Source organism: Microcaecilia unicolor, chromosome 2 (assembly GCF_901765095.1).
Source record: "Microcaecilia unicolor chromosome 2, aMicUni1.1, whole genome shotgun sequence".
Lineage (NCBI taxonomy): Eukaryota > Metazoa > Chordata > Amphibia > Gymnophiona > Siphonopidae > Microcaecilia > Microcaecilia unicolor.
Window position 1 is genome coordinate 404,124,333 of NC_044032.1, and position 281,491 is coordinate 404,405,823.

General features: G+C 43.2%; 1 protein-coding gene across 4 annotated transcripts; it reads left to right on the forward strand.

Moving 5' to 3' along the window:
- Positions 1-25,785: 25,785 nt before the first annotated feature.
- Positions 25,786-218,821, forward strand: USO1 (USO1 vesicle transport factor). Of its 4 annotated transcripts, XM_030190659.1 has the most exons (26): positions 25,786-25,967; positions 39,170-39,256; positions 40,901-40,965; positions 51,148-51,221; positions 68,435-68,446; positions 89,809-89,909; positions 92,763-92,865; positions 94,329-94,384; positions 100,077-100,197; positions 104,475-104,653; positions 110,435-110,575; positions 114,325-114,413; positions 139,989-140,143; positions 140,267-140,472; positions 143,584-143,604; positions 156,451-156,561; positions 164,263-164,381; positions 170,744-170,925; positions 191,298-191,419; positions 202,162-202,300; positions 202,955-203,118; positions 209,645-209,737; positions 210,625-210,723; positions 215,310-215,420; positions 216,873-217,088; positions 217,873-218,821. In XM_030190659.1, exons 1-26 carry the CDS (start codon positions 25,902-25,904, stop codon positions 217,978-217,980), a joined length of 2,940 nt encoding a protein of 979 aa, XP_030046519.1. In that variant the 5' UTR covers positions 25,786-25,901; the 3' UTR covers positions 217,981-218,821. The 4 variants fall into 4 exon arrangements, with proteins under 4 accessions (XP_030046519.1, XP_030046521.1, XP_030046520.1 ...); XM_030190661.1 differs by lacking the exon at positions 143,584-143,604; XM_030190660.1 differs by lacking the exon at positions 68,435-68,446.
- The last annotated feature ends 62,670 nt before the right edge of the window (positions 218,822-281,491 follow it).

Sequence of the window (281,491 nt, forward strand, 5' to 3'; positions counted from 1 at the left end):
CTCCTTCTCCCTGCTGGTTCCTGCTGATGTCAGACGCCAGCACTTTATCAACTGAGCTCTTCTTTGGATTCTGTGCTTCGGCTTCTACTTGGGTAGGTGTTACTTGCTCTGTAGTTTGCTTCTTATCTACTTGTCCCGCGTTGCTGACTTTGCCTATACTTGGATTACTCTCTTGCCTGCTGCCTGCCTATTGACTTTGCCTGCTTCGGGATTAGTTTCCTTTCTGCTGACCTCCTGGCCAAATCCCTTGGCGCCCTTTTCTCGTCTCTCCACTTAAGTCCTGCCGGGTATACATATAAAATATCACATACCATGTAAAATTAGTTTATCTTGTTGGGCAGACTAGATGGACCTTTCAGGTCTTTATCGGCCATCATTTACTTTGTTACTATGTTTATCTGCATTCAGGATTCATTTGTGTTTAGTAATCCATACAGATACTATGTCTAAACACTCTTGAAAATTAGATAAATCAGGAGAAGAGACAATTGTTTGCTAGCAGTAGAATGCCATCCACAGAACAAGAAACACTGATTCCATACACTTCTTCACCCAGCACAGAGGATTGGTTTGCTGTATGGAGGGATTCCTTCAACAGATTTTGCACACACCCCTTTTATTTTTACTTGTCATACATTTGTCTTTCCTATTGCTTTTTCATATATGGGCTTTATAGAACAGTTCTATCCTGATGTAACTGCCCTAAATTCACCAGCATTCCAAGCCTCCCAACCTCTAGTTCCCTTCCTACATGTTAGAGTTGGGTCCACTTAAAGGGAATAACAGGGACCAGGGTAGTGTATCTTCGACTATAACAGTTTCCTTTCACTTCAGATTGAGCTCTCTACTACTGCAAAACTGCCAGGATTTGAAGCATAAGTGGACATTGGACATCAGGTGGAGGAGGAAGCAGGAGGGATACTAGGTGGAGAAGATGGCAAGACAGAAGCAGAGTCCAAGGAAAGGCAGAAGTCAGGCAGCAAGCTTAGGTTCATTAGCAATAGATTAGGCAAACCAAATTCCAAGGATCAACAGGGACCATTATTATTATTATTTGTTGCATTTGTATCCCACATTTTCCCACCTCTTTGCAGGCTCAATGTGGCTTACATAGTACCGTAATCAGCGTTACAGATTCCGGTGTGAACAAATAAAAGTTGCAAGTAATATCAAGGTGATATGGTAGAGTGAGATACATGTATGGTAAAAGACAATTGGGGAGAACTTAGTGAGGAAAAGGAAGAGTTAGGATATGTCCGTTACGATCTTTGGTTACGTTGTGTCGCAAATGTCCAGGTTTTTTTATGTTGGGTCGGTGGGGTATGCCCTTCTGAACAGTTCTGGTTTTAGTGCTTTCTGAAAATTCATGTGGTTGAGAGTGTGGTTTTTACTGCTTTTTGGTAGTGCGTTTCACAATTGTGCGCTCAGGTAGGAAAAGCTGGATGCATAGGTGGATTTGTACTTGAGTCCTTTGCTGTTTGGGTAGTGGAGGTTTAGGTATGATCATGCTGATTTTATGGTGTTTCTGAGTGGTAGGTCAATGAGGTCTGTCATGTATCCCGGCGCCTCGCTGTAGATGATTTTGTGAACTGTCATGCAGATTTTGAATGCGATACATTCCTTAATTGGAAGCCAATGCAGTTTTTTTTTTTGAGTACTTTGGCGCTGTCAAAACGCGTTTTTCCGTATATAAGCCATGGTGCTGTGTTTTGGGCGGTTTGAAGCTTCTTTATGATTTGTTCCTTGCATCCTGCATAGATTCCGTTACAATAGTCTGCGTGGCTTAGTATCATTGACTGTGCCAGGTTGCAAAATATTTCCCTCGGGAAGAATGGTTTCACACGTTTTAGTTTCCACATTGAAAGGAACATTTTCTTTATGGTGAGTTTAGCTTGGGACTCTAGTTGAAGGTTTCGGTCGATTGTTACTCCGAGAATTTTCAGGCTGTCTGAAATAGGGAGGGTGTATCCTGGGATGTTAATGTTTGTGGGTTTGCATGTGTTGTATTGGAATGAGATGATGAGACAGTGTGTTTTTTCTGTGTTGAGTTTTAATTGGAATGCGTTCGCCCAAGAGTTCATGATGTTTAAGCTGAGCTTGATTTTATCAGTGATTTCTGCTAAATCATGCTTGTAGGGGATATATGGAGGCTCATTTTCAAAGCACTTAGCCTCCCAAAGTTCCATAGAAACCTATGGAACTTAGTCTCCCAAAGTGCTTTGAAAATATGCCTCATAGTGTGACGTCATCAGCGTAAATGAATGGATTAAGGCCTTGTGTGAATAAGGCTTTGGCTAATGGAACCATCATGAGGTTTAAAAGGATTGGTGATAGTGGTGATCCTTGTGGTACTCCGCAGTCTGGTTTCCAGGGTGACGATATGTTGGTGCTTGATTTCACTTGTTGTGTTCTGGTGGTTAGAAAGCCCTTAATCCAGTTGAGAGTGTTACCACCAATTCCGAAATAGTCTAGAAGTCTTAGCAATATGTTATGGTTAACCATATCGAACGCACTGGACATGTCAAATTGAAGGAGGAGAATGCTTTTGCCTATTGCTATCTCCTGCTTGAATTTGGATAGGAGAGTGAGTAGTACTGTTTCAGTGCTATGTTGGGGTCGGAATCCCGAGGACAGAGAAAAAAAAAATATATATAGGGCGCCAATCAATAGAAATCTTCTACAAGAGCCAGTCAGCACGATAAATCTAGGAAGGGACCAGACAGGTGGCTCTGCCTCAAAAGGTTGAGACAGACAGTAATATAAAAGCAGGAAGAGGCCCAAGCTTACCTTCTATGAGGTGTGTGATACTACACCTGGAAGACCTGCCTTCAGAGCTGTCATAAAATCATCTCTTCATAGATAGGGGTGATCCAGGTGATTGTATGTCAGCCCTAGCACTACATGAGCTAGGCAGATGCCTAAGGAAGCCTGAATTTTAGAGGTGGCACTCAGCAGGGAGAAACTGTTAGGTAAAGTGTCCTTACTTAGTTCTGCACTGGGCAGAGGCAGCTGAGCCAGCCGCCTCAGTCTAGAATGGTATGGGGGCTGGTCACCAGACATACTATCCAGAGAGCCCATCTTTCAACAACTATGGGCAGACAGACCATCCCCCAACCAGTGATGAGGCCAAGCAATCCTCTGTAGCAGTGCCACCAACTCTGCTCTCCTGCCAGGCTCCTCCTTTAGTGGAATTACATCATTCCACATAGCCAGCATGCCAGAGTGAATAGCCATGGATGAGAGCTGGGCAGCAGGTATGGCATAGCTTGGGTGGGCGGGAGGAGGCCAGAGGTAGCAGCAACAGCAAACTAGCAGAAGGAGGTAAAGGAGACTAATGCCAGAGTGGAAGGAAGAAAGGAAAGAGAAGGAGATATTGGTGTTTTATATGGGGGGGAGCGAAAGGAGAGATGTAGAACATGGAGAGATACTATGCATAGGAGAGGGAACTGGGGAACGGAAGGACATATGCTGGGCATGGGAAAGCTAGGAAAGGGAAGCACAGATGCTGGGCATGAGAAGGCTAGGAAAGGGAATGAGAAATCTGGGCTTCAGGGATCTAAGGAAGGGAAGGAGAGATGCTGGAAATCTGGGGTGGGGGATGGAAGAGGAGATTCTGAGCACTAGGGGGAGGATGATAGGAAAAGCAGAGGGAGATGCTGTATGCCTAGAGGAAGGTGGTAGGAAGCGAATATGCTGGACATGGTGGGAGGTAGGAAAGATATGCTGGACATGGGTAGAGGTAGGGAAGACACTGGACACGGGAGGGGGCGTAGGGAAGGGAAGATGCTGGACTTGGGGAGGAAGTAGGGAAAGGAAGGGAAGATCCTGGCTATGGGGGTAGGACCTTGAGCTTCCCAGGGTGCACATGACTGAAGCTTTGCTAGAACATCAGATACCATTGAGCTGGCCCTGACAAAGCATGCTTGAGCAGTTTGAAATCTTTGGTACAGTCCTAGCTTTTTCTATTCGGCCCTGAATAGTGATTTAAATTCAAATACAAATAATCCGAGGCTCTACTGTGCAAAATCCTACTGAAATAAGCATTAGATCTCTGATTTTACCTTGCAGCTGAATAGTAAAATATGGTATTCGGTACAGCACTAGAAAAAATTACTGTAAATGTTAGCCAAAGTTACCAATAGATTATTTCTGAAAAGCACCATATTAAACTGACCATTTCTCTGTGCATAAACATTGAAGTACAATTGAAGATACACAGTGTTAAAGAAGGAACTAGAAAATGAGGGAAACCATTTTTGCCCACAATTCATTCACCCCATGGTATACTTTCTACCTTCTTTTATGACAGAAAACAGAATCACACTCTGATTTTTTTGGCCTCCTAAGTTCTTCTGTAGAACAAAACAGGCTGTTGTTGCTGTACCAAAACATGACCTTCTAAACAGACTATCTGTTTTCACCTAGGTCTAGCGCTCACATTCTCTAGGAGTTGGCCATGAAAAGTCCTACTAGAGACCTGCACATCTTAGACCATTTAGGCCAGAAAGTTTTTGGAGCCCTTATTGTTCATCAGCATTCCATCATATAACCTTCAGGTACAGGCTTTCTCCTCCAGCTTGTCGCTACAAGTTCAGCTGAACCTGACAATCATCTGAACAGTGGTGACCGAGTGTGCAAGATGTACACACCTCTGGCTTACCCGGGGATGTTCACACCAAGCTGAATGCCCCATGTACTAGTGACTCCTTTGGAGACAAAGTAAATAAACCAGCATACAATGTTTCAGCCAAATTCTTTAAGATGTACCTGCATTTCCAGTATTGCTGAAATTATTATTATTTTGAACAAGTCTTCTTCCCATTTCAGAAACAGCCCCAGCAAACTTTTTTTTTTTTTTTTGGGGGGGGGGGGGGTCCTCTCTCTGTTAAGTAATGTCAGCTGGCCAGACCTGTTCAACCAAAGCAGCAGCTTTACTTTTAACTCAAACCCTCATCACAGGTAGTTTTTCTTGAAAACCTACACCCTGCCCTACCTGTAGAGGGTTAGGTTCATGTCTTCCTTTAGCAATGGGAGCAAATTATATGGCTTTTTGTGTCCTCAATGTAGTCATGACAGGCTACACTGTGTGTACTGGCTTTTTATTCAACTACTCAAGCAATCTTTACATGATTTTATCTTTCCCAGTTCCATATGAGTTTGTTGTGGGAAACAAAATCAATCATCTCATACAGCCCAGTTCCACAGAACCAGAGCATTTCCATAAAAGGCATCAAGCCTTCTATTCCAAGTACTTCCTGATTCCCAAGAAAACCGGAAATTCTGGTCGCCGCATCTCAAGAAAGATATAGTAGAATTGGAAAAGGTGCAGCGAAGGGGGACTAAAATGATAGCGGGGATGGGACGACTTCCCTATGAAGAAAGACTAAGGAGGCTAGGGCTTTTCAGCTTGGAGAAGAGACGGCTGAGGGGAGACATGATAGAGGTATATAAAATAATGAGTGGAGTGGAACAGGTGGATGTGAAGCGTCTGTTCACGCTTTCCAAAAATACTAGGACTAGGGGGCATGCGATTAAACTACAGTGTAGTAAATTTAAAACAAATCGGAGAAACTTTTTCTTCACCCAACGTGTAATTAAACTCTGGAATTCATTGCCGGAAAATGTGGTGAAGGCGGTTAGCTTAGCAGAGTTTAAAAAGGGGTTGGACGGTTTCCTAAAGGACAAGTCCATAAACCGCTACTAAACGGACTTGGAAAAATCCAAAATCCCAGGAATAACATGTATAGAATGTTTGTACGTTTGGTAAGCTTGCCAGGTGCCCTTGGCCTGCATTGGCCGCTGTCGTGGACAAGATGCTGGGCTCAATGGACCCTTGGTCTTTTCCCAGTATGGCATTACTTATGTACTTATGCCCCATTCTGGACTTTAGGGATATCGGCCTCTTTCTCTGCAAAATGTTTATTTAGTTATTATTTATGTATTGGGATTTATTAACTGCCTTTATGAAGAGATTCACCCAAGGTGGTGTACATCAGGTACAGTTTGACATAAAGCTTACACTGTTGTTAACAGAATAACAATAGTAAAATGACCAAATATAAGCATAAATACAATCAATGAAATAAACTTGGAGATATAAAGTTGAAACCTAGTAACAGGACTAACATGATACAGTATTAGTGTAATATATGTTTTTGTTTTTAATAGGTTTAAATTATGTGAGAGGAATTTAATATACAGTATGTGTTGGGGAATTGCACTAACCTGCACAGTACAATGTTTAAGGAAATATACTCATAACATAAGGACTAGATTCTTATTCTCAGGTACATAGCAAGTTTATTTACAATATTGCACAGGTAATGCATTAATTTTAGCATTCAGTTTATGGATCTTATACAAGAGAAATATGCCAAAATATAAATATTAGGAAGCCTGAATTCATAATTATGCTGGATAGGTATGAACTCACTCTGATTGAGGCTCAGATGTATTTCTTGCTTCGAGTTGTGAAGGAGGTCTTGTATCTGTAGCTTGATAGCTATCTTTGCTGGAAGAGAAGTCTTCTATTTGCAGATTAGATGGCAGTGGAACATGGAGAAAGTCTTATCTTGGTTGCAGATGAGGGGTTCAGTGAAGAGTCCAGAGAGCAAATTCAGTGAAAGTACAGCTTTTATCATTTTTGTTGGGTCATAGGAGCTGAAGTCACCTGGTGTGTAGTAACCCAATCACAACGCAGGGATAGTTGAAACTGGTTCTTTCTGGTTTTGGAGACATGGAAAAGTTGGTTTAGCTGGTCACATGCTTCTTGGCTGAACAGGTACTGAGGTACTCATCTGTGGAACTGGTAAAGATAAGTTAACGTTATGTCTTTAAAAGAAATGCAAGAAATTGTCTTAAGTGAGTTATTGACAAATGCTGGTTTAGCTGACCTCAGAAGGCCAGTAAGTACAAATAGAAATGTTTACTACAGACCTTCTTATTTATATTGACAAAGAAAGGCCTTCAGATAAGAGAAGTTACAGAACGTCTGAAGCTGACCAGTATTTGTGATAGATGTCTTCTTTTGGAAAGGTAAAGCGAATGTTTAACTAAAGAGAACAGGTTATTAGTAGTAGTTGAGAAATGCTGTGAAATAGGTTTTTCCATTGTACTATGCCCTTATACTTTTATATCGGCTTAGATTAAGTTCAGCCTTCTAAAAAATATGTTTTTGCTGATGCTATGGAATTCTGTGTAGATGAACCAATTACCTCATATGTGTTTAAGGGTATAAATCTACTATAATAAAACTCACCCTCAACATTCTGAAGACAACGTTCTGAAGTCACTCAGTCACTCCCTGAAGGGTTCATGGATTCATGGTGGTGAAGCCACAACACTGACCATGTCTTTCTGCCCCGCCCTCGCATGATGGACCAATCAGAAAAAACACCCTCAACATTCTGAAACACAAAGGACCATCACAACACTGTTCCCAGGCAACGTAAGATGGACCAATCAGAGGAAACTACGTGACAATAAGGGAGGAGCATTCCCCAGCAGAATGGCTCATTATCTGTGCAGCACGGAGAGCACAGAACCACCGCTGGAACGAGAGAAGAATATTCCTGCTGTGGGTATGTGCAAAAATAGACCGGGGGGGGGGGGGAGGGAGAAATTTTTAAATGCCTAATGCCAGTACTGAAGAGTGCCAGAGGGCCCATAGCAAAGACTATATTTTGGATCGCTTGACATGGAGTCAGAGGAGCTGGAAAACAACGTGCCCGTCACCATCTGGGACGTGGGCGAACAGGACAAGCTGCGGCCCAGCTGGAAGAATTACCCACGACCCAGCCAGCAGCAAACAGCGACCAAGGAAGGGGGAGGAGTAGGGAAACACGCTCTGCGTGTTTTCCTACTCCTTCCCTGCCTAGGAATCGCTGGAGACTGGCTGCTAAACTAACGAAACAACCGCACACCGACGCACCACCTCCATCATTCGAAAGGCATCCACTCTTTTTTCAACAGAAATGCAAACTAATAATACAAAACAGAGAATACCCGTTTTCTCACGCAGCTACAGGTAACTCCCCACCCCCTTCCTCTTCCCCTTTTGCCAAAGCGGCCGTGCCCAACCATCCCCAGCCAAGCCGTCTCCCACCTCGGGGATTCCCCGAGCACCCGGAAAAAGACGGTGCAGCTTCCCGCAGCGCATGTTCCAGCATTCCCCTGCAGCCGGCCTGAAATGGACCGAACATACCGGATCACCACCCAGTGGCCTAAGACCGTGCTCCTCTCCCTTCCGCCAACTTAAAACAACCATATCCGTCCTCAGGCAAGCCGTCTCCCACCTCCAGGATCCCCAGAACCCCAGCCCAACGGAAAAAGACGGCGCTGCTTCCCACAGCACATTTCTCTTCCAGTGTTCCCCTACAGCAGCCCTGAAACGGCCAAAAAATACCGACAGACCAAGAACGTGCTCCTCTACCTTCCGCCCATCTAAAACAACACTGCTGCCTCAGCACAACACAAAAAAAACGGAAAAAACAATCCACCACTCAGCAAAGGCTGACCCCCCTACAACCACATTTACATTTCACCAACAGAAAGACCCCCCTCCACAAACCTCCTTGACAGACAAAACCACACAAACAATACAACAGACACACACCCTCAAAGCCACACACCAATCCATCCCACTTTGCCAGCATAGCACAGCACATCCTCCAACCCCCGAAGCAAAAAAAACAAAACAAAAAAAAAAGACACACATCAACAACCTGCACACACACCCCACACTCACACACACACACACACACACAAAAAAATAATTCTGTGACACATACACACACACACAAAAAAAAAAACACATGCTAGCGCCCATTTCATTGGTTTCGGAAACGGGCCTTTTTTACTAGTGTAATATAAGCATTTGGATTACCATACTAAAGGGAGATTTGGTAGGAGAGAGAATTCTCTCCCAGTCTTCCCTCCTTATTGCAATAAGATATATTATGCTGATCCTGTGTGGGACAATTAATTTTATTTTCTCAAAATTTAAGTACTTTCTACATATCCCAAAATGTACTTGACAAGATTAAAGCCCCGATGCTTAAAGCTGCGGCACTGTTCTGAATAGCGCCATAAAAATGCCAACAGAACAGCGTAAAACAACGCCCTAATGCTCAATGCTAATGGGATGCAAATATAGGGACACCTATTGTGTTGAGCATTAGGGAGTTTGATGGGAGGATTGTTCTTTGGTGAGGGAGGATTGTGCTGGCACACGTGCAGAACAGTTCTGTGGTAAGCTCGGCTCCTGTGTGCATGCACTTGGTAAAACCCAAATGTGAAGCACACATTGGCATCTGTTTTCTGTGGCCTAAATATAAGCATTTTAAATTTTTTTATAGCTTGAACGCTTATATTTAGATGCAGGAAACATATGCCAATGTGTGCTTTCACTGGCATTTAAAAATGTTTTTTTTAGCATGGACGCTTTAAATGTAGGCGCAGGAAATAGACGCCAATGTGTGCTTTCGCTTGGGTCTGCTGTTTCTCACAACCAGCGCTTAAGGGCTTGCACAGACTTCCTTCTACTTCCAAAAGCAATTAAAACCAGCAGATTTTACAGAAAGAATGACGAGAATCATAAGGAATTCTCTCTTCCAACTCCTTAACGCCTACTTCGACCTAGCATTATTTTTTTGCAGCAGTAAGGCAGTTTTGTTTTGGATGCTGTTTTCTGAGTATTTTGGAGGAATACAAAATGACTTCATTTACATGAGCTTGACTACATTTGCATGCTATCTGCGCTAGTGCCTGATGCACTTGTTTCCCACGCTAGACCCCTCTGAAAATTCTGTGCTAATATGGTGCTAATGGCCTGCAGCGTCCACATTTATTTTTGAGCATCAAGACTTAAGAGGGTCCTTGTCTGGAAGTTTCAGGTAGATGGTCTTTCTGTTATATATCCCCCAAAAAGAAAAAGAGAGTACTTAATATAATATTACAGAGAATCTCTCTAGTATGATGGCAAAAAGTTGTACTCTACAGGAGACTAGAATTCTGTGGAGTGCATCCAATTTCAAAGGAATAAATAAGGGAAAAAGCCTCTGAACTCCACCCAACCTCCAACCCAAGTAATTGTTATTAGTAATAAGGGTTGAGAAGAATTTTCTTTTTGGGGGTTCTTACCGTCATCTGCAAAAAAAACCTTAAGTTCCAAAGTATGAGAGATGCTAAAGCTCAACAGAATCAACTAGGGATCCATAAGTGTGTGAAAGTATCATAACTTAACTTTTGAGTGCAGGTACAAAAGCAACGTGTGAATCATCGGTCCAAACACAGTGTTACATTAGAAATCTACACATTTAACAGTACTGTAGAACAATCATATAACACAAATATGATAAATATCAATACAATACAAATGATACTGTAATAAACAGCATGAAAGAATATTCAAATAACATAGATGTGATATGATGTCAACATAATACCAATGAAACACCTAACAGGCAATCAGAACATTCAAATAACATAGATATGATGCTATTACTGTTCATACAATATCATATGGGTGACACTGGATATTGATACATTATGTACCAACATCCCATAGGTAGAAGCCCTAGCTATTGTTGAAAACACCTTGAGGAACAGGAACTCTCTATGACAGATCCCAAATTTATTTATTATTACTTTGGCCACCCCAGCCATCACCCAGAATTATTTTTTGTTTTCAGAGAGATTTCTATCAACAAATCAGAGGAACTGCAATGGGATCAGCTATGGCACCGGACATTGCCAATTTATACCTTACTAACTTCAAACAAATATTTTTGAAAGATAATCCCTTTTTGACAGAGGTTTTTTTTTTTAAAATAAACAATATATTATGATATCCCCACCTCCTCTTGTGAGAGGAGGCTCCAACCTCTAGATCCCAGGTCCCTCTTTCACTCAGGGTGAGCTGGATTTTAGTATGCAGATTATATGCAAATTAGGCTCGGGGTGACCTGCTTCTCAAAAGGCAAACACAGTCAGGTCTCACCAACAGAATATTACTCATACAAAACTTTATTTCAGCCCCTAGGGCACACTTCCTTTAGCTCCACAATACTTTGGGGACTTCTATCCCCAGGCTTTGCAGCCTGCTTCTCTCAGTACAGCAATACTTTGGGGACTTCCAACCCCAGGCTTTGCAGCCTGCCTCTCTCTGTACTTGGACACACAGTTCTTATACTTAAAGCTCAAGGGCCTTCTTACCCCAGCCAGCTTCCTTTCTTTATACACACAGTTCACCACCAGTCCATAGGGCTCCACCAGTACTTTCCATGGGGATCTTTCTGCATCAGCTCCCAGCTCTCTGCTTCAGCTGCTAGCTCTCCTCTCTCCCTCCCACTCTGGTGGGGTCTTAAGTGGTTAATGGCTAAACAGGACCCAGCCCATAACCTGCTGCACCTGTTTCCTCCTCCAGGACTCTCCTCGGTCCTAGTGACCTCCTGCTATACATCCCCTTACTGAATCCCTTTAGTGACTCACCCAGCCCTTCTCCCTGGACATTTTAGGGGAACAGCGCCCTCTAGGGGCCTAACCAGGGTAGGACAGCCTCATACTTATCACAATATTGATGATGTGGAGGGGAGTATTGACAGGCTCCAGGAGTTCTACAGGTCGTTGAATACATGGGACAATAATACATTTCAAGATTTCCTGTTTGGACATCCTCATCAAGAAAAACAATACTGGTTTTTAACAACAGTATTTAAGAAACCAACGGATAAAAACACTTATCTTCATTTTACAAGTTTCCATAAGTCTTAAAGCTAACGTACTGTACTCACAGTTTTTACGATTAAGAAGATTGTAGTTGAGTTTGAGTTCCAGGCCAATATTATGGCCCACCACTTTGCACAAAGGGGCCACTCAAGTAAATGCATCATGGAGAGCTTAGAAAAAGCACAAACACAGAATAGAGAGATCCTATTACAGACTAGAAGGACCAGATCAAAGCCCAACATGATTTGCGCCCTACATTTTCCACAGTTTTCCAATGATTTCAGGAAAGTGATTAAGAGGCATTGGTACATTCTTGAGACACATGCATGTTTCAGAGATAAGAAACCAGTTACATACTCCAGGAATAAAAACTTCAAAGAGAATTTGGTCCCTTTGGCCCTACCAGAACCAGTTCCACAAAATATACAGGAGATGCACCATCTGTAAGCACTGTTTCATCCTAGATAGCTTCATTTATCATGTTACCAAACGTACCATACACATCTCAGACACCCCACTGACTGAAATTCTTCTCAAGTTATTTATGTTGTTGTTTGTCCGTGCAAGCTATTGAAAACCAGAATCAGCAGAAACATCCAAACGGCCCCTCTTGTTACCCATTGGTATGAGGCTAATCATTCTACAGATGACTTACAATTTTTTTTTTATTAAGCAAGCACACACTGGATGGAGAGAAGGAGATGTAGATGTGCTACTATTCAGAGAAGAACAACAGTTTATCTTTGAATTCACTATGGTAACCCTTAGTGGGCAGAACCTGGAATTAGATCTCAGGCCTTTTCTGTGATTGTCAGCAGGGATATTGGGTTTTGTTAATCTCTCATTCTTTTTGATAATTTGTATATCCAAAAATTCAATTTTCTACCAATCATATTTCATTGAAAATTGAAGATTAGGATCCGACGTATTGATCCATGTTCCAAATGACTGAAATTCCGCCTCCACCAGTCCAAAAGTAGTGGAAATGTTAGAGATGTTAGCAGGAGAACCTGTATCCATACTAACTGAAGAAAGAGCAACACCTGGCCTATAAGCTGGAACAGACATTATCACGAAACTCCATAAAATATGAGGCAATGTTGTCAGCTTTAATTGCAGAACTGTGCCCTAGTCCTGTTTCTGGAGCAGAAAGCTTCTGAAAATAGAATAAAGTTTCTGTGAAGTCGGTGCATTCTGAATTAAAACAGAAAAGTATTATTTTTTGCTATCATTAATCTGCTGTTTGTAGTAATAAGAAACACTTTGAAACTTCTACCCATAGGCTTCGGTGCCACGCTTCTTCCAAAGATGTTCAAAATGATGAAGGTATCTTCCTATTTGCTTCAAATTGTCCTTAAACCATGGCTCTCTCTTCCTAGTCTGGCTATGGGGTAGAATATCGGTTAAATTAGGGGCCAGATCATCCAGTAAAATAGTAAGCACTGAATTCCAGTGAACAGTTCTTCTAAACTAAGCTAAGGCAGTAGGCCAAGCCGCAGCCACTGAGTCTGCTGTCAAGACAGCAAGATTCAGTCTCTTGACTTCCTGCTTCTGAAATAAGGAGGAAGACAGAGGTCCAGTCAAAAGTGTAATGAGAGACTGATCGGTATAGGGTAAAGGATATACTCCAGGAACTGCAAAAGTATATATAGAATCCTGAAAGGTGAAGATTGTGTCCAGCATATGCCCTGCTCTATGCATGGGAATAGAAATATTGATGAGTGTAGTAAAATTAGTCACATAGGGAGTAGTAAGATCTTCTAAGGATAGCCTGAAGATCAGAAAAGTGGGCCGCTGTTACTGGGGCTGGATGATAAAGCAACAGTAAATCTATCCTGATGGGACTGCATAATTGGAAATGAAGAGATTCAATTAAGCTATGAGGCTCCTGTGCCAGGAGACGGATGGACAAAGAGGGGGAATATAGTACCGCAAGTCCACCCCCTTTCTTACCCTGTCTGTTCCTGTACTGAGATGAAAATCCTGGGGGGACTGCTTGGCTCAAATATGCTAGATCAGAGTCTTCCAGCCAGGTTTCTACCAAGCACATGATATTAAGTCTATATTCCAAAACCAAATCCCTAGCCAGAAATTGCTTACCACAGAGCAAACGTATATTAAGCAAACCCAAGCGAAGATCTTGATTGGCTAGAGAGGTTGCACATCCCATTATGGACAGATGAGAGGGAATGGAAACCAACATTCTTCCATGAGAGCGGTTGGGGCAACAGTGTCTAGTTGGTTGACGCCCCCACAACACTGGGATAGTACTCATGTGTGGTTCAAAGAGGGGATCAGAACAAAAGACCAATATAGGCAAGAGGGCCAGCAAGAACAGAGACATATTGATAGCTTAAAGTGTACAAAAGGATTGTGCACTCGGAGTGCACGAATGAGTGCATTAAGGAGCACAACCTGCTCCTTATGCATGCTCCTTCAGAGTATGCTGTGCAATGGGCGCCACAAAGGTAGTAACTTTTTTTATGGTTTCAAGATGAAGGGTCACCTTCTGGGTTCCGGGAGTGGGTGGGGCCATATGTTCACAGCCAGCTAGCAGGAAAAACAGTGTTTCACCCGGAGCCTGTAAGCACAGCAGAACAAACACAAATTGCAGGTACAAGCAACACAAAGCAAGCAAACCCAAAGTAAAACACCAACTCTTTAGAGAAACCAAATTAAAAGTGAAGAGAGAGCCTGTATGTGTGATGCATCCCAAACACACCGTGTATAAATTGTTTTTCTCTTAACTGAAGATGAATTCAGGTGAATATTACTAGAACTAAGCGAGCATATTTTACTGTTGGGAGGATAGATAATGTTGCTTTTTGGTCTGGTTATGATTTATTGGAACATTGTGTTAATTTACTGGATTTTGCAGCATATTGGCAGAAGGCAAGTAATGAAATATTAGACCAAATAGCTCCGGTTCGTAGTAAACAATCCTGTTTATCAGATTAGTGGTTTGATGGGGAACTATGGGAGTTCAAACGTTGTTGTTGACGTATGGAAAGACATTAGTGTAAAGGATGGATCAGCTGTGACATGTAGTAAATGGAGATCAGCAGTACATTCCTATAAACTGGTATTGAGGAATAAGAGAAAGGTGCATTATTCTTAGTTAATTGGGGATAATGTCACTGATGTGAAAGTTTTATTTAGATTGGTATACAATGTTACAGATACAGGCAACTGTTTGGGTTATCATCAGAAGGACAGGCCTTCTGCTGATCAGTTGGCTTATTCCTTTTGTTCAAAGTTGCTATCTTGTAGACAATCATTAGTAGGACCTCTGGACTTTGCTCCAGAAGATTTTATGCCTTTAAGGTCTGATGCAATTCCAACAGATAGGGTTTGGTCTGAGATTCTTGCTCTGGAGGGGAAAGTGCTTGATACGCTTTATAAGAAGTATGCTAGATCATATTGTTGATTGAACAACTGTCGTCTATCAGTGATGTTATCTGCTTCTTTAAAATTTAAGCAGCAACTTTTTAGTTGCATGAACTATTGTTTCACTTTAGGTAGATTTCCATCTGAATTAGGAGATATAATTATTACACCAATATTGAAAACTACTAAGTACATAAGTATTGCCATACTGGGACAGACCAAAGGCCCATCAAGCCCAGCATCCTGTTTCCAACAGTGGCCAATCCAGGTCATAAATACCTGGCAAGATCCCCCCATAAAAACAAAACATTTTATACTGCTTATCCCATAAATATTGTATTTTTCCCAAGTCCAATTTAATAATGGTCTATGGACTTTTCCTTTAGGAGGCCGGCCAAACCTTTTTTAAACTCTGCTAAGCTAACCACCTTTACCACATTCTCTGGTAACGAATTCCAGAGTTTAATTACATGTTGAGTGAAGAAAAATTTTCTCTGATTCGTTTTAAATTTACTACTTTGTAGCTTTATCGCATGCCCACTAGTCCTAGTATTTTTGGAAAGCGTAAACAGATGCTTCACATCTACCCGTTCAACTCCACTCATTATTTTATAGACCTCTATCATATCTCCAGCTGAAGAGCCCTAGCCACTTTAGCCTTTCCTCATAGGGAAGTCGTCCCTTTATCATTTTTGTCACCCTTCTCGTCTCCTTTTCTAATTTCACTATACATTTTTTGAGATGCGGCGACCAGAATTGAACACAATATTCGAGTTGCGGTCGCATCATGGAGCAGTACAAAGGCATTATAATTTCCTCATTTTGTTTTTCATTCCTTTCCTAATAATACCTAACATTCTATTTGCTTTCTTAGCCGCAGCAGCACACTGAGCAGAAGGTTTCAACGTATCATCAACGACAACACCTTGATCCCTTTCTTGGTCTGTGACTCCTAACGTGGAACCTTGCATGACTTAGCTATAATTCGGGTTCCTCTTTCCCACATGCATCACTTTGCACTTGCTCACATTAAACGTCATCTGCCATTTAGACACCCAGTCTCCCAGTCCTGTAAGGTCCACTTGTAATTCTTCACAATCCTCCTGCGACTTAACGACTTTGAATAACTTTGTGTCATCAGCAAATTTAATTACCTCACTAGTTACTCCCATCTCTAGGTCATTTATAAATATGTTAAAAAGCAGCGGTCCCAACACAGACCCCTGCGGAACTCCACTAACTACCCTTCTCCATTGAGAATACTGACCATTTAACCCTACTCTCTGTTTTCTATCTTTTAACCAGTTTTTAATCCACAATAGGACACTATCTCCTATCCCATGACTCTCCAATTTCCTCTGGAGTCTTTCATGAGGTACGCCTTCTGAAAATCCAGATACAAAATATCAACCGGTTCACCTTTATCCACATGTTTGTCCACCCCTTCAAATAAATATAATAGATTGGTGAGGCAAGATTTCCCTTCACAAAATCAATGTTGGTTTTGTCTCATTAATCCATGCTTTTGAATATGCTCTGTAATTTTGTTCTTTATAATAGTCTCTACCATTTTGCCCAGCACCGTCATCAGACTCACCGGTCTATAATTTCCCGGATCGCCTCTGGAATCTTTTTTAAAAATCGGCATTACATTGGCCACCTTCCAATCTTCTGTTTACCACGCTTGATTTTAAAGATAAATTACATATTACTAACAATAGCTCCGCAAGTTAATTTTTCAGTTCTGTTAGTACTCTGGGATGACTACCATCCAGTCCAGGAGATTTGCTACTCTTCAATTTGTAGAACTGCCCCATTACATCCTCCAGGTTTATAGAGAATTCATTCAGTTTCTCCGACGAAGGAATCAGCGGGGTTGGTCTCAAATTATAGGCTGATTGCATCGATGCCGTTGTTTGTGAAATGAATGGAAGGGACAGTTGCTGTTCAGTTGTCATGCTTTTTGGAGCAGTACAATTTCCTCCATTTTTCTAATCAGGGTTTTGATCTAATTTTAGTACTGAAACTGTAATGGGTTCATTACTTGATACAGTTCAGCTATGGCTTAGTGAGGGGAAAAAGTATTTCTGCTCCAGGTTAACTAATTCAATACTTTCGATTTGGTAGATTTTGATATTCTTCTACAGATTTTGGATGTCATCGGGATTTCAGGTACAGTTAGGTCCTGGTTTCATGGCTTTCTTTTCTGTAGAAGATAGAGTCAGAATGTCAGCTGGTTTGTCAGATTGTTTGAGCAATGTTTGCAGGGTCCCTCATAGATCCCCTTTGTCCTCCTTGCTGTTTAATTTATATATACATTCTTTGGGGTTTGTGTTGGAGAAACTAGGGTTTGTGTTTTTTATTTATTCAGATGACACAACTGTTCTTCTCCCAGTTCAAATAGAGATTTCAATTGAGTTGTCTGCTTTACAGTTGGTGTTTCGTACTGTTTTGGATGACAGTTTATAAACTAAAACTGAATAAAGAAAAAACAAAGTTATTATTAATTACTGGCTCCAGAGAACCAATAGAACCCAACATTGTTATCAATCATCAGGTTTACTCCTTTTCCTCCGCTGTGAGGGTTTTGGGTGTGACTGGGTTCTTTGGGCTCTTTGGAGCTTCAAGTCAATAAAGTGGTTCAGAAAACATTTGTTCTTATGCTCAAATTACATTGTATTTGTAAATATTTCTAGGACCATCAATTTTGGTCTTTGCTGCTGAGTTCTTTAGATTATCGTAATGTCATCTATTTAAGTTGCTCTCAAGCATTAATGCGAAAGTTACAGACAATTCAGAATACTGTGCTGAGGTTGATTTTTTTTCTATAAAATGTTCTGATCACCTGTCAGTATATTATTCCAAAGTTCATTGGTTGCCAGTAGCTGCAAAGGTTATACTATCCTGTCTAATGTACAAGGTTTCTTATGGTTTAGCTCCTTTCTACTTGATAAGATGTTTTGCTTTGTCAAACAGTGTGTGTTTCTCGGTCGTTAAATTTATTTTCTTTTCCATCCATGAAGGGCAAAGCAAGAAAGAACTGTATAGATTCTTTGCTTATTTATCAGGCAGCCAAATTAGGCAGAGAAGTTTCTACTTTGATAGTCCAGGCATCAAGTTATGCGCATTTTAGACAACTGCTTAAATCATACTTGTTTCAGAATTCTGGAAGGAAGTGATTTCATTAGCTTTTAATTAATTAATCATGTTTGCTATTGTACTTCCTGGTTTGTCCAGCTTCTTTGTATGTAACCTGCATTGAACTGTGAGGTATTGCAGGCTATAAAAATGAAGTGTTATGTTATGTCATGAGGTTACACTCAAGCTTCATCATAATACACTAGTTCTCTGAGCTCATCCTAAGCTTTTACCAAAAGTGGTAATATCTTCCCGAGTTGACAAGGAACTAGTACCTCCTGTTTTCTTCCTTAAACATCATTAGAATCCACGTGACAGAGCCCTCCACACTCTGGACAGTTAATGGGCTCTCACTACCTCAAAAGACCTGAATCCATCAGAGTCTATGCAACTGTTGGTCTCTTTCAACTTCAGTAGAATGGATATTCCAAAAGAGCTTTAGTTAGTTGGCTGGAGAACATAAACCTTGCCATACTGGGACAGACCAAAGGTCCATCAAGATTAGTATCCTGTTTACAACAGTTGCCAATCCAGGTCACAAGTACCTGGCAAGATCCTAGAATAGAAACAAACAGGAGACAGTCTACTGCAGAGCAGAATAGACAACCAAACAGCAGCAGCGATCCAAGGAAGGACAAACATTGCAATACATTTCGACAATACATTCGCAGATAGTTACTGACTTTTGGAATTGGACCAGAGCTTTTTTTGTGTGCAGGTATTGCAGTATATGCATTGAATCTGTGATTGCATTGTGGAAACCTATGTGACCCCTGCCAAAGGTTTTTCCAAAACTTGGCCAGGTTGGGTCCTGTTTCCATTAAAGTTGACATTTGGATAAACTCTTGCAATGTTTATCCTTCCTTGGATCTCTGATACTGTTTGGTTGTCTGCAAGATCCCAGAACAGTACAACAGATGTTATGCTTCCTACCCTAGAAATAAGCAGTGGATTTTCCCAAGTCCATCTTAATAAGGGATTATGGACTTTTCTTTCAGGAAATGATCCAAACCTTTTTAAAACCCTGCTAAGCTAACTGCTTTTACCACATTCTATGGCAACAAATTCCAGAGTTTAATTATGCATCAAGAGAAATCACATCAAGTCTGCCCAACAAGATAAACTCATTTTATATGGTATGCAATACTTTACATGTATACCCGAGTTTGATTTGTCCTTGCCACTCTCAGGGCAAAGACCGTAGAAGTTTGCCCAGGACTGTTCTTATATTAAAAGTTCTGAAGCTGACGTCAAAGCCCCTTAAAATTTACACTCCAGCCCATCCATATCTATTCAGTCATGATCAGGGCACAGACCGTAGAAGTCTGCCCAGCAGTAGTTTGCTTCTCAATTACCGGTGTTGCCACCCAATCTCCATTAAGATTCCGTGGATCCATTCCTTCTAAACAGAATTTCTTTGTGTTTATCCCATGCATGTTTAAATTCCATTACCGTTTTCATCTCCACCACCTCCCGCGGGAGGGCATTCCATGTATCCACCACCCTTTCCATAAAAAAATACTTCCTGACATTACTCCTGAGTCTGCCTCTCTTATGAGGAAAGGGTTACGGCTCTACAACTTGGAAAAGAGATGGTTGTGGGGAGACATGATTGAGGTCTACAAAATCCTAAGTGGTGTAGAACGAGTAAAAGTGAATCAATGTTTTACTCTTTTAAAAAGTACAAAGACTAGGGGACACTCAATGAAGTTACAAGGAAATACTTTTAAAACAAATAAGAGGCAATATTTTTTCACTCAACAAATAGTTAAGCTCTGGAACTCATTGCCAGAGGATATGGTAACAATGGTTAGTGAATCTGAGGGAGGAGTGGCCTAATGGTTAGATCAGTAGGCTTTGATCCTGGCAACCTGGGTTTGATTCCCATTGTAGCTCCTTGTGACCCTGGGCAAGTCACTTAACCCTCCATTGCCCCAGGTACAGAAACTTAGATTGTGAGCTCTCTAGGGGCAAAGTACCTGCATATAATGTGTACAGCGCTGCATATGTCTAGTAGCGCTATAGAAATGATGATTAGTAGTAGTAGTAGTAGAAAAGGTTTGGACAAGTTCCTAGAGGAAAAGTCCATAGTCTGCTATTGAGATAGGCATGGGGAAACCACTGCTTGCCCCGGGATTGTTAGCATGGAATGTTGCTACTATTTGGGTTTCTGCCAGGTACTTTTTTTTTTTTTAAGATTGTTTTTATTCAACATTTCAATAAAGAAAATCACACAATACACTTAACTGCAGCCACCAGGCTACCAACTCTCCAAAATTCCTCAAACTCATCTGTAATACATAATCAACATTGTATTTTTCCCCCTACCCAACCCTTCCACCCCTCCTCCTCCCACTATCTTCCCGTTCATGGCTGCCCCCTGGTGTACCACTAGCAGTGTTCCATATTCTTTCTAAGTTTGTCCATTCTTGCGCATCATGTCTGTATCTGCCAGCTCTTCGATCTGTCAATTTCTCAAGATCTGTTATGACCCGGAGTCTTAATTTCCAGTCTAAGATAGTGGGCCCTACTCTTTGCTTCCAATGGGCCGCAATTTCCAACTTAGCTGCTGCCAGACATAATCTCTTAATCCGCCTCTGCCATTTCTGGCCTCTTTTATTTCCCCATCCCAGCAGGCACCACTTCGGTTCTGTCAGAAACTGTGTGTCCAAAGTTCGTGTCAGTTGTGCAACAACCCCCACCCAGAAAGTTTGGATGAGAGAGCAGGTCCACCACACGTGCAGAAAAGTGCCGGTCTCTTCTTCGCATCTCCAGCACCGGTCAGATGCTGTCGGGTATATACGCTTCACTCTGTCCGGCGTATAATACCACCTACTAAAAACTTTATAGGCATTCTCTTTTAAACGTCCCAGAATGATTCATTACAGATCTCACCACCCACTTAAATTTCCTACTCCAACAAGGCTCCTTCCCTGCCGAACATGGCAATATTCTACTCACACCAATACCGAAAAACCCCAAGAAACCAGCGAATGACATCACCAACTATTAACGAATTCATACAAAAGTTCTCCATACTACATGAATCACAATTGGGCTTTCAAACTGCACACAGCACAGAAACAGTATTACTTACCCTGGTATCCAAGTTCAAACAAGAAATTTCAATTGGCAACAAAATACATCTTCTGCAGTTCGACCTATCCAGCGCATTTGACATGGTAGACCATGATATTCTCACAAAACTACTGGACAAACTAGGGGTCGGCGGAAACATCATTAAGTGGATAAAAAGTTTTATCACCTCCAGATCTTACCAGGTCAAATCAACCTCATCAATATCGCCTATGTGGCCATCAAAATGCGGAGTCCCCCAAGGCTCACCCCTTTCCCTGATCCTCTTCAACCTCATGATGATCCCTCTGGCCAAATCCCTATCCAAGTCTGGCCTAAATCCCTTCATCTATGCTGATGACGTCACAATATTCCTCCCCTTCCAATCCAACCTTACAGAAATCTCGGAGAAAATAATCACTGCCATGAAAATCCTAGCTTCCTGGGCCAACGCCTTCAAGATGAAATTGAACAAAGAAAAAACTCAGTGCCTAATCCTTTCATCACAACATTCTACTTTGCTCCCAACCACCCTGAACACCCCTGACGTTACAATCCCAATATCTGACAATCTAAAAATCCTAGGAGTAACATTAGACAAACACCTAACTTTAGAAACTCATGCAAAAGCCATGACAAAGAAGATGTTCAACATGATGTGGATTCTGAAAAGAGTTAAACCATTCCTCCCACAGAAAACTTTCCGCAATCTAGTACAATCCACAATACTTACCCATGCCGACTACTGCAATAGCATCTTCATCGGTTGCAAAGCCCAAATCATGAAAAAACTCCAAACCGCCCAAAACACAGCAGCCAGACTCATTTTCGGCAAATCACGATTCGAAAGCGCAACACTGCTTCGTGAAAAACTTCACTGGCTCCCTATCAAGGAAAGAATAAACTTCAAAACCCACACAATGATCCACAAGATCCTCAATGGTGAATCTCTAAGCTACATGTCCAATTTGATCGATCTTCCAGCCAGGAAGTGGTCCAAATCTTCTCGAACATATCTCAATCTTATTCTTCCTGACTGCATAGGCCTCAAATACAAAACCTACTAATCATCCAACTTCTCTGTTATAGGCAGCCAACTCTGGAATTTACCTAGACATATCCGAAAAACCAATGAACACCTACCCTTCCATAAGCTGCTGAAGACTTACCTCTTCAAACAAGCCTACCCAAACGACCCAATTTAATCCTCGAACCTAGACTACACCACCAGTACTACCCACACTCCAATCCTATTGTCCCACTCTATATAACTATGTTTCTCTCTGATACATTGTACCATACTTTGTATTACCTCTGTGATACATTGTAACATACTTTGCACTGTCTCTGTGATACTTTGTAACATACTCTGTGATACTTTGCACCATACTCTGTAAGCCGCACGGAACCTGCTATCGAGCGGGAAAGAGCGGGATATAAATGCTACAAATAACAAAATAAATAAAACTCAAATCCCATCCTTCACTACCCCCCTAAACCTCTCCATAACCCCTCTTCCTCACTGGGACTTACGCAGGACAGATCCCTGATGGATAAGGCTAGGTCAATCCCCTTTCTTCTCCTGCCCAGTTGTCTCTGAATTTGAAAATGGTGGCACCCCTGGACTAATCAGAGGGAAGATATGAGAGATAAAGATCTGGACTGGATGGGGGAGGAAAAGGGAAAGAGAGGTGGAGATGCTGTACTGGCCTTACAGAGGTGACATCAAAACTTTAATATAATATAATATAATATAATTGAAGTTTTAGAACATTTTGCAGGATATGATATGCATTATTTGAAGTGGTTGTCTTTATAGCATGCTTGTGTCTGATCAGGCTTAAATTACCAAGCACTGCCTCTTGAGGGATCTTTCAATACAGCTGAATTGTTCTCATAGATATGCATGTGGTTTAGTGTTTATTTATTTATTAGTACTTTTATCCCACAATTATTAAAAAACTAGTAAAAGAGGCCCGTTTCTGAGCAAATGAAACGGGCGCTAGCAAGGTTTTTGTCGCCAACCCCTTCATTGTTCTGACATTGCTCCGCCCCCAACGTCATGACGTTTGATGCAAGGGCGGGTCCCGGAGCGATTTCCCACCCCCCGCCTCCCTCCCTGCCAACCCCTTCGTTGTTCTGCCATAGCTCCGCCCTCGAGGGCGGGGCCCAGAGTGATTTTGGTGGCTTCACCATCACGAACCTTTGAACCTTTTTGAAGGAAGTCAGGGCTTGGCTTCACTGACGTCAGTGTCCTCAGAACGTTGAGGGTGAGTTTTATTATAGTAGATGAGTTTCGGTTCAATGTGGCTCAGTGGCGTAGCCAGACAGCCAGTTTTGGATGGGCCTGAGCCCAAAGTAGGTGGGCACAAAATGTTCTCTGCTTTGTTTTGAGTGAACTGAAATGACGGCTGTGCAGGGGAGGAGGGGGGTGGAAAGTGGAAACAGATTACAAATTGGCTTCCTTACCTTGCTTACAGTGGACTAGATAGGTTCACGTCTACTCTGGTCTTGGGCAGCGCTTTCTCCCTTCTCCATCTCCTCCCGAGTTTTGCATTTCTCCCTCTCTTCTGCCCACTCTCCCCGTCCGCGTGGTCTGGTAATTTTTACTGCCCTGAAGCGCCGTTCTCCCTCCAACACCAGCGATTCCCATAGTCAGCCTTCTGCCAGCATGCATTGTCAGGGCCTCTCCTCAGGCGCGCGTCCCACCTTTGCGGAAAACAGGAAGTTGCAGAGTAGGCGGGACGTGCCTAAGGAGAGGCCCCGACGATGCACACTGGCAGAAGGCTGGCTATGGGAATCGCCGGTGCTGGAGGGAGAACGGTGCTTCAGGGCAGTAAAAGTGAGCAGACCACACGGACGGGGAGAGTGGGCAGAAGAGGCAGGAAAAGATTGGAGCCTCGCTTGGGAGAGCTACGCCACTGGTTGGGTTGGGGCTAGTTAGGGTGGGCGGGCCTGGAGCAAAAGTGGCTGGGCCTGGGCCCGTCCGTGGCTACGCCCCTGAAATTGTGGCTTACACTGATTCAATTACATTTACAAGGTTGTATGATGCTGTGTTTTACAGTGGTTGGCAAGATAACTATTACTGCTTAAGGAATAGTAATTGGGTTTCTTGAGAAGATACGTCTTAGTTAATTTCTTAAATGAAAAGATGTGTTACAGTTAGGGTTTTTTTTTAACATAGTAAATGACGGCAGATAAAGACCTGTACGGTCCATCCAGTCTGCCCAACAAGATAAACTCATTTTACATGGTATGTGATACTTTATATGTATACCCGAGTTTGATTTGTCCTTGCCTTTCTCGGTAATGCAAATAGTTGCCAACTGGCTCCAATAATTGATTGTTATTGACAATTATTGATAATTGGCTCATTTAATTAAATTGCATGCGCAGATTGGCCAAAATTGTGTGCACAATTTTAAATGCTGCCAGTTATATAATTGGGTGGTTAATTGATGACTTTATGTGTTCAAAATTATCCATTCCAATGGATAATTGTTGTTCCAGAATGATTAGTGCATATTTTACTCACAGAATTTCCCGAAGAGGTAGGTCTTTAGATCTTTTCTGAACTGGAGGTAGTTCTGATGCTTCTTATGATTATGGGAATTGAGTTTCACCATATTGAGCCCAGATAGTTAAATACTGTACGAGCTTCCAAATATATGCATGTGAGTGAAGGCATTGTCAAGAATAGTCAGTAGCCCTTTCTTTGGCCTCAGTCCCTTCACCAAATATTAGAGGTAATCAATAGAAATCAAACAAAATTAAAACATGGAAAAGAAAATAAGATGGTACCTTTTTTAGTGGACATAATACATTCATTGATTAGCTTTCGAAGGTTGCCCTTCTTGGTCAGATCAGAAATAAGCAAATGTGGTAGCTGACAGTGTATAAAACAGTCTTTCTTTTCCATGTTTTAATTTTGTTTGATTTCTATTGATTACCTCTAAGAGTGGACTAACACGGCTACCAAACCTCTCTACCAAATATTAGAAAAACCTCATTAGTTGGCTGGCCTTAGATCACTTATTGGGGTGGTAAACCTAACTCTTTGGGACGGGCCATCCTTTGCATCTGCCATTGCTCTGGGCGTTAGGGAAAAAAAATTGCTGAGTTTTTTTTAGGCAGAGAGTTTTTTGGGTTAGTCCTGGTCCGGTCCCTTGAAATATTGTCACCAGCGGAAGCTCTGATTTTAAATGGGAAAAGCAGGGAATAAGGACGTCTCCTTCAAAAACAATTTATTGACTGTAATTAAATTCGAAGTGATAAATGATTCAGGTACAGCCTGCGGTACAACTTTCATTTTTTTAAAATGTGATTTTGTGTGTTTTTCCGCCTTGGGGGGTGGGGGGTGGGAATAAGCAATAGAACAGCTCTCCCAGCTACCCCCCCCCCTCCCGCTTTGCATTCTTCCGGTAGCCACGTCATGCCACGTATCGGCGCATGCGCGCCACTTCCCTAGTCCCGCTGTGTGTGTCACTTTTCGGGGCCGATGTGGAAGCAGTGGGTGAAAGCAGCTTGCTTGCGCTGTTGAGTCGGGACGGGCTCGGGGTTGTGGTGGAGGAGACATGTATTTGTTGCGAGGGGTGATGGGCGCGCAGAGCGCCGGACCGCAGCCCTCTGGAGCCGAGACGGTGAGTGCAGATCGTGCTAAGCCTTGGCCCGGGATGGGATGCGGTCGGGGTTGCCTCTTACCCTCCCGTGCCGGTGTATACACTGTCTGTGGGTTCATAGGACCCGTAGTTCTGAGCTTTAGCATTAAAATGCTTGGAAGGCAGTATTTCTGGTGGTGATGGGTGCTGTTGTGGATGAAAGGACACGCGAACGTTTTGAAAGCTGAAAAAGAAAATTGTATTTTGCAGCTAGGCCCCGCTACCTGTTGTGTGTTTCTTTCAATATTCTTGATAGAGAGATTACTATATGTACGTTTTACAATCAAGAAGAAGGAAGATCCACCACGCAAACTATAAGAGCGGAGCTTATTTTCCAGGACACGTATACGCCCGGATCTCCCTCAGCGCCAGTTCAAGGGTATCTGATGTCCTAGTTGAACTTTCAGCTGTGCATCATCTCCTGAGGCGGTTAAAGGCCTGACACTTTTCCTAACCCACCCACCATAGGAGCCAACTTTTCAAAATTATTGGGAGTGCTAAGCCCAGTGGAAATAACCCTTCCCTAGACACATACAAGGAATTTTCTCAATATTGGGGGTGCTCAAGCACCCACAGCACCCACGGAGTCTGCTCCTATGCCACCCACTAGTAGGTATTTAGATGCTTAATTAATCTCCTCATCCCTCAGGGGTTCATGAGCTCCTTCTCTCCTGCTTCCTGTCCCTCTCCATATGCCCAGCATCTCATCACCCCTCCTAGTGCTGTCACTACTGTTGTATTGCCTTGTCAGGTCTGCCCAGAACTGTGGTTTTGAACCAGAGTCAGAGCGTGGGGCCCTGAGCATCCATGCAGAGTGAAGACCTGCTTTGTGCCACCTCCTGTTTTGGATGGTGTGAGATGTGGTAGGCTTGCATTGTGCGGGTGCTTGGGGCCACACAATAGTTGTTGGCACATTCTTATTTAGCACTGCTCAGCTACTGACTTCTGCCACTCCAGTGCTGTCCTCCAAAATTCTCTTACCCAAGGTGAAATGGCCCTGACCCCCCCCCCTCAAAAAATTTCTTGTCAGAATTTTCTTACATCCCTTTATGTGCATTAGACTCCAATCAGAGTCTGATACACATAAGAATATTGGGGGGGGGGGGGGGGGGGGGGGCACACACCCTTCCATCTACCATAAAACATTTGTTGTTTTCCTTGTTGAAGACTGTGGATCCTCCTAATAGCTTTTGGGTATGAGAGCATATGTATTTGGAGGATACTAAAATCCATATTCTTTAGCTATTAACATGCAAGACCTAATACTTTAGAGAGTTTTTATTTCCCATGGCAAAAAAATATATTTGGCTAATAAGGTTTACAGTTAATAAAAAAGTTCTTGTCTTAAATTTTTCATTCCTGGGAGATGCACTGTGAGCAGGAGAACTTTGGTTTTATTTTTTTCAGGATAGAAATGTGATGGGGAAGTCATTTGGTATGAGCTCCTACAGGATCATCCAGTCTTTAATTTTGTAATGAAACCTGTTGCATAAACACCCAAAGAAGCATTTTCAACCAGTGTTGGCACTCCCAATTAGTAAAGTAGTGAGACATTTTGGTACACTGAAAAAAAAGCTCTGAGGCGCTTGTAGCTGCAACTGTTTGGGGCTTGATAGATGTGCTAGCTATATCTTTGGTGGTTTTTTTTTTATATATCTGATGTGTTTGATACATTTGATCATAATATTCTGTTGAAGCGCCTGGGTACTTGTGGCCTTGAGGGAACGTGCTATTATGGTGTAAATTATTTTTGAGTAACAGAAAGCAAGTTGTGCATTTGGGTGATATGGCTTCGGCCATGCACCCACTGAGTACAGGGGTGCCACAAGGATCAGTACTGTCAGTGGTGTTTTAAGATCTATTTGTCTCCATTATGCCGTTTGTTACAGACTATGCATATATGCAGATAATATTCAGTTTTTATTTCCTCGGACAGATCTTTTTCTAGCTGTGGTATCATGTTTTTGGTGCCTTGCTTGGTTAACAAAAAAACCATTTGAAGTGAATTGTTGCTAAAAAGGAATTGTATGTTTTTTGCAGATTCTTGTATTGCCTGACACTGTTTCTTTGGGATTCTTGTGAGAGTTTTGACTTAGGTGTGCAACTTGGGGGTATTATTTGATTCTCATTGATTCTCATTTTTCTTTTAGGCCCCAGATTCTGCACCTGATTCGTGCCTCCTATTTTAAATTGTACTCGCTGATCAGGTTGCGGCATTTATTGCCTAGGATGGATTTTGTAGAGAGTAGTAGAGGCCATGGTATTAAGTGGTTTAGACTATTGTAGTATTGTCTGTTTGGGGCTGCCTGTTAACTGTATTCAGTCACTTCAGATTGTCCAAAACTCATCAGTGTATTTGTTGTTTAGCTTCTCGAAGTTTGAGCATATTTATTTATTTAATACACTTATACCCCACATTTTCCCGTTAGTTGCAGGCTCAATGTGGCTTACACAAAACTCTAGGGAAGGCTACTGTACAGAAAAGTACAATTAAACAAGTAAGATAGTAAACATATAGGCATCATTTAAACAATATGTAAAAGATTATAAGATAATTAGTGTCCATGAATCTTGTTGAAACCAGGAGTTAGATTATGTTGAACCTGGAGAATAAGCCTTCTTGAACAGGATGGACTTCAATTCTAAAATTTAGGTAGTTCTTAGTTGATTTTACTGATTTGGGTAAAGCATTCCACAGTTTTGTGCCTATGAAGGAGAAGTTGGAGGCACAGGTAGATTTGTACTTAAGGCCACTACAATCTGGGTAGTGTAAATTTAAATAGGATCGGGAGAGACTGGATCTATTTCTGGGTGATAAGTCAACCAATTCAAGCATGTATTCGGGAACTTCCCCATAAATGATCCTGTGAATCAAGGTGCAGACCTTGCAGGCAACTCGTTCTCTAATGGGAAGCCAATGCAGTTTTTCACGAAGGGGCTTGGCAGATTCAAATTTAGATTTTCCGAAGATCAGTCTTACCGCAGTGTTCTGGGCAGTCTGAAGTTTCTTGAGTAGATGTTCTTTGCAGCCTGCATAGATACCATTACAGTAGTCTAACTGGCTTAATACCATTGATTGTATCAAATTGCGGAAAACATCGCGGGGAAAGTAAGGTTTTATTCGTTTAAGTGTCCGCATTGAGTAAAACGTTTTCTTTGTGGTGTAATTTATTTGGATTTCCAGGGTTAAGTGCCGATCAATTGTGACCCCTAGAAGTTTTAAACTGTCCGAAATGGGTAGGGAAAGGTTGGGAGTATTTAAAGTAGTAGGATTATATTTATTATGCTGAGACAATAAGATGAGGCAGTGAGTCTTCTCAGTATTCAGTTTCAAATGGAATGAGTTAGCCCATTCGTCCATTGTACTCGGACCAAACCTAATAAGATTGAAAGGTATATAGACTATAACATTATCTGCGTATATAAATGGATTTAGACCTAGTTTGGATAGGGCATTGGCCAATGGGATAGTGTGGGGGAAAGTGGCAAACCTTGAGGGACTCCACAAGCTGCATTCCATGAGGAAGATAGAATTGAATTCAGTTTCACCCGATGAGATCTGAATGAAAGAAAACCCTTAAACTATTTAAGTACATTTCCACCAATCCCAAAATAATCCAAAAGATGTAGTAGGATGTCGTGATTAACCATATCAAATGCGCTGGACATGTCGAATTGGAGGAGAAGTATATTTTTGCCACCAGCAATATGTTGTTTGAACTTGGATATAAGGGTAACCAAAACCGTTTTATTACTGTAAAGGGATCGAAATCCGGATTGTGAATCATGTAAAATGAAAAACTTGTCCAAATATTCCGTAAGTTTAGTTACCATGCTTTCCATTAATTTAATTACCAGTGGTATAGAGGCAACTGGACGGTAGTTTGTAATGTCATTTGATTTTTTTTCTTGGTGTCCTTAGGAATGGGAGTAAGAATGATGTTCCCATAATCTTTAGGGAAAAAGCCAAATTTAAGCATAAAGTTTTAAATGAGATGCGAGGTCTTGAATGTAGCGGATTTAAGTAAATAATTAGGGCAGATATCCAATTTGCAGAAAGAGTTGGAGAATTTGGAAGTCGCTTGGGTGACTAGGTCAATGGAGAGAGAGGTAAAATACAACCAGGTATGATCCGCTGGGTGGTCTCTAGAGGTAGACGCGAGTAAATTAAAGAAGCGATCAATGTGTGAGTTCTGCTGAGTAAGAGAGTTACGTAATTTTAAGATTTTTTCATTGAAGTAGTTGGCCAGTGAGTCCGTAGATGGGGAATCTGTGCTTATTGAGGTAACTGAGTTGGTTTTGAAGAGATTGTTAACAATATGGAATAATTTCTTTGAGTTTGTATAATCATGGTCGATTTTTGATTTATAATAGGACTTTCGTGCCTGTCTAGTTGCATATTTGTATTTTCTAAGAGCTAGTTTCCATTCTTTTGTGTGTTCGTTTTTTCTTTATTTCCATTTGCGTTCCATTTTTCTAGTTTGTGACTTTAGTACTTTTAGTTCATCATTAAACCATGGTGTAGAATTAACCCTTTTCAGCTCCTTGATTTTTTGAGGAGCTAAATCATCTAGTACACTGTTACATCTTATGTCCCATTCAGAAAGGAAGTGTGTAGAGTCCGTGTTTGCTGACCACTCGTTGACATACATCCTAGTCCAAAACTCTGTAGGATCTATTCGACCTCTTGTGGTAATAGTTGTGTGGTGTTGGTTTTGGTAAGGACCTTTCCTCAGCCATAGTATTGATAAGTTTAAGGTGGTCAGACCAGGAGATGGTATGAACCTTTCTAGCCCGTTATACAGGCTAAAGCCAGTAGGCGGCGGAGCTTGCTGGCAATAGGCAGAGATTGCCACCATTTTCGCTCAACCAAAACAATAGCAAATACTATTGAAACAATAAATGATTATTAGAAATAACGAACTGCTTATGCGTGATCCATCTGTAAGAAAGTCAAAAGCTGTTCCAGTTGGATAGGCTGTGCCTTAAAAGGTGGACAAAAGATTTTTTTTGTTTAAACTTATTTGACAGCTTTTGAATCTATTTGAAAGCTTCTCATATGTAGATATAAATATTATGAAATAAAAATTAAATATCACTAAAACAGCTTAAATTATTGTAGCTGGTAGAAACAACAGAAACTGTATATTTTGTGCTCATTTTTCTATACCGTTGTATACAATACAGATGGCCACATTTCAGTGAAGATATCCTGTTTCCTGATGGGTTCATCTTAACTGTTATAATCTGCCTTGGGAAGCCTGGTGTTATAAAGATGATGGAATATATTGAAATTAAATGGAAGTGAAATTAAACTCTTTTCCTTGGGGCACATGGAAACACATCATCTGTTTTGGAGAAGTTTATCTTTTAGATACACAATTGGATTATTCTGTTTTTGAACATGTTTCAGGGGCAAGTGGTTTTATAAGTAAAAGTAAATATGTTGTTTCATGCAGATCTCTCTTGTTTAAACATAAATAAGGGTCCTGTTTACTAAGCCGTACTGCAGGTGCTTAGCTTAGCTGAAATTGGGTGGCGGAGCAGTTGGGGGGAAGAGGGGGTGGTGGTTGGGAGGCGAGGATAGGGGAGGGCAGACTTATACGGTCTGTACCAGAGCCGGTGATGGGAGGCGGGACTGGTGGTTGGGAGGCGGGAAATACTGCTGGGCAGACTTATATGGTCTATGCCCTGAAAAGGACAGGTACAAATTCAAGGTAAGGTATACACATATGAGTTTGTCATGGGCAGACTGGATGGACCATGCAGGTCTTTTTCTGCCGTCATCTACTATGTTACTATGTTACTATGTAACATGTGCTAGTGCTAGAGACACCCATAGGAATATAATGGGTGTGCATTTATTTATATCATTTATACCCCACAATTTCCCACCTCTGGCAGGCTCAATGTGGCTTACAACATTTAGTTAACAAACAGGAAAGTACAATAAATGGAAAGTGATTCGATGGGTGGAAAGGTACAGGGTTAAGAGAAAGTAGTTAAGTCCACAAGATCTTTAGAGGAGTTGGAGTCCAGGAATCGCAGTGGCAGGACGGGATCTTTAGGGTAAGCTTGCCCAAATAAGTAGGTCTTGAGAGACTTCCTGAAAGTCAGATGATCTTGAACCGTTTTTACAGATTTAGGTAATGTATTCCACAAATGAGTGCTGATATAGGAAAAGGAGAAAGCATATGCGGTTTTGTATTTGAGACCAGAACACGCAGGGTAATGGAGGTTTAAGTATGAACGAGAAGATCTAAGTAAATTCCTTGGTGGTAAGTTGACAAGGGCATCCATATATGCTGGAGCTGCTCCGTAGAAGATCTTATGGACTAGGATGCAAATTTAAAAAGTTATTCTCTCCTGCACAGGAAGCCAGTGTAACTTATCACGGAGTGGTCTGGAACTGGTGAACTTTGATGCTCCAAAGTTAAGTCGAGCTGCTGTGTTTTGGGCAGTTTGTAGTTTTTTGAGAAGTAGGTCTCTGCACCCTGCGTATATGCCATTGCATTAATCGATTCGGCTTAAAACTAATGATCGGACTAAATTACAAAAGACTCCTCTTGGGAAATATGGCTTTAATCGTTTTAGCCTCCAGAGAGAGAAGAACATTTTCTTGGTGGTTGAGTTGGTATGATCCAACAGTGTTAAGTTTCGGTCCACAATAACTCCTAGTATTCGTAGACTCTCAGAGATGGGCAGGGTAAAAATTTAGCGCGCCTACAGCGCGGCTTAGTAAACAGGGCCCTAAATAGGGTTATAAGCCCTAATGCAATAAATTGGTTTTATTATATTTTGTTCTTGTGATGACTTATACTGTGCCAAAACTGAAAACTCTATTATCTGGTCGATAATAAAAGGAGTTCATTGTGAACACTGTCCACTCTTAAAGGTTATTTTGTGGCTGTACATGAGGAATTGTGATGTTGAATAAATAAGTATATGTTTTTGATCCTAGTCGTGCATCCGAAGGTTATATAATCCTTTCAAGAAAGCCAGTTAATCGTTTAACTTGTTAGTGGAACATAACCACAGAGGCATGATATGGTCGGTTTTCAGTATGGTAATACTAGAGCCCAGCTAAGGAACAGGTTATTTTGAGTTAGTCTTCACTGGACCAAACTTACTTTCCATGTGTCATCACCATCCAGCTGGATAGGCAGTGTGTTAAAAGTTGGCTTACATTTGAACATACAGTGAGACAGAATAATAGAATTAAGTTATATAATGGGAGCAAGTATATGGATACTTCTGAAACATTTAACAAAGTTGAAATTAGCATATATACCCAACTGGGCATTTAAAAGTCTGTCCTTTAATTATGTCGCATGTTCAGAAGTCATGAAGTATAGACAGTTTTTCAAACATTATCACATGCATATACCAGAACACACATTTCAAAAATAACTTCTACAGAGTACATCCAGAACTTTTCATTTGTATTTTCTGATTTTCATCTTCCAAAATTTCAGACAGCAGAAGTACAGATCAGTAGGACCCCAAGCAGTCCAAAACAAGTAAAGTCAGAAACAACACAGTTTATACCTAATTGTTCAACCACTCTTAGGATTCACCTTTGGGTTTAACAAGCAAAACCATGTACGTGTAGATCTGCCAGAGTTCAGCTGGTGTGCCCACAAGGAGTCTAGTCTCCCCCCAGGAGAACGCTGTGCAGGCAGGTCCTGCAGTTCTTCGCTGAGGTCACCTGGCCGCTTTTGTGTTAGACAGGCATATTCGGTGTCTGACGGCTGCTGTCAGTCACCATCGGCACACTGCTAATCTCTCAACACTACCAAAAAAAAAAAAAAGGCCGAATGGATTATTGCTGCACTTGTTCACTGTGCTGTGTGTCTGGTGGTTACAGATTAAAAAAAAAAACCCAACCCAACTCTGAACCACTAACAGCTGCTGCTGAGGAACGATCAGCATTTATTATTCCATTTGGCCATTATGAATTTACTGTGATACCATTTGGAATGAAAAATGCCCCTGGTTTGTTCCAGTGCTTGGTGAATCAGCTGTTAGATGGACTCCAGGAGCAAGCTAGGGCTTATCTTGATCTCCAAAAGAAACCCAGCGCCTGAAATCTTCCAACTGAATTTTCAATACATCAATTTTCAATAAGGTAATTTTCAAAGATGCAATTCTCTATATTTTGTGGAATGGACCTCAGCGGCACTTATTGTGCGGAGGCAGTTCATTTATTAAGAGCTAAAAATTCTCTTAACTCGCCTTGCCTCTTCACAGGTCCAAATTTTTCATATTAAATAGCCCAAACTTTATTTATATTTCAATTATATATGCATTTTAAAGCTTTAAAAAGGATCTTAGCTTTAAATGTAGTTGTGAACAACGGGACCACTGGCCGACATGCGGCATGTTTTGCTAAAGCTGTGTCAGGGTCGGGTCATTAAACTTGTGGTATAGATCTGCAGGTCTGGCAATTTAGAGCCCCCCCTGCTGCTAAGGGAAAGATTGTGCCTTGCTAAGCGGCAGTATTATTTTTTTGTAAACTTTCCTGCAGCCTCCTGTGCTTAGGGTTGAGGGGAAGAGTGAGGGACTGAAGAGGAAGCAGTCATCAGAGAAATTAAACAAATCTGATGTGCTGTAAGTAGAAGTGCTTGACATGGCTGTGGACAAAAAGGACCGAAGGGGCACCAAACCATTTCTCTCCTGCCCTCTACCCGTCCACGATAACAGGACATTTCTTACCTCTTCTCAAGGTTATGGCTGGGCCTTTGAGGAGCCTTGAGTATCTCTGTATGCTCAAGTCCTCATGCTGGACCAGTGCCGCCATCTTGAGAAGAGATATGGAGAGATCTGTTCACTCGGGAGTGGTGGAGGAGAGAAATAATGGTTAACATGGATTTTTGGGGGTGAACAAATATTGGAGAAATGAAAATTTGAATGTTAGACTCAAAGGGTTTTCTGTCCCTGAAGTGGGAGGGAGGGAGGGATAAATTTATTTCCTTTTCTGTATTTTCTTTCCTAATGACTTGGAAGCCTCCTCCACTAGTTCAGTTCATGGGACTAGTTCTGAATGCCCTGAGTAAGTACTTTGGGCACAGTGTCTGTTATAACTCTATCTGACTCGCTACTACAGAGAATGACAATCAACCATTGTTCTTTTTCTCTTCCTCCTGACTTTTTCCCCACTTATTTATTTATTTTTGCCAGCTTAACAGTAGGCCTTTTTTCTTGTTTCTCATCCTTTCCTTGACATCCTCCTAATTCTCTCTCCTCTCTTGGTTTTTCCTTCACCCATACAGAATTTCTCCACTCTTCATGGAAATGTATGTCTGGTTGCATGCCTTCATATCCCCAAGTGCAAAGGCCCCGTCAGGCGTGTCCTCTTTCATGTGTGGGGAAGCATTATCTGCTATGTGGAGTGGAGGAGTGGCCTAGTGGTTAGAGCACTGGTCTTGCAATCCAGAGGTGGCCGGTTCAAATCCCACTGCTGCTCCTTGTGATCTTGGGCAAGTCACTTAACCCTCCATTGCCTCAGGTACAAACTTAGATTGTGAGCCCTCCTGGGGCAGAGAAATATCCAGAGTACCTGAATGTAACTCACATTGAGCCACTACTGAAAAAGATGTGAGCAAAATCTAAATAAATAAATGTGTCCTTGGGTTCTGTGCCCTCCTGTCCTCTCGTGAACCTTACCAACTTCTGTCCTGCTCCCAACCTTTATTATAAAACATTGCCATAATTGGCCCTTTCTTCCACACCCCCCCTCCCTCACATGGCATGCAATGCAGAATGAAGGGGGGGAATGTAACCATGCCATGTTATGGCCAGCCATGGTGTATTCGAACCCTCCCCCTCAGTTCATGCTCTATAAAAGAGCTCTTATCTTTCCTTTGAAAGTGCAGTCCTGAATGGAAAGTGGTTTGGGATTTCCTGAAAGCGGTACCTTTTCTCATGTGGAAGCTTTTCATAGATTTAATGAAGGGATGTTTTTAAGTGTGCTAGTTTGGTTTTGAGCATTGTTGCAGATGCACCAGCTTCACTGCAAATGACTCGGTTTTTCTATATTTAATGCTTATTTAGCAACTTGTTCAGTCTTTAGCTCTATGGAAAGTACATCTCCCTGTGAGAGAGGGCAAGACGATAACTCGGTGCAACATGTAAGGTCAGGCTATCTGGTTTTAGGAACCTGAAAATAAGGCTGGAATGTTCAGCAGTCATATCACTATAGACGTGTCAAGCTTTTAATGGTTTTGATTACATTTTTATGTTGAAATATCTTTTATTAAGGCAATAAATAGAACAAAACATCTAAACCAAATAACACAAACATTTCTATAAACAACTGCAACCAGATGTGTGATACCACAATTAAGTTATTGCCATATATTTAAATATAAACTCCTAATCTCCCCATCCCCCACCCATCTCTTAAATCTTCAATTTATTTTGGTTACCCGCCTGTTTACAAATCCACGTGGCAATACCAACACAGCCCATTCAAAGTGAATGGGCTATGTTCAGTATTAGTGCACCAGTAGCTGCTAGTGCGGCTTTTTAAATAGGGGGGGGGGGGGTTAATGAGTTATTACATTGGTAATTTATTTCAGGAAAGAGTGCAGGATGTTTAAAGGCAGTGAAATGTTTTCTTAAAAACATGTCTGATTGTGTATATTTAACTTGTACACTGCCTAGTACTATTAGAGCGAATTATAAATATTTTAAATCTGCACCACTACTGTTTTGTGCGTGACAAGATTCCTGTTGAAATTTATGTCAGATGGATTCTGATGTACTGTATTTGTTCTCTCAGTCCTGGGCTTCTCCTGATCTGAAACTGTCAGTTTTGCTTATCATTTGATAGATAAACTTTAATGTGGATAAGTTCAAAGTGGTGCACACTGGGAAGAATACCCCAAATTTCTCAGCATCAGCTCAGCCATTCTTCAAAAATGAGTTGTTATGCCTTCCTACCAGCAGGTGGAGGTAGAGACAAAACTGAATTCTACTTGTGACATCACCGGTAATAAGCTGTGGTGCCCACTGGAAGACTGAAGTATTTTTCTGTACCTTCAGCAGGCATTAGGTTGCTGTTCGGTGCCCCCGAGTCCCTGGCCTACCACTTCGCTTTGCACGGCTGCGCATTGTGGTTGAGCCTAAGGGCTGCTCCTAGGCTTAAGGATTGTTCCGTGCCTAGTTGAGGGTGGAGTTTGGCTGTGCAGGTCCCATTTCGCACTTGATAGTACTACTGGCTGTGGCTTTGGGCTTGGTCCCTTGAGACCTTGCTGGGGAGTTACAGGTCCTCATTCTCCTACCCCTGCCTTGCCCGGCACTCCTGTCGGATAGACTTCTCCTGGGCTCCTCTGCAACCCCAGGTTCCTTGTTTTTGTGGAGCCTGTCAGCTCTTCCTTTCATAGGGACTAGAGCTGTTTTTTGCTGCTTCTGCAGTTTTATGAGCTCTGATTAAAAAAAGACAGTAGCACAGAGCTTTAGTTGGGCAGTTACCTTTCAATGGCAGGTGAGGGATTTCCTCAGGGAGAGCTCAAGGAGCATCGGGGCTGCCCAGGACTTCAGTCTGAAGGATTCCCCAAGGTCCAGCGGCTGCCCCTGCCACACGGTTGAAAATGCCAGCAGGCAGGCTCTTTAGATTCTGCAAAGACCAGTAGCTTAGTAAAGCTGCCAGTTTGGGGTGCCTTTTCCAACTTCAGACACGGCTTGGGTAGCATGGTTGGGTCCAGCTCTGCTTGTCTTCATGTCCCTGATGGGAACTGCAGCCTCCTGCATCAGTGAATTGGAGGAGAGGGCAGGATTCTAACTACCATTTTGTCCTGGAAGGAACTGTATCTGTTTTAGCTGAAGTGGGAAAGGACAGCACATGTACAATGTTCACTGAGTGAAAGACAAATATTTGCATACTATAAAAATAATCCATTGGCTTTTTGTTATGGATGACTGTCTCTTTGCTATACATTTTGTAGTTCTTTTTCCTTTCTAATAAGTGGTTTAGTCTGTAAACATCCCTGCACTGCCTGTCACATGGCGGTATAGTAAATTTGATTAAAGTAAGTTAAAGTAACCCTGCTCAGCTACTGACTCTGAAGGTTGTGCTTCGTGGGCCGTCAACATTAGCCCCTGAAGGGTTAGTGCAGTGACCTGTAAACCAAGGGACCCAAGTTTAAATCCGGGACAATATGTTAAAATCTTCTGCTTAGTGTGTGGTGACAGCCAAAAAAGCAGACAGAATGTTAGAACCTATTAGGAAAGAAATAGAGAATAAAAGAATATCATAGTGGCTTTGTATTGCTCCATGGTATTGTGTGCAGTTCTGATCATTGCATCTCAAAAATGATATAATGGAACTAGAAAAGGTACAAAGAAGGGTGTCCAAAATGATTAAGAGCTGAAATGACTTTCATGTGAGGAAAGTCTAAAGAAGTTAGGGCTTTTCAGCTTGGAAAAGAAAAGGCTGAAGGGAGATACAATAGATGTCTATAAAGTCCTGAGTGGAGTGTAATGGGTAAATGCGAATCAATGGTTTACTCTTTTAAAAAGTACAAACATTAGGAGACACTCCATGAAGTTAAGTATTAGCACATTTAAAACAAACAGGAGAAAATAATTGTTTTCACTCATTGTATAGTTAAGCTCTGGAACTCCTTGTTGGAGCAAGTGGTGAAAGCAATTAATGTAGGTGGCTTTAGAAAAATCCATAAACTGTTATTAAGGTAGATCTGTGGAATGCCACTGCTTATCCTTGGGATGAAGTAGAGTGGAATCTTGTTGCTTTTTGGTACTGGTCACTGTTGGAAACAGGATACTGGACCAGGTGGACCATGGGTCTGGTCTAGTATGGCATGTTCTTATGTTGCTTTAAGACATAGGCAAATATGTAATTTGAAACTACCAATTCATCTTATTGGGGATCTAAGGTAGTTAGTCTTCTGACCTGAAAGCTTGTTGCATTCCTTTCAGCATCACCGCCTAGCTCCTTAAAATAGTTTGGTAAAAATCCTGATATTTTTCAAATGAATAACAAGATTAACATTGTTTTGCTAGAAGCCTTGTTGCATACTCATCCTTGGAGAACTGAACACCTTCCCAAGATCCATCTTACAATACAAGGCATATGTCTGCTTTGCCTTAGGGTTTTATGTGCTTAATTTTTTTTTTATTACTTTTTGGCTTTTTTTAATTGCAGTGTACTTCCATTTCAGGTTCAGAAACTTTGTGATCGAGTGGCTTCATCTACATTACTGGATGACCGAAGAGATGCAGTCCGGGCCCTCAAATCACTATCAAGGGTTTGTGTTGTTTGCTGTTAACCTAAAGAGGCAGTTTAGAGCTTGATTATAATTGTACTAATCTGTGAATGGAGTACATCCTGTTCATTGCTGATATTTTGTGTGTTGTGATTGCTTTTGATGTAGCAAGGATTGTAATGCACCAAAAAATAATTACTAAATTGGAAGTAAGCCACTACTAACATGGAAATATGTGCTAATGAGCTGACTACAGAGTTCGTTCTACTACAGTAAACTTTGCTAAAGATTAGCACAGTTTACTATTGGATTATTGTGAATACAGTTCCATTGACTAAAGTGAAGTCAGAAGTTAAAAATTCAGCATGGGGTCCTCCAGTTTGGGGACTCACAGCCCCCTGGCCTGGACCCCAGACACAGGGAAGATATAGTATACCCAGAGAGCCCTCAAAGCTAAGGCACCCTCCCTCTCCCTATGATAGACCAAATGTGGTCCTGGAAAATGCTGGCCATTGTCCTGTTTGTTCCACCACCCCTCTCTTGGCAAATGGTGGTTTGGCTAATGTTAATGACATCAACTGAGGTTAAGCTGAATTACTGCTTTCCTAGAGATTGGCACAAGTGGTGTGGACCAGTGGTACTTGGGGGTAGGGAGTTTCTAGTTCAGAGAGCTTCGTTAGTTAATGTTGACGTTAAATAGAAGTAAAGTCTGCTTTGAAGTTTAACTTCACTTTTGTTTTAATGCATTTCTTAACATTTTAATGCAGTTCTTTACTACTGTAGCTTGGAGTATTACGTGTCTGCTTTAAAAAATATATATATAATTAGCTTATTATATTTTAAGTTTTGTATAGAAATAAAAAAAAAAAAGGTGTTACAGCCCAATGCTGATATCTTAACAGTTTTATTGCTTGAGGCGGTTAGCATTCTGCTTAACAGCGACTGTAGAAATATAATACCTGTCTAAGAGATTCCCTGAGGTATAAGCACAGACCTTCTTACACCAATTAAAACTAGATTTAATAGTTGGCAATTTAGGTACAAGTAGCTTTTAGATGTTCAGAAGTTAAAACACTAAAAAAGAACACTGGTCTAATTTTAAACAATACACTGAGGGGAATGCTCCAATTTTCTTTGCTCTGTAAAGAACAAAGAACATAAACTTATATGCAGTGTGTGTTGTTCAGTGCTCTGCATGTGTAGCCGTTTTGTACGGATCAGACCAGTGCGATACTATTGTATGATCCATGTTTAAAGTTTCAAGTTTAGTGGTATTTGATATACCGCCCTTAAATTGCTCTTCAGAGAGGTTTACACAATATAGATAATATAGCGTGATGGGAAATGCAACAATTCATAGGAAAGAGAGAGAGAAGTAAGTCCAGAGTAGCATTGCCTGGAGCCGACCATCTAGTAGGCCTGAAGATGGTAGGGGTGAGGGGCTATAGGCATCAGTAAATAAAAAATAGTTTTTAAAAACCAGATTTAAACTTGACAAAGAATTCTAAGCATAGCATGGCAGGAAGAGCATTCCAGATAGTGGAGCCACACACACTAAAGATTCTGGTATGGATAAAGTCATAGCAAATGGTGTAAAGTGAGAGGATCACTAAGTAGTTGCCGTACATTAACCATATTGTCAGAAACAGTCAGTGTTTTAAAGGTCTGCTTGCATTTTTCTTCTAGAAGTATCGCTTGGAAGTGGGTAGCCAAGCTATGGAACACCTTGTCAATGTTTTGCAGACTGACCGGTAAGTGTGTGGGGGTTTTTTTCACTCTATTTTAAGTTGGAATTGAAATTGACCAATGGGTGGTTTTATATTTTTCCTTTCAAAATTAAAAACCAACAAAACAATTGAATAATAAGGAAAACACTAATGTTCCTTAGCGTTCCTCTGAACCGGCCCAGGATTGGACTGATGAGTTGGATAAATTGGTACATAGCCTAGGGGATACTAGAGTGCCCCGTCTTCCAGAGGATAGGCTAGAGCAGCTGGTAGGGGTTCGTCAAACTCCAGATGCAGGGGCGTGATTTTTGTCACTTTCGATCTGGCAGGAGCCTCAAGCTCTAGAGGTCCTGGTTCTTTCAGAGATCTCCATCCTTTTGAGGATTCCGTCGGGGGGGGGGGGGTTGAGACTCTGGTGCCTCTTTCCAGCCCCCTGCTCGTCCTGCCCAATGAAGGTACACGGGACCTTCCTCTGAATCCAATGGGAGCTCGGCTCTCTCACTTTTTTCAGAGGTGGGCCCAGATTACCTCCGATCAGTGGGTTTTAGAGGTTATTTGAGAAGGGTATGCCGTAGAATTTGCTCGGCCTTTAGCAGATGCCTATTTAGAGTTCCCCTGACGGTCTTGTCTCAAAGCGGGCACAGTGTGAGACACTCTCCTCAGGCTCTTAGACCTTCAGGGTATTTGTCCTGTGCCATCTTCAGAGGTCAGACAGGGCCGTTATTCCATTTACTTTGTGAATTATTTAAATTATTTCCATTTACTTTCAGATACTCTAGGTAGCTCGCCATCCCTGGAGGTTTACAATTTGAATTTGTACCTGAGGCAATGGAGGATTAAGTGATTGCCCAAGATACAGGGATCTGCAGTGGGATTTGAACTGGGCTCCCCTGGTTCCCAGTCTGCTGCTCTGACCATTAGGCTACTCTTCTACTTCATAATATAATGTGTTTGAAAGTAAAGGACTTGATAATAACTTGAACTGCAGACTCATAGAGCCATCTGAATGTGTTGGACTGTATTGTAACTTAAAAAAAAAAACAGATTTCCTTGTCAGCAGTGGATGAATTCAGCAACTGGTGGTTATCACCATCTACCAGCAGGTGGAGATAGTTCTCTGTCGCATTGTCATCAATACCAGACCAGTCCAGACCAATGGGTTAATGTCCATCCACCAATGGAAGGAGACAGAGAAAATAGTCCTAAGTACTTCACCTCTTAAGGGTATCATGCAGCCTGGAATGCTCAGTATTTTCTCCGTCTCCTAGAGGACGGTGGATGGATATTTAGCTCTTCTTGATGTCTTGCTAGCTGCTGCCCCAGCTTGGGTGGGGACAGTTGAGCACAGGGTGTGCTGGTTTCTCGGATTTGGGTTCCAGTGTTCCTGGGTCCCTCATTTACTAGCCAGAGGATACTCAGTGCTCCTAGATCCCTCCTCTCTCGTCTGAGGTTTTTCAGACTTGGTGGTCTTGCATGTGGCGAGGTCCAAGTTTGTCTTTGCACCTTCTGGACAATTATGTTTTTTTCCTTTGGTTTATAATATCTGCTGTGGCACTAGTGAGGTAAGCTGCTCTTGTTGTTTTTTTTTCCTCCTGTTTAAGAAATCAAAATAACAACAAAAAAATTTACCTGTTTCTGTGCCTCTGCTCAGCTACTCGTGTTTTTTTTTTTTTTTAATCTTTATGGTAGTAGTAAGCAAGAACAATATGCAAAAGATAACAGATTCACAGTTGATTCTTCAGTGCATCTAGCTAATAAAAGACTACTACCTAACTGTCCATGAACAGTCCCAAGAATCCTCCCCATACCCCCCCCCCCCCAACTCCCTTGAGCTTATTACAGTACCCTATTGTATTACTATAGCAAACCGTAGAGCATTAAGGCTCCATATTTTCCAATCCACCCGCTTCTTTCCATTGTCTGTTTAGACCTATCGCCTGTCAAAAGAAGCCACCAGACAGTGGCGCAGAGCTGTCAAACGATTCATGGTATACCACTGGTCCAACTGCAACACTACCTTTTTCCAAGACTAAGGACCTGGAGCATTTTCCACGTACTTGCCACCACTACCGTCGCCACTGTCATGCCCAGTCTCAACAACAAATCTGCACTCTCTGGAATTTGGGGCACTAGGATCCAAGCTCTCCCACAGGATCTGTGAAAACATTCTGAATACTTGTTGCCAAAAATCTTTCACTAGGGGGTATTCCCACCATATATGGCTATAGGTCCCCTGTAGCCCATACCCATGCCAACACTAATCCGTGGAGCAAAGCCCTATAGCTTTGAGCTGTTTGTGTAATATCATCTCAGTAGTATCTTATAGCCATTGTCCACCATTACTGTGGAGGTACTCAGCTTGGCCATACATTCCCACACCTCCCACTCATCTACACCCAGGTGCTTCCCCTGGTCAGTTTCCCATACTTACGTTGTCCCACTCCTTTACGGTTCAGACACTGATAAATTTCAGAGTGCTTCTTTTTGTTCCACTGGTCCCAACAGTCTTTCAAAAGGGCCCTTACCACGCCGTAAGTCCTCTACCACTCAAGGCCCAGCAAGATAATACCTAAATTGGAGATAGGGGAATAAATCCCTAGACTGTAGCTGATAATAAACTTGGAGCTGTCCAAAAGACACTTCCCCTGTCCCCATCAATAAAACTGCCCCATGCATACCAAACCTTGTCTTTCCCATCTTTTAAATAATGACTGACCCCTCCCCAGGGTGAATTCAATATTATAAAGGAGCGGCGTGTACCAGGAATAAACTCGGCCCTCCAAAGGTTTCCCCCTTACCGGCCGCCAAATTTTCATTGTAAAGTTCCCAAAAAGGCCCCTTCCGTTCCTCTGCTTCCTGGAGGAAGCCAAGTCAGATGCAATAGGGGTATGTCATCTCCCCTCTCTTGTTCAGTCTCAACCCATTGCTTAACTTCCCTTGTCTGCCAAGCCAGAATTGCGTGCAACTGCGCTGCATAATAATAACGGTGGATATTGGGCACTTCCAGTCCTCCCTTTTTTTTCTACCAACCAGAGAATATGTTTGGCGACTCGGGGTCGCTTACCTGCCAAATAAATTGAGAAAAAAAGGCATTGCAAACCATTTACTTCTTTTGAAGAAACCATGACCGGTAGGGTCATAAACAAATAGAGGAGACGAGGTAGCACCATCATCTTTTTAAGACTTCAGTTCTGCCCAATCATGATACCGTCAGTTTATGCCAACCTTCTAGATCTGCCGAATTTGACCAATTAGAGGCTTATAATTCAAGTCATAGAGGCTCTCCCTATTTCGATCCAACACTACGCCTAAATATCTTAGAGAGGCACTGGTCCATTGAAAGGGGAACTGGTACCTCAAAGTTCTGACCACATCTGGTGGTATGCTCACATTTAAAATCTCTGACTTCCCCATATTTACCTGAAAACCCAAAACCCGACCATAAGCCATCGGCCATCATTCCTCACAAAGATGTCTCTGGCTTTGTCACTATCAGCAGAACTTAATCAGCAAAAAGATTTATTTTATGTTGTGTCCTGTGTACCTGTACTCCTGAGATCATGGCATTATCCTAGCTTGTATGAGCCAGGGGTTCAATAACTATTGCAAAACATAAAGGCGATAAGGGACACCTTTGCCATGTGCCTGTCTCAAAACCAAACGTTACAAAGTAACCTCCATTCATCTTAACACAAGCAAAAGGGTTAGTATATACCGGAGGAAACCAGTTCAAAAACCGGTGACCAAGCCCTATGACTTGCAATACCTGAAACAAGAAGGCCCAAGACACTCGATCAAAGTCCTTCTCTGTGACTAAAGAGAGCATGAGTAGGTCCTGACTAGAGAGTTGCACAGGGACAGAAATCTTACCTGTCCGTGCAGGAATTTAACATGTCCCCACCCGTTCCCGCAAGAATTTAATGGTACATAAAAAAAAAAAAAATTCCAGTAGGCTCTCTGTCTCTCTCTGGGTTTGAGGCACAGCACTGCAGTAAAAGAAGGAGTAGAAGTTAGAACTTGGAACACTCTGGTGCGCACATGTAAGACTTGTCTCTGATTCAGTGTTACTGTATGCTGAGAAGTCACCATATGTATTCGCCAGTAGGTCAGATGATACTGATGCTTGTGCCTGTGTCAGTGTGTCAGAGCTGAGGTCTGCGCATCAGCCCAGGAGCAGAGATGGTTAATAATAACATAGTAAGTGACAGCAGATAAAAACCTGAATGGTCCAGTTGCCTAATAGTCACGCATATTATCAATTCATAATTAAATCAACAATGAACGTGATATATACTTGATTATGGCCTTTCTTTGATGTTTCTTTTACATAGACCATAGAAGTCCTCCTGGCTCTATATTTATAGTAACATAGTAGATGACGGCAGAAAAAGACCTGCACGGTCCATCCAGTCTGCCCAACAAGATAAACTCATATGTGCTACTTTTTGTGTATACCTTACCTTGAGTTGTATCTGTCATTTTCAGGGCACAGATTGTAGAAGTCTGCCCAGCACTAGCCCCGCCTCCCACCACCGGCTCCGCCACCCAATCTTGGCTAAGCTTCTGAGAATCCCTTCCTTCCGAACAGGATTCCTTTGTTTATCCCATGCATGTTTGAATTCCGTTACTGTTTTCATCTCCACCACCTCCCGTGGGAGGTGTTCCAACTTCTGGAGTTGTCATCAAAACCCACTCCAGCCTATTTGTCTTCTAATTTGCGGGAAAAAGACCGTAAAAGTCTGTCCAGCACATGTTCCAGCCACTAAGGTTGCTTTCTAGCCCAGATCCATCCTAAACCAGATTGCCATATATGAGACACAGACATTACAAATCTGCCTGGTATCTGCCCTATTTCATCACAGCCGGAGTCACCTTCTAAGTGTCACTCAACACATCCACACACATGCAATCAATTAAGTTTAGGTTTTTTATAACTTCCATTTTCTAATTAGAGATCCTCTGTGTTCATCCCATGCCTTTTTGAATTCTGTCACGATTTCTGTCTCTACCACCTCTTTAATGGAGACTCTCCTCATCTGAGTGCTGTCATTTGAGGAGACAGCACTCAAAGAACTTGTTTCTGGTAAGTGAGAGGCTGGCGCAAGTGCAGCATACACTTCCAAGGGAACCCCACAGGAACAGCTTCTGTCCCCACGGGAACCCCGCAGGAACGGCTTCCGCCCTTTGTATCACATTAAGCACTCCATATATTATTCCCTGTCTGACAGCCACTCACAAACCCAGCCTGATCTGGATGTGTATCCCCCCGGAGTGATTCACGTTAACTGATCCGCCAACATCCTAGTGAATATTTTGGTGTCAACCCCCAACAAATAGATGGGGTGATAGGAACCACGCTGTGTGAGGTCTTTACCCTTGTTCGGGATCACCTTAATTCCTATGAGACACATAAAATACGATAATTGCAAACCCTTTCCAAATGAATTGAAGAGACGGATCAGAGGCTCTACCAACAAGTGTTGGAAGCGTTTACAAAATGCTACTGTAAAGCCATCCAACCCTGTGGATTTCCCTGGTTTCAGAGAGCGAATGACTTGCTGTGCCTCAACTCCTATAATCGGGTATTACATAAGTACATAAGTAATGCCATACTGGGAAAAGACCAAGGGTCCATCGAGCCCAGCATCCTGTCCACGACAGCGGGCAATCCAGGTCAAGGGCACCTGGCAAGCTTCCCAAACGTACAAACATTCTATACATGTTATTCCTGGAATTGTGGATTTTTCCCAAGTCCATTTAGTAGCGGTTTATGGACTTGTCCTTTAGGAAACTGTCCAACCCCTTTTTAAACTCTGCTAAGCTAACCGCCTTCACCACTTTCTCCGGCAATGAATTCCAGAGTTTAATTATACGTTGGGTGAAGAAAAATTTTCTCCGATTTGTTTTAAATTTACTACACTGTAGTTCCATCGCATGCCCCCTAGTCCTAGTATTTTTGGAAAGCGTGAACAGATGCTTCACACCTGTTCCACTCCACTCATTATTTTATATACCTCTATCATGTCTCCCCTCAGCCGTCTCTTCTCCAAGCTGAATAGCCCTAGCCTCCTTAATCTTTCTTCATAAGGAAGTCGTCCCATCCCCGCTATCATTTTAGTCACCCTTCGCCGCACCTTTTCCAATTCTACTATATCTTTCTTGAGATGCGGTGACCAGAATTGAACACAATACTCAAGGTGTGGTCGCACCATGGAGCGATACAACGGCATTATAACATCCTCACACCTGTTTTTCATACCTTTCCTAATAATACCCAACATTCTATTCGCTTTCCTAGCCGCAGCAGCACACTGCGCAGAAGGTTTCAGTGTATTATCGACGACGACACCCAGATCCCTTTCTTGGTCCGTAACTCCTAACGTGGAACCTTGCATGACGTAGCTATAATTCGGGTTCTTTTTTCCCACGTGCATCACCTTGCACTTGCTCACATTAAACGTCATCTTCCATTTAGCCGCCCAGTCTCGTAAGGTCCTCTTGTAATTTTTCACAATCCTGTCGCGATTTAACAACTTTGAATAACTTTGTGTCATCAGCAAATTTAATTACCTCGCTAGTTACTCCCATCTCTAAATCATTTATAAATATATTAAAAAGCAGCGGTCCTAGCACAGACCCCTGAGGAACCCCACTAACTACCCTTCTCCATTGTGAATACTGCCCATTTAAACCCACTCTCTGTTTCCTATCCTTCAACCAGTTTTTAATCCACAATAGGACATTTCCTCCTATCCCATGACCCTCCAATTTCCTCTGTAGCCTTTCATGAGGTACCTTGTCAAACGCCTTTTGAAAATCCAGATACACAATATCAACCGGTTCCCCTTTGTCCACATGTTTGTTTACTCCTTCAAAGAATTGAAGTAAATTGGTCAGGCAAGATTTCCCCACACAAAAGCCGTGCTGACTTGGTCTTAGTAATCCATGTTCTCGGATGTGCTCTGTAATTTTGATTTTAATAATAGCCTCTACCATTTTCCCCGGCACTGACATCAGACTCACCGGTCTATAATTTCCTGGATCTCCCCTGGAGCCTTTTTTGAAAATCGGCGTTACATTGGCCACCCTCCAATCTTCCGGTACCATGCTCGATTTTAAGGATAAGTTGCATATCACTAGCAGTAGCTCCGCAAGCTCATTTTTCAGTTCTATCAGTACTCTAGGATGAATACCATCCGGTCCAGGAGATTTGCTACTCTTCAGTTTGCTGAACTGCCCCATTACGTCCTCCAGGTTTACCGTGAAGTCAATAAGTTTCTCCGACTCGTCCGCTTGAAATACCATTTCCGACACCGGTATCCCACCCAAATCTTCCTCGGTGAAGACCGAAGCAAAGAATTCATTCAGTCTCTCCGCTACGTCTTTGTCTTCCTTGATCGCCCCTTTTACCCCTCGGTCATCCAACGGCCCAACCGATTCTTTTGCCGGCTTCCTGCTTTTAATATACCGAAAACATTTTTTACTATGTTTTTTTGCCTCTAATACTATCTTTTTTTCGTAATCCCTCTTGGCCTTCTTTATCTGCACCTTGCATTTGCTTTGACACTCCTTATGCTGCTTCTTGTTATTTTCAGACGGTTCCTTCTTCCATTTTCTGAAGGCGTTTCTTTTAGCCCTAATAGCTTCCTTCACCTTACTTTTCAACCAGGCCGGCTGTCTTTTGGACTTCCGTCTTTCTTTTCTAATTCGCGGGTATTCCAGTAAGCCCACATCTCTGCCTGAAAAGCCCAAAAGGGCAAGATTTTCAAAATAAGCATCCAATTCCACTTCTTCTGGTTCATGCTCAGGCATATATATCTCCGAAAAAAATTTCACAAAATGCTTCTGAATGGCTGCCTCTGCCCTCAAAAGCTCCCCTGATCGGTTTCTAACCACTAGAACATTGTTCCTGGTACAATGCTGCTGTAGGTGAAATGCCAACGATTTATTAGCTTTATTATTAAATTCAAAATATCTCTGTTGTACTGATAGCAAGTTATACAGTCCCGCAACCTCTGTTGTACCTCACCCAACTGTCGAGATACTTCCCTGTTAGCGGGGTGAGCCTGATGTCGAAGCGTCAAGGTAGCTAAACGTTGATGCAAGTCCGACACTTCTGCCAGCTTTACCCTCTTCTGCTGAACTGCCAAGGTGATCAAACGTCCCCCCTTAGTAGCTTTCAAACCCTCCCAAAAGGCCTCAGCAGACACTCTATCGCTATCATTCTAATATTATAAATACTCCTCCAACCAGATTCCCACCTGAGTGGCCAACTGAGGGTCCTTAATCTCCAATACCGCTGCTCCCCAAAAGACCAGTGGAAAGGTGTAACCATACTATCTGCTCGATACCAGAGTGTCGCTGCCCTGTAAGCAGTCCTTTCGTTACAAAAATGTAGACAATCTTCGAGTAGGTCAGGTGTACTGGGGGGAAAAACGGTGAAATCCCTCTCCGAAGTATGTGTTATTCGCCACCCATCTACTAAACCCAGTGTAGCCAGGAAAGCCCGGAATTTTTTCCTATCCTCTGTACTATAGCTATCTCCTCTACCCCTTGAATTGTCCAGCCGTGGGGGGTCAATATAAGATTATGAGACAGTGACTCTGGAGTTTCACTTCCTTGTATGGAGCGGTGGGATATGGTTTTGGTCCTGCCATAGGATTGGGGTGGGGGAAGTGGGAGAGGGTGGGGGGGGGGGACACGTTTTGGATGGTTAACATATGAGTGGGGATGGGACTGTCTTGATAGGGAAACCTGAAGTGAGAATCATTTCCTATAATGTGAAAGATCTTAATTCACCTGGGAAGCGTATTCTTTTCCGTGAGTTGGGTAGACTGAGGGATGACATCTGTTTTATCCAGGAGACCCATTTTAGAAGGGTACATGAGAGGATGATAACTTCTTGACAATTCCCCCTCCGATTCTGAGTGGCTAATACACAGGAGACTCGAAGAGGAGGAGTGGGCATTTTGTTCTTTAAGGATGTATACGTTGAGGTTAAATTGACCAAGCGGGATGTCCAAGGTTGCTTTCTTCTACTGGTAGTTACCCTGGCCGGGAAGACCTATATCTTAGTTAATATCTATGCTCTGAATGTGGGTCAAGGGAGGTTTCTGGATACCTGCTCCTCAGAAATTTTACATTTACAAGAAAGGGAGCTGATCATTGTACGTCCTTAGAGAACAAAATGCCCACTCCTCCCCTTCAAGTTTCCTGTGTATTAGCCACCCACAATTGAAGTTTCATACAATTAGCACCAACACCAGCACCAAGAATTCGACCCTGTGACAGCGGTAGAAATTTTGTTTAAAAAAACAAAACAGGTTGGTACAGCTGTAGCCTCCACCTTCCATTCCGACTGAAATAGATTAAAGGAAGCAAGTTCAACAAGGTTCCAAGTCAACAACCTGGTGTGACCCGACGTGACTTCACTGTTGGGATCTTGCATTGATATATCTTGTAAACATCTTGATATGTTTCTTCTTGTACTTTAATTCATGTCCCCCCACAGTTCTGGAAGCTAGCTTTCTTTGGCTTGTACTTCTAAGATAAGCCTCTCATATAGACCATAAGTTCACAAAAGCAGTTTGAAGAGCTCTTTGTTCTGCTTTTCAGCTATCCTTTACATTTTTGGATTTTCAGCACTCTTCTTAAAGGGAGCTGACTCTGACTTTTGTCAGCTCAGATTTACTACTACTTCCATGGTTTATGGGGATTTGGTTAAAAATCATAACCTTGTTCTCTTTTGATATTGTGATGCTGTTCTGTTTCTAGACATGTTCTCACAGACAATCCATTTGAGACTTGGCTCAGTGGCGTTCCTAGGCTGGCTGACACCCGGGCCGGATCGCCGATGCGACCCCTCCCCCCCAGGTGCATTTTTACCTGCTGGGGGGGGGGGGGGGTGTGCCGTGCGCCTGTCGGCTCCGAGTCCGCTCGTTCTCTGCTGCTCCCTCTGCCCCGGAACAGGAAGTAACCTGTTCCACGCAGAGGGAGCAGCAGGGAGGGAACGAGTGGACTCGGCCAACAGGCGCGCGGCACCCCCCCAGCGGCGTGCACCCGGGGCGGACCGCCCCCCCCCCCCCCTTGGCACGCCACTGACTTGGCTTTATCTGTGTTGCTTACAGATTATAATTGAAAAGTGTGTTGGGTTATCTCTTGGATAAGAAATGGAAACTATTTTGACTGTCTTATTTCTAATTACAGGTCAGATGTTGAGATAATTGGTTATGCTTTGGATACCCTACACAACATAATGTCTAATGAGATGGATGAGCCTGGTAAGTTTATAATGTCCTTGTTTAGAGACTGCAAGTTTAGGTTTCATATGTAAAGGTTTACTGTATATACTTGTCTATAAGTCAATCTCATGTATGTTTCAAGAGCAGTTTTAGGAGTAAATGTGGCCAAAAATGCTGGGACCCGTGTATAAGTAAAGACTGGGTCCCACATTGCTCCTCTCTCTTCCTCCCCTCCACATCTAGGTCCCACATTGCTCCCTCTCTCTCTCTCTCTCCCTCCTCTCCAGCATCTCCTCCCTTCCCATAGCCCACAGCTTCCCTCATTTCATCAGGATCAGAACAAACTTAAAGCCAGAAGTAAAAAGCTAAATCATCAGATTTCAGTATGAGAGGACTATATATTTATCTCGTACTGATAAGTCCGTCACTCTAAACTTTGGCAAGTTCTCTAAAGCAAAATGTATTTCAATCACAAACCCTTCCTATCCAAGGAGAATGTTTTATTCAGAGTCAGTATTTCTTAGCACCCCCAAACATGCCTTTTTTTCTTTTATTAAATAAATAAAGCAATCAATTTCACTGACCAACTCTGAACACATCTCTGCTAAACCTACTGTTTTGAGCCATCAGGCAATCAAATAGTGCTTAGCTGTAGCTGTCTCCAAGTCACCTGATAATTATGCACACTTCCGTGCAAGCTTGTCCTCCTTTCAATGTACGTGCTCAGAGCGAAGTTTCAACCAGCCAGAAAATGTACAGATTTTAAATAATCACTACTATTTATTTTTATCACTTCCCAGTCTCACTTGCACACCTCACTCCAAACTTCTTCTCTTTAATTTGAACACTATTCAAGCTCACCCTGAATTTGAGAGTTCTTTGTACACCAGGGACATATATAGCTCTGGTAGTATCTTCTTTAGCAGCTTCAGCACAGCAATAGTCTGTTCACCTTACTTCCGTGAAGCTAGCAATAGCAAGAATGCAGTGGCACTGATGAGAATGACACTAAACACAATGTGTGGAATAAGAGCCAAAGATTCCTGTCATTTAAGGGAGAAAAGAACCTGATATGGCCATGTGGAATGACTTCACTTGCTAATGTGGAATGACTTCAATTGCTAAATAGCTTTATGAGTCTGTATAAAGGCCTCTTTGTAATCGTGGGTCTTCAAAAACTCCCCTTTTAAATTGTATGAGCACAACATACATCTTCTTCATTAATAATTACCATTACAACCATTTTATATCATTTTTATTATTCCCTTATAATAATCATGTGCTACCATACTAATAATAATCCATGCCTTTAAACTCACAGCACTACTGTGATAAAACATTCGTATTTAGTGTTAAAATAGTGGTAAATAGCTGTGTTACATAAGGGAAGATCGAGAGAAGTTCAGTCAGTATAGAACTATTTAGCAATTAATAGAAGGCAGCCATTACGTTACATATGTACTCTGTACACCTCACAGTGCTGCACTGTTGCCTGGTGAGCAGAGATGCTCAGAAGCTCAGACAAGTTGTCAGCTCTGGTCAGTTACTAGGTAGTCAGGTGAAATCCTAGGCAGTTATTGTGAATTTATTGTGCGGTCCCAGCCCTTAGCTCGTCAGAGTGGAAACATGAGCAATAAATGCACTTTGTGGGCTAGTTAGTTGCAGAGCTGCTTACTACCATACAGAGGGCCTAACTCAAGCCTGTTTGGCTTCTGGTACCCAGGTCAGTAGGTGCTGGGAGTGCTGTGGAGTCAGTGGTAACTGTTCCTGAGGGCAGGTGATGAATTTTGTTGTTGCACTGTAGTGAATTATCTAGTAGCCAGATTTAGTTTGCAGGGTTATTGAGTTTCAGAAGGAGTCATGATCTGTGACCATGAGCACAGATACTTGCTGTGATTGCAAGAAAACCCCTTGACATAGTGGCAGTTGGAGATCTATAGTGGTTCTTATTGAGCTTATCTTAAGAAATCAGGAAGAAACAACTAGGACAGAAAAATGTGTGACTGCTCCCACAGATTTGTCAATCTATACCGCTTACAGGTTGGACGGTTGGGTGAATCTTATTTCAAGAATTTTCAGAAAGAATACTTCTGAGATGTTTTGTACAGTGTGTGTGTGTTTTTTTTTTTAAATAATGGCATTCAGTGGTAAGCAGATTCACACTAAATGTACATCCATTCTAGAGTCTATTCAGAGCATTGAGCTAGGAAATTCCTCAGTATGACTTTTCTTATGTTCTGTTGTCTACTTGTAGTGGTTGTAGTGGGGGTGGGGTGAGGTGGGTTTGCCCGTTCTAGACTTTTACTTAACTGTATAGTTTTTTTTTTCCTATTGTTTCTTAGGCTATTAGTGGTGAGAGTAGTTAACAAGAAATGTCAAAAAACAGCTAGCGGCCAGCTCTGTCACGCTGCACAGGAGTACTGATTTGACGTCTCTCCCTCTTTTGGCCCATGGTCTGTGTTGTCCATCCTCTGTTGGTCCCTCTTAGCCCATGGATTCCTGTCATCGGTCTGTGCTGACTGAGTCCGTCTTTTGGCAGTTCTTTTCATCTTCTTACATCCAACTCTGGATCTCATATTGGAATACATTTTTATTTATTTGTTGCGATTTATGAACTGCCTTTATGACAGATTCACCAAAGGTGGTGTACAGCAGGTCCAGTTTAACATAAAACTTACAATTTTGTTAACAACATAATAATATTAAATGACCAAATAACATAGATATGACCAGGATGAACTTGGAAGTTACCGGCCAGTATCCAACATCCCATTTCTAGGAAAACTTATAGAACAAACCATCTGTGTTCAGCTCTGTGATTGACTACAAGAGAGAAACTGGCTAGATCCATGTCAATCTGGATTCAGACATGGTTATGGAACAGACATGGTTGTTGTATCCCTACTAGATGATCTGAGAAAGGAGATTTGCCTCGGCATTAGTACTGCTAGATTTCTCAGCAGCTTTCCATACTGTGGATCACTAAATCACGCTAGCACAGCTGGCAGAAACACGTATCACTGGAACAGTACTTGCTTGGTTCAGATCCTATCAGACAGGCAAAAATCCATACTGTTTGGCAGCACCTCTCATCACCACCATGGGTACCACAAGGATAAATTCTATCACCTGTTCTGTTCATTATCATCTAGCTCGCCACTAACCGAGCTGATTCAGTCGATTGACACTCAGTTCTACATCTACTCAGATGATATGCAGCTACTCATATCCATTGAACCTGCCTTACCCACATCCCTGAATAAACTGGCTACCTGTTTAACATCAGTTCAAGAATGGGCTAAAACCAAAAGCGTTGCCTGAACCCAAGTAAAACTGAGGTTCTCTGGGTTCCTAACACATGTGGGTACATACCTGACATCAAAATCTCTTTTGGCAAGTATAAACTCCTCCCTCCAATCACATCAGGCACTTTGGAATACAGTTAAATTCAACACTTACTCTGATCCCTCAAATCCAAGCAACCTTCAAGAGCTGCTTCTACCATTTGTGACAACCATTTGTCTCAGTTGTTCACACCATGATAATATCAAGACTGGATTACTGTAATGCACTCTACACTGGTTTGACTACAAAGGGTCTGCACCAGCTCCAACTGATTCATAATGCTGCAGTAAGACTATTAGAAGGTTGTAAGCGATGTGACCACATCACACTATTTTTGGCTAAATTTAAAACTCTGTCAGATCTTCAAGCCCCTTAAAGGACATGGCCCCAAGTACTTGAAGAACATGATCACCCTCTACATACCTCCAAGGACACTAAGGTCCTCCCAAGGAGTATCCCTAACCACACCCTCTTCAAAGGACATTACAAAATGTGATACCCACAAGCGAAGCTTCTCTGGAGTAGCCCCCACACTCTGGAATGCATTTCTTGAAAGTCTTCACGTAACACAAGACTATCTCAGGAATCAGGTGAAAGCTTGACTCTTCAACCAGGCCTTTAATGGAAGAACTAACTTACTAGTCTTGTGCACACATGCACAAGCAGTGGCACCAGCTGCACATACTGTAGCAGGTCATGATTATCCACTCCTACCCTAGCTGAGATAATATTTGAGCACCTCTCTGATTTCATGTGCAACATTCTTTAAATTAGTTCCCTTATTTTCGAATTCCTCTTACTCTCTTACATATCTACATGTTCCACCTTTGCTTATACCCTACACTATCTATTAAAATGTATTATTATGTATTACTAGTAAAAAAGGCCCGTTTCTGACACAAATGAAACGGGCGCTAGCAAGGTTTTCCTTGGAGTGTGTATGTTTGGGAGAGTGTATGTGAGAGTGACTGTTTGAGAGTCAGAGTGAAAGTGTGAGTGTGTGAGAGAGAGAGTGAGTCTGGGTGTGAGTGTGTTTGTGAGAGAGTGTGTGTGAGAATGAGAGTGTGTGCAAGTGTGTATGTGAGACACAGTGTGAGAGAGAGTGTGTGTGTGTGGGCAAGAGAGAGAGTGTGTGTGAGACACAGATTCTCTGTGAGAGTGAGTGTATGACACCAAGCGAGTGTGTGAGTGACTGTGTGGCACATAGAGAGTGAATGTGATACTGTGTGAGACAGAGTGTGTGAGAGTGAGAGTCAGAAAGACATTGTATATGAGAGAGAGAGTGTGAGCCGTGCCCTCCCAATCCATGGCCATCTGTCCCCTGCCCCCTCCATTCATCCTTTTCCAGCAATTCCCCTCTGTCCCTGAGCCCTGCCCTCCCAATCCATGGCCATCCATGTTTGTCTGTCACCTGCCCCCTCCATTCATCCCTATCCAGCATTTCCCCTCTCTGCCTGAGGCCTGCCCTGCAATCCATATCCATCCATGCCCATCTGTCCCCTCCATTCATCCCTATGCAGCAATTCCCCTCTCCCTGAGTCCTGCCCTTCCAATCCATGCTCCTCTGTCACCTGGCCCCTCCATTTTTCCCTATCCAGCATTTCCCCTCTCTGCCTGAGGCCTGCTCTGCAATCCATATCCATCCATGCCCATCTGTCCCCTCCATTCATCCCTATCCAGCAATTCCCCTCTCCCTGACTCCTGCCCTTCCAATCCATGCCCATCCATGCTCATCTGTCACCTGGGCCCTCCATTTTTCCCTATCTAGCATTTCCCCTCTCTGCCTGAGGCCTGCTCTGCAATCCATATCCATCCATGCCCATCTGTCCCCTCCATTCATCCCTATGCAGCAATTCCCCTCTCCCTGAGTTCTGCCCTTCCAATCCATGCCCATCCATGCTCCTCTGTCACCTGGCCCCTCCATTTTTCCCTATCCAGCATTTCCCCTCTCTGCCTGAGGCCTGCTCTGCAATCCATATCCATCCATGCCCATCTGTCCCCTCCATTCATCCCTATCCAGCAATTCCCCTCTCCCTGAGTCCTGCCCTTCCAATCCATGCCCATCCATGCTCCTCTGTCACCTGGCCCCTCCATTTTTCCCTATCCAGCATTTCCCCTCTCTGCCTGAGGCCTGCTCTGCAATCCATATCCATCCATGCCCATCTGTCCCCTCCATTCATCCCTATCCAGCAATTCCCCTCTCCCTGAGTCCTGCCCTTCCAATCCATGCCCATCCATGCTCCTCTGTCACCTGGCCCCTCCATTTTTCCCTATCCAGCATTTCCCCTCTCTGCCTGAGGCCTGCTCTGCAATCCATATCCATCCATGCCCATCTGTCCCCTCCATTCATCCCTATCCAGCAATTCCCCTCTCCCTGAGTCCTGCCCTTCCAATCCATGCTCATCTGTCACCTGGCCCCTCCATTTTTCCCTATCCAGCAATTTCCCTCTCTCCCTGAGTCCTGCCCTCCCAATCCATGCCCATCCATGCTCCTCTGTCCCCTGCCCCCTCCATTCATCCATTTCCAGTAATTCCCCTCTCTCCCTGTGCCCTGTCCTCCTAATCCATACCCATCCATGCTCCTCTGTCCCCTGCCGCCTCCATTCATCCTTTTCCAGCAAGTCCCCTCTCGCCCTTCCATGACCCCCCCCCCCCCCGCATCCATGCTACTCTCTCCCCCATGTCCCAGCCTGGCCCGCCCTCTTCCCCCCCCCCCCCCCCCCTTCGCATCCATGCCTCGCATCCATGCATCCCTTTTTTTTTTTATTATTCTTTTTAACTTTACCTCCGTGGCGGTTCGTGCAGTGAAGCGTCAGGGAAGGAGGCGGCGCTCCCGACGTCTAGCTTTCCCTTCGCTGTGTTCCGCCTTATTTTGAAGGCGGAACACAGCGAAGGGAAGGCTAGACGTCGGGAGCGCCGCCTCCTTCCCTGACGTTTCGCTTCCCGATTTGTTTGTTTTTTTCGCGAGGGCGGGGCAGAGACGGCTGGCTGGCTTGAAGGCTTCACACCACGAATCCACGAACCCTACAGCTTCAGTGACGTCAGATGGCTTCAGGGCATGGCTTCAGGGCTTCAGGGCTTCACAGAACGTTGTCCTCATTAGAACGTTCACGGTGCGTTTTATTATATTAGATGTTGACGTTGTAAGTAGTACACTATGCCTTGCTTTGTATTGTTTGAATATTTTTACTGCTGTAATTGTCTGTTGCTTATGTTTGACTTATTCTTTCCTGTACACCTTGAGTGAATTCCTTCAAAAAGGCGGTAAATAAATATGGTGTCAGCATAATACCAATGAGATATCTAATAAGCAACCCACTAGAACATTCAAATAGCATAGATATGATGCTGATGTTTTTCTATGTAGCTGAAGGGCCAAGTACAGATGCATAGATGAGTAGTACAGAGTCAGTTGGGATAAACAGATGGGTGGCTAAACCCGAGGCAAAATCTTTGTATGGTTAAACAAGATATGAGGAACTGGTCTAAGTTACAGGGAGTGTAGCAAGCTAGTCTAGGTATGGAATGAGTGTATAGTCAGTCACAGGGCTGGCTTAGCCAGTGGACCAGGTGAGGCTGTAGTCCAGGGTGCTGGCGCTAAAGGGTGCCAGGCGCCTGAGCCCATGACATCACCCGACCCATATGTTCTAACTTCTACTCTTACCGATGCCATGATCAATCGCAAGGAGGTATGGGTGGGCACTGGCAGTCACTAGTGTTCTCCTCTCCCAGAGTCCGACTCTTCTGCTTTCTTCTGTTCCACTTTCTCCTCCTTGGCTCTGTCCTCCGGGAACACGTCATGCTGCTGTGTAAACTGGACTGGTTGTTTCTTGCAAGGCAGGTTGTGATTGGATGACCAACATCCAATCTCAGCCTGCCTCGCAAGGAGGAGCGGGGACACTGAAGCACTAAAACTGCTTCAGTGTCTACTGCTCTCCTTTCTCTCCTTCAAAGTTCAAACTTCGCCACCTCTGTGTGCTGACCCTCCATGTGCTGCCTGCCTGAACTGTGCAGCCCAGTGCCTGCTGCTTCCTTCCCTCTTGGCTCCTGGGTTGCCGCTGTTGCCAGACTGCCACTGTTTGTGCTGCAGCGCTGCCTACCTCCTATATAGTGCTGGGTTCCTGCCGCTAGACTTCTGTGTCTGCTGCGCTGCCTCGGTCACCACACATATTAAAGGCTTGTGAGTAGAGTTAGGCTTTCACTTGCTTCCTGAAGCAGAGTAAGTTAGACATAGTCCCTCTGAGAGTAATACATGTCATCTACTGTTCTCTTCCTTGTCTGAACATTTCAGCATGCATTATAGCCCAATGCTATTTAATTGGACATTGTACAGTTGATATCTGGATAAACATTATTATTTTTGCACAGAGATGTCTCCCAGAATGGAATAAACATGCATAGGAAAAGAGGAGTTTAATAGTAGGTGTTTTTTTGTTTTATATAATTCTTGAGGTTTTATTGAAATTCCAAAGGTATGATCTGCATTGCAGTTATGGAGATGTCAGCGTAAAGAAACTCCACTTGTATAAGTGTTATGAATAAATGCAGGGAAAGGTTAAATCAAGTATAATATCCCAGCGTTCACAATTTGTCTCATAATATCTCTAGTACAGCCCTAAGAAATGTTATCTAATTATACCGTCTTCATTAAATTCCAACATTCATCACTCTTAAAAGCATAGAATCAATTTTTTAATCCTTTTAAGAATTTTTAAACAAGTTTTTTTTGGACCATCAGAAGAACTGACGTAAAATTTTTGCAGTTAAAGATCCCAAATCCTCATCGGTCCTTAATTTGTATAATGTGTTATTGTGCAGTCCACCATTGCTTAATTATCTACTTACCTTTTAAAAAAAATAACCAGATTCGCTTCCAACACGGCCAGGGTTTCGTGATCACCTTCAGGGAAGTTGTCCATTTAATCTGATAAAACATAATACAATTATTATTATTAACATTTGTATAGCGCTACCAGATGCATGCAGCACTGAACATCCAACGTAGAGAGAGACAGTCCCTGCTCAAAAGCGCTTACAATCTAAAAATAAGACAGACAAGACAATTAAGGACAAGGGAAGTACTGGGTGAGAAGGAACAAGGGGAGGGCAAATTGAGTAGTGGCTAGGAGCCAAAAGCAGTGGTGAAAAGGTGGGTTTTTAGCATAGATTTGAAAACAGGTAGAGATGGAGCTAGACGTACAGGCTCAGGAAGTCTATTTCAGGCATAAGGTGCAACGAGGGAAAAGGAACGAAGTCTGGAGTTAGCAGTAGAGGAGAAGGGGGACAACAAGAGAGATTTGTCCAGTGAGCGGAGTTCACGGGGAGGAATGTAGGGAGAGATGAGAGTGGCGAGGTAATGGGGAGCTGCAGAATGGATGCATTTAAAGGTCAGTAAGAGAAGTTTGAACTGTATGCGGAAGCAGACAGGGAGCCAGTGAAGTGACTTGAGGAGTGGGCTAGTGTGGGTATAACGATTTTGGCGGAAAATAAGTCGTGCTGCAGAATTTTGGACAGATTGGAGAGGAGAGAGATGGCTGAGAGGAAGACCAGTGAGAAGTAAATTGCAATAATCCAAGCGAGAGGTGATAAGGGTTCTGGTAGTGTACTCAGAAAGGAAGGGGCGAATTTTGCTAATGTTGTAGATAAAGAAACGACAGGTTTTAGCGATTTGTTGAATATGTGCAGAGAAGAAGAGAGAGGAATCAAAGATGACTCCAAGGTTACAAGCTGAGGAGACAGGGAGGATGTGAGAGCCATTAACAGAGATAGAGAAAGGGGGAAGAGGGGAGGCGGGTTTAGGGGGAAAAATGAGAAGTTCAGTTTTAGTCATGTTTAGCTTCAGATGGCATTGAGACGTTCAAGCAGCAATGTCAGACAAGTAGGATGAAATTTTGTCCTGGATTACGGTTGTGATTTCAGGGGTGGAGATGTAAATCTGAGAGTCATCTGCATAAAGATGGTATTGAAAGCCATGAGATGAAATCAGGGCACCAAGGGAAGAGGTATAGATGGAGAAAAGGAGGGGTCCAAGGACAGAACCATATACTAACATCATAAAATATTCTTCAAACAATCTTCATAGAGGTCAACCACCGAGGTGAAGGAATAAGATCCACTATGTACGAAACAGGTCAGACAGAGAAGTAGCGTAATCAACAAAACTCTTCCAGTGATTCCAGTGATAAACAGGGAGATGGAAGATCTATAAATAAGATGATATTAAAAATGATGACTGAACACGGCACCTTGTTTCGACTAGAATGCCTGCCTCAGGAGTCTGTATATATATGGTAGAGCCCAAATGTAGTAAATGGTGCTTTACAAAAGTGCTAAGCGTGGATAAAGTCTTCATAAAGACTGTCGGTACCAAAGACCGCCAAGGTTGTGTTCTGCATGGACTGCGGTGCAAGTTGCTCTAAAAGCATTATCGATCCCAAAACGCCAAAGCAGTGTACTGTTCCAATACACTGGAATAAAGTGTATATGACGTCTCCCTGGTATCATTGTAAGTGTTTTGTTGATCGTGCTAATTCTCTGTCTGACCTCAAACAATCTTCAGGAAAAGGAGAAGAGTAGGAACAGAATCGAGCTCTTCAAAAACAGACCAAAGACGCTCAACACAGATATTAAATTTTAATAAAAGATGACTCTCACCTTTTATGTGCTGGAAAGAAGCAAACTGAGTTTTGAATGGATTAAAAGGACTTCAGAAAGGCACCACAACAAAGGTGGAGGGCAAACGCATGCGTAAATGTAAGCTATCAGTAAACGGCATGGAGGGTAATATATGGTAAATTGCACTAAAGGTGTATATAAAAAAAACCCACTCTACCAGATATATGGTGCTGAGGGGAAAAAAATATAAAAATGTGAGTGTGTATCATTGAAAATGGGTGCTTTGTGAGATGTGTGTTGAGAGCAGAGCTATGAAAAAGTACCGCTAAAAATCAGACACATGAGTGGACCTAAAAATGAAACGGATGTAAAAGGAAACGTCACAAACCTCTCTTAGAGCCAGGCTTATTAGTTAGTGTTTATACTCGTTAAATCTTTAAAGATGGTGCTGGCGTTGTAGTCAGCATCTTAAGTATTGATCATATGATATCAGGCACAATCCAACTGAATAGAGCTGTGATGACATCAGATCACAGACCACCAACCTAATTCTGTATTTAGCCCTTGATTATTTCTGAAACCAGCGGCTCGTAAAGTACCATCTTTTTTGCAGGACCCAAACCGACTTGTTGTGACAGCTGGAATCCTTTCATGTACCTGATTCTATGATTTTTGTGACCATGGATGTAACTTCGTTATGTACTGTAATTCCACAGCATGATGCACTCTTGGTACTGGATCAGCGACCTGTATCTCAGTGTAGTTCAACAGATTTTTTGCTGAGACTAGCTCAGTTAGTGATAACTGAAAACTGCACAATAATATATTATACAAATTGAGGACTGATGAGGAGTTGGGGTGGTTATACAGCAGTTTTTAGCTGCTAAGGTTTTACACACCAGTTCTGATATTCCAAAAAAAGCTTGTTTAAAAATTCTTTAAAAGATTTTTTAAAAAAATGATTCTATGCTTGTAGGAGCGATGACTGTTGGAATTTAATGAACATGATATTTATGTTTTAATCTTTTTATTCATTAACAGGAGAATAATGCAGGTACATCCAATTTATGAGCATGTACAAAAAAAGAGAACAAACAGCTTCCCATGACCCCCCCCCCCCCACACACCACCAAGGTGTCTGCAAAAAGACATCCTTGTCTTATATGCCATTACCAAACATCAGATGTTTAAACAATCTACTTCTATCTGAAGAAGACAGTCATCCAAAACGGTTCCCAAATTTCTGGAAAAAGAATGCCTGGTCATTGGGAATAATCCAAACATGTCTTTTCCAAATGCATCTGTGTAATTAATTGAGGTCCTCCACTGTTGTACTGTTAGCCCCATCGGCGATAACCAGACCAAAAGGATAGTCTTGAATGCAAATAACATCGCCAAACAGAAAAATCTCCTGAAACCACGGGGAGCAGGATCAGTCAAAACTGCACAACCAAATAGTATCAGTGGATCATAGCACGCTGCACACCCTCACATTTGAGAAATAGTGAAGAGAACATGGCACCAAAAGGTGACTATGCGCAGGCATTGCCAAAACATATGTACCAGCCGCGCTTCAAGGATGTCATGTTTAGGGTATCTGCCCACCGGATACCCTAAACCTTCCAGGCTCGATAAGGAGACAGGTAGAGACGTAATGCAAGTTAGTACAATTTTTCCAGCTGAAGAACAAAGCTATATACTTTGGAAGGCCCACCAGGGAGGCCTGAATTGCTCCTTGGAATGTGTACATTGCAACTCAATAGACTATTGGAATGATAGCTTTGCATGGTCTGTCGGGAGTTAAATCCTGTAAATACCAGTGATGATAGGTCAAAGGCACTGGCATCTGTGACTCCAGAAGATTATATTTATGAATAATTAGAGAACATTTCTTAAGGCTGTACTAGAGGTATTATAAGAGACAATAAATTGTGACCTCTGGGATATTATACTTGAACTTAAACTGTCATGTATCACTTTTGCCTTTAGTAATAAGATTAATGCTTACATTTACCAGTATATAACCTCTTTTTAATACATATTACCAGTTAACTTTCAGGTTACCAAACAGTGTGTCTCATAGGAACCCTGTAGCAAAACAATCAATCAGGACATTTCTTGTGTTGTGACGTTATTTACCTAGTATTTGGAAATTTGTATTGAACTTTTGGTTGTTACTGCTTTATATAAAAGTATTTTTGTGTTTAGTAAAGTCTAGTTGAAATATGTTCTGATAGGGTGTGGGCTGGATATTGTTCTGTGAAAGTGTAATACTCAGTAGTAGTTAGTAAAACCATTTTTCCCCAAAAAATAAATCAGAGGAAAGTCGGGTACTTCCTTAACACTTGCAGCAGAAGAATCCAGAGTCTTGTGGGTTGTGGAGATAGAGCACTGAACTTTGTCTTATAGGATGGTGTGCTCCTTGGTTAGTTAGTATATCTCTATCTCCAGCAGGCGGTGGACGGTCTGTTGCAAGCTCCTGGTTTCATCTGTGTTGTGGCTTCTGTTCTGGTTTTCCCAGTTCAGTAGCGCCTGGGAGTGCTTAGGCTAAGCAGGACCGGTTTAAGGGGGGTACACCTGGTGGGTGCCAGGTCCCTTCCCAACCCCTATCCAGCCACTTTATCCTTCCTCACAGAGTTAAAAAAAAAAAAAAAAGTTACTTCAACTTTGCCTGGTTATGTGGCTACTTGGATACTGGATAGGGTTGCCTCTGCTGCTATCAGTATACCCTAGGCCAGTGGTGAGTCATAACTTGTTCCTGGAGATTTGGTGAGTATTCCTTTATATTTTTCTCCCTCTTCAGGCTTACTCGCGGTTTTACTTTTTCCTTGTGATGGCTGCAGAGCCTTGTCAGCACTGCTTTTGCTATGCTAAGCAGAAAGCAGCGTTGGAAAATGTCAGCGGGTGTTCTGAGGTCATTTCAGCGGAGTAGTCTTTTTGGCGGGCGAACAGTTGTCTTCCTGCATTGTGCAATCACATCCTCTCTCCCTTAGCTGACATTCTTCAATGTGATTTTTCAGGTTCCTGCAGCCATTTTAAATCGGCCTGATTGGCTCCTGTGGCTGCGGGTTCCATGCTTCCTCTTCAAGCTGGGCATATTTCTGGACTGTACACATGTGCTAATAAGATTTCTGACTCTATTGTAATTCCTGGGCCTCTGGTGCCTTGTTTTTTCAGTGCATCAAGCCTTTATTCTGCTAAGGTCTCTTCAGCATGTGCAGTCTTCTACCTATCTCTTTCAGCGGCCATTGAAGGCTTCTGGGTCTTTGCAAGTTCTCTGCAATTGATTCTGTGTGTGAAGGAAGATGTTTTGAACCTGTCTCTGAGGAAGATTCTTGGGCTTCTCCATCTTTCCCTCAGTGTGCATCAGGCTTGGGAGCAGCTTCGCTACCTTCTGGTTTTTCTGTGGGAGTTTAGAAGGATGAGATTCTGGCTGATAGAAGAGGCTGTTCCTACAGCTGTTAACATTTTTTTTTCCCTAGGAGGACTTAACTTTCTTTGTGTCTAAGGCTTGGGAGGCTCCCCCCCCCCCCCCTCAGTGTCTGCTCCTAGCATGGCTATCACACTGGAAACTGCCTAAAGCATTCCCTGTACATGAGGCTATGCACATGCTCCGCCATGCCACTGGGGAAGGACAAGTCTCTGCTGATGGTGATGCAGGGTAGGCACGGCTCGACGCCTTGCGTATGGTTGAGCTGGACGAAGGCGGAGATGCGGTGGCTGGGCCAGCGTTGCCGTGGATGGGGCTCAGCGGGCGACGACAGCACGGTTGTACTTGTACTGACGGTTCCTCTGTGTACATCCGTATGCTGCACAAGCCAGTATGTTTCTAAGTATAACTGAGATAAAACAGCATTCCTTGTCATCAGCAGCAGATGAATCCATTATGAATGGGTTGTGTCCACCTACCAGCAGGGGGAGATAGAGAACACTGAAAACCATAGTGCCTCCTGGAAGGCTAGCTCCATTTGCCTCTCAGTATTCTCTATCTCCCAGCAGGGTTGGACGCAGCTTATTCAGCTCGTCCCTCCTTTGTGTTATTGCTCCTGTTCTGGGGAGTTTGTTCGCTGTGAGGAAAGTTCATGTTATGCTACTTTGCGGTTCAACACTGCTTTGGAAGCTTCAAATATTGAGAGGCGGATGGAGCTAGCAGTCCAGGAGGCACTATGGTTTTCAGTGTTCTCTATCTCCCCCTGCTGGTAGGTGGACACAACCCATTCGTAATGGATTCATCTGCTGTGACTAAAGGAAAGAAAATTACCAAGGGAAGAACCTAATTTTCCCATGCATAACAACGTGGATGCAGCAGCTGATTGTTTTGGACAAACCAAGATGGTGATTGGTGGGGGAACCGGCTTCAGCTTTTTGACGTCATTCCATCTCCTTTCATTAAACCTCCTTGATAGACACAGACTGCGGATAGGATCCAGCCAGTGTGAGCGCTGAGGGGGTAGAGCATTGAAGGCTGCTCTAGTCACAGAAAAAGGTGATGAACTGGGACAAGTTTATTTGCATTTGATATACTGCCTTCCATTTCATATAACAAAGTGGTTTACAATCAAAATTAACAGAAACAGAAAGGAACACCATCCTCATCATAAAGGCTAAACTGGAAAGAAAGAATGAAGAGTTAGAGAGAAAGGGGCATCACCTACTCAGTCCCTGCCAGGACAAACTCCCCAAATGCCCTATGGAACAAATGTCTCTCGAGGGCAACTTTGAATTTAGCATAAGATGTTTCAAGTTTCAGTGGGATGGGTAATGCATTCCATAATAATGGTTCAAGAAAAAAAGTAAGCACTATCTCAGGTTGATTCCAGTCGAGATGAGCTAGAAGGGGGAACACAGAGTAGAAAATGAACATGGGAAGTTCGAAGAGGTAAAATGTGTTATTAGCGAGGCCAGGAATGGGGGCAGACTGGTATAGATTGCTTTATGAGTCAAAGTAATTTAAATTAGATACAATAACTGTAAGCCAATGGTGCTAAATAAAAAAAATGGAGTCGTGATCACATTTGGAAGCTCGATAAAACAATCGACTAAGTAGTGTTTTGAACTGATCTAAGGTGAGTGATCGAAGCCACTGTTGCTTTGAGGCAGTGCACTAAATCTAACCTCTGTAAAAGTGGATCTGTTTTTGAGAAACAGAAATGGATGATATAACGTGCTGTAGAAAGTTTCTGCATGTGGTGAGGTGGAAGGGAAATGAAGCCACCCCCTAAATAGGAAAAGCAGTTCCAACAGTTGTAGCATGCAAATATTATGAAACTGCATCTTTCAGATTTCGCCCTTCATCTGCTCTCTTAATCAGACACACAGAGAACCAGCACGTATAAATACACATTCACATGTAACAGACCCACTTCATGAACAGGCATACATGCAAGCATTCATGTAAACATGTGCATGCATACAGACATAGCAGCCCATAAGGATATACACACAACCAAAATAGAGAGACATACAATACAGGTGGCATGATGGCATAGCTGGGTGGGCTGTAGGGGAGTATTGCACAGTATTATAACATTTTCTGTCAATTTAGTAATATCAGTTGGGTGGCACATCCAATCAAATGGTCTTGGGGGGAACACTGACAAAACAGATAAGCATACAAAATCTCTCTATATAAAAGGCACCACCAACGTTCTAAATGAAGCCTCCAGCTGGAAGTGTGAAGTGGTGTAGATATCTGGTTTCCCCATGAGTGTCTGCTCCACCCTCGCTCTCTCTGTAACACAGCTCCTGAGTCCTGACAAATATAAACAGTGAAGGAAAACACAGCAGGAATCCTGTATAATTACCAAACACTGCTCTCCGAAACTTGGAGCCTTGCTCTGTCTGTAACACAGCACGAATCCTGACAAATACAAACAGTGAAAAACACAGCAGGAATCCTGTATAATTACCAAACACTGCTCTCCGAAACTGGGAAGGGGGAGGAAGGGGAGAGAGGGCAGAGGGGAGGGACAGCAGAGGGAGGGGAGGGGGGAGACTCTCACTCTCTCTCTGTCACACACTCGCACATTCACTCTCTCTCAAACGTGCACACTCTGATAAAAACCTTGCTAGCGCCCTTTTTTACTAGTATAATATATAATATACCTACATACAGAGGAGTTGGATAGAATTCCATGAGTCATGTACTGCATGCTTTCCCCGCCTGTTTTCTTTACTACCGTTAACTGTGTTTTTCTTAAATTAATAAAGAAATCTAGATTAAAAGGGTAATTATGTGGCCAGAATTAGCAGATACTGGAAGTGTCGGACTGTTTAAAGGAGACTAGAGATTTAAAATCTTTTAAGGCAATAGTTGTAACGAATATGTTAAAGGAGTCAATTACTAATTAGTAGTGTTAACATGAGCTATCTGCTGTAAGACTCATAGGAGGTAGTACAAGCCTTGCAGCAGATAGTAAACTGTTAGTAAATGATCTTCTGAATGTGCTATAATATAGTGGGCCTGATGCTACTTTCACATGTACTGGGTGATTTTGGCTTTGCGCCTTATTGTATACTCAAGGTGTGAGCACAAGTGTACATCTTTATATGTTAGGTTATGTGTAGTGAGGCACAACCTGGTTGTTTTCATGCTGTGTGCTAGTCATTCCACATGTGTGTGTTTTCTGAATTAAACCTTTGTAGGCACATGAGTTCAATTGTTCCAATTAAGTAGAAGCCTTTTAAAGTTGTATAAGTAAACTTAAAACTTACAATCTGGATAAACCGAATTTCATAGTCATATGAATGTGGCCTTTGTAGGTGTTCTCAAAGTCACTGTTTGCTTCCTTGTCCCCTTCTCCCCCAATCTTCCTGCCAACATACGCCAAGTTGGCTGCATTCCTACATGGAGCCTCCTTCCTAGAGAAACAGGTGACAAGATAGTTACATTTGCAGCCAAGCCCACTGCTGCTGCTTGGCTGGCTGGCTGGCAGGCAGGCTGGCTGCTTCTACTAGCCCTGTGCAGCACTTGCATGTAATGGACTTTGAATTTCAGGCGCTGTCTTTAGTGTGAAGCTCATTAAGATGTTTTTGTTCATGAAGGGATGTTTTTTTGTCTTTATGGAAAAAACCTTTGTGTATTTGTGTTGCATGCACCTGTATAAAAGCTAGAAGCAAGTGTCATGGCCTAATACAACTAAACCCATAAACACGGATAACTTATAGCAGGTAATTGAATTCTTTGATATGTGTAAATTGCTATATGCTGAAATTAATGGTGCTTTTCTAGAGTGCTATAGTAGGCAGTCTTCTCTCTTTCTGAACCACTTTTTTCTCTGTCCACCTTGCAGATGATTCTGAAGGTAAAGATCTGCTGTTTTATGTGCATGCTGCATCTAGTCCATTGCTCTTATGTTACTGTGGCTTTGCATTAATGCATGCTATTGTTATCCATATTTACTCAAGTACCACATTTTTGGTTCTTTGCTTTTGACTATCTGGGACTTACTTCCATGAAGCAGGGGCGTCCAACTTGAAGTTTTTGTGAAATTTAGCAAGATACATTTCTTTAACTAATTAAATAGCACATTTGATTTTGAAGCATTGCAGAGCTATTTGGTGGGTATTTCAGAAGAAATTCATAGATTCTGATGTGCCCTATAAAAGGCAGTATATCAAATCATTCTAAATAATTGCTACAAGAGGCTAACATATTCATGCAGGGGCGTATCTGCGTGGGGCCACAGGGGCCTGGGCCCCCGCAGATTTCGCCCTGGACCCCCCTACCGCCGTTAACTCTCCCCCACCTACCGCCAACCCTTTCCCCGCCTACCGCCGTCACCTACCCCGAGGTCCTCTCCTGCCGGCTTTTTAAACTATTACTTCAGCTGGCGGGGGACCCCAACCCCCACCAGCCCAGCCGAGGTCTTCTTTAACTTCTTCATCCTCGTGCTGTTAAAGCTGCATGATGCATCCTTCCAGTTGGACGGAGTTTGACGTCGTAGCACGTTGACGTCCGTACAACGTGCTGCGACGTCAAACTCCGTCCAACTGGAAGGATGCATCATGCAGCTTTAACAGCACGAGGATGAAGAAGTTAAAGAAGACCTCGACTGGGCTGGCGGGGGTTGGGGTCCCCCGCCAGCTGAAGTAATAGTTTAAAAAACTGGCAGGAGCGGACCTCGGGAGTAGGTGACGGCGGTAGGCGGGGGAGGGTTAATGGCGGTAGGGGGGGAGGGTTGACGACGATGACGGTGGCAGGGGGCGGTGGGGGGGGGGGGTTATAATGTGCCCCCTCACTCTAGCCCCTGCCCCCCCTACCGCTGAACCTCAGATACGCCCCTGCATTCATGTGGCCTGCACACATGGGAATTTCTGAACATGCAGCTGGCTGTTGAAAAAAATTGGATGCTCCTGCCTTAAAGCTTTCTGTCTTTGTTCACTGATTTAACATTAAGACTGAAATATGGATGAATAAATTGTAGGCGCTGCTTTTTTTATTGGACTAACTCAGTGTATCTGTGACTAGTTTTCTGGAGATATGGAGTATGCACCACTGCAGCTCCTTGTGACTCTGGGCAAGTCACTTAACCCTCCATTGCTCTAGATACAAAATAAGTACCTGTATAATATGTAAACTGCTTTGATATATAACCACAGAAAGGTGGTGAATCAACTCCCATTCCATCCAAGTCCTTTATAAAGTCAGTGCAAAATAAGCTAGGGATGATGTTACTTCTGTAATGCACACTTTGATTATTTGCATACTGAAATGGCTTGTTTTCAGAATTGCATTGCTCAAAAGCTGGTGATATATTCATTTAGTCCAAAAACAGCTATTACCTAGAGCATGTTTATTAACCTCCATTATTACACATCGAGCAAGAATGAGACACTTATTGGGAAATTTTGCTTCCAAATTGTGGAAACAGTTTACTATAGATAGATTTATTTTTGAGTTCAATGGGCAACAGTTATATAAAAGTGTAGATAATTTAAAGATAGTCTAGCAGCAGGTGGCTATATAAGAACATAACAACTGCCGTACTGTGTTACATCAAAAGATTATATCTTGTTTCTAACAGTGTCAAATCCTCAAATACCTTTCGGGATCCACAAAAGTAGCTAAATTCCGTGCTCCTTACCCCCAGTGATAGCCAGTGTCGTTTCCCAAATCTGCCTTGTTAACGGTTTATGTATGTTTTCTCCAGGAACATGTCCAGATAAGTTACATACCGTATCATGCTTGGATTTGTATTTCTAGAAGTCTGAGGATGCTGTTGGTTTTGCACTGGGTAGGACTAAGAAAAGAATCAAAGTTAAACAGTTCCTGTAGTTGTTTAGCTTTATATTATCTTTAACATATAATCAAAAAGCTAAGTAAAACCCCACATTTATAGCATAATAATCTCAGACTGTCAACGCACACACAGCTATTGTAAAAGTGCTCGGGCACCTCAGAACTAAACTCCCTAACCCAGAGCATCCAGCTCCTACCTTAGGGCTACAGTCAGCATCTATCATAGGCAATCCCAAGGCACTATATGTGTGGATAAAAAAAGCTGAAAGTCATAAAAAATTCCACAAGCTGTGAGTGTAGACAAGATAGAGAGATCATGTAATAGTCCATAATAAAGAAAAATATATAACAAATGCAACCTGACTATAAAACCATGAGATAAGGTCTGAATAGTACATCCAGCTACAAAAAATAGCTCTAAACTTATCTTCAGGGTTTCACAAAGTTCTGGGGTATTGCCAACCGGCCCACCAAACATACTCAACAAGAGTCCCTCATTTTACTATTGCTGCCATGGGACTTTGTGGAGTCCTGAAGATAAGTTTGGAGTTGCCTTTTTGTAGCTGGTTGTACTGTTCAGACCTTTATGCCTTGGGTTTTATAGTCTGGCTGCTTTTTTTTTTCTTTTACTGTGGACTACTGCATGGCATCTCTGTCTTGTCCACTCAGCTTTTGCTGTTTTTAAATACCTTTGAGCTTTTTTCTCCATATATATAGTGATTTGGGATTGTGTATGATAGATACTGGCTGTAGCCCTATGGTAGGAGCTGGTTGCTTTGGGTTGTGGTGTTTAGTTCTGAGGTGCCTGAGCACTTTTGCAATAGCTGTGTATGTGTTGACAGTCTTTGACTGATTATGCTACAAGTGTGGGTTTTTTCTTAGTTTTTTGTTTATTGTCTTGTACCCTCTGTGAAGAATTATTCTTTAACATATATAATGCAGCAAAGAAAGGAGTAGGATGATCTGGCACTTTCACAAACCAAGGGACACTATACTCAATCAAAAGTCTTTCTTAAAGTGTCCGTACCGGATGACTTGCCGGTTGGAGGGAGGTTAATATTTTTTCACCAAAGGTGACCTCTCATAACCTCCGAACGGTGGGTTCTTCAGATAGTCCGGTTAGGATACACCCTCAATCTGGAATACAAACCTCCAAATTACTCACCGGGAGATCATTCTTACAGCTCCCAGCACAAGCAGGTACTTGCAGAGGAACTCTCTTCTAAAGGCCAATGCGGTCGAACCCGTTCCACCAGGGGATGAAGGTCTGGGATTCAATTCCAGGTACTTCCTTGTGCAGAAGAAAACAGGAGGGATGCGTCTCATCCTAGACCTAAGGGCCCTGAACAAATTCCTGGTTTGAGAAAAGTTCAGGATGGTTTCCCTGGGCACCCTACTTCCCATGAATCAAGAGAATGATTGGCTATGCTCTCTGGACTTAAAGGATGCTTACAGGAAATATCTTCAATTTCGACTAGGAGCATAGCATTTTCAGTACCATGTACTGCCCTTTGGCCTGGCGTCTGCACCCAGGGTGTTTACAAAGTGTCTTGCGGTAGTCACAGCATCACTAAGCAGACTGGGAGTGCATGTGCTTCCTTATCTCAACGATTGGCTGGTGAAGAGCACCTCGAAGGAAGGTGCTCTGAAGTCCATGTGAATGACTATTCAGGTGCTGGAGCTACTGGGGTTTGTAGTAAATTATCCAAAGTCCCATCTCACCCCAATCCAAAAATTGGAATTCATTGGGGCTCTGCTGAACACTCAGACGGCTCGAGCTTATCTCACAGAGGCAAGGGCAGACAACCTTCTGTCCCTGGTGTCCGTGATTCGAGCATCTCAGCAGGTCACTGCTCGGCAGATGTTGAGACTTCTGATGCACATGGCCTCCACAGTTCATGTAACGCCCATGGCATGTCTACATATGAGATCAGCTCAATGGATCCTAGCTTCCCAGTGGTATCAAGCTGCGGGGGATCTAGAGGATGTGATCCAACTGTCCACCGACTTTTGGAATTCTCCAGTGGTGGACTATCCGATCCAATTTGATCATGGGACGACCATTCCAAATTCCTCAGCCACAGAAAGTGCTGACGATGGATGCATCCCTCCTGGGGAGGGGAGCTCATGTAGATGGGCTCCACACTCAGGGAGCCTGGTCCTTTCAGGAAAGAGGTCTTCAGATCAACCTCCTGGAATTGCGAGCAATCTGGAACGCTCTAAAGGCCTTTAGAGATCGGCTATCCAAGCAAATCATCTGAATTCAGAAAGACAATCAGGTTGCCATGTATTAAACCAACAAGCAGGGGGGCACCGGATCTCACCCTCTGTGTCAGGAAGCTGTTCAGATTTGGCTTTGGGCACGCCGTCACGGCATGTTTTTCTAAGCCACTTATCTGGCAGGCGTAAACAACAGTCTGGCCGACAGGTGATCAAGGTAATGCAACCTCATGAGTGGTCATTGAATGTGGGCGTCGTCCGCAAGATCTTCCGAGTGTGGGGCACCCCCTCGGTGGATCATTTTTGACACTCAAATCAATCACAGGCTTCAGGCCCACGACAGACTAGCGTCAGATGCCTTTCTCCTACACTGGGGAACAGGCCTTCTCTATGCATATCCTCCCATTCCTCTAGTAGGAAAGATTTTACTGAAACTCAAGCAAGGCCACGGAACCATGATCCTGATTTGCTCCCTTCTGGCCATGTCAGATTTGGTTCCCTCTTCTTCTGGAGTTATCCTCCAAAGAACCGTGGAGATTGGAGTGTTTTCCAACCCTCATCACTCAGAACGAGGGGTTGCTTCTAAATCCCAACCGCCAGTCTCTAGCTCTCACGGCCTGAATGTTGAGACCTTAGAATTCGCCTCCTTGGGTCTTTCAGAGGGTGTCTCCCGTGTCTTGCTTCCAGGAAAGATTTCACGAAGAGGTGTTACTCTTTCAAATGGAGGAGGTTTGCTGTCTGGTGTGACAGCAAGGCCCTAGATCCTCTATCTTGTCCTACACAGACCCTGCTTGAATACCTTCTACACTTGTCCAGAGTCTGCCATGTAGAGGGTAAGCCTACCTCTGGACAGCCTTTAGTTGTTCGTGTCATGAGAGGTTTGTTTTTGTCAAAGCCCCCTGTCAGACCTCCACCAGTGTCATGGGATCTCAACATCGTCATCACCCAGCTGATGAAAGCTGCTTTTGAGCCACTGAATTCCTGCCATCTGAAGTACTTGACCTGGAAGGTCATTTTCTTGGTGGCTGTTATTTCAGCTCGTAGGGTCAGTGAGCTTCAGGCCTTGGTAGTACATGCACCTTATATCAAATTTCATCACAACAGAGTAGTCCTCCGCACACACCCTAAGTTTCTGCCGAAGGTGGTGTCGGAGTTCCACTTGAACAAGTCAGTTGTCTTGCCAACATTTTTTCCCTGTCGTCATGCCCACCCTGGCGAAAGCAGTTTGCACACCTTGGACTGCAAGAGAGCATTGGCCTTTTATGTGGAGAGGACGAAGCCCCTCAGACAGTCCGCCCAGTTGTTTATTTCTTTCTTTCCCAACAGGAGGGGAGTTGCCATCAGAAAACGCTCAATCTCCAATTGGCTAGCATATTGCATTTCCTTCACGTAAGCCCAAGCTGGGCTGACTCTGGAGGGCCATGTCACAGCTCATAATGTTAGAGCCATAGCTGCGTCGGTCGCTCACTTAAAGTCAGCCTTCATTGAAGAGATTTGCAAGGCTGCAACATGGTCATCAGTCCACATATTCACATCTCACTACTGCCTTCAGCAGGATACCCGACGCGACAGTTGGTTTGGGCAGTCAGTACTGCAGAATCAGTTTGGGGTTTAGAATCCAACTTCACCCCCCTAGATCCATTTTTGTTCTGTTCCAGGCTGCACTGTCAGCTAGCTGAATATAGTTTCAGGTTAATCTATGTTCTCCGAGGACAAGCAGGCTGCTTGTTCTCACTGATGGGTGACGTCCACGGCAGCCCCTCCAATCGGAATCTTCACTAGCAAAAGCCTTTGCTAGCCCTCACGCGCCGATGCGCACCGCGCATGCGCGGCCGTCTTCCCGCCCGAAACCGGCTCGTGCCGGCCAGTCTTCTTTTGTCCGCGCTCGGTACGGTCGTGTTTACGCCGTTCGCGCCCTGAAAGTCTACCTCGCGCGTCTTTTTTGGACTTCGCTACGAAAAAAAAAAAAAACTTTCGGAAGGAGATCTTTTCGGTCTGTTCCCCTTCCTATATTTCTAGTTTTTGCCCCGTGAAGTTTTCTTTCGTCGTCGGGGTAGGACCCTTTGAGGCCTCGGTTCGAAGTTTTTCTTCCCCTTTTTTTGTGGTGCCATCTTCGCCATTACGAGTTTTGATCTCGCCGGTGCGATTTTTCCGCCCATGACATTGAAGTCTCCCAGCGGCTTCAAGAAGTGCACCCAGTGCGCTCGGGTAATCTCGCTCACTGATAGACACGCGTCGTGTCTTCAGTGTCTGGGGGCTGGGCACCGCCCGCAGGCCTGTAGTCTGTGCTCTCTTTTACAAAAGCGGACTAGCGAGATTGGCCCAGTGGAACGTTTTGTTCTCGGGCTCTTCGTCGGCATCGGCACCGGGAGTATCGAGTGCATCGACGTCGCCAGCGTCCAGACCTTCATCCTCGGCTGCGATTGCATCGAGTGCATCGAGGCATCGACCCTCTGCATCGGGGCTGAGACATCGGAAGGCGGCGTCGGTGGTACCGGGACCTCCTCGTCTGCTGATGTCGTCGGACGGTGGTGCTTCGTCTGGAGTGCAGGTGAGGGCTGTCCATTCCCCTGCTGGTGGCGGTGAGCCTTCGGGTGGGTCTCCCCCTACCCTGAGGGCTCCTGCAGTACAGCCTCCCCGAGACCGACCTTCTTCGGCCTCGGCCCCGAGGAAGCAACGGCTGGATTCTACGTCCTCCTCGTCGGTGCCGGGGAAGCTCCGGTGACATGCTTCGTCCCAAGAAGTCGAAGAAGCATCGACACCGGTCCCCTTCCTGTGTCGGCACCGAGAGCTCTGGGTCGCCGAGGGAGTCGGCACTCAGCAGGCATCGGCACCGAGAGGACCGCTCACCCTCTGTTCAAGAGGAGTCGATGCGCTCCACTATGGACAGCCCGGAACAGCCTCCACGCCCGGAACAGACTCTGACATCGACACCTGCATCGGCTTCCATGTCTTTCTCCACAGCCGCTCTGCACGAGAGTCTCCGGGCCGTTCTCCCAGAGATCCTGGGAGAGCTGTTGCGCCCTTCCCCTCCGGTACCGGGGGTGCTTGTGCCTCCGGTACCGTCGAGGGAGGCGCCGGCTGGCCCCTTGCCCGGGGTGAGGTCTCCGACATCGGTGCCGCTTGCGGTACCGACTGCGGTAGCCTCCCAGGAAGGCTCCCCGACGACGTCGGCGGAGGGAGCTTCGCCGGTGCGGGCGAGGGAGTCTACCTCTTGACGCTCCCACCGTGGCCGTGGTTCCGGCTTCAGACACAGGTTCGTGAACTTGTGTCTGATACCGATGGTGAGGCCTCGTGGGAGGAGGAGGAGGACATCAGATATTTCTCTGACGAGGAGTCTGATGGCCTTCCTTCTGATCCCACTCTCTCTCCTGAAAGACAGCTTTCTCCTCCCGAGAGTCTGTATTTTGCTTCCTTTGTCCGGGAGATGTCTACGGCCATCCCCTTCCCGGTTGTTGTGGAGGACGAGCCCAGGGCTGAAATGTTTGAGCTCCTGGACTATCCTTCTCCACCTAAGGAAGCGTCCACAGTACCCATGCATCATGTCCTCAAAAAGACATTGCTGGCGAACTGGACCAAGCCATTAAGTAATCCCCACATTCCCAAGAAGATCGAGTCCCAGTACCGGATCCATGGGGACCCAGAGCTGATGCGCACTCAGTTGCCTCACGACTCTGGAGTTGTGGATTTGGCCCTAAAGAAGGCTAAGAGTTCTAGGGAGCATGCTTCGGCGCCCCCGGGCAAGGACTCTAGAACCTTAGACTCCTTTGGGAGGAAGGCCTACTATTCCTCTATGCTCGTGGCCAAAATTCAGTCTTAACAGCTCTACACGAGCATACACATGCGGAACAATGTGCGGCAGTTGGCGGGCTTGGTGGACAAGCTCCCCCCTGAGCAAGCCAAGCCATTTCAGGAGGTGGTCAGGCAGCTGAAGGCGTGCAGAAAATTCCTGGCCAGAGGGGTGTATGACACCTTTGATGTTGCGTCCAGGGCCGCTGCTCAAGGTGTGGTGATGCGCAGACTCTCATGGCTGCGTGCCTCCGACCTTGAGAATAGACTCCAGCAGCGGATTGCGGACTCGCCTTGCCGTGCGGATAACATTTTTGGAGAAAAAGTCGAGCAGGTGGTAGAGTAGCTCCACCAGCGGGATACCGCTTTCGACAAGTTCTCCCGCCGGCAGCCTTCAGCTTCTACCTCTACAGGTAGACTATTTTTTGGGGGAAGGAGGACTGTTCCCTACTCTTCTGGTAAGCGTAGGTACAATCCTCCTTCTTGACAGCCTGCGGCCCAGGCTAAGCCCCAGCGCGCTCGCTCTCGTCAGCAGCGTGCGCCTCAGCAAGGCCCCTCGGCTCCCCAGCAAAAGCAAGGGACGAGCTTTTGACTGGCTCCAGCAGAGCATAGCCAACATCCAAGTGTCAGTGCCGGGTGACCTACCAGTCGGAGGGAGGTTGAAAGCTTTTCACCAAAGGTGGCCTCTCATAACCTCCGATCAGTGGGTTCTTCAAATAGTCCGGCAAGGCCGCTGTCGTGGACAGGATGCTGGGCTCGATGGACCCTTGGTCTTTTCCCAGTATGGCATTACTTATGTACTTATGTACTTATGATACACCCTCAATTTGGCCTCAAAACCTCCAAATTGTCCACCGGGAGCTCAATCTTACAGCTTCCAACACAAGCAGGTACTTGCAGAAGAACTCTCCGCCCTTCTCAGCGCCAATGCGGTCGAGCCCGTGCCATCCGGGCAGGAAGGGCTGGGATTCTATTCCAGGTACTTCCTTGTGGAAAAGAAAACAGGGGGGATGCGTCCCATCCTAGACCTAAGGACCCTGAACAAATATCTGGTCAAAGAAAAGTTCAGGATGCTTTCCCTGGGCACCCTTCTCCCCATGATTCAGGAAAACGATTGGCTATGCTCTCTGGACTTGAAGGATGCCTACACGCACATCCCGATACTGCCAGCTCACAGACAGTATCTGCGATTTCAGCTGGGCACACGTCACTTCCAGTACTGTGTGCTACCCTTTGGGCTCGACTCTGCGCCCAGGGTGTTCACAAAGTGCCTAGCTGTGGTAGCAGCGGCACTTCGCAGGCTGGGGGTGCACGTGTTCCCATATCTCGACGATTGGCTGGTGAAGAACACATCTGAGGCAGGAGCTCTGCAGTCCATGCAGATGACTATTTGCCTCCTGGAGCTACTGGGGTTTGTGATAAATTATCCAAAGTCCCATCTTCTCCCAGTGCAGAGACTCGAATTCATAGGAGCTCTGCTGGATTCTCGGACGGCTCGTGCCTATCTCCCAGAGGCGAGAGCCAACAACTTGTTGTCCCTCGTCTCGCGGGTGCGAGCGTCCCAGCAGATCACGGCTCGGCAGATGTTGAGATTGCTGGCCACATGGCCTCCACAGTTCATGTGACTCCCATGGCCCGCCTTCACATGAGATCTGCTCAATGGACCCTAGCTTCCCAGTGGTTTCAGGCTGCTGGGGATCTAGACGACGTGATCCACCGGTCCACGAGTTTTCTCAGATCCCTGTATTGGTGGACGATTTGGTCCAATTTGACTCTGGGACGTCCTTTCCAAATTCCTCAGCCACAAAAAGTGCTGACTACGGATGCGTCTCTCCTGGGATGGGGAGCTCATGTCGATGGGCTTCACACCCAAGGGAGTTGGTCCCTCCAGGAACGCGATCTGCAGATCAATCTCCTGGAGTTACGAGCGGTCTGGAACGCTCTGAAGGCTTTCAGAGATCGGCTGTCCCACCAAATTATCCAAATTCAGACAGACAACCAGGTTGCCATGTATTACATCAACAAGCAGGGGGGCACCGGATCTCGCCCCCTGTGTCAGGAAGCCGTCAGCATGTGGCTCTGGGCTCGCCGTCACGGCATGGTGCTCCAAGCCACATATCTGGCAGGCGTAAACAACAGTCTGGCCGACAGGTTGAGCAGGATTATGCAACCTCACGAGTGGTCGCTCAATTCCCGTGTAGTGCGACAGATCTTCCAGGTGTGGGGCACCCCCTTGGTAGATCTCTTCGCATCTCGAGCCAACCACAAAGTCCCTCAGTTCTGTTCCAGGCTTCAGGCCCAAGGCAGACTGGCATCGGATGCCTTCCTCCTGGATTGGGGGGAGGGTCTGCTGTATGCTTATCCTCCCATACCTCTGGTGGGGAAGACTTGGTTGAAACTCAAGCAAGACCGAGGCACCATGATTCTGATTGCTCCTTTTTGGCCGCGTCAGATCTGGTTCCCTCTTCTTCTGGAGTTGTCCTCCGAAGAACCGTGGAGATTGGAGTGTTTTCCGACCCTCATCACACAGGACGAAGGGGCGCTTCTGCATCCCAGCCTCCAGTCTCTGGCTCTCACGGCCTGGATGTTGAGAGCGTAGACTTTGCCTCTTTGGGTCTGTCGGAGGGTGTCTCCCGTGTCTTGCTTGCTTCCAGGAAAGATTCTACTAAGAGGAGTTACTTCTTTCTATGGAGGAGGTTTGCCGTCTGGTGTGACAGCAAGGCCCTAGATCCTCGCTCTTGTCCTACACAGACCCTGCTTGAATACCTTCTGCACTTGTCTGAGTCTGGTCTCAAGACCAACTCTGTAAGGGTTCACCTTAGTGCAATCAGTGCATACCATTACCGTGTGGAAGGTAAGCCGATCTCAGGACAGCCTTTAGTTGTTCGCTTCATGAGAGGTTTGCTTTTGTCAAAGCCCCCTGTCAAGCCTCCTACAGTGTCATGGGATCTCAATGTCGTTCTCACCCAGCTGATGAAACCTCCTTTTGAGCCACTGAACTCCTGCCATCTGAAGTACTTGACCTGGAAGGTCATTTCAGCTCGTAGAGTCAGTGAGCTTCAGGCCCTGGTAGCCCAGGCCCCTTACACCAAATTTCATCATAACAGAGTAGTCCTCCGCACTCACCCTAAGTTTTTGCCAAAGGTTGTGTCGGAGTTCCATCTGAACCAGTCAATTGTCTTGCCAACATTCTTTCCCCGTCCTCATTCCTACCCTGCTGAACGTCCGCTGCACACATTGGACTGCAAGAGAGCATTGGCCTTCTATCTGGAGCGGACACAGCCCAACAGACAGTCCGCCCAATTGTTTGTTTCTTTTGATCCCAACAGGAGGGGAGTGGCTGTGGGGAAACGCACCATATCCAATTGGCTAGCAGATTGCATTTCCTTCACTTACGCCCAGGCTGGGCTGGCTCTTGAGGGTCATGTCACGGCTCATAATATTAAAGCCATGGCAGCGTCGGTAGCCCACTTGAAGTCAGCCACTATTGAAGAGATTTGCAAAGCTGCGACATGGTCATCTGTCCACACATTCACATCTCATTACTGCCTGCAGCAGGGATACCCGACGCGACAGTCGGTTCGGGCAGTCAGTGCTTCAGAATCTGTTCGGGGTTTAGAATCCAACTCCACCCCCCTAGGACCATGTTTTGTTCTGTTCCAGGCTACACTCTTAGTTAGTTGGATAAATTGTTAGGTCAATCTCAGTTATGTCCTCGCCGTTGCGAGGTCCAATTGACCATGTTTGTTGTTTTGAGTGAGCCTGGGGGCTAGGGATACCCCATCAGTGAGAAAAAGCAGCCTCTGAGAAAACGAATGCTACATACCTGTAGAAGGTATTCTCCGAGGACAGCAGGCTGATTGTTCTCACAAACCCGCCCGCCTCCCCTTTTGGAGTTGTGTCTTCTTCTCTTTGTCTTGCTACATATGAGACTGGCCGGCACGAGCCGGGTTCGGGCAGGAAGACGGCCGCGCATCGGCGCGCGAGGGCTAGCAAAGGCTTTTGCTAGTGAAGATTCCGATTGGAGGGGCTGCCGTGGACGTCACCCATCAGTGAGAACAATTAGCCTGCTGTCCTCAGAGAATACCTTCTACAGGTATGTAGCATTCGCTTTATGTCCTCGCCGTTTGCGAGGCCCAGTTAACCAATGTTCATTGTTTTGAGCGAGCCTGGATGCTAGGGATACCCCACATGTGAGGACAAGCAGCCTGTTTGTCTCCAGAGAAAGTGAAGACACCTGTAGCAGGTATTCTCTGAGGACAGCAGGCTGATTGTTCTCACAAAACCGCCCACTGAAGGGGCACGCTTGTGCGACAGGCGGGAAGTCATCCGCGCATGCGCAGTGCGCACTGCACGCGTTTCAAAAGACTCTGGCAAAACTTTAGTGTTTTCTGCTTGCAAAATTTGCTGCTTCCTGGGCTGACATGGGCATCGACCCGCATATGAGAACAATCAGCCTGCTGTCCTCGGAGAATACCTGCTACAGATAAGTATCTTTGCTTTTCCTGAACAGATTATAGTTTGGTATAAACATATCCCAGACAATGGTTCTCTTTGAACCATTTCTCTGTGGTCGACACTACATCCAAATCAGCTTTTTCCATAACATCCTCTAGATCCGAAACTTTATTTTTCAAACTACGGGCATTAGTATATACTGCTTTCCAGACATTGGCACTTTTTCCCATTTGTGTAGAGGTATTTAATGCTTCATTTACCTGAGGGCTTTTTTTACCTGGGGGTTTGATCACCCAGCTCCAACGATGCTAGTTTAAAGCCCTCTTCAGTAGGTTAGCCAGTCTGCTGCTGAAGACATTTTGTCATGACTTTTTTATGACTTTTATCACTAACATCTTCTAACTTTTTCTTGAGTGTTCCGAGCCCCTATATCTTGTAGGATATCTTGGAAAAGTAATAGCAGATGCTGGGCAAGTCAGAGGCGTAGCCAGACCTCGAGGTGGGAGGGAACCAGAGCCAAAGATAGGGGGGGGGGGGGGTACATTTTGGTCGCTGCCTCAACTCCACTGCCCACTGCCACCGCTGTACATCTTGGCTGATAGGGGTCCCCAACCCCCACCAGCTGCAGCACCGCTGCCGCCGCAAATACCTTGGCTGGTGGGGGTACCCAACCCCCATCAGCTCAGTACTTCATCCAGCGCTGCTGCGTTGCCTGCCCTGCTCTCTCTTCCCCTCACGTCCAGCACACTCCTTTTAGTGAAACTGAGCATGCTCAGTTTCACTAAAAGGAACGTGCCCGACATGAGGGGGAAGAGAGAGCAGGGTAGGGAATGCGGTGCTGCTGCCGCAGACCAGTGCTGGATAAAGTCTTCAGCTGGCGGGGGGTTGGGGACCCCCCGCCAGCCAACCAGGGGCCCAGAGCAAATTTGGGGGGGGCAGGCCCCCATGGACCCACCTAGCTACGCCACTGGGGCAGGTTATTTCTTTGCCTGTGTAGTTCTGCTTACTGTAGACCAGGGGTTCTCAACCCAGTCCTCGGAACACACCAAGCCTGTCTGGTTTTCAGGATACCCACAATGAATATGCATGAGAGAGATTTGCATGTACATGGCTTGGTGTGTCCCGAGGACTGGGTGAGAAACCCCTGCTATAGACCAAACCATCTTGAATAACTCCTGCTCGTGGTTCCCATTCTTAGTTACTTTTTTGTTTCCCTACGCTTTTGTTTCTTACTCTGAAATTTAATAACTAATGCTTAGATAAACCACACTGATACTTTGGATGAAGGGTGGTGTATTAAGACCAAAATAAACATAACCTCCAAAGTGTTTCCTTTGACTCCTTTATAGCTTTGCCATACACTGTTGCCTGTAACTTAAATAGCTCTCTGTTCTACATTGTTTTGTTGTTCTGCCAATAACATTTCTTCCTGGTTTCACATTTTAGTTTTCTCAAGTGTGTGAACCATGCTACTGTTCAGTATGGATGCATTGCTCCTTAGTAACGTGCTCATTTTCAAAGCACATAGACTTACATAAGTTACATAGAGGTGTATTTTCAAAACACTTAGACTTACAAAGTTCCATAGGTTACTATGTAACTTTGTAAGTCTAAGTGCTTTGAAAGTGAGCCCCATAGTAACTTATGTAACTTTGTAAATCTGTGTTCTTTGAAAATGAGCCTCATAATCTCTTGACATCAGACCTAGTAAGGTTTCTAGGTTCTTTAGGTCAGTTATGCCTCATTTTGTAGGATTGCTGTTTTGAGTGGTTAAATTGATTTGAATTTCCTTCCTATGCTCTTAAATGTAATGACACTATGATAAGGAATACTCTACCCTCATCACTTCTACTGACAAGCCTTTATCCTTACTCTGGCACAGTGAGTTGGCCTTGTACCAGCTCTTGTTGTTCCTAATTCTATCACTTGCTCACTTCTTCCTTCTCTCCTAGGTCCCTATGGGACATAAAAACCCCTGCAGTGATCAGGTTCATAAGCTTTATTGAAGTTTCGTCATCAAACCTCAAAACTCATCATACATGGGCCATGTCCCTCCTTGGGCCCAATAGATCTCTAATAATCCCATTCTTGCTCTCTTTCCTTTATAAAATATTAAGTGGTTCTAAACCTTTAACTTCCTGTAGAGGGATCTGTCTGACTGTTAATGTTTTAGTGATACATGGAAGTGTGTTACTTCTTTTTTCCTAAGTGAGACCATAGTAATTTTTTTCTAACTGATACCATTGCAAACCTTTCAGTCCCTCTCCCCTCTATGTTACATGTGTATGCACATACATATACATGCATACGTCTGCTTGCGCCTTCACACCTTAGGGTCCCTCAGAACAGAGGCAGTGGAATACCATTTGTTTGGGAGGGGGGGGGCTCTAATATCTGCCCCCTCCCTCCCACTCTGCCTCAGTTCCCACCCCAGTTTACATTTAGTTAATTTTATGTAATTCATATCGAGTAATCAAAGAAATCAGGTTTGTAGAAAACTTTCCATATATTGTTATCTCAAAGCTCCCAATAGAGGACAATAGATCAATAGGTTGAAAAGTTCTACAATGGTTTCCTCCTGAAGCAGCACCTTGTTTGAGAAACAAGGCGCCCTTGTTGAGGGCTTGGAACATTGAGCTTTGCCGGTTGAGGTTCTTTAATTTATGGAGGTTTGAAGAGGGCGTGGAGGAGTGGCCTAGTGGTTAGGGTGGTGGACTTTGGTCCTGGGGAACTGAGGAACTGAGTTTGATTCCTGGCACAGGCAGCTCCTTGTGACTCTGGGCAAGTCACTTAACCCTCCATTGCCTGCCGCATTGAGCCTGCCATGAGTGGGAAAGCGCGGGGTACAAATGTAACAAAAAATAAAAATTAAAAAAAAAATCTACCACAGAGTCCCCACAGTATCAGCAGCAGCGGAGTTGTAGCAGTTTCTGTATTGGCAGGGTAAGAAGAGAAAGCTCTTCTCTTAAGATAAGTTTTTTACTGACAAGTTTGCTTTTTTGTTATTTTGTTTGCAGAACCCTTTAATTTTTGTGATATAGCTCATTCACTTTGGGGTTGCCTGGTTTTGTATAGAGACGAAGGATTTTTTTTTTTTTTGATCGTTGTTTTTCTCTGGTGCGGAGATTTTTTTACACTGATCCTTTTTTTCCTTGTCTCTGACACCAGTGATAGTAACAGGTCTCAAACACAGCAGCCAGACTTATATTTGGAAAAACGCGTTTTGACAGCGCCAAACCACTCAGAAAAAAACTGCATTGGCTACCAATCAACGAATCACGTTCAAAATCTGCATGACTGCTCATAAAGTCATTTATGGCGAGGCACCTGGATACATGACAGACCTCATTGACCTGCCAACCAGAAATACCACTAAATCTACACGATCATACCTACAGCTCCACTACCCAAGCAACAAAGGACTCAAATATAAATCCACCTATGCATCCAGCTTTTCCTACTTTAGCACACAACTATGGAACGCACTGCCAAAAATGGTAAAAACTATGCCAGACCACCTTAATTTCCGGAAATCACTAAAAACGGTCCTGTTCAAAAGAACATACCCCACCGACCCAACATAAAAATACATGGACGCCTGCGACACAGTGCAACCAAAAAACGTAAAGGACATTACCTAACTCTTCCCCCCCTCCTTTCTAAGTTCCCCCAACTACACCTACCTTACATGTACCTTATCTATCACAATATCACCTTGTATTCATTCGTACCATGTATTTGTTCAAACCGGAATTGGCTAACACCGTTAACGGCAATATGTAAGCCATATTGAGCTTGCATAAAGGTGAGAAAATGTGGGATACAAATGCAACAAAGAAATAAATATGATACAGGGTTACTAATAAGTGATCTATTGTCCCCCTATTAGGAGCTTAGAGGTGTAAATTATTTAATATTTTATATTATACAGGTCCCTTAAGTGAATTGAGTATATGGCAAGTTTTCTACAAACTTGATTTTTTGATTATTAGATTTGTTTATTGGTTTGTTTCTTCCATATTGCTGATTGTTAATTATATAGAGTATAAATTATTCATTCACATGGGACATTCCCAAATCCACAAATAACTTTCAACAGCAGGTACAGAGCAGAAGTAGGATGTTTTCTGTGTTGCACTGTAAACTGAAATATTCTATTCGAACTCTGGAGTCATGTCATGACAGTAATACAGACTTCATTCACGAATAATACAGTGAGGAGTAACACAATACCTTGCAAATGGACATTCAGAACTTATCATACCATACTGGTGCTAAGTCTGAGAACTCAGACTGCATTAACTCTACCTATGAAAAGTCATCATTGTAAATATTCTAAAACACCAACCAATACACCTCCAGCTAGGAAACAAGAACAAACCAGACTTCTACAGATTCTACACATATATCTACATGTTAAAAGAATCCCTCACTTAGGATACACAAGGAAAACATAGATCATCACCTAGCAAAGTAGAAAAAAACAAAACCACACACTACAGGTTAATAACACATATGTAGACAAAAATGAAATGGAAAATCTAAGAAACCAAATTGTGAACAGCAGAATAATGAAGAAAAAAAAAACATTCCTTTTTCTCTACAGAACAAAATGCATCTATCTATCTATCTATCTATCTATCTATCTATCTATCTATCTATCTATCTATCTATCTATCTATCTATCTATCTATCTATCTATCTATCTATCTCTTTTGTTGTCTGTTTTGCTTTTCCAACTGGATTGGTTCTGGCCTCTCTGTCTGCCACTTTCTTTAGTTGGTTTTCTCCAAGTTCTTTTCCATTATCTTATTTCCGTGTTCTGCTTGTTCACTGTCCTGCCTTATTCTCTTCCTCCCTAACTCTGTAATTGATCCTTATTTAATTATTTAAAATTGTTACATGCAGCCTATTTGTTAATAAAAGCAATCAAACTTTGTTTCATTTTTCTCTCTCTCTTTTTTTTTTTTAACCTCTATTTTTATCACCCTGTATCTAGAGGTCATTCCTACCCCCCCCCCCCCCCCCCCCCGGTGATCTTAAGTCTCCCTTTTTCAGTTACGTACCAGCTACTTGCCCTAAAACTATAACAAATATGTGTCACAAATATTAATCAGACTTATACAAATCAGAAGTCTTGGCTTCTACTTTAATTGATTAGTTCTTGAATCCTTTACAAAAAAACTAAAATAACGGACTCAGATAACAAATCCTTAATAAGAATATGGTGTCAATCCCAGTCAAATTTTACGTATCTTGAAGCAGAAAGATCAGCTTCTGGAAGACTAGCAAAACAATACAAATTCACACAGTAACATAGTAACATAGTAGATGGCGGCAGAAAAAGACCTGCACGGTCCACCCAGTCTGCCCAACAAGATAAACTCACATGTGCCATTTTTTGTGTATACCTTACCATGATTTGTACCTGTCTTTTTCAGGGCACAGACCGTATAAGTCTGCCCAGCACTATCCCCGCCTCCCAACCACCAGCCCCGCCTCCCACCACCAGCTCTGGCACAGACCATATAAGCCTGCCCAGCACTATCGCCGCCTCCCAACCACCAGCCGTGCCTCCCACCACCGGCTCTGGCACAGACCGTATAAGTCTGCCCAGCACTATCCCCGCCTCCTAACCACCAGCCCTGCCTCTCACCACCGGCTAAGCTTCTGGGGATCCCTTCCTTCTGAGCAGGATTCCTTTATGTTTATCCCACGCATGTTTGAATTCCGTTACCGTTTTCCTCTCCACCACCTCCCACGGGAGGGCATTCCAAGCATCCACCACTCTCTCCGTGAAAAAATACTTCCTGACATTTTTCTTGAGTCTGCCCCCCTTCAATCTCATTTCATGTCCTCTCGTTCTACCGCCTTCCCATCTCCGGAAAAGGTTCGTTTGCGGATTCATACCTTTCAAATATTTGAACGTCTGTATCATATCACCCCTGTTTCTCCTTTCCTCCAGGGTATACATGTTCAGGTCAACAAGTCTTTCCTCATACGTCTTGTAACGCAAATCCCATACCATTCTCGTAAACGTAAACGGGCGGGAAAAGCTGAGGATGTAGAAGATGCTCTTTGGTGGTTTTCTCAAGTCAGGAGCAGACAGTTTCCTGTCAGTGGTCCACTGCTTATGGAGAAAGCTAATCAGCTAGCTGAAAGTCTTGGACTAGCTGAATTCAATGCCACTGTTGGATAGTTGGAAAGGAAACAGCATGGTGATAAACAAGACGCTGATGACTTTGGTGCTGAAAATTGGGTTGTTTCAGTTCTTCTTACCATCTTGAACGAGTTTGCACCTCGTGACATTTTCCATGCTGACGAAAATAGTCTGTACTGGCGAGCGATTCCTGATGGAACACTTGCATTCAAACAAGCCAAAACTACAGGAAGTAAAACGTCGAAACTGACTGACGATCCTCCTTTACTGCAATATGGATGGGAGTGAGAAGTTGGAACCACTCGTCATTGGAAAGAGCAAACAGCCCCGTTGCTTCAAGAATGTTAAGCGACTTCCTGTGTCATATGAGGCTAACGCAAATTCATGGATGACTGGGGAAATTTGGAAGCAGTGGCTAAAGAAGTTAAACACTAGAGTGCAGGCACAAAAGTGTCAGATTTTGTTGCTTTGTGATAATTGTGCTGCACACAGTGATGATGTCAGACTGTCTAACGTCAAGGTGGTCTTCCTGCCACCAAACACTACCTCTCTGATCCAACCTATGGATCAGGGCATAATAGCCAATTTCAAACAACATTATCGGGCTCTTGTGCTACGTCGTTTGATGAGCGTTATGGATGACCAGATTGGCAAGGATAAACGTGTTGTTGAACTGACTCGTAATCTATCACTGTTGGATTCCCTACATATGCAGAAAGAAGCCTGGAATCATGTTACACAGGCAACCGTTGTGAACTGCTACAAGCGGGCAAGCTTTGTTAGGGATGTGGAGAGGGACGAAACAGATGCAGTTGTTGCAAACGCGTCAGATGAACAGGCTATTGACATCCCAGCCGGTGTTACTGAAGAGGAGTTTCATCGCTACGTAGCTGTTGATTACGATCTACAAACAGCTGACGACAGCACTGATGTCCAGATATGCGCCTATATGCAGGCAATGGCTGATAATGAAACAGATGATGAAATGAGCAGTGAGGCACATGCTGACGAAATTCAACAACCTCCTGCCACTTTTGCAAGAGCGCTGGAGTGTCTCAACACCGCGTGGGCCTATCTGGAGGCCACTGGATGTCAGTGCTATGATAGTTTTTACCGTCTGGCAGACGTAGTCTATGGAACTCACAGACACAAGAGTGTACAGAGGACTATGACTGATTACTTCAAGTGAGCCTAACGTCAGTTAACTGAGACTGTGTAACGTCAGTTAACGGAGACTGTATACTGTACATATGTTTATCAGATGTCAAGCTTCTTTGGGTCGCAACGGTTAAGTGCACGCTCCGGTTAACTGCATGTATTTCTTTGGTCCCAGACCCTTGCACTTAAGCGGATTGCACTATGTGTGTGGATATATATATATATATATATATATATATATCTATATAAAACGCACCTCCAACATTCTATGAAGCCTCCACAACTCCCAACGTTCTAAATGCATGGTGGTGAAACCCACATCTCCTGAATTGACATCACGTACTTCCGGGTTCGTCACAAGCAGGTGACCAACCACACAAGGTTTCTCGGCTTCAGAATGTTGGAGGTGCATTCTATTACATAGGATTGGTCAGTTCATTGAAGCACAGCCAGAGCTCAGTGTCCTGCACAGTAACACTCAGACACCAGAGAGAGAGAGGGGGGGGGGGGGCCTGAAACGAGAGAGGGAGGGAGGGAGCGGGGGCCTGACACCAGAGAGGGGGGAAGAGTTATCTCTGTCACACACACACTCTCTCTCACAGTCAATGTATTTCTCTCTCTCACACACTCTGTCTCACACTGTATCACATTCACTCTCTATGTGTCACACAGTCACTCACACACACTCTCTTGGTCTCATACACTCAGTCTCACAGAGTCTGTGTCTCACACACACTCTCTCGCACACACTGTATCTGTGTGAAACACACTCTTTCTCACACTGTGTCTCACATACGCACTTGCACACACTCTCATTCTCACGCACACACTGTCTCTCTCACAGACACACTCGCATATTCACTCTCTCTCACACACAACCACTCTCACATACACTCTCTCAAACATACACAATCCGAGGAAAACCTTGCTAGCGCCCGTTTCATTTGTGTCAGAAACGGGCCTTTTTTACTAGTATATATATATAAAAGCATCACAAAAGAGGTTTCATTGCTACAACAGCTTGAATCAATAAAATATTTCAGTTTTGGAGTTTCTGTGAAGTTTGTTTTATGTTATTTAGTTTTGAAAGACTAATTCAAGTGAGTGCTGTCGTGCTGCTAATGGAAAAAGCTAAATACAGTGTGTCCTACTGTCTTTATGGCTAGGAATACCTGTTGCTTTGCTTTGTCTAGCCAAGCAGAGTGTGTTTCATTGCTCTTACTAGATCCATTTCCATTTCTCTTTTCCTCTGGTTCATAAATACAGTATGTAGATGCCTGTTGATGAGAAGCACTTTATTCATTCAGTTAGCCAATTTGTTTTAACCCTACATTCCGTGTTGGCTGAAGAGCCTTTCTTTCCGTGCTGCTAAGCTCCTTTGCTTGTGTGCATCATTGGGTTTGGGGTCTTGAGTACCTATGTACTTTGAATATTTTAAAACTCAAGCGCAAGGCATTGCACTAATGCTGGTAAAATAACCCTGCATGGGTATTCTCTTTTTATACTTTTATGGTGATATTTGTGGGGTGGATTGTGTGTTTTATTCTCCTGTTTGTTCATACTTTTTTTTTGTTATTTGGGGCAGGGAGGAGAGAAACCTATTATTTTATTTCTTAATATTTTGTTCTTAATTTACACAGAAGAAAATTCACAATCACAGACTGATGATCTGGGAAGCCAGTTTACAGAAATTTTCATAAAGCAACAAGAAAATATCACACTGCTGTTATCGTATTTAGAGGTAAGTAGTATTTAGTTTGGTAATATAAATTTGGTAGGTTATCAATGTCTCGGAGAATATTGTAGGAGGAGTGGGTGGCCTAGGTCAGCTAACCTTTTTTTTTTTTGGTAAGATAAAAATTAATTAGGCACATTTAGCTCAAATGATAGCATCTATAGGCGAGGCTCCTTCTGTCAGTCTCTCCGTTTATCTAGGCACAAAGACAAACTCACACAGACACACACGCACATGCCTTATACAGCTCCTGTCACTCTAGCAAGAGACACATTACCATGTCTTTGCATTCCCAATTCCCGAAAAAAACATGCATGAGTTTGCAGATGGAGGAAAGAGAAATGCCCAACAAAACAGAAGTACAATACTCCACATATCACATTCAAGCAAACAAAGCAGCAGAGATGACCAAAGGAGACAAGTATGGCACGTTAACGTTCTTTAATGTAAATTTTCTTCATTAAAATCATATGTCTATCAGAGTGGACATGGATCGTGTTTTCATGTTTTGACTGTGCACATTATAGAATGTTAATGCACCACACTTACCTCCTTTGGTCATCTGCACTGTTTTGTTTGCTGAAAGGGAAAATGCACCATTTTGTCATATTCTAAGTGTGTACTTTTCAGCATTTCTAGTTTTGTGGAGATGGTAAATTGCTAATGTTAGATTATACTGGTAGGAGAGAGAGTGATGGCTGATGCCTGTCCCCAGTTAAAAAATGACTGACAGACTTGGGGCCTAAGTTTATAAATGTCAGGGACCAACTCCTAAGACAAAAAACAACCACCAGTGTGGTGGAAGGTGGATCTCCTATTGAAGGGCATTTCCTATGCATCAGGAAATCAGGGTTTGTCATTGAGGCACAGTGGGATGTGCCAGATTTCTCTTTTAGACCTGCTAAGTCTATGGTGCATTTTGGTAATAACTGAGAAAATGCTGTTGAAAAAAGACTTGAAGAAGAAATAAATATGTATTGCAGAACTGGAAAATGTGGGTACATTTAGACTGACTCTGGACTTCTGCATGAAGGTAGCTCTGCCCTCATTGAATATCTCTCTTTTAAGTAGTAGTAATAAATAATATTAAGTGCATTTTTATAATATACCACTGTATTCCACAAGACAAAGGAAGCAAGTTCGCACAAACCATCTTTCTCTTTTGATGTAGGCACAGGAAAAAAATAGATTTTAAATGCTCCCAGGTGTCAACCTAATTCATGTTTAATGTGGGATATAACTGCCATAAATAAGTAACTAAGGACTCTGTTTACTAAGGTACGCTAGCGTTTCTGGTGTTCGCACAAAATTAGCACGCGCTGTGTAGGCGTCCATAGGAATATTGTGGGCGCCTACACAGCACATGCTAAAAACGCTAATGTGCCTTTTGTGCAGCTTAGTAAACAGGGCCCTAAATAAATAGGAACTCTGAATGTTGTGCATCTGATTCTCATAACATGATGTGTTTTAGTGGCCCTTACCAGGAGAATAAAAATCTCTGCATGAATATAAGACATGCTAGGGTGTCCCTAAACCAGCCCCTCCAAATGACACACTGATTACGATTTATAGCAAATTACAACTGTACCTATGAAAAGTTATTCCATTGTTATACTTCCTCTGCACAAGCTGCCATGTTTGAAAATATAAGTGAGATTAAATAAAAATGCTACCAACTAAAAAGAATGACAACGTGGATGCAGCAGCTCATAGGTTTGTTTTGAGTGTACGTAGAGCAACGGCTGCGTGGGGAAAGGGAAACATAGACTAACCTAAGTGGCTTCAACTTTTTGACGTTATGCTGTCTCCTGTTCTCAGTTAAACCTCCTTGAGTGATACAAGTCTAGTTGCTGAGTGAGAGAGAGGGAGAGAGAGAGAGAGGAAGTCTCCTCTGAGCCTGAACTTTAGATAGCTGCTCTTGTGCTAGAATGGGTCCTTCTCCCAGTGGCTGTCTTTACTCCTTCCCAGCACGCATGTGTCGAGGAGCATAATGTACATTGTATTCATATTTGTGGTTTTGTCACTGAGGTGATATGATCAGAATGCTTATTTGCTTGTTTCTTGGCTGCTGTTCCTTTAGCTATAACATAAGAAAAAAATTAAATTTGTATATCCATATATAATTTTGGTAGGTTTTAATGCCCTAAAGTCTTTACTCACAGCTATGGCTGAATTACTAGGAAGCTTATCTTATTTGTGAACTCATTGAAGCTGATAAGACTTACTTCTTTGGAGATACTGCATTTGGTAAAATAGAGGGGGTTAGGTAATTGTCTTCAGTGACCTTATTTAGCAAGAGACAGGATGATTATGTGTGTTAGCAAGCTTCTTGAAAAAATTAGGTTTATGAAGAGAACAGAGTAAGTTCATATTGTGATTACTCAAACAGGGCAATACAGTTTAATAGCCAGGCTGAGAGCTTTGTAATTGCATTTATAGTGCTGAGTTACAGGAAGTCCGGTTGCTAAAGTAGTTCTGCCTGCAGGTCCTCTTCTGATCCAAAGTGAAAGTACTGGCTTTTGATAGTCATTAATATATGTATTAAGCATCCGGAAAAACAAACGTGTACAACATTTTCCAGGGTTTGTCTTCCATTAACACTAAAAAGATATATCTATCAATCTACTTATCATTTCTGTAGCGTGTTGGATGTATTACTGTTTGTTGAAATGGGAGAGATAATGCATTAGACAATGTAAAAAAGAAAATATATAAATGGGTGTTAGCTGTGACCCTATTAGGTACTGTTAATCTAGAGTTTCATGCCCCCCTCCCCCAAGAAATGTGTTACTAAAGAAGCATGTTCAAGAGCAGCATACAGAGATTGTTGTGTAAGGCTTTAAATTATAATATTCACAGGAATTTGATTTCCAAGTTCGCTGGCCTGGAGTAAAGCTCGTCACAACACTGCTAAAACAGCAAGGACCTGCGGTGCAGCAGATTATTCTAGTCAGTCCCATGGGTAAGTGCAAGCACCTGACCGTCCAACCTGATGTGGAAAATCAGTAGCGCTTTCTGAGGCCATGGTCAGCAAATGGAATGTTTCAAGGCAGGGTGTTTTAGAAAATGATTCCAGGGGCTGTCCACTTGATTTTTTTGTGGCTTTTAACAGCTGCCAAATCATGGCTCTGAAAGTAAAGAAGCCAATTGTAAATTATTTGCTTTATTTTGAATGGCAGGTTAGTTACCGTTTTTTCCCCTCAGCTTGGTGGCTGTGTGGTAAGGTAGCGTCTTTTTTTTTTTTTTTCTTGTGGGATGGCCAGGTGGTCTCCTGGTTTGCTATTAGAGGTCAAATAGTAGTGATAAGCTCCCATGCTGTCTTCCAAGGATGACCTTGTTTTTAGATATTGATATGCTTAAAAATGGCAGGAAAAGAAACACATTTGCTGACATAACTGTATTAATCACAGCTATTACTGGTATTCCATGGAATTTAGTCATCCTTTTTTTTTTATCACTGTTCAAAAATTGATTCACTTTCAGTGGTTTAGTGAAGAAGAGTGGGCATATAGGCGGTTGTTTTAGAAGCTCTATTCATGTTTTAGATGTATGAAAACTGGCATTTAGACATTCATATTGCTTGGACATCCAAATGCCAAATTATAAAACCAGGATGAGGATGTCTAAAATGGCAGTATGTCCAGGTGAGGGTGTGTGGTCTGGGCATGTTTTGGCCAGGATTAGAGAGTGGCCAAAATGTTGATGTCCAACTCTGATTGCAGAAGGGGGAAAGTTGCCCATGTCCAAAAAAGATGGACCTGTGTATTTAGACCTGGAACTTTGTATGTCTGGGTTCCAAAAAGGTGCTCTGATTGAGCAGTTCTCCACTGGAGTGAGTAAGGGAAGTCACATTAGGTATTTTTCTGTCCTGGGGAGGGGGGGGGGAGGCTTAAAATTAAAAAAAAAATATGGAAAAGAAAATTATAAATGGCCACAACGGGATTTGAACTGGTAACCTCTGGTTCTCTCCCGGCTGTTTTAATCACTAGGCTATTCCCCTTTTATAAAATGGATCTCTGCTGCCACAGACATCCGCATCCCTTGTTTTTTACCCTTCATAGTTTGGACCTTTCAGTTTGTAAAACGGATGTTTATGCGGGATATCACCAGCCCTTGAACATCAATTTCTCAAGTATTTTAGAACAGGCTATATGCGGGCAGATCCTGCTCTAAAGTACATGAGAAATGGATATTCATATTCTGAATTGGATGTACTTTCCAAAACATCCATCATAGTCACTGATGAGCACAGTGACTTTTTGGGTTGAATGTTCTACTCTTTTATGTGCCAGTTTTCTTCCACTTTCAGAGACTGAGCTTCCTGATTGTAGCTCATAAGCACGCCCAATCATCTATTACTGAGACAGTATGTTCTGTGGCTATCTTATTCTGAGAGTAACTCTTTGTTTTTTGTTTTTTTTAAAGGTGTCTCAAGACTGATGGATTTGTTAGCAGATTCTAGAGAGGTCATTCGAAATGATGTAAGTTTACAGTCACTCCAGAGCAAGCAGGCCGATTTTTTTTGTTCTGGCGGTTGAAGTTTGAAGCTGAACCAGCAAATCATTTGTTTTAAAGAATGTTTTTTGCTGCCTATGGGTTTGTCTCTTGATATCCACAACTTGTCCAATGATATACAGTACAGCTGCTTTTTCTCTAGGAAGACTGATTCTTACTGTTTGCGTTTGCTGTAAGAGCCAATATAAAATGTTAGTGGTTCTTTGCAGTTTTTGTGTAAGTTTAACTTCTTGAATCAACAACTTTTATTAAATGTTGTTGTTAACAACAACAACAACAACAACAACAAAAAGCAATACAATAGATTGAGGCCAAATTTAAGTAGAGCATGGGCTACAAATTCAGTGTTGGAAAGAGGATAATGAGTATTGTGATCATTAGGTTAACTTACAGCGGTCTGACATCTAATGATTGTTACCTTGCACCCATAACTTTCTGTTGAGCACAGCTATTTTCTGTTTTGGCTTTATGTCACTTTTTGAGTTGACATTGTTTAGAATGTAATGTTTTTTCTCTGAGGCAAGCAGGCTTCTATATTCTCACAAGTGGGTGACGATGATCCGCGTTGCCTGGTCCGGCATTTACCAAAGCTAAATGAGAGCTTTGTGGAGTGCGACCCGCACGCCACCACACATGCGCGAGTGCCTTCCCACCCGTGGTGAGAGTCGCACTCCACCACGCATGCGCTAGTGCCTTCCCACCCATCATGCGAACATGGTCTCCTCAATTCTTTTTTTTGCATGAGGAGAAGGTGCTTTTTCTTACCATCTTCTCAGTTACTTGTTTTTTTTTTTTTTTTTTAATTCTTTATTTATCATTTTAAGGTTAATACAAAGATACATTATTTGAACAGATACATCCATTTTAGATACATGAAAATTAAGGAAATATTCTACAGAGAATGTCTTTTCCAAATTGGATTTATAGTCCTCTAGAAGAATGGATTCAAGATGGTTATAACCAAAGGAAGTTGGTATAATAAGAAATAATATATAACAAAAATCAAACAGTGGTTCCCTTTAATACATTGCGGGACTCTTATTTGAATTAAGGTCTAGTCACTTTTCTTATCAAGGAATGATCTCAATTGTTGGAACCTCCATTTTCGTTTCCTTTAATTTCATTAGAGATTTTTTTGCCCGGTTTTAAGTTTTGTTTGTTTTTCCGTCATCAGGCTGGTTTTAGGCCCTGACTTCGTCTGGGACTTTCTCTTTCTTTTTTCCATGACTTGCCCCTTTTTCAGGCACCATCGCGTTGTTTAATTTAGCCGACAAAGTTTTTCCATTCATGTCCATGAAGATTCCCAGTGGCTTCAAGCACTGTACCCGGTGCAATCAGACAATCTCTGGGAAGGACACCCATTTGATGTCTGTAGTGTCTTGGTCCTGACCATAGCCTTCTAACTGTTTTCTCTGTCTTCGCATGAAGAAGAGGACCTAGCTTTCCAGAGAAGCTCGATGAGAGAGGATTTTTGGAGCCAAGTCTAGTTCCTTGACATCGGCGTCGAGCATCGCACCTGCATTGGGAGCGTTGGTAAGTGTGGCTGCTACTAGACCCGTAGACACTGGGAGCAGCGAAGCATCAAGTGGGTGTACACCTGCCTCAAAGCCTTCTACAGGGCGAGGATTTGACAATGTCCTTGGCACTGAAGATCCTTTATGACACGCTTTGAGCGATGGTCAAGATGCATCGTTATCGGTCACCCTCAACTCGAAGGATTCGGCACCCGAGAAGCGTTGGTGCCAGGAGGACCGCTCCCTCTCTGTACAGGTGGTACCAATGCGCCTGTCTCCTAGCAGCCAAGATCCAGCTCCCACGTCGACCCCAGCGGTTCTGCAACCTGCACCTCAGCTGGCACCCCAGCTTTTCCCGGTGTCTGCCCTGAATGAGCACGTCCGGGCCTTGCTTCCTGAGCTGATGGATGGCCTTATGCAACAGTGGGATGGCCTTATGCAACAGTGTGCATTGGCATCAGGGGTGCTTGCACCTGCCTGCCTCCCTTTGCGGCCCCGCATGGCTCTCAGCCTGCGGTGTGGCCTCTGACGCCGCCGCTTTTGACCCCGGTGTCGACTGCCATCCAAGCCAGCACTCCCTTGACGTTGGTGGAGGAAGCTTCACCAGATTCAAGAGGAGAATAGACTTCTCGACGTCGCTCTTGAGGATATGGTTCAGTCTCGACAATCCCATTGGGAGATATGTCTGACACCGAAGAGGAGCGCTCATGGGATTCAGAGGAGGATCCCAGGTACTTTTCCTTGGACGAGTCTTATGGGATTCCCTCTGAACCCTCTCCTCCACCGGAAAGGAGAAAGTCTCCTCTGGAGAGCCTTTCATTTCCATCTTTTGTAAAGGAAATGGCTGATGCCATTCCATTTCCGTTGGAAGTGAAGGATGAACCCAGGGCCAAGATGCTCGAGGTCCTGGACTGCACATCTCCTGTGACTGCATGTCTTGAGGTCAGCCTCCATTGAAGAAATTTGCAAGGCTGCGACGTGGTCTTCAGTGCACACATTCACATCACACTACTGCCTTGAGCGGGATACCCAACGCGACAGTTGGTTCGGGCAGACAGTGTTGCAGAATCCGAGGTCTAGAATCCAACTTCACCTTCCTATGCCCATTTTCTGTTCCATGCTGCACTCTCATTCTCATTGTAAGTTTCAGGTTAATCTGTGTTATGTCCTTGCTGTTGCATTGCCCTGTTGACCAATGTTTGTTGTTTTTGGTGAGCCTAGATGCTAGAGATTCCCCACTTGTGAGACTATAGAAGCCTGCTTGTCCTCAGAGAAAGTGAAGATACTTATCTGTAGTAGGTGTTCTCCAAGGACAGCAGGCTTTGTATTCTCACAGTCCCACCTCTCCTTGGAATTGTCTCTCTTGTTATTTTTTCTTTATTTAGTGTTATTGTATTAAACTGAGGAGACTGCGTTCACGTGACATGTGGTAAGGCAGCCATGCATGCATGGTGGAGCGCGTCTCGCACTCCACAAAGCTCTCATTTAGCTTTGTTAAATGTCGGACCGGGCGACGCGGATCGGCGTCATCCACTTGTGAGAATATAAGACCTACTATCCTCTGAGACTACCTGCTACAGGTAAGCATCTTCGCTGTATTTCCATTCGCCTCTCTCCTTGACATGGGTGCAATTTCTGACACAGCTGTCCCTCTGATCTTCATGTTGCCTTTGGCGCTAAATGATAGGAATGTCTTTCTGCAATGGATTCTTTGAGACATCACCCAGACTCCTAGATTGTTTAACCATAAAGTCATCAGTAGTTCTAGCAGACATACTAGTGAATGATGGAAATAATGTTTAAATAACTGACTTAATATTCAATACCTGTAGCCTAGAAATCCAATTTTAACTGTTTTAAAATACCATACAAAACATGACAAAAATACCATACTTGTTAAAAAGAGGCCTGAAGGAATATACCATTCCCCCTCCCACAACTCAAGTTCAAGAAGACAGTTTCTTTTATTGCTTTCTGAAATTAAGTATTGGATGTTTTTATAGCTGTATAAAATCCTCATTTCTTTTTATTTTAAACTGTCCTTGTCAGGTTCTTTTGACTTGAATAAAAATAATGGATGGTAATTTCGTTACTAAAATTTTTGTTTTTGAATTTTTGAAAATTTGCAAAATTACCAGAAGATATCACCATAGCATAAAAAGAATTGATTGTAATGTGTATAGAAGGCTGAAATACTAAATCTGTTCAGACATTTCTTAAAAAGTTATATGAATCATTCAAAGAAAATCAGAATGCAAGACCAACCTAGTGGCTCCATGGCAACTCCAGTTCAATTCCCAGATTGTTTCTTGATTTCCTGGGTCAGTTGGGGCTCTGTGAAGATTCCTAGCTGTCCTCCAGTCATGAGGGGTGGTGTTATCATTATTAGGGACAATACCTGATGACTGAATTTAGAGTCCAGGATGCAGAGTTGTAGAAGGAATTTTTGTTTCCTGTCCTCAGGACTATTGCTATAATAGCCTGAGTAGGAGCAGCTGGAGAAAGTGTGTATTGGGTATGCCTTGTATATTGGTATGTCCTCTTTGAGTATCAAGGCGTTTCAGGTAGTTCAGAATGCCGCTGCTGGAATAATAATGGGGGTGGCAAAGTTTTTCCATCTAATACCTATGCTCAAGCAACTACATTGGCTACCTGTTTTGCAAAGAATTCAATTTAAGGTACTGACAATTACAGATCAGGTTTTGTTTGCTGCTGCTCTATCTTATTTGAATCAGGTCTTGACTATTTACCATCCAAGGCGTACACTGAGATCAGAAACTGCTATGCGACTCTTGACTAATGTACTTATGCAGCTACATTATGTGGACACAGGAGCCTCAGCTTTTGTTCCCACTGGAATTTCATTGTGGAATGCATTGTCTGGTCAGCTTCGGCAATATAGTATTATAACACAATTCGCAAAGTTATTGAAAGCACAACTGTTTGTGTCTGTGTTTTTATAATTTTATGAAGATAGAATTTTAGTGTGGATTGTCCTGTTTCTATATGCATTTGTATTCTGTATGATGTGACTTTTTTGTACACCAACTAGTTCTAAGTGGTATAAAATTTTTTAGAATAAATTAAAATAAGGAAAACATCCCTGGGTAGCTGTGAACAAAGGCTCACATCACCACAGTTTTACCTTTTGTTTTTTATTAATTTGGAAGAGAAATGCAGAAGGCGTGAGTCAGGAAAAAGATCTGGATTATGCAAAACATTAAGGGGTCAATGTTCAAAACAGTTAACTGGGTAGCACTACTTCTACCTGGATAAGCAGTGTTCATTGGGCCCAGGTAGCAATAATCAGTTGCATTATGCGCATAATGCCACTGAATACCACGTCTGACTCCATCGACACCATCTATGTAGTAACTGGAGGCGAGACAAAATAGCTGTACCCATTATGAGTAATTATCAACAGTTATAGTGGAAATAATAATAATGGGTGATACCTGGATATGCTGTGCCAGTATCTGTTTAAGGCTCAGGGATGAATATCTGGGTATTGAAAAGAAAAATTAAAAAATGGCTAGCGCTGTAAAATATGCTGAGCACTGTGGTTCCAGTATTAGCCCTTAAGCGACGAGCAATCATTTAGCATATGAAAGGTAACTTCATAGTAGGTGCCTATGTACCTTTATTACAAAAAAAAAAAGTGTCTACAGTGACTCATAGTAGTGCAATTACTCTTTCAAGCAATTTTACACCTTCTTTGCACACACCTGTAGTATAAAATGTGTATACAGTACATGGTGAATTTGCCTAAACCATTGGAAATAACTACACATGTTGAATAAAAGGAGACAGTCTTCTAGTGTGCCTGCATTTTACATGTGTATCCTCCTGTGCAGTTTTATCAGAGCCATTTTTGTTAAATAGTGCTCAGCATGCAGCAGAAGCTTTATAAAATTGGCCCCGTAATGTGTGTCATACCCCCACATATTAAGCTTTACAACATGACATGGCCCACCTTTCAGCATGTTTGTAATCTCTGGACTGAATGAAAGCTTCTGAAAACAACAGCAAAAGTTACGATTGCTGTTATCAGAGCAGGAAATTAAACAGAATTGTGGTGATTCCTTGAGGTTTCCTTTTCTATTAAAATATTCTGTTTCTCTATTCTTTTTTTTCTCCCTCGAAGGGTCTCTTGTTACTGCAGCAGTTGACAAAAGGAAATGCAGCGATTCAGAAAATTGTTGCTTTTGAGAATGCCTTTGAGAGGCTACTTGACATCATAACAGATGAGGGAAATAGCGATGGAGGTATGATCAGACATTCAGTCCTTTTGTTTCATTTTGTAACTCTCCATTAATTTCTCTTGAGGTCAGTGTTTCTAAATGGGTTAGTTTTGCTCATACCATGACAGTAATGAACCTCACTCCTAAGCTAGAGTATGTGGAATATGATCTCAGTCTCTCAAATGTATTGCTAATGCTCATATTACTTATTACATTACAATATTATATATTACGATGTTACATATTGTAATGTGCCTGGAGACAAATAACCTGGCCGACAATAGCAAGTTTAGAGCACGGAGAACATTCCAGAAGCTTGGGGAGAGACTGAAGTCTTTAGTTCGGACTGTAGCTTTTTCTGAAGTAATTCCTACATGTGTCAAGGGAGAGGAAAGACTACATAAAACAGAGGAATTCAATAAGTAGCTTGAATCTTGGTGTAAAGAAGAAGGTTTTAGATACATAGGAGGATGGGGTAATAAATGGAAAAATAACAGATGGGCTTCATCTTTCTTGGACAGGAAAAAAGATCCTTGGGGACAAATTCAGACAATATGGAGTGGAGGAGTGGCCCAGTGGTTAGAGCACCGGTCTTGCAATCCAGAGGTGGCCGGTTCAAATCCCACTGCTGCACCTTGTGATCTTGGGCAAATCACTTAACCCTCCATTGCCTCAGGTACAAACTTAGAATGTGAGCCCTCCTGCAACAGAGAAATATCCAGTGTACCTGAATGTAACTCACCTTGAGCTACTACTGAAAAATCTAAATAAGTAAATAAATATTTAAACTAGAGGGTGGGGGTGACAAAGGGAAACAAGGGAATCTAGAAAGTCACCCCCAGAAAAAAACATGATGGCAGAAGGAAAGGTCATTTAAATATAGCAAACCATCCAAACTCACTTAGCATGTGGAAAAAACAATACCAGAGCGGCTGAAATGCGGGGAACCTGGGGAAGGGAAGAAGCTATATAGATCGTCCTGGAAAGAGAAGATGGAACCTGTATCCACATGGGTGTTATCTACAGACCTCTGGCACAAGTGGAGAAGCTGGACAAGGATCTGATAGAAGATATTCAAAAGCTTGGTATGAAAGGGGAGGTACTGTTTTTAGGAGATTTCAACTTGCCTAATGTGGATTGGAACGTCCCTTTGGCAGAATCAGAAAGAAGTTAGAGACATGAATGCCTTTTAAAGTACCTTACTCAGACAAATGGTGATGGAATCCACAAGGGAAGGGTCATCGCTGGATCTAGTGCTCACAAATGGAGGAAGTGTTTCCAATGTCTGTGTGGATGCTCACCTATGTATTACTGATCATCACATGATACGGTTTGATATAAGAGCAAAGGCGGAGTGCAGACATACAAAACTAAAGTATTGGATTTGAGACATACTGATTTTGGTAAAATAGGGGAATACCTGACGAAGGAGCTGATGGCAGGGGTAGACATTGGAGAAGTGGAAGTGCAGTGTTCCAAGCTGAAAGCTATTATAAATATGGGAACTAATTGATCTTTATGCAAGGAAAGTAAACAAAAACAAGAGAAACGGGAAGCCTATATGGTTCTCCAAACAAGTGGCTGAAAAAATAAGGGCAAATGAAGCTTCGTTCAAGAAATACAGAAGAACGCAACAAGAAGATCATGGAAAAGATTATCTGATTAAACTCAAAGAAGCAAAGAGGGAAATAAGGATAGTGAAAGTGCAAGCGGAAGAAAAAATGGCTAAAGATGTTTGAGAGAGGGCAAGACCTTTTTCAGATATATTGGGGAATGGAGAAAAGATTGGAATATGGAATTGGTAGTCTGAAAGATGCTGAGAATGGCAATGTGGAGAGTGATGAGGAGAAAGCGAACGTGCTAAGAAAATACTTTGGTGTTCATGGAAGAAAATCCTGGAGAAGGACCGTGGACTGCTGCCAAGGGAGTATCTGTGAATGTAGTGGATATTGCGTCATTCACGGAAGAAATTGTTTATGAACAGCTTGAGAATCTGAAAGTGAACAAAGCTATGGGGTCAGATGGGATACATCCCGGGATACTAAGGGAACTCAGAGAAGTCCTGGCAGGACCTCTTAAGGATTTATTTAATAGATCTCTAGAGACGGGAGAAGTTGATCAGGACTGGAGACGAGCTGACGTGGTCTCTCTTCACCAAAGTGGAGACAGGAAAGAAGTGGGAAACTACAGGCTGGTAAACCTCCTGTCAATGGTAGGAAAAATAATACAGTTGCTGCTGAAGGAAAGGATAGTTGACTTTCTAGAAGCCATGGGTTACAGGATCCAAAGCAATATGGCTTTACCAAAGGAAAATCCTGCCAAATGAATCTTATTGACTTTGACTGGGTGACTAATGAACTGGATGAAGGACATGCGCTAGATGTAGTCTACTTGGATTTCAACAAAGCCTTTGGTACGGTCCCTCACAGAAGACTCCTGAATAAGCTGAGAGGGCTGCACATCAGACCCAAAGTGGTGAACTGGATAGGAAACTGGTTGACCGACAGGCGGCAGAGGGTGGTGGTAAATGAAATCCGCTTGGAGGAAATGAATGTGAGTAGTGGAGTGCTTCAGGGGTCGGTGCTGGGGCCGATTCTGTTTAACATATTTGTGAGAGACATTACTGAAGGATTGGAAGGAAAAGTTTGCCTTTTTGTGGATGACATGAAGATAGCCAATAGAGTGGATACCCTGGAGGGAATAGAAACCTTGAGAAGGGATCTACAAGTTAGAATTTAATGCCAAGAAGTGCAGAGTGATGCACTTGGGGTTTCAGAAATCCAAAAGAGATATACTAGATAGGAGGGGACAGATTGGTTAGCTCGGCTAGTGGCTTTGCAATCTTTAGCTATACATACATCTGTAGCAAATTCTGTACTTTTTTTTTTTTTAACAGTTCTTTGCATTATGTCAAGGATTTCTCTCTAACCTCAAGACATTGTTTGAGAGGATAAGGTTTTCTGTGTATATGGTACTGTCGATTTGGATCCTCTGCTTTGTCTGTAGTAGGAAGACGGTCAGATGTTGTGGATGCTCCGGGCATCACCTCTGTCTTATTGACAGATACAGGCTTCCTGGTGCTGCCATACACCTTGGCTGGCTTCTCTTTTAGGAATTGACTTGACATTGTTGCTTCAAGTGTCTCAATCATGAAGCTGGAATAATTTCTTCTCTTTACTAAGTCTCTTATGAACTTTGTGAAGACTAAGAATGAAGAATCCTTCTCTTGATTTTCTTTACTCAACGTGTAATTAAACTCTGGAATTTGTTGGCAGAGTGTGGTACAAGCAGTTAGCTTATTAGGGTTTAAAAAAGGTTTGGATAACTTTCTAAAAAAAAAGTCCATAAGCCATTTTAAGATGGACTTAGGGAAAATCCACTGCTTATTTCTAGGATAAGCAGCATAAAATGTATTTTACTGTTTTGGGATCTTGCCAGGTACTTGCAACGTGGATTGGGCCACTGTTGGAACCTGGGTACTGGGCTTGATTGACCTTCGGTCTGTCCCAGTATGGCTACGCTTATGTTCTTAATTAGGCTTCTCTGTTTTGAGAAAAACACTTAAAAGATCACGAGAGATCAAAATTAATAGCTTTCAATTTCTGGGACGCTGCAAGATTTGGGACCAGTAAGATCCAACAGCCCTGAAAGCCTTACTTGAAGGTGTGCATGGCAAGGAGCTCAAAAGTGGTAAACTCTGTACTACAGCTTAGTTTATATGGTTTTCTACTAAGGAAATCTTAAATTGGAGGTAGAAAACTCAGATATTAGGTACATTAAAGTGAGTTTTGAGCTTGTATGGTGGATTTTATAACGTGATTATCTTTAGTTTTTGGGTGGTGCTTGGACTTTCACTGGCACAGATCTCTAAAGGATAGATTTTGATCCTTCACCATGGGATTCATTCTCTCTTTTTCTCTGGTTTCTAAGTTATACTCATTGTTTATAATGTTATATTATATAATGCATTTTGTTTATTATCTTGTATGTCTGCTGTTTGGTTTCTCTTTAATGTTCAGTAAAACTTGAGAGAAAAATGTCTGTAAATCATAAAGGAGTTGATTTATATTTTAGCTTAGCACGCGTTTTCTGCACTTAGAATGCAAATATATCTAGAACTATGTGAAGACATTTTTGTAAAATGTATGCTTACATTGCTTCTTGCCCTTCAAAGTGATTGGTTTCTGAAAGTGAAACCCTATCAAGGCTATTTTGCTACTAAAAATTCCGGGGAAGACCCGACTGATTGCTGACTGTATGTGTAAAGATGGTACTAATTTTCAGCACTTCTGTCTTTGTAGGTATTGTGGTAGAAGATTGTCTGATCTTGTTGCAGTACCTCTTGAAGAACAACAATTCTAACCAAAACTTCTTTAAGGAAGGCTCATACATACAGCGTATGAAACCATGGTTTGAAGTTGGAGATGACAACACTGGTTGGTCTGCACAGAAAGTGACAAATCTCCATCTAATGCTGCAGGTAAAATGGAAAGAGGAGTATGATGCAGTGTGTTTTTCTTTTGAGAATGTCTGCCTCAGTGTTACATTGTATGCCCTACTAAGCTTACCAGACAACTTATGCCTTTTCTGGACCCTTCTCTCATATGGCACAAGGGGACAGAGGAGAACCGAGGTAACACATAGCTTCCTTTCTTCCCTATTTATACCCTATATTTTCCCGCACAAATTTGAGTTCAATGTGGCTAATAAGCTACAAGAAGATAGTACAAAGTATGAAATAAAAACCATAATCCCACACATCAACAAGGGAAGAATCATAAATACATATGCAGTTAGGGGGGGGGGAGAAAAAAAAAAACTAGGCATCAGCATCAGTTAACAGAAATTTTACTCCTTGCCTCCAAATATTTCTTCTGTTATTTAATATTGATGACTGGTTAGTGTTCCTAATATTTATTGTAAAATAGGATATGAGAGTAACCATGTGGGAATGCGCAAACATTTTAAAGAACAAAAGCATGGCATTCTTATTAATTGTTTTGCAAAATTAAGAGTTTGGAAGGGAGAATTATTTGTTTCTTACTGCTTGTTTTGCAGTGCAGGAACAATTTCTTAACCGACACCTCTTCTTGTACCAGCTTCTGTGTGCATTAAGTTCTGGAGCAAGCAGACTGTGTAAGGTGATTTGATCATTTGTTGGTCACAGTGTACTTGATTTGTCGTATGTGCTATCCAGTGAAATTACTCCAAAATGAACAAAAGATAAGGAGACTTGTTAGGTAGCATAATATAAGCCATGCTTATCGGATTATAAATTATACTTCCCTTCCCTCTCAGTACACCCCTTCCCAAGAATAGGAGACCACAAAAACCCTAGCAGTTATTAACAGACAAGGAAAAAAGCCCGTTTCGTGAAAAAAATGAAACGGGCGCTAGCAAGAGTATCGTCTAAGCGTGTTATCGTCTCTCTCCCCTGCCCTCCCCTCCCTGTCCAGCGATTCTCCCCTCCCATCTTATCCATGTCCAGTGATTCTCCCCTCCATACTTGAGGTCACAGCGGCGGCAGGCTCGGCTTGCGTCGCCTCCAGCCTTCCCTCTGAGTGTCCCGCTCTCCTCTGATGTCATTTTGTCTTTCCGCGAGGGCGGGACACTGAGAGGGAAGGAAACACTGGAGGCGCGCTGACGTAAGCTCATTTGCATACGGTTACGAACCTAGGCAGCCAGCCATCTAGGGACGCAGATGGACAAATTATTATATAGGATATAGTTGAACATCTTATCAACATAATCTATAGTTTGAAGCTTTACTAAATGTTAGCGATTCACATGTGTAACTTTTATGACCGACCATGTTATCAAAAATAGATGTGTGAATTTCTCTGCGTAGAGACTTATGGATTTTCAAAGCAAAAGCACTCACATACTTTTGCTTTGAAATTTATCCCAGGAAAACTGTGAACACACATTTACACCTGCTTGTTGGGTGCATAGTTCTTCAGGGAAAAATATGCTTATACAGTTTGAAAACTCAAATGTGTGTACGTAAGCGTGTGCACCTCTCTAACCAGCTTTACCCCTAGTAAAGGGTAAGGGGTTATGGGTTTGATACACTGCCTTTCTGTGGTACAACCAAAGTGGTTTACATACATTATATATGCAGGTTCTCTCTTGGTCCCTGGTGGTTCACAATGTTTTTGTTCCTGGGGCTATGGAGGGTTAAATGACTTGCCCAGGGTCACAAGAGGCCGCAGTGGGAATGGAACCCGGTTCCTCAGATTATCAGCCCACTGCACTAACCATTAGGTTACTCACTGTGGGTAAAAGTATGCACGTACATACAGATTCTATACATATACTTTTCCTGTACTTTAGGTGGACAATTTGATAAAAGTCAATGTCTGCAGATAGAGCTGTGCTTTACCCATGGAAGTAGCTCTTAAAATGACTCACTGTATTAGGGGTGTTAGCATTAAGAAACCCACTGATGAGATGTTCTTGGGTTCTTCTTTTGGTGATGCTTTTGGAGGGGGAGTTTCTGAAATGTATTGAATGCACAGTTGTCTGACTTGTGTTATTAATGCGCCCCCTCCTCACAATGTGAGTGTGTGAAAGGAGGTGACAGAGGAAGCTAGGTCAATGATAGTTCTAAGGATAAGAATGCTAATCAACTTTGTTTAAATACAAGAAAAGACCGAACTTATTGTCTTCCCACCCAAGCCCACTTCTCCTCTCCCTTCATTCTCTATCTCAGTTGATAACACCCTCATCATCCCCGTCTCATCTGCCCGCAACCTCGGTGTCATCTTCGACTCCTCCCTCTCCTTCTCTGCGCATATCCAGCAGATAGCCAAGACCTGTCGCTTCTTCCTCTATAACATTAGCAAAATTCACCCCTTCCTCTCTGAGCACACCACCCAAACTCTCATCCACTCTCTCATTACCTCTCGCCTTGACTACTGCAACCTACTCCTCACTGGCCTCCCACTTAGCCATCTATCCCCCCCTTCAGTCCGTTCAGAACTCTGCTGCACGTCTTATCTTCCGACTTGACCGATATATTCATATCACCCCTCTCCTCAATTCCTCTTCTCAAGTCATTTCACTGGTTCCGATCAGATACCGCATACAGTTCAAGCTTCTCCTACTAACCTACACATGCACTCGATCTGCAGCCCCTCCTTACCTCTCTACCCTCATCTCCCCTTACGTTCCTACCCGTAACCTCTGCTCTCAAGAGAAATCTCTCCTTTCAGTACCCTTCTCCACCACTGCCAACTCCATGCTCCGCCCTTTCTGCCTCGCCTCACCCCATGATTGGAACAAACTCCCTGAGCCCATACGCCAGGCCCCCTCCCTGCCCATCTTCAAATCATTGCTTAAAGCCCACCTCTTCAATGTCGCCTTCTGCACCTAACCACTATACCTCTACTCAGGAAACCTAGACTGCCCCAACTTGACATTTCGTCCTTTAGATTGTAAGCTCCTTTGAGCAGGGACCGTCCTTCTTTGTTAATTTGTACAGCGCTGCGTAACCCTAGTAATGCTCTAGAAATGTTAAGTAGTAGTAGTTTTAAATGGTTTGTGTTGTGTTTTTTGTGGTTTCTAATGAGGTGCAAAAGGGAATGAGGGTGGAGTGATGAGTGATCCTAGAAAAACAGGGGTGGCTAATGACAGTACCAAGAGATCTTCTCATTCATCAAACATAACTTCAGAATGAAATGGAAAGCTAGCAGTGCCTTAATGCCTGTTCTGTTACAATCATTGGTGTCAGAGAAATACAGCAGGGGTTTGTGATTTTTCTATGTTAGGCAAATGATCTGAACAGATAGATTTGGGTGTCCTGTGTGGTTTTCTGTTTTATTTTTACATATTGCTGAAGGCTGGTAGAACTTTTACATACTGCAGTTGTGGGCCGATGATCAGAAACAAATGCGGTTGCTCATGCTATTAGCACCATACTAGCGCCTATGTTTGCTACCACCACATGATCAGAGCCCCCGAGTGTGTGAAACAACGCGCTTGCGGGCTGTGACAGCAAGTAGCATGCAAATGCATGCTAAACATATTCCTCCCCAGTGATCAGTGGGCAATACTCCAAACACTGGCGCGCTGCATGTGGCAAACCCTATGCCAGCTTGGAGCTGGCGTTAGGGTTTGCGGAACATCGGGGAGGAATTGAGAGCCCTGTCCAGCTCCCCGACCACCTCCTCCCTGGACACAATTTCTACCCCCCAAGAAAGCCCTGGTGGCCCAGTGGCTGCAAACTCAAGCACCCACCCCTAAAATCTGGTGGTCTAGTGGCGCACCTTAACGGTGGAGGAGTACAATCCCTCCTCTTCCAGTGCCACCTTGGAAAATGGTGGTGCCCTGCCCAGTGCATCCTGGAATGCGCTGAGCAGGGCTTCTCTACCATATAAGGGAGTACCTCCTTATATGGTGGTGAAGCCCCACCTAACGCATCCCAGGATGCTGCCATTTTCAAGGCGGCGCTAGAAGAGGAGGTAGTGTACTGCTACATTTCTTCCCTCCACCGTTAAGGTACTGGGGGCGGGGCCACTAAACTACCAGATTTTGGAGGGGTGCTTGAGTTTGTGGCCACTGGGCCACCAGGGCTTTGGTTGGGGGGAGTGAAATTGTGTTGGGGGGGCTGGAGGTCTGCTGGACCTCCAGCCGTATCTCTGGCTTGGGATGATGGGGGGGGGGTTTGGGGGGGCACTAGGCCACCAGGGCCTTGTAGTTGCAGGGGGGACTGGGGGTCCAATGGACCTCCAGCCTCTGTGTTTGACAGGTCCGGGCTATTGACAGCCCAGACCTGTCAAACAAGTGCGGGAGGATTGTGCCTGAGTGCATGCTCAGGCACAGTCCTCTCACACTTTACCCTATGATTAGAGATAATGGCATGCATAAATTATACATATACTTTTCCTGTACTTTAGGTGGACAATTTGATAAAAGTCAATGTCTGCAGATAGAGCTGTGCTTTACCCATGGAAGTAGCTCTTAAAATGACTCACTGTATTAGGGGTGTTAGTATTAAGAAACCCACTGATGAGATGTTCTTGGGTTCTTCTTTTGGTGATGCTCTTGGAGGGGGAGTTTCTGAAATGTATTGAATGCACAGTTGTCTGACTTGTGTTATTAATGCGCCCCCTCCTCACAATGTGAGTGTGTGAAAGGAGGTGACAGAGGAAGCTAGGTCAATGATAGTTCTAAGGATAAGAATGCTAATCAACTTTGTTTAAATCCAATTATAAATATACTCCAGTGTACCTGTTTCTTCCTTCTTAGTGCATTTTGTTGCCTGAGTTATTTTCTTTATGCTGTGTGTCTGGGTAAAACTTTCTAGGATGACTGGCTCAGTACAGCTTGGATTCCCGCATAAGCAAGGAAACATTTCTTCCCCCCGATGTTGAACTCCTCAGCACTGCTCTTCTGCTAATGGGTTACTTTCCCTCCCGCTTGGGAATTGAATGCATTGCTTCCAAGCCTTAGTGAAGCCCATCCTGCCCTACCCCCAAGAAAGGATCAGTCACTAGAGTGGCCTATCTGATTCAAATTTGTAATTATAAAAAAAAAAAAAAAATGGATATTTTGTCATGGGGTGGGAGGGAGAAGACATAGTGAAATGCAGGGAATTTCATATGCCTTTTATGCAAATTGTTTGCGTCTTTAAGGAAGGGTGCCAGAGTGAGTGTGAATAGCAGACTGAGTTCAGTGTTACTGTGCTATAGAGATCAAACAACAGCAGAAAGACCATATGGATCTACACCAATACTCAGCTCTACAATATCTTCCTTTTCCTTTTGTGCTAGTTGGTGTCTGTCCCATGCTTTATAGCAGGGAATGTAAAAGATGTCACCATGAAAATAAATAGCACTGTTCATCTTCTCGATTTTCTCGATTTCAGCACCACAAGGTAGTAGGTGATTAAAATTTTTTTTTTTTTAATTAGAGATTGGAGAGACCCTAGTTTGCCTTTTCTAACTGTTTAATCTTGCTGTATAGACAATATGATAATTTTATTGAGACAGCTTTATGTTTCCCCATGATTTGGTTTAAAAATACAAAAACAACTTTTTTGGAGATCTTTGTTACGTGTTATCAGTCATTGCTTCCTTAGGATGCAGTTATCATTTGAAATTTCATGAACCGCTGCTTGGTACTGAGATCATTAAAAAGCCAATTTAAAAGTTTTGTGATTCTGTTTTTTCTTTCATTATTTTTCATTTTTGCTGCTTATCATGTTAAACTTGGCATGTTGAATGTTTTTCTCCTTATCCACGCTGTTTCCTTTTCTCAGCTTGTGCGGGTGCTGGTCTCTCCCATGAATCCTCCTGGTGCCACCAGCAGTTGCCAGAAGTCCATGTTTCAGTGTGGCTTGTTACAGCAGCTTTGTACAATCTTGATGGCAACTGGTGTCCCAGCTGATATTTTGACAGAGGTAAGTCTTAAAAGTAGCTATGAAAAGAAGACTAGGTGAATGTTCATTTCCGAAGTAGGATAGTATAAAATACATGCAAAGTTGGATTTGGTTCTGGTTGGAATAATAATCAGTCCAGCTTTCATTGCTAGGGGGAAATCATTTTACTGAATGATTGAACTTGATAAGTATGAAATTTTTAAGTATGGGAGTTGTGAACCTGATGGACAGAATGGGAGTTTGACAAGTGTTCATGGTATGGAGTGGGAAGGTGGAAGGTTTGGAACAAATATGGGGCCGTAGATGCCTGGAATAGAAGTAGAAACTACTGCTGTTGTATAATCCAAACATGCTTAGAATAGGTAGGACAATGGTAGGGCTAAATTTGCGAAGTGGCAGTAATACAGATAATCCAGTCCTTTCCCCTTGAGAGCAGAGGCCACAGGAAAGGTGATAAGAGACAATAAAAGACAGGAAAAAAATAAGCATGAGCTACCAATGCAGTATAGGGTATGGAATAATCCAGTCTTTTCCACTAAATGCCTGTTGTTAAGAGATTGTATGTCTACACGGTGCAAAGAGTTCCTGGCTCTCATAAGAATGAGTCTGATCTCTGGTGGCTAGATTGGCAAACCTTGGAAGTGTTAAGGTAGATAGAAAGGTATACAAGGGAAAACTTGAGAGAGATGGTAGCGAAGTACTAAATGCAGCCTGGGAGCTTTTATGCTGCTTTAGATGTGAAACATACAAGTTCACAGTGGGTATCTAGTTTACTGATCTACAGCAACTATTAAGCTTTACACTCACTTCCTCTCACTTAAATCTTCTGCCCTTGTCCCGTTCATTCAGGTACTGTCCTCATGCTCACTGCCTCCACTGGGAGGTTGTTGCATAGATCCACCACTCTTTCCATAAAATAATGTTTCTTTAGGTTCATACCCTTTTGAAGTCTCTAAAATTCCACAAAGTATTCCAGATGAGGTCTCACCAGAGACACAGAGGCACTATCACCTTCTTTTTCCTGTCAGGTTTCCTTTCTCTATGCACCTTAGCATTCTGGCTTTAACTTTTATCTGTATTTCCACCTTAAGACTGTCAGATATGAGCACCCTTAGGTCCCTTTCTTCTCTCCTTAACACAAGGATTTTATCCCCAATACTGTACTGCAGACTTAAATGCATGAACCTACTCTCTCTTAGAATTAAGAGAGCATTAGTGGGTAACATGAGGAAGAATCTAGCAAGTGTTGCTAGATTCTTCCTCATGTTACCCACTCCTTCCAGGTTATCTACCCTGTTGCAAATTTTGGTATCATTCACAGAGAGGCAAATCTTTTTTGACCAACCCTTCCTCAATATTGCTTGCAAAAATGTTGAACAGAACAGGACCAAGAACTGATCCCTGTGGCATATCATTAGTTAAGCCCTTATCCTCAGAATGAACTCCATTTACTGCTACTCTTGCCTCTCACTGAACCAGTTTCTGATCCTGTCAGTCACTTTAGGGCCCTTAACAAGGCCACTCAGTTTGTCACCTATGTGAACCAAGTCAAAGGGTTTGCTAAAATCTAAGTACACAACATACTTCAGTCTATCCAGTCCAGTTAAAGAAATTGATCAGATTTCATTTGACAAGAAGTACCTTTAGTAAAACTAAAGTCACCTGGAAGGAGATCATCACCTTGGTGTGGAAGAAGTCGATCATTTAGCTCAGATATGCCCTCCTAGATGATGCATTATTTTGTCAAACCAAGAATTTGTTTTCATGGGCATGTGCTCAGGAGGAAAATGGTTGAGACTACTGTTGTAGATGGTGATTTGATCATTAGGAAAAGTAGGTAGCTGGATGGCTAGTAGGCATTAGGATTGCTTGTTAACTTGCCTGCTTGTTGTAAAAGTGGTGGACCTGCATCTCATAGGTAAGATTTTAGAGCACTGGGAAGGAGCTAGCTGTCATGCTACATAGGGAAGTGCAGTAGGTAGGTTCTGGAAGCCAAATATAAACCCTTTAGATAGGAAATTGAAATCTATAATCTACAGGGTTACATTCTCAAAAATGTACTATGTTCTTTGTGCTGAACCCCAGGGACAGGCTGGGCTCAAGTCTAAATGTATGGATGCAACTATGGTGTTGGGAAGAGTGCTTTAGATTAGTTAGGAACATGGGAACAGTGTGGTGGGCTTCTCTTTAACCAGGATCGAACCTGGCTGCCCTCACTAGCTTGGGGGAAAGCAGTTAGGAGCATATGAGTTGGAGTGAGTATCTTCAAAGGCTACTGGCAAAATGCGGATGTTAGACTATCCCAACACTGGTTGTTGAAAAGGTTCAAATAATCTAGATGTATATAAATAAAGAGCAGACAAATGTGAATGAATCCATATTATCCTTATTAATTCCTAAGCAGGTTATGAATGAAAAAATATAATTTAATTTCTGTATTTTTGAAAAGGAGGAGGTAATGGATTTGTTGTACCACCTTTCTGTGGTATATCCAGAGTAGTTCACACGTTATAAGGCAGTCCAAAGAAGCAGAATACGTCTGATCTTAAAGCACTTTAATTCAACAATAATATTCTTACACAAGCTCAATGTGACTCATGTTTCACCCTATCAGTGGACTGCGTCAGGGTCAGCTACAAATAATAAGAAATACATAAAAATACGTCATAAATCACATATGTCAAAAATCAATCATAATGACAACAATAATATCAAGTGTACTCATTGTGCTTACACCACTAACACACAAAAGTTGTTCTAAATAGAACATCAAAACAGAAGTGTAGCAGGATCACTCCAAAGCAACTATCTAAATCTGTCTGTCGCATGAACTTTACTCTACCACTACTTCACTTTGTATTTGTTCATACCGATATTGGCGATCGCCTCTATGGTACTATGTAAGCCACATTGAGCCTGGAAATAGGTGGGAAAATGTGGGATACAAGTGTTACAAATAAAACATATATTAAAATAGTATAAAAAACAAATCATAATTATAAACAACAGACAGCCAACAATATTCCATAGAATTAAAGCTCACAATATTCCATAGAATAGCTCACAATATATTCCATAGAAGTAAAGCATTAAACAACTCACCAAGCAGTACATCAGAGATCCACACAGATGGTGGCATAGACATGTAGCAGGTAACTTCTAATGTACAGCCGTTAACTCAGACTTCTAAGCCTTTCCTCTTATGGGTTCAAGAAAGAGAGGATAAGTAGGCAAAGTACATGAGCGGTTCTAAGAATAATTAAACAGCGGAGAAACTGAGAAAAGATGAGTCTTTAAAGCTTATTTAAAGACTGGGATTGAGGGCTGATTCCCAATGTAGAGTGGTAAGTCATTCCAGAGTTTAGGACCAATACATCTAAAGGTGGAGTCTTTCCTCAGAAGAGTTACAGTCCATAGCAAAGACTTTAACCCTTCCCCTGGCTTGTGGAAAGCTTCCTGAGCTACAAGAGTGCTATTTTTGGCCAGAATCTGATCTTATTTTTTGTTTTCTGCTGTATTCTTATTGTGTTATTACATCGCTCATATAGCGTGCTGATTAATTATTAGTACAATAGTGTCCCCTGACTGACTTAGTCACACTGATTGTAGCTAAGTTGAGAGGATTTTTCAGAAGCCTCAAATAATATCTCGGCAATTAAATCTTAATGAAAACAAGAGTTTATGATGGGTTTTGTTTGTTACCTGAGTTATCTTAAAAAGATTGTGATCTGGTGTTGAAAATCTATTAATATTTTTTGTTCCATCAACAGACCATTAACACTGTATCAGAAGTAATTCGAGGCTGTCAAATAAACCAGGACTACTTTGCTTCTGTGAATGCACCCTCAAATCCACCCAGGTAGGCTAAGGGAAAACTGAATCAGCAGACTAATCTGATTGTGGGAAGCAGTATATCTAAGGGGACTGTTATGTAGAGGCTCTGTTGCTAATAGTATTTTGAAAATCTTTAATGATTTAGGACATTTAGTAGGCAAAGAACAATATTATCACAAAGAAAAGTTCTTTGGAAGATGTGGCTTCTGTCGTTGATTAGTATGTTTATCGCAATAAAATTTAGGGCTATGATATTCTGAAAAAGAGAGATCGATGTCTTTTTTTTTTTTTAATATTCCATACCATCTAAAATACCTGTTTTTATTCTTTGTAACCCAACAGATGTAAAGAATTATACAAAAGGGGTCAACAATATCTCTGTTTAGTGACAAAATAATGCTCTGAAAATTTAATGGAATATATTGGTATGTAGGAAAAATTGTTGAAAAGACACATCAAGTTAGAAAACGGGCCAAATAGGACTTGGGGGTTCCGGGGAAATAAGTCGCCCCCCCACCCCCCAAAAAAAGGCCCAATGCATTTTCAGCTTCTGCAATGTAGATCCTTACATACAGTAAAACAGAAACACCTAGATAGGTTGCCTATAAATAACACATTATGAACTCCAGAAGGAAACTCATGGTCCATGTACTGTGGCTGAGGAGTGAGGTTCATTACTGTTGTTGTATGTGCAACATTTATTTTTACTTATATTCACAAAGTTTTTTCTATTTTGCATTATCCAGTATTTTTTTTTTTTCATAAATTTCCAAATTTCTTACAAGCATATCACTTGTTACAGAAAAACAGCATAATACAAACGTTAAAGAAAATAATCAAAGGAAAAGTTATACATGCTTCCTTAGACCTCAAATTGAAGGGAGAGTTACAGTTTAGTGGAGTTTTATACAGGTATATTAGCACAAATATAAAATAAAAATAAAAAAAATGCGGTTTAAGTGTGTAATTCGTCATATATCATTTAACTAATTCTACATTAAGCTGTTTCATATCCAGAAAGGATTTTAGCTGTTCTGAGTCATAAAATACGTACTTTATCCCACTATACCTGATCAGGCATTTACAAGGGTACACTAGCAAAAATGAACCGCCCAATTTTAGAACATCCTGTTTCAATGCTAGGAATAATTTTCTACGTTCTTGGGTTACTTTAGTAACATCTGGAAATATCCATATTTTTGTTCCATAAAAAGGAACCTTTGAAAACTTAAAGTATAACTTTAATATTGCATTGAGGTCTTGTTCGAATACTAGCGAAACCAAAAGGGTGGCTCTTTGCGGAGCTATTTCAATAGATTGTTCTAGAATCTCAGACAAATTGTTAAAGTCTATACCATCCAAACCTTCTTTTTTTCCTTCTTTTCCACCTGAACTTGTCGGAAGATAATAAATTTTATTTATAGGAGGAATAAGTTCTTGAGGCATTTTCAAATTTTCTTGTAGGTATTTTTTAAATAACTCAATAGGCGTCTTATCAGGAATTTTTGGAAAGTTCAAAACACGGAGGTTTAGTCTTTTATTGAAATTCTCAATCTGTTCAATTTTTCTAAGTATTGCCAAATTATCTTTTATCACCGTCATTTTAAAGTCTTGCAATTGATCCATATCTTTTTTTAAATCTTTTACTTGAGTAGTCAGGTCTTCTTTAACCATTTCTAAATTTTTTGCCATGTCCTCAATTTTCAAAGACAAAGTATTTACCTTTTCTGAAGCATTTTGAAGTGTAGAGTCCATTTTACTCAGCTTTAGCCAAATCTTCTCTAGATTAACCTCCGGAGTTGTTATAGGTCCCTTAAATCCAAGGACCTCTCTCTCCTGGCTACTTTCCTGTGGCATGGGACCTCCGTCCGCTGGCTCCTTGTTCCCCATATTGGGCTCTTGGATGCCTGCTCCCCTCACCACATCTGTAGCCGGACACGGAGGACATTTAGAATCGGGAGGCGGGGATAAAGATGTTTCTAGGCCCATCAGGAGCTCCGCTCCACCGGTTGCCCCTGCTGCAGGCGACCCCGTCTCTTCTCTCTGTGACGGGCGCGTCAGGAAACGGACCATGCTGCCCCGGAGTGGAGAAGAAGAAGCTGCGGGCGGCGGTGGAAGCCTCACGGCTCCTTTTCGTTTTTTGTGCGGCATTGTGAAATAAAGGAATCTCTTTCACCCACTAGCAGCAAGGAGCGGTTTCACCGAACGCGCTCACACTTCCGCCATCTTAGGTAACGCCCCCTCGCATTATCCAGTATTTTTAATAAAAAGAAGTGAGTGAATATTTAACTTATGCCCAGCTATATTGAATAAGAGGAAATGGTTTTATTCAGTACTCACTTATTTGATGATAATGGAGTTAGTGTTGAAAGGATTAATTGGACAGATATGATTTATTATAATATTAGAGCAGTGTTAACGTGCAGAGACTGTTAATATTGTAGGGAAAAACATATGTATGTACGATTGGTGTTTTGTTTATTCTCAGGCTTTGGCACACAGTTTCTGCCTCTTCAGTCCAGAATTAGTAGCGAACCCACTGATGCATTGGGTCACGTGACTCGTGATGTAAGCCCATGTTCCAGGAAGTTTTAAATTACTATAAAAGAAGTCTTTAGCTCCTTGGAGCAAACTCCAAGGGGTGAATATCCATGGTGACCTCCCCTGTTTTAGTATTTTTCTTTATCATCTGGCTGTCATTTTTTGCTTTGGGTGGATCAGTATCTTTGTCTGCTCATTCTTCAGCTCCTAATTTCATTCCGGTTCTTTGCGGACATCGCCAATACACACACTATGTTGAGTGAGGCTCTCCCATTCAGATAAGATGTCCTCTGATGTTACAGCAGGTCTTTCCTGCATCCTCTAGCTTGATATTACTAATGTTGCAGAACTTCAGGTCTTTAAAATCTAAAGCCTGTTTTATTAAGGACTACATTGTTTTTTCTGGTTTCCAGCTTCTGTGTCTTACTGAAACTTAGTTAAAAGATGGTGAGGAAAGCTATCTATATCATTATCTTCCCCCAGGGTGTGTTGTCTTCTCACAGTCTTGCCCCTCTAGGAAGGGTGGAGGAGCTGAAAAACAAATCTTGGTGAACCTGGACAACGTACTGAGCCAAATCATCAAGTTAAGAGTGATAAATCACCTGGACCAGATGGTATACACTCCAGGGTACTGAAAGAATTCAAACATGAATTGCTGATCTGCTGTTAGTGATCTGTAACCTGTCGTAGAGGATGGCCAATATAACATCGATTTGTAAAAAGTGTTCTATGGGTGACTTGGGAAATTACAGACCAGTGAGCCTGACTTCAGTGCTGGGCAAAATAATGGAAACTATTATAAAGAATAAAATTATGGAACACGTACACAAGCATGATTTATTTTTGAAAGGGCAACTATAATAGAATGAGGAAAATAGTTAAAAAGAAACTAAAAGGTTCGACTGCTAAGGTTAGGACACTAAATGAGGCGTGGACGTTATTCAAAAATACCATCTTGGAAGCCCAGACCATATGCATGCCACGTATTTACAAAAGTGCAAAGAAGAGAAAACGACAACCAGCATAGTTAAAAGGTGAAGATTGTCCTTCAAAGAATTCAAAAAGGACCCAAATGATGGAATAAGAAGCAATATAAGCACTGGCAAGTAAGATGCAAAGCATTAATAAAGAAGGCTAAAAGAGAATATGAAGAGAAACTTGCCGCAGAGGCTAAAACTCACAATAGCAACTTTTTTTAGGTACACCAGAAGCAGAAAGCCTGCAAGGGAATACGTGAGACCATTAGATCACAAAGGAGCAAAAGGGGTGCTCAGGGAGGATAAGGCCATAGCGGAGTCCCCCTCTCACTGCTCCTGTTTCATTGCTTGAGAGTCCGGGTCCTTGATCAAATCAGTACAAGACCCGGCCAGCACCAGCACACTCGGCCTTCGAGCCTGTCCACTCGTGGAGACCCTGTTGGTGCCACCCCTCTGACACGTGACGTGTCAGAGAGGGCGGAGCCAACAGGGCCTTCCCGAGCATGTGGCATTGGCGCAAAGGCTCGTTAGCGCTTGTGCCATGCCCTTTACTGGCTGATGCTGGGACCCGGACTCTAAGGCAGGCAGGCAGTGGGAGAAGGAGGATGGGTAGGTGGTAGGGAGAATCGCTGGACATGGATAGCAGCGAAGGACAAGGAGGAGAGGAGAATCACTGGACAGGGATGGCAGGGGAGGATGGGGGGAAGGAGAATCGCTGGACATGGAGGGGAGGGCAGGGAAGAGAGAATCGCTGGACATGGAGGGGAGGGCAGGGAAGAGAGAATCGCTGGACATGGAGGGGAGGGCAGGGAAGAGAGAATCAGTGGACATGGAGGGGAGGGCAGTGGAGAGAGGAAAATCACTGGACATGGATGAGCGGGGAGGGCAAGGGAGAGAGGAGAATCGCTGGACATGGATAGAAGGGGAGGACGGGGCAGAGGAGATTCGCTGGACATGAATGGGGAGGGCAGAGGAGATAGGAGACATGTTGGACATGGAGGGCAGGGAAGAGAGAATCACTGGACATGGATGGGAGGAGAGGGCAGGGGAGAGAGGATAAATTCTGGACATGGATGAGAGGGGAGGGCAAGGGAGAGAGGAGGAGAATCGCTGGACATGGATGGCAGGGGAGGACAGGGGACAGAGGAGAATCGCTGGACATGGATGGGGGAGGGCAGAGGAGATAGGAGACATGTTGGACATGGAGGGGTGGGCAGGGAACAGAGAATCACTGGACATGGATGGGAGGGGAGGGCAGGGGAGAGAGGAGATTTTCTCAACATGGATGGCAGGGGAGGACAGGGGGCAGAGGAGATTTGCTGGACATGGATGGAGAGGAGAGAAGGGGAGAGAGGAGAATTGCTGGACATGGATGGATGGGAGGGGTGGATAGGGGAGAGAGGACAAATGCTGGACTTGGCTGGAGGAGAGGGGAGAGAGAGAATTATTGCTGGGTATGTATACAGGGGAGGGAAGAGAGGAGAAATGCTGGACATGGATGGAGGTGAAGAGAGAGGAGAAATGCTGGACATGGAGGGGAGGGAAGAAGTGCTGGACATGGACGCAAGGGATGTGAGAGAGGAGAAATGCTGGACATGGATGAAGGGGAGGAAAGAGAAAAGAAGAAGATGCACATGGATGGAAATGAGGGAAAGGGAAGAGAGGAGAAAAACTGCACATAGATGGAGAAAATAGGCAAAAGCTGGATCCACGTTATACCTCCTCCAGTCAATTCCACGGTAGAGGACCCAGCTTTTACTTATGGATGTAGGGCAAGAAATGAAGAAGAAAGGATGAAGTAAAGAAATAAATGAAATAAATGAAGGCCTGGAAACAGAGTTAAGAGAACTGATAGAGCAGCAGAATCAGAGACTGGGACCAACATGATGAGAAAAACAAAGTCATCAGACAAAGGTAGAAAAAAATCATTTTATTTTCATTTTAGTGTTTGGAATATATCCAATTTGAGAATTTACATCTGCTGTCTGATTTTGCAGTGGGTATAGTGGAGCTGTAACAGCTTACAGAAATTATTTATAATGAAAAAAAAATCACGTTATTTTTTTTCTCCTATACTGGTATAGTATTTTCAATGATACCTGTTTATATGGGCCATGGCTAGAATAAGGGGCGTGGCTTCTGTAGGTGTGGCTACCATAGGGCGGAGCCATAGATGTGACCCCCCCCCCCCCCCCCGCCTATAATGAGTACCGGTACCTTTTTTCCTACAAAATACGTATTGCCTACTGCTATTGTTTTTGATGAGCCTGGTTGCTAGGGTTTCCTGGATTTGAGAACTATGTGGCCTGCTTGTCCTCAGAGAAAGTGAAGAACCTGTAGCAGGTATTCTCCAAGGACAGCAGGCCATTAATTCTCACATACCCTCCCACCTCCCCTTGGAGTTTGTTTGTATTGCTATTATACTGTATTGCTAGTCCTGTGCTTTTGTGACGTGTGGGAAGCACTTCCGCATTCGTAGCAGGGATGCTGTCATGGGGCAACATGGATGTATTCACCCACATGTCTGAATTAATGGCCTTCTGTACTCCTAGAATATTTGCTACAGGTAAGTATCTTCGCTTTCCATTCTCTGTTTCCAGATTGACCCACAGTGTGTCTTCCCCCTGTAGTACCTGCAGTTGTGTGGTTTTAATATAATTTTGAAGATCAACTACCAACTAAAAATAAGGATACTTTTTGTTTTTAAGAAACAAACTGAAATAAAAGAAAAAATAAAGACCGAAGGCACTCAATCAAAAAAAGCTCTAAACCAGATGTGTGAAGAGAGACCAAAAAATGCAGCTTCTCTTCACGCGGAAAAAATGAAACTGTAGGAACTGCATTCTTGCGGCAGGCGGGAAGGCACTCGCGCATGCACAGTGGAGCACGGCTCGTGCATCACAAAGTTCTGGTTTTTACTTGGACATAAATGCTGGACTAGACTACGCGGATTGGCGTCTACCCACACGTGAGAATATGAAGCCTGCTGTCCTTGGAGAATACCTGCTAAAGGTAAGTATCTTCGCTTTTCAGCACCTGTGTCAATCAAAGCTAATTTATCCTGATCCCCTATCCTGCTGTTGATATTTGTCCAATACCACAAACTTTAGTCTGTATTCTGGGACTGTATCATTCCCCTGATCGTGAGGCTCTTGAAGTGAGTCTTCAGGTAAGTGAAAGGAGTCAGGCTGGCCTATGAATGCTTGAGACATTCTGACATTTGGACACAGAAGGTCAGGACATCCCTATTCACTAGTCTTTTGCTTTCCTGAGCTGCTTTTAAGTTATGTTTTAATTCCACTTGAAGTGTGTGTTTGTCCTGTTCACATTAATTTTCTCCTTTTCTAATTCATCTCTCTGTGCTTTGAGCTCAAGAAAGAGAATATACCCTGAGTCATTTTTAAAATAATCTCTGCCTTGCTCTCTACAGGGTGCCTGTCCTCTTTTCCTTTGTATTTTTTGTGTATTGGAGTGATCCCTCATCTTGTCTCTTCCTTGCTTTTTACATTGTTATTATCTATAATGGCTGGGTCTTCTACACAGGCCTAGTCCTGAGCATTAAATTGTCAAAAGAGGTTGCTTTAGAGTCCTCTGAAAACAGAAGGTGTTCAGTAATCTTAGGGGATAGTAATTCTAATAGAAAGTCCTTATGCTGTCTCTGACCATAATCTTCTGTACTGGGAATGCTTCTAGTGTCCACACTCTGTATGCAAACTGTTCTAGTGTATCATTTGGCAGAGGTGAAATGATTCTATATACTTGCATTGGGGTACAGCGAAAGAATTGTTTAATATCCTTTTTCCCTAATTTGTATGGGTGAATGAGAGGCAAATTTATAGTAGTGTGGTCCCAAAGCTACATAAGTATTGCCATACTGGGACAGACCAAAGGTCCATCAAGCCTAGCATCTTGTTTCCAACGGTGGCCAATCCAGGTCAAAATCTGAATTTTTCCTCTTATTCTTAACTAGAACCCAGCGAATCAGAATATCAGTGGCCCATTTGCACCATTCATTTATGTTAAGTCATAGGGCTAGCTTTCTATTCCTTCCTTTTGATGTTAATATCCTTTAATGAGTCCTGCAGCACCACTTTTACTGGAGTGCTAGGTTCCGCACTGGGTTTGAGGTCTGGGTCTTAAGTAATGTAACCCTGTGAGTTGAAATTGTTTAAAAAAAAATACCTGGTCCAGGTAAGGGAGGCAGGATCAGGGTGTGGAGGCTGCAGAGCTGCAGTTTTTAGAGTGCTGTGGTGTTAAAGGCGCTGGTGGACAGCTGATGCTTCTCGCAGTGGCTGTTTGGGTCCTTGGGGTGCATGCACAGTCTGGCACGCATGCGCAGATGGCATGAAGGGCAGTGAGGAGCAGTAGAGGCGGTTGGCCTGCCCTGTTTGATTGTGTTTGCACATGTGGAGAAGCATGGGGAATCAGGCCTGAAGGGAGCTGGCCTGATTCAAAGAGCTATGCCAATTTCCAGTGAGGGACCACAGCTGCAGGTATGTTGTTGGATGCGGGGGGCAGAGCTCTGTAGAGCCTCCCTGGAGGTCTTTTTTGTTGGTAGCAGTGTGGCCCAGAATGGCTGTATGCAAGATCGGAAGCAATGAAGTGTCAGGCTCAAGAGCTGCAGGCTCGAGGGCAGAGCCGTACAACCAAAGGTGGGACATTGCTTGATGAGCAACCATTATAATTCTGAGAGGAATGTTCTGATCTCTATATCCCTATAAGAAGTTTGTAAACCACTTAGAAAATGAAAAGGCGTTAGTGGGATATAAGCCCTAATGTAATGATGTCTGAGGAGCTGAAACTTGTAATCTGTCATGCTTAATAAGAAAATGACAACAGTTTTTATTGAAACTGTAATAATATGTGTGATTGTGAGGCGTTCTAATATGTACTCAGATATTGAGGAATAAATTATTTTGTACAGCAGGGGTTAGAAACTGAAGAATGCCAGTGTGAGATTGCAAAGTCTTTTGAATTGCTTTCGGAAGGCTAGTTTAGGACTATTAAATTAGTTTTTCTTTTTGGGTAGATAGGGAATATTTGAACACCCACTTAGGGAAATAGTTTTCTCTCCATTGGTTTTGTAAAGACAAACCAGTAGGTTTGAAGAGAGAGTCTAGAACTGACCTGTGACATTTTCCTGGAAGTGCATGAAGAACCGGCCAATGACAAGAATATTTATTTATCTCTATGAAGCGATTCACTCAAGGTGGTATACAGCAGGTACAGTTTAACATAAAACTTACAATTTTGTTAATAGCGTAACAACAGTAAAATAACCAAGAATAAATATAAATACAGTAAATGAGGTAAACTTGAAAACGGTAAATTGAAATCTAATAATAGAACTACTGTGAAACATTATGAAAAATATACATATTTAATAGCACTGGAATTCAAATACCAGAGATATTAATGTTAGTATGCTAATTAATTATACACCTAATAAGCATTCATTAGAACATTCAACTAAAATAGATGTGATGCTAATGATTTTCTACAATACTGCTTACCATATTTCTGAGGGGACCAAGTGCAGATATATGATGGAAACAAGATGCGTGGTACAGCACCGTTCAAGAGAGCATTACAATAATCAAGTTTGCTGATTACCAAAGGAGTGAACCAATACTTGAAGTGCTCCCTGGATAAATACATGTCTTACTGAGTGGATCATTCGCAGTCTGTAAAAGCAAGAGCATATAATGTTGGATATTTGTGGCCTGAATTTTAATTGTTGATCCAAGATGGCACTCAAAACTTTAGTGGTTGGTCTAGGGGAGATTGTGGATCTTGCAGAAGAGATTATAGGTTAGAGATTACCTTTCTAAGAGAATATAACGCCTTGTGTCTTATCAGGGTTGAGTTTAATCTGTGTGGTGCCAGCCAGTCAGCAATCAGATCAGATATGGGTTTAGGAAGGCTCATAGTACTGAATCTTCACTATTGTCTGCTATAGATGTACTTAGACTTTGATTGGATCAAACTCAGAATTTTTTTATTTTTTTAAATATTTCATTTGCTTTTGTCATCAAATAATGGTTGACAAGTTTCAAATGTCTGGCATGCACGATGCAGTCCTTGATTGATTTCAAGCTTTTTAACTGGGGAAAATGCAACAGATAAAGTTAGGTAGTAAGATTTTTTTCAACTATTTCTTTAAGTGCATTTGTGCCACAAGGTACTTACTGCAGTTTTGTTTAATTTTCTGTTTGGTACCACTATGTTGGACTGGATGCATATTACAGAGTATATGCTGATGATATCTAGTTGTTTATCCCATTTGACTCTTCTTTTTTTTTTTTGATGAAGCAATATGTAGATAATGTGAGATCTTTACACAAATTGCCAGTTGACTGCATAATAACAAACTTCCCTTAAATGTAGCCAAAACAGAAATTTTGCTTGTAAGTCAACATTTTTCTTTTATCAGAAGATTTATAACTATAATATCTATATACTAAATTGTCTGGATTATAAGCCACATTAAACCTGAACTCTGTTTGGGATAATGGATACAAATGTCATTATTTAAATTTAAATAAAATAAGTTGTGATTCTATCCCACCAAAGCCTATTCAGATTAGTCTTCATAATCAAGTTATTATTGTCTCTCAGCAACAGGAGTGTCACAAGCTGCAAGCACACTCTGTTCAACATACCCCTCAAGCACTTTCTTCCTGCCCACTAGTGACTTGCTGGCAAGGAAAGCTGATGGACGGAGCACAGATTTTGTGCTCCAGCTTCCATTGTGCCCTATGCAGACACATCAGCCACACATGGCTAGCTATAGCTCTTCCCAGCAGGTTCGCTATCTTGGAATTGCATTCTTTGAAACATCATATTCAGACAATAGTAAAATATTGTTTGTTTTTTGTTTTTTTTTCAAATTGCATTTGATAAGAAAATTAAAACTGAGTATATGAAAGAGGCTTTAGAACAGTATTACCAAGAGGGGCATAATCAAAAGGGGCGCCCAAGTTTTCCTGAAGACGTCCTTGCAGGACGTCCTGGTGAAGGGGCGGGGAAACCCGTATTATCAAAACAAGATGGGCGTTCATCTTTCATTTCGATAATAGGGTCGGGGACGCCCAAATCGTGAAATTTAGGTCGACCTTAGAGATGGTCGTCCCTGATTTTTGGCGATAATGGAAACCGAGGACGCCCATCTCAGAAACGACCAAATGCAAGCCATTTGTCATGGGAGGGGCCAGCATTCATAGTGTACTGGTCCCCCTGACATGCCGAGACACCAACTGGGCACCCTAGGGGGCACTGCAGTGGACTTCAGAAATTGCTCCCAGGTGCATAGCTCCCTTACCTTGTATGCTGAGCCCCCCAACCCACTCCCCACAACTGTACACCACTACCATAGCCCTAAGGGGTGAAGGGGGCACCTATATGTGGGTACAGTGGGTTTGTGGTAGGTTTTGAAGGGCTCACATTTACCACCACAAGTGTAACAGGTGGGGGGGGGGGGGGGGGATGGGCCTGGGTCCGCCTGTCTGAAGTGCACTGCACCCAGTAAAACTGCTCCAGGGACCTGCATACTGCTGTCATGGAGCTGGGTATGATATTTGAGGCTGGCATAGAGGCTGGAAAATATTTAAAAAAACATTTTTTTGAGGGTGGGAGATGGTTAGTGACCACTGGGGGAGTAAGGGGAGGTCATCCCCGATTCCCTCCAGTGGTCATCTGGTCATTTAGGGCACGTTTTTGTGGCTTGGTCGTAAGAAAAAAAGGACCAGGTAAAGTCGTTCAAGTGTTCGTCAGGGACGCCCTTCTTTTTTCCATTATGGGTCGAGCACACCCATGTGTTAGGCACGCCTCAGTTCCGCCTTCACTACGCCTCCAACACGCCCCCATGAACTTTGGTCATCCCTGTGACGGAAAGCAGTTGATGATGCCCAAAATCGGCTTTCGATTATGCCGATTTGGGCGACCCTGTGAGAAGGACGCCCATCTTGCGATTTGTGTAGAAAGATGGGCGTCCTCTTTCAAAAATAGGCCTGCAAGTGTTAAAACTTGATTACTATAATTCACTACTTTTAGACCTCTGCTCGATAACAATTAAATCTTCACAGGTACTGCAAAATACAGCAGCAGTTCGCTTGGTTTCTGGTGTTTCACAATTCCAGCATATCACGCCTGTATTAGAGTTGCATTGGTTATCTATTGCAAAAGAGTATGTTTTAAGAATCTTTTATTGATACAACAGGTACTGAAACAGCATGCATCACATAATTTGTCAGAGGTAGGTACTGAGGCCCAGTTGCATCAACCGTACGTAAAAAAAATCTAAAACGTTAGTTACCAAATGTAAAAAAACGAAGAATGCACGAAGGATAGGGAATGCAAATGAGCTGTTCGTTGCAGCTCACTTGCATTCACTAACCCTTCGGTAAAAATGTCCATAATTGGCCCGTAAGGCATGCGCAGAGCAGCCAAGCGTTATGCTGGCTGCTCTGCGCATGTCCCAAAACGTCAAAACAAAACAAAAAAAACCCCAAACACGTGTGTTTCGGGAGGGGGCAAAGGCGCTCGTCAGGAGCGTCCTTTATGAGCGTCCTTGCCCCCCTCCCCCACCGCCTGAGGTCGCCGCTGCTTCCCGCTTGCCAAAAATCCAAAGTTTTAGCTGCCCCGGCTCGCCCCTCCCTTCCTCTCCTTTTTCTTCCCAGATCCGCCTCCCGTTATTGTCCGCCCTGTGCCCCGCCTCCACCGCCCTCCCTGAAGTCGTCGCTGCCGTTCCCCCCTCCACCGGTGCCCCCCTCCTTGTTACCGGGCCATGCAGCGCCTCTCACCTCTGTGTGAGGGCACTGCACGGGGAAGAACAGCTGATCGTCTCCTCTGCAGTCTCCGACGTCCCTCCTCCCTCCTGGGCCCGCCCTCGTCTGGTTAGGTCAGAGGAGGACGGGCCCAGGAGGGAGGAGGGACGTCGGAGACTGCAGAGGAGACGATCAGCTGTTCTTCCCCATGCAGCGCCCTCACACAAAGGTGAGAGGCGCTGCACGGCCCGGTAACAAGGAGGGGGGCACCGGTGGAGGGGGGGAACGGCGGTGACGACTTCAGGGAGGGCGGCGGGGGCGGGGCACAGGGCGGAGAATAGCGGGAGGCAGAACTGGGAAGAAAGAGAAGAGAGGAAGGGAGGGGCGAGCCGGGGCACCTTAAACTTTGGATTTTTGGCAAGTGGGGAGCAGTGGTGACCTCGGGGGGGGGGGGGGGGCAAGGACGCTCATAAAGGATGCTGCTGACGAGCGCCTTTGCCCCATCCCGATTGTTTTTTTTTTCCCCCTTTTTTTTTTAAATGCAGGGGGAGCAGGGAGCAGCAGGGACCTCGGGCGTCAATAAAGGACGCTCCTGACGCCCGTTTTTTCCCCTCTCCCTCCCGATTTTTTTTTTTCATTACATTTTGGCAGCTGGGCAGCTCTAACGAGAGGTACAGACCTCTGTTAGATTTCCTGCGTTAAGGCAATCGGACATTGTTAGTGCATCTTGTTACAATGGGGTTTGTACACGAATTGCTCATCTGCATTCCGTTTTTGTTAGCTGCTATCTACGTCAGAAAAAGGCCTTTAATGCATGTCACGGTTTAAAACTTGTCGTAAAAGGGTTGTTAAAGTTTAGTGCATCTGGGCCTGAGTGTTTATCAACCAAGTTGAGCATTGAGATCTTATGGTGCTCTTTTCTTAGTTACTCCATCAATTAAGATTCATCGAGAAGTAGGGGTTTTTTGGATTGCAGTACGAGAAAGATGGAATTGTCTCCCTGGATACTGAAGGCAGACATCTGATGCATCTGCCCTTAAGAAACAACTTAAGACTATTTTATGCAGGCTTATGGACTAGGTAGTTAATATAATACATTTCAACTGTTTACGCTCTGCAGCAGAGTGGGTGGGTTGCCAGATGTAACTATATATAGGATAGAGAATATATAGATAAAATAATTTGTGCTGTATTTCTGTCTGAAGAATGTTTTATGATTACGTACATTTAATAGCCCTGAAAAGGAAGAAAAGAACAGGTAAGTGACTGAGTTCTTAAAAGTGTGCACACAAAAAGAATGGAATACAAAGAAAAAGAAATATAGATAGGAGAAGGAGACAGAGAGAGAGAACAAAAGTTCGAAAAGACTACAATGTTGCAGTATCGTCTAGAGTCTGAAGGCTCGTAATATAATACAAAATATGCAGTGACTCTAGGAAACAAATTTCAAAAAGATGTGCTTAGAAGTGGAGAAAACCTTCAGAAACCTGGGACAGACAGTCGCAGGTTTAGAGCGAGGTTAGTGACATCAAAAGTAACACCCGCCCAGATTCTATCATTGGGTATAAAAACTCCACTGTTTACTTATTGGAATTTTTTCAAGGTTTTATCAAACATTTTAACTTTGTCTAAAGGTATGATTCTTGATTGCTAAACTGTTAAACTTCCAGCATTGCTTCGCTTAATAACAAAAGTAAAGCACTCTTATCCGACGGGGGCCACCTCCGTTTCACCCTAACATCAAGGCTTCCTCAGGAACAGAGCGTTAGATCATGATGCTGAGAATCTGCAAAAATAATTGGATTGAAAATTAAACTTAAGCAGAAAAGAATCAAAAAATACAGAAAGTGCACACTGGCACAGTCACACTTGGATCCGCTTACAGCTTAACGGAGCACCATGCATTTCAAAATGGCGTCTCAGCGTCATCTATGAGTCATCTGATATTTATAGAGTTCTAAATTGACTTGCATTCATAATTGACTGATTAGCTAGTAAAAATTGGCTGATTAGCTAATAAAAAACATGCCAGTCAATAGAGCTGTTGAGGCCATTAGGTTCTAATGAATCTAAATCAAATATCCACCGAGCCTCTCATCTCTGCAATTTTAACTTACGATCACCACCTCTGTTTGATGCATCAATTCTATCAATTACATAGCATTGAAGATCTTCAAATTTATGGTTTTTCTCAATGCAATGTTCTACCATGGGCTCTTTGACAGCTTGTCTACAAATGTTTGATCGATGTTCCAATATTCTGACTTTTAGCATTCTAGTGGTCATTCCCACATATGATTTCTCACAGGGACAGCTGACTACATAGACGACGTAATCTGACAAGCAGTTAGTGAAGTGGCGCAGGGCATGATGTTTTTTTGTCTTTGGATTGTATATTTGTTTGACTTGTTTAGTAATAGAGCAAATTGGACAAAGGCCACATTTAAAGTGACCATACAGTCGTTTTGCATCTTGTTTTCTCACAGTTCTAAGGTCTGCCGGACTGATCATTTCTTTCATATTGTTGCACCTTGCATATGCAATACGTAAATTGACATTCTTGAAGGCAGGGATCGATTGTATGATTTCCCATCTATTTCTAATTAGTCTAGCTAGATGTGGACTAGCCTCGTTATATTGCATGACCATAGTGAACATCTCTTCATTGTCCTTATCTTTAGTAGTGGTGGACAGAAGTAACTCTCTGCTGTTAAATTTGGCTCTACGATAGGCTTTTTTAAGTATGGTTCTAGAATAGCCTCTATCAGCCAAATCATCAATTAAATTCTTTGCTTGTTGTTTGAAAGTAGAAAAGTTTGTGCAGATGCGTCTCAGTCTCAACATTTGAGATAAATGGTTTAAGTAAATATTATGTATACTTATCTGATATTCTTGATGTTCTGGAAGAAAAGATGTTTGATCTTACAACTCTGTAATTAGACCAAATATATAAATTTATCTACTAGTTTTGGAATTCAACTGAATTATTTGATATCTCATGATTAATAGTAAATTAAAATATATTTTTTATTGTTAAACTCCCTGGTTTGTTGTAGAGTTTATTTGAGGACATTGCGCGACAAATTTTGTAACTGTGTAATACATTATTCTCCGAGGACAAGCAGGCTGCTTGTTCCCACTGATGGGTGACGTCCACGGCAGCCCCTCCAATCGGAATCTTCCTAGCAAAGTCCTTTGCTAGCCCTCGCGCGCCCGCGCGGCCGTCATCCTGCCCGAAACCGGCTCGAGCCGGCCAGTCTTCTTTCGTCCGCACTCGGTACGGCTGTGTTTTTGTCGTGTCGAGCCCCGGAGAGTCGACCTCGCGCGTCCGTTTTAAAATAGACATGTTTTTTTCTTCGGAAAGTTCTAGTTTTGTTCGGGAAGTGCTCCGGAAACCCCCTTGGGTTTTGTTTGCCCCTTCCCGTGTTTCCAGTTTTTGCCCCGGTAAGTTTTCTTTCGTCGTCGGGGTAGGCCTCTTTTCGGCCTCGGTCGAGATTTTTCTCCCTTAAAGTTTTGGTGCTCCAAATTCATCATTTCGGTTTTTGATTTCGCCGGCGTGATTTTTCCGCCCATGACATCGAAGCCTTCCAGCGGCTTCAAGAAGTGCACCCAGTGCGCCCGGGTAATCTCGCTCACTGATAGGCACTCTTCGTGTCTTCAGTGTCTGGGGGCCGAGCACCGTCCTCAGAACTGTAGTCTGTGTTCCCTGTTACAAAGGCGGACTCAGGTAGCGAGATTGGCCCAGTGGAACGTTTTGTTCTCGGGCTCTTCGTCGGCATCGGCACCGGGGTCATCGTGTGCATCGACGTCATCAGCGTCCAGACCTTCATCCTTGGCCGCCAGTGCATCGAGTGCATCGAGGCATCGGCCCTCTGCATCGGCGCCGAGACATCAGATAGCTGCATCGACGTCGGTGGTACCGGGACCTCGTCTCCTGATGTCGTCGGACGGTGGTGCATCGGGTGGAGTGCAGGTGAGGGCTGTCCATTCCCCTGCTGGTGGCGGTGAGCCTTCAGGTGGGTCTCCCCCTACCCTGAGGGCTCCTGCGGTACAGCCCCCCCGGGATCGACCTGCTTCGACCTCGGCCCTGAGGAAGCGACGGATGGATTCTACGTCCTCCTCGTCGGTGCCGGGGAGCTCCGGTGACATGCTTCGGAAGAAGTCGAAGAAGCATCGACACCGGTCTCCTCCCCGCGTCGGCACCGAGAGCTCTGGGTCGCCGAGGGAGTCGGCACCCAGCAGGCATCGGCACCGAGAGGACCGCTCACCCTCTGTTCAGGAGGTGTCGATGCGCTCCACTCTGGACAGCCCGGAACAGCCTCCACGCCCGGAACAGGTTCTGACGTCGACGCCTGCATCGACCTCTATGCCTTTCTCTGCAGCCGCTCTGAACGAGAGCCTCCGGGCCGTTCTCCCAGAGATTCTGGAGAGGTGTTGCGCCCTACCCCTCCGGTACCGGCGGTGCTTGCGCCTCCGCTACCGTCGAGCGTGGCGCCGGCTGGCCCATCGCCCGGGTGAGGTCCCCGACGTCGGTACCGCGTGCGGTGCCGACTGCGGCCACCTCCCAGGAGGGCTCCCCGACTACGTCGGCGGAGGGAGCTTCGCCGATGCGGGCAAGGGAGTCTACCTCTCGACGCCCCCATCGGGGACGTGGCTCCACGGAGTCGAGCCGGGTGAGGTTGCAGACACAGGTCCGTGAACTTGTGTCTGACACCGAGGGTGAGGCCTCGTGGGAAGAAGAAGAAGACCCCAGATATTTCTCTGACGAGGAGTCTGAGGGTCTTCCTTCTGATCCCACTCCCTCTCCTGAAAGACAGCTTTCTCCTCCCGAGAGTCTGTCTTTTGCTTCCTTTGTCCGGGAGATGTCTACGGCCATCCCCTTCCCGGTGGTTGTGGAGGACGAGCCCAGGGCTGAAATGTTTGAGCTCCTGGACTATCCTTCTCCACCTAAGGAAGCGTCCACTGTTCCCTTGCACCATGTCCTGAAAAAGACATTGCTTGCGAACTGGACCAAGCCACTAAGTAACCCCCACATCCCCAAGAAGATCGAGTCCCAGTACCGGATCCATGGGGACCCAGAGCTGATGCGCACTCAGTTGCCTCATGATTCTGGAGTTGTGGATCTGGCCCTAAAGAAGGCTAAGAGTTCTAGGGAGCATGCTTCGGCGCCCCCGGGCAAAGACTCTAGAACCTTAGACTCCTTTGGGAGGAAGGCCTACCATTCCTCTATGCTCGTGGCCAAAATCCAGTCTTACCAGCTCTACACGAGCATACACATGCGGAACAATGTGCAGCAGTTGGCGGGCTTGGTTGATGCTCTCCCCCCTGAGCAAGCCAAGCCTTTTCAGGAGGTGGTCAGGCAGCTGAAGGCGTGCAGAAAATTCCTGGCCAGAGGGGTGTATGACACCTTTGATGTTGCGTCCAGGGCCGCTGCTCAAGGTGTGGTGATGCGCAGGCTCTCATGGTTGCGTGCCTCCGACCTGGAAAATAGACTCCAGCAGCGGATTGCGGACTCGCCTTGCCATGCGGACAATATTTTTGGAGAGAAAGTCGAGCAGGTGGTAGAGCATCTCCACCAGCGGGATACCGCATTCGACAAGTTCTCCCGCCGGCAGCCTTCAGCTTCTACCTCTACAGGTAGAAGATTTTTGGGGGGAAGGAGGACTGTTCCCTATTCTTCTGGCAAGCGTAGGTACAACCCTCCTTCTCGACAGCCTGCGGCCCAGGCTAAGGCCCAGCGCGCTCGCTCTCGTCAGCAGCGTGCGCCTCAGCAAGGCCCCGCGGCTCCCCAGCAAAAGCAAGGGGCGAGCTTTTGACTGGCTCCAGCAGAGCATAGCCGACATCCAAGTGTCAGTGCCGGGCGACCTGCCGGTCGGGGGGAGGTTGAAAGCTTTTCACCAAAGGTGGCCTCTCATAACCTCCGATCAGTGGGTTCTGCAAATAGTCCGGCAAGGATACACCCTCAATTTGGCCTCAAAACCTCCAAATTGTCCACCGGGAGCTCAATCCTACAGCTTCCAGCACAAGCAGGTACTTGCAGAGGAACTCTCCGCCCTTCTCAGCGCCAATGCGGTCGAGCCCGTGCCATCCGGGCAAGAAGGGCTGGGATTCTATTCCAGGTACTTCCTTGTGGAAAAGAAAACGGGGGATGCGTCCCATCCTAGACCTAAGGGCCCTGAACAAATATCTCGTAAAAGAAAAGTTCAGGATGCTTTCCCTGGGCACCCTTCTCCCCATGATTCAGCAAACGATTGGCTATGCTCTCTGGACTTGAAGGATGCCTACACACACATCCCGATACTGCCAGCTCACAGACAGTATCTGCGATTTCAGCTGGGCACACGCCACTTCCAGTACTGTGTGCTACCCTTTGGGCTCGCCTCTGCGCCCAGGGTGTTCACAAAGTGCCTAGCTGTGGTAGCAGCGGCACTTCGCAGGCTGGGGGTGCACGTGTTCCCGTATCTCGACGATTGGCTGGTGAAGAACACATCCGAGGCAGGAGCCCTGCAGTCCATGCAGATGACTATTCGCCTCCTGGAGCTACTGGAGTTTGTGATAAATTATCCAAAGTCCCATCTTCTCCCAGTGCAGAAACTCGAATTCATAGGAGCTCTGCTGGATTCTCGGACGGCTCGCGCCTATCTCCCAGAGACGAGGGCCAGCAACTTGTTGTCCCTCGTCTCGCGGGTGCGAGCGTCCCAGCAGATCACAGCTCGGCAGATGTTGAGATTGCTGGGCCACATGGCCTCCACAGTTCATGTGACTCCCATGGCCCGTCTTCACATGAGATCTGCTCAATGGACCCTAGCCTCCCAGTGGTATCAGGCTGCTGGGGGTCTAGAAGACGTGATCCACCTGTCCACGAATTTTCTCGAATCCCTGTATTGGTGAACAATCTGGTCCAATTTGACTCTGGGACGTCCTTTCCAAATTCCTCAGCCACAAAAAGTGCTGACAACGGATGCGTCTCTCCTGGGATGGGGAGCTCATGTCGATGGGCTTCACACCCAAGGAAGCTGGTCCCTCCAGGAACGCGGTCTACAGATCAATCTCCTAGAGTTGCGAGCGATCTGGAACGCTCTGAAGGCTTTCAGAGATCGGCTGTCCCATCAATTATCCAAATTCAGACAGACAACCAGGTTGCCATGTACTATGTCAACAAGCAGGGGGGCACCGGATCTCGCCCCCTGTGTCAGGAAGCCGTCAGCATGTGGCTCTGGGCTCGCCGTCTCGGCATGGTGCTCCAAGCCACATATCTGGCAGGCGTAAACAACAGTCTGGCCGACAGACTGAGCCGGATTATGCAACCTCACGAGTGGTCGCTCATCTCCCGAGTGGTGCGCCAGATCTTCCAAGCGTGGGGCACCCCCTTGGTGGATCTCTTCGCATCTCGAGTGAACCACAAAGTCCCTCAGTTCTGTTCCAGGCTTCAGGCCCCCGGCAGACTGGCATCGGATGCCTTCCTCCTGGATTGGGGGGAGGGCCTGCTGTATGCTTATCCTCCCATTCCTCTGGTGGGGAAGACTTTGTTGAAACTCAAGCAAGACCGAGGCACCATGATTCTGATTGCTCCTTTTTGGCCGCGTCAGATCTGGTTCCCTCTTCTTCTGGAGTTATCCTCCGAAGAACCGTGGAGATTGGAGTGTTTTCCGACCCTCATCACGCAGGACGAAGGGGCTCTTCTGCATCCAGCCTCCGGTCCCTGGCTCTCACGGCCTGGATGTTGAGAGCGTAGACTTTGCCTCTTTGGGTCTGTCAGAGGGTGTCTCCCGCGTCTTGCTTGCTTCCAGGAAAGATTCCACTAAGAGGAGTTACTTCTTTCTATGGAGGAGGTTTGCCGTCTGGTGTGACAGCAAGGCCCTAGCTCCTCGCTCTTGTCCTACACAGACCCTGCTTGAATACCTTCTGCACTTGTCTGAGTCTGGTCTCAAGACCAACTCTGTAAGAGCAAAGGTCGTGTCGGAGTTCCATCTGAACCAGTCAATTGTCTTGCCAACATTCTTTCCCCGTCCTCATTCCTGCCCTGCTGAACGTCAGCTGCACACATTGGACTGCAAGAGAGCATTGGCCTTCTATCTGGAACGGACACAGCCCCACAGACAGTCCGCCCAATTGTTTGTTTCTTTTGATCCCAATAGGAGGGAGTGGCTGTAGGGAAACGCACCATATCCAATTGGCTAGCAGATTGCATTTCCTTCACTTACGCCCAGGCGGGGCTGGCTCTTGAGGGTCATGTCACGGCTCATAATGTTAGAGCCATGGCTGCGTCGGTAGCCCACTTGAAGTCAGCCTCCATTGAAGAAATTTGCAAAGCTGCGACGTGGTCATCTGTCCACACATTCACATCTCATTACTGCCTGCAGCAGGATACCCGACGCGACAGTCGGTTCGGGCAGTCAGTTCTTCAGAACCTGTTTGGGCTTTAGGATCCAACTCCACCCCCCGAGGGCCCTGTTTGTTCTGTTCCAGGCTGCACTCTCAGTTAGTTGGTAAATTTTTTAGGTCAATCTCAGTTATGTCCTCGCCGTTGCGAGGCCCAATTGACCATGGTTGTTGTTTTGAGTGAGCCTGGGGGCTAGGGATACCCCATCAGTGGGAACAAGCAGCCTGCTTGTCCTCGGAGAAAGCGAATGCTACATACCTGTAGAAGGTATTCTCCGAGGACAGCAGGCTGATTGTTCTCACAAACCCGCCCGCCTCCCCTTTGGAGTTGAGTCTTCCCTTGTTTCTCTTTTGCTACAATACGAGACTGGCCGGCTCGAGCCGGTTTCGGGCGGGAAGACGGCCGCGCATGCGCGGTGCGCGCGAGGGCTAGCAAAGGACTTTGCTAGGAAGATTCCGATTGGAGGGGCTGCCGTGGACGTCACCCATCAGTGGGAACAATCAGCCTGCTGTCCTCGGAGAATACCTTCTACAGGTATGTAGCATTCGCTCTCTGCCCCCAGGGGACTTACAGTAACATCCCTTTGGCTGTGTTGCTTGGTCCTGGCTGTGGACTTTCCTCCTCTGTGCCTATCTGATTACCCTCTTCAAATTCTATAGCATTTTTCCATCTTTTCTGCCCTGCTACACATACTTCTGTATTCATTTGTTTCTCAATTAAATGGATGCTTGGCTTATAAGATATATCATAGGCAGAAGGGCCTTGAAGGAGAAATATGTGCAGACCATGGCATAGATTTCATTTGTCCCTTTGAGGCCAGTTTACTCTTTAAATGTTTCAATTCTTCCTTAACCTCTTCCAATTGTTAATTAACATATAAAAAGGAATTAGTAGCCTGCACTATTTGAGTGTATTGCATAGATATTTATTTATTTGTGACATTTTATATCCCACATCCCAAACAAGTTTGTGTTCAGTGTGGCTTACAATAAACAGTATAGGATACATAACAAAGAATAATGCATAAGAAAGTAATTTGTTGTAAGAATCCAATTTTACAATACAATATCATAAACATACTGGGATAGCTATGGATGTTTAACATTTAGAAAATCTATTATGAATGAGAAATTGTACATGAAGCAAAGAGAAGGTTAATGGTAACTAGAGTAGTAACCAATTCAGGTAATATTGTTTGAGATATGGTTGTTCTTTGTGAGGGTTTGTTTGAATAGGAACGATTTGAGGATTTTGCAGAATCTAATATATTCCTGTATATTTCTTATTTTGGGTGGTAAGGAGCTCCATCATTTGGTTCCCGGTAAGTAAAGTCTGCTTAGTGGACAGTTTTGTAGATTGCTTTTTTGCAATTTGGGAGGTGTAGTCTGAGATGATTTCTTGCCTCATATTTAGTGTTTCTTTGAGGTAAGTTTATTAATGGTACCATATAGTCTGGAGCTTTGCCATTTAGTATTTGCAAGATAAAGGTGCATAATTTGAAGGTAATTCTCGCTTTGATGGGAAGCCAGTGTAATTTGATTAATAAAGGGGAGGCACTTTCAAAACGAGAGATTTTATATATGAACCTGGCTGCAGTGTTCTGAGCTGTTTGGAGTTTTTTCAACAGGTATTCCTTACAGCCAGCATATATGGATATTTATATATGGATATAGATATGCAAATTTGTACTTCTTCTAGGTACCTGTTCAGTTGTGTATACTGAGTGGCCAGTTCAGTATTTTCCTGTTTCATGCTAATGAGCCTCCTACACATGCATTGGATGAAAAAACATTTTCTTGTATTTGTTTTCTTTTTGAATATTTGGTGATGGCTTACCATTTGTTTTTGGATGTCATACCATGAGCCCTCTGGGAACTCGCCCTCATACGAGCTGCACAGTTTCTTTCAGGTCTTTAAAAACAAATGTGTCCATGTTTGAGGCTGCAGAAAACTGTAACTGGTACAGGGACCTGACATTTATTTTTTTTGAACTACCTATATGTGCATCCTTGGATTTAGAAATGCTTTCTTTTATGAAGAAAAGAGACTGTAGTGGTAGGTAGACAAGTGTAAGTTAAGTGTGTTCTGCAAGAGTACTGGTATAAAAACGTATGTCTATGACTTACATCTTGAGCAAAAAGGATACCACCTGTAAAAGGGCAGAAATATAGAATTTCTTTGAACCCCCCCCCCCCCCCCCGGACAGTGACTTGGGGGCTGGAGGTTGCATCTGTTAGGGAGGATGGGGGAGCCTGCTAGTTTGCTTATGCATTCTGGTCAGGTGGTAGACAATAAGCCCAAGGAGGTTTAATAATAGGAGACGTCATGAGTCTATCTGGCCCATTATCTAGGCTGAAGGCAGTGGGTGGAGCTTGCCACCATATTGGTCACTTGAAAAATCACAAATCTTTACAGAGAGAATATAACGTAACTTCACAAAAAATACTCTTTGAAATATTCTTTTATGCTTTACAGGACATAATAGGGCAAATTCTGCCATATTAAACAAAACAATATTCTAGCAAAGAAATATTTATATATAATATGGAATCACTCATTGTGTCACTACACTTGTGTAGTGCATGTACATCAGATGAGCAAAATAGAGCTAAAACTACTACTTTTGCTTAAAGTGTTCACACATCCTCGTAATTCCACTTGTGAACATATATCTTAAAAAATAATACAGTGTAAAGATCTCATATCTACTATAATAAAACTCACCCTCAACGTTCTGAAGACAACGTTCTGAAGTCACTCAGTCACTCACTGAAGGGTTCATGGATTCATGGTGGTGAAGCCACAACACTGACCATGTCTCTCTGCCCCGCCCTCGCATGACGGACCAATCAGAAAAAACACCCTCAACATTCTGAAACACAAAGGACCATCGCAACACCGTTCCCAGGCAACACTAGGCAACGTAAGACGGACCAATCAGAGGAAACTATGTGACAATAAGGGAGGAGCATTCCCCAGCAGAGAATGGCTCATTATCTGTGCAGCACGGAGAGCACAGAACCACCGCTGGAACGAGAGAAGAATGTTCCTGCTGTGGGTATGTGCAAAAATAGACCGGGGGGAGGGGGAGAAATGTTTAAATGCCTAATGCCAGTACTGAAGAGTGCCAGAGGGCCTATAGCACAGACTATATTTGGGATCGCTTGACATGGAGTCAGAGGAGCCGGAAAACAACATGCCCGTCACCATCTGGGACGTGGGCGAACAGGACAAGCTGCGGCCCAGCTGGAAGGATTACCCGCGACTCAGCCAGCTGCAAATAGCGACCAAGGAAGGGGGAGGAGTACTCCTTACCTGCCTAGGAATCGCTGGAGACTGGCTGCCAAACTAACAAAACAACCGCACACCGATGCACCACCTCCATCATTCGAAGGCATCCACTCTTTCTTCAACAGAAATGCAAACTAATAATACAAAACAAACAAAGAATACATGATTTCTCAGGCGGCTGCAGGTAACTCCCCACCCCCTTCCTCTTTCCCTTTTGCCGAAGCGGCCAAGGGCGTGCCCAACCATCCCCAGCCTCAGGCAAGCTGTCTCCCACCTCGGGGATTCCCCGAGCACCCGGAAAAAGACGGCGCTGATTCCTGCAGCGCATAAATGTTCCAGCATTCCCCTGCAGCCGGCCTGAAATGGACCAAACATACCGGATCACCCCCCGACGGCCCGAGACCGTGCTCTTCTCCCTTCCGCAAACTTAAAACAACCATCCCCGTCCTCAGGCAAGCCGTCACCCACCTCCAGGATGCCCAGAACCCCAACCCAATGGAAAAAGATGGCGCTGCTTCCAACAGCACATTTCTTTTCCAGCATTCCCCTACAGCAGCTCTGAAACGGCCAAAAATACCGACAGACAAAGAACGTGCTCCTCTACCTTCCACCCATCTAAAACAACACTGCTGCCTTAGCACAACACAAAAAAAAACCATGGAAAAAAAAAAACAACACTCAACAAAGGCTGACCCCCCTACAACCACATTTACATTTCACCAACAGAAAGACCCCCCTCCACAAACCTCCTTGACAGACAAAACCACACACACACACACACACACACAATACAACAGAAACACACCCTCAAAGCCACACACCAATCCAACCCACTTTGCCAGCACAGCACATCCCCCAACCCCAAGCAAAAAACAAACAAAAAAAGACACACATCAACCACCTGCACACACACCGCACCCTCACACACTCACACACACACACAAAATAACTCTGTGACACACACACACACACACACACACAAAATAACTCTGTGACACATAGAGGCATATTTTCAAAGCACTTTGGGAGGCTAAGAGGCATATTTTCAAAGCACTTAGCCTCCCAAAGTTCCATAGAAACCTATGGAACTTAGCCTCCCACAGTGCTTTGAAAATATGCCTCTAAGTTCCATAGGTTTCTATGGAACTTTGGGAGGCTAAGTGCTTTGAAAATGAGCCCGATACACACACACACAAAAAAACCCACATGCTGGCGCCCGTTTCATTGGTTTCGGAAACGGGCCTTTTTTACTAGCGTGTCCATAAAGCAAATATTGTGTTTCATACATGCCACAAAATAAGCATCCAAGAAACCAAGTAACCTCTTGTGAAATACATGTCATCAGTCACTTAGCTATGGCAATACCAGGTGGCCTGTTTCATATCACTTCTTCAGGAGCTATAATTGCAACCAAAAATCCAATTCATTCACTCACTCAGCGTCATCAGACTGCAAAATTCCAGCAGCAGATGTACAGATCAGTGGGACCCAAGCAGTCCAAACAGCACATTTAATACCTAATTGTTCATCCACTCTGATTAATGAGCGGACTGTGGTGAAATCTGTTGGTCCTGTGGTTAAACCTAAAGTGTGAGAGACTTCTTGACTTGATTTTTTTTTTGTATGTTTTGTTATTTGAACAGGCCTGCCATTGTAGTGCTATTGATGTCGATGGTGAATGAAAGACAACCATTTGTTCTGCGCTGTGCTGTCCTTTACTGCTTCCAGTGTTTCTTATATAGAAACCAAAAAGGGCAAGGGGAAATTGTAGCAACACTTCTTCCTTCAACCATTGATGGTAAAAACAGTTGCTTTTCTTTCTTTTTAGAAAGTTAGATTTTCATGTGTTTGAAAAAGATTTTTAAGCCTTTGAAAAAATGTATCTTTATTTTATTTATTTTTTTGCTCCTCCTTTCTCCAGCAAATGCGGTCTCAGCTGGTCAGCTGCTCTGTGGAGGTCTCTTTTCCGTAGACTCCCTCTCAAACTGGTGTGCTGCTGTGGCTCTGGCCCATGCTTTGCAGGGGAATGCTACTCAGAAGGAGCAGCTGCTGAGAGTCCAACTCGCAACAAGCATCGGTAACCCACCTGTGTCTTTGCTCCAACAGTGTACCAACATTCTTTCACAGGTACAGAGTCCCGCTTTGATACCACTCTTGCTATTCTAGAGGTTTATCTAAAGCTGATCTGGACAACATTTAGACATAAGCACACAGGCTACAGCCTAGGGCTCTAAATTTAGAGGGCACTAAATACCCAGGCTACGGAGGGGCCTCCTTCCCTTTTCTTAAGAAGCGTGCACTTCAAAGGAGCACTACCATATTATTCTTACGTCCACCTCCTCCAATCTTTTCAGCTCTTGTCTGTGTGCACCAAGTTCTTAATTCCAGGCGCAAAGCTTATTTTTAACATTGAGCATTTGAGGGGGAGAAATACTTTTGGTGTATCTTGTGAAATAAAGGAGAGAGAGCCTGTAGATCAGGGGGCTCAAGTTCAGCCCTGAAGAGTTGCAAATAAGTCAGATTTCAGGATACCTGTAATAAATATGCATGAGCAAGATCAGCATACTTACTACCTATTTTGAATGCAGACTTCTCCGTGCATATTTATTAGGGCTGTCCTGAAAACCTGACCTCTTAGCGGCCCTCAAGAACTGAACTAGTTCAGTCCTACTGTAGATATTGAATCATGCGACACAATATAACCAAAGACCGTAACGGACATTACCTGACTCTTTTTTTCCCTTTCCCTCTCTAAGTTCCCCCCAACTGTTTCCTACCATACATATACCTCATTATACCACAATATCACTTTGTATTCATTCATACTATGTATTTGTTCAAACCATAACCTGCTAACGCTATTAACGGTTATGTGTAAGCCACATTGAGCCAATCAAAAGGTGGGAAAATGTGGATACAAATGTAACAAATAATAATGCTAAGTGTTACTGAAAGTGGTCTGAATAGGTGAATAGATGATGATTACTCATCAACATAAGCTGGTTAAGTAAGAACTGTATGTCCAAAATATAATTAGTTATATTTTGAAAAACAGGATATTTTTATTTGCAGTGATCATGTTGCAGGAATTGATGCATGAATTACCCCTATTGTTAGCAGAATCTGTGGTACTTCAGGAGTCAAACAGCACACACCAGAATGAGGAGAAATCTCTTTATTTGCCAGCAACAAAGTAGGACATCAGTTCTAGCTCTCTTCTTCCCTTTCTCAGCTCTCTGGATGTTATGGCTTCGTCTCAGCTGCTTCTCTTCTTCTGCTGTCTGTCTTCCTTCAGCTCTCTTTCTTCTGTCTGTTCCTTCTGACGTAAGCTGCTTCTGCTCCCACTTATATACCGTTCTATCTCCCTCCTAGCCCCCCTTACTCTCCAGATGGTAAAGAATAAATTAATTACCTTGTCTGAACCAATCATCTCTATACATATATTTCCAAAATATCAGTTACAAAGGTTTGAGATGTCCTAAACTGACCTATGACCTGGGGCCCCTCACATTAGACAATATGGCACCAGTCTCTTACATTTTATTATAATTAACTTAGGTTCATTGAGGGGCGAAGGGGCCAGTCTTACATTTTGCTATAATCCCAGTCATAGCTCAAACTGCTAACTGGACTCTGGCATTCATTAAGGGGTCAAGGGCCAGTCTTACTTAATAGCATACAGCTATAGTTTGTTATTTCTTTCAGAAAGCCCAGTCCTACATTTACCTATAATTAATCAAAGAGAAGAGAGTTGACTTCTCTTTCACCTAGCCAGGACTGCAGCTAACTCAAACCATATGCTGACCTTTTCAACTACAGTCTTACTTAGAAAGTCAGACAAAGAGTTGGACAGACATTAGATTTAAAAAGGTATTCTACATATTAACTACACAGAATACACATATTCTAAAATAAGCAAAATCAGTATTCCTTATAAGACATATTCTAAATATCAAGAACTTCTAAAATCTAACTATTTTCTTCTAAACAGTATTTCAGCCTAATCTTAAAACTACAGTATGTCTGGCTCATGCCTTGTCCATAATAGTATACAGATGTGCTAGCATTAACAATCCATCACTCACAAGGGGTCAAAGAAAGTTTCTCTCTCTGACCTTTCTACCCTTTAGCTTAGCCAAAGCTTCTAAGTAATTAAATCCAGCTGGCATTCCTTCACTTGCAGGGTGAAAAGTTGAAATAGTATTTGACCACCTTTAAACAGAATTAACACTTAATATAATTTCTTATATATGTATAATTATGCCCATGCTGTCTCAATCACAGTGATGTATGGATTTTAAGGCCCCAAGTATAATTTGAAAAAGAGTGGCGTGTTTTGCCCCATTTTTCCTTTTTCGCTTCTTAGGTAGGGGTAATTATTCATGTTTTTGATCAGTTGACTCAAATATCCAGTTTGACTTTGCTTATTAGATTGAAGAACTGCAGTCCTCAGCAGGCAAAATGTTAAAAAACCAGGACAGGATAAAATCTTTCCCATAACATAGGGGAATATTCTTTTTGTGTAAGTGTCTCCAAAGAGGTTTTGTTTTGCATAGAATGTGGTAGTAATGAACCCCTGTTCTGTGGTTTGCCAGGTTGTAGTTTTTTGAAAGCTGGAGAGCAAGAGTTGACTATGCAGCCTATATTTTAAAGAGGTCCTTTGCACAGAGGGTGGGCTTTCAGACTGATCTGAGAGTAGCAGTTAGCACTGTCCATGGGCATACATGTCTGTACACAGTAATTATGATAATACAGTGTTACATTCTGGGCATATAGTCATTTAAAACAATTAACTTGTTATATAGCATGCCTACTTTTAAAAAGTCTGTTTGCAAAAGTAGGTGTAAAATGGTCTCCAAATTGTAAATTAAAGAAGGGAAGGGAAATGGGACTTGATATACTGCCTTTCTGAGGTTTTTGCAACTACATTCAAAGCGGTTTACATATATTCAGGTATTTATTTTGTACCTGGAGCAATGGAGGGTTAAGTGACTTGCCCAGAGTCACAAGGAGCTGCAGTGGGAATTGAACCCAGTTCCCCAGGATCAAAGTCCACTGCACTAATCACTAGGCTACTCCTCTACTAACAGATTTGTTAGCACACTCACTTTTTCTGTACTGAGACTTTACCTTTGGTAGTGGATTTTGAGGGGAGGGATGTTTTTAAAAAAAGGTTTGTCTTCTAAAATGATTTTCTTCATGACATATTCAATTGAACTTTCAATGTATGATTTTCAGGGTGATAAGATCAACAGACGGGTATGTATCTTTTGGCAATGCTTAGGTGTTTTCTGGCATAAGATGGCTTTTTCCTTCACTTTCAGGTCTTGGGTGTTTGCTTATTTTTAACAGCTTTGAAATGATGTTACTCATTCTGCATTTCACTTTGCTGCCAGTTTATCTTCTGCCCTTTCCCATCCCCTTTTCCCCCAGCTCACACCATGGTACTTTTTGTGGATCCTGTAGGATTTGAGGGGAAAACTGCAAGGCTTGAGACTCTTGGATCAGGCAGGTGCTGCTTCTTGCTTTCCATCAGGTGGCAGCCTTTACCCATCACTCTGAATTCTTGCAGATACCTTTTATGCCAAAAAAAAAAATCATTTTTGTATAATATCCTGTATCTTTTTTTCTTCAAATGTAATATTTTTGAAAACTGAACATTGTTACTAAGATAAAACGTATGTTTTTAAATCTAGTCTTGCAAATAGCTCAGATATGTAATGTAAGTATTCTGCAAAATATCCCTTTAAGAGTTTTTTTTGTGGAGCCGTTTTTTAGGAGTTCATTTGATCAGACCTTTTAAATGAGTAGTACACAAAATAGCTTTTCTGTAGCTTGATTTCAAGTAAATAGGGAAAGTGTAACAAAAATAATAGAATGCAGCCACCGTGGCCTGATATTTTACTTTAATACCAGTAACCCACAGGGAGGGGGTATAATATTGTAGTACTAAAAACAATAGCAGAAACATCAGATTTTTCACAGATATACTTTAATATCTATACAATGTTTTAATAGGTCATCAGCTTCTCACTCAATTCCATATATATATATATATATATATATATATACACACTAGTAAAAAGGCCCGTTTCTGTATGAAATGAAACGGGCGCTAGCAAGATTGTCCCCCCCTCGCTGTTTTCCTCTGTCCCCTCCGAGTCCTATGCCACCCTCTCTCCCCTCCAAGTTCCACGGCCCCCTTTCCTGTCGTCCGATTTGCAGGCCGTCCTCCCTCCCCTCTCCCACTCCGCTGCAACTCACCACTTTGTGCATAAGTTTTCAGGTGTTCTCCAGGGCCTTGTGGTCGACTGCCACCTGCCTGTGGTGGCCCACTACCTTCAGGTCATGTTGTGGCTTGTTGGCAATAGTGAAGTGTTTTTGTGTGTGTGATAGATATTGTGTTTTTGTTGTCAGAATGTTGTTTGAGGGGTGGGAAAGGGAGGGGTGGGCGGGGTAGGCTAGTTGGGAGGGTGTGATGGTGTGTGTGAGTGAGAATGTTAGGGGGAAGGGGTGTGGGATGGTGAACTGTGAGGGAGTGGCGAGGGAGTTTTGAAGGGGGGGCTGCGTTCCTGTGGTGATGGGTTGAAAGTGAGGGATCCTTCAGTCGTGTGTTTGGTGGCTACCAGTAGGTTTTTTGTTTTGTGTGTGCTAGAGAGTGTGTGTGTGTGAATGTTTGGGGGGGGGGGGGGGCGGATGGCGAACTGTGAGGGAGTGGCTGTGGGCTTGGAGGGGGGTGCAAATGAAACAGCTTCACAGTTGTTACAGATGGAGCAATATAAAGAACGACAACCTGGATGCAGCAGCTCATACGTTTGGTTGCTTTATGTTGAGTGTATAGCAATGACAGCTGCGCGGGACAGTGGAAATAGAGATCAACCAAATTGGCTTCTTTGCTTACAGGGAACTAAATAGGCTCACCTGTTTGTGGTGGGAGGAGCTGTGAACATGCTGTAGCTTTCTTAGTGTAGTAGTCGGTTGGACTCGGAGGGGGCGGGGTGGGAGGTGCAGCGACGGTGGGGGCTTGGAGGGGGTTCAGGGGCTTTGAAGAGGGGTCAGTGTTGCTTGGGGGGGGGGGGGTCGGCCGCTCATAGTGCCTTTCACCTCCGTGTGAAGGCACTGCAGCAGAGGCAACAGTTGATCGTTTCCCCTCGGGTCTCCCTCCTTCCCTCCCTGTCCCGCCCTTGTCTGAGTAAATTCTGCGAGGACGGGACACAGGGAGGGAAGGAGGGAGGGCCGAAGGGAAAGGATCATCTGCTGCCTGCTGCAGCGCCCTTCACTCTGAGGTGAGAGGCGCTGTGAGGGGGGGCGAGTGAAGGAGGGAGCGACGGCGAGATGGACGGGGCATGTTGTGACGCGAGGGCGGGGCACACAGTCTGTGGCAAACCGGATATCTCGCCCCCTTCAAGTTTCCGGTGAGGCTTCATTAGAACGTTGGGGTTGCCTTTTATATAGAGATATATATATATGTATGTGGAATTGAGTGAGAAGCTGATGACCTATTAAAACATTGTATGTATATATATATATATATATATATATATATAGATATAGAGAGAGAGAGAAAGAAAGAGAAATATTTACCAATGAAATAAGTAATCCCTTTGTACCAGAACTGTGTTTATATTCATAAGATGGTGAACAAATAGACAAATGTTTTGTCAGCTGTCACATAAGGAAGTTGTGAGCTTTTACTTGGTATCTAAAATGTATTTGTTTGAATGCCATTGAAATGAGTAGACGACCGTATGCTGCCAGTTTGTTAGACACATTGAGGTTCAATGGCATCCAACACAAAGATGCTTGCAGGTAGTTTAGAACATTACCCCAGTCTTCTGTACCTTTTCCTGTGGCAGGCAAACACTCAAGTAGATTTATTCCCAAATTTTAACTGGGAACTTAAAAATGTGATGGAGTAATATTGTTGTATGATTTGTCCTGTAGCTCTCTATCTCCTCCTCTAACTACTGGAGCCACTCCTGTGCTAGCCATAGCTTTCAGAGTAATAACGCTGCAAGACTAACTCCTTGTCAGCCTGAAAGGTGGATAATCTGTAAATAGTGTGGGGAAAAATGTTAGACTGATACTGGACTATTTGCAACATAGATTTAAAAAAATACATTTCAGATCACACATCACTTTAGTGGGACACTGTTTGCTTTCCTGCAAGTTTTCCTTTCAGTAGCCTTTGAAGGTGGACAAATAATACAGAGGGGCAGGAGCACTAAGGGTACAAAATAGAAGAAAACACTTAGTATGTCTGACCCTTAAAGTATTATTTCTTTGAGTTGCTGGTTTGCTTAATAAAGAAAATAGGGAACCACAGAGATTGTTTATGTTTGAAGATCAGATTGGGAGGATGGTGAAGTTCTGGACTGAGCATGCAGACTTCATTGACAAGTCAAACTTGGTGGGTAATGTTTTCAGGTACACAGTGGTAGAAATTGAATTTCTTTATAAAATAAGAGTGAAGGTGTTCTCTGACTGAATGAGAACACGTTTTGGAGTGGAAGAGTCTTATTGTCAAATGACTGTCAAAATGTTCAGAACTCAACCACAAATGTTGCAGTGGATATCATTTAAGGTCCTGCACCTGATTTTTTTTATGTTTTTTGTTTTTTTTAAAGAAATATTAAAATCTAAATACGCAAGAGGTATTTTTTTTTCTATGTATGCCTGCCATTTTGGATTTTGTAAGCCATCACACTCAGAAGGGAGAAGGGGGTAACACAGTGATCAGGATTGCCTTTTTATGGTTTAACATGTCTTTCTGATGTAACATAACATAGAAACACAGTGAACCTTAGTCTTCTGACAGAAACAGTCTCTGGGTAAGTTTATTTAGACAAGGGATGGGAAACCTTTTTACACAGAGGGCCTCGTGAATATCAGTACTATCCCTAGAGAGCTGCAATATTATGTAATATCAAAACTGGAAATGCACAGAGCTCCATTAACTTTCTGTGATAAATAAGTACAGATTTGTGACCCTTTTTGAGAAAAGGTGATAGTCTCCGTAAACAAAAAAATAAGGTTTTAATGAATTCTGTTAGAGCAAACAGTCCAAACCCCATCCCTTTATGTGAAAAAAAAGTTACAGAAGTTCAAATGTGACTGCATAAATAGTAATTTTGAGAAATTGGGTGTTAAAGTTTAGAAGTGTTTGAAACACATCCATTTTCTACTGAAAAATTTCATATGCTAGTGTGATATATCAAATTAAAGAATAATCTCTCCTGTTTTTGTAAATGTACAACACTAAGCGGCCCTTTTACAAAGGCGTGGCAAGCCCACCGCCGCCTTGCCGTACTCCAATTCAGCACTACCACCGGCTATTGCAGGAGCCTGGCGATTGTGCCTGCCCCCACCATGTGCCATTTCCGTAGCTCCAAAAGTACTTTTTTAGTGCCGGAGCCTTACCCAATGGTAATCGGGCAGGCCTATGCACTGCCTGGATACCGTCAGGTTAGCACGGGAGCCCTTACTGCCTCCTAAATAGGTGGCATTAAGGGCTCCCCCCGCGAAATGGCTCTGCGGCAAGTGGTTTACTTACCACGCGGCCATTTCCTTAAAAAAAAAATCCTTTTAACTGCTGCGGTAAAAGGGGGCCTCGGCACACGGCAAATGTACATGCCGACTGTAGGGCCCCTTTTACTGCAGCTTGGTAAAAGGAGCCCTAAATGGGGAAAAATTTGCATCAGAAGTTACATGCATTAGTTTGTCACCCTTCATCATCTAAGACACCGAAATTAAGTAAAAGATGGCAACATAACAATTTTGTAAGAAAACTAAATTCAGCTCAAAAGAGATAGCTGAGAGGGGATATGATTGAGGTCTACAGAATCCTGAGTGGTGTGGTGTGGGTGGAGGTGAATTGATTTTTCACTCATTCAGAAAGTGCAAAGACTAGGGGAACTCGGTGAAATTCCATGGAAATACTTAAAAAAAGAAAAGGAAATATTTTTTGCATTCAGTGAATAGTTGTGGTAACAACGGTTTTGCACCTGGGTTAAAAAAAAGGCTTGGACAAGTTCCTGGAGGAAAGTCTGTTATTGAGATGAACATGGGGGAAGCCACTGCTTGCCCTGGGATTGGTAGCATGGAATGGTGCTAATAATTGGATTTCTGCCAGGTACTTGTGACCTGGATTGGCCACTGCTGGAAGTAGGATACTGGGCTAGATGGACCATTGGTCTGACCTAGTATGGCTATTCTTATGTTTTTAACTAAACTGTATGCTGTCAAGTATTTACAATTCAGCATATCAGTTTTTATTGGGGGGTTTTTTGTTGATCATGACTTCAGATACAATTTTTCTGGGACTTTTACATCCATGTTTCTTTCCACCCGGTAATTGAACCTTCCTTAGCATCAGCAACAGATGAATCCAGAAACCTTTTGGGTTGTGACCATCTACCAGCAGGTGGAGATAGAGAGCGCTGAATTGCTCTGTCTTATAGGATGGGATGCTCCTTGGTCAGTCAGTATTCTCTATCTCCAGCAGGTGGATGGACAGTGTCTCTCACACTCCTGGCCTCATCTGTTAACACCACCTTTTCTGGGTCTCTCAATTCAGTAGAGTCATGGTGTGGTATCGAGGGGTTACACCTGGTCACCCCAGGTCTCATCCCCACCCTTCTGCCTTCTCCAGCCCTCTCTCCGTTCTCCTTCCTCACTGTAGGGAACAGTGCTCCCTGGAACAAAAAAAAACAAACCAAAATGCACAGCTCAGTGTGAAGCAGCCAGTTTCTGCACAGTATTTGGGCTGTCAGCAGTCCTTGTTTGGCTGCAGGAGAGATACTGGGTTTCCCCAGTATAAGGGCTCATTGTGGAGAGAGAGTTTGAGCACCCCAGGCAGCGACAGGTTCGGTGGCAGGGCTCCTGAGGTCTTTATGGGGGTGAGTGTGCCTTTGTTTTTCTTCCTTGCTGTGGTACTGGTTTCCTTTGTCCTTTTCAGCGTATGGCTGTAAGGGATGCAGGGTTAAACCTCATTATACCAGCTGTCTTTAAGTGCTGCTCCTGCTGGAAGATACGGAGAGCAGCGTTGGGTCCCTGTCTGGGAGGGGGGGCTATTTGAGGCCTTGTGTCATGGAGGTGGTCTTGCTGGTGGGAATGCGCCAGTTTCCCCGCATAGGAGCTGTGTGGCTTTTATCCTCATGATCCTCGCTCTATTCCTGCTTTGGCGGCCATTTTGAGCCAACTGCAGCTCTTTCTACAGCAGACCAGAGACCGCGGTTCCAGATCTGTTTTGACTGCTAACAATTTCAAGAGCTGTTTCAGAGTGTTGGAAAGTCCTTCCCCTGGAGGGAAGAGGGGGAGGGGAGGGTCCTCTGGGGCAGTTTCCCTGGGAGTTTCTGTCTTTGGGCATGTTTACTATCTGTTCAGCACAGGCACAGAATTTTGGCCAGGGCTGACTTTGTTGGTCTGCCCTTTGAGTTCTCCTTCCTGCAATGCCTGGCCTGGTTGCCCTTTGGCACAGAGGGCGGATGTTTAGCTCCAGTGTGGAGGGGTGCCTTTCGGAGGGGAGAGAGGTCTGTTCCTTCTGTGGCTATTTTTATGCAAGGGCGGGCAGGTTCTCTTTATTTCTGTGCCTAATCTTTTGACTTTGGCTTCCTTATTCCTCTACTAGCCACTACCAGAAGGCATCCTGGAGCCTGTCTAGGTCTCGAACCCATGTGGGTTATTTTTTTTTTGGCTCAGATGCTGCTTTGGAGGCCAGTCTTGGAGGATACAGCAATCTTTTCTGTCCTATGGCTTCACTTTTCCTCACTTGCAGGCTTTAGTAGCCGCCGTGACACAAGTCCACCTTGCCGGTGACAGGCAGTGAAGCATTGTTGACTGTATGAACTAATGCACAGGCTGCAAGATGGTGACGGATTAGGTAGCGTGAACGGACGCGCCTAAGACTTGGCTCCAGCGAACGCTACTGAGAGTGCCTTACCTTTCTCGAAGATGGGTAAGAGACGGGGCAAAACTCAGGAGATTCCCTCTGTCCCGAGTGGAGTACCCCAGCTACAGCAGACGACGCTGGACCGGTTCGCGATGGTGCCCGGTCTCATGTTGATGTCTACTCCTTCTGCTGGAGCCGACACTTCGGTGCAGGACAGCAGCGTAGACGGGGCTTCCCTCAGCCCCATCGAGCGTATGGCGCCCCCCACAACCCGGAAGGGAGAATTTCCCGACAAGCCCTGCTGCCTTGGCCCCCGAAGGAGATCGAGTGGAGCAGGGAGGGAGTTTGCGGGAGAGGAGAGCTGGAAGCCTGGGGGAACCAGAGGTAACAACTGCTCCTGTTGTCTCATTGAAGACTGTGAGTATTCTGGAACAAGCTTCCAAAGCCCCCCCTACCGGCTTGTATAATGGGAGAGATAGAGAAACCTGCCGTAGTGACTTTGGAGTCACTTTGGGACTTGACTTCAAAGACCCAATCTGCACTACAAAAGCTAATGTTGAGAAATATGGAGACAATAAAGGCTTTGTCAGAGACTGCGCTGATTCAAATAAAATCTTCTGAAAACCAAGCATCTGAAGTTAAAAAAAAAACTGTCTGAAAGACTTGAGAAAACTGAACTTATGGACCATATCTTGGTAAAAGACAAGAATTTTACCCTGAGACGCTTGGAATACCTGGAGAACCAATCTAAGAGATTGACGTTGCGATTTATTAATTTTCCTAAGTCCCCATTGGTTCCTCCAACGCAAATGGTTAAAAAATGTCTATTGGAAGTTCTAGGCATGCCTGAGAATTCATTCCCCCGTTAACCAGAGCTTACTATTTACAGACAGATGCTAGAACATCAGTGAATTTACAAGGGCAGGGTGCAATGAATCTCACTGCATTCCTAGAGTCATCTCTTGAGGTTATAACACAGAAAACTACATTGCTAGTAGCCTTTGCGTTGCAAATGGACAGAGACGCAGTTCTCAGATTCTCGTTAAGACATTTAGATTAGTTATTTATGGGATCAAAAGTGAGAGTTTTCCCGGATTTGTCCAGGGAAACCCAAAAAAGACGCAAAATGTTTTTGTTGCTGCGCCCAAGAGCTTTGGCAATTGGGGCAAATTTTCTTTTGAGATTTCCATGTATTTATAGATTAATTTTGCAGTCTAAACCGTATCAGTTTTTTGACCCAAAACAATTGGAAGATTTCCTTAAAAGCAGAGAAGAGGTCAATGTACAAGTCTAGTCACTTATGCAACGCTGTATAGCAGGCTTTGAGTAACTCACCTGGGAATGTAGCTACCTATTTGATTTAAACTTTGTGAAATGTTTATTTACGCAAAGGAATTTTCTAAATCTTTCTTGGATCATTTCTATGATTATTGTGGTCGTTAGTAAGGAATACTTATATAATGAATATTGTTTTTCTGCATTGTATGCTTTATTATTTCTTTTGGTGTATTATCACTCATAAATATTATGTTTGGTAAAAGCTTAAATAAAGAATTAAAAAAAAAAACTAATGCACAGGCTGAGCTTCTGCTTAGAGCTTTCCTTTGATGTCTAAGTGCTTGCCTTGCATGGGGCTCTATTGTTTCCCTGTTCTTATTTTCCCTTACTTTAGATGCCTTAGAGTCGTCTCAGATTTTTGTCAGAGGGACATTTATTTAAAACAAAATAAAAAAACAAAGGGAAAACGCAATGCCCTGAAAGTTTCCCTCCCTGCAGATGGGGAACTTTTTTGTTGTTGCCAGAACTCTATTTTGGTAGTGCAGGTAGTTTTGGCCTCTTTTTTTTTTTTTTTTTTATTATTAAATTTGTTTATTAATTTTAAACATTACAACAAGAAAATACTTGTTATTGAAATACAGCCATGATTCATAAGAGGAAATTAAACAACATTTAAGGAAATATCGTACAATTATACAGATATACAAATCGTATTCTATCAAATTCCTATAACATAAATTTTTTTGCTTCATTAGACCACATTAAGGTGAGAGAGGGGTCGGTGGAATTTAGAGAGGATTTAAAACAAGTATTTATTAACAAAATTAGGAAAAAAAAAATAGTGGCTTAACATTCCCACGTTATATTTATATCGTTACTGCTGCCTTGAATCAAGAAATGATTTAAGGTGTTCAGGTGAATAAAAGGTGTATTTAATCTGACCCAATTTAACAATGCATTTACATGGAAATGCCAAGAAGAAGTTCCCTCCTATATCAGATGTTTTTGATTTTAAAGCAAGGAAAGCTTTCCTTCTTTATTGGGTAGATTTCGCTACATCAGGGAAAATCTGAACCTTAATTCCCCCAAAACAGGTTTTCAAGTTCTTAAAATAAAGTTTCATTATATTATTCAAATCCTGTTCAAAAATGAATGACACAATTAAAGTGGATATTTCAGTATTTTCATCCAATGTCTGTTCCAGTATTGCTGAAATATTATTTAAGTCCAGATTGACTTCTTGAAGCTCTTGTTTTTTCCCTTTCTCTCCCTTAGGAACAGGAATATAATATAATTTGTTTACTGGCGGAATAGCTTCCAAAGGAATTTGTAAAACTTCGTTCACATATCTTTTGAACATATCATAGGGAGTAATCCCAGGGAGATTAGGGAATTTTAACAAACGTAAATTTAGTCTTTTATTGAAATTCTCAATCTGTTCCATCTTTCTCCGAATGTCTATATTGTCTTTAATCACAGATAATCTAAATTCCTGTAAAGAGTCAACATTCTTTTGAACACTTTGAATTTTTTCAACAGTTTCTTCTTTAATTAAATCCACTTTAGAATTAAGTTCTTGAAATTTACTATTAAAGGCTCTAATTTCACCTGATGTCTGATGTAAAGTTGTATCCATTTCATTCAGTTTCTTCCAAATCATCTCAAGATTTACCTCCGGTTCTTTTCCTGAGGCTCCTGCCTCTGCTCTTAGCGTCTTCCTCAACGTTTCTTGACCCTCACTGGGAGCAGCAGCCAAAACACTTCCGGTAGGCTGCTGCTTCTCAACCAGACTCGTCGATGACGCTGGGCACGGAGGTTTCAGCATTGCTGGTGGTGAAAGAGACACCTCCTCTCCCAGCATGGTCTCCGCCTCTCCCGAGGGCCGCGCAACGGGATCCATGTCTCTGTTTCCGTGGGAAAGTGGCGAGAAGAAGCGCTCGAGCCCCGTGTGGAACGGGGAGGACGTCGAGGTAGGTGGGGGAGCTAACCTCGTAGACCCCTTTCGTTTGGTATGAGGCATCGTCGCGGAAAAAACTTTAGCGCCAAACGGGACCCCAGAGCTGCCTCTCGACGCGTCCTGCTATGCCGCCATCTTGGTTCCGCCCCAGTTTTGGCCTCTTTACCAGAGAGTTTTGTAGGGCTCCCTGTTTCTGTGGGAAGTTTTGCCTCTTGATTTTTTATTTTGGAGGCTCCCACTCTGTTTTCATTTTTGTCCTGGTCTCCATAGTAACCATGGAAGACTGACGTCCTGTTATCTTGGGGGGGGGGGGGGGGGCAGGGTTTCCAGTGCTGTGAGCAACAGAATGTTTTTCTGGAAGGTTGGTGGTTTTCAACCTGTAAGTTCCAACTTCTACACTTCTTTGGGCATAGTATTAGGAGTTGTGGAACTCAGTTTTATTTCTTATGGGACATGTTTTCACTTCTCTCTCCCATGTTGCTTGCCTTGCCACCCAGCTCTTGCTTGGCAGGCTGTGACATCTTCTTTACGCTATAGTGCATTCACTACACTCATCAAGAATACTGAGGGCAACTTCGTTATTGCAAAAATGTTGTCAAATCATCATATCCTATATAATAATTCTCACCTCCAACGTTCTGTGCTTGGGACCGTGGCTCCTTGGCTGGAGGTGGTCTGTGAGGCAGACACGCACTGATGTCAAAACAGCTGATTGTTTCCCTACTCCTCCTACTGCCTCGGAATCAGCTGTCACCCCCCCCCCCCCCGCGCTATGGCCCCCTCAAAACCCACCCCCTCCCGCGAACCTGTCGATCCCCCCCGCCGGAACGCCGAAAACTGCCGCCGCCGTTGTTGTACTACCTTCCCTTCCCGTAGGTTGTTGAATCATCTTAGAAAGTTTAACTCCGTGCGTCTGACGTCAGACGCACGGAGTTAACTTTCTAAGATGATTCAACAACCTACGGGAAGGGAAGGTAGTACAACAACGGTGGCGGCAGTTTTCGGCGTTCCGGCGGGGGGGGGGGGGGGATCGACAGGTTCGCGGGAGGGGGTGGAAGAAAAAAAAAAAAACGCATGTTGGGGGGAGAGAAGAGGGTGGCCAACCACAGCATGGATGCGAGGGGGGGAAAGAGGCCGGCCCAGGCTGGCACATGGGAGAGAGAGGAGCATGGATGCGAGGGGGGGGGGTCATGGAAGGGAGAGAGGGGACTTGCTGGAAAAGGATGAATGGAGGCGGCAGGGGACAGAGGAGCATGGATGGCCATGGATTGGGAGGGCAGGCCTCAGGGAGAGAGGGCAAATGCTGGATAGGGAAAAATGGAGGGGACAGATGGGCATGGATGGATATGGATTGCAGGGCAGGCCTCAGGCAGAGAGGGGAAATGCTGGATAGGGAAAAATGGAGGGGCCAGGTGACAGATGAGCATGGATGGGCATGGATTGGAAGGGCAGGACTCAGGGAGAGGGGAATTGCTGGATAGGGATGAATGGAGGGGACAGATGGGCATGGATGGATATGGATTGCAGGGCAGGCCTCAGGCAGAGAGGGGAAATGCTGGATAGGGAAAAATGGAGGGGCCAGGTGACAGAGGAGCATGGATGGGCATGGATTGGAAGGGCAGGACTCAGGGAGAGGGGAATTGCTGGATAGGGATGAATGGAGGGGACAGATGGGCATGGATGGATATGGATTGCAGGGCAGGCCTCAGGCAGAGAAGGGAATTGCTGGATAGGGATGAATGGAGGGGCCAGGTGACAGAGGAGCATGGATTGGACTCACACTTTCACTCTGACTCTCAAACAGTCACTCTCACATACTCTCCCCCAAACATACACACTCCGAGGAAAACCTTGCTAGCGCCCGTTTCATTTGTGTCAGAAACGGGCCTTTTTTACTAGTGATATATAAATTACAATCTACAAGATCACTTAGAGCCTTAACAATATCATTTTTTGAGTTGCTCACCATTTTGATATAACAATTGTGTTACTTGCCAGATGGCCATCAGGAGTCAAAATTCTAATGCTACAGAGAATCTGTATTTTCTTTAGCATGTGATAGATAGCCAAACAGAGTCGAAACTGTAATAGCGGAGTCTGAAAAGCTATTTTTTTTTTTGCACATGACAGATTTTACTTAATAAAATAAATCAGAGAAATTGGTAGGAAACTGAAAAATTAATTTTTGATAGAAAAAATTACCTCAAAAAGAGGTATGACTAAAGTCATTAACCTAGGGTAGCTTATGGGTTTTGGCCTTTAAAATATTAATAGTGTATCATTATCCTAAAATTGATCAATAAACAATAGATGTTTTGTCTTTATTGGTTTGAGAATTCCATTTAGCTGACAGCAAAGCATGGTGTAGCATACTTCATTTAAGCCTCCGCCAGCCTCTTCTCTAATATCTCTTTTTTGTAGTTTATCAATTGTTAGCAAACTTAAAAGAAACTAATAGAGCATGGGTTACTGCTTTCATTTGTGCTGTACTGCCTGAAATATTGGATTGATTGCTATCCTGGCTTGATTTGATGGCAAGGGATGTGAAACGGATCAATCTGTTAATGATAATTGGAGCCAGTGATCTAAAACCAAAGAATAAGGGAGCCTTAAGCCAGTCCAGTTTCTGCACAAAGCAAATCTCGTTTTTGAAAGATAAGTGAAGTGCTTTTCATTGGTAGAGAAAATGAGCAATATTTTAAATTATACATTAGCACAAAATGTCTGATTTCTTGCAATAACTATTTTCTGGTCTTGAAAATTTGAGTGAGATTGATTTTTGTTAATGTGGCCCATGCAGCAGGCCAGAGCTTTGCAACATTGTCATGAAACCTTATCTCTCCCGTCCTGGAGCTGTTTTATAATCGTGTGAGTGTGTGCATGGGGATTAATTTTTGTTTTTTTTAATGATGTTGATAAAATTGGAGTAACCTTTTAATTCTTAAATGTGACGTTAATGTTGAGTATTTTTGTATTGCAGGGGAGCAAGATACAGACAAGAGTTGGATTATTAATGTTGCTCTGTACCTGGTTGAGCAACTGCCCCATTGCTGTAACCCATTTTCTTCACAATCCATCAAATGTTCCATTTGTATCCTTTTTAATTTTGATAAGTAGTCCAGGGACAGTTTTCTGTAGAGCCTGGTTGATAGCATTACTTGAGGGAAATTGAGGCAGTGAAATGCATTGGTCCTAGTATAATATTGTGTAAGAACATTACATATGAGGAGATAACTCTTCAAAAAACATTTATGCTATTCTATGTTGTTAGTTGAAAGAAGACTGAGGGCCCTGTTTACTAAGCTGCGCTGTAGGCATGCTAATGTTTTTAGCTACTAGAGACACTCATAGGAATATATGGGTGTCTCTAGCATTAGCGCGCACTAAAAACACTAACACGTCATAGTAAATAGAGCCCTGAGTGTTGTGTACTCTACAATATTTGAAGGGTACACACTAGAAATAATTCTTCCAATGAAATAAAAATTTCACAGCTAAGTTTTCATTTTCAGAATCGTTTGGGCTGCTCCACTGACTTTAAGGTAGTGGCCATGTCACTGGGCAGGGCCATTGAGAGGGGGGGGGGGGGGCGGGGGGGCAGAATTCTCCAGGGCCCGGCATCCAAGGGGGGCCCACCCGACGCTAGCATTTCTCTCCTGTTCCTGTTTGCAACAGCGCCACAGAGTACTTCCTTCCTGCTGCATCCAAACAGCCTCTTTGGATGCGGCAGGGAGGAAGGAAGGAAGGACTCTTGCTGCCGTGCACAGGAACAGGAGAGCCATGCTAGTTCTGGGCCCAGGGGAATTTTGCCGTACAGAGTGACAGGAACAGGACAAGTAAGAAGGGGGAGGAGGGTGCAGACCCAGAGAGGGTGTTAGCCCAGGGCCTGGCTTTGTCTCTTGGTGGCCCTGTTGCCGGGATGCAACAGCTTTTTGAGAACTCAGAACCAAGTATAAAGCTCTGAGCATATACAGCTCTTTCCATGTGCAGTGGTCTCCTCAGTTTTGTATTTTCCATTCTGTTGAATGAACATCATACATCAGCTTGCCTGATTTTCAAGAGGTTTAACCTCATGTTTTCTGTTTTCATTCCTTTTTTCCTATTAACAAAAAGTTTATTTTAATCCCTGTGACATCTTTAAATAAAGTCCTTGTTCCACCCCTGCCCGTAGATTCAGAACTTCAACCCACTCCAGAATTTTTCCTGATAACATTTTATTAAACTCAAGGTATGACCATATAAAAATCGGTATACCATAACACAGCCTAAGTCTGAATCCTCCAGAGCCCAGCTCCAGAACAGTAACTGGACCAAGTAAATATGAATACAGACACGAGTGTATCCATTAATTAAGCTTCTCCTCCCTCCCAGTATCGTTGGTAAGCAATCTCCAGTATATCTCCAAAATACAGTGGCTTGATTGCTGTATTCTGCATCCAAGTTTGATAGTCATACCATTGTTGATTAAATTGTACTGGCTTCCAATGAAAGCCTAGGCTATTTTTAAACTATTGCATGCACACTGGTATTTCTTATATTGGAATGCCAGGCTTCTCAATATAAGTACAATTTAATTAATTTGCCAGGTAGAAATAGAGTACTTCCAGACACTACTTAGATTTTTATTTTCCAATCCCGAAAAGAGTATTGTACAAAATCCATGCTCACCCTATCTTTTACATATGAGGCGGCTAAATAGTGGAACTTATTACCCTTAGATCTGAGACAAAGGTCTTATTACACATTGTTTCTTAGACCCCTAAAAATATTTCTGTTTCAGAAATTTTGTTTTGCAAAAGATTTATTTTGGAAATATACAAGAGATTGTTCAGATCCTAGGTATTCCTAGCTTCTTATTTGTTAAGCCACACTGAACTTTCCAAGTATGTGTGGGATATAAATGTTTTTATATTATCTTTAAACTTTTCCCACAAACACACCACTGTTCCCTGAGTGCCATTCCCCTCCTAATGAGCTAGACGTTTAACAACAAACTTCTAGCTTTATAGGCTCAAAAATACCTCTCAATCTGTCTTTCCTTCTGGCAATGGCCATTTTCTCTATCATCATTTGAAACAAATGTCTGTTCCACATGTGGAGGTTCATGTTTCTTCCAGTTAAATAAAATGCATTTGACATACCAGCAGGCACATCTTGTGTACAGTTAAAACACCATCCAAATCTGGCAAGTATGAAAAATACTCCCTGCAGAGTAGCCATGTTTTAGCGTTATGCCTACGTCAGGTATATAGGTTTAGGAAAAAAGGATACACTATTCATAAACTATACAAACGTTAAGTCAAATACAGCACCGATTCAAAGCCATATCCCCATTAATGAACTGCAGTATGGTTCCCATTATAGAATTGTCACTAAATGTGCCCCATTGTAAATCAATCAAATTAAAGAGACCTCTATTCAAACTTGCGGAGATTATACATCAACCCTTCTGTAAATATCTCAAACACTATAGCTAAGAATTTTATCTAAAAAAAAATTTCAAAATTAGTCAGTGGCATTTCTCTTCTCTCTCCAATATGTATTCATAACACAACACTATGTGATAAATGTGGATCTTCAGATTTAAACTAGCAGCATACACCTTCTAGGAAACTTGTTCCAGCATTTTTGGTGTTCATTAATCACATCCTCATTGATCCACCATTTTAAATTTTTCTTCAAATCCTAACGATCATGACACTTAGCTTTTAAATAACGTTCAATAACGTTTCTCCTGAGTCAAACACCCACCAACATGGCCAGGTTTCGAAAATCTTCATCAGGGAAGAGGTTCGCATCTGAAAACTTGTAAACGCATATCGAAAAAAATGATCATTACATATTTGTAAAAAATCTAAAATAAGAAAGTAAAAAAAAGTTTTTTAGGGGAACAAGATGGAGTTTTTGAAAAAATAGATCGTTAGGATTTGAAGAAAAATTTAAAATGGTGGATCAATGAGGATGTGATTAATGAACACCAAAAATGCTGGAACAAGTTTCCTAGAAGGTGTATGTTGCTAGTTTAAATCTGAAGATCCACATTTATCACATAGTGTTGTGTTATGAATACATATTGGAGAGAGAAGAGAAATGCCACTGACTAATTTTGAAAATTTTTTAAAATAAAATTCTTAGCTATAGTGTTTGAGATATTTACAGAAGGGCCATTGTAAATCAAGGCATCGATTGAATTGACGCCATATAGCTGCCTAAAATACGGCAAGTTCTGTCAGCATTTACAGTTATTGTTAGCAGGATTTTAGAAATCTACATGTACAAGAAAGAGCCGCGTGACAACTCTTGATTTTTTTTTTTCTTGTTGAAGTGATGTTAGACATCACAGAAGTTAACACAATTGCCCCCACATTCATGGATGGCCATCCCAGGTGCTGTGGTGCAGGAGCAAAAGCCAACTTGGTGAATTGTCTTAATAGACACGTGTTTCTATTGTAAAATGAAATCTACAGATGCACATTTTGACCTTCTCAATCCATGCCCTCATAACAACCCCCACATCGCCACATTTAAATAGCGGCTTTCTAAAATCATGATTTACTTTTGTGTGCTATTTCCCTGTGTAAATGCTGCTTTTTACACTTGGAGATGCTTCTAAAATGACCTCTTAAATATCTCAGTTCATGATTATAGCAGATGCTCAGACAGTGGACAGATCTACAGATAGTTTGCTGTACAAAAAATAGAAAAGAATTTATGATTTTTTAAAGGGGGGGGGGGAGTGTGATGTTTTGTCTGTTATTGCCTGTTAGAAATCAGAATGGTCACCACCTAAAGTAGAAAAATGAGCAATGAGAGGCTGCAGCAGGAAGGGCCTTCTACAAAAACTAAACAGAGAATATACTCTGGCTTTGGAATAGTGTCCTTGTGTTACTGCACAAGCTTACATACTGCTGGACTTATCCTGTTGTTGAGGTTTTATTATGATTTGCTTGATGAATCTATTCATGTTGGAGCATTGTTGATGCTTCTGTTATTTGACACTAGAAAATATGGATGAGAGTTAAAAATTTGTTAATTTTGAAATAATTAAAGTCCCACTTGCATAGGTACTTCAGAATTGAACCTTCAGTTTGGGACATCCTCATTTTCGCTGGTATTTTACAAAAGGTTTTGTCAGATGCAGAGCCTTTTGCAAGTATGCCAGCATGTTCACTGGAGCTGCAGTTTAACAGATCTGCATTTAGAAAAAAAAGGTTGGCATTACTTGATAGGTGCAGGTATTTCAGCTGATAGCGAAATTTGTGTAGGTAGACCTGCATTCTTATTGTAAAATTTCAAATATGCATTAAAATTTTTGGCCACCCTAAATATATCCAGACAGCCTCTTGAAATCTGTGTCCTATCTCCATGTGTAAATAGTGGCTTTCGGATATTGATATATACACACGCATCTAATCTACATGTACAGATGCTGCCATTTACATGTGGATGTATTTTTATATTTGAACAGATAATAATAAACACCAGACCAAACAAAGAAGCGGCAATACATGCTGTTATCAAACTCTATACAAAGTGTTTCACTTGGTCTTTACATCATAAAACTTTTACCTACTTATTATCCCAAAACTAAGCTAATCCCACAGTGAATTCCTGAGAAGGAAAGTTTTGTTTCTTACAGCCTTCCGCTCTAATATCTGCGCACCCTTCTCTCCCCAGCACCCCTATCTCTCCCCTCCTAATATGCCCACCTCCACTCTCCTGATAAGAATCCCAAAGTGCTTGTGGAGGGGCTTTAAACATGGCACTGCTGCTTGAATCTTGAATACTATATTTTGATTAGTTTTGAAAATTTCATATTTCCAGAATGTTACTGTCTAGCTTGCTGCAACAAAAAAAATTTCCTTCCATTCTTATCTTCTCCCTCAAGGCAAATCTGGTTGTTTAAGAGTAAATACTCCCATCTGACAGTCATGATGCCCCTGAGTGTAGTTGTGAGCTGAGGCTCTCTGAGAATACCGTTGAAGTAATCCATCAAATTTTATGAGTAGGAGTGAGACAGATCTTCTTACAGTGGCACCTTATCTGCATAGAAAGCAACTTTGGAAGCAGTTTTTTGAGGAATCAATAACTGCTTCTCTTGGTCACTGCTATCTAGAGTAGAGAAATTGGGGAAAAAATTGGAGAGAGGTCTTGCAGGACTCTTAAGTGGGACACTTGCCAATGTATTTAACAAACAATACTGAATGACTTCAGGATTTCACAGAAGGATTCCTCTTCTTTTTTTTTTTTTTTTTCTTGTGGGAAAGGACCTCAAGTGTAAGAATAAAAAATAAACGTGTGAAAAGTTTTATATTTCAAAGGTAAAATCAATTTATGTTCTACTAAGAATTGTTTTAAAGTTCTTAACCAACGACCCTGGGCCCAAGCATTGGTCAATGTTCTGCTGTCTCAGAGATTGGATATCCAGAGGGGCACGCGTCAGACATGCCCCTTATCTCTCACCTTGTTCATTTTAGGGATAGAGCCTTTAGCTTTCTCCTTATTGGAAGTGCAGGAGATCTCTGGTATAGCATAGGACATAGAGAGTTTAAATTGGCCCTTTTCGCGGATGATATCTTGATGGCGTTGACATGCCTTCCGTAATCCTTATCGTGTGCGTTTTGGACACTTCAGGAACTATCTCAGGCCTCTGGCTCAATCATGATAAGTCAGAGGCACTCCCTATATGGGGGAACCTCCGCAGGACTTGGCCTGAGACCTTCCCGTTTTGGTGGGCGGGCCTTATGCTCAAATATCTTGGTTTGCAGATTTCAGGGAATTTGTCCCACTTATGTCACTGTAACGTCCCCCCCCCTTGTTGAAACATACTAAATCTTTACTGAACCGTTCAACGTTCTTGCTACTATCTCTGGGGGGCTGTATACACCTTTTAAATATGGTACTCCAGCCTAAATGGATTTACCCTTTGCAGCATCTACCCATTATTCTAAAACCGAAAGATCTTGCTTATTGGAATAGACTAGTCTGGAAATTTATCTGGGCAGGTAAGTGATCTCATACCTCTTTGCATCAGTTACAGTTTGCCCATTGTGAGGGGGACTTAGGTCTTCCCAATTTAAGGGCCAATAATATTGCTTGTCGTCTTATTATGCTAGAGAATTGGGTATTTCAAACAACAGAGCATTGTGATGTGACTTTTGAACAGGAAATAGGGAAGCCCCTTTACTTGGCATACATTTTGCATGCAAAAGCAGGGGCCCTTCAGAAATCGATAAAACAGTACATCTTAATATGTCCAGTTCGCTGGCCGTGGAGACTTTTTTACAAGTGGTTTGGCCTCCATATTTGCTACTCCCGATACTTAACCCTGATGGACAGTATGGACTTTCCTACAGGGTTGTGGTCCAATTCTTATACCTGGGCTGAGCGGGGATTGATCTTGGATAGGGATGTGGTGGAAGAGGATGAACCTAAATTTTTGCCCTATGGTTGTCTTCGCTGGAGATTTGATCTGATTCCATGTGATTGGTATCCTTATTGCCAGCTTCATCACTATATACATTCCTTATTGAGATCCTCCCCTGTTGATTTTCAGGAATCCCGTTTTGATGAAAAATAGCCTTTGCCAGCATTAGCCTTTGCCAGCAGTTCATGGAGAGTTATTGTGTCATTATTATGAAACTTTAAACAACCCTTTGGACGGTCCCCTTTGCAACATGTTATAGATATATGGATCTGAGATTTTGGTGCATATTCTGTTGAAGACTTACTGAGAAGCCTGCATGAGGGCTCTAGGCTGGCTGAAAGTGCCCAGCTGCAGGAGTTGCATTATACATTTTTGATTCAGCTTTATATTCATCCCTCTCGAGCACGTAAGATGGGCCTCCCCTCAGATGAGGCCCGTCTTAAATGTGGCCAGAAAGATGCTTCCTATAAACATTGTGTGGGACTGTGCACTTATACATAAATTTTGTGGGATGTTTGGACTTTTCTAAGTTCTATTTATAATCAGAGTTGAGCAGCCCCTACGTCTTGCCCCATCCTTGGCCACCTTTAAATCTAGACTGAAAGCCCACCTCTTTAACATTGCTTTTGACTCGTAACCACTTGTAACCACTCGCCTCCACCTACCCTCCTCTCTTCCTTCCCGTTCACATTAATTGATTTGATTTGCTTACTTGATTTATTTTTTGTCTATTAGATTGTAAGCTCTTTGAGCAGGGACTGTCTTCTATGTTTGTGCAGCGCTGCGTACGCCTTGTAGCGCTATAGAAATGCTAAATAGTAGTAGTAGTAGTAGTAGCAACTCCACAAATGTGCCTTTTGGATAGCATGCAGGACATTGATGACAGCATCCGGGTGTCCAGCTTATTTGTCTTAATAGCTAAGTGATGTATATTATTACAGTGGACTCACGCTATCCCTCCCTCTTTGACCTTGTGGAGGAATCAAATGTATATCTTGTTGACTATAGAGCACCTTTCACTGATCACCTGTGGCTGCAAAGCAGAGAAGCAGTTTCTGAAAATGTGGACTCCTTATAGTAACACTTTTGCGCCACATATCCGCTCTTCCTTATTGAATACTGTATGCCTTTGACTCATTAACTCCTCAGGATCAACAGCCTTATTATGCACTCTTTGTTGTGGGAAAAGTTTGGGTAAGGGTGGGAGATAGTGGGGGTTAGAAGTTGTGGGTTTGGGAACTGAGGGGAGGATGATGGATTTGTTGAAAACTGTTCATTGCCCTGTTTTCTCTGCTTTTTGTTGTTTTCTTTGTGGATAATGAAGATAAAGATATTTCAACATAAAGTTCTTAACAAGAATTTCAGCTTACAGCACAAATATCAGAAAATCTTGGAGAAGAGGAGCAGTTAGTCCAAGGCTTGTGTGCACTTCTTCTGGGCATCTGCATATACAACAATGATAATTCACTTGAAAATTATACCAAGTAAGAATTAATCATCAGAGTCTTTGCTTTAGAACCATAGTAAAATTGCATATTATACTTTCAAGACTGGTATAGGTAAATAAATATTGACTAAAACAATAAATGGGAAAAACTGCCATAAGCTATAAACTTGTCAAGAACAATATCAAAGAAAATACACCTAAGGCACATCTTAACTAAAGAGTAAAAATCCCCAGGAGTCCATGACATGCACTACCACTGTCACTATTTTGCACTGTGTAAGTGACTGTGGTTGCTGCCTATGTGACTCCAGTTTCTTTTATTGGTCAAAAAAACTCCTGTTTGTTGTTTATGCTTAACGTTTACTTTTATGTGCAGTGTATATTGAGCAAATAATTTAGTATTGAAGAGCACTTGTCTTTAAATTGTATGCAAAGTCCCAATGGTGGTTACCATTTCACCTTCTGGCTTCATCGGTACAATATTGATCATATGTGCTCAATTCCTAAAAATACAAAAACAATCAGTGTCAATAAATTTCGCAAAACAAATCAAGCTGTTAGTACTTAAGTCACATCTTACCGAACTATACAGGCTTAGAAACATGATGGCAGATAAGGGCCAAAAGGCCCATCCAGTCTGCCCATCCTCAGTAACCACTATCCACTCCTTTCCCTAAGAGATCCCATGTGCCTGCCCATGCTTTCTTAAATTCAGATACAGTCTTTGTCTTCATGACCTCCATGGCTATTCCACGCGTCATCCAATCTTTCTGTGAAAAAATATTTTCTTAGATTATTCCTGAGCCTATAACCTTTTAACTTCATTCTATGCCCTCTCATACCAGAATTTCCCTTCATTTGAAAAAGGCTCACCTCATGTACATTAAGGCCACGGAGGTGTTTAAATTGTCTCTATCATATCCCCTCCTCTTCCAGAGTATATATATATATATATTGAAGTCTGTAAGTCTGTCCCCATACAATTTATGATAGAGACCACTTACCAGTTTTATAGTTGCCCTCTGGACTGACTCCATCCTGTTTATATCTTTTTGAAGGTACAGTTTCCAGAATTGCAAACAGTATTCTAAATGGGACCTTTTTCCTGCTGGTCATTCCTCTCCTTATGCACCTGAATATCTTTCTGGTGTTGACTGTCGCCTTTTTTACCTGTTTGGCCACCTTAAGATCATCAGATACAATCACCCCCAAGTCCTGCTCTTCTTTCATACACAGAAGTACTTCACCCCCCTATACTGTACTGTGCCCTTGGATTTTTGTAACCCAAGTGCATGACCCTGCATTTCTTTTTAGCATTAAATCTTAGTTGCCAATTACTGGACCATTCTTCAAGCTTCACAAGATCTCTCCTCATGCTATCCACGCCCTCTGGTGTGTCCACCCTGTTACAGAGTTTGGTGTCATCAGAAAAGAGAGAAACCTTACCAGACAGTCCTTCTGCAATATCACTCACAAACATGTTAAGAGTCAGCCCAAGGACCAATCCCTGCGATAAACTACTGTTAACATCCTTTTTCTCGGAGCAAACTCCATTTACCGCTACCCTCTGCCTCCTTCCATGTAACTAGTTTTTAACCTAGTCAGTCACTTTAGGTCCTATATCGAGGGCACTCGGTTTACTTATCAGTCACCTGTGTGGAACCTTGTCAAAAGCTTTGCTAAAATCCAAGTTCACCACATCTAGCACCCCTCCCACGTCCAACTGTTTGGTCACCCAGTCAAAGAAATCAATTAGATTTGTCTGACAAAACCTGCCTCCAGTAAAACCGTGCTCCCTCGGGTCTGCAGTTCATTTGATTCAAAAAAACTCAGTCCTCTACTTTAGAAGCATTTCCATTAGTTTACTCACCACTGAGTTCATACTAGCAGGTCTGTAATTTCCAACCTCCTCCGTACTTCCGCTCTTGTGCAGAAGGACCACATCCGCCCTTCTCCAGTTCTCCGGGACCACTCTGGAATCTAAAGAAGCATTGAAGAGGTCAGACAACGGAGTTGCCAGAATTTCTCTGAATTCCTTGAGTACCCTCAGATGTATCCCATCATGTCCCATCACTTTGTCTATATTTTTAGTTTAACTAGCTCTTCACGAACACAGTCCTCTGAGAAACAGTCCTGGTCTACCATACATCCATTCTTATTAGCATTTGTTTTCTGTGTTCCTACCCCCCAGCCTTTCATCCTTGACACAGAACAGAATTAATTGTTAAGCAGTCCAGCTTTATCAGCTTCGACATATTCCTCCTCTTCACCCTTGAGCCTCACAATGCCATTTTGGCACTTCCTCCTATCACTTACATATATAAAAAAAAACCTCTTGTCCCCCAATTTTACCATATTGGCTTATTGGCTATCTTTTCTTCCATTTTCATCTTTGCTTTCCTGACAGCTTTTCCAGCTACTCTTAGCTTTTTCAGATATTTTTGTCTGTCTTCCTCCTGAGTCGTCTTGTAATGAAGGCTAATCTTTTTTCCCTTACCTTTTCACATACTACGTTTGAGAACCAGTGACTTTCTTTTCCTCTTACTTTTATGTACTTTTCTAACAGCTCCTTTTGTTTTGCCCACTGATGTCCTACTTCCTTCTCATCCAACTCACTCTTCCTTGAGATATTCCCTCATCATGGCAAAGTTAGCTCTTTTGAAGTCTAAGACCTTCAGTCCTGAATAAACTCTCTCCTGCTATATCGTAATATTGAACCACACCATTCGGTGATCACTCTATCCCATATGATCTCCCACCGTAACATCAGAAGCACTCTCCCTGTTTGTAAGCACCAGGTCTAAAATAGCTCCATCCCGTAGCTTAGTGCATAGGCGAAACAAAATGGTGCCCGCTTTACCAACATCTCTATAGCCAATCAGAGTCCTCTGACATGATGCTACTATCATGAGTCACAAAGTTAGACAGCTGCTTATTTTTCATTGTTATTCATAAAAAAAATCTAGACCATTTGATTTTCATTAGCAGTCCCTCTTAATGCATCAGAACTTTCTCTTGGGCCCAGAGGATATTTATCAGCTTCAGCTTCTCATGGGTGAGGTGGGGCATCACCAACCCTTTGGAAAAAAATGATGTGATCTTCCATATGAACCGTTGGCAAAGGGTATATAGATCTTGGAAGTATTGCTGAAAAATTGTGCTAATGGCAGCATTCCTAGTTGTACTCTTACCCTTACTATCATGTATGTTAGGGATAAATGTATGGCCTTTGTAAGTATGGACCAAATTTGTTAACAGGGCACACTGATCTTATAAGCCTCCTTTTTCTTCATTCAGAAATTAGGGTAAGAGGAAAGAATTGTAGCTCAGATAATTCAGAAATGACGAGTAAACCACCTGTATGCCAGTTTTTAGTCTAGCCCCTATTTTCCAGGGCTGTGGAGTCAGTAAACCAAACCTTTGACTGACTCCTACTACTATTAGGCTTTAAATTTTTTGTTCTGGATCTAAAGTACTGGTAAGTAGAACTTTAGATCCAGGATCTCGGCGTATTACTACACTGACAACATTCTTCTGGTTTTCCCCGTTTTGCCTAGGAGATTCTTCATGTCATGTGAGGGCTGTTACCTTTTGCTTATGGCATGCATGTCACCATGTGTTAGTCTTTAATATAACATGGACCTTCTTACAGAGATTGTGTTTGCACAAAAATTTGGTATGGAGGTATAAAGTATAGGGAATTGGTACTTGGCATCAGAAGTGAAGCTTGTCTTACTCTGGAGAACAAGGATTGTCTCCTTGGGGATCATTCATATCCTTGAAAGATATTACCACTCAAAGAACATAGAATTACTAATAAAAGAAAAACAGCCAGATTAAAAATAAACACAAAACATTATAGCAAGAAATTAACTTCAAAATGGCACAAAAAGATATGCCATGTGAAGGCAACTAGTTACGATTAAAGGCAGCCTATGTAAAAGACAGAAGGATGACACTTGTGGAACAGGCTGACTTTGGCATCAGCCAGACTCACCACAGCCTTGGACCTGCCTCATGAGAGGGCTAAGTGATTGTAAGCTCCTTTGAGCAGGGACTGTCCTTCTTTGTCAAACTGTACAGCGCTGCGTAACCCTAGTAGCGCTCTAGAAATGTTAAGTAGTAGTAGTAAGTGAAAAAGCTAGGTCCTCAAAGCAACTTTAAATTTTCAACTGCTTGTTTCTCAGCTAGACTCAGATAGTAACTTGATCCATAGGCAGGGGCTGAGTATGTAAATGCAGCATGTTGTAATGGACAAAATTGAGATAATAGGATGAAGATATGGAGTTAGATAACATGGCAGACCTGTATACAAGTCCCAATACGTGAGAAGAAGAATCTTAAATTGAATTATAAAAAAGATGGGAAGCCAGTTGTTTATTAAGTAAGGGTGTAGCGTGATCATATTTCCATGCATTAAACAATAACCTTTCTGCTGTATTTTGAACTGCCTAGAATCTTTTCTTGGTAGATGCACTGACTCCAGCCAACAAGGAAGAGGCAACCAAGGCAATTTATAATTAGCACATATATCCGAGATCTGCAAGTCTGCCTTATTGAGCAGAAATTTCACTGCCTGGTTACGCCTGAAATGAAAGAAAGAAGAGCAGACCATAGATGAGATGTACATATCTAATGTAAAATATGAGTCCATTGTGACTTCCAGCACCTGTGCTGATTTTTGAAAAGGGAACATGACTTTTAGAATAAGCATGCCTACTAGCATAAGACAAGGCCAGACTGTCTTACTCTTGTTGGGTGTTTTATACAGACTAACGTGGAGGGGCATAATCAAACGTCGCCGGTGAAATAGATCGCCGGCACAACAGCTGGCCGGAACCGTATTATCGAAAAAAATGGCCGGCCATCTCTTTTTTCGATAATACAGTTTAGCCCGGCCAAATGCCAGTTCGCTGGGTTTGAAATCGCCGGTTTTGTTTTTCAGCGATAATGGAAAAAAATGCCAGCCATCTCAAACACGGCGAAATCCAAGGCATTTGGTCATGGGAGGAGCCAGCATTTTTAGTGCACTGGTCCCCCTCACATGCCAGGGCACCCTAGGGGGCACTTCTAAAAATGTTTAAAAAATATTAAAAAAGTTCCCAGGTGCATAGCTCCCTTACCTTGGGTGCTGAACCCCCCAAATCCTCCCCAAACCCACTCCCCACACCTTTACTCCATTACCATAGTCCTTATGGGTGAAGGGGGGCACTTACATGTGGGTACAGTGGGTTTTGGGGGGGGGTTGGAGGGCTCAACACTTAGCACCACAAGAGTAACAGGTGGGGGGGGGGGGGGGGGATGGACCTGGGTCTGCCAGCCTGAAGTGCACTGCACCCATTAAAAACTGCTCCAGGGACTTGCATACTGCTGTCAGGGAGCTGGGTATGCCATTTGAGGCTGGCATACAGGCTGCCAAAAAAGTTTTTATTTTTATTGTTTTAGTGTGGGAGGGGGTTGGTGATCACTGGGGGAGAATGGGGAGGTCACCCCCCATTCCAGTGGTCATCTGGTCAGTTGGGTCACCTTTTTGAGGCTTGGTTGTGAAAATAAAAGGACCAAGTAAACCCAGCGAAATACTGCTTAACGCCGCTTTTTTTTCCATTATCCGCGAAAGCCGGCCATCTGGTAGCCACGCCCATGCCCACCCATGTCCCTCCTTCGCTTCGCCGACGACACGCCCCTTTGAACTTTTGCCGGCGAGGCGACGGGAAATCAGCAATGCTGTCAAAAAAGCAGCTTTCGATTATACCGATTTCGCCGCTTTTCCGAGATCGCCGGCCATCTCCTGATTTATGTCGGAAGATGGCCGGCGATCACTGTTGAAAATAAGCTGGATAGTAACATAGTAGATGATGTTACTATGTTAGTCTGTATAAAACCCCCAACAAGAGTAAGAAAGTCTGGCCTTGTCTTATGCTTGTAGGCATGCTTATTCTAAAAGTCATGTTTCCTTTTCAAAAATCAGCACAGGTGCTGTAAAGCATTGTACTAAAAGGTGTGAACATCACTATGGAAAGCTTCAAGATACTCTGAAAAGTGAAAGACTGAACTCTAAGGTGGAAATGTAAAGCTTAACTAGAAGGTTGTGTAGCAGCCTGTGTTAAGTAAGATACTTAGAATGTAGGTAGATGGAGCCATCTATGAACATTTCAATAGAGAATACATTTTACGCTGTTAAGATGTACTCTCTATTTGGAGCAGTTTCACTGTACAGCAACATGGAACATGAGGTTTAATGTCATTCTGTTCAAACGTTGCATCTCTTTTATGTACTGGTGTGATTCATATTGTGGAAGAAGATGGGACTCCTTGGCTAATAACTGATTTTTGATTAGAATAATTATCTTCAGAATTTCATCACACCTGATAACACGAACTTTATCGATGTATTTCTAGAGAAAAGTTGAAGCAGCTGATAGAGAAGAGGATTGGAAAGGAAAACTTCACAGAGAAACTAAGTTTTATTCCCAAGCATGAACTTTATTCCAAAGCAGCTCAAAAACCTCAACCAAACTTTTCCAGCCCAGACCACATGATGTTTGACCATGAGTTTACCAAACTGGTAAAAGAACTGGAAGGTGAGAAAATGTCCTTCATTTCTGTACTTTGAATGGTTTAGGGAAAAAAACAGAACATGTCACTTTAAAATAACCTTGGTCCTTCAGATGATATACACAGTGTATAGTGAAATTAAACCTGGTTGTGTTTGATTATAGAATGACAGCTGCATGAAGGTAAACATTCCCTCAATCAAGTTTCTACATGTTTGATGTACATAAATCAGGCACAATTCAATTTGTTTGGATATTTTAAAACCTTGTCATTATTTTTCAGCTCACATGATTCAGGCCTACTCTCATTTTTATTATGTTCTGATACAATTCAGGCTATGCTGTGACTATGGGAGTGTGGTGGAAATGGTATTGAGAAATTAACATCTATTGCAGTTTCTGTATGGCCTACCTTAGGGTGATTATGATAGTGTGCCCCTACAAAATCATGAAAAATATACCGCTAAAGGTTACTAATGTACACATTATTAGTAACTAGGGCCCACTGAATAAATTAGGACCTGTACTAAAATAAAACACATTAATAATGTTAGGTCAAGTTAGCTGATAGTTCTAGGTAATTTGTGGAGGTTAAAAAAATGAATTTATAAGTTGGCAGAAAAGGGAACATACAAAAATTGAAATGTCACAATTTTATTTGTTAGGGCTTTTGGGGATTAAAGAGAATTGCTTTTGAGCTTCTCCCCTTTTTTCCTTTCAATCTATGAAGGGTAAAGTATGCAATAGGTGTATAGATTCTTTGCTTTCTTACCAGGTTGCTAAAATGGGCAAGGACATTTCTTCTTTGATGGGCAGCAAGCTACATGCATTTTAGACGTCTGCTTAAAACATACTTGTTTCAAAATTATGGAAGGAAATGAATGTATTAGTTTTAATTGATGATAATGCTATGCAGTAATTCCAGAACTGTGAGGTATTGTGGGCTATAAAAACAAAATGTTATTTTATCTTCGTATGATGACTCTATTGGTCTTGAGGTTCTCACTCTGAAATATGCTGCCTTTTTTGTCCCTTATAGAAACCTGCTAGATATTGGAATAATTTTATTATATCTTTGCTTTCACTGACAAGTATTTCTTTATCATAAAAATACCCTCTGTGACTTGTAGGACAGGTCATAGACCCTCTTAGTGGTCCTCGTTTGAATTGCCTCCATGTAAGAACATAAGAATATATTTTTTTAAATTGTTAAATAAAACAATTCAGTTATCAGTTGCAGTTCAATAGGAAACATTTAACAAATATATATGTTGGGTTTTTTTTTTGCATGAAAATTAAAAGCAATTTGGAGGTTTGGGACCAATCATGAGCTGCTGTTTTGTGGAGCACTTTACATCAGTGAAAGTTTGAGTACTTCACACTTTTTTGATGTCTTTTCCTCCATTATATACATATATATTGAATGAATTTGAGAGGGGTGTGTTATGCACTTGGTGTTGCAATCCACACTATGAATATTTTGAAGTTTTCAAGTTTTAGTCCTGTGGAAGCTCGTGGTATATTTAAAAAAGAACATAAGAACAGCCATACTAGGTTGGACCAAAGATTCATCTAACCCAGTGTCCTGCTTCCAACAGTGGCCAATCCAGGTCACAAGTACCTGACAGAATCTCTAGAAGCAGCAAGATTCCATGCTACGAAACCCAGGGATTTACAGTGGCTTTCCTTATATCTGCCTTAACAGTTTATGTCCAGGAACTTGTCCAAACATTTTTTTTAACCCAGCTGCACTAACTGCTTTCACTACATCCTCTGGCAACGAGTTCTGGAGTTCAATTAATGCATTGAGTGAAAAAATATTTTTTCCTATTTCTTTTAAATGTGCTACTATGTTATTTTATGGCACGTCCCTTAGTCTTTGTATTTTTTTTGAAAGAGTAAACAGTTGATTCATGATTACCTATTCTACTCCACTTAAGATTTTGTTAGACCTCCATCATATCCCCCCCCCCCCCCCTAGCTGTCTTATCAATGTCAGTTTGTAGATGTGGATTCCAAAACTGGACACAGTAATAAAGGGTTAAGAATATAAGAATAGCCATACTGGGTCAGACCACTGGTCCATCTAGCCCACTGTTTCCAACAGTGACCAAGCCAGGTCCCAGATACCTGGCAGAAACCCAAATACTGGCATTCCATGCTACCTATCCCAGGGGAAGCAGTAGCTTCCCCATGTCTGTCTCAATAGTAGACTATGGACTTTTCCTCCAGGAACTTATCTAAACTGTTTTTAAACCCAGATATGCTGCTGTTACTACATCCTCTGGCAAAGAGTTCCACAGCTTAACTATTCGTTGAGTGAAAAAAATATTTCTTCCTATTTGTTTTAAAAGTAATTCTATGTAACTTCCTTGAGTGTCCCCTAGTCTTTTGTACTTTTGGAATGAGTAAAAAAATTGATTCACTTCTACTTCTGTTTAGAGATAACAATAGACATAATAACATATTCTCCGAGGACAAGCAGGCTGCTTGTTCTCACTGATGGGTGACGTCCACGGCAGCCCCTCCAATCGGAAACTTCTCTAGCAAAGTCCTTTGCTAGTCCTCGCGCGCACCGCGCATGCACGGCCGTCTTCCCGCCCGAAACTGGCTCGAGCCGGCCAGTCTTCTTTTGTCCGCACTCGGTACGGTCGTGTTTTCGCCGTGTCGAGCCCCGGAAAGTCGACCTCGCGCGTCCAACTTTATTTTGACGTGTTTTTTTCTTCGGAAAAGTCTTTCAAGTGTCGGGAAGTGCTCCGGAACCCCCCCCCCCCCGGGTTTCGTGTTAATCCTCCCCGTACTTCCAGCTTTTTGCCCCGATAAGTTTTCTTTCGTCGTCGGGGTAGGCCTCTTTTCGGCCTCGGTCGAGATTTTCTCCCTTACAAATTTTTTGGTGCTCTTTTTCCGTCATTTCGGACTTTGATTTCGCCGGCGCGATTTTTCCGCCCATGACATCGAAGCCTTCCAGCGGCTTCAAGAAGTGCACCCAGTGCGCCCGGGTTATCTCGCTCACTGATCGACACTCGTCGTGTCTTCAGTGTCTGGGGGCCGAGCACCGCCCTCAGAACTGCAGTCTGTGTTCCCTGCTTCAAAGGCGGACTCAGGTAGCGAGACTAGCCCAGTGGAACGTGTTGTTCTCGGGCTCTTCGTCGGCATCGGCACCGGGATCTTCGAGTGCATCGACGTCGTCAGCGTCCAGACCATCTTCCTCGGCTGCCCCTGCATCGAGTGCATCGAGGCATCGGGCCTCTGCATCGGCGCCGAGACATCGGATAGCTGCATCGACGTCGGTGGTACTGGGACCTCGTCTGCTGATGTCGTCGGACGGTGGTGCATCGTCAGGAGTGCAGGTGAGGGCTGTCCATTCCCCTGCTGGTGGCGGTGAGCCTTCGGGTGGGTCTCCTCCTACCCTGAGGGCTCCTGCGGTACAGCCCCCCCGAGACCGACCTCTTTCGGCCTCGGCCCTGAGGAAGCGACGGCTGGATTCTACGTCCTCCTCGTCGGTGCCGGGGAGCTCCGGTGACATGCTTCGGAAGAAATCGAAGAAGCATCGACACCGGTCGCCTCCCCGCGTCGGCACCGAGAGCTCTGGGTCGCCGAGGGAGTCGGCACCCAGCAGGCATCGGCACCGAGAGGACCGCTCACCCTCTGTTCAAGAGGTGTCGATGCGCTCCACTCTGGACAGCCCGGAACAGCCTCCTCACCCGGAACAGGTTCTGACGTCGACGCCTGCATCGACCTCTTTGCCTTTCTCTGCAGCCGCTCTGAACGAGAGCCTCCGGGCCGTTCTCCCAGAGATTCTGGGAGAGCTGTTGCGCCCTACCCCTCCGGTACCGGTGGTGCTTGTGCCTCCGGTACCGTTGAGCGTGGCGCCGGCTGGCCCATCGCCCAGGGTGAGGTCCCCGACGTCGGTACCGCGTGCGGTACCGACTGCGGCCACCTCCCAGGAGGGCTCCCCGACTACGTCGGCGGAGAGAGCTTCGCCGATGCGGGCCAGGGAGTCTACCTCTCGACGCCCCCATCGTGGACGTGGCTCCACGGAGTCGAGCCGGGCGAGGTTGCAGACACAGGTTCGTGAACTTGTGTCTGACACCGAGGGTGAGGCCTCGTGGGAGGAAGAAGAAGACCCCAGATATTTCTCTGACGAGGAGTCTGAGGGTCTTCCTTCTGATCCCACTCCCTCTCCTGAAAGACAGCTTTCTCCTCCTGAGAGTCTGTCTTTCGCTTCCTTTGTCCGGGAGATGTCTACGGCCATCCCCTTCCCGGTGGTTGTGGAGGACGAGCCCAGGGCTGAAATGTTTGAGCTCCTGGACTATCCTTCTCCACCTAAGGAAGCGTCCACTGTTCCCTTGCACCATGTCCTAAAAAAGACATTGCTTGCGAACTGGACAAAACCTCTAACTAATCCCCACATCCCCAAGAAGATCGAGTCCCAGTACCGGATCCATGGGGACCCAGATCTGATGCGCACCCAGTTGCCTCATGATTCTGGAGTTGTGGATCTGGCCCTAAAGAAGGCTAAGAGTTCTAGGGAGCATGCTTCGGCGCCCCCGGGCAAGGACTCTAGAATCTTAGACTCCTTTGGGAGGAAGGCCTACCATTCCTCTATGCTCGTGGCCAAAATCCAGTCTTACCAGCTCTACACGAGCATACACATGCGGAACAATGTGCGGCAGTTGGCGGGCTTGGTTGATGCTCTTCCCCCTGAGCAAGCCAAGCCTTTTCAGGAGGTGGTCAGGCAGCTGAAGGCGTGCAGAAAATTCCTGGCCAGAGGGGTGTATGACACCTTTGATGTTGCGTCCAGGGCCGCTGCTCAAGGTGTGGTGATGCGCAGGCTCTCATGGCTGCGTGCCGCCGACCTGGAGAATAGACTCCAGCAGCGGATTGCGGACTCGCCTTGCCGTGCGGACAACATTTTTGGAGAGAAAGTCGAGCAGGTGGTAGAGTCTCGCCGTCTCGGCATGGTGCTCCAAGCCACATATCTGGCAGGCGTAAACAACAGTCTGGCCGACAGACTGAGCCGGATTATGCAACCTCACGAGTGGTCGCTCAACTCCAGAGTGGTGCGCCAGATCTTCCAAGCGTGGGGCACCCCCTTGGTGGATCTCTTCGCATCTCGAGTGAACCACAATTTCCCTCAGTTCTGTTCCAGGCTTCAGGCCCCCGGCAGACTGGCATCGGATGCCTTCCTCCTGGATTGGGGGGAGGGCCTGCTGTATGCTTATCCTCCCATTCCTCTGGTGGGGAAGACTTTGTTGAAACTCAAGCAAGACCGAGGCACCATGATTCTGATTGCTCCTTTTTGGCCGCGTCAGATCTGGTTCCCTCTTCTTCTGGAGTTATCCTCCGAAGAACCGTGGAGATTGGAGTGTTTTCCGACCCTCATCACGCAGGACGAAGGGGCTCTTCTACATCCCAGCCTCCGGTCCCTGGCTCTCACGGCCTGGATGTTGAGAGCGTAGACTTTGCCTCTTTGGGTCTGTCAGAGGGTGTCTCCCGCGTCTTGCTTGCTTCCAGGAAAGATTCCACTAAGAGGAGTTACTTCTTTCTGTGGAGGAGGTTTGCCGTCTGGTGTGACAGCAAGGCCCTAGCTCCTCGCTCTTGTCCTACACAGACCCTGCTTGAATACCTTCTGCACTTGTCTGAGTCTGGTCTCAAGACCAACTCTGTAAGAGTTCACCTTAGCGCAATCAGTGCATACCATTACCATGTGGAAGGTAAGCCGATCTCGGGACAGCCTTTAGTTGTTCGCTTCATGAGAGGTTTGCTTTTGTCAAAGCCCCCTGTCAAGCCTCCTACAGTGTCATGGGATCTCAATGTCGTTCTCACCCAGCTGATGAAAGCTCCTTTTGAGCCACTGAATTCCTGCCATCTGAAGTACTTGACCTGGAAGGTCATTTTCTTGGTGGCAGTTACTTCAGCTCGTAGAGTCAGTGAGCTTCAGGCCCTGGTAGCCCAGGCCCCTTACACCAAATTTCATCATAACAGAGTAGTCCTCCGCACTCACCCTAAGTTCTTGCCAAAGGTCGTGTCGGAGTTCCATCTGAACCAGTCAATTGTCTTGCCAACATTCTTTCCCCGTCCTCATTCCTGCCCTGCTGAACGTCAGCTGCACACATTGGACTGCAAGAGAGCATTGGCCTTCTACCTGGAGCGGACACAGCCCCACAGACAGTCCGCCCAATTGTTTGTTTCTTTTGATCCCAATAGGAGGGGAGTGGCTGTAGGGAAACGCACCATATCCAATTGGCTAGCAGATTGCATTTCCTTCACTTACGCCCAGGCGGGGCTGGCTCTTGAGGGTCATGTCACGGCTCATAATGTTAGAGCCATGGCTGCGTCGGTAGCCCACTTGAAGTCAGCCTCCATTGAAGAAATTTGCAAAGCTGCGACGTGGTCATCTGTCCACACATTCACATCTCATTACTGCCTGCAGCAGGATACCCGACGCGACAGTCGGTTCGGGCAGTCAGTTCTTCAGAACCTGTTTGGGCTTTAGGATCCAACTCCACCCCCCGAGGCCCTGTTTGTTCTGTTCCAGGCTGCACTCTCAGTTAGTTGGTAAATTTTTTAGGTCAATCTCAGTTATGTCCTCGCCGTTGCGAGGCCCAATTGACCATGGTTGTTGTTTTGAGTGAGCCTGGGGGCTAGGGATACCCCATCAGTGAGAACAAGCAGCCTGCTTGTCCTTGGAGAAAGCGAATGCTACATACCTGTAGAAGGTATTCTCCGAGGACAGCAGGCTGATTGTTCTCACAAACCCGCCCGCCTCCCCGTTGGAGTTGTGTCTTCCCTTGAAGTGTATTGTCTTGCTACATACTGGACTGGCCGGCTCGAGCCGGTTTCGGGCGGGAAGACGGCCGCGCATGCGCGCGAGGACTAGCAAAGGACTTTGCTAGAGAAGTTTCCGATTGGAGGGGCTGCCGTGGACGTCACCCATCAGTGAGAACAATCAGCCTGCTGTCCTCGGAGAATACCTTCTACAGGTATGTAGCATTCGCTTTCTATTACTGACTCCTCTGAATCCTAACCATTTAGATCTAACTCAGCATAATCTCAGTCTCCAATCTGTGTCTGATTGGTTTTGTGACCACCATCTGGTCCTTAATCATTCAAAAACTATTGCTTCATGGACTACCAGCAGACCTCTGCGACCCTCTGTAGATCCTCTGTTATATGGCTACCCTATCATGTTGGTTGATTCTTTCAGATACCTCCGAGTGATTATTGACTATAAGCTTTCCTTTGATTTACAGGTTGCTGAGTCAGTAAAACATGGTTTCTGGGCTCTTTTATGTGGACAAAGCTGCTAAAGTTTCAATGCTATATGCTCTTGTCTTATTGAATCTTGACTATTGTGATGTGTATGCAGGAGTTACCTGCACCTTACTCAAATGCTTCCAAATGATCCATAACACAGCTATGTGGCTTCTCTGCCTTGACCATAAATTCAGTCACATCACTTCCCTTCTTCTTCAGCACCACTAGCTACTGGCCCAATACAGGATTCAGTTCAAAATCTTGACTTTAACCCATAAGGCCTTATGCACTGGCAACCCATTCTACCTTGCCTCTCTTTTTACTCCTTAAGGGTCCCTTTTATCAAGCTGTGGCAAAAGGGGGTCGGCACTGGCATCGATGCATGTTTTACACATGCGCTGAGACCTCTTTTTACCGCAGCGGGTAAAAGGGAAGTCTCGCTTTCCTACAAGAAATGGCCTAGCAGCAAGTAAAGCACTTGTCGCACAGCCATTTCAGGGGGTCCCTTACCGCCACCCATTGACGTGGGTTCACTAACTATCAGTGCAAAAGTTATGTTTCTGTCTTTAACCTAGTGACGCTTCTTTATATATCCAGGTATAACTTTAGCTTTCCCAAATTCTGTGTTCTACAGATTTGGTTACATTAGGGTTATCAGTTATATCCTGTTAACCCTAGTTCATCCTTTCCAAAATGGTATTTAGCGCTTGGGCTAATGCAACCTAAATTAAACAAAACAAATTGCATGAATTGTCACTTTATTGATTAAAGTGAGTTTTCATATCCATTAACAATGTTTCTACTTTCTGTTTCTCTTAGCTAACCCCCTCCCTCTTCCAAGTGTCTCCCCTGACCCATCTATGAGTATCCTTTGCCTTCTAGTCTTTCTACAGTGTCACTTATAACAATTTTGAAGACTGGGCCTCTCATTGATGTGGCATTCTGCAGGTCTCTTTCCCTTCACCCAGGGCTGCCGAGAGACTGGGCCGGGCCCAGGGCAAGGCCGCCCCCGGGCCCCGCCCCCACTGCCACCCCCCAGGTTGTTACCGCCCCCCGGGGGGGCCTGGCGCCACAGTCCTACCCACCTCCGCCACTGGGCCCCTTCCACTCGAACCCCCGCCAGCAAAAGTGCTGTCTTCTGAGACGCCGGCGTGCGCGGCCCACACAGACGCGCTCCTTTCAGCTGATCTTCGCTGTACTGTGCAGGGCTTCGGTGTGTCTGACGTCCTGCATGTGCAGGATGTCAGACGCACCGAAGCCCTGCACAGTACAGTGAAGATCAGCTGAGAGGAGCGCGTCTGTGTGGGCCGCGCACGCCGGAGTCAGAACAGAAGATAGCACTTCTGCTGGCAGGGATTCGGGTGGAAGGGGCCCGGTGGCGGGTGGGACTTCGGCGCCGGGCCCCCCTTGGAGGCCCGGGCCCCGGGAATTTTGTCCCCCTGTCCCCCCCTCTCGGCGGCCCTGCCTTCACCAGAGTGGACCCTTTGACCATTACCTTTTAAATCCTATTTAATCACCCAGTTGCAATTTTCCGATTTTTAAAGTAGCTAGCTTGCTCAACAGCCTTCTGTATGCAACAGTGTCAAAATTGTTTAATGGTTTATTAATAGGTCTCTTTCCAATTCCTCTGTTCTCACTTTTGTGGAGCATTTATACATCTGCTCTTCTGAATGTTTCAGCAAGACAACCATTCAAAACATATCTCCACATTAACTATGGAATACAGAAAAGGACACTTCAACCATCACAGTGTCATCTTTTCACTATTTCATCTCACCACCAGGTCTGTCTTGAATCCACTAGTGTGGTAGGTTGAACTCTTTGGAATAACCTCCCATTATATATCAGACCTGAGTACTCCTTTAACAAATCCAAGTCCTTACTCAAAGCCCACTTCTTTTATCAGGTCTTCTCACAGGTCCATTCTTCTCAGCCCATTCCACCATCATTGGCTGCAGCATTGTGTCTTGTCCCTTGACGTTTCTGGTGCTTCCCTCCCCCAACCTTATATTCTTGCACAAAACTATTGTAGCTCTCCCTCTTTTTTTTTTTCCTTCAGTGGTTCGTTACATCAACTCCTGTCTGTCTCTCATCCTGCTTACCCCCTTTTTATTTTGTTAAACCCCTTAGTTTGGCTGTATATCAAATGATCCATGAACTTTGAATGGTCTTCAGTTACCCATACTTAAATATTGAAAAATCTGTGAGAAGATCTCAAACATGCAACCCATACAAGAAGTCAATTTCTGAGCTAGAAGTATTGTACAAGGAACAGTGGGAAGAAATTCCTGGATACTTTTCAGTCTCACCATCGCCTTCAGTTCTTAACTGTTCCTTGAAGTATTTCTACTACTGACCTTTTTCTTCAGTTTTTGCAGTCCTTTCCTGGGCTGCCTGCTCGCCCAGGTTCTTGTACTCTGTCTCCTTCTGCCCCTCTCCCATAGACTGTCTATTCATGTTACCTTGTGTCTCCCAGGAACACAAGTGTGAAGATTCCAGGTCAAGCTATCTTTTCACTTCAGAGCCAGTTACCGGATACATATGTTGAGCTGAAGCAGTAACTTCACAGTTACAGAGGCTATACAGGTTTGATTTAAAAAAAAAGTGTTTATCAGACTCCTGAAGCAGGCATCGTTTTGCCAAAGCATGGCTCCGTTTTGAGTGCAACCTCATTTACCTCTTTGTATAATTTCAATAAATTTTGATACTTGACCTCTGGCCCTCTTTTGTGCAGTGGATGTCTATTGGTCGTTCCCTACGTTTTGCTTTTTTGAACATTATCTTTGTAGGGAACCCACCTCCATTTTTTTGTATCCTTTGTTGTTGAGATGCACATACCACACTTCCAGCAAACTGTAATCAGAACTTGGGTGGTGCATCCTGTGTAGGATGAAATACAGTAATAGGATATCCATAGGTGCTGGCAGAAGAAGGTTTGGGTATAGCATTTTGACATCTTACAGCTGTTATTGATGTTTTGGGATCTTGACAGGTTCTTGTAACCTGGATTGGCCACTGTTGGAAACAGTATGCTGGGTTTGATGGACCTTTGGTCTTTCACAGTATGGCAACACTTATGTACCGTATTTTTCGGACTATAAGACGCACCGGACCATAAGACGCACCTAGGTTTTAGAGGAGGGAAATAGGAAAAAAAAAATTTTCCTCTTTCCCTCCTCTAAAACCTAGGTGCTCCGGTGCGTCTTGTCCGGGTTTTGGACCTCCGTCCCGTACTTACAGGATTCCGTGTTCCCTGGTGGTCTAGTGACGTCGGGGCAGGAAAGAGCCCCCTCTTTCCTGCCCATCGCGCTGCTCTCCGTGCTTCTCAATGCTTTCCGACGGTCTCGGCAAGATTCAAAATGGCCGCCGAGAATCTCGGCGGCCATTTTGAATCTCGCCGAGACCGTCGGAAAGCATTGAGAAGCACGGAGAGCAGCGCGATGGGCAGGAAAGAGGGGGCTCTTTCCTGCCCCGACGTCACTAGACCACCAGGGAACACGGAATCCTGTAAGTATGGAACGGAGGTCAAAAAACGCTACCTTCGGACTATAAGACGCACCCCCCATTTTCCTCCCAAATTTTGGGGGAAAAAAGTGCGTCTTATAGTCCGAAAAATACGGTACTTATCGGTTGTCTATATTCAGATTTTTTTCCCCTTGTTTTGAAAATATCATCTATTTGCTGATGCAGCTTTGCAGTTAAGACAGGGGTCTATTTACAAAGGGATGCTACTGAAATGCATTAATGCTGCATTAACAAAACATGGAGATTTTGACATTAATTAGGCAAAAGTTTAAATGAAACAACTCTCAGCAAAATCATGCAAAGCAGTTCATTTAAATATAGTCTGGAGCACATTAAAATATTAACGTAGAACTTAAACAGCAACCCTCGATATGTACATTTTGTGTTAAATGCAGCACATATGTTATAAATTCCTTTTTATCTCTCCAGACTTATCCAAATGCTTGGGTATATGCTCTCCTGTCAGCAGGTGGAAACAGAACTATTGAATTATGTCATAACTCCATATAGCATTCTGTGCAGCCTAGCAACAGCAAGTATGTTCTCAGTTTCCAGGACTTGGTAGTTGGGCTATTCTGTGCTGGCTGGTCAGTCAGGTAGGCTGAGTAAAAATGATTTTTCTTGTTTGTGAGGAGAAGTTGGAAATAAATAAGGCACCTAGTTTTGAGGTTCTCAGTGGTTTTTATCTATGTCTTAGGGTGTTCCCAGATCCCTCCCCACACCCATTCCTTCTGGAGGGGTGAGTTGTTTTGCTTCAGTACCTCTCTCCCCAGTTCTGGGAGGATGCCTTTGAGTGCCTTTTTGATGAGAGTTCCACTCCACTGGCAGACATTTAAAGAAAAAAAAAGAATGGTAACAACATAGTATGTATTCTGTCTAGTGAGGCTCCTTGGGATTTAGGGAAAGTTGATCAGGGAAAAGAGGAATATTTCACACAGGTTTGAGCCATATGTACCTGCCTAGACACGCAAGAGCTTCAGTGAACAGTTGTAAATTGAGCCAGGTGTGGGCAGCGTTGTTTAAGCTGTAGTTCTTGCTGCCATTCTAGCAGTTTGTTTCCATCATTTTTTGTAAAATCTTTACTTATCACAGAAGGTCTGTGGAGCTCTGTGAATTTCAGGTTCCATCTTTATATAAAGTTGCCCATTCCTGGCATAGGTGCTCTAGTCCAATTATGGCCCATGTCAGGTGTTTCCTCTGTGGCCATACTAGCGCCTGCGTTTGCTACTACCCCGTGATCAGAGCCTTGACCGCATGAAACAATGCACTCACGGTCTCTGAACACAACTAGCACGCAAATGCATGCAAAACAGGCTCTTAGCACAAGTAGCATGCAAATGCATGCTAAATGTATTCCTCCTCAATGATCAGTGGTGAACAGCGTGCCAAACATCGGCATTCTGTTTAGGATTTGCAGACCATTGGGGGAGGAATGGTGAGTCCTGTCCAGCATGCATTTGCATGCTGGCAGGCTCCCCATTCCCTCCAATGCAGCCTCCCACCCTGCAGGACCAGGAACCCTGACCCTCCCACCCTGAGCCAGCAACCCGGAGGCTGGAGGTCCGGTGGCCCTCCAGTCCAAGAGTCTACCTTCCTTCTTCAGCAAAAGTAGGGGGGCGGGGAAGAGGGCCGCTAGAACATCAGGTCGGGAGGGGGGGACTTGATTTGCGGCCCACTGGGCCACCAGGACTTTTGGGGGGGGGGGGGTGCTGGGGGGGGGGTTGGGGGGCTGGAGACCCACCGGATTTCCAGCCCCCACTCGCCAGGACTTGTATGGGGGGGGGGGGGGTCAGGGGGACTGGAGGTCTGCCGGACCTGTAGCCCCCGTGTCGCTCAGGGTGGGGGTTTGGTGGGGGCACTTGGCCACCAGGCTATGTTTTTGGGGTCTGCTGGTTCCATGGACCTCCAGCCCCTGTGTTTTGACAACCCAGACCTGTCAACAAGTGTGGGAGGATTGTGCCCAAGCGCATGCACAGGCGCAATCCTCCCGCACTTTACCCTATGATCAGAGATAATAGTGTGCATAAATTTGCAAGCTGTTATCTCTGATCATAGGGACAGTAAAGACCTGTGCTGTTCCAGCACTATTTTAAGATCACTATTTGGAACAGCACAGGGCTTTCAATCATGTGGACATTGGAGAACAGAGAGTCATCAGGGTCTGGTAGTGCATTTAGCTCCAGAATGGCTATTGGGAGTCCATAGTATGGAGATCTTGTGAAACTGCTGGTAGTATGTCCTCTTCCTCTTGTTAGCAACAGGCCACAGTTGGTGCAGGAGCTAATTCCGATGCAGGATGCATCTCCATTTTGTCTTGCAGCTTGACTATTGAGAGGGCTAGGTTCCTCTAGAGTGATAGCAAGTTTATGGTATTCCAGGAAATCCTTTACATCCTTGGTGTAGAAGAGGGTCTGGAGGATTTTTGAGAGTTGGTCTATGGATCATCGAATAACCCCATTTAAGAACTTCTGTTTCGGATGTTTTGGAGTTTCTACAGGATGGTTTCATTAAGCGTTTGGTGGTGTCTTCTCTTTGGGTTCAGTTAGTGGCAGTAGGTCAGTCCTTAAGAGCACACCTGGATGTTGTGAAAAGTTTGACTCCTTTTAACCAGGGAACTATAGGCTAATGAAGGTCTTTGAGTTTGAGACCATTGCATCTGTTCATAAATTTATTTTAATTTTAATTATTTTAAACTGATTGCAATAGTCTGAATTAAAACAATAGCTTGAACAGTGTTTTATATGCTGCTAGTATGGAGAGAATGCAACAGCTCATATTTTAACTGATGTTCATGTAAGTCTATAAGATTACCCCTCTGTTACAAAAATTGCATTAGCTCCTTATTGAAACACAGGTCTATTTTTAAATTTTGTTCTCTGTTAATAAGATATTATGTGGCCAAGCTCTGTTATATATGGGTCACCTATTAATGTTTCCGTGGATAAAGGCAGGCTATAAGTAATAAAAACATAAACTATTAATAATTTATATCAGATAAATTGTTTATCCCTCTATTTTTCCAGTCCTAGAGATGTGAAATATAAAAATATATTAAATTTAATGTTTCAATATCAAGCAGTTAAACAGTGGAATGGTTTACCAACAGACATTAAGGTATTAAACTATCATGGCTTCTCAAAAACAATTTATGGGATGACAGTATTGAAAGTTTCAATATATATTACAGAAAGTCATCATTTAGAGAGCTTTTATTATCTTTGCATCCTGGTAACAGTTGGTTCTTCTTACTGTGCTCTGCATAGAGCTGACTTTTGGTAATTGCAGACTATAAGAAATTATATTTTATTGTCTTGTATTTTTCAAAGGTGTGAAATTACTTAGATCACCTAGGAGGTTGTTTACTAAAGCTTAGCTCGAGTTATCTGCACTAGGGCCCATAAGAATAAAATGGGCCCTGCTGTAGATAACTTGAGCTAAGCTTTAGTAAACTGGGTGGGCTAGAAATCTGTCTTAATTTTATATTGTCTCTCTCGGTGTGTGCTCTTTTTGAACCAATACATGATTCTACCTTGAAGGATCTTAACCTTGAAGATATTTTTGTTGTGACCGTTTAGTGTCAAGAGTTTTGGTTGCAGGCTCTATCCTGTTGGAAACCATTTTTAGTTTTTTTTTTTTCCCTGAGTAAAAAGTAGTTCTTAGGCCAGTATGTTCTTTTCTTCCTAAAGTAGTTATTCCATTTCTCTTTAGTTAGTTTCCTTACCTATCTTTAGATAGTAAGGTGATGGGGATCATCGTGGTTGTCATAAGTTGGATGCTCCATTATTTGTCAAGGACCAGTAAGTTTAGGAAGTCAGATTTTTTTGTGCTGTTTGGTAGACCTAGGAAGCGGTCTCGAAGGCTACTGTTGCATTCTTACTGTTGCATGCTGGATTAAGGAGGAGATTACTTTGGTGCACATTTTGTTAGGCAGAGCAGTTTTTTTTGAATCTCAAGACTCATTCAGTTTGAGGTCAAGCATCATTTAGGGCAGAACGCAGATAAATTCTGCTTCAAGAGATGTGTAAGTTGGCCACATTGTTGTCGTTTCAATCCTTTGTCAAACATTAAAGGCCAGATATGCAGGCAAAGAAAGATGCTGCTTTTGTAGTGTGTGTGATGTCAGTGGGCAGCACTAGCACCCTTGACGAATACTACTTTGGTACATCCCAAGAATCTGGTCAGGACCTAATTTAATAATTTAATTAACAAGACAGACAAGTCATCTTTCCTTGAGTCCCTCCTGATCAGTCCAGAACCCACCCACTGTTTCACTTGTAAATAGCTACACAGATGTTCATTTGAAGGTATGTTGAACTTTTTCACTTCTCTCCATTTGCAGTTCTGTTAATATTTAAAATGTTTACAATATGTCTGTCATTGGGTTTCTTCTTGTGTTTATGGAGAGTTAGGTTTACTGCTTTGTTAAGAAAATACTGGCTGTTGCTAGGCTGCATAGAATGCTTTACAGAGTGATGTCATAATTGAGTAGTTCTCTGTTCACCTGCTGGCTGAAGAGTATATACACAAGTGTTTGGACAGGTCTGGAGGGACTGAAGGAAAGAAAATGAGCGTTAGACCTAATTTAACCTTGCTGTTGCATTTTTAATGTGTTATTCACTAAGGACTTTGTACCTTTTCATGAATGAGTTGGAGCGCTATAATAATGCACGTTTAATGCATTTTAGTAAATAGGACCTGCAATATGCCAAATAGTAAATTATGGACTATAGCAAAAAAAACAAACAAACCTATCCACAACACACATACTGGTCCCCCTCTTACCTTCCCCCACCCCTTTGGTGTCTCTCCTTCATTTAGGTGCGTCTCTCCATCTGCAGTTGTGATCAACTTTTTGCATAGCACGGATAAGGCTTATATATTACATATATATGCTGAAAATACACAAAAAAAATCCTTAACTATCAGGAAAAATTTCCTCACAAAATATTTTCACAAATACTCAAAAGCCAGTAACAGCTTTTCACTCGTCCTCTTTTTTTTTTTTTTTTTAGAATGAGTGCTTGCTCCTATGTAAGAAGGTTTATATAAAACAGCCAACTGAATCTTGTGAAATCAGTCATGTAAGATAATGAGGCTTTATTCAGTCAAACTATTTTCCATAAGTGTAGAATAGAAGACAGTCTTTTGTCATAAAACCATGTTGATTATTACTTTAATTTTTAAGATTGTATATCAGTGCAGTAATGTGTGCGTGTTTTTTTTAATATGAATTATTTGATTATGACAGTGTGAGGACTGAATAACCCTGGTTAGAAAGTAAAGTATACCCAGGCTACCGCAATGCATACAACTCTGCAAGTTTGATTACGTTTGACATGGTCTTTCTCTGCAGTGTGCAATGTAGGACAGCGTATGAGGGTTTATTCAGTCCATCGCCTTTTAAATGTGTTTATATTACATAGCTTCCCACTGTTCCAGAACCCGTCGGATAGTTGTGTCCATCAACCAGCAGGTGGAGATAGAAAACTGAGCTGAGACATATCTCTCTGGCATTCAGTCCAGCTCCTCAGTATTTTCTATCTCCAGTAGGTGGATGGACACACTTTACAGCCTCTGGTTCTCAGTGCTTTGCTCCTGGGTCCCCAGTTGAGCTTTGCAGGTGGCTTGAGTCTGCAGAGTCCTATCTGGAGATCTTCAGATCACTGTCTCTGGTGCCCCACGAATTTACTTCTTCCCTATCTTCACCTCTCCCCTGTTTCCTGTGGAACTTTCCTTTTCCAGCACAACCTTTAAAAAAAAAAAAAAAAAGAGGAGGCGGAAAGAGGGAATGTGGGACACAGTATCAGTCCTGAGCCTTTTTCATCTGTGGTAAGACTTGCGGACACTGTGAGCTTGGGGGGAGCAGCCAGTAGCCGCTTGGAGGGCTGCAAGTTCTGCTTGGTGCAGGGGAGGGATCCTGACTCACCCACTTGAAGTGGACATGTTGTACTGCGCTGGTGACAGTCGTGGTAAATATCAACTCTCGCAGAGGGAGTTGAGCAGTGTTGCTGCTGTGGGTCCGACCGGCTAGTGCCGGCGCACTTTTGAATGCAAGCCAGGAATCCGTGTGACGCGGTGGTGGAAGAAGCAGCAGCACATTTTTTGATTTGGCGCAGCATCTGAACATGCCGGGGTCTTTGGGGTTTCCAGCAGGGCCAGTGCACAGTTTGATACAGGAGAATGCAGGAGCAGGCGTCATTTTGTGGGGAGCGACTGGCAGTGAGGAGCAGTGTCTGGCTGATCACACATGGAGCAAGTTGCCATTTCATAGTCTCGGGGCCCAACAGAGCAACTGCATTGGGATCTTTGAATCTGGAGTTTATATTGCTCTTACACCAGGCCTATTTACTTAAGCAGAGACAGAGTTTCTGCAGGGTGCTCAGTTTCTCACTCCTTTGCCCCTCTATCTCCTAAGAGATCTCATTTAGACCTCCAGGAGTGGGCAGATGAGGCTATCTCTGCTTCTCCCTCATTATCTGATGCGGCCTCAGGCTATTCAGGGAGCCATCGTTGAAGGAGAGCCATTAGAGGAGAGAGATGATTTGAAAGTACTGAGGTTGTTTCATAAAGAGGAGCTCAGTATTTTTATTTCTGAAGCACTGACAGAGCCTTCTGCTTTTTTGGCATCAGGAGTTCTATCTTAGTCAGTCATGAGGGGGCTTAGAGGTCCTTCTAAGGCCTTCCCGATGCATCTAGGGCCTGATTATAGTAGAATGGGTCTCACCGGACTCAGGACTGAGATTAGGAAGAACCAGGCTCGATCAGTGTCCTACTGCAGCCCTTCCCTCCTTGGTCCTTATCAGGCTGCATGTTGAAAGGATCATGTTGCATCGGGATAGAATAATTCTAATAGCTCCAGATTGGCCATGGTACATGGAGCTGATTTGATTGCTGGATGGGGATTTTTTCTATCTTCTTCAGGTACACGGCCTACTGAAGCAAGGTCCAGTGGTCATGGAGGATCCGTGCCCCTCTGGTCTTATGGCTTGGTCATTGAAAGAGCTTGGTGGAGATGAAAAGGTTATTCTGATTCAGTCATTGCCATCTTGCTTCAGGCTCAGAAACCCTCTACAGCCATGGTGTATGTGAGGGTGTGGAGAACGTTCGAGGGCTGGTGTTCTGAGCGCAGACTTTCTCATTTCTCTGCTCAAATCACCCACATCCAAGTGTTTCTCCAGACAGGCCTTCAGAAAGGATTGGCTTTAGGTCTCTAAAAGTTCAGATTGTGGCTTTGGCCTGTTCCAGGGGCCGACTACAGAAGACATCTCTTGAGGATTACCTGGATATCATTGGATTCTTGTAGGGAGTGGGGTTCTTGTGGCCTACTTTTTGTACATTGTGTCCAGAGTCGAACTTGGGCTTTTGAGATGCCTCCTTTTGAGCAACTCCGCAAGGCCTCCTTGAAAGATCTTATGCTAAAGATAGTGTTCTGTGTGGCTGGTGTGTCGGCACATAGGGTTTTGGAGCTTCAGGCTCTCTCTTGTTTGGGATCCCTTTCTTTGCTTTTTGGAGGCAGGGTCTCTGCTCACGCTTTCTTCCTTTCTTCCAAAAGTGGTATCGTCATGTAATCTCAACCAATCTGTGGAGTTTCTGTCCTTTTGCAGAGATGAAAAGAGGCTCAGTATTCTTTCTTTTGTGCTTTTTAGTAAAACAGAATTTGGGCCTCATGGCTTCCAAGCCCATAATTGCTAGATGACTGAAGGAGACTATTGTATCAGGTTATTTGCTTGCAGGAAAGCAGGCTCCTTGGGCCTTGCGGGCTCATTCTACAAGGCGTACAGTGACATCCTGGGCAAACACTGTCTCCGGCAGATACTTGCAAGGCGGCAACGTGGTCAACTGCATACCTTTGCCAAGAACTACAAGGTGGACATTGCGGCGTGCTTGAAATCCAGTTTTGGGGCTTCAGTCCTCAAGGTGGTTGGTGGCGCCAGGATCCCACCCACTCTGGGGAATGCTTTTTGAATATCCCACAGGTTCCGGAATAGTGGGAAGCTAGGTAATGGAAAGAAAAATTGGGTCTTAGGTTTTTTTTTTTTTTTCCATTAGTCCTTCCCATTATTCTAGAGGCTCACCTGAGGTTTCTGAAATGTTTAGTCTGTGTGAAGTAATTTGCTTCTTGTATATCTCTTGTTCTCTACAAGTTGTCCAGAGATGAGAGGTCCACATATGTTTGCAGGTCTGGCTATTGTTGGGTTAGCAAGTTTTTAAGGTGGTTGTGTTTATTCTGAGTTTCTCCTTACTGCTTGTCTACTGGATGCCAAGAGAGAGATGTCTCGGCGCAGTTTTCAGTTACATAACACTGGTTCTTTGTAAAATATGTAGTGTGTAACAAACATTAGATAATATCTGTTTAAAAAGGCATACCCTACCAACCCAACATAAATGCCTGATCTCCGCAACACAACAAAACTAAAATACGGAATGGATATAACACAGTTCTTCCGCTGCACGATTCCCTTCTGTGGCTGTACCACATGAACTTTATCTTATCTCAACATCACTCTGTATTTGTTTACACTGGAGTCTGCAAACGCATCTCCGGTACTATGTAAGCCACATTGAGCCTGCAAATAGGTGGGAAAATGTGGGATACAAATGTAACAAATAAATAAATACAGACCGAAGGTTCATCAAGCCCAGTATTCTGTTTCCAAAAGTGGCCAATCCAGGTAAATAGCACCTGGCAAGATCCCAGAATGGTAAAACAGATTTTATGCTGTTTATCCTAGAAATAAACAGTCCATCTTAATAATGGCTTATGGACTTCTTTTAGAAAATTATCTAAGCCTTTTTAAAAACCTACTAAGCTAACTGTTTTTACTACATTCTCTGTTAATGAATTCCAGAGTTTAGTTACACGTTGAGTGAAGAAATATTTTCTCTGGTTTGTTTTAGCAACTTCGTTTCGTGCCCCATAGTCCTAGTAGTTTGGGAAAGAGTAAACAAGTTATTCATGTCCACCATTTCCACTCAGTATTTATATCTTCACCTGCTGGTTGATAGACACAACTATCCCACAGGTTCTGGAATAGTGGGAAGAACTATTGGAAAGAAAATTATCAGGTAAGATCTAATTTCTCCTTTAGCATGATTAATTTTTATTAGGAGATTTTAAGACAGTGGTTCTCAAATTGTGAGTCATGACCACAGTCGTTAAAATAAGTTCCAGACAGCAGCCTCATCAGCCTATGCTAGCCAAGGGGACACTATTAATTGGCCTGCATGGTCTTATTAGGAACTAGGGATTGCAGTCGCATCATCAGCTGATGCTGCAAATAGGCCAGAAATACAGGCAAAGGAGGAAAGATAGGGTTGGTGTTGAATGATTTTCGTGGCTGGTAAAAGTTTGTGAAACACTGTTTTAAAACTTTTATAATAAGTAAAACTAAGTTTCCAATTTTGGAGTCAACAGATGAAAACATTGAATTTTGAACCTTATGAGCCTCAGCTTCTCACTAAAGTGACTCACTGTGGCAAAAGCTAAAAGAGCTAAGCCCTAGTGGAAATGTTAACACTAAAGTTTCCTTTATAGAGTTTGAATATAATGAATTGTTTTAACTTCAGAAATTATGATGATGATATGTTAGACCAGTATTACTTCCTTTTTGCAGTTGTAATAATAAAAGCTATTTATAAGTCTACTGAAGAAGACAAAAAAGAGGAAGAGGTGAAGAAGACTTTAGAGCACCATGACAACATTGTAACTCATTACAAGAATGTGATTCGAGAGCAGGTAAAAATGTGCATGCGATATTATGTACAACACACAGGCACATGTAAAATGTTGCCACATGGCAAGATATTCAGTGCATTTCCCTATTAGTCATATTCCATCCTAAAACATTAACTGTTATATAATTAATCCTTTAATAAACTTTATCCTCGTGTATTTGTTGAAAATGATATGTCAAAGAACAGTACAAGAAAAGTCAGATTGTTGTATGCAGTACCTTCAGACTGTCCCAGATTTTAACTAACTAACCCACTCCCTAGATGGCATCCAACATGCAGCTTGCCTGACTTCAGATTATTAGGAAAAAAAAAAAAAAAACCTTTACCTAATTAGCTAGCACACATGATTTTAGTGCCATTTGATGGATATGGAGTCACAATTTCAGAAGAGATTGAGAGATTTTTTTTTTCAGTATAAATCATGCTTCAGTGGGCTAACACATTCGTGAAGGCCATACAGACATGGATTTCTAATCATGCCGGAAACAATGGAGGCAACAAGAAAGTCTAATGCACAAATGTCCTTTAATAAATTTCTTCCTAACAATCCAACGACTAGACACAGGCTGTTTTTTGGCTTAAAAACTTGCCTCAGAAGTCTCAAAGTATACACATGGTTAATGTGGCACCGAAGTTCACAGTAAACAGAAATGTCTTCAGTAAACAGGAACAAATATTCCAATATTACTTTTCGTTCAGAAAACCTCACAGTGAACCGATTGGTGCGTTTTAAACACAATGGTATTTTTTTTGGTTTGGTTTGTTTCTTCTAATCATGCAGCCCATTGTTGAAAAACTCAGGCACCCTTGAGCTACCTAATAAGATTAGGAGTCACCATAGCACCAAAGCTTTTGGCTGATAGTACTACTGGACAATTTTAGAGGGACACTTAGTCCAAATCAAACTATAGAATTTTCTCTGCAGTAGCTTAAGTAGTTCACTTGGAGCTAATGCTGGAGAAGTGTGAAAGAATTAGGACAATGTCCCCTGGGTCAGAGCAAGTATGGTGGTATCTTGTGGCTTGGCTGCAAATAATGGATCTTTGACAAATGCAGCTACCTCCACAACTCCAGCTTCCATCCTTCACATACAAAAAGATCCATTATTTACAGCCAAGACACAAGATACCACTGTGTCTGCTCTGACCCAGGGGACAGAGACAGACACCTTGAAACCCTGACTGCATCCTTCGAACAGAAAGGCTACAACCCCAAAATAATCTCCAAGTATATTGCCTCCTCCCTCAAAACACTCAGGGAAAATCTGCTACAGTACAAAGAAAAAAAAGCCACAGACAGAATCCCCCTTATAGTGACATACAACCCAGTGCTGGAAAATTAAGAAAAACATAAAAGATCTACAGCCTCTACTCCAGGAGGAGGAATTACTGAAAGAGATATTCCTATCCCCACCAGTGCTGGCTTTCCGACAGCCACCCAACTTAAAACACAAGCTAATTAGAAGTAAGCTTGCAACACAGACTCAAAAAGAAAAGAATGGCACACATCCTTGCAATATATCCAGCTGCAAACTATGCCAAAATATTTCACTGGAACCCCACGGTCATTCACAAATTAAAAATATTCAACATTAAGGAATCTTTCACGTGCTCATCTTCCAATGTGATATATATCATTCAGTGTAAAAAATGCAACGAAGGTTGCTACATTGGAGAAACAAGTCAGATGCTAAAGAAGAGATTTAATTTACACAGACTCCATATGAAAAATGCTAGTACCAATAAAGATGTCACGCCTGTGGGGCAGCACTTTACAAAACCAGAACACTGTACCAGTGATTTCATGTTAAGAATCCTAAAAGGGAACTTTAAAACAATACAGGAACGTAAGACCTTTGAAGTCAGAATGATCAAATATTTTGACACCCACCAGACAGGATTTAACAAAGATCTGGGTTTTCTAGCCCATTATAAAGCATAAAATTGTATTGCTTTGTATTACTCTGTCACCTTCCTGTCTCCCTGACTCTCACCTATCCACCCCCATCCTGTTACACTGTCACTGAAATGCTTTGATGTTTCACTCAGATATAGTGTCATTGCCCTCCTGTCTCCATGCATATAGACTGTCACTGAAATGCTTTGATGTTTCACTCATATATGCTGTCATCTACCAACATTTGCTTATTTCCGCTCTGATGAAGAAGGGCAACCTTTGAAAGCTAATCAAGAAATGTATTAAGTTATGTCCAATAAAAAAGGTATCATCTTATTTTCTTTTCCATGTTTTATTTTGTTTTATTTCTATTGATTACCTTTAAAAGTGGACTAACACGGATACCACACCTCTCTTCCCATTGAGAAATTTCTAGAACATACCCCTTTGACTCTTAACACAGAGGGGGAGCTGTACATTGCTTTGATCCATTTCAAGAATTTGGCACCCAAACCCATCTTGTGAAGTACCTTAAAGAATAGTGAGAGAACTACTTTGCCAGGTGCCCTGAGATGATTTCAACCACTTGTGTGTCTGATTTGTCTTTCTGGTTATGGAAGTCACCTGTTCTCCGGGAACAAGCAGGATGCTTGTTCTCACACGAATCGGTATTTTGCCAGCAAAATAAATCAAACTTTTGCTAGAGTCTTCTAGCGCGCGAATTGCATGCACTGCGCATGCATGGATTTCTTCCCGCCCATCGTGTCAGTGTGCTTCCTCAGTTTTTTTCTTGTCCGTGGCGGAGAGACAGCGTTTCTACACTGCTCTTCGCTTTTGGCCCAGGAGAAAGAGTCTTGTGCCCCTTTTTTCTTTTCAAGGCACAATCGTGTCGTTTGATTTCACCGAAGCCGTTTTCCCTTCCATGTCATCGAAGACACTCAGCGGCTTCAAGCGTTGCACGCGGTGCAATCTCAGGTACCGGTACCCACTGTAACCAGGTAACCTCTCTTGTGCAGCCAAGGATAGAACAATCTCCTCCAGCCACAGGCTCCCGGTACAATGAAGAAATAGATGTCCACCAGTAACTTCAATCTTAAGGACTTTTATTCCATGCAGGTTTCTAGTACACAGTTCCAACAGCAGCAAAGCACATACCAGGATTCAATACAGGCTTACAGGCTTCAGTCTGGGCTCTTTATCCAGTGCACAATAAACAGTAATTCAATTCCCAAGACAAACAGTTCTTTCAGTTCATCATCACAGTTTCAGTCACACAAGCAGCATTTTCTACCTTCTATCCTCTTTACCTTCAGGAGAGTCAATATTTTAGGGACTCCTTCTACCCAAGGGTTTTCCCCTGCATCAGCTTCACAGTGAATTCAATACTTTTGGGACTTCCTCTCACCCAAGGAATTTCAGCCTGTTTCAGTACTTTAGGGACCTCCCTGCCCAAGGATTTTCAGCCTGCAAATACTTCTCTCCTTCTGCTTCTCTCTCCTGAACTGCTCAACTCCTGGGACTCCTTCCCACCTGCCTAATCAATCCCTGGCTTCAGCTACCACCACCAATCATTCTCCTTCCATTAGCTTCCTCACACCCCAAACCAGCTGAGTTAAGCATTAGACTAATGAGACCAATGATGAGCTCCTGCACACAGGGTTTCCTAACTCTCTTTCCGCCTGGTGGCAGCCACTGTACACAACCTGCCAGCTTACACCCATGTCTTCCCTGATTGCAGCTAGGAGTCCAGTTCGGGTTCTTCATCTTCCCCTCTGGCTCCTTGCCTGCAATGCCTTCTGGGACTTGTATTTCAGACTGAAACTGCCTTAACCCAACTATCCTGGATGTGACTTTATCACACCACATCTGGTGTATCCAGTGCCTTGGGCCCGACCATAGCCCAGCTGCTTGTAGTCTGTGTCCTCGTATGAAGGAATGGACTCTAAGGTACTGAAGGAAGTCCTTATGCAAAACTGGTCAGCCCCTCTATCTGGCCCCGTGGTCCCGAAAAAAGCGCAATCCCAGTATTGGATCCATGGTGAACCTGGGTTGATGAGATCTCAGTTATCCCACAATTCCATAGTGGTGGACTCCACCCTCAAGAGAGCCAGGAGTACTAGACTATGCTTCAGCGCCCCCAGGCAGTGAAGCTAGGACTCTTGATTCTTTTGGGAGGAAGACGTATCAGGCCGCTATGCTCGCTGCCAAGATCCAGTCATACCAGCTCTTCATGAGCGTACACTTGCGGGACTTGATACGTCCATTGTCCAGCTTGGTTGATGCACTCCCTATGGAGCTGGCTGAGCCTTTTCGCCAGGTGGTCAGGCAGCAGAAGGCGTGTCGCAAGTTCCTGGACAGGGGTACTTTTGACACTTTTGACGTGGCATCCAGGATCATTGCTCAAGGTATAGTAATGCGCAGGCTCAACCCCAGCACGCTCGTTCTCGTCAACAGCGTGGTACTAAGGCCCATTCTACTCCCCAGCAAAAGCAAGGGATGGGCTTTTGATTGGCTCCAGTTCAGCATAGCCTCAATAAAAGTGTCCGTACTGGACGACTTGCCGGTTGGGGGAAGGTTGATGTTTTTTCACCTAAGGTGGCCTCTCATATCCTCCGACTGGTGGGTTCTGCAAATAGTCCGGTTAGGATACACTCAATCTGGAATCCAAACCTCCAAATTGCCCTCCGGGAGCTCAGTCTTACAGCTCCCAGCACAAGAAGGTACTTTCAGAGGAACTCTCCGCTCTTCTAAAGGCCAATGTGGTCGAACCCGTACCTCCAGAGGAAGAAGGGCTAGGATTCTATTCTAGGTACTTCCTTGTGCAGAAAAAGACAGGGGGGAATGCGTCCCTAGATCTAAGGGGCCTGAACAAATTTCTGGTTCAAGAAAAGTTCAGGATTGTTTCTCCTGGGCACCCTTCTTCCCATGATTCAAGAGAATGATTGGCTATGCTCTCTGGACTTAAAGGATGCTTACGCACATATCTCGATCCTTTCAGTTCACAGGAAGAATCCTCAATTTCGGCTGGGAACTCAGCACTTTCAGTACTGTGTGCTGCCTTTTTGTTTGGCGTCTGCGCCCAGAGTATTCACAAAGTGCCTGGCGGTAGTTGCAGTGTCGCTACACAGACTGGGAGTGCATGTGTTCCCTTATCTCGACGATTGGCTGGTGAATAGCACCTCGAAGGCAGCGCTCAGTAGTCCATGCGAATGACTATTCAGGTGCTAGAACTATTGGGGTTCGTAATCAATTACCCCAAGTCCCATCTCATTCCAGTTCAAAAGTTGGAATTCATTGTAGCCCTGTTGAACACAAAGACGGTTCGAGCTTATCTTCCCGAGACAAGGGCAGATAACCTTCTGTCCCTGGTGTCTCTAGTTCGAGCGTCTCAACAGATCACGGCTCGGCAGATGTTGAGACTTCTGGGGCATATAGCCTCTACAGTTTGTGACTCCCATGGCACGTGTACACATGAGATCAGCTCAATGGACCCTAGCTTCCCAGTGATATCAAGCTGTGGGGAGTCTAGAGGATGTGATCCAACTGTCCACCGGCTTCTGGAATTCTCTGCAGTGATGGTTGATTCGATCCAATCTGACCTTGGGGTGTCCATTCCAAATTCCTCAGCCACAAAAAGTGTTGACGATGGATGCATCCCTCCTGGGGTGGGGAGCTCATGTAGATGGGCTTCATAGATGGTCTTCACACTCAAGGAGCTTGGTCCTTTCAGGAAAAAGGTCTTCAGATCAATCTCCTGGAATTGCGAGCGATCTGGAACGCTCTAAAGGCTTTCAGAGACCGGCTGTCCAACCAAATCATATTGATTCAGACAATCAGGTTGCCTTGTATTACATCAACAAGCAGGGGGCACCGGATCTTGCCCTTCGTGTCAGGAAGACGTCCAGATGTGGCTTTGGGCGTGCCATCACGGCATATTTCTGCAAGCCACTTATCTGGCAGGCGTAAACAACACTCTGACTGACAGGCTGAGCAGGATAATGTAACCTTACGAGTGGTCACAGAAAATGGGAGTAATCCGCAAGATCTTCCGAGTGTGGGGCACCCCCTCGGTGGATCTTTTTGCCACTCAGATCAATCACAAGGTCCCTCAGTTCTGTTTCAGGCTTCAGGCCCACGACAGACTAGCATCAGATGCCTTTCTCCTCCATTGGGGAACAGTATGCGTATTCTACCATACCTCTAATAGAGAAGACTTTGCTGAAACTCAAGCAGGACTGCGGAACCATGATTATGATTGCGCCCTTCTGGAGTTGTCCTCCAAGAAACCATGGAGATTGGAGTGTTTTCCAACCCTCATCACCCAGAACGAGGGGTCGCTTCTGGATGTTGAGAGCTTAGAATTCACCTCCTTGGGTCTTTAGAGGGTGTCTCCCGTGTCTTGCTTGCTTCCAGGAAAGATTCCACGAAGAGGTGTTACTCTTTCAAATGGAGGAGGTTTGCCATCTGGTGTGACAGCAAAGCCCTAGATCCTCTTTCTTGTCCTACACAGACCCTGCTTGAATACCTTCTACACTTGTCAGAGTCTGTTCTCAAGACCATCTCCGTAAGAGTTCACCTTAGTGCGATTAGTCCTTATCGCCATATAGAAGGTAAGCCTATCTCTGGACAGCCTTTAGTTGTTCGCTTCATGAGAGGTTTGCTTTTGTCAAATCCCCCAGTCAAACCTCCACCAGTGTCATGGGATCTCAACGTTGTTCTCACCCAGCTGATGAAAGCTCCTTTTGAGCCACTGAATTCCTGCCATCTCAAGTACTTGACCTGGAAAGTTGTTTTCTTGGTGGCTGTTACTTCAGCTGGTAGGGTCAGTGAGCTTCAGGCCTTAGTAGTGTATGCACCTTTAATTAAGTTTCATCACAACAGAGTAGTCTTCCGCACTCACCCTAAGTTCCTGCCAAAGGTGGTGTCGGAGTTCCATCTGAACCTGTCAATTGTCTTACCAACATTTTTTCCCCATCCTCATACCTGCCCTGGCGAAAGCAGTTTGCATACTTTGGACTTCAAGAGAGCATTGGCCTTTTATGTGGAGCGGACGAAGCCCTTCAGACAGTCATAAGTACATAAGAAATGCCACACTGGGAAAAGACCAAGGGTCCATCGAGCCCAGCATCCTGTCCACGACAGCGGCCAATCCAGGGCACCTGGCAAGCTTCCCAAACATACAAACAGTCTATACATGTTATTCCTGGAATTGTGGATTTTTCGCCCAGTTGTTTGTTTCTTTCGATCCCAACAGGAGGGGAGTCTCCATCGGAAAACGCACAATATCCAGTTGGCTAGCAGATTGCATTTCCTTCACTTATGCCTAAGCTGGGCTGTCTTTAGAGGGTCATGTCACGGCTCATAATGTTGGAGCCATGGCTGCGTCAGTGGCTCACTTAAAGTCAGCCTCCATTGAGGAGATTTGCAAGGCTGCAACGTGGTCATCAGTCCACACACTCACATCTCACTACTGTCTTCAGCAGGATACCTGACGCAACAGTCGGTTTGGGCAGTCACTGCTGCAGAATCTGTTCGGGGTTTAGAATCCAACTCCACCCCCCCTAGACCCATTTTTGTTCTGTTCCAGGCTTCACTCTCAGTTAGTTGTTTATGGTTTCAGGTCAATCTATGTTATGTCCTCACCGTTGCGAGGCCCAATTGACCAATGTTAATTGTTTTGAGTGAGCCTGGTTTCTAGGGATACCCCACATGTGAGAACAAGCAGCCTGCTTGTCCTCAGAGACAGCGAAGATACTTACCTGTAGCAGGTATTCTCCGAGGACAGCAGGCTGATTGTTCTCACAAACCCGCCCTCCTCCCTTTTGGAGTTGTTCTTGTTGTTTGTTGCTTCTATGCTTTTTGATTAAGCTGAGGAAGCACGCTCACGCGACGGGCGGGAAGTCATCCGCGCATGTGCGGTGCATTCGATTCGCGCGCTAGAAGACTCTAGCAAAACTTTGATTTATTTTGCTAGCAAAATGCCGATTCCTGGGCCGACTCGGACGTCGACCCACATCTGAGAACAATCAGCCTGCTGTCCTTGGAGAATACCTGCTACAGGTAAGTATCTTCGCTTTATAGATAAGCAACTTTGCTATATTCACAAAGAACATGTACAAGGTAATTTTGCATATTCCGAGTCTATACTGTATGCAGACTTAGCACATAGGTGTTCGGGGGGGGGGGGGGTGTGGGTATTCTGAAAAACAGAGTAGTTGATCAAGAAGACAGAATTTGGAAACCGGTGGCCTGTTGCTTAAGAGTATTTTGAATGAACTAAGGTCAGCAAGCAAGCTGCTGGCTATATCACTTTATTGGACTGAATGAGCACATTTGTGTCTTGTTTTCACCATGGTACTTTTTTGGTCATATGTGTGCATGAACTAATATTTTTTTTTTTGCATGACCCTTGTAAAGAGAGTGTAACACTGAAAAGCTATCCATTAATGTGTTAGGTTAATCCAGTAAGGAAGGTATCACCTGTTACCTACTTACCATCATTTCTGGAGTGGTGCTGGCAGTTAACAGTACCTGCAGTTTGCAGACCTGTCTCATTCAACCCCACTTGTTCTTTGACTGTCAAAAACTGTTGGTTTCCTGAGGGGAACATCCATCAGTTAAAAAAAAAGAAACCCGGAAGAGGCCGGATCCAAGATGGCGCCGAGTTGAGACGCTACCCCAGACGCGCTCCGAGACTTGCCTACACGGAACCAAGCGAGGAGTCTGAATCCCCCTATTTTTGATATGGGGAAGCGGCGGGGAAAAGTGAGGGAGGCTCCTGTAACCCCCACCGGTACCCACCTCTCGAGGCAGACGACGCTGGAAAGCTTTGGAGTTTCGCTGGGTCCCCGAGTGACATCATCTCCCACTATCGGCCTAGCTTCCAACTATTCGGCCATCAGTGAAGACGGGGCTTCCCTGAGCCCTGACGCCCGTGCGGCACCACCACAACCAGGAAGTATGCGAGCGGCTTGTGATTCGCAGGGCCCGACGCCCTCAAAGGAGAGGACCCTCGAAGAAAGGAGCCCAGCCGATTTCGCAGGGGTCGAAGAAGTCTTGGTAGGACAAACTGTAAAATCTTTTTCCATAGTAATGAGAGATGCTTTACAACAGATTTCTAAAGCCCCCCCTCCTGAGTTTAATATCAATATGGTGAAACCTGCCGTAGTTACCATTGAGTCACTATGGGACCTAACTTTTTCAATGCATTCTTCGCTTCAATCAGTTTTGCTAAAAAATGCTGGCGAAATAAAAACATTGTCAGAAGCTCTGTTGACTCAGGATCAAATCAACGCGTGTCAGATGTCTGAAACAAAAATGCTTGAAGAAAAAATTCAGAAACTGGAGAACTTGAACAAAGCCGCAATTAAGGATAGTAACTTTATTAAAAAGAAGATGGAATATCTTGAAAACCAGCAGAGAAGACTTAATTTGAGGCTTGTCAATTTCCCCAGATCTCCAGTTATCTCGGCTATTGATATGGTTAAAAAATATCTACGGGAAGTCTTGGGGATGCCTGGGGAGTCTTTACCACCCATAACAAGGGTAATTTATCTTCAGACATTAATACCATCTAAATCTGGAGGCAACCAAGTTGTTGTGGATGGAGGAATGAACCTGACATCTTTTCTTGAATCCTCCCTGGAAGTGGTTACACAGAGGACAACTGCACTAGTGACATTTGCTCTTGAGATAGACAGGGAGATGGTATTGAAGTTTTTTAAACATTTAGATTCGATGTTTTTTGGTTCCAAAGTTAGGATATTTCCGGATCTCGCTAGAGATACTCAATATAGACGTAAGGCATTTTTGGCATTACGTCAAAGAACTTTAAATCTGGGGGCAACGTTTACTTTAAAATTTTCTTGTATCTGTCGTTTTATTTACCTTCAGAATAGTTACCAGTTTATGGATCCAAAACAACTCGAAGATTTTTTGTTAGTTAAAGAGGCTGAGAATGTTAATGTTAAAGTTTAGAATCTCATATGGGCACTGAAAGATAGTTTGAGAATGTACCCGGAATATGTAACGCTCTGAAAAAAATATATTTAATTACCTTAATTTGTTACCTTATCTAGGATCTAGTTAAGTATTTCCAACTTTGAGGTCGATGTAACAATGATTATTTCTTTTACTGAGACATTTATATTTGTCTCAAGTATAGACTGTTTAAAAATTGAATTAGTTTCTTTTTATGCTTCTTGGATAAGATGCATAACTCAAATTATAAATAATTAAAAAAAAAAAAAAAAAAGAAACCCATGCTGTGTATGGGGTTGGTGTGCGGCTCAGGCCATAGGATTTCTGTGTTAGGGCTAGGCTTCCTTTTCAGTCAGATCTGACCTTGGGAATAGTAGCATAGTAAATGACTGCAGATAAAGACCTGTACGGGACAGTTTGCTTAAACCCCTCAAGGCAGGAAAGGAGACTGCTGTTGCTACTACTGTTGTAGTAGCCTCATAGTCAGTGCTGGGTATGTACCTCAGAGGAGGTGTCCATCCAGCTCTTGGATGAGGAGAGGTACTGCCTAGGACCTAGGAAAAGCAGATTCCAAGAGATAACAGGATAATGGAATAAACAAAAAAAATAATAATATGGTTAGCTTTTTGTTTAATATTTCCAGTGGGTTTGAAATCTGATCTTTGTGGTGATTATGCATGAAAACAAGTTCAGGAAAAGGAGCTGTGATATGGTCAGCTTTTGAGAGGTGGCAGTTTTAGCTGAGCCTGAAGTGAATGATTTCTTGCTGTGTGGTTGTATAAGTTGCTCTGTCCTTTGTGCATCATGCCTTCGCATGCTATCGTTGCATTCAACTATAAACAATTTGTTTTTTAAAATACTTAACAGGATCTGCAGATTGAGGAATTGAAACAACAGGTTATGGCTTTGAACAGTCAGAATGAACAGTTTCAAGTGACAGTGACACAGCAATTGTCACAGATTCAGCAACACAAAGACCAGTATAATCTTCTGAAAATAAAACAAGGTATGGCCTTCATATAAGTATAGTCATTAATGAGCTGCTAATACATGACATGGCGTTAGACTGTTTCAGCTAACTCAGGGTGTCTTAATCCTGTCCTGGTGCCCTATAACAGTTGGATTTTCAGGAGTAGAGAAGTAGCCTAATGGCTACTGCAGCAGACTTTGATCCTGGCAACCTGAGTTCAGTTCCCACTGCAGCTTCTTGTGACATTGGGCAAGTCACTTAACCCTCCATTGCCCCAGGCACAAAAACTTAGATTGTGAGCCCTCTAGGGATAGAGAAAGTACCTATGTGTAATGTGTACAGTGCTGTATATGTCTGATAGCGCTGTAGAAATGATTAGTAGTATAGTATATTATAGACATCCACAAGGAATATGTATGAGATAAATATGCATGCACTTGGGTCTTCAGTGTATGCAGATATCTCATGTATATTCATTTTAGATATCAGGTAAACATGACCAACTGTGGGATAACCAGGACAGGTTTGGGAAACTATAAGCTAGTTAGATTGATTTGTAAGGTTTAGAATTCATATTAATGAATTATTATTTTGGTGTTCCAAATGTTTTGGAAATTATTGTTGTCATCTAGTTTAACTGATAGGTAGGTTATGAGAATTTTAGTCAATGTGAAAAAAACTTCTCACCAGGAAAAGACAATCAGCTTCACAGTTCCCATGTTGAAGGGGCACAGATAAACGGGATTCAGTCTGAGGAGATGATTAGGCTGCGAGAAGAAATAGAAGAATTGAGAAAAGAGCAGGACATATTACAAGGACAGCTAGCAGAAAAGGATGGTTTGATTGCAAATCTGGTAAGTATTATATTTTCATATTCTGTAACTTAACAAGTAGGGAAAGCATGCAAAATATCTTACGAAGTTCTTTCTAGTCCCTGTGTGTGTCTGTGACCTAAATGGGAGGAGACAGTTTGAATGGTACAGTTCCCAAATATGCCATTGGGTTGGAAAAAATAATAAAATGAAATGTGATAATCTAACAATTAGATACCACTGTCAACAGATTTCAAAGCATAGATTTTATAGTTTAACTACAGGTTGCCTCTGTACAAAGGCAACAGCTATTGCTGAGCTTTAACACTAAGTGGCGGCACATATATCCACCATTAGCCAACTGCTATTCAGCTACCAGGTGTTAATAGCAACCATTAAGAGAGGGTTCAGTTACCAGCGGTGATTCTGTAAAGTACACATGACCATTTACTTTCCAGTTACATGTGTAAGTGTTCACAGTACTAGCATATACATGTGTATGTGCACATATATGTGCACGTTACATGCTAGATACGCATGTATTTTCATAATAGCACATAGATGCATATATCTGTGTAGCGCATATTTACATGTGTAACTTATAGAATTCTGTGTTAGATGCACATCAGTGACACTTAGGTTCACTCTCCAGCTCTATGGCTGGTGTAGTGCTTGCACCTGTGCATATACGTATATATACTCGATCGTGCTTGTATGTTATAAAAGAAAGTAGGCACATACTTTCCTTTGTAGAATATGTTCGTTGTCAGGTGTTCGAATTGCCTTCCACGTGTAACAGTTGAATTTACAACAAATAAAATGCAATGCACATCTAAATCATTAAGAATCAGCGCGAGGAGTAGAGCATCTAATCTAAAACTTGTATACCACGCTAATCACAACTGGAGGTTCAAGGCGGTTGCAGATGCGGGATTCTTTTTAAAAAAAATTGTGCATATCTATGTTGGCTCTGAGTGTCTGTGACCAGGAGGGGCAGGTTCAATGGAGCAGTGTTTCTGTTTTGCAGCTATTTCCCTTACTTCTCCCATGGAAATGCATTGGACCATTTTTTGAGGACTTTATTTCTTGGGTCTCCCAGTCTGATCTGTCCCAATTAAGAATAAGATGTCTCTTCCTTTATTCTTCTCCCATGCCATATTTGGCCCTGTTCCAATCAGGTTTTGGAAAGATAATTAGTCCCCAGACAGGTGGATGGAATCTTTTTTGTACATTTGTTTCCAACATTCCACTGGGTTGGAAAGAAAGCGTGAAGGATAATTTTGCTAATATGTTAAACTTTATTGTATTATTTTCAGTCCTGTTTATGTCTTGGTTTTAAATATACTTTCAAGTGCCACAAATTATAATTTGGTTGTGGCTAGAGCTGTAAATCAGCAATGAAAAATGTGTGATCAGTTTTGGTCATGCTTGGGAGAAATGTAGAGTGATTTTTCCCCTAGGACCAAGTAGTCTTCATTTCTGTAGTTCCCACCTTCCTTATAACTGATAGGAAAGTATTTCAGAATTTAATTTGAGGGTTCACTTAAGTTGTCAGTACACTTCTTATATTGTTTTCTATTTCATTGCTTCACCATACCTTTTAAGTTATGGATGGAGAATTCCTATTGGCCAAATAGCAAGAATGAGAAGTTATGACATTGTGGGTGAACTGGGTAGTAACCAACAAAGAAAAGCATAGTTGCTTACCTGTAGCAGGTGTTCTCCGTGGTCCTCAGGATAATGCAGACAAACTTGGACATGCTCCCCTAGATTGATTAGAGTTCAGCCAGTCAAGTGCTTAGGTCGTCTTCCCGCTCTGCCTACGTCAGCGGCTCTTCAGTTCCATATATAGCCGTCAAGATGTAAAAGGATGAAGTAAAAATTATCATCAAGCCCAGTCGAGTGGAAATTGATTGTAGTCCAAGGTGTGATGAAGAAAAATGGTGATGTGGGGGATGAAGGGCAGGAAAGTGTGTCTGCCCTTATCCTGAGGACCATGGAGAACACCTGCTATAGCTAAGTAACTATGCTTTCTCCGTGTCTCAGTATAATGCAGACACACTTGGTGACTCTCTAGGTGAAAGTTGCATTGGTTGGAAGTAGTATTTTTAGCAACCTGGTAAACAAGTCCAAGAAGGGGTGGTGGATGATTATGAGAATAAAGATTGAAGGGCAACTTTTTTTAAAATCATTTTTATTGAGTTTTCAAGAAAATTTAAACCAATATAACAAACAACAACAAAACCAAATGTATTACATATAGATAAATGTGACAATTTAAGCATAAATATAACAATCTAATCTCTAGGAGATGCTGATGTTTTGATGTAATGATCAAAAGGAGCCCAATGCTTCTTAAAAGTAGGCACTTGATGAAATTTAAAAGCTGCAGATTCTTCATCGTTTCTAATAGTACAAAGATGACTCCACCATTCACAAAAGTTTAAATGCAAATTATTTTTCCAATGAAATACTATAAGATGAGTGGCTAGAGCCATCATTACATCAAAAAGTTTTTGATATTGATCCTCAAGTGTAAGTTTAGGGGTTGAAGAACAAAGTATTATCACATCATATGTCAAACCAACAGGCGAGGAGAAGGGAATTATTGAACATATTCTTTTCCATATTAATTTCCAGTAGGTGGACACATGGAAACATTCAAAGAGTAGATGCTTCAGGGGACCAACAGCAGAACAAGACCAACAGTTTTGAGGAGATGTTGATCTGGTTAGTTTAGACACTTTGAAAGGAGTCCAATAAGCTCTATGAAGAACAAAAAATGATGATTGTGTTATACCAGCAGAGAAAGTGGGTCTATTGGATTTAGACCAAAAGGTTAGCCAATCAGTTTCATCGTGACAGAACAATTCCAACTCCCGTCTATGTTGGAGCTCAAGACAGGGGTTTGTGAAAGAGTGATGTATACATTTGTATATTCTCGACTCTTTCCTATTACCCATTAGCTAAAGGTAGTAAGATTAGCAGCAGCTGACTGACCACCCGTGGTTTGCAACAAATTTTGATAGACATTAGAGAGGGAAAGCCAATAATCGGCATCAAGTGTAAAATTACATTGTAGACAAGCAGATTCAGCAGAAGTCACATCATTACATATAGTAATGTGAGATAATGACCATATACCTTTTTCCTGCCACAGTGGCCAGTTTAAAGTAGAATTACTTAATTTAATGGATGAATTAAACCAAATACTAATATCAGAAAAAGGAACATACATCCTATATAATAATTCTCACCACCAACGTTCTAATGAGTGAGTGACTGTGTCCGTGGCTCCTGGAGTTGCTGAGCTAGGCTTCGTAGCCAGGCTGACGTCACTCACAGCTGATTCCCAAGTGTTTCCCTACTCCTCCCCCTGCCTGGGAATCAGCTGTGAGTGCGCCGCTCAAACAGCCCCTCGGCGCATCACCCAAGGCCCCCCCCCCCCGGCACATCAAACACCCCCCCCCCCAAGCAAATCAACCCCCTCGCCACCCGCAGCTGCCACTGGTAACACTGTCCAGCCGCTGCTGCTTCTGTTGAGCAACAGCAGCCGCTACAAAAAGAAAAAAAAGCCATAAATGTTTTTAAACATCAAGCACTTCACCGCAGACAGCCATCAGGCATTGGCTGTCGGCTCTGCAGCCGCTCCTCCTCTCGCACGTCACTGTCCCTGGAGTAAGACTCCGGAGGAGCGCAGCGACGTGAGAGGAGGAGTGGCTTCAGAGCCGACAGCCAATGCCTGATGGCTGTCTGCGGTGCCGTGCTTGATGTTTAAAAACATTTATGGCTTTTTTTTCTTTTTGTAGCGGCCGCTGTTGCTCAACAGGAGAAGCAGCAGCAGCCAGACAGCGTTACCAGTGGCAGCTGCGGGTGGCGAGGGGGTTTGATGCGCGCGGGGGGGAGGGGAGGGTCACTGGACATGGGTGGCTGGAGGGGGGGCAGGGGGAGGGGAGGATGGCTGCAGGGGGAGAGGATGGTCGCTGGACATGGATGGATGGCGGGGGGGGGGGGGGCAGGGAAGATGGGGGGGGGGAGGGGGGCCCTGCGAGGGGGGGGGACCTACAGGAGGGCACACACTCACTCTCTCACATACACTCTCTCTGACACACTGTCTATCACACTCTATCTCTCTGTCACACACACTCACACACACAGACACTCTGTCTCTCACACACACAGACACTGTCTCTCATACGCTCTCTCTCACACAAACACATAAACACTCCATCTCTCTCTCATTCTCTCTCTGACACACACACTGTCTCTCAAACATACACACTCTGAGGAAAACCTTGCTAGCGCCCGTTTCATTTCTGTCAGAAACGGGCCTTTTTTACTAGTTTTAAATATTTTTCTCATAGTGGTGATGAGCTTCGCAGTAGCTTTAATTAAACGCATACCAGTGGGATATGAAAATGCATCCATCGAAGGAAGAAGATGAAGAGGAAAAGGGGAACTTAATCTCCCTAGATGGTTTGACTTTGAGAAGCATGGGATAGGAGGTAGTGTTCTATTGTGGATTAAAAACTGGTTATAAGGAAGAAAACAGAGAGTCATTATTCTCAATGGAGAAGGGGTCTGTGCTGGGACCGCTGCTTTTTAACATATTTATAAATGACCTAGAGATGGGAGTAACTAGTGAGGTAATTAAATTTGCTGATGACACAAAGTTATTCAAAGTCGTTAAATCGTGGGAAGATTGTGAAAAATTACAAGAGGACCTTACGAGAGTGGGAGACTGGGTGTCTAAATGGAAGATGACGTTTAATGTGAGCAAGTGCAAAGTGATGCATGTGGGAAAGAGGAACCTGAATTATAGCTACGTCATGCAAGGTTCCAAGTTAGGAGTCACAGACCAAGAAAGGAATCTAGGTGTCGTCATTGATGATACGTTGAAACCTTCTGCTCAGTGTGCTGCTGCGGCTAAGAAAGCAAATAGAATGTTAGGTATTATTAGGAAAGGAAATGGAAAACAAAAATAGAGATGTTATAATGCCTTTGTATCGCTCCATGGTGCGACCGCACCTCGAATATTGTGTTCAATTCTGGTTGCTGCGTCTCAAAAAAGATATAGTGAAATTAGAAAAGGTGCAGAGAAGGGTGACACAAATGATAAAGGGGATGGGACGACTTCCCTATGAGGAAAAGCTAAAGAGGCTAGGGCTCTTCAGCTTGGAGAAAAGGCAGCTGAGGGGGAGATGTGATAGAGGTCTATAAAATAATGAGCGGAGTTGAACGGGTAGAAGTGAAGCGTCTGTTTACGCTTTCCAAAAATACTAGGATTAGGGGGCATTCGATGAAGCTTCAATGTAGTAAATTTAAAACGAATTGGAGAAAATATTTCTTCACTCAACGTGTAATTAAACTCTGGAATTCGTTGCCAGAGAATGTGGTAAAGGCGGTTAGCTTAGCAGAGTTTAAAAAAGGTTTGGATGGCTTCCTAAAGGAAAAGTCCATAGACCATTATTAAATGGACTTGGGGAAAATCCACTATTTCTGGGATAAGCAGTATAAAATGTTTTGTACTTTCTTGGGATCTTGCCAGGTATTTGTGACCTGGATTGGCCACTGTTGGAAACAGGATGCTGGGCTTGATGGACCTTTGGTCTTTCCCAGCATGGCAATACTTATGTGCTTATGTCCTTATGGGGTTATGCATAGTAAGCATAGTTCTGTCTGAACTACTTGCTGGTACCTCCAAGAGGCCCTTTGGGTCAGCACTTTGGGCTTGATGGACCTTTGGTCTTTCCCAGTATGGCAATACTTATGTACTTATGGGGTTATGCATAGTAAGCATAGTTCTGTCTGAACTACCTGCTGGTACCTTCAAGAGGCCCTTTGGGTCAGCACTTAATGTTTCCATTTGTGAAAGGAAGTTTTAAAGCTGAAGGGTCAGCGCTTTTCCTTTCTGTGAGGAGTGAACATCCATCACACAGCGTGGAAAAAGAAGAACTGAAGGGCCGATGACATTGGCAGAGTGGGAAGATGACCTGAGCATGTGATTGTTTAGAGTTCAGCCAATCAATCTAGGGGAACACGTGCGGACAGGCAGCCTGTGGAGAAACACTATCAAGTGGGTCTGCATTATCCTGAGACACAGAGAACATAGTGGTCCTAGACTCTTTAAGAGTGACTATTAAGAAACATCAGCTTTTAAATTCAAACATGAAAATGAAGGGAAGTCGCAGAAAGTTCTAGAGAGAGTGAAGTGAAAATTGAGAATGAGATATGCTGTTGAGCCCTGCTTGCTGTCTGACAGTAGCTGGCCCAGGCCACTTGAAAGTAGCAGGCGGGGTCCCAGCAGGAAGAGCGATTCTTATACAAGAGGTGGTGATCCCCAAGTTTACTTGACTGATTAATGAGAGCGTCCTCCATTTATTTGTCCTAACTTGTTTTTATAACCCAAATATACTACAAAAAATACTGTGACTCTCTTATTTTTCTAATTGGCAACACTTATGCCTTTTGTGTAATAATAGCAGACAGCTCTGAGCACTGTTTAACACTACTGGACCATCTGGTTGGATAATTTATTTTAGCACTCTTTTGCCTTTGTACTGGTTAGAAGTCTGCTCAACCAGAAGTAAGAACAGAACGGTCTCCTCCGGAAGGTGTGCCTGCAGATGGAAGCTCTGAGAATGCCATGGAGTTGTACAAGGCAAGGGCTTTTTTGATGTTGTGTTTAGTTTGCTTGTATTTGCTATGAGTGGGGTGGGAATTTAAAGTACAGCAACATAGCTCTGCAGCCAAATATAAATGTTTTATGTTTTGAGATTTTTGTCTTAGATTTTGGTATAATTGGATGGAATTGTTTTTATAGTTACGTCAGTGATTATATATAGTAAGCCTGAATGCAATATAATTTGATCAGAATAGCAGATTTTTCTCACCTATGTTTTCTGATGAAAGGAAACAAGACCAAAGATACTACAAAAAGACAAACTAGTTCTCATATCACCTAAATTGTATACATATAATATAAACTCCTTAAAAAACAAAAAAATAATTTTAGTGCAGATGTGCTGTAGCTCTCCTTAAAATTGGGTTATTTAGAGCTTCTATCTAAAAAAAAAAATTGTGTGGAGAGACTATCTCTTACATAGGAATACAGATTAATCACATAGCTCCCTTTTCTGTAATCTTGACTGGAGCATTTTCCCTTTGATCAAAAGGAGACTGTAAGATGTATTCCTCCCCCCCCCCCCCCCCCCCCCCCCCGGTCTCATGTATCTCCATAATCAAAAAGAAAGATAGAGATGTAAAGTTCTGTTCTCGACTGCCCCCCTTCAGCACTAAATCACCACCACCACCATCCATTTTCCTCCATTCCCTCAGATCCTCAACACATCACCTTCACAGTACTGCTGACTTTAAACAAATCTAAGAACTGTGTTGTCTCGGATCATTCCAAAACTATCAGTTAGTGTGTATTTGCTTCTTTTTAGTGTTCTATATGTAGACGGGACTGTTACTTTTGTTCATACTTTCTGACACACTGTCATTATAAGTTATGAAGAATGATTTTGACTCTCTTCTCTTCCTCAGGAACTAGAAGCACTGAGGTCTCAAATACAGGCACAGTCACTAGAGATCAATGGACTGCAAACTGAGAGACAGGAGCTGCTACACAAAATTGAAACAGTTGTAAGATATAAGATGCGTTAAACTGCATTCTTTTCTTAGTCATTTTATCTTCATTTTGCCTACCTTTTGTAGGATTATTCTTCTGCATCTATAAGCACACGTTATAAAACAGGTGCACATGTATTAGCTCATTCATCACTGGTGCATACCATCTCATCCAATGATTTTCATATATAATGCATTCCTTACCATCCATCCTCTCTCTAACCCTTTTGTGCATTGTTGATACATAATATTTTTTGTTGCATTAGCAGAAATCTTAGGAGTAGAGCAGTTTTTGGGAAAGCAAACCTGTCAAATAAGCATCATAAATGTTTATAAGACAGCAGTTTTGAAAGCCGTTTACATGAGTGCATATATTGGCAGTCTGAAAATTGCCCTGCCTCAGTATAGATAAAGGTGACTGCAAAAGTCTACAAGCATTAAATTTCATTATAAAATTTACCCACTCTGCATTCTTTGGGCCCCAGGCAAGAAGCAGATTGAATTCCTGCCGTAGTATAAATACTTTACTCCAGTACATTAGTCTCTATAGGTAATTATGCTGCATTGTTGTGGGGATTTAGAAATGACCCCAGCAAGCACTATCTGCCTTTTATCTTTCAAACCGCAGTATGCATCTTTTCAGCCTGTAAAACTCACAGTACCCCTTCAGCTGCTCATTGGTTTCCTGTGTTAAAGATGCTTAGTGTTTTTGAGTGTGGGGGTTGGATACTGCAGTAGGCCATTGGGGCCTTATAAACACTTAAAGGGAAGGGGCTTAATGCATGGCGGTGGCTAATAACAGCACCTCTTCTCATATATTGGTATAATGATTCTGGGGGCAAGGATGCCAGTGCACAGTCCCAGGTGATACCTCCATTTGTCCTTTATAAGCTGATGCTGCAGCTGTAACTGATATCTATTTCCTACAGAGGGCCTGGTTAGGACCAGGTAAAACACATCTGAAAGACCCTTCCCACCAACCTGTGGACCCTAGGCACATGCCTAGTTTGTCCATGCCTCAGTGCTGCTCTGCATGCACAAAAAGAAGTGCAGATATCTGCAGACAAGTAGCTGCCGCTAGTTTCATAGGGAAATACACACACGTTCTCTTTAAAACTTGGAGCAAAAATTGCCCATGGCCTTCACTTCAAAGCAGGTTGTCTCAAAATTGCACCTGAAAGAAGCAAGAAACACTTGTAGTGTTGGGCTCGTATCCATAGCAGATCTTTGTATATTGAAATTCCCAATGAGAGCTAAGAGTGTGCTATGCTTGTCCATTTGTTTTTGGTGGCTTGTTGCCCGTCGGGGAGAGACAATGTAATGTATTCTTTCCACCTTCTCTCAGATGTGTCAGATATACAGTTTAAGCGTGCATGGTTGTATGTGTTTGTGCACGGGGCTATGAGTTTGGAAGGCATCCTCATTTCTTTGGACTGCTACTTTCTATTAAAAGCCGCTTAATTTTTTCCTTTCTTGTACCAGTTTAAAAGGTCATTTTCAGCTGCCATTTATTTGGGTGAATTCCTTTGTGCCTAGGTAAACTGACTACCTGAAATTGCCCACCCCTTACCTGAGTAAATGTGTGTGTTCTTACAAAGAAAAGGAGAGAGGGTGTCCAGGGGCGTATTTAGGTGGAAGAAAGGAAGTAACATACAGGTTACATTTTCAAATCTCTGCATGTTCTTTTTTAAGGGAAGACCTACCCATGTTAAAAGCAAGTGCAAATGTCTGAGGTACTTTTACTCCAGGCAAACTGGTGCATACACAAAATCGGACATCAGGCAGACTGTGAGACACACAGAAGCACTGCTGTATTATCTTTCTTTCTTAAGTTCTGTAAACCTTTTTCTAGATAAATTACCTTTTGGCAAGCCATCCTTGTGTGTTGTATTATTGTGCTACAAAATCCACTGCCTCTAAAAAGTGGACTCAGAATCAGACCAAAGCCAAAGCTGATATTCTGACCTCTGGGGACATAACAGAAATCTAGCAGACAATTGATCAACACTCCATAATCATGATCTCGGCCTAATCAGAACTTTTTCCATCATTCCACAAAACCCAATACCATCTCTTCCCCATAAATCTCATCACTTCACACTACTCTTTACCATGTAACCTGTTTTTCCTAATATAATCTGTAAGCCACATTGAACTCTTACCATGTAACCTGTTTTTCCTAATATAATCTGTAAGCCACATTAAACCTACTCCAGGTGGGAAAATGTGGGGTACAAATGCAGTAAATAATATAAATAAAGCACCATGAGTACAGGATTTCCCATCAGTGTGGGTACTTGTGAAAATTGTTCCTTCAGTTATGGAGTACCGTGTTCCCAACAGAGGAGCCTTGCTACTGTGCAAATATAGAGCAAGAGATAAATTGACAGAAAAGCATTAAATGTGGCATGATCATCTGGAGCCTTTTTGTCTGAGCGCTGTGCTCCAGGATCTTAGTTCCTTTCAGGAGGAGTGCTTGTCTGACATTGCTGTCTGGATGTCTCAACGCCACCTGAAATTAAATATGACCAAAACCGAGCTTCTCATTTCCCCCCCCAAACCCACCTCCCCGCTCCCCCCGTTTTCTATTTCTGTTGATGGCTCTCTCATTCTCCCTGTCTCCTCAGCTCGAAACCTTGGGGTCATCTTTGACTCTTCTCTCTCCTTCTCTGCTCATATCCAGCAGATTGCCAAGACATGTCGTTCTTTCTTTACAACATCCGTAAAATCCGCCCCTTTCTTTCCGAGCACTCTACCAAAACCCTCATCCACACCCTTGTCACCTCTCGTTTAGACTACTGCAATCTGCTTCTTGCTGGCCTCCCACTTAGTCACCTCTCCCCCCTCCAGTCGGTTCAAAACTCTGCTGCCCGTCTCGTCTTCCGCCAGGGTCGCTTTACTCATACTACCCCTCTCCTCAAGACCCTTCACTGGCTCCCTATCCGTTTTCACATCCTGTTCAAACTTCTTCTACTAACCTATAAATGTACTCACTCTGCTGCTCCCCAGTATCTCTCCACACTCGTCCTTCCCTACACCCTTTCCCGTGCACTCCGCTCCATGGATAAATCCTTCTTATCTGTTCCCTTCTCCACTACTGCCAACTCCAGACTTCGCGCCTTCTGCCTCGCTGCACCCTACGCCTGGAATAAACTTCCTGAGCCCCTACGTCTTGCCCCATCCTTGGCCACCTTTAAATCTAGACTGAAAGCCCACCTCTTTAACATTGCTTTTGACTCGTAACCACTTGTAACCACTCACCTCCACCTACCCTCCTCTCTTCCTTCCCGTTCACATTAATTGATTTGATTTGCTTACTTTATTTTTTTTTTGTCTATTAGATTGTAAGCTCTTTGAGCAGGGACTGTCTTCTATGTTTGTGCAGCGCTGCGTACGCCTTGTAGCGCTGTAGAAATGCTAAATAGTAGTAGTAGTAGTACTTTTCTTTGTACCCATTTTGGATGCTGCCATTGCAGCAGTAGTGGCTTCCTCCTTTCTCTACAGCCTAAGTTGCTGATTCAGTGCTGCAGTCCCCAGAGGAGCCTGTGGCAACGGCTTATAATCCTCAGCTGCTCTGTACGCAGCTAGGCCAGGGCACAGCCCAGGGAGAAATAAGTTTCTTTTCCAGCACTTTGTGTATTCTGATAAATATCTGTATATTTAACGATTTCTTTTGTTTTTGTTTTTTTTTCATTTGAAATGTTTTCTGAACCACTTTCAATAAAGGATACATCAAAGCAACGAACAAACAAAGCAACGCAAAATAGATGACGCATAGGCAAAACATAAACCTGTAAAAGATAAATAACAGACTGGTCAGCATACAGCAAAGTAAGCACATGGTCAAAAAGGAAGGAAGTTGGGTCATTGCATTCACACTTTGCTGTAGACCTTGGTGTGTAAAAAAAAAAGTTTTTTTTTGTTACATTTGTACCCCGCACTTTCCCACTCATGGCAGGCTCAATGCGGCTTGCATATTGTATACAGGTACTTATTTGTATCTGGGGCAATGGATGGTTAAGTGACTTGCCCAGAGTCACAAGGAGCCTGAAGTGGGAATCAAACTCAGTTCCTCAGTTCCCCAGGACCAAAGTCCACCACCCTAACCACTAGGCCACTCTTCCACTCCCCCCTAAAATTTAGTATTAAAAAAACTTGGTATGTACATAGTCTGGCAATGAATTCTAGAGGGAGGGGGCAATGAAGAAGAAAGCACTTTGACGTGTGATATATTACGAGCTTGAGACAGGAGCAAGTGACATTAAAGGAATTACTATGTCGTGAATGTTTTGGCAATTCTGTTTTTCAGTTTTCTTGTAATGTGCTTTTCAAAGTTAAGTACCTAAGTGTTTTTTGATAATGGAGTTCCTTTTCCACCCCTCCCAGTTCTATTCCATTTTATTCTTAACCATTAGCTTTCTCACTTGCTTACGTACTTTAGTATTGTGAGCCGCTTAGACATTGTTTTCTGTTTGACAGCTGACCTATTACTTCTGAAAAGCTATATTCTATATTAATCGTTCACAACACCCTAAATTTTTAAGTGCTCCAACCTTTGAAATGTTGATGCCAAGAAATGTGTTTCTGTTCAATTTTGCTAGACTGCAGCTTCAGCCCTTGCCTCAGGAGATAGCACCGCTGTTGCAGCTTCCAAAGTTGCTGAGTTGGAAGAAAGATTGGTGGCATCGTTGAAAGAGACAAACAGCTTAAAGGTTGGTCCCTGCCTAAAATAGTTAACATGTAGGGAAATGAGGAGATGGAGAAGGGTCAGAATACTACCGTAGGATCAACTGGATAGATCAGCTGATATTTCAGTTCTGCTGTAAAGGTCCAGCATTATTCAGCATTCCTCTCTCATGTAGTCCACATCAGATAAAACATGCTACAGAGTAAAAGTAATGGAGTTTTTACACTTCCCTACTTTGTTCCTTAAATAAATTAAATAGTATTTAAAAAAACTGTCATGTGTTTACTCAGGTTCCCTTTGTCTAATACTGCCTTTTGTTTAAAGATCAGAAACCATTCAGTGTGACATATATGGAGTAATGGGGAAATCAGGAAGGGGGAACTTTTTATTTATTTATTTATTAATTAACATCACTGTATCTGTACAGAAGGTATGGGTTAGGTTGCCAGGTGTTAGCCTTCAGCCTAGGCTGTCATCTCCACATAGAGTGCAGGATGAAGGCAAACTTAAATTTGCATTGCTGGAACAGCGACATACACTAAGTGACTTCAGTGGTAGTGGACATAGTTCTGCACATCACATGTCACATTTTTTCTGTGCCGTAAAAAGTGGGGGACTAATTTAGGGACTAGATGACAGTATTGGGGACAATTCACCTACTTGTGTGAGTGTTTTCAGTGCCTTGTAAGCATTTTAAAGTTGAATACGGCAGCACTGATAATTTTGCATGTTAAGTTTCATTGGTTTATGGCAGGCCATCTTTAACAAAAATACACAATCCACAGTGGAAGCAGGGCAAATTATCATACACACAAAAACCAGAATTCCCTTCTCAGCTTGCTGGCATACATGTAACTTATAGACAAACTCATACAGTGCAAGAAAAGAAAAAGCACAAATAAGAAAAAGAAGGAAGGAGGACAGGAAGTGTTCTACAGCAGATACTATCATAGGCAAACTCACTGTCACTAACAAACAACAGAGTTGAGATGGAGAGAAAAAAGCCAAATGGCATAAAAAAAATACTCCACCGTAGAATTGTGAACAGTTAAAAAAAAAAAAAAAAGTCACTCAGCTTCTCTCAGCTGAGTGAAGCACTGCCAAAAAAGACGTTTTTATTATTGCAGGGGGGAATGACGGCCAAAATGGACGTTATTTTTGAATGGGCATCCTCAACTGCACTGTCCTCCGGATCGAGCCACATCGGAGGGGCTGAGCGGGCGGCACAGGGAGGCGTATTTGGCGCGTAATGCTTGGCTGCTCTGTGCATTCTCGACCGGCCGATTGGCCGACTGTTTAACGATGGAATAGAGAATGCAAGTGAGCTACAACGAGCAGCTCATTTGCATTCCCTTTCCTTAATGCATGCCCGTTCCTTACCGATTCGCTAAGGGAAATCAGTAAGGGAAGGGCTCAAACGATTGTTTAGTGCATCTGGCCCTTAGTCTTTGTAACTCTGTTCTATGTCTATTGGCAGGATGAAGTGAAAACCTTGTCTGAGGAAAAATCAGCACTCAAGCAACAAGTGGATTCCTCCAACAGCACCGCTGCTATCTCCCAGAATGAAAACAAAAAACTAGAGCAGATGTTAGCAGATTCGAAAAAGGAGCAGGATGACCTCCTTATTCTTCTGGCTGACCAAGATCAGAAGCTAACAGCACTGAAAAACAAGCTTAAGGAACTAGGAGAACCTGTAAGATAGAATTCTGTGGTTTAGCTATCATGCAGTTTGGTGTGGTTTTTTTTAGAGGTTTTATTTGAGACTATATGTACCTATATAGAACAATAAATGAAAAGGTATACAAGGCCATATGCAAACCTTTCCTCTAATTTTTGGAGGACTGGGTCACCAAAGAAGAAATCATGCTGCTTTGTTGTATTTCAACAGTACCTACAAGAAGCAGGGATAGATGTCCTTTATTTAAAAGTGGTCTGGTTAGGAATTGGACACTTCTTCCTATAATTCTCCAGAAACTTGGGAAGTAACAGATGCCAAGTTACTTCATACTCACTAGGTCTGATTAGTCCATGCTAGCTGTTTATATAAATTAGTTACCCTCCTTAGTTCAAGAACCAGTAGCATCTGTATGAGACCCAAGTTGTGAGACTGCTCTAATCAGAGCTGCTCACAGTAATTCAGGGAAGCAGCTTAAAAATGATTTGTGCAGCAAAGAACCGAGAAGAGGATACCACACACGAGTCCAAATGCAACCAACACACTGGAGTGAACCAGAATGTAGCAGATGTCAATTGCACAAAAACATTTATGGAAGAACCAGTAACAAATAAAATCAAAATAATAGTCATAAAGCAGTAGAATGTTTATTGGTACAGGGTGGATAATACTGTTGTGTTTTCAATATTGACAGGAGACAGCTTTCTTATCAGTTTGACTCCAAGATTATTAAAAATAATTCTTTAGTGCAGTGGTAGTAGTAATAATACAAGTAACATTGCTTATGCATTTTGCTTTGAAGGTTGAAGATGAAGATGATCTAGAATCCGGAGACCAGGGTGACGATGATGTAGAATCTGGAGACCAGGGTGATGAAGATGATGAAAAAGAAGAATTGGAAGAGGACTAACTGTTAAAGGCTGTTCCTGCCCTCCCAAATAGGAAATTTGAGGCATTGTCATTTTTTTCTGCTGTTGAAGAGAACACTAGCCCATACTGGCTTCTAATTTTATTATGTAATATATGAGTAACCTGATTTAAGAGGCTGCTACTAACCTTCCTGATTCGATGCCATACTTCCAAGAAACCTTCAGTTTAAAAGTGAAAGTTAACCTTGTCCAGAAGCCTCTTTGGATGCCTAAGTCTTTCAGTTTAAGAGCACGAGGTGGCAATGTTACTACCTTAGTTCGTTGCCGTTTTACCAATGCTATGCGTGTTTTGTCATGTATTTTAATTATTTGTGTTTTTCCTGAACAAACTTGTAATTAAGTAGGTTTTTGGGTTAATATCTGTTGGATGGAATCATTGTTTCTACTATGTCACCTGGGATTTTCAGCTCATGGTGTCAGAAATGACTGTGTTCCCCACCTGTTTAACTTGTTATGTATCGCAATTCTTAAGACGACTTGGAAGTGTACAGTGTTAGTGCCTTCACACCTCAAATGGCTGCATCCCGTCTTTCAATGAAGAAAAGCAAGGAAAGCTCTCATACATTATGCTAAAAATGTAGAGCCATTTCTTAAATACTTATAACAGTATATCTTGGGGGTATTTTTTTTCCCTAAACTGGACATCACCTTTCATTTAACAGCAAAACTATACTTTCATAGAAAACAGGTTAAAAATAAGTTATCTGATTTGTCATAACTGTTTTCTTATATTCTTGAATGAAACACATTGACCTATGATTTATATAATTTATTGGGTTCTGTGCCGAAGAGAATTAAATGAGAAATTAGATTTTAAAAGAGCAAAATGTGTACATTTGTTGCATTTCATGTTTTACTAATTAAAAGTATATGATGTTGCTTTGTTCATTTGTGTCCAGCAGGTTTTGATCTGCTGTTTTACTTGCATGTTCCATGGAAAGAAAATGGGAGAGAGAGCTTAGCAAGCATAAATGTTTTTAGGCTCTTATTGGTAATCAATAGAAATAAAACAAAATAAAACATGGAAAAGAAAATAAGATGATACCTTTTTATTGGACATAATACATTTCTTGATTAGCTTTCGAAGGTTGCCCTTTTTTCCGACGAAGAAGGGCAACCTTCGAAAGCTAATCAAGAAATGTATTAAGTTATGTCCAATACATAGTAACATAGTAGATGACGGCAGAAAAAGACCTGCACGGTCCATCCAGTCTGCCCAACAAGATAAACTCATATGTGTTACTTTTTGTGTGTACCCTGCTTTGATTTGTACCTGTCCTCTTCAGGGCACAAACCGTATAAGTCTGCCCAGCACTATCCCCGCCTCCCACCACCGGCTCTGGCACAGACTATATAAGTCTGCCCAGCACTATCCCCGCCGCCCAACCACCAGCCCCGGCACAGACCGTATAAGTCTGCCCAGCACTAGTCCCGCCTCCCACCACCAGCTCTGGCAAAGACCGTATAAGTCTGCCCAGCACTATCCCCACGTCCCACACCGGCTCTGGCACAGACCGTATAAGTCTGCCCAGCACTATCCCCGCCTCCCACCACCGGCTCTGGCACAGACCGTATAAGTCTGCCCAGCACTATCCCTGCCTCCCACCACTGGCTCTGGCACAGACCGTATAAGTCTGCCCAGCACTATCCCCGCCTCCCACCACCGGCTCTTCTCCATGTTTTGTTTTATTTCTATTAATTACATTTAAAAGTGGACTAACATACCTCTCTACGTAGGCTCTTATTAAAATCAGTGTTTTTAATTTAAATGGGGTTCTTATGGAACATATATTGAGCACTTTTGAATATCATTTGGTTCAGTCTTAACTTTCTCCCAAATAATGTTTATGGTCTGAAAAACTGAAAGTGAATTGAAAATTACATATAACAATTGTTTTGACTAGTTCATATAGCAGTGTTTCCTAATCTATTCCTGATGGCACACCTAACTTAATTGGTCTTGTTTTCCAAGTTAGCAAGGATCAACTGCAGTAAAATTGTAGTTTGTGTGAACTGGCATGAGAAAATGTACAGAGTGAGGCAAAAAAAAGTAACCTAGAATTTTTTTTTGATGTTTTCTTAGCAACCATTTGGAATTTCAATATGAAATTTTACAACTTTACTTGTTACTATACGCATTTATGTGCCGAGTGGAATGAGATTATCTTTAAATATGGTGAAGTTGGTCTGTTTAGTGTGACCACCCAGTGATTTTTGTGTGTTCAAGAATGTTTGCACTGTAAAACTAACACTATTTGGAGAAAAAAAGGGGGTACCAGCTTACTGTTAATGATATCACAGTGATGTAGACTTTTTGATTGGGGAGCAATGTTGGCGGTCTATCACAAGCTTCACCCAAAGTCACAAACAAATTGCCAAATCCAAGGAAGTGCTGCAGATGATCTGGGACAGCCTGGCACAGGGACGAATCACAAGCCTGTTAAATTCCTAAAGCGACTGAAGGCCTTTGTTAAATTCGTGGGTAGACACTTTGAGCATTCACAGTGACTGCAGAATTCTGATTCATTGTTAATTGTATCGTTTGAATTGCATTATTTTACTCTTTTAGCGCGAACATTTTTAATATGCAAAAATCGCTGGGTGGTAATGGTAAAGTATTGTAAAACATCGACATAGCTTAAGATAATTAAATGTTTAATAATAATATGCAAGTATGATGACTAAGTACGTAAAATTTCTCATTGATGTTCAAAAAGATTGCTGAGAAAACGGCAAAAAACTCTAGGGTTTTTTGTTTGTTTTTTTACCTCACCCTGTAGGTACCCAGCTCACTGGGAACTGACAAGAGGAGGCAAAACCAAAGAACTGGCTACTATGGACCTGCAAAAGGAGAAGAGCCAGAAGTGGAAAGGACAGACCAGATTTTTGTTGTGCTGCTAACCAGCAGAGTTGGGGGATTGGGGAGGGAGCAGGGGGGACAGGCTGGATGAAAGTGATCTTTGGTAGAAATTCTCTTTTCTTTCCCTTGATTCCTGAGGCATCACTACTACCTTCTCCTGAGATCTGTAGCATGTATGTAGTACAAAGTAGAACAGCACTAGCAGGAACTTCACCAGTGCCGTCACTATATGCTGCCAATATGAGTGATAGTGACTGCACTCCACTGAGGAAGGGGTTATAGCAGGTGCCTGCAGAGCAAGCCCAGGCTCCCTCTCTGCTTTTAAAAGTATCTCAAATTGAGGAAGCACTGAGGTTAAAGCACTGCTGGTTAGAGAGAACTTTCTTCAGCTTTTTCTCTTAGAGCCCGATTGGGCTGGGGCTGTACCAGAGAAAATGTTACCTGCAGAAGTGTGCCGTGCTGTAGCTAACCTTCTGTCCTCCTTAATCTGGAAAGGGGAGGCAGACTTATACGATCTGTGCCCTGAAAAGAACAGGTACAAATCAAGGTAAGGTATACACAAAAAGTAGCACATACGAGTTTATCTTGTTGGGCAGACTGGATGGACCGTGCAGGTCTTTTTCTGCCGTTATCTATTATGTTACTATATGTTACTATGTTGTAGCAAAACTTTTCAGCATGATCACCAAAACTGTTTTGAGAACACCAGCTACTGAGCAGCCCTTATTTTCTACCGATTGCGTGCATGGATTTGCTTTTCCTGTTAAGAAATTAGAACAAGTCTAGACCTTAAAGAAGGAGAAAACCAGGAGTGACTGAGCCTCTCCTTGTATTTGCAGATGTGTAATCATGTGATAAAACTGTAAAAGTTGAAGTTGTTCTCAATGTAGTAACTTCTTTAAAAAAAAAAAAAATGGGGGTGCTCATACTTCTGTAAGGTTTTCCAGTCTTTCTTAACTGCATTTCCTGATCACCTTTCCAGACCTCCCCTTATGTTGAAATAATGCAGGATATTGGTCTGCTTTTGGATCAGGTAATTAATTCTGCCACTCATAACCATGGCCATCTTCTGGATAAAATATTTTATTTACTTATTTATTTGGATTTTGCTCACACCTTTTTCAGTAGTAGCTCAAGGTGAGTTACATTCAGGTACACTGGGTATTTCTCTGCCCCTGGAGGGCTCACGATCTAATTTTGTACCTGAGGCAATGGAGTGTTAAGTGACTTGCCCAAGATCACAAGGAGCAACACTGGAATTTGAACCAACTACCTCTGGATGTCAAGGCAGGTGCTCTAACCGCTGGGCTACTCCTCTGACCACTGGTTTGTGTAGCTGCTCTTTGATACAACATATCAATTGCCTGGTCCATATAAAAAGCAAGTTCACAATTTCAAAACCTTGGATCAGGACAAGCTTATGCAGAAAATTTTTGAATTGTTGGATGAGCATCAGGGAGTTACTTCTGAGTAGATGGCCGAGGACTTATTTAAACTATCGATTTAATAGCCTCCCGCTTAAGGAGGTGATGGTGGCGAGATGTTATAGATAACAGCTTAGATTCCATGAGGAGCTCAAATTATTTAGGTACTGGTCTCATCAACTGGAGTATAACATTGGATACTGGGCAGTAACTGACAATGTTGCTGCGGTAATTGAGAAGACGGCATTTTTATTTATTTATTTGTTACATTTGTATCCCACATTTTTCCACCTATTTGCAGGCTCAATGTGGCTTACATAATACCGTAGGCGTACGCCAAGACGGTAAAGAACAAATACAAAGTGGTATAATGGTAGAATAAGATACATGTGTTACAGACACATTAGGGAATTGTGGAGAGGAGAAGATTGCGTTAGGTCCATTAGTTGCTTTATTTGGTTATGTAGCAGGGTTCAGGCTTTTAGGTTATGTCAGTATGGTATGCCTTTTTGAATAGGCAGGCCTCTAGTGATTTCCTGAAGTCTAGATGGTCGTATATTGTTCTCACTGCTTTTGGTAGTGCATTCCACAGTTGTGTGCCCATGCAGGAAAAGCTGGCTAAGCAAGTCGACCTGCACCTGAGTCCTCTGCAGCCTGGGCAATGAAGATCCAGGTATGTTCCTGTTGATCTGATTGTGCCTCTAGTTGGCAGGTCTATGAGCTCTGTCATATATCCTGGGGCTTCGCTGTAGATAATTTTGTTCAAATGAACACTTAATAGATCATGTTATTAGATCATGTAGAGGCTTTTTCTCCGAGGACAAGCAGGCTGCTTGTTCTCACGACTGGGTTGACGTCCGCGGCAGCCCCCACCAACCGGAAGAAGCTTCGCGGGACGGTCGGCACGCAGGCCACGCCCACCGCGCATGCGCGGCCGCCTTCCCGCCCGTGCGCGACCGCTCCCGCCAGTTCCTTTTTTTCCGCGCCTGGAGAGAGTCGTGCTTTGCCGCTCTCTCTACTTCAGCCGCCGGATTCTTGCGATCGCGTATACGCGGATCGCGCTTCGTTAATTTAATTTAATTTCCTTTTATTATCTTTTCTTTTACAAAAAAAAAAAAAAAAAAAAGACTGCGCATGTGGAGCACGCGCTCCCCTTTTCCCTCGCTTCTAGCGGGGACGCCTCGTTGCGGCCTAGTGGCCGCTCGGTCGGCTAGTTTTTTCGTGGTGTGATTTTAGCCACCATTGCCGACTTTGACTTCGCCGACGCGATTTTTCCGTCGATGTCCTCGAAGGTCCCGAGTGGATTTAAAAAGTGTGGTCGCTGCGGCCGGCCGATCTCGCAGACCGACACCCACGCTTGGTGCCTCCAGTGCCTCGGGCCGGAGCACAATCTCAAGTCGTGCGCGCTGTGTCTCGGTCTCCGGAAACGGACTCAGGTTGCGAGGCAAGTTCTGCGGGACCCTCTTTTTGGAACTTGCGCCGGCCCCTCGACGTCGACCTCGACGGCATCGGTATCGAAGGCCGGATCTTCGGTACCGGTATCGATGCCCGAGACATCGGCACCGATGGCAGCGACCCCAGGAGAACAGGTCCCGTCGGCCCGCCGGTCCGCCGGTGAGAGTGGGGTTGAGAGGCCGCGTGGGCTGTCGGCCCCGGTCACTCCCTCAGCTCGTGAGCCACGGGACCGAACCCTGTCGGACCCGGTACCTCGAGACCGAGGGGGATCGACCTCCTCCTCCTCCATGCCCTCCGGCGCCGGTGACGTGCACCGGAAAAAAGACAAGAAGCGCCGTCACCGGGAGCCCTCGGTGCACCCTGAAGGGGAGTCGACGCCGAAGCGTCATCGCAGAGAGGAGAGATCTCCGTCGGTGGTGGAGGTACCGACGCGTCGGGGTTCCGGCACCTCGGTGCCGTCTCCTGGCCCCCAGCAGCTTCTGGCACCGACACCCTTACCGGCCCCACCGCCTTTCCCGGCAGCGGGCCTGGACGAGTGCCTCAGAGCCATCCTTCCGGGGATCCTGGAAGGGCTGATGCGCCAGGCTGTGCTGGCGTCGGGGGTGCTTGCGCCCCCGGCGCCGATGACTGTGGCGCCGGCGAGCTCTAGCCCGGCGCCGGGGCTGTCGACACCGCCGCCGCTTGCGGTGCCGGTCTCGACCGCCACGCAGGTGGAGTCCCCGTCGACGTCGATGGAGGGAGCTCCGTCCCCGCCGGCGCGGGAGTCCACCGCTCGACGACACCGAGGCCTCGGTGCCTCGACGTCGAGCCGGGCCCGGTACCGGACTCAGCTACATGAGCTAATGTCCGATACCGAGGATGAGGACTCGTGGGGGGAAGAGGAAGACCCGAGATATTTCTCCTCAGAGGAGTCTACGGGCCTTCCCTCGGACCCCACGCCGTCACCGGAGAGGAAGCTCTCACCTCCTGAGAGTCTCTCCTTTGCCTCCTTTGTGCGGGATATGTCTATAAGCATTCCCTTTCCCGTGGTCTCTGTGGAAGAGCCGAGGGCCGAGATGCTCGAGGTCCTCGACTATCCATCACCACCTAGAGAGTCCTCCACGGTACCGCTGCACAATGTCCTGAAGGAGACGCTGCTTCGGAACTGGGTGCGACCACTAACTAACCCCACCATTCCCAAGAAAGCAGAGTCCCAGTACAGGATCCACTCTGACCCAGAGCTCATGCGGCCCCAGTTGCCCCATGACTCAGCGGTCGTGGATTCTGCTCTCAAGAGGGCACGGAGTTCGAGGGATACCGCCTCGGCGCCCCCGGGGCGGGAGTCTCGCACTCTGGACTCATTTGGGAGGAAGGCCTACCAATCCTCCATGCTCGTGACCCGCATCCAATCTTACCTGCTCTATATGAGCATCCACATGCGGACCAATGTGCAACAGCTGGCGGACCTGGTCGATAAGCTCCCGCCGGAGCAGTCCAGGCCATATCAGGAGGTGGTCAGGCAGCTGAAGGCGTGCAGAAAGTTCCTGTCCAGGGGGATTTTTGACACCTGTGACGTGGCATCTCGTGCTGCGGCCCAAGGTATAGTGATGCGCAGGCTCTCATGGCTGCGTGCCTCTGACCTGGACAACCGCACCCAGCAGAGACTGGCTGACGTCCCTTGCCGGGGGGATAATATTTTTGGCGAGAAGGTCGAGCAGATGGTTGACCAACTGCATCAGCGGGAAACCGCTCTCGACAAGCTCTCCCACCGGGCGCCTTCAGCACCCGCCCCCGCGGGCGGGCGTTTTTCCCGGGCTCGGCAGGCTGCACCCTATTCTTTTGCGAAGCGTAGGTACAACCAGCCGGCCCGAAGGCCTCGTCAGGCACAGGGACAGCCCCAGCGCGCTCGTTCCCGTCAACAGCGTGCGCCTAAGCAGCCCCCTGCGCCTCCACAGCAAAAGCCGGGGACGGGCTTTTGACTGGATCCACGGGAACATAGCCGCCCTACAAGTGTCCGTACCGGACGACCTGCCGGTCGGAGGGAGGTTAAAATTCTTTCACCAAAGGTGGCCTCTCATAACCTCCGACCAGTGGGTTCTCCAAATAGTGCGGTGCGGATACGCCCTGAATTTGACCTCCCTGCCTCCAAATTGTCCTCCGGGAGCTCAGTCTTTCAGCTCCCATCACAAGCAGGTACTTGCAGAGGAACTCTCCGCCCTTCTCAGCGCCAATGCGGTCGAGCCCGTACCACCCGGGCAGGAAGGGCAGGGATTCTATTCCAGGTACTTCCTTGTGGAAAAGAAAACAGGGGGGATGCGTCCCATCCTAGACCTGAGAGGCCTGAACAAATTCCTGGTCAAAGAAAAGTTCAGGATGCTTTCCTTGGGCACCCTTCTGCCAATGATTCAGAAAAACGATTGGCTATGTTCCCTGGATTTAAAGGACGCATACACTCACATCCCGATACTGCCAGCTCACAGACAGTATCTCAGATTCCGCCTGGGCGCACGGCACTTTCAGTATTGTGTGCTGCCCTTTGGGCTCGCCTCTGCCCCACGAGTGTTTACAAAGTGCCTCGTGGTGGTAGCGGCCTACCTACGCAAGCTGGGAGTGCACGTGTTCCCATATCTCGACGATTGGCTGGTCAAGAACACCTCGGAGGCAGGAGCCCTCCGGTCCATGCAGTGCACTATTCAGCTTCTGGAGCTGCTGGGGTTTGTGATAAATTACCCAAAGTCCCATCTCCAGCCAACCCAGTCTCTGGAATTCATAGGAGCTCTGCTGAATACCCAGACGGCTCAGGCCTACCTTCCCGAAGCGAGGGCCACCAATCTCCTGGCCCTGGCTTCGCAGACCAGAGCGTCTCAGCAGATCACAGCTCGGCAGATGTTGAGACTTCTGGGTCATATGGCCTCCACAGTTCATGTGACTCCCATGGCTCGTCTTCACATGAGATCTGCTCAATGGACCCTAGCTTCCCAGTGGTTCCAAGCCACCGGGAATCTAGAGGATGTCATCCGCCTCTCCACCAGTTGCCGCACTTCACTGCTCTGGTGGACCATCCGGACCAATTTGACCCTGGGACGTCCATTCCAAATTCCGCAGCCCACGAAAGTGCTGACGACGGATGCATCTCGCCTGGGGTGGGGAGCCCATGTCGATGGGCTTCACACCCAGGGTCTGTGGTCCCTCCAGGAAAAGGATCTGCAGATCAACCTCCTGGAGCTCCGAGCGATCTGGAACGCACTGAAGGCTTTCAGAGATCGGCTGTCCTGCCAAATTATCCAAATTCGGACAGACAATCAGGTTGCAATGTATTACGTCAACAAGCAGGGGGGCACCGGATCTCGCCCCCTGTGTCAGGAAGCCGTCGGTATGTGGCGTTGGGCGTGTCGGTTCGGCATGCTTCTCCAAGCCACGTACCTGGCAGGCGTAAACAACAGTCTGGCCGACAGACTGAGCAGAGTCATGCAACCGCACGAGTGGTCGCTCCATTCCAGAGTGGTACGCAAGATCTTCCGAGAGTGGGGCACCCCCTCGGTGGATCTTTTCGCCTCTCAGACCAACCACAAGCTGCCTCTGTTCTGTTCCAGACTTCAGACACACGGCAGGCTAGCGTCAGATGCCTTTCTCCTTCATTGGGGGACCGGCCTCCTGTATGCTTATCCTCCCATACCTTTGGTGGGGAAGACCTTACTGAAGCTCAAGCACGACCGCGGCACCATGATTCTGATAGCGCCCTTTTGGCCCCGTCAGATCTGGTTCCCTCTTCTTCTGGAGTTGTCCTCCGAAGAACCGTGGAGATTGGAGTGTTTTCCGACTCTCATTTCGCAGAACGACGGAGCGTTGCTGCACCCCAACCTTCAATCCCTGGCTCTCACGGCCTGGATGTTGAGGGCGTAGACTTCGCTGCGTTGGGTCTGTCTGAGGGTGTCTCCCGGGTCTTGCTTGCCTCTAGGAAGGATTCTACTAAAAAGAGTTACTTTTTCAAGTGGAGGAGGTTTGTCGTTTGGTGTGAGAGCAAGGCCCTAGAACCTCGTTCTTGCCCTGCACAGAACCTGCTTGAATACCTTCTGCACTTATCAGAGTCTGGCCTCAAGACCAACTCAGTAAGGAATCACCTTAGTGCGATTAGTGCTTACCATTATCGTGTGGAAGGTAAGCCATCTCTGGAGAGCCTTTAGTCGTTCGATTCATGAGAGGCTTGCTTTTGTCAAAGCCCCCTATCAAGCCTCCTACTGTGTCATGGGATCTCAACGTCGTCCTCACCCAGCTGATGAAACCTCCTTTTGAGCCACTGAATACCTGCCATCTGAAGTACTTGACCTGGAAGGTCATTTTCTTGGTGGCAGTTACTTCAGCTCGTAGGGTCAGTGAGCTTCAAGCCCTAGTAGCTCATGCTCCATATACTAAATTTCATCACAACAGAGTAGTGCTCTCCGCACTCACCCAAAGTTCCTGCCGAAGGTGGTGTCGGAGTTCCATCTTAACCAGTCAATTGTCTTGCCAACATTCTTCCCCAGGCCGCATACCCGCCCTGCTGAACGTCAGTTGCACACATTGGACTGCAAGAGAGCATTGGCCTTCTACTTGGAGCGGACGCAGCCCAACAGACAGTCCGCCCAATTGTTTATTTCTTTCGACCCTAACAGGCTAGGGGTCGCTGTCGGGAAACGCACCATCTCCAATTGGCTAGCAGATTGCATTTCCTTCACTTACGCCCAGGCTGGGCTGACTCTTGAGGGTCATGTCACGGCTCATAGTGTCAGAGCCATGGCAGCGTCGGTGGCCCACTTGAAGTCAGCCACTATTGAAGAGATCTGCAAGGCTGCGACGTGGTCATCTGTCCACACATTCACATCTCATTACTGCCTCCAGCAGGATACCCGACGCGACAGTCGGTTCGGGCAGTCGGTGTTGCAGAATCTGTTTGGGGTGTAAATCCAACTCCACCCTCCAGGACCCGAATTTATTCTGGTCAGGCTGCACTCTCAGTTAGTTGTTCTTCGTAGGTCAATTTCTGTTGTACCCTCGCCGTTGCGAGGTTCAATTGACCTGGGTTATTGTTTTGAGTGAGCCTGAGAGCTAGGGATACCCCAGTCGTGAGAACAAGCAGCCTGCTTGTCCTCGGAGAAAGGGTATGATACATACCTGTAGCAGTTGTTCTCCGAGGACAGCAGGCTGATTGTTCTCACCTACCCTCCTCCCCTTTGGAGTTGTGTGTTTCATATTTTATTGCTTGTCATTCAACTGGCGGGAGCGGTCGCGCACGGGCGGGAAGGCGGCCGCGCATGCGCGGTGGGCGTGGCCTGCGTGCTGACCGTCCCGCGAAGCTTCTTCCGGTTGGTGGGGGCTGCCGCGGACGTCAACCCAGTCGTGAGAACAATCAGCCTGCTGTCCTCGGAGAACAACTGCTACAGGTATGTATCATACCCTATATGTATAGGACTTTGGAATTCCATTGAATTGCAGTATTGAGACTCATGCTGTCTCTGAATATGGTGTGCTTACAAACAGATAAGGCTTTCATGCCCTCTTGATTCAACTTGCCTTGGTATCTGCCTTTGAGATGTACTAGATTATGACCAACTTTTGGATAGGTTATAAATATTTGTTTTGATGGGGTGGTTTACTGATGGCTTAAATGCTTCCTTAAGAGTCTATTGAGTGGAGTGCATTTCATGAAATTGTTTGCTGCAGTGCAACTCCATTTATATTCAGTATTTGTAATATTTTTGTTTTTGATTTAATTAGGAGGGTGATATTCAGTTAGTGGATTTTATGGATCCAAATCAAGTGACAGTCATCTCTAAATTGGACTCCTTTTTGGTAGAAATATTATTTTGGCTTGCTCATAGTAGACTCAAATGCTGAGAAATCAGACACTCCAGATTTCTAGAAGAAAAATACCTTTTGAGTGTTCTACTACAAATTGAAGGATACAAAGTGGTTCCAAGAGATATGGTTACCGGTTTGGGAGTTAACATTGAAGCAGAACTGATCGTCATTCATTCACTGATTGCTAAAAGCAAACAGAAGCTCAAAAGGTTCATAAACTGATTGTTGGGTTTTCAGGATATCCACAATGAATATGCATGACAGATTTGTATGCACTTTCTCCTTGGTGTGGAAATCTCTTTATGCATCTTATTTTTCTTCTAAGGTCATTGCCCTCAATAACTCTCTTTGCCCTCTGTTCTCCCTTCAGTGCCCCCCCACCAAATACTTCTCTCCGTCTCAGCTAGTTCTTATTATACCTGCTCTCTTCCCTGTCTTTATTAATTGATTAATTTATAGCATTTATATCCCATATTTTCCCACCCATGGGCAGGCTCAATTAACTAATGGGGTCTTTTACAAAGGCACGCTAGCGTTTTTAGTGTGCACAAAACGCTAGATGCCCATAGGATTGTATGGGCATCTCTAGCATTTAGCGCACTCTAAAAATGCTAGCGCGCCTTTGTAAAAGACCCCCTAAGATTTTGTCTTCCATATTCCACACAACTTGCTCACTCGATCCTCTCCCATCCAGCTGGCTTCTACTACTACTACTATTTAGCATTTCTATAACGCTGCAAGGCGTATGCAGCACTGCACAAACATAGAAGAAAGACAGTCCCTGCTCAAAGAGCTTACAGTCTAATAGACAAAAAAAAATAAAGTAAGCAAATCAATTAATGTGAACGGGAAGGAAGAGAGGGAGGGTAGGTGGAGGCGAGTGGTTACAAGTGGTTACGAGTCAAAAGCAATGTTAAAGAGGTGGGCTTTCAGCCTAGATTTAAAGGTGGCCAAGGATGGGGCAAGACGTAGGGGCTCAGGAAGTTTATTCCAGGCGTAGGGTGCAGCGAAACAGAAGGCGCGAAGTCTGGAGTTGGCAGTAGTGGAGAAGGGAACAGATAAGAAGGATTTATCCATGGAGCGGAGTGCACGGGAAGGGGTGTAGGGAAGGACGAGTGTGGAGAGATACTGGGGAGCAGCAGAGTGAGTACATTTATAGGTTAGTAGAAGAAGTTTGAACAGGATGCGAAAACAGATAGGGAGCCAGTGAAGGGACTTGAGGAGAGGGGTAGTATGAGTAAAGCGACCCTGGTGGAAGACGAGATGGGCAGCAGAGTTTTGAACCGATTGGAGAGGGGAGAGGTGACTAAGTGGGAGGCCAGCAAGAAGCAGATTGCAGTAGTCTAAACGAGAGGTGACAAGGGTGTGGATGAGGGTTTTGGTAGAGTGCTCGGAAAGAAAGGGGCAGATTTTACGGGTGTTGTAAAGAAAGAAACGACAGGTCTTGGCGATCTGCTGGATATGAGCAGAGAAGGAGAGAGAAGAGTCAAAGATGACCCCAAGGTTTCGAGCTGAGGAGACAGGGAGAATGAGAGAGCCATCAACGGAAATAACAATAAAAATCAGACAAAAGATTGCCAATTAATACTGTCAAGTACTAAGCATGATGTACTTAGGAACAACAAACATAGTTTGAAATGTCTATATGCGAATGCCAGGAGCCTAAGAAATAAGATGGGGGAGTTGGAATATATTGCACTAAATGAAAAATTAGATATAATAGGCATCTCTGAGACCTGGTGGAAGGAGGATAACCAGTGGGACACTGTCATACCGGGGTACAAATTATATCGTAGTGATAGGGTGAATCGGATTGGTGGAGGGGTAGCATTGTATATTAACGAGAGCCTTGAATCAAATAGATTGAAAATTCTGCAGGAAACAAAACACTCCTTGGAATCACTGTGGATTGAAATTCCATGTGCAAAGGGGAAAAGGATAGTGATAGGAGTGTACTACCGTCCGCCTGGCCAGGACGAACAGACGGATGCGGAAATGTTAAAGGAAATCAGGGACGCAAACAAACTGGGCAACACAATAATAATGGGGGATTTCAATTACCCGCATATAGACTGGGTTAATGTAACATCTGTACACGCAAGGGACATAAGATTTCTTGATGAAATCAAGGACAGCTTCATGGAACAGCTAGTTCAGGAGCCGACAAGAGAAGGAAAAATACTAGACTTAGTCCTTAGTGGTGCTCATGATCTAGTGCAGGGGGTAACGATACGAGGGCCGCTTGATAACAGTGATCATAATATGATCGGTTTTGATATTGGCATTGAAGGAAGTGAAACTAGGAAATCAAGTACGCTAGCGTTTAACTATAGAAAAGGTGATTACGACAAAATGAGAACAATGGTGAAAAAAAGACTGAAAGGAGCAGCTCACAGAGTAAAAAACTTGCATCAGGCGTGGATGCTGTTTAAAAACACCATCCTGGAGGTTCAGGACAAATATATTCCACGTATTAGAAAAAAGGGAAAAAAGACTAAACGTCAGCCGGCGTGGCTAAACAGTAGATAAAGGAAATCATTAGAGCCAAAAAACAATCCTTCAGAAAGTGGAGAAGAGAACCAACTGAAAGTAACAGGATAGATCATAAGGAATGCCAAGCCAAATGCAAAGCGGAGATAAGGAGGGCAAAAAAGGACTTTGAGAAGAAATTAGCGTTGGAAGCAAAAATACATAGTAAAAATTTTTTTTAGATACATTAAAAGCAGGAAACCGGCCAAAGAGTCGGTTGGGCCGCTGGACGAAAATGGTGTTAAAGGGGCGATCAAGGAGGACAAAGCCGTAGCGGAGAATTAAATGAATTCTTTGCTTCGGTCTTCACCGAGGAGGATTTGGGGGGGACACCGGTGCCGGAAAAGAATATTTGAAGCGGGGGAGTCGGAGAAACTAAACAAATTCTCTGTAACCTTGGAGGATGTAATGGGTCAGTTCAGCAAGCTGAAGAGTAGTAAATCACCGGGACCTGATGGTATTCATCCCAGAGTATTAATAGAACTAAAAAATGAACTTGCGGAGCTACTGTTAGAAATATGCAATCTGTCCCTAAAATCGAGTGTAGTACCGGAAGACTGGAGGGTAGCCAATGTTACTCCGATTTTTAAGAAGGGTTCCAGAGGAGATCCGGGAAATTATAGACCGGTGAGTCTGACGTCGGTGCCGGGCAAGATGGTGGAGGCTATTATTAAGAATAAAATTGCAGAGCATATACAAAACATGGACTGATGAGACAAAGTCAGCACGGATTTAGTGAAGGGAAGTCTTGCCTCACCAATCTAATGCATTTTTTTGAGGGGGTAAGCAAACATGTGGACAATGGGGAGCCGGTTGATATTGTATATCTGGATTTTCAGAAGGCGTTTGACAAAGTGCCGCACGAAAGACTCCTGAAGAAATTGCAGTCATGGAATCGGAGGTAGGGTATTATTATGGATTAGAACTGGTTGAAAGATAGGAAGCAGAGAGTAGGATTGCGTGGCCAGTATTCCTCAGTGGAGGAGGGTAGTTAGTGGGGTCCCGCAGGGGTCTGTGCTGGGTCCGTTGCTTTTTAATGTATTTATAAATGACCTAGAGATGGGAATAACTAGTGAGGTAATTAAATTCGCCGATGACACAAAATTATTCAGGGTCGTCAAGTCGCAGGAGGAATGTGAACGATTACAGGAGGACCTTGCGAGACTGGGAGAATGGGCGTGCAAGTGGCAGATGAAGTTCAATGTTGACAAGTGCAAAGTGATGCATGTGGGTAAGAGGAACCCGAATTATAGCTACGTCTTGCAAGGTTCCGCGTTAGGAGTTACGGATCAAGAAAGGGATCTGGGTGTCGTCGTCGATGATACGCTGAAACCTTCTGCTCAGTGTGCTGCTGCGGCTAGGAAAGCGAATAGAATGTTGGGTGTTATTAGGAAGGGTATGGAGTCCAGGTGTGCGGATGTTATAATGCCGTTGTATCGCTCCATGGTGCGACCGCCACCTGGAGTATTGTGTTCAGTACTGGTCTCCGTATCTCAAAAAAGATATAGTAGAATTGGAAAGGTACAGCGAAGGGCGACGAAAATTGATAGTGGGGATGGGACGACTTTCCTACGAAGAGAGGCTGAGAAGGCTAGGGCTTTTCAGCTTGGAGAAGAGACGGCTGAGGGGAGATATGATAGAAGTGTATAAAATAATGAGTGGAATGGATCGGGTGGATGTGAAGCGACTGTTCACGCTATCCAAAAATACTAGGACTAGAGGGCATGAGTTGAAGCTACAGTGTGGTAAATTTAAAACGAATCGGAGAAAATTTTCTTCACCCAACGTGTAATTAGACTCTGGAATTCGTTGCCGGAGAACGTGGTACGGGCGGTTAGCTTGACGGAGTTTAAAAAGGGGTTAGATAGATTCCTAAAGGACAAGTCCATAGACCGCTATTAAATGGACTTGGAAAAATTCCGCATTTTTAGGTATAACTTGTCTGGAATGTTTTTACGTTTGGGGAGCGTGCCAGGTGCCCTTGACCTGGATTGGCCACTGTCGGTGACAGGATGCTGGGCTAGATGGACCTTTGGTCTTTCCCAGTATGGCACTACTTATGTACTTATGAAAACGGGGTGAGCGGGGAGGTGGGTTGGGGGGGGAAAATGAGAAGCTCGGTTTTGGTCATATTTAATTTCAGGTGGCGATGAGACATCCAGACAGCAATGTCAGACAAGCACGCTGAAACTTTGGTTTGAATGCAAGATGAGATATCAGGGGTAGAAAGGTAGATTTGGGAGTCATCAGCATAGAGATGGTAGGAAAAGCCATGGGATGAGATTAATGAACCAAGGGAAGAAGTGTAGATAGAAAAGAGGAGGGGACCAAGAACAGAACCCTGAGGTACGCCGACAGGCAGAGGGATAGAAGTAGAAGAGGATCCACCAGAGTGAACACTAAAGGTGCGGAGGGAGAGGTAGAAAGAGAAACAGGAAAGGACAGAGCCCTGGAATCCAAGTGAGGACAGGGTATCGAGAAGTATGCTGTGATCGACAGTGTCAAAAGCAGCGGAAAGATCAAGAAGAATGAGGATGGAATATTGACCTCTGGATTTAGCCAGTAATAGGTCATTGGAGACTTTAGTAAGCGCAGTTTCGGTTGAGTGGAGAGGGTGAAAACCAGATTGTAGTGGGTCAAGAATAGCATGTGAGGAGAGAAAATCAAGGCAGCGGTGGTGAACAGCACGCTCAAGTAATTTGGAGAGAAAAGGAAGGAGGGAGACGGGTCGGTAATTAGAGGGACAAGTAGGGTCGAGTGAAGGCTTCTTAAGGAGAGGTGTGACCACAGCATGTTTAAAGGCAGCAGGGACAGTCTCACCATGGTTTATCCTCTCTGCTGTACAGATCATCTCTCAGAACCTCTCTCTAGTCCTTGTTCCTTTCCTGTGGAAAAAGGCATTAGTCATCCCTTTGCTTAAGAAACCTATTCTAGACCCAATTTGTCCAGGGAATTTTCATCCAATTTCTAACCTGTGCATTCTTTCAAAGATCATCGAAAGAGTTGTTTTTGATTAGCTTGCCACCCATGTTGACAATCTCTTCATTTTGCATCCACATCAAGCTGGCTTTCGCTCGTCTCATACTACCAGTACCATCTTTGCAGCACTTCTCAGTGAACTCCACTCTTCTTTGAACGCAGGCAGTATCTCCCTCCTTATTTCTTTGGATCTCTTCCGCTTTCAACCTTGTGTACCACTCTCTTCTTCTCTCCTGTCTGGCTTCTATTGGACTCTCGGGCACAGTGCTTTCTTGGTTTGTCTGCTTTTTCACAGGATAGTCTTTTTCTCTCTACCCCCACATCTTCCTCTGCTGATGTGTTTGTATTTAGGTTGTTGGTCCAGACTGGTTCTGTCACAACTGGAATATTGCAATTCTGTTTAAAGTAGTTATTCAAAGATGGCTAAAATCCAAATTGCAACATTTACAAAATGCTGCAGTGCAAGTTATATTTGCTGTGGATAGGTACGAACATATTACTACTCTTCTTTCACAATTGCATTGGTTGCCTTTAGAAGCAAAGTTTCAATTTACGATAGCTTTTCTAACTTTAAGGCATTACATAGAGCACTCCCAGCTTATTTGATGGTTTGTTTGTTTTCTTTTTTTTTATCAAAACATTTTAAGGCCTACTAGAAATCAATATTTATGAAGCTTTCCCTCAGTTCAAGGAGTTAAGTGTAAGAGAATATTGCAAACTTATTTTGTTGACATCATGTTGGAACTCTCGCTCCCTTTTTGTTAGGACAGAGGACTATCCACAGTTTAGGAAATTGCTGAATATGTTTGTTTAAATATTTTTTTAGGATTTGGAGTTATGGTTAACTTGCTTATTTGATGTATTTTTGATACTGTAATTTCCTGAAGAATGCTTCAGTTTCTAATGTTACCCGCATTGAACTTTATGGCTTTTGCGAGTTATAATAACCTAATGTAATGTAAAGTATGGATTTTAAGGTCGATATCCATCTCGAAACAATTGGCCTTGCTAGAAACAGCATCTCTGGAGTACATATTTAAGGGCCAAAATCAAGCTCAGTACTGTAGCATTTTCAGAAGTATTACTTGCTCATGGAAAGGGAGAGGAGAAGCTGCATTCCACAACCAGCTTCAACACTTGGCTCTAAACCTGCTGTACACAAAAAGATTTTAGATAAATAGGTAGCTGGAGCAATAGATGGAAGAACAAGAGGCTGTACTGTAATGAATGGGCTGCATCTTTCTGTGGCACACAAAAGTTTCCTAAGTGAGAAATTTAATCAGTATGTGGACAGGTGTTTAAACTAGAGGAACGGGTAGCAGGAGCAATAACATATTCAGGAAGTTACCTACAGCATATGCATTACAGTGGTGGATGTGAAGCGTCTGTTCACGCTTTCCAAAAATACTAGGACTAGGGGCCATGCGATGAAACTACAGTGTAGTAAATTTAAAACAAATAGGAGAACATATTTCTTCACCCAACGCATAATTAAACTCTGGAATTCGTTGCCAGAGAACGTAGTGAAGGCGGTTAGCTTGGCAGAGTTTAAAAGGGGTTGGACGGTTTCCTAAAGGACAAGTCCATAGACTGCTACTAAATGGATTTGGGAAAAATCCACAATTTCAGGAATAACATGTATAAAATGTTTGTACGTTTGGGTAGCTTGCCAGGTGCCCTTGACCTGGATTGGCCGCTGTGAGGGACAGGATGCTGGGCTCGATGGACCTTTGGTCTTTTCCCAGTATGGCATTACTTATGTACTTACGTGGTACAAAAGAATAGATGGGATGTCATAAAGGGAAGGTGACCAAAATGAAACCAAAAATTTTACAAAATACCAGCAAGCCATCTGAAGACTGGTGAAAAGCTATGAACACAAATGCTCATAGTTTGGCCAATAAAATCCTTGATCTGGAAGCTCTAATGGCATACGTGGATTTGGACATTATGATAATTACTGAATCATGGTTCAATGAGTCTCATGAATGGAATATATACATTATTCAGCAGTCATAAAGATGGCAAGAAAGGAGGAGAGTAGCTGTCAGTGTTCTAGACAGTATTGAAAAGCAGAAATGCAGGGGGTGGTGGAAAGGAAGCCCTGTGGATTTCTTTGGAAAGAGGAGGTGGTACTCTTATCCACACTGGTGTAGTCTTTAGATGTCTGACTCAAACTGATGATATGGACAGAGACTTGATTGATTATATTGCGAGAGTGTGACAATGGGCAAAAGTTGATAACTGGGAATCTTCAGTCTACCAGGTATGAATGGGAGTATCCCATCTGCAAGTTTAGGCAGAAGTGGAAAGGTAGTGGAAGCCCTACCAGGGACTTTGCACAGACAGATGGTGAGGGAACCAATCGGGAAAGAGTTGTTGCTAGATTTAATACTTATGAATGAAGCGTGTGTATTGAATGTCCAGGTGGGGGCCCGCCTGGGTGGCAGTGATCACTGTGCTGTATCGTTTGATTGAAGAACTAAAGTGGAGTCTGGTCACACCAAACTCAAAGGTTCTAGATTTCATACATGCAGAATTCATCAAAATTGAGCTAGCAGAGTGTGAGGAGATAAAGGAAGTGGAAGGATGGTGAGTTAAACTGAAAGGGGCTATAAATAAGGCAAAAAATCTTTTCATAAGGGAAGGTAAGTAAAAGCAAGAAGAAAAGGAAAATGATATAGTTCTCCAAAGAGGTGGCTGCAAAAAATAAAGGGGAAAACGTAGCATTCAGAAAATACAGGTGATCACAAAAGGAACACAAAAATGAATACAAAATAAAACGGAGATGAAGAAATAAATCAGGATAGCAAAGGCACAGGCAGAAGGAAAAAATGGCTAAAGATGTAAAGCAAGACGACAAGACTTTTTTTCAGGTATATTGGTAAAAGAAGAAAATTGAGACTCAAAGATACTGATAGTGTTTGAACAGCTGCAAAGGACTTAAATATAAATCCACATATGCATCCAGCTTCTCCTACATAAGTGTGCAACTATGGAACGCACTACCAAAGGCCATAAACAATAGACTAGTGGAAAAAGATGAAGACTACAGTGACTCTACCCAAAAGCAGTCATCTTGCCCACATCACCACAAGAGCAAACTGGAAAATCATCTAATTACAGTAGTGACAAAAGTCCAAGACCAACTTCTAAAGATCTACAGACCTGTATTGCTGCAGGCACCATGAGGTTATATCCATCACCCATCAGGAAAATACTGTTTGTGGGAGGATAGTGTGAAACAAAGCATTCTCTGCAAAGACTGCCCTCTTGAGGTTCACCAAGGAGCATCTAGATAAACCTGTAAAGCTTCCAGAATAATGTTCTTTGGCCAGATGAGTCAAAATTGAATTTTTGGGTCACGGTAATATTTGTTTGGTGAAAAACAAATGCCTTCAGAGTAAGAACTTCCATCCTGATGGTCAAGCATGGTTGTGAAGATATCAGAATATGGAGCTACTTTCCTACATCAGGAACTGGACAGCTTGCCATCATTAATGGAAACAGTAATTCTATTTGTATTAGAAATTCTAGAGAAAAATGTCAAGCCTTCCATCTGTGACCTGAAGTTCAGCTGAAAGTGAGTGATACAAGACACCAACCCTAAAAATTCAAGCAAATGTACAAATGGGTGAAGATTATTTTGTGTTTTGTATTGGATAAATCTAAGTCTAGACCTAAGTTGCATTGAAGGGAACTGTTGATTTTTGGAAGGCCTCATTGTGAGCCCCCTCCCCCACTTGTCTGTTACGTCCTAGACCCTACTTATTTTCCTCCAAAATTGTGAAATAAGATTATAACGCCTTCCCACCCATCTCCCGTTTTGTTTCTATGTTCATGCTATCTTTCTTGAATTTTCTGTTAGCTTTTTCATCTTTTTTTTTTTCCTTTTAATTTGTTTCTATAAAATGCCTTGCTACATGGTTGAAACGTACTATATCAAGCAAATATTCTAAATTAAATGTAGCATTGAAATACTTAAAATGGGCCAAAATATCTCAAGGATGATCAACAGTAACAAAGTTTTTACTTGAAATTGCTGCTTTTGGAGGTGCCACCAGTTACTGATTGAAAAGTTCACATACTTTTTCACATAAGGGTTATTGTTGAATTTTTAAAAAAATTATTGTATATTTTTGTCTGAATTGTATAGTTTTGTCTTCAATGGAGTTGGTTTGGGGGTCCATCCCTCCCGTATTGGGGTTTGCATGAGGATCTAAGCATTTTTTGAAGTATAAATTGTGCTAAAATACAGACCGTACTAGGAAGTTCACAAACTTTTTTTTTCAGCACTGTATCGTCCTTGCTTTTCCTTCTAGTTTTTCATTGTTAGAATTCTCCTCCCTTCTTTGCTAGATTCTCTCTATAATCCAGCCAATCTTTCTTGCCTATCTGTTCTCATGCCCTGTTTACAGGGGTAGATTTACAAACAGGTAAATCAGGCAAGTACCATTAAGCAGTTACCAAGTGGAGCTGTCCTGTAGGTTGCTTGTTTTACATCAGCAGTTACACTTTTTTTTGGGGGGGGGGGGGGAGGGGGAGTGGGCAGGGGGGATGGCAGTACATGCCTTACAGTAGCTGATGATATAAATCTGCCACTCCTGATTTCTCTCCCCAGTCACTTATCCTCGGCCTTTTCCTTCTTTCTAACCTTCATCTGGCCCACTAAATTGCTCTGCCTTTGTATTCCCCTGTCTACTGGTATTATTCTCCCGGGGCCTGGCAACGCTTTGTAAGTCTTTCTTTAATCTGATGTGTCAGTTTTTTATTGTCATGTGCTTTCATTTGATATGTCAGTTGTTGTGATATTTCAGACTCGAGGGTCCCACTGTGTGTTATCACACAAGCTAGCAGAAAGTCCTGTTTAACCCTAATTGTTTTAGCTTGCTTTTGCTGGGCGAGCTATTGGATGCCATATTTGAAAAACAATGTAGACCTGGTAACACCAGTCTGCTTGTATTTTTTTCTCATCATAACACACAAGCTGCACCACAGTCCCCTTTTCTTTTAGCTCCTAAACCCAGGGTCACCGAGAGACTGAACCAGGCCTGGGGCAGGACCGCTGCTGCTGCCTTCCCCAGGCAGGACCGCCACTGCTGCACCCTCCCCCCCAGGATGCCGCGTAGCCAGACTTCAAAGCTTTGGGGGGGGGGACCAGAGCCCAAAGTGGGGGAGACACATTTTGCCCCACCTCCCTGCCCCCTACTGCACATCCACATACCTTGGCTGGTGGAGTTCCCCAAGCCCCGCCAACAGAAGCCTTCCTCCAGCGCTGTTCTCTGCTACTTTGCCTGTCCTGCTTCCTTTTCATCGAAACTGAGAATGCATGATGTGAGGGGAAGCAGGGGTAGGCAATGCGGCGGCGAACAGCGCTGGAGGAAGGGTTCTGTTCGCGGGCTTGGGGGACCCCAGCCAGCCATCCCAGAGGCCCCAAAGCCAAACCCAATTTGGAATCTTGTCTGCTCATCCCCAGCCTCTAATGGGGGTCAGCACCGGAGTCTGTCTGTCTCCTGCTCCTGTTGGAACCTGGGTGATTCCATTAACGTGATCACCTGGGTCCCGTTAGGAGCAGGATAGAGACAGACCCCGGTGCCGGGGTCTCTCCTTGGAGGCCAGGCCCAGGGGAATTGTTCCCCCCCCCGGCAGCCCTGCCTAAACCCAATGTCTAAGTTGCAGTAAATGTTGCATTAAAGTATGCACACTATAATAACATGCATTATTTGTTGCTTTATTTTGTCATGTTAAATACAACACAGCACTATGGGTGTAACTTATTAATCTGAAACCACTAGCTATTTATTTCTGGTATCATTATATTTGAAGGCACCATCAATGCCAGTAAAATGTAAATGAATCCAGGACTCAAAACCATTTGGCACTTGACATATTTTTTTTGTATAGAAACTATAATAATTTACAAAACAAAAAGATGGCATGAATGGAATGAGCTCTGTGACTGAGCTCTTATATTTCAAATATGGGTGAAAAATATATGCCTGCCTTTGGGTTAAAAAGTGTCAATGAAGAAGGTTTCAAAGAGCTGCAAGAATATCTGGGACAGGTTGCCATTCGCTGATGCAAATTCCTCGGTTCATTAAGAACATTTAAACATCTCCTCGCGGTTCCATTGTGGTGACGATGCTTGTAGCAGTTGTACTTGTATACACAGTTGTGGGAGACGGTGATGGAGTACTTGGAACACCTACAGTACTGACTGTGGGTACTGTTACCAATGTAGCGACATTTGCTGAAGGGAACCTTGGTTGGGCAGGAACTGTAGGAAAATAGATGGGAATTTGGATTGCTGTAACTGAAGGATGAATTCTAGGAAGAGAGATGACTGTTGGGGTTAGAACCATGGTGGGGGATTTCATGGCCAGTATACCAGGTGTCCTGTTAGGAATAAATGGTCTCACATTTGGCCCTTGAAGTGGCTGTGAAATAGAAACAAAAAATTGAATGTTGTTACATGGGTTATCTTAAACATTCAAAACTGATTTAGCTTTCTTAGTTGCTACAGCAGCATTAATGACATGAGAAGATGGAATAAGATAAAGCAACAATAATTGTACTAGCAATCTACAGAATCTGTTTTGAACGAGTTGTATTTGTAAAGCCTGGCCATTTCAATGTTTCTATTTTGGTATTCAGAACTGGTAGCCTGACCCTGTGGTGCTCTATCAGAGGTGCCCAACTATAGCCCATTAGGTCCACAAACAAGCCAAGTTTTCAGCATGTCCAAAATGACTAATCAGGAGGTACATCTGCAAACATTTTAGGCTATAAATTACCAATTTGCATGTTTTGGCTACCCTGAGAAGCAGATTTGTATGGGGACCAGACTGCTGTAAATGGTGGGAAAATTTCACTGCTCTGTTGCTGGATCTAGCTGGAAGAGTTCAAATAGGAGAACAACCATGACATTCTGGGGACACTGGTCACTGGATAAGAAAACTTGTCACCACTAGATTTTTTGAAAGATTATTGCCAAAGATACAAAATGAATGGTAATTACTTTTCTAATCTTGTTCTTTGTGAAAAATCAGGAATAAAACAATGCAAAGTATTTGTTTTTTATCTTGGCTTTTCTAATCAGTTTACAAATGTTATTGATAAAATAAATGTCTGTAAAACAAAATGGTACAGAAAACCCGTATTGAATGAAGCATTGTCTTATGTTATAGTATATTTATGAATCCTTAAAAATATAATGAGCTTTAAAAATAGATTTTCACAGCTTCTACTAAAGCTTAAGAGATGGGTAGCAGAGTTAGTCTGGAGCTGCAAAAATGAGACGCTGTTGGCACCTTATGAGGTAACCATTTTGATGAAGCATGAACTCTCGAGGACCAGAATGCAAGCTTGTCTAACTTTTTATCAAATGCAGAGATAATTATAGTTTTGGCTCATTTTGTGCTAGGTCTGCATCTAAAACAGCTAAAAAGAAACATCAAGTTGTAATGGAAACTGCAATTACATTTTGTCAGTAGATAAATATAGCATAGAGGAGACTTCAGACTTAATTTTAAATGATTTTCAGTCTGCAGTCTTGTGCTGTCAAGACACTCACTCACTATGCAGTTTCAGAAAAAAAAAATCCTCTTAAAATTATACATTTTTATACTGCCCTTTCCCTTTAGTGATGAGGTACATGGAAGTGAAAAATCTCTCTTGTGCCACTGAGAATCAATGGAAAGCTTTCATTTCCACTGCTTTCCTGGCAAGACTCATTCAGGAAGTCCTAAATTATTGTTATAAATCATTTGTATGGTGCTTCTAGATAAATACAGCATTGTACAAAGACACATAAACTCATCAAAGATAACCCACAGCTAATACATGCTCATGTGCAAATCTCTTTCAATATATTATATGCAATTAATTGGAGTGTAGATCACCAAGAATCAAATATCTGAGACACCATATAAGTATAATCATCGCACTGCTTTAAATCAAACTTCATATAAAGAAAGGTACACTTATCTGAGGCAAGTGATATAGAGGCATATTTTCGAAGCACTTTGGGAGGCTAAGTTCCATAGGTTTCTATGGAACTTTGGGAGGCTAAGTGCTTTGAAAATGAGCCTGATTGTGTCCAGTATAGTACATTTATACAAAATATCTCCAAATAAAATCACTGCAGAGGGGTCCTATCAGTGGTTTTCACTCCCAGTCCTTGAGGGCTGTAAATGGATCAGGTTTTCATGATGTCCCTAATGAGTATGCAGGATTTAGATTTGCAAGCATACTACCTGCAAAGTATCAAAGTCTCTCATGTATGTTCATTAGGAATAAATTATGGCAACTTGCTCTTCACTCCAGCAGCAAGCTCAAAATCGATATATAATAAGCCAGAGTCCAAGATAAATATTTCACCAAATAGCTGTAAAGAAACCCTAGACAGACCTCAGTAGTGCAATTCCAAGCCAAATACAGGACAGCGCTTGTCACTCTATGATTAAGTAGTGAATATGCAAGAGAAATGAGGTGGCCTAAGGGGCTGTGGAGGAATTTGGGGTCTCATTTGCATAAATTTGTAGGAGCTGTAAAGCAGAGCCACATGCAAATAACATTAGTTGCTCAATGGTAGGGCTGACCATGAAAAGAGAGAGATTTGCTTTCCCACTGCTTTCACTGTATGCAAATCTATCTCATACATATTCATTATAGCTATCTTGAAACCCTGACTGGTTTGCTGCCTATGAGAGTGTACTTTGAGATCCCTGGTCTAAATGTACAACATACCTTAGAGACTTCTCACATGCTGCCTAGAAGATGTAAGGGCAATATGAAATGTTTGCTAGAATTACAATAACATGGAGGGGCATTTTTGAAAGGATGTCCATGTCAGAATAGAGATGTCCAGCTCATACTATACAAAACAGATGTCCATCTCAAATGTATTTTCCAACAGGAAATATATCAGGATTTCCTGTTCGAAAATATATGAGGTGGACCTCCGTGTACTGAGAGCATCCAGCATGAACAGCCATTTTACAACCTGGAAAGTCCAACCTATGAAGGGGGAAAAAAAAAAAGCAGGGAGAAAGATGTCTGTGTGGCAGCGTTCTTAAAAGAATGGTCACACAGACCTCCCTGCAGAGCAGAGGGGCAAACTAGTGTTTAGTGCAGTGGACTTTAAATCAAGGGATCCAGGTTCAACTACCAGTTTGACTCTTTTATTTTGTAATTGTGAGCCCTCCGGGAACAGAAAAATATCTACTCTACCTGAATGTACACCACTTCAATAGCCTTCAGGCTTGCAGGTGGCTTATATATAGGTATAGTATGGGCATATTTTCAAAGCACTTAGCCTTCCAAAATTCCATAGGTTTCTGGAGGGCTCACAGTAATATAAAAAATAAAAGATTTAAAGTGGGGTTTGATTGGGGGTCCCTTGGTTTAAAGACCACTGCATTAACCACCAGGTGGCTAATCAGGCTTTCTTCCTGTTTGCTAAGATTGTCCATAATACCTGAAGCTGTCATATAGCCTGGTATCCTCTTTTAGGGGAGAGGAAGGGGGACAGCAACCACTGGGGTATTAAGGAGGTGTCATGCCTCAATCCCTCCAGTGGTCAGCTGCTCAATCAGAGCTCCTTTTTGTACCCTGGATGTGACTGAAATGGGTCTAACTTAGGATGTCTTTTTTAGACTTGTATGTTTCTTCCCATTTGGTTATCACTGTTGGACATCCTGATTTTGGGTCCTCCCTAGTCCCACCCAAAACTTTCCCACAACATATCCCCTTGCTATTTGGACATACTGCAGTGTTGGATGCCCCTTTTCTGTCTTTGCACAGTTGGGATTTGGACCTTTCAAGCTCATGGACATCCATTTGGACATTTTGAGCCATCCATATGCTTTGAAAATAATCTCCATAGTAAAATAGTAGATGACAGCAGATAAAGACCCGAATAGTCCATCCAATATGCCCAACAGTGATCTCGAACATACCTAAACCTCCACTACCCAAACTGCAAAGGACTTAAATACAAAGCAACCTATGCATCCAGCTTCTCCTATATAAGCACACAATTATGGAACGCACTGCCAAAAGTTGTGAAGACAACCTGCGACCACCTAAACTTCAGGAAATCATTAAAAACCTACCTGTTCAAAAAGGCATACCTCGCCGACCCAACATAAATGCCTACACTCTGCAACACAACATAACCAAAGCTTGTAAACATAATCTTTCCTCTCCTTGATCTCCATTGTAACTGAAACACATGTTCCTTATTCAACCACAATACCACCTATATTTGTTTCTTTACCAGACTTGGCGAACGCCTCTACGGTATTATGTAAGCCACATTGAGCCTGCAAATAGGTGGGAAAATGTGGAATACAAATGTAACAAATAAATAAATACAATTATCAATTCATGATTTAACCAAGAATGAATGTGGTATTTCTGGGAAATAGACTGTAGAAGTACACCTGTCACTGTCCTTATATTCCAACTACTGGCGTTGCTGTTAAAGCCCACTCCAGCCTATCCCAATCAGTCTTGTCACACACAAGACACATACTGTAGAAGTCTGCCCAGCACAGCCAGAGTCACCATCTTGATATCTACTACTATTGCTTATCATTTCTATAGTGCTACTAAAGGTACACAAAATCACCCTAATTCTATATATGGCCTCAAAATTGAACACACAAATATGGGCACACACCCAATTTGTACACACAATTTAATAGATACATGAGCCAATAAGCGCTGATAATAGAGCACTAATAATTATTGGCGCTAATTGTCATTAAGTAAAATGTTCATGCATATTTTAAAGTGCCAGGATCCACACAGAAAATGTACCTACAGATCTGAAAAGGGGGTGTGGCCATGGGAGGGGCATGGGCGGATCAGGGAATTCCATTCTATAGCCACCCAGAAAATAAATGGTATAATAATATAATATAGTCTGTGATGTGTATATGAATAACATTTGTTAGGAATATACTGCACCCCAGTGGAGCTGCTACTGTCATGCAGTTTCTGTAGGAACAATTCTCATACATCAGAACAGATTTTAAAAAATATCTTTGGCTTACCAAAACCTGGACGAGGCATTGGATTTTCCTGTAGCCAATGCTGCTATCTCCACTTTCAGATGAGACAGGGACACCATTCTGGACAAATCATTACAGAATAAATGCATGATTGGCATTTCATTTAGTGGTAGAATAAGATGTGCTATTTTTGTGGATCTTCTGAGACGCATGTGTAAGAGTCTTAAAACCTTTACATTTATGAAAATCAAAAAGTTCCTGGTTTAGAAGCTGTCCCATACTGTGTCAGTCAAAACTAAAGTACGATACTTCAGTTTTTCAAAGAAAATGTGGAAGAACAATTTTTGAAGGAGTAAATGATTTTTCACCTTTTAGGAGTCCTTTTACTAAGGTGCGCTGAAAAATGGCCTGCGGTAGTATAGGCATGTGTTTTGGGCACACGCAAAATCATTTTTCAGCGCACCTGCAAAAAATGCCTTTTTTAAACATTTTTGCCAAAAATGGACATTCGGCAAAATGAAAATTGACGCGTTTCCATTTTGGGTTTGAGACCTTACTGCCAGCCATTGACCTAGCGGTAAAGTCTGACATGGTAACCAGGCAGTAATGACCTACACGCATCAAATGCCACTTGGCACACGTCCAATATGCACGTCCAAAAATAAGGACGCGCATATCGGACGCACGCCAAAAATGAAATTACCGCAAGAGCCACGCTGTAGCCGGGCGGTAACTCCATTTTGGCACGCGTTGGGCACGTAGACGCTTACATGGTTTAGTAAAAGGGCCTCTTAGTGATTTAGTGGAAAGAATGCCTTGATATGCTCTTGTACTTATTGTACCTTAGGCAATACCATGGTGGTAATGGTAGCAGGGGGAATAACTCTCACCCCTTCCCCTTGAAAGTTAAGGAATGCATGGTAGCTAGCAAGCATAACTTAATTTAAAGTAACTTTTCCATGTCGCCTCCTTCCAACTCTCTGTATTGAAAGTATTGTTTCCTGGCATCCAGAGAAGCAACTCCCAGAGCCAGACTGAACTCTTGCAAGGACAGCTGTATGATTTCATAGCTGTTGTGGCAAGACTTTGGCCTGGCAGTAGGAGATGCTTCTCTGGATGCCAAGAAACAATACGTTTAATAAAGGGAGTTGGCATGGCAAAGTTACTATAAAGTAAAATATGTTTGTATGCACCATCTGGGTCACTGGGTCATGTGGACTCCCTTTATGCCTGGCTCCCCTCACCCTGCATTGCAAGGTCAGCTTGGACTGAATTTATGCCACTGCTTCCAGGTAGCAATTTCAACTGTTAGAAATATTATTAAGAAATGGAAATGGAATGTTAATGGAAGAGTTAAAATCAAAGCAAGATCTAGAAAACCAAGAAAAATCTTTCACAGAGCTCTCTGAAAACTGATCAGAATCAGATCTGCAAAACAAAACCCACTGATCACTGAGTACAACCTACTTACACAACAATGTAAAATAGTCATTTTTGAAATCATTGATAAACTTGAACCTTTTTAGAACAATATATTTTGGTCAAATGAAATGAAAATTAAAAGGTTTAATAAAAAGCAGACAACATACATTTGGAGACAAAAAGGATGAAGCATTTGCCCACCATTAAGCATAGGGTCAATCTATTATGCTATAGGGTTGTGCAGCAGCCAGTCCACATGAAATATTGTGTGGGTGGAAGGATGGATTCAACTGTATATCAACATATCCTATGTTAACATCCCACAGTCAATGAAGAAGTTGGAGCTGAAAAGAGGTTGGATGTTTCCATAAGACAAAGATCTGAAACATACCTCAAAATCTACCATGAAATGCTTAGAGAAATAGAAATGTGAAGGTGATGGAATAGACTTCAGTCCTCAGACCTGAATATAATTGAAAATCTGTGGGAGATCTCAAATACATAGTGTATGCAAGGAGACCAAAGAATATTTCTAAGTTTTGTAAGGAAGAGTGGGAAAAATTCCATAAGCAAGATTAAGAAAAGACTCTTAGCTGGCTCCAGGTTGCATTTTAAAGCTGTTGGAGGTGTTAGAAAATACCTACTAGGTTTTATGCACATTAGCTTGGCTTTCGAACACGATTTTGTGTGCACCTTAGGTAGAAATGAGATTTTGCATGAGATAACTGTGCACAAAGCCTCAGGAAGATGGTGCACAACACAATTAAATCCATACTAATGACACTATTAGCCATGCTGGGCAGATGCAAAGAAGGGCTCAGAAGACAAGAAGGCTGAGCTTGACCCTGGAGCTTTAGTGCAAGGTCTGAGAAGTCGTAAAAGTTTAGCTCATCCTTCTGCAATAGCGTTAGTGAGGATTTCATGCCTGTTTTTTTCCCTTTACTGCTGTGAGCGTGAGAACCTGCAACTTTTTTCTGCTTTCTATGAACAGCATGATTTTAAAAAACAGCTGAAGGGGAGGTGTGTTGAAGAAAGAGTAAAGTGTTGGTCTGTTGACAAACGGATATTAGCACTCATCGGATTGCATGCATATACATATTCTTGTGCTAACTGCAAGACATGTTGTGGGCAGTATCATCATTAGGGGGGGGGGCAAAAAAGATGGCTGTGCTGGGTCCCACAGCTCCATGGGCCCCCACAGTCCAGGCATCTCTTTCCCTTCTCCCCACCACAGTCTGTATCATCCTCCTCCCATCTTAATCTTCTTTATAAATTTATTTCTCTTCTCAGAGGGGCCCCAGCATGGCAGCCACTTTCACTAGCTGCCTGTGGGGCTCATTTTAAAAGCACTTGGACTTACAAAGTTCCATAGGTTACTATCTAAGTGCTTTGAAAATACACCACTGCTGCTCCGAAGCTTTCCTTCTTCGCTGTGATTCCACCCCCCCCCCCCCCACATGCAGTTTCCTATTTCCACCTGGGCAGATCGTGGTAGTGGAAAGCTTCAGGACAGCCAGAGGCAGCTTGTGAGGATGGCTGCCTTGCCAGCGCCACTCTGAGAAGGGAAATAAAAATTTTAATGGAGATGGCCTGTGGTGGGGAGAAGGGGAAGAGATGCCCAGACCACATCGTAGCAATGCAGGTGGGGATATTGGGGGGAAGGGTATCAGGGGTCCCCTCTTTAATTTCTACTCTGGGCTACACCTTGTCTAAAACTGGCCCTGATTGTGGGGCAGGTTATGGGTGGGGAATGGGCATGGCCTATGGTAATAAGAAGCAGTAATTGCATTCACTGCACAGTCAGATATTTTTCAGTGCAGTAACTATATGGAAAGATGCTAGAACACTCTCAATAACTAGTACATAGGCTTTGGACAGTACTGCATGGCAATTTGGACAAAACATTATTATTCTTTAGTAAAAATTCCCCTATATGGATTAATACAATAATCACATTTACTGTAACCAGAGCCACAGAATAGGAGAAACTGGGTACAGCCAAACAAGGATTATAGTTAAACAACTTGTAAGTCTGAAACATTTTTGAACGCTAACATCAACAAAAGAATGCAACTTACATGCATCAGATGTAATGAATAAAAGTACTTACACACAACTGCTGAGATAAAATAACCTGCAATAAGAAAAACATGTCAGAACAATGGGAGAAAGACAAGGAAGCCAGAATAATATAACATTAAGTTGCAAACTGGTGGCATGGAATTAATATTTATAGTGATGCGTTCTTGTTCATTTAGGACTAGGTTCGTAAATGGCACCCAAATTTGGCCTCCCAAAAAATTGAGTGCTAAGCGCTGTTCTGTAAATGGCACTCTGAGTTGGGCTTCATTTATAGAATAGGATAGAGCCGGGATCTGCGCACAATTTTGGGCGTGAGGATTTAAACCCACAGAAGCCTGGTAGAAATCTTCTTGCCTGCTGTATTCTAGAACACTGCAAGCAAATTCCAGGAATGCTCCTAACCCGCCCATGCCCCTTCCACGGTCATGCCCCCTTTTTGGATCCATGCATAAAAATTTATGCAAGAATCTTTATAGCATAACAACTAGAAAGATATGTACATAAATTCTAATTGGTGTGAATTAGCGCCAATAATTGATTATTGCCATCCAATTATTGTTGCTAATTGGCTTATTGTTCAATGAAATTATGGGGTTAATGTGCATTAAGAGGCCCTTCTCCTAAACTGCATAGACTCTAACTGTGCCTAATGCATCTTAAAATGGCGTACCGTGGGATGTGCTCAGGCATCCTGTGGTAAGTACCATATTCGTGTGCGCTAATCCACGTGCTAAAAAGATTTCTATTTTGGGAGGGGAGGAGATATGTCAGGGGTAGAAAGTAGATGTTCCTCTGCTAATCAGTGCAGCTTCATTACTGTACACTAATTGATTAGCATAGGATTAACACGTGAGCCCTTCTCACCTACAATATGGGTGGTGGTAAGTGCTGATGTGATAATTTTTTTAAATGGCCGTGTGCTAATGGCAACATTAACTCATGTAAATAAAAATGATTCTTTAAATACTTGTTTGTAAGCAGTGAAAATAATTATAGAAAGGGAGGAAAAAGCCTCAAGAAGCTCCCAGCTAATGGCTGGGAGCCATGTGTCTCTACAAGTACCGTCAGTTTTATGAATGGAGTTAAAATTTTCTGACCGGCTGACCCTGATGTAGCTAACGAAATGCTGGCCACCATTGGTCACGGTCTGATTTATGAGCAAGTTGGAAGAAAGAGACTTGATAGCTAAGTACCTAGAGCTGTTTTTTTGATAAGCTTTTGTCTGCTTGAATTTCATGATTTCACAATTTATAATAAGATTCCTCAGGGAGGTTTTTTTTTTGCCGATAATGAAAAAGCCATGCTCCGTCAGCCATTAGCTGGGAGCTTCTTGAGGCTTTTTCCTCCCTTTCTATAATTATTTTCACTTCTTACAAACAAATATTTAAAGAATCATTTTTTATTTATATGGTTATACAATCTTTGGATTCTATTTCCTTATTTATTTTGTAGTTAACAATATCATATGGCCACTAATATGAAAATGGAAAAATCAGTCATTTTCCTCCGGATTCTATATAGTGCGCCTATCGTTCCATGCCAAAATCATGCGTATTCTATAACAATGTACATAAGTTAATTGGCTTAACAAGCTAATCAATGTTGTTAACAGCACGTAAGCAATAATGAGCACTAATTGGCAATAATTATAATTTTCGTGCACAACTCCTTAATCATATTTTGTAACGTACTGAGCCTAAATTTGAATGCATGGTTATGGGAGGGGAAATGGACATTTTCTGGGTATTTTAAAATTTACATCCATTGTTGTAGAATATGGCCTTCTGTTCCTAAATCTATGCACCAGGATTTATGCTACATTTTTGTTGGTGTAAATGGAGGTATGTAGTTTTAGGTACTAGGATATCGACTAAGCTTATTCTATATATCGCGCCTAAATCTAAGCACCGCTTATGGAATACACTTAAGCAGAAATGTTTTCCATGCAGAAATTTTAAGTGGCTTATATAGAATCTGGCCCTTTATGGGTGCAGCAAAAATGGCCTTAGCGCAAGGGAAAAACCCGTGCAAATTTGTGCTAAGGCCTCTTTTTGCAACAGCTTAGTTACATATTTAACACATGGTAAACTTTTATTTTTCGAGTATGCTAAAATCTTTAACATGCACTTAAACCATTTAAGGGGGAATCATCTAATTAATTATTTATTTATATATTTATATAACAAATTGCTATCCTGCTTTAACTATAAAATCTAAACAGGTTATAATTAAACATCCATAACATTTAGAAATACTAAAAACATTCATCTGATTAAACAAATAAAAAAAATAAGAATAAAAAGATAAAACTCAGGCTTTAAGCTCAGAACAAATGTCTGCTGTAAAGAATATGCTTTTACCTGGTTTCTGAAGGCTAAGACTGATGTTAGCTATCTCAAATTCAAAGATTATTACAAGGTAGGACCTCCAATACAAAACATCTGAATAAAATGTGATATCCTCCATATAAGGCCCGTAGGAATAAAATAGACCCTGCAAAAGATAATGGGCCCCTCTAACAAAGCGGTAAGCCCAACATGGGCTTACTACTCACTAAAAAGGAAGTACTACCGGGCTACCACAGCAGCCCGGCTGTAGTTCCTACCCCCAGTGCGCCGTCATATCCGGTGCTGCAAAAATATATTAATTTTTGTAGCACCGGTGTGTACCCGGCGGTAATTGGGCAGTGCCACGCCTTGCCTGGTTACTGCCAGGGTTAGCATGAGAGCCCTTACAAGCCATCTCAATGGGTGGCAGCAAGGGTCCCCCCCCAAAATGGCGGTGCAGTAAGTGCTTCAGTTGCCGCACAACCATTTAAAAAAAAAAAAGAAAACCTACCTTTTACCAGCTGTGGCAAAAGGGGGCCTCGGGATGTTAGCGCAGGCCCCCTTTTGCCGTAGCTTGGTAAAAGGGGCCCAATGTGCATTAACATTAGTAAATGACACCCCTAAATGTGTTAAAATCTCCCACAAAAAAATCCCTCTGCGCACGAAGAAAGGCTAAAGAGGTTAGGGCTCTTCAGCTTGGAAAAGAGATGGCTATTAAAACAGACAAAAGTGAATAAATATGTGTTTCTCCTTTGTGTCAAGATTGGAATGGAGACATCCAGGTCAAGACTTGTTCAGTTCTGATGGTATTTTAGAAAGGGATCTGCCAGTGCAGGAGGGTATGTGTACTTGATAACATGTGCAGTGGGAGTAGCCATTTTACAAATATACACAATGACAATATGAAACCAGCATCTTCCACAAATAAAGTGCCAACATTTCTATGTGTACAGGTCCCATTTTAGAAACCTATATGTGTAAGTGCCATTAATTAAGTAGTGAGGCCACATTCATAACTTGGTTTCTTTTTCGTAGTGAAAATAAACTATGTGGGATTAAGGAGAATGACTCTTTTAACCCACGTGTAAGACTGTGGTCAAAATGAGCAGTTTTGTGCCTTTGAGCTGACGTGAATCCCAAGGGGATTCTTTCCCTTGTACACATGAATTCCCTTTAGAAAATGGGGGATACACGTAGATTTTAGCTCTGCCCAAGCTTCATCCCCTTGTATGTAATACACACATGTAAATGCCATTATATACACCTGGATATGTTCATAAAATAATGGCCTTTGTGTTTGTAACACACTGAATCAGAGTGAACAACAATACAGTGACAGCAACAACCAAAAGAAGTGAGGTGGGTCACAAAGTAGGATAATGGAAGCAAGTTTATTATGATTCAAAATGGACCACATTTGGGTGTATTGCCTGCATCAGGGGTACATATAAAATATATATAAATGTACATATAAAACATATTAACTAAAAAATACAAACCAATTGATAAATCAACTATAAATATCATAATAATAGATTTATCAATTGGATTGCATTTTTTAGTTAATATTTTTTTTATATGTGATTGTATTTTATACAGATCCCTGACGCAGGCAATATGCCGAAACATGGTCTGTGTCAGGTGTTCACTAAACTTACTTCCATCCTTCTTTGTGGCCCACCTCATTTTTTTTGGTTGTCTTTCCAGCTTATAATTGAAAAAGAAAAACGCCTATATTGCGAACCAAATCAGGAGATAGACGTTTATCTCACAAAAACGAATAAAGCGGTATAATCGAAAGCCGAATTTGGACGTTTTCAACTGCACTCCGTCGCGGATGCGGACAAAGTTGATGGGGGCGTGTCGAAGGCTTGGTGAAGGCGGAACTGGGGCGTGGTTATCGGGCGATCAGAGATGGGCGCCTTTCGCCGATAATGGAAGAAAAATATGCGTTTTTAGCGAGAATTTAGGGCACTTTTCCTGGACCCTGTTTTTCCACGAATAAGGCCCCAAAAAGTGCCCTAAATGACCAGATGACCACTGGAGGGAATCGGGGATGACCTCCCCTGACTCCCCCAGTGGTCACAAACCCCCTCCCACCACAAAATATGTCGTTTCGCAACTTTTTATTTTCACCCTCAAATGTCATACCCACCTCCCTGGCAGCAGTATGCAGGTCACTGGAGCAGTTGTTAGGGGGTGCAGTGGACTTCAGGCAGGTGGACCCAGGCCCATCCCCCCCCACCTGTTACACTTGTGCTGGTAAATGGGAGCCCTCCAAACCGCCCCCAAACCCACTGTACCCACATGTAGGTGCCCCCCTTCACCCCTTAGGGCTATAGTAATGGTGTAGACTTGTGGGCGGTGGGTCTTGAGGGGGATTTGGGGGGGCTCAACACCCAAGGGAAGGGTGCTATGCACCTGGGAGCTCTTTCACCTTTTTTTTTTTTTTTTTGTAAAAGTGCCCCCTAGGATGCCCGGTTGGTGTCCTGGCATGTGAGGGGGACCAGTGCACTACGACTCCTGGCCCCTCCCACAAACAAATGCCTTGGATTTATTCGTTTTTGAGCTGGGCGCTTTCATTTTCCATTATCACTGAAAACCAAAAACGCCCAGCTCACAAATTGTCGAATAAAACATGGACGTCCATTTTTTTTGAAAATACGGTTCGGTCCGCCTCTTCACGGACCCGTTCTCGGAGATAAACGCCCATGGAGATAGACGTTTTTGTTCAATTATGCCTCTCTTTGTGTCTTTAGAAAATACTAGGGGCAAGGCAGCAAAAATCGTATGAACATTTAGGCATGCTCGGGAGCAGGTGTGAGTACCTGCTCAGCCTAAAAACCACTTTCCAACACGCCTACATATGACTTGTGTAAAAATGCACACTTTCTTGGCACTGTGCATACTTTTATGCATGTAACCCCTGGGGTAAATTTATAAAAGCCCTTTGACATTTATAAAACAGGGTTTCACATGCAAAGTTTACAAAATTAGCCCCGTCTGTGTACAGTGAGTTTAGTTTACCTGTTGAGGATAGGAGGCATAATTCATGATTCTTGACAGCTAATAAAAGAAATGCAAAGTTTTAATGGAACATCACTATTGAAAACAGTCTATGTAAGCTAGAACTCAGAAATTGAACTTTTATGTGCAGTATACCACAGAGGGCAGTCGCAAAATTTATAATGATATCAGATGTAAAAAAATACAAATAAAAAAGACAATTGTACCAAATAAATATCTTTGTATATAATCCCACAGATTCTATATATGGCACCCAAAGTTGCGTTCTGAAATCTGGGCGCACACCCAAGTTGCCTGTGCAACTTCATTTATTGACAGACCCTTAACTAGCAATAATTGGGCACTAACATCCAATCATTGCAGTTAATTGGCATCAATTAGGATTTGCACACTGGCTCAGTGCTTTTCTATAAGGCTTGGCGCCTGTCATAGGGGGGTTTGTCAGAAGCATTCTGAAAAGTTGCATGAGGAATTACAGAATACCGTCTTATCATGCCTAACTTGAGCACCTTCATTTACACCAGGTTTTAGCAGGCATAAGTCTGGTGCCCAGCAGTTAAATCACAGGGTTTGTGCCAAACACTAATCTATATAAGGTGTACACTATTTATAGAATAGTGCTGAGTGCTGAATTTTTTCGTTGCCCAAAGTTTTGGCATCGTTTATTGAGTTCACTACAAGATGCTTACCAGGAAGGGGTGCCTGCCTCTTGGCAAAAGATAAGGTGTGTATCCAAAACAGGTTATTTATAAAGAAGTCTTTTTGGGTACATTGCCTTACTTAGCTGCCAATTATTGGAATGAATTACCTATTGATTTGAGAAGGCAAACAAACTATGGGGCACTTTTACTAAGGCGTGTAGGTGCTTATGCGTGTACAACGTGTGTCAAATTAGAACTACCACCTGGCTACCCTGTGCCACGGGCAGTAATTCTAATTTTTCCGCACATCCGATACGTGCGCTGGAAAATATATTTTATTTTCTGATGCATGGCACTAACTGGGCTGTAATCGGCAGTGTATATGTGCTGACAATTACCGCCCGGTTAACGCATGAGGCCATACTGCTAAGTCAATGGGTGGCGGTAAGGTCTTAGACACAAAATGGATATATGCCAATTTTTATTTTAAAACATGTCCATTTTCAGCTAAAAAAAAAAAAGCGTTTTGCAAGCGCGCTGAAAAATGGATCTGCATGCGTCCAAAACACACACCTACAGTAGCGCAGGCCATTTTTCGGGACACCTTAGTAAAAGGACCCCCATATGATCTTTCAAAGATTGTTGAAAACTTTTTTGTTTAAGACATTTTTAATGTGATTATTTTAATTAAAAAAATTTTTCTTATGTTTAGCTGGTTATTATATGTATTATTCATGGAGTTATTATGCTGGTACACATGAGCGGTTCCTCCCCTCCCCCAAGAGGCTGTCCCTGGGACATGCTGAGATGTGAAGGCTCCAGAAGACAGGTGCCAAATATTTGGAACGACCACAGCATGCAAACTCTAGATGACAGTGCTTATACTGTTGTCCTCTTCTCACTATACTCCTGTATTCCTGCTTCTCCTCCAGCCTGTGAAGGTTGGTGGACCCAGAAGACAATCCAGCCAATATTCAGCTCTATTTAACCAACCAGGAACGGCTCCTGGCTGGTTGAATAGCACTTAACTGGCTAAGTGCTAATATTCAGGGTGTAAAAAATGAAATTACTGCTTGGGCCTCACGGTAATTCTGAATTGACGCACGTTGGTCGTGCGTAGGTGCCTACGTGGCTTAGTAAAAGGGCCCTTCAGTGCTTTTCCAGCTACGTTGAGTAGGCAACTTGAACCTCATAAATAGCAGTCCTATATTTGATTGTTTTTAACTTACCTGGCAGAAGCGGGGAATATTAACTTGGCTGGTTAAGTTTAAGCTGGCCACAACCCCCCCCCCCCCCCCCCACCCGGATTTTCAGTTCCGGTCACCGGAAATGGCTGGTATTGAATATTTAGGCTTGCTGCCGATTGCGGCACTTAGCCGACCTGCTTTCCGCGGGCTGAATATCGGCCAGAATGAAGTCACCCCAAATGGGCTGGAGGATGCAGTGGTAGGAACACCGTAGCAGTGGTGCTAGGGGGAAGGTGTGTATGCTTGCCGCGCTGTAGGTGTTTTGTGGATATCTCCTAGTTTTAAATATGACGGTGTTAGGATTTATTTTGTTTTTCAGAAACTAAGCCTTCAAGTCCATGATCCACTGTTACTCCAATTCTCCATTTCTTATGGTTGCCTTTCAGTTCTCATCCTATGATAAATGACATTTGAGAAAAGACACTGGGGTCTGTTTACTAAACATGTGAAGATTTTGGGCCTTAATATGGGGTAAAACTTTAAATGAGTTGCAAATATGCAACATTATGGAAATTCACATATTTAAAATTAGCACAGATTAAGTCAGCAATAATAATGAAAGGTTTACACTCCTAGAGCCATGGTTAAAATTAGGTAGCATTGCAGATTTCAGTGCACTTCACTGTTGGGTTAATGCATTTGAGTAAATGGGCCCTTATGTGATTCAATTATTCTTTAGTATGAATGAAAGCAGAATAAACAAACAAAATAAACACAATAAGTGAGATCATTGGATCAGTCCATTTGGCTTACATAAATAATTGCTTACCTTCTTCCTATACTGAGATACATATCTGTTCAAGGGGTGTGGTGCAACTTCCTGTTTGGAAAATAATAATTTGTACATGTTTGAGACCATTCTGAACCTTGTAAATTTAAGCTAAGTTCTAATTATCTAGTGGAATATACCCCTAATACAGCTTAGAGTTACCTTGACCAACCTTTTTTGTGTGCTTATGAGGCCAGAACCAGACCATCATGGATTCTGCTGCAATACACTCTGGACTTATGATACCACAGCCAAAGCCATGCTACCAGTGTGTGAAAAATTAATATAGACATTTTTCTTTATTTCCTGTTATATACATGCTATGACAGGGGCTTTCTCAGGATCGAGTTTAACTATGAAGACCTTGATGATAGAACAGTGTTGTCACCATCTTCAACCAGCCTTAGTACCACTGCATTTCTTGTCTGCCTTCTGTCTCTCATCATTGAGAATGTGGTTCATTTGACTGTCACGTGATCAATGTGCTCAGACTCTTCCAATCAAAAAGACTTTCCAGTGCTCAGAGATTTGCATACAGCATTGATAATGCAGCGGGGAAAAAAGGATTGCTTTTTGCCATCTTCTTCACCATAGGTGTCCACGATCCTTTGGGCATACTGTCCCTGTGCTGCCTTCCAAGGCAACACCCAGAAGACCTAAAAACTTTGCTGGACTAATAATAATGATAATAGTCATAATAAAAAGCGTTTTTATATATCATCTTCTCCTGAAAAGATCAAGAATGGTTTACAATTTTGCGATAGGATTAAAACCATTTAAAATGAACAAGAGATTAACAAAGGAATTCTTGTAAATATTTAAACCCAAGTAAATTTTTTCAGTTTTAAAGTTAAAAGGTAAAAAGTTCCATTTTTGAGGAACAACTGCATTAAAACGTCTTTTACTTATTGAGGAGAATCTTGACAAAGAAGGAGATAATATTTCAAATTTATTAATATGCACAGAGCGACGATATACTGAAGTTGATCAGATCTTCAAAAGTTTGGATAAATACAGAGGACAATTACCACGTCAAATTTTAAAGGAAGACAAAGAATCTTAAAATCAATTGTAGCGGCCACAGGTAGCCAGTGAAGATCTCTTAGGGGCCCTTTTACTAAGCTGCGTAGGCACCTATGCATGCCCAACACTCATCAATTTGGAATTACTGCCTGGCCCGGGCAGTAATTTCATTTTTATGTGTGTCTCCTATGCACAATTTTTTATTTTCTGGCACGCAGTAAAAGGCATTCTAAGCACGTAGACCATTACTGCCCGGTTAGCATGTGAGACCTTACCACTAAGTCAATGGGTGGCGGTAAGGTCTCAGACACAAAATGGATGCGTGCCAATTTTCATTTTACCTTATGTCTATTTTTGGCCAAAATTTAAAAAGGCATTTTTACAGGATCTGCAAGTGTCCAAAACACACGCTTATACTAGCGCAGGCCATTTTCAGCGCACCTTAGTAAAAGGACCCCTAAATAAGGGACCCATTGGTCTGACCCAGTATGGCTATTCTTATGTTATAAGTTACCCTATCACATATTTGTTTTCTGTAATATAATCTTAGCTGCTGTGTTCTGTAATAATTTTAGATAAGATAGTAGTGCTTTAGGAATCCATAAGTATAAAGAACTACAGTAATCCAAGCATGAAAAAATTAGACCTGAAGGTCAGTGCAAGAAAAAAAGGGACTGATTTGATGTATAAAATGCAATTGAAGAAAACCTGAAGAGACAACGTGGTTAATCTGCATCCTACCATCCGCGGAAGAGTCCAACCAAACTCCTAGACTGTGGGCCTTTGTAAGAAGGAAAATTGTCTTTTGATTGAACAAAAAATGTTCAACAGGTAGCAGAAATTTCTTAGCTCCTACTCATAACAATGAGGTCTTGTCAGAATTTAGCTTCAGCCTCTAGTCGAACATTCACTGAGATACTGTATAAAACTATGACTATTAGTTTACAATAGATATGTGTCCTCTAGTGTATTAGTGGTAGGGAACATTATTTGCACATCGTTGGCACAAATGTAATGCTTCAAACACATCAAGTTCAATTTTTTAGCCAGAGAGCTAAAAATATGTTGAGCAATGTAGGAGATGATGGAGACCCTTGTGGGACTCTACAGAATGATCGCCAAACTTCTGAAAACATAGTGAACATTTTAACTCTATATTGCAATTCTTTACAAACCTGAAAACCAGGGCAAGACTACTCCAGTATTTCCTATGGACTCCAGTTTAAACAGAAGAAGATCACGCTCAACTAAATCAAAAGCAGTTGATAAGTCTTGCTGCTTTGAGATAGATAGAATATCTTTTTCAAGCATCTCTGAGACCTGGCATCTTTGAGACCTGGTAGAAGGAGGATAACCAGTGGGACACCCTTCATACTGGGGTACAAATTATATTGTAGTGATAGGGTGGATCAAATTGGTGGAGGGGTAGCATTGTATATTAGCGAGAGACTTGAATCAAATAGATTGAAAATTCTGCAGGAAACAAAACACTTCTTGGAATCACTATGCATTAAAATTCCACATGTAAAGGGGAAAAGGACAGTGATAGGAGTGTACTACCATCTGCCTGGCCAGGATGAACAGATGGATGCAGAAATGTTAAAGGAAATTAGGGACACAAACAAATGGGGCAACACAATAATAATGGGTGATTTCAATTACCACTTTTTACAATGAAATTCTACTAAGATACAACCCAGTATTGGAGGTGTATAATCACTAGTATACATGAAATGTGGAGAAAAAAAGACTTCAGAAACCATGGAGAATACTCCTTATGTAAGAACAACCTTTCAATTTTAGAGTACTCCTGTTCTTCAATCACTAGTCTTCACAAAAAAACTCCACTCTTCTTATTCATGCAATACATGCACATACACCTTCCACAATACTCAATGGTAAAGGCTTGTACCCAATATATGCATTCGGTGAACCAATAATTACTTAGCTTTGAATGTTCTTAAAGCTGTCTGTCCATACTATCTTCAACAGCATGCAATGTTCACGAAGCCCAACAGGAGACCCTGTTTCGCCACAATCAGGCTGTTTCAAGGGCCAGAACTTTATCACGGACAGCTATCTTCCATATTTCTTACTTCACCGCATTAAACTGCCTCGTATCGGCGTCCTAAACGCGAACCAGACTTCCTTCCTATATATACGTCATTTCCTTCTTCCCTGATGCAATAAGTCCACAGCAACAACTTTATTGACAAGAGATCATCTCACAAAAATGCTTTCCACTCAATTGAAATATTCAATCCTTTAGGGATTACGGTTTGCAGCATGTATATCCATCTTTGTTCTCTCTACTTTGTGGGACAAACTTCTAGGATGTTAAAGACGAGGTTAATTGAGCACAGACATTGTATACAGGCTAAGAAGACATATGAACCTTTGGTTTCTCATTGCCTTTTGAAACAACATGCTTTTTGCGATTTACAATGTGTAGTTCTGGAGCAAATTCGGGTTTCAGAATGGAGAGGAGATATAAGGAAGAAGTTAAGACAGAGAGAACAAAGATGGATATACATGCTGCAAACCGTAATCCCTAAAGGATTGAATATTTCAATTGAGTGGAAAGCTTTTTTGTGAGATGATCTCTTGTCAATAAAGTTGTTGCTGTGGACTTATTGCGTCAGGGAAGAAGGAAATGACGTATATATAGGAAGGAAGTCTGGTTCGCGTTTAGGACACCGATACGAGGCAGTTTAATGCGGTGAAGTAAGAAATATGGAAGATAGCTGTCCGTGATAAAGTTCTGGCCCTTGAAACAGCCCGATTGTGGCGAAACAGGGTCTCCTGTTGGGCTTCGTGAACATTGCATGCTTTTGAAGATAGTATGGACAGACAGCTTTAAGAACATTCAAAGCTAAGTAACTATTGGTTCACCGAATGCATATATTGGGTACAAGCCTTTACCATTGAGTATTGTGGAAGGTGTATGTGCATGTATTGCATGAATAAGAAGAGTGGAGTTTTTTTTATGAAGACTAGTGATTGAAGAACAGGAGTACTCTAAAATTGAAAGGTTGTTCTTACATAAGGAGTATTCTCCATGGTTTCTGAAGTCTTTTTTTCTCCACATTTCATGTATACTAGTGATTATACACCTCCAATACTGGGTTGTATCTTAGTAGAATTTCATTGTAAAAAGTGTTGATTATATTCTACTATCCCTTTTGGGGTTAATCAGTGTAACTGATTTCAATTACCCCAATATTAACTGGGTAAATGTAACATCAGGGCACGCTAGGGATGTAAAATTCCTTGATGAAATCAAGGACAGCTTTATGGAGCAGCTGGTACAGGAGCCGACGAGAGGAGGAAAAATTCTAGACCTAGTCCTTAGTGGAGCGCATGATCTGGTGCGTGAGGTAATGGTGCTGGGGCCGCTTGATAACAGTGATCATAATATGATCGGATTTGATATTAGCTTTGAAGTAAGTATACATAGGAAATCAAATATGTTAGCGTTTAACTTTCTATGACAAAATGAGAAGAACGGTGAAAAAAAAAAACCTTAGAGTAACGGAACCTACATCAGGCATGGATGCTGTTCAAAAACACCATCCTGGAAGCCCAGGCCAAATATATTCTGCATATTAAAAAAGGACGATGGAAGACCAAATGACAGCCGGCATGGTTAAAAAGTGAGGTGAAGGAAGCTATGAGAGCTAAAAGAAAATCCTTCAGATAATGGAAGAAGGAACCAACTGAAAATAATAAGAAAGAGCATACTATGTTTCTCTGTGATACGTTGTACCATACTTTGTATTACCTCTATGATACATTGTAACATTCTTTGCACTGTCTCTGTGATACTTTGTAACATACTCTGTAAGCCGCACTGAACCTGCTATCGAGCGGGGTATAAATGCTACAAATAAATAAAATAAATAAGGAATGTCAAGTCAAATGGAAAGCGCTGATAAGGAAGGCTAAGAGGGACTTCGAAAAAAAGATTACGTTGGTGGCCAAAACACATAGTAAAAACTTTTTTAGGTATATTAAAAGCAGGAAGCCGGCATAAAAATCGGTTGGACCGCTAGATGACCGAGGAGTAAAAGGGGTGATCAGGGAAGACAAAGCCGTAGCAGAGAGATTAAATGAATTCTTTGCTTCAGTCTTCACCTAGGAAGATTTTGGTGGGATACTGATGCCAGAAATGGCATTTGAAGCTGACAAGTCGGAGAAACTTAATGGATTCTCTGTAAACCTGGAGGATGCAATGAGGCAGTTTTACAAACTGAAGAGTAGCAAATCTCCTGGACTGAATGGTATTTATCCCAGAGTACTGATAGAACTGAAAAATGAACTTGCGGAGCTATTGTTAGTAATATGCAATTTATCCTTAAAATCGAGCGTGGTACCGGAAGATTGGAAGGTGGCCAATGTAACACTGATTTTTAAAAAAGGTTCCAGAGGAGATCCAGGTAATTATAGACCAGTGAGCCTGACGTCGGTGCCGGGCAAAATGATAGAGACTATTATTAAGAACAAAATTACAGAGCATATTCAAAAGCATGGATTGATGAGACAAAGTCAACATGGATTTAGTGAAGGGAAATCTTGCCTCACCAATCTATTACATTTCTTTGAAGGGGTGAACAAACGTGGATAAAGGTGAGCCGGTTGATATTGTGTATTTGGATTTTCAAAAGGTGTTTGACAAAGTACCTCATGAAAGACTCGAGAGGAAATTGGAGAGTCATGGGATAGGAGGTAGTGTTCTATTGTGGATTAAAAACTGGTTAAAAGATAGAAAACAGAGATTAGGGTTAAATGGGTCAGTATTCTCAATGGAGAAGGGTAGTTAGTGGGGTTCCCCAGGGGTCTGTTCTGGGACCGCTGCTTTTTAATTTAACATATTTATAAATGACCTAGAGATGGGAGTAACTAGTGAGGTCATTAAATTTGCTGATGACACAAAGTTATTCAAAGTCGTTTAATCGCAGGAGGATTGTGAAAAATTACAAGAGGACCTTACGAGACTGGGAGACTGGGTGTCTAAGTGGCAGATGACATTTAATGTGAGCAAGTGCAAAGTGATGCATGTGAGAAAGAGGAACCCGTATTATAGCTACATCATGCAAGGTTCCACGTTAGGAGTCACAGACCAGGAAAGGGATCTAGGGATACGTTGAAACCTTCTGCTCAGTGTGCTGCTGCGGCTAAGAAAGCAAATAGAATGTTAGGTATTATTAGGAAAGGAATGGAAAACAAAAATGAGGATGTTATAATGCTTTTGTATCGCACCATGGTGCGACCGCACCTCAAGTAGTGTTCAATTCTGGTCGTCGTATCTCAAAAAAGATATAGTGGAATTAGAAAAGGTACAGAGAAGGGCGACGAAAATGATAAAGTGGATGGGATGACTTCCCTATGAGGAAAGGCTAAAGAGGCTAGGGCTCTTCAGCTTGGAGAAAAGGCGGCTGAAGGGAGATATGATAGAGGTCTATAAAATAATGAGTGGAGTGGAATGGGTAGATATGAAGCGTCTGCTTACGCTTTCCAAAAATTCTAGGACTAGGGTGCATGCAATGAAGCTATAATGTAGTAAATTTAAAACGTATCGGAGAAAATATTTCTTCACTGAACGTGTAATTAAAGTCTGGAATTCGTTGCCAGAGAATGATGTAAAGGCAGTTAGCTTAGCGGAGTTTAAAAAAGGTTTGGACAGCTTCCTAAAGAAAAAGTCCATAGACCATTATTAAATGAACTTGGGGGAAAATCCACTATTTCTGGGATAAGCAGTATAGAATGTTTTGTACTTTGTTTTGAATCTGGCCAGGTATTTGTGACCTGGATTGTTGGAAACAGGATGCTGGGCTTGATGGACCTTTGGTCTTTCCCAGTATGGCAATGCTTATGTACTTATGTAAGCAATGATCTAAGTTTTGTGACCAATGATAAGAAACAGGTCTCAGTACTAAATGATTTATGGAAACCAGATTGCATCGTATCCAGGATATCATGATTGTCCAAAAACTGTTGTAGTTGATGGTTCACTTAAGCTTTGGATACCTTAGCCATCTGCATCTCTGATTGCCTCTGTGGCCTCAGTTTTTGGCTCACACACACTGCTTGCCATTTGAAGGTCAGGTTGACTTGAGTTAGCATAAGAAGAATTATTCCAGCTTTGCCACGGAGCAGGAGTCCGTGTCTCCTCTGCCACTAGAAGGTTGTATGGCTGTTTATTATTCTCCTAGATGTCAGGGGTTAGATACAGAAATTTTCCTTTGTTTTAGGAAGTGTGAGTAAGACTAATTGATACTTTGGGTTTATTATAAGTAGGGAAGATATTTTAGTTGCTAGAAAATAAAGCCTGTATCAAATCTACCTTTAAGAAAACATTGCTAGATATACTTTTGTTCATTGCATTTGCCAAACTGCAATAAATTATTATACTTACAGAAGTATAATTTGTCTTAGCCTTCTACTGCCAGCTAGTAGTGTGAACCTAAACAGGGTGAGGTATAAACAATTTCCCTAGATACTGCAAACATCCCTATACCTGCAGAAATGCCATTATCAAAGCATGCAGCCCCCCCATAACCTGTATACTTTTAGAAAGACTAAAATATCAAAAGGCATCTCAAAATGACCTCATCTTCTAGCACAGATATGCTATTATAAACATACATTCCCAAATCGTCTGTCCTCACTTGTCATTCTGAATTCCGTAATACAAAACAAAGAACAGATAAAATTCCACAAAACAATCTGACCTTTTGACAAGCATTGAAAATATACAGAAAACTGCTTTGAATTATCTACCGAGGCTTGTATCTCGATACTATGTATGATCCACTAGGCATTTTCCTATGAAAGATTACAGCCTGGTAAAAGTACCAAGATTCATAGCTATGATCTGAAAATGCACCCTAGAGTTGTCTTGATTATGATCAGGGATTGAAAATAAATGATTTGTGAAAGTCATAAGAAATATAACGGTCTTCAGTATGCTGCTGAACTTGGTAAAACTTCATCTAATTTTCCACATGACAAACCATGATTGTGATCAAGAAAACCCTATCTGATGGGTAACAATGTCACGAGTCATGGTCTGGTTATTCATTTTTATGGGAGGCATCCAAAATAATTACATCCTTATTTATTTTCCAAAGCAATGCAGATGGAATATAGTTCTAGGCAGTAGAAATCTCTTAATACAGCCATGCAAGCCCATGCCTGCCAGCCCAGAGAGACATTACACGCTAAGGCATTAATGAAACTGATCCATTTGGGCATGAGGTTGTGTTACTTCCATGCAGACTAACATTTGAAAATTGTTCAGAATAGGGATGTCAGACTCATTTTTAAGATGGGCCAGACTGGCTAAAGATGTATTTGAAATTATTTGACTGTGATGTTGTGCTTTGATGATGCGATTTGCACTTTTCCTTTCTTTTACATTTTTGTTGTTCAGGGCATGTTCACAGGACATTCTGCATTTCTCTTGAAACTGACAAGTCCTGACTCCCCTAGGTACCAGCTTGTGCATATTCATAAATGTTATTTTTGATGTAAGCAGCTTTCCGCAAGCTGCATTCTCATTGGGAAGGTTATGAAGGAAAGGTTACTTCTTTTTAACCCCAGCGATTTAAGAGCGTTGACCAATTTGAATAAACTTGGTGTTTGACTTATGAGATTATTTTTGTTCCTTATATGTGGACATTTCTTTTTAATGTCTAACCAAAATCTTTCCGACTTTGCTTTGGAGAAGAGGTTGCACAAACCTGCCATGGAACAGACTAACTTATTGTTTCACTGGCAAGGGATGTGGCAGTCAGGGGAGTGATATGATTCACTGGACTCCTACTGCTGTTTAACAAGTAAAGATTTTTACATAGTAACATAGTAGATGACGGCAGAAAAAGACCTGCACGGTCCATCCAGTCTGCCCAAGATAAACTCATGTGTATACCTTACCTTGATTTGTACCTGTCTTTCTCAGGGCACAGACCGTATAAGTCTGCCCAGCAGTTTTTCCTGCCTCCCAACCACCTGTCCCGCCTTCCATCACCGGCTCTGGCACAGACCGTATAAAAGTCTGCCCTCCCCTATCCTCGCCTCTCAACCACCAACCCCTCTTCCCCCCACCTGCTCTGCCACCCAATTGTAGCTAAGTATGTGTCTGTCTATGATTTATAAACAGTGCACAGTATGTAATAGTTGATTTTGGTCTTTCTAATGGAAAAAGTAACAAAATCATTGATTGACAATTAACACTATATTAAAGAATTTATATAAATACTTACCACTGGTTGGAGAAGAATTCCGATGAAAGAAGCCATTACGATCACACTCGTAAGCATGTTTTTGGCGTTTCTGCATTAAGGAATATATTTTGTAAATTAACTGGATGATGTTCTACAAGTAGAACTACTAGACATCTCCCAGTTACAGTTCCATATCCCTGTCTCTTCTGCCTGCTGATTCTTTTCCTTATTCCTGTATCGGCTGTAGCAGCTGCAGAGAACACACATTAAATAGCTCCTCATTTCCCCACCCTTCAAATGATTTTGGCTATTCCATGCCAGAGGGATAGGCATTGCATATACATATTTATTTCATCAAATTTATAAACCACTAACTGAAGTTCAAGGTGATGGACAGCAAAAAAATATTCCTTTATTTACAATAAAGCCAAATAAAATACAATACACCAGTCATATAAATACCACCAACATATAAAACGGCCCATAAATAAACCCAGAATAATCTAGCAAGCTACAAAGTTATAAAATACATTTTAGGCCATGTATGAATCTTGTCATCTTTTTCTAATGAAAAATTCCATGGGAGTGTTTTCTACAGGAAAAGAACAGCATAAGAAATTATATACATAGTAATCCTTTACATACATTACATACATAGTAATCTTTTGGAGAAGAGATACACGTATAATAATCAATTACTGATCTAAATGTTTAAGAATAGATATAAATTGTTAGTTTATTATTCAAATATCCAGGACCCATTCCATGCAGGAACTTTAAAATGGACCCTGATCAGAATGGAGAACCAATATAAAGTAGCCAAGACTGGCCAAATGTGTTCTCTGGAAACAATTTTCATAATCACTCAGGCAGCCACAATTTGCAGTAATTACCAAACAATGTAAGACTCAACAACAGTGAATTACAATAATCAAATTTTGCAACTCAAGATACTCTAATTGTCTTACTACTACTACTACTTAACATTTCTAGAGCGCTACTAGGGTTACGCAGCGCTGTACAATTTAACAAAGAGAGACAGTCCCTGCACAAAAAGAGCTTACAATCTAATAGACAAGTGAACGGTCAAAAAAGGCTTCAGGTCCCATCCTCTCCCTGCCCTCAGAAGAAACAGTGTTCAATTAATTTGACTGGGTCTGGAGTGACTGCCCCATTGTCATATGGTTTTGACCAGGGGCGTAGCCAGACAACAAATTTTGGGTGGGCCTAGGCAAGAAGTGGGTGGGCACCAAGTGTTCTCCCCCCTCCCAACCACCACCAAAAAAAAATTTCAGCTGGCTTCTTTCCACCTTGGCAGTATGCAGCAGGCATGCGCTGAAAACTGAGCGTGTGCAGGTGCCAGTATCGTGGAGAGTAGCGTTTTTGTTACCATCAGGGGGAAGTCTTCAGCTGGCTGAGCTTGAGATCCCCATCAGGTACTGCTAAATGTGTGCTACTGGTGGGTGGGCCCCGGCCCACCCAGGCCCACCTGTGGCTACGCCACTGGTGTTGACAAAGCCTCTAACTCTGTGGTTATAGGCCAGAGTTCTGGGAAGAAGGGAAGGGAAAGACTCTGGGGTGAAGATCATGGTCTGGCTGGATAGTCAGTATAGGTATAAAGGAGGGGAGAAAGCTCAGGACTGGAGGCAAGGGGGGTGGGGGTGGAGAAAACTCGGGAGAAAAAGTAGGTGAGAGAGTTTGACCCCAGGAGAGAACTGCTATTCACACTGTCCTATTTGCCTGGTTAACTATGCAGGCATCAGTACTGAATATTGGTGATGCCTGCATAACTTCTGTGACCCCGCTCCCCTCCACTTCCCAACCACCCTTACTCTGCCTGGACTGTACCATGTTCATGGAGTTAGTTGAGTGCTCTGGGCAGCAGACTCACATTCCTCTGGGGTTGTCCACCTACCTCTGCTTCCCTTGACATGAGAGTTCCCAAAATCACTAGTTTTACGGATATGGCAGAGCTGGAGAAAGCTCAGAACTTGAAAATGGAAGGGAATAACCAGATGATGAAGACATTTCTCTTCTCTCTGCTTCCCACTGCCCTTAGGCGAAATCAGAGAGATCGTGGTAGGAGAGGTTAGGAAAGAGTGAGAGAATAGAAAAAAAAAAGAGGCTGCAAAAAGGGAAGAGAGACTTAGCACAAAGAAAAAAGCTGAAGAAAGTTTTTGGAGACGTTTAACAAGAAAAGAGCGAAAGAGAAATGGGCGATGAGAGTGTGTGAAAGACGTCATGTGTCTGTAAAAAAAGAATCTTTGAATGAATGTATGCATGTATGTGTATTTATTTATTTATTTTATTGCATTTGTATCCCACATTTTCCCACCTATTTGCGGGCTCAGTGTGGCTTACAATACATTGTGAATAATGGAAATACAATTTGTTATAATCAGTTATGGATTACATTGTGAGAAGTTAAGCAAGACAAAGTAATGAAACTGTATGTGTGAAATGGATGTAGTCAGAAACATGCATCAGCAGGACTGTGTGTGTATAGGGGTCCCTTTATTCAAGCCCCTTATCCCACCACTAGTAGTGTCCGGGTGTATTTAGAAAATGTGTGTGAAGAAAGAATGTATTGACTAAATTCTGAAAGTTCCCTTCTGTCTGGATTAGGAATGGATGATCCTCTTTCATCCTAGTTCCAATCTGGACTCAGATCTGCAACTGTCTGACTCCAATTTTACTCCAAGAGAAGCCAAGAGCTTCATAGATTCAAAGTGACTATTGATACCTAACCCTTTTAACCAATAGGTGGCTTAATTTTAAAATCACACCCTCTTGTCCAAAATAAAGCTTGACAGGAGCAGCCTCAGGAGGATGCGGGTGCCATGTTTAGAGACTCACTGTAGGACCTCACTTGCATGAGTGAGTAGAGGCTGAAAGGTAAAGTCAAAAAGTGGGGCCATGTGCAAGCAACACAATGGCTCAGTGGTACGGCTGGCTCTAAAGGGTGAAATCCTGGGAATTCATACACCCAGCACTTTTCAATGTGAAATTTTAGATCTCCTGAACTACTGCACCATATAAAGCTACATGAACATAAATATGCTGGTGTGCACAGCGTAGACGTTAGCCTTAATATCTGGTATTATATAGTGGATGACTGTGAGTGTCAAAAGTTGAGACAGCGTCTGTGAGGAGGTATGTGAAAGTGTGTTTTGAGTGAAGCAGTGAGACACTGTCTATAATGACTGGGTGTAACTAGGAGTGGATTTAGCATATTTGGATGAGAAAATGAGTTTCATATTACATCTGGTCCAGTCACTGTGCCTGGAAACTTCTACTGCCATTATATCTGAGTCCCATTAAATAATTAAGCATTAAAACCTGAGTAGGTCCTGCTCAGTGATTACACGTCTGGGTTGTCTTGTAACGTATAGACAGAATGACTCAACCACCTGAGATCTCTTCTGATGGTCAGCTGAAGTCTTAGGGGCTGATATTCAGACCATGGGGAGGTTGCCGGGCTGCCTCCCGTGGTCAGCGCTGAGAACAGATATTCAATGCCGAGCTGTTTCTGGTGACTGGCATTGAATATCCAGTTTATTTTTGGATGGTTACATTTGAACTGGCCAAAGATATTCCAGGTATTAACGCCACCATATTTGGCCACCAAACTTGGCTGGCAACGTGCTGAAAATTGGCAGATAGCCAGTTATATCACGCGATATAACCGACTAACCGCTAACAGGCAATATTCAGTGGGAGACAGCCGGCTATCTCCCGCTGAATTTCGGCAGATAGCCAGCTAAGTATAATTTAACTGGCCAGGTGCCATTCCTGGCCGGTTAAATGGTTTTGAATATCGGCTGGTTAATGTCATTTTAAAGTGGACAGTTTGAACTGACTTTCTTAATTGTCACAACTTTAAAAATGTTTGTAGAAGCTGTATTCTAGGTACTATTTCTGTTCTATTTTATTTTAGCGTAAGAAATGATTGAATTCACTACCTTTTCCTTAAAATATATTTAAGGCATGTCCTTGGAGTTCTGTAGATGTTTAGATTGTGTATGTGCTCCATATTCTTAGGCACTGAGACCTTTTTGGGTTCTTCTCCTTCCATAAAGCTGCCCATGCGTGATTTCTAATTATCTGTGAAAAATTGCATTTATGTTGCTGTAGTTCACACAATTCAAATCTTCAGCTATTTGGGTAAATTCAAGTGAACCTGAGTAAACCTGAATTTTAAAATTCAGAGTCAGACTGAACCTGGTTTAAACTGACTTGGATCAGAGTAAATTGGAATCAGACAGTTGCAGATCTGAGTCCAGAATGGAACTAGGATGAAAGAGGATCATCCATTCCTAATCCTCCTTGTGATCTTGGGCAAGTCACTTAACCCTCCATTGCCTCAGGTACAAACTTAGATTGTGAGCCCTCCTGGGATAGAGAAATATCCAGTCTACCTGAATGTAACTCACCTTGAGCTACTACTGAAAAAGGTGTGAGCAAATCTAAATAAATAAATGTTTGCACCAGCCCTTGAGCTGAGGTAAGTGCTGGCACTTCCATATACACACAGAAGGGAAGTCAATAAATGGTGCCGAAAATTCATCACTGAAAAACTTCAGTACTAAGTACTATTCTAGAAAGGGAATGCGCCCTCTATAGAATAGCATTTGGCATGGACACTTTTGGATGCCATACTTAGGCTTGCTAAAAGCAGGTGTAATTTCCAGTGCCCAACTTAGGTGCATTTCCAATGAATTCTGTAAATCTACACACAACATATTGGAATGCCCCCGACATGCTCCTGGTCACACCCCCTTTTCAGATACACGCAATTGAAGTAAGACAACATACTTTATAGAATAATGCACAGCAAATAGTTAAGATTGCCAATTAACATCAATAATTGTTTTTTCTGAGCTCATTAGTCAATTTATTTACACACGCATCTGTGATGCACACACAAAGTTGGGCGAGGAAATTTGGGCGTGATATATAGAACCCTGCCTGGGTTCGTAACATCTGATGACGTCAGCCAGTCTCCAGCATTCCATTCCCCCTCACTGCCCCGCCCTCGCGTCAAAACATAATGACATCAGAGGGCGGAACAGTGAGAGGGAAGGGAACGCTGGAGGCGAGCTGATGACAGGAGGGATGTTACGAACAGAATGGAAGCCAGCGCCAGCCAGCCAGAGAACGTACAGGTACAAATCAAGGGGAGGAGAGAATCACGGGACATTGAGGGGAGGGAGGGAGGGAGGAAGGAAGGGGAGGGCAGGGCAGAGGAGAATTGATGGACATGGATGGGATGGGAGGACAGTAGAGAAGAGAATCGCAGGACACGGATGGGAGGGCAGGGAAGAAGAGAATCACTGGACATGGAGGGGAGGGGAGGGAAGATTCGCTGGACATGGAGGGGAGGGCAGAGAAGAGGAGAATCGCTGGACATGGAGGAGATGGGATGGGAGGGACAAAAATTGCTTATAAGAGAGCCTTTCAAGGGCCCGTTTCATTGTTGAAGAAATGGGCTGAGTTCCACTAGTGTTTTATAAAGTCAAGTAGGCATGTACTTGACATTATAAACAGGAGTAAAATAGTCATGTGAACATTAACTAGCCATGACTTTATATTACCCTCAGTGTGGGTAATTCGGGAGTTTTAGTCACATTTGTGCAGAACCTGCCTCATTTTCTCAACAAGGGATATTGGGGTTGATATTCAGAGTGGTTTAAGTGGGCAGGAGAGGATCTTGGTTGCTTAAACCACACTTGGGCTCATTTTCAAAAGAGAAGGATGCCCATCTTTCGACACAAATCGGAAGATGGGCGTCCTTCTCACAGGGTCGCCCAAATCGGTATAATCGAAAGCTGATTGTGGACGTCCCCAACTGCTTTCCATTGCAGGGATGGCCAAAATTCAAGGGGGTGTATCGGAGGTGTAGCGAAGGCGGGACTTGGGCATGCCTAACACATGGACATCCTCGACCCATGATGAAAAAAAAAGAGTGTCCCTGACGAGCACTTGGACGACTTTACCTGGTCCTGTTTTTCTTATGACCAAGGCACAAAAAGGTGGTTGAAATGACCAGATGACCACTGGAAAGAATTGGGGATGATCTCCCCTTACTCCCCCAGTGGTCACTAACCCCCCCCCACCCTCAAAACACATCTTTAAAAATATTTTTTGCCAGCCTTTATGCCAGCCTCAGATGTCATAATCAGGGCCATCACAGCAGTATGCAGGTACCTGGAGCAGTTTTAGAGAGTGCAGTGCACTTCAGGCAGGCAGACCCAGACCTGTCCCCCTCCCTACCTGTTATGTTTGTGGAGGAAACAGTGAGCCCTCCAAAACCTACCACAAACCCACTGTATCCACATCTAGGTGCCTCCCTTCACCCATAAGGGCTATGGTAGTGGTGTACAGTTGTGGGTAGTAGGTTTTAGGGGGGAGGGGGTTGGGGGGGCTCAGCAGACAAGGTAAGGGAGCTATGTTCTTGGGAGCATTTTATGAAGTCCACTGCAGTGCCTCCTAGGGAGCTCGGTTGGTGTCCTGGCATGTCAGGGGGACCAGTGCACTAGAAGTGCTGGCTCCTCCCACGACCAAATGGCTTGCATTTGGTCATTTCTGAGATGGGCATCCTTGGTTTCCATTATCGCCGAATAACAACAAGGCAAACGATCTGCAAAATCCAATATGGAAAAAGAAGCCAGCAGATCAATATAACATCAGAAAGATTTTATTGAAGATACCGCATGTAAACAAATTGCCCGACACAGGCCGTGTTTCGCCTTAATGATTTATTTATTTATTTGTATTAAGTGGTCCTTTCTATGTACACCACATACTTATTTATTCATGTTTAGATTTTACATACATGTATGTATAACATTTTATTATCATTTTATAGCTTATACATTATCTATTTGTTCATGAATATATGAGAAACTATGGTGGTATGTTGTTTTTATATTTTAAGTATGTTGTTTTTATATTTTAAATTTCATGTTTTATTTATTATAATTCAATCTGTTTGTTTATTGTAGCCCCTGATGCAGCCCTTGGTGGGCGAAACATGGCCTGTGTCGGGCAATTTGTTTACATGCGGTATCTTCAATAAAATCTTTCTGATGTTATATTGATCTGCTGGCTTCTTTTTCCATTATCGCCGAATATCAGAAACGACCAGGTCTAGGGTCGACCATCTCTAAGGACAACCTAAATTTCAAGATTTGGGTGTCCCCGACCCTATTATCAAAATGAAAGATGGACGTGCATCTTGTTTCGATAATACGCCGCCCCTCCATCAGGACATTTTGCGAGGACGTCCTCAAGAAAACTTGGGCGTCCCTTTTGATTATGCCCTTCTCTGTGTCCCAGCCAGTATTCAGTGGTATTTAACAGCTGAATATCGGCTCTATCTACTACTGTGCTGTCTATTTGGTGTTGGGGTGGTCCGTGGGTTGTATTGAGAAGGAGCCAGCAGTTATGTGGGTGCTGGCCATATTTAGTGTTGGTACCTGCATAGCTAAATGGGCAGATAGGACCATACAAAAAACAGTACTGTCTCTGTCTGCTTAGCTATGCGGGTGCCAGCACTGAATGTCGGCCAGCACCCACATAGCTGGCACTGGATTTTCAATGCGGGTGCCCAGACATGGCCTGGCCTTGAACGTCCAGGCTGAATACTGACCTCATTGCAGGGTATGCACCTTATGCCTGAAATAGGCTTCCTGAGCCGTTACGTCAAGCTCCATCCCTGGCCGCCTTCAAATCCGGGCTAAAGGCCTACCTGTTTGATGCTGCTTTTGACTCCTAACTTGTCACTTGCTAATAACTTTTATCTTGTCTTCCTTTCTTCAATAGCCCTTTCCCTATGTGTCCTACTTGTCTGTCCTACCCTTATGATTTGTCCTGTCTGTCTATCCTGATTTAGATTGTAAGCTCTTCTGAGCAGGGACTGTCTTTTCTTCATGTTTAATTGTGAAGCGCTGCGTACAACTGGTAGCGGTATAGAAATGATTTATAGTAGTAGTAGTAGTAGTAGGGTAGCATTCCATCAGTCTGGGTTTCTCTTCCACCAGATTAAAACTGGAAACTAATTACATAACAAAAAGCAGAGAGGTGTGGTAGCCGTGTTAGTCCACCTTTAAAGGTAACCAATAGAAATAAAACAAAATAAAACATGGAAAAGAAAATAAGATGATACCTTTTTTGTTGGACATAACTTAATACATTTCTTGATTAGCTTTCGAAGGTTGCCCTTCTTTGCCAGATCGGAAATAACGCCTGTGGGGCAGCACTTTACAAAACCAGAACACTGTACCAGTGATTTCATGGTAAGAATCCTAAAAGGGAAACTTTAAAACAATACAGGAACGTAAGACCTTTGAAGTCAGAATGATTAAATATTTTGACACCCACCAGACAGGACTTAACAAAGATCTGGGTTTTCTAGTCCATTATAAACAATAAAATTGTACTGCTTTGTCACCTTCCTATCTTCATGCATATCTCCCTGTCCCTCATGCACCCGATTCTTCCTGTCTCTCACCTATCCACCTCCATCCTGTTAAACTGTCACTGAAATGCTTTGATGTTTCACATATATACTGTCATCTACCAACATTTGCTTATTTCCGATCTGACGAAGGGCAACCTTCGAAAGTTAATCAAGAAATGTATTAAGTTATGTCCAATAAAAAAGGTATCTCTCACGACACACCCAAGATGGCGCTGTGAATGGATGCACCTGTGTTAGCTCCTGGAAGTTGCTCTGTTTGTAGGTCCCCTTCGGTGCCTCTGTCGCCTCATCAAACATGGGGAAACGGAGGGGAAAAGTGAAGGAACATCCCTCAGCTCCTGTGACTTCTTTGGCGACGAGGCAGACAACTTTGCAATTTTTCAGACAGCAACCGGGTCCTCAGGGTTTTTCGACCCCCTCTGCAACTCTCGGCGCTTCGGCGTCGATTGAGAATGGAAACGGGGCTTCCCTGAGCCCCGTGGAATGAGTTGCTCCACCCCAGCCTGGAGGGGAGTTGCTGGCAGCTCTAACAGAGAAGGAAGCCGAAGGGGCTCAGCTTGATCTGTTTGAGGGAGTGTCTGCAGTAAGGGAGGCTGAATCTCAACGCCGAGAACTACTGCTACAATCAGCTTCAAAGGTATTGCCCCAGGACATAGTTTCTAAACTTGCTCGTGTTGAAGATCAACCTCACTCTTCTCCAGCCATTAGTGGTGTGAATAGACCACCAACTGTGACATTAGAGTCACTATGGGACATGGTTTACAGCATTCACACTTCTATGCAAACTATTTTAAAAATGAATACTTCTGATATAAAGACTCTTTCTGAGGCTGCTCTGCTTCAGGCGCAAAAGACTGCACAGAAAACCTTAGATTTGGAGACTGTGAACACTAAAATTCAAGAAATGGGATCTGTAGAAACGGCTTTGGTTAAGGATAATAATTTCCTACATAAAAGATTGGAGTACCTGGAAAACCAGGCTAGAAGACTTAATCTCAGGTTTCTTAATTTTCCCAAATCGCCTTTAATTTCCCCTTTGGACATGGTTAAAAAATATATGATTGATATTCTTGGAATGGATAAGGACTCACTGCTACCCCTTACTCAGGCTTATTACATCAGGAGTGGTGGAGTGGTGGAAGAAAATCCCCCGATAGCAGGGGAAGGAATGGATCTTACTTCTTTCCTTGAAAGTTCATTGGAGATAATTACTCAGAAGTTGATTCTGCTTGTTACTTTTGTGCTGGAGCCTGATAGGAATGCCGTATTAAGGCTTTCCTTGAGACACTTAGAAAATCTGTTTTTGGGCTCAAAAATTTGTATTTTTCCTGATCTCTCAAGGCCTACACAGATGAGACGGTGGGCCTTTTTGGAACGCCGCCCTAGGGTGGTGGCACTGGGAGCAACTTTTATATTACGTTTTCCTTGTTATTGTAATGTAATGCTTGAGGGTAAACGGTTTCAATTTGTAGACCCAAAACTTAAAAGAATTTCTAGATGCTAGAGTGGAATTGAATGTTGTGTGCCTTCCCTAAATGCAGGCTGGGGTCTGAACCGGAGATTGTAACCATTAGTTCGTAATTATTGCTATATGTTTTATTTTTAAATTCTAAATTCTTGGATTCCAAATTTCCTAAACTTGTGGACAGAAAGACTGTTAATGATATTTCCTTTTATTTTTTTTTTGCCTCTTGTATAAATGCCGATTGCATACTCACGTATTGTGATGATATATTGAAATATATGAATAAAGAAATAATAATAATAATAAAAAAAAAAGTATCATCTTATTTTCTTTTCCATGTTTTATTTTGTTTTATTTCTATTGATAACAAAAAGCAAAAGATGTGCAAGAGCAGTAATTAGTCTATTTCATTCAATTTATTTTTATTATTACATGATTTTGATATTTTATTATTATAGAATTCCTAACTCATTGTTATTGTTTTGATTATTATAACTATTTGCTCCACCCATATGTACGTCCCTCCCCCTTGCAGTTGTGTGCTACACAGGTTGGTGCTAAATTTGAAGAATAGTACTTAGAGCACAAAGAACACTTATATGGGTGAATGTAACATTCATGCATGTTAGGAAAAGATATTCAGCACCAAACTGGCTATGTAGAAAGTCAAAATAGGACACTTAAATGGCAGGCCTATTTTTGATGTTACAAAGTTAACAGGTTAACTTTTTAGCAGCCAAAATAAACTCAGATATCCAATGTTGGTCACATTGAATATCCAGGTTTAATGCTACCGCCAGCTGAATATCGGGCCTAAGGTTATAGAATGAGGGAGCTGGTGTTTAGGTTTTGGGGTATTTTAAGTCTCTTGCTAATGCTGTGTTAACAAATTTGTTAACCTTCCTAATTTTTGTTAGTATTTCACTATCTGTTTCTTTATCCTGTACAGGTAGATGTTAGTGTACCCTACCACTATACTCTTCCCCATCACACATCGAATTTGACTCTAAACCTTCTGTAACATATGGGGGACAATTCTATAAAATAGGCACTAACATTTACACACACTGGACAAATTCTATATATGGTGCTGAAAATTTGGCGTAAAAAAAAAGCACTAAGTGCTATTCTATAAATGGTGCTCTGAGTTGGGTGCCGTTTATACAATAGTGCCTAGCACTGGGATTTACACCAACTGAAAACTGGCGGAAATCCCCATACCTAAATTAGACATGGATTGGGTGTATTCTGTAACCGTATGCACAAATTCCTGGAATGCCCATGACCTGCTCATGTCCCTCCTATGGCCATGCTCCCTTTTCAGATGCACACACTAGAATTTACACACGCATCTTTACAGACTACACCTAGCAAGATGCATGAGTAAATTCTAATTGTTGCCCATTAGTGCTGATAATTAATTATTAACACTCAATTACCGGTGCTAATTGGTTTGTTCAATTAAATTGTGCCCAAATTTCCGCAAGCAATTTTGAGTATCATATATAGAATCTGGGAGATAGTTGGGCTCATTTTCAAAAGAGAAGGATGCCCATCTTTCGACATAAATCGGAAGATGGACGTCCTTCTCACAGGGCCATCCAAATCGGTATAATTGAAAGACGATTTTGGATGTCCCCAACTGCTTTCCGCCGCAGGGACGCCAAAGTTCACAGGGGGTGTGTCGGAGGGGTAGCGAAGGCGGGACTTGGGCGTGCCTAACACTTGGATGTCCTCAACCCATCATCGAAAGAAACAAGGACGTCTCTGACGAACACTTGGACGACTTTACCTGGTCGTGTTTTTCTTACTCCTCCAGTGGTCACTAACCCCTTCCCACCCTCATAGAATATCTTTAAAAATATTTTGTGCCATCCTCAGATGTCATACTCAGCTCCATCACAGCAGTATGCAGGTACCTGGAGCAGTTTTAGTGGATGTAGTGTACTTCAGGCAGATGGACCCAGGCCTATCCCCACTACCTGTTACGTTTGTGGAGGAAACAGTGAGCCCTCCAAAACCCACCACAAACCCACTGTACCCACATCTAGGTGCCCCCCTTCACCCGTAAGGGCTATGGTAGTGGTGTACAGTTGTGGGTATTGGGTTTTAGGGGGGTTTGGGGGGGCTCAGCACACAAGGTAAGGGAGCTATGTACCTGGGAGCAATTTGTGAAGTCCACTGCAGTGCCCCCTAGGGTGCCCAGTTGGTGTCCAGGCATGTCAAGGGGACCAGTGCACTAGAAATGCTGGCTCCTCCCACAATCAAATGGCTTGCATTTGGTTCTTTCTGACATGGACGTCCTTGGTTTCGATTATCGCTGAAAATGAGAAACGACCAAGTGTAGGGATGACCAAATTTCAGGATTTGGACGCCCCTGACCGTATTATCGAAACGAAAGATGGACATCTATCTTGTTTCGAAAATATGGTTTCCTCTCCCCTGGATCTGGATGTTTTGCGAGGACGTCCTCATCAAACCTTGGACATCCTATTCGAAAATGCCCCTCAGTATGTACATAAATGTTTGCAATACTAGCATATATGTGTGTATACGTAAATTTGTACCTAAGCATTATTTTGTAAATACATGCTTATCTTGCATAGCACATATTACATGGGCAAGGCATGGATGGGGCACACACTTACACATATACCGTGTAGAATACTATAAAGGATGCACATACAGCGGAACCCCATTATAACACTATGTTTGGAATCCAAAAAAATCTCATCTCGTTAAATGCGGGGTCGCGTTATCTCAGGGTCAATTGAAAATAAAAACAAATGACGCAAAAATTGATCTGTTGCAAAATATTTATTTTCTACAAACCTAGGCATACACACTGCTAAACTACTATAAATATACAAGATTATTAAAATGTTTTTATACAGTACTAGTACAGGAACTTATCTGGTGTGGTCTGTTTTCTTAAACTATTTGCTTCTTGCCAAATCAAGAAGGTTTTGTAGCTGAAAAATGTTGATGCTGTCCACATCCTTTCTAGCCATCTCACATGATTTCACTGCTGAACAATATTATTATTATTATTGAACAATACTGTACTGTAGTAGTACAGGAACTTATTTAATGTGGTCTGTTTTCTTAAAACAAACTGCTTCATGGATAAAAAGTCCACCTGTGGTAGATTCCAGAATGGCACCTGGAGCTGAAAAAAGCTGCATTTATAAAGAGTCCACCAGGAGAAGGAAAAGCCACGAGGATAATGAACGCACAGACAGAGCCAACCCCGTCATAGCTAAACATTGGCAGGGAAGGGGATGGGCTCTATCCCAGCATAGCAGGCCATTGGCGGGAATGGGTTTACTTCTTAAATGTCAGTGCCAGCAGCCTAGTTCCAGTACGGTTAGGGTGGAAACCATCCTTTCAGAATGGGCTTCTCCTTCCTCAGAATGTTGCCCAGTTCCTAAAAAATTGGAGGGTTTTGGTCTAGCCCAGGACTTCTGAGCTGGAGAATCTCTGCTTTGAGACCTCTACTGAATCCCTGCCATTTTTAAATGGCTGGATTTGAGGAGAGAAAGAACCAGGGAAGGTAAATATGGAGTGGCTTTTAGGGTGAGTGGTGTGGAATAGGATGGTAAGTGGATTGGTTAGTGAGAAGGTAGGGGTGGGCTGGTGAGTGGGTTGGGGTAGGAAGGTGGATGAGAGAGTATAATTAGGTGGGTGGAGGGAGCTGAATCAGGGCGTGTGTGGTTTTAACAAAAGTTAGTTTAGTGAGTGGATGGGAAAAGATGGGAGGAAGTAGGTTACAGAGAGGGGCATAATCGAACGAAAATGCCTATCTCAATGGACGTTTATCTCTGATAACAGGTACATGAAGGGGCGGGACAAACCGTATTTTCGAAAAAAATGGACGTTCATATTTTTTCCTGAAAATACGGGTTGTGCGGGGCAAATGCCTTGGATGTGTTCGTTTTTGAGCTGGGCGCTTTAGTTTTTCAGCAATAATGGAAACCGAAAGCGCCCAGCTCAAAAACGAATACATCCAAGGCATTTGTTCGTGGGAGGGGCCACTGGTCCCCCTCACATGCCAGGACACCAACCGGGCACCTTAGGGGGCACTTTTACAAATCAAAGAAAAACCGTAAATGAGCTCCCAAGGGCATAGCAGCTTTCCCTTGTGTACTGAGCCCCCCAAATCTCCCCCAAAACCCACTGCCCACAAGTCTACACCATTACCATAGCCCTATGGGGTGAAGGGGGGGCACCTACATGTGGGTACAGTGGGTTTTGGGGGGGTTTGGAGGGCTCAGTATTATGCACCACAAGTGTAACAGGTAGGGGGGGATGGGCCTGGGTCCACCTGCCTGAAGTCCACTGCACCCACTGACAACTGCTCCAGTGACCGGCATACTGCTGTGATGGAGCTGGGTACCACATTTGAGGCTCGCATACAGGCTAGAAAAAAAAGTTTTTAAACTTCTTTTTTTTGTGGTGGGAGGGGGTTAGTGCCCACTGGGGGAGTCAGGGGAGGTGATCCCCGATTCCCTGTAGTGGTCATCTGGTCATTTAGGGCACTTTTTTGGGACTTGTGAAAAAAAAGGGTCCAGCAAAAATGCCCTAAATTCTCGTTAAAAACGCCTTTCTTTTTTCGATTATCATCTGAGGACGCCCATCTCTCCTCGGCCGATAACCACGCCCCAGTCCCGCCTTCACCATGCCTCCGACACATCCCTGTC

Bases quoted from the DNA above. Each gene is read 5' to 3' on its own strand.
- USO1 (XM_030190659.1), top strand. From the start codon at position 25,902: ATGTATTTGTTGCGAGGGGTGATGGGCGCGCAGAGCGCCGGACCGCAG. The intron at 94,385-100,076 runs GTAAGTTTACAG...TCTCCCTCGAAG, and splicing joins GAGAGGTCATTCGAAATGAT to GGTCTCTTGTTACTGCAGCA. The intron at 143,605-156,450 runs GTATGTATCTTT...TTTGTATTGCAG, and splicing joins GTGATAAGATCAACAGACGG to GGGAGCAAGATACAGACAAG.